At 43.7% G+C, this 285,713-nt stretch overlaps 5 protein-coding genes and 2 long non-coding RNA genes across 13 annotated transcripts; 3 read left to right on the top strand and 4 right to left on the bottom strand.

Moving 5' to 3' along the window:
- Nucleotides 1–34,381: 34,381 nt before the first annotated feature.
- SIX1 (SIX homeobox 1) lies at nt 34,382–37,673 on the bottom strand. Its single transcript, XM_058861746.1, has 2 exons — nt 36,722–37,673; nt 34,382–35,719 (listed from the first exon to the last, which is right to left on the bottom strand). The coding sequence occupies exons 1-2, from the start codon at nt 37,279–37,281 to the stop codon at nt 35,431–35,433; spliced, it is 849 nt and encodes a 282-aa protein (XP_058717729.1). The 5' UTR covers nt 37,282–37,673; the 3' UTR covers nt 34,382–35,430.
- A 1,046-nt stretch (nt 37,674–38,719) lies between these two features.
- On the bottom strand, nt 38,720–41,714 carry LOC131591257 (uncharacterized). Its single transcript, XR_009280299.1, has 3 exons — nt 40,959–41,714; nt 40,619–40,723; nt 38,720–40,413 (listed from the first exon to the last, which is right to left on the bottom strand). It is a non-coding gene; the product is annotated as an uncharacterized LOC131591257 (long non-coding RNA).
- LOC131591262 (uncharacterized) lies at nt 41,579–46,001 on the top strand. Its single transcript, XR_009280300.1, has 3 exons — nt 41,579–41,642; nt 44,970–45,060; nt 45,226–46,001. It is a non-coding gene; the product is annotated as an uncharacterized LOC131591262 (long non-coding RNA).
- Nucleotides 46,002–59,115: 13,114 nt separating this feature from the next.
- Nucleotides 59,116–70,481, bottom strand: SIX4 (SIX homeobox 4). Of its 2 annotated transcripts, none has more exons than XM_058831094.1 (3): nt 69,531–70,481; nt 67,523–68,211; nt 59,116–65,083 (listed from the first exon to the last, which is right to left on the bottom strand). In XM_058831094.1, the coding sequence occupies exons 1-3, from the start codon at nt 70,358–70,360 to the stop codon at nt 64,287–64,289; spliced, it is 2,316 nt and encodes a 771-aa protein (XP_058687077.1). In that variant the 5' UTR covers nt 70,361–70,481; the 3' UTR covers nt 59,116–64,286. The 2 variants fall into 2 exon arrangements, 1 of the variants encoding a protein (XP_058687077.1); XR_009276807.1 differs by having other exon boundaries at nt 64,946–65,083; nt 66,717–68,211; nt 69,531–70,478.
- A 1,015-nt stretch (nt 70,482–71,496) lies between these two features.
- Nucleotides 71,497–188,382, top strand: MNAT1 (MNAT1 component of CDK activating kinase). Its single transcript, XM_058831107.1, has 8 exons — nt 71,497–71,654; nt 105,475–105,627; nt 107,200–107,273; nt 115,503–115,606; nt 119,589–119,729; nt 125,027–125,152; nt 153,831–153,952; nt 187,201–188,382. The coding sequence occupies exons 1-8, from the start codon at nt 71,566–71,568 to the stop codon at nt 187,319–187,321; spliced, it is 930 nt and encodes a 309-aa protein (XP_058687090.1). The 5' UTR covers nt 71,497–71,565; the 3' UTR covers nt 187,322–188,382.
- Nucleotides 188,383–190,342: 1,960 nt separating this feature from the next.
- Nucleotides 190,343–196,493, bottom strand: TRMT5 (tRNA methyltransferase 5). 3 transcript variants are annotated; one of them, XM_058847672.1, is made up of 5 exons: nt 196,398–196,493; nt 194,175–194,824; nt 193,743–193,867; nt 191,651–192,305; nt 190,343–190,629 (listed from the first exon to the last, which is right to left on the bottom strand). In XM_058847672.1, the coding sequence occupies exons 1-5, from the start codon at nt 196,400–196,402 to the stop codon at nt 190,565–190,567; spliced, it is 1,500 nt and encodes a 499-aa protein (XP_058703655.1). In that variant the 5' UTR covers nt 196,403–196,493; the 3' UTR covers nt 190,343–190,564. The 3 variants fall into 3 exon arrangements, with proteins under 3 accessions (XP_058703655.1, XP_058703675.1, XP_058703666.1); XM_058847692.1 differs by lacking the exon at nt 196,398–196,493 and adding an exon at nt 196,116–196,136; XM_058847683.1 differs by lacking the exon at nt 196,398–196,493 and adding an exon at nt 195,821–196,052.
- Nucleotides 196,494–196,584: 91 nt separating this feature from the next.
- On the top strand, nt 196,585–234,516 carry SLC38A6 (solute carrier family 38 member 6). 4 transcript variants are annotated; one of them, XR_009278527.1, is made up of 17 exons: nt 196,585–196,785; nt 197,294–197,415; nt 198,117–198,190; nt 202,237–202,289; nt 205,097–205,136; nt 214,239–214,317; nt 218,756–218,838; nt 219,306–219,364; nt 223,540–223,605; nt 223,801–223,854; nt 225,366–225,445; nt 226,111–226,211; nt 228,239–228,363; nt 229,256–229,400; nt 229,520–229,614; nt 230,703–233,309; nt 233,758–234,516. XR_009278527.1 is itself a non-coding variant. In XM_058847705.1 (16 exons), the coding sequence occupies exons 1-16, from the start codon at nt 196,630–196,632 to the stop codon at nt 230,781–230,783; spliced, it is 1,413 nt and encodes a 470-aa protein (XP_058703688.1). In that variant the 5' UTR covers nt 196,585–196,629; the 3' UTR covers nt 230,784–234,516. The 4 variants fall into 4 exon arrangements, 3 of the variants coding, with proteins under 3 accessions (XP_058703688.1, XP_058703703.1, XP_058703709.1); XM_058847705.1 differs by having other exon boundaries at nt 230,703–234,516; XM_058847720.1 differs by lacking the exon at nt 196,585–196,785 and adding an exon at nt 197,110–197,177 and having other exon boundaries at nt 230,703–234,516.
- The last annotated feature ends 51,197 nt before the right edge of the window (nt 234,517–285,713 follow it).

The raw sequence follows: 285,713 nt of genomic DNA, 5'->3' as shown, positions 1-285,713 counted from the left end.
AGCTTGTATTTACATTAAACAAAACGCTCCGAAAAGGGTCACTAAAAAGTCTGCCTTGACCTCTCTCTCTCCGGTTTAACAAAGAGGGAAAATATTGTATCAAAAGTGAAGTGAATGGGGAAGGTGGAGAAGAGAAACAGCTTTTCCTCTCTTCTGCTGGGAAGGGGGGAGAAATGTTTGAATATTTCCGTTTCTTTTGAGAAGCGGGGCAGTCCGGGCAGGGCTGAATGGGAAAGTCTTGTAAGCGGGCTGGGAGGCTGTCAAACTGCTCAGAGGTAATCACTGCTAATGAAGGGGTCTCCAACCCTCCCTGGGACAAAGGATGCTTACGAGGGCTAGCTGGGACTGAATAACTAATAAGTTTGCAAGGAGAAAAATGAGTGAGCTGTCCGTAAATTGATTTTGCAAGAGAAAAAAAACCACAACAAAAAAACCCCGAAAGAAAAAAAAAAAAAAACAACAACAAAAAAACCCTCTTGCAACAACAACAAAAAAAAGCAAAAAGCAAAAAGCTTGCAGGACGGGGGGAGAGCCTGGCTCTGTTGCAGCTGGGGACAGAAGGCCCACTTACCCATGGAGCATTGTCCCAGTCCCACACTGCAGAGGAGGACTGCTGCTGCTTGCACTGGAAACGGGGGTGGAGGGAGGCTGAGGGATGCAAGAGCCTTGGAAAAGCCACACCAGCCTCTCCAGGCTGGGGGTACTGCCCCAGCTGCTGCCTGGTCCATGCAGGTGCTCCCTGCACACCCATCCTCATGCTCCAGTTTGCACAAGCCTTGCAGAATGTTCATCCCATCCCCATCCTACAGCCCAGCCCCACAAAAGGGTCTGTTCCCTGTTTGTTATGCCACTGCCTTTTGCCCCTTGTCTAACCAAGGTGTTTTCTTTGCAGAACAGAAAAAGGGGGTGTCTGGAAACCTATTGAATATTGCACCAGCACCAGCACTTCTCTTGGCTGGGAGGGCTCCTGTACAAAAGGTCAGCTTTAGCTTGCTGGCCTGGAGCTGGGTGCTGGGAGATGTAGGAGGGGGCTGGGTTCAGGGGGAAACACACTTGTGTGACAAGAAGAACGTGTGTGTGTGTCATAGCTGTGGGAAGCAGGAGAGTGAGCTGCATTTTGGACGTTTCACGCATCCAATTAAGGGCTTGGGAGGATCAGACTCTGGCAGATCCAGTTACCCCTGGCCGCTGCGGGGGTAATACCGTGAGAGAGAGCGTAATACTCCCCAGCCTGTCTGCCCCCCCTCTCAGCAACAACAGGCACTGGCTTTTCCATCTTTCTGTTACTTCTTCTCCAGGAGATCCACGTGTGTTTGCTGGAGAGGAGGATGGAGGTGTCAGAAGCTAAAGGGAAAGGACACTGTGGGGTGCAGGAGCTGCCAAACTTTGACCTGTCCTTTCCCTTGTCCCTTCCCCAAGGCTACCCTGCAGCCCCAGCACCCCAAAGGAGCCTGAACCCTGGGCTGACCTTGGTGTGCCCCCACGAGGGTGAGACCTAGCTGAGGATCCAGGGAAGAAACATTTCATCTTAGATCCTCCGAGGCTTACAGCACTTTGCACTCTATCAGCATTTATTCTTGGCACCGGGGTGACAGAAAAAGCCCATGGATGTATACTCCCTTCTGTCAGGACTGGCTGCAAGAATCCCCAGTCAAAGGCCAGGAAAAGCCTTTCCTTCCTTCATCACTAGCTGCATCCAGTCTAAACTCCCCCAAATTGCAGAAATTCCCCAGGAAGCTCATTTTAACCCTGCTGCCTTCTGATCTGTGACATAAGCCTCTGACACACACTTTCCCCTGCAAGAAATACAAATTGGAAGGAAATTTCCAGCTTCAAACCATGTAAAAGTGAAGTGGGTTCACATATTTGTCATCTCTACCTCTTCCCAGAGGTGGGAGAGAGGTGCTGTTGCCCCATAATCCTCCGCACTGTTAATTTTCTCCTTGCACTTAGCAGAGCTGGTGCCATTCCATCCCACTGGAGTCAGCCCAGAGCATCAGCCCTCACCACTGTTTCCACTATTTCTGTTCCAGAAATCCTAAAAATTGTGCCATTCAGCCAGTGCTCTCCCTTTACAGGCTCTTCTCTCACTGTATGGAGTAAAACCCAGGGGACTTGGCTTTTATCTTGGGATTGTCAGACAGTGCTGAGCCAAACCCATTTCTGTGGGTGACCCTCACACCCAGTGTGGCCAGGATGGGACCCTCACCCTCCCCACTTGCTGCTGAGGGAAAAGCATCTCCTTTCCAGCAATGCCCAAGGAGGGGCTTGGTGGCATCTCCAGGACTTCCTCCCCACCGGGCAGCCAAATAAATGGTGACAAGACTTGCAGCACACTACCCCCAAAATCTGGATTTGCAGCTCATTTTCAGGCAACCAGGACAGCCTTATCAGGAGCGTGTCCATATGGAGACCAGAGTTGTGGGGTGGTCTCTCTTTTCCCTATCTCACCTTCATCCAGCACCAGCTCCTGACTGGAAAACACCTGGCAGGGTTTTATCTCTTTATTGTCACAGTTCACACTTGTCTTGGAACAGGAAGACACTCTGACATGTCTGTGTTATTAAATGACTCGTCCCCTGCTGGTGGGGTCACTTCTCAGTGATTTTCAGCCCCCTCACCCTCCCAAGAAGGTGGCTGTGTCCATGGGAATGATCCTGCATGCCATGCCAGCTATTGAGCTCTTCCCTAGGGATCGTGTGAGACAGCTCTGCCTGGTCTGAGGCAAACCCGAGCCAGGGACTCTTCTAACGTTTTAATAGGATAAGTGATGAACCTCAGTGCCCTCATATGCTTTAATGTACAGATACAGCCAGACTAAATCACTTGAGACATCCCAAACAGCCTAAAGGATTTAGACACATCTCTTTATTTCCATTTAAAGCTGTTCCTCTTGATACCCCATTTTTTTTTTCTCCTTTGTTTTTTTAGCAGTCTAGTATAAAGCAAAGATGTGAGAAGAGAGGTTATATTAATCCAGAGGCAGAAGCAGAATGGAAGCATCTATTTATCCTGAGCACCCACATCTTATTTTCACTGGTCTCAGAAGTTCAGCTCCTTTGAAAACTCCACAGAAGCTGGATAAAGGTTTCAGAGTGGAGCCTCTAAGAGACAAACAGCCACTGCTGAGATCTGCATGCAGACACAGGCATTGATCAGCAGAACAAGCTTCTCAGCCCTCATTCAATAACTCCATAGTAACCCCAATGCCACACTATTTGGGGCTTCTCTAGGACAAGCAGCAAATTTTAACCCAGCACTACCTTCTCTTTTTCAAGACCTGTTGATTTCAACAGAGAGCTCTACAACAGGAGAGAAGGACTTGTTTTCTTTCATCTGGAAGCCTTTTGCTGGTCTGAATCTTCTTTCAATGCCACTGGTGGTTCCATTCAGGATGAAGCCATCCTATTCCTCTCAATTTCACTGACTGAAATGCATGTGCTTCTTCAGAAGCAATTCTTGAAAGGCTTTCATAACATGTAGCTGTAATTCCAAGGTAACTGAGGATGGAATGAGAGCTCTTCTTTGGAACTCTGTATGAGAGGATAGCTCCCCATTAAATGTGCAGTGAACCAGCCACAGACAGGGACACACAGCTCCAGTGTCTTCCAGACACCTCCAAGAAACACAAGAACACACAACCGTTCCTCAGGGAGCAAATCACTGTGTCCCCAGGCTGGGGAAAAAAACTTTCCCATAAACATCTCTGTCAGGACATTTATATTGGAAACTTCTCTTCTGGCCACGTCATCTCTTAAGTCAATTTGAAGACTTTATAGGTTGTTCTTCAAAATTACCTTGGTTTGCAATCACTTTCTCTACCACACCTTCCACCAGTGCAGGTCAGCAGCCAGTCCCTGGAGCCAGCCTGGGGACAGATGTCCCCAAAACTGGCATGGAGGGGGTTGATCTCCAGGGGCTGCCGTGTGCTCAGTGGGACAGAGCAGTGCTCAGGTAGGTGACTCAGGGCACCTAATCCCACTCTGGTTACGCTGGCTGGCGCAGTAATCCAGCCCCGTCAATCAGGCTCTGTTGCCCGGAGAGCCAGCCCCACCCTCCTCCCCCTCTGTCCTTAGCAGCAAGGAGATCTAGGCAGTTTTAACCAAGATCATCTCTCTAATCAAGTTCACTGTCTGCCAAGGCTCGTCTCTGCCTATTGACCGCAGAGTGAGAGGAGACTCCTGAGGCCAGAGTTGATTTCTGCGAGTATTGTTCCCACTCAGTCGGTGATCCTTTTTATCCCCTGAGAGCCCCAAGTGCTGAAGGACTGATGCAAACCAATTTGGTTGTTAAGCTTAAACTGCTGGAGTGTTTCCTGGCAGGCTCCTGTGGCAGGTCACTCGTGGGTCAGAGGGACTTCAGGGCTCCAGTGGTGGGATGTCTTCTGCAAGGAATGGTTCCTGAAGCAGCACTAGAGACATGTTGCTACTTAAGAGCACAAAGCTCCTGGCTTCTTGGTTGATCTCAATATTTTTCAACTTTTTTAAAGCTATTTTCCCCAGTAATATTTCAATTTATTACTAGTTAATGCTAATAAACTTTCGTATTAGAGTATTTTAGCTGTTTCCTGCCATTTTCTTTATGCTTTCCTTCTAATGGAAAATGATTGTCTCCTTACTAAAGAGGTAAATCACAGGAATTCTGCTAAAAGTCTGCCCCACAGCATCATCCTTGGTGTGCACCGGACTTGATGGATACGGCTGTTTACAAGCACCAGGTCCTGCCTTTCACCCTTCCTTCATCACACATTGGCTTTCAAGTGTCTCATCTCAAAATTAAGAGTTTGTAGGACTGGGGCTTTAAGCAGATGAAATATTAAAAATTGAGTATTTAAGCGCAGTCCTGGAGTAAAGTGAACGAGCTCCTCTGCCTGCGGCTGTTTTTTTAGAGACAAAATATTTGTTCTGTTACTTATTGATGTTGCTAATTGCCATCTGAGGGTTTGGAGGGTCAGGGCAGCAGGCTGCACTGCTGGATGTGGAGCCCTTCTGGGATAAATGAGCTCTGAGAAGCAAAGAATTTGCTCTAGCAGCCCTGGAATATGTGCTGCATTTTGCAGTATGTGCTGCATTTCTGCAATATGTGCTGCATTCTTGCGAAGGCAACCAGTGCTCTCCATCTCCTTGCAGAGAGAGAGCTGCTGGTGCTCAACTCTTTTATTTAGGAAGCCACAAAATGCAGTTGCCTCATTTTAAAAGCCTGAATTTGAAAATGCTGACCCAAGAACTTAGGTTTGGGCCATACTTGAATGCTTGCACATTCACTTTCCTGAACCAAAACCAGATCCTTCTCCCTCCCTCATGCCCACACACATCACACACATCTACACACACGGAGGGAGGAGAAGGAGGAGGCTGTGATGGAGGGAGCTCTTAGTGTTCTGTCTAAACTAAATGTCCATTATGGAAATAAACATGCTTGAGGAGGAAGAAAAAAACCATTGCATCCACATTAGCCTTTGAATAGATTATTACTTTACATGTACCATACACAACTTTTCATAGAGCTGATATCTCTTGTATTGGAGCATGAACATTAACCTTCTACAGTTCACCTTGGTTTGCAAACTGCAAGAATCAATTCTCCTAAGATGGATGTTCACATCTAGTTAGCTTTCTGCATTATCTCAGCTGGAGAGATCACTAAAAATAGTTGTATAGCACTTTAAATTTTCAACAGGGAGACTTTATTATCGTTTAGATCCATCATCGCTGCTTTACCTACCACGGTTCTCCCAGCTGAAATAATGCACAGAGCTGGTAGTGGCTAAGTGTTTTCAGAGTTCATGCACTGATGAGCAGGACAGCTTGGACAATATCTGAACTGCTAGCAACAGCAAACTGAGCAAGCTGCATGGACAGTGTAACACTGGTTCAGTAAATCCCCGCTGCTTCAACTATTTAATCAAAAAAGCCTTTTTTTTTCTGCTCTGCTCTGCTCTTGCACTGCAGAAGCAGGACTGATCTGTCACTGTGTGCTGCCCTGATCCTGCACAGTCACCATCAGTAGTTCCCAGCCTCCCTGCAGTCCTGCTGCAGTCAGTGGGATGTTTGTGGAGCCAGGAAGCATCGAGGGGCTGCAGGATCATACCCACATTGTGTGGGACAGGGTGACAGAAGAAAGGCTGTTCTTAGCAGCACTGCAGCACAATTTTCATTCGGTATCTTTATTGCTTTTAACAATTTCCTGTGCTTTGTCACGAATAAGTCACCTTGCCAAGGCCCTCACAGCCTTCCAGGCATTACAGCTGGCTGTTCACGCATCACCTCCATGTGTCACTACATCCATGGCGTTGGAGGGGTACATTTTGTCTGTTCAGGTTTGTTTGTGTTACAGCACTGACCCAGTCATTGTGAGGTTTCTGAGTCTCACCTTCCAAGTACACACACGTGAGAGCACGGTGCCTTGGCCCAGGGCCTTGGCCCAGCTGCTCACACTGGCATTGCTGATCTTGTTTGCACTTGTAGAATATTTATTTAAGCTGTGAGGCAAGGCTCAGAGAAGACATGAAATGCCTGGCAGCACAAACAAAGTATCAGAAGACACCAAGAGTGATGTAGCAGAAGGATTCCTTCGTTACATTGCAAAGTAGGCATGATTAATGAATTGCTTTCAGTTCTTTAATAGAATGGAATTAATTATTTGTTGGATAATTAAATAAACAATATTTCCTTCAGTATTAATTGCTGAAATCTACATTACATCTCACTGTCATGCCAAGCCACAACCAAACACATCTTAAGGCCAGAAGACAGGTTCTTGTTGACTTCCATGGCCATTAGATCAAATCCTTCTACAACAGCATGAGAATACAACTCTCAGGGCTTTAATTACCTGGACATTAAAAGCTTTGTAACAAGCTGCACAAAAGAACCTAAGAGAAGTCTTTTTCCACCCTTGCAATTCTGCATTGTATCTCCAGAAGAGGCTGTGTTGCCAGGCATAAAGAAAATCCAGAGAATTCCTCTCACTGCCTTGGACCTTGGGGAAGTGGACTACAGCTTCCCTTCTGGAGCTAGAAGGAAACTCTTGTGATGGGCATTAAAGTGGATAAAATCAGAGAATCATAGAATGGTTTGGTTTGGAAGGGACTTAAAGACCATCCAGTTCCACCCCCCTGCCATAGACAGGGACATCTTCCACTGTCCTAGGCTGCTCCAAGCCCTGTCCAACCTGGCCTGGAACACTGCCAGGGATGGGACATCCACAGCCCCAGTCAAATTAAAATTAGCCTTTATGCAAAAGTCTAAGATTATTTTCAACTACCAACCTTTTCATCTTTGCGAGGGATGGAAGAAGTACACAGCTCTGGGTGTTGTGTGGTGTTATTCCTGTCTCTCATTTCTGCCTCAGAGAAGTTTCAGAAGTTGAACTTAGGAAAATGAGCTGCCTGTATTTTTTATCTCGCTTTTATTCACAAGGAGAGTCCTTCAATGGGTGCTATTCTTAACAAGCCAGGACTGATCATATCCAGCTGGCATCTTCTGCCAACCCAGGATAAAAGCTCAAGGTTCCAGGGAAGGATGGACCTTTGAGTCAGGAATACATGAAATTAACAAAGCTTTTAGTAAAAGTCAGCAAATACAGAAGTCTGTGAGCTGAGGGCTGTGCTAACGTGGTGGGTCAATCATGGCTCTGCTGTCCCATGATGACAAAGCACACAGACATCCTGACACTGTCCATGCTCATGGGACAGCTGTGCCCTGCCACAGCCCCAACCCACACCCTCAGAGTGCCACCCACCCCAGGGCACTGGGATCCCTGCAGCACTGAGGCATTAGAGGGGCCAGACCCCAAACCCAACAGGATCTGGGGCAAGTTTGAAGCACTTGGAGGAAGTACTTGGATGTTCTCATGCCGGACCTTCTGCCCTGCAATGTGTTTGCTCATCACAAACTCTCCCTTGTCCGTGTGCTCTTTGCTTCAGCATCTTTTCAACCCCCATGGTCCCCTCCTTTCTGCTCCTCCTCTTTTCCAGCCCTCTCCCATCACCCTTGGAAAGGTCTTCTCCCCGTGTCTCTCTGGAGTTTATCTAATCCCCACTGAGGCTCACAGGAAGATGAATTTGAATTGTGAAAGCTTTTACCACCTAGAGCAGCTCATGTCTCAGCACACCTAGATGTGGTGCTGATTGTCACAGCATCACCTGTCTGGAAGCTCTGCTGTGAACACCTTTTCTTGCATTGTAGGTAAGAAAAAAAAGCAAGCAAAACAACCCACATTGTTTCTCTCCTGCTGTAAGAGTCACCCATCCCTTAGAAGCATGTAAACCCCCTGAGATCTTGACTGTTAATTCAAAGATTTTCCCATTCAATTATTAACAATGAAAGCATTGACTGTTTTCCTTATGGGTGTCATCAGGATATAAAATTTACAAAGGTAAAGGCCACCACACACGAGAGGGATACAATGTTGATTAAAATGTGTTATTCACAGAGTTTATGGGCATAGTGGGACACTCCATGGATAATGTTTTTTTATCTTAGATGTTTAAAGCTGCAGGTGAAAGGTTTAACCAGCTGGAGAAGACCCCAATAGCACTGAAAGAAATAGAGGATTTCAAAGGAAAGGAGACATTTTCTTAATGGGTTTTCGGTCTCTACCCTCATTCTACTGGAATACTCCAATTTCTGTGTCTCAGAAGAACATTTCCACATTGAATTGCCAGCAAAGTGAGCATGGCACTGCAGGTGTCCCAGTCCCTGCTGAGTGCAGAGCACAGCAGAGCCCTGAGGGTGGCCTTGGTGGCACAGAGGAATGGATGTGATGGTGAGCAAGGCGTGGAGGAGCCTCTGCCTGCTGTCCAGACCCTGACAGGCACTGTGGCACATTCAGGTGTGTTTGCATCCCCCTTTCCATCCACAGTTCTCTGGGAGCCCCTCTGGGTGTGCCCAGGGGAAGAGGTTGGCACTGCCCCCCATATCTGTGCAGCTGATTTCAGAGCCCAAAGCCAAGTGTTCCTTTTCCCCACTGACATGAGCAGGTCCCCTGGTGCTACTGCTAGGACAGAAATGGGCAAATTCAGGCTGAGGAGAGGAGGTGGTGCTGAGGCACACAAAAACCAGCCCCCAAGGACCATCCCTTTGCCTTTTGGGAAGGGGCAGCAGCTTGGATTAGGGCTAAACGGATTTGTGCTTGCAGGACCCTGGGTCTCTAATTGGGTTTTTTTTTTTTTAATTCCTGTAATCCAGGATGATTTGGAGCAGATGCTTCGAGATTATTGCCAGGGCCCAAAGGTGACTGCAGGGGAAAACCAGTCAAGCCTGGCTGAGCAGTGGAGTGGGCTGGGGGTGCTGCTGTCCTCGCGGAGCTTCTTCTTTCTCTTGTAGAGGGGCTACAGCACCAGCAGGGGTTGGCCTGAGCTGGGTTTTGGCCCTGCACCAGGATTTGGGGTTACTGGAAGTTGCTTTTGCTCTCCCAGCAGCCTGCAGGTGGGGGAGGATGGAGCCCATCTCCCAGGAGATGGCTGATGGGAAAGACAAAACCATACGGAGTTGCCAGAGAGAGTTCATCTTTCCTGCCTGCTCCTGAGCAAGTGTGAAAATCCCCTGGGTGTTGGCAGCAGCCCTCACACCTGAGAGCCCAATGTGAAACTGTGAGGGTGCCCTACCAGCCAGATCAACTGATCCCATGAGCCAGAGCTTTCTGTGCAACCCACCAAAGGATGAGGATTCAGCTGCTGTTGAATTTAACACATCAGATACTGGTGGAGACAGACTTTTTAAAAGGCAATAAGACAAAGGGTAATGATTTTAAAGTAATGGGGAGTACTTATGAGGAAGAAATTGTTTTTGGTGAGGGTGGTGAGGTGCAGGCACAGGTTGCCCAGAATTGGTGAATGCCCCTTCCTGGAAACATTTAAGGGCAGGCTGGAAAGGTCTCTGAGCAACCTGATCTAGTTGTAGGTATCCCTGATGGCTGCAGAGGGATGGCTAGATGGCCTTTAAACATCATTTCCAGCCCAAAATACTTGGTGATTCTATGAAAACCTGCTAAACACAGGCTTGGTCTTGGCTTGGCATCCTGCTGCTCTTCTCCAGGGCTCTGGTGGAGATGAGCAGCTCCTGTGTGGCTTTCCCTGGAGACACCAAGGGTCTGCATGGCCAGAGAGACAGCAAGAGACATGGGACAGGAGGGCAAGGAGTTTGGTCCAGGGATAAGTCAAGGGAGTTGTTCAGCCTGGAGGAAAGGAGGCTCAGGCGGAAGGAACCTTCTCACTCTCCACAACTCCCTGACAGGAGGGTGCAGGCAGGTGCAGGTCAGGCTCTTCTCTTGGATAACAAGTAACAGGACAGGAGGGAATGGCCTCCAGTTGCACCAGGGTAGGCTTAGATTTAATATTAGAAAAAAATTCTTCACTGAAAGGGTGGTCAGGCAGTGGAACAGGCAGCACAGGGTGGTGGTGGGGTCACCACCCCTGACATGTTCAAAAGGCACTGTGGATGTGGCACTTTGGGACATAATTTATTGGTGAACATGCCAGTGCTGGGTTATCATTTGGATTTGATGAGCTTAACAATTTCCCAACTTTAACAATTCTATGATTCTGTGAAAATTAACTTTCCTCTATACCAGCTCAGGAAATTCTGAGGATATTTTTTTAAAACCCAGCCTATAACCACCTTCTGCACAATGTAAAAATTCTTTGAGGATGATGCCCAAGAACACTTGGATTTTCTTGGTCCAACAGGACTCCACTGTCCATTCATTATCTCTTCCTTCCTTTGCCTCTTCACAGCTCCAGGTAGGATGAGCTATAACCTGAACTTGATCTTTGGGAAACAGCTGCCTAACCGATATAAAGTGTTAAGAGACTGGATCCAAAAGCAAACTTGTGTTTATGGATTTCAGCAATAATTTTGCCAGTCTCTAATGCTGCAGCTTCAAGCAGCCATTTAGGCTAAAATCTCTTCCTCCATCTTAATTATTTAACAAATACCATACAAAGACATGTAATATCTGCAATATTCATGGCCTTGGCAGCAGGCTGAAAACACTTGGATTTGCAAGGGGTTATTCAAGGTTTTCTTTTGAAGACCAGTAGATTTTGTCTATCACTGAGCATTGCCATACAACATTAATAGCACATAACTGATTATTCACAGGCCATTTGTGAGACAGCGATGGCTCAGAGGTGGTTGCAGTAAACAAAAGCATATATTATAAAGTTTAAACAAGATGTGTATGAGGCAGAGTTTAATTATGATTATTAGTAAATACAAGCCCCAAGCCAGGGAAGCACTTAAGCACAATCTTCTGCCCCATTGGCTTCCCAGAGAAGCCTCTCAAAAAATGCCTGGGATACTTCAGGGTGCTCCCAGGCTCAGTGCTGGCCCATGGTGTGCAGGATGTGGGACTGTAATGACCCTCTCCCATGAAAGCTGCTGTGCAGGTGGATGGCAGCAGTGTCTTCCTCATGGGACAGGTATTGCCTTCTTCCATTGCTTGGAAGGGAAGGGAAGAGTTTATCTAGTAATGTTAACATTAAATGTTTGGATAGAAAAGCTTACAGCCAGGCAGTTTTATTGCTGCTTGGCAGAGCCATCTGCTTAGAGAGGCTTTGGGTCAGGCTATTTAAAGGTGCCATTGATCCCCAGCCTACTCCCTGCAGTTACAAATCTGTGGCTGGAAAGCAGTGAGACCTCAGACCTGCTGAGGGTGGCAGGGAGAAAAGGGCTCCAGAACACCCCTGCTCCAGGAAAGCATGCAGGTGTGGATGAGGATGGAAGATGTGTGTGATGAAGGATGAGCAGAGCCGTGTCTGTGTCCCCACACATAGTTTCAGGCTCTGGAGCCATCCCAGTGTCCAGGCAGGGCTCCTCAGACTGGCACCAACCATCACTGCAGGGATCAGCCACACAAACACTCCCCAAACACATCCTGAGCTGCCCAAGGCCTGGCACAGCTGAGGTGGCAGCAGGGACAGGCAGCAGGGGCAGGGGGTCTCTGTGCTCACAGAGGGGAGGGCTGGAGGAGCAGCTGGAACTGCTGTGATTCTTTAAATTTTATTTTTCTCTAGATAGCAATTTTTTTTTTTTTTCTAGATAGTAACAGAATTATCATGGAATGGTAGTGATTTGGGTTGTAAGGAATATTAAAGACTATTTCGTTCCAACCCCCCTGCCAGGGACACCTTCCACTATCCCAGGTGGCTCCAAGCCCCATCCAGTCTGGTCCTGAACACCCCCAGGGATGGGGCAGCCACAGCTTCTCTGGGTGCCTTGTGCCAGGGCCTCACCATCGTCACAGGGGAAATTTATTCCTAATATCTAATACAAATATCTTTTAGTTCTAATTATCTTGTAATTTAAAACTGCTCCCACTTTTCCTGTGGCTACCTGCTGGTGTAAAAAGTTATTTTCCCACTTTATTATAAGCCCACTTTAGGTATTAGAAGTCTCCAATAAGTTCTCCCCTTCTCTTCTCCAGGCTGAGCATCCCCAGCTCTCTCAGCCGGTCCCCAGGAGAGCTGCTCCAGCCCCCTGAGCATCTTCTGGGCTCACTCCAACAGGTCCAGCCATACCTGAGGCAAAGTTGTGGGTGAGATCTGATCTCCAGCTCCCACTCCAACCCGCCTCTACCTGATTAAAGCCTCTCCCATGCTCCAAAAAACCCACAAACCTTAAATTTGGGTGATGGTTTGGGTACAGCCGTGCTTGCTGTGGTGTCCCACAGCCAAATCCCGAGTTTTTGAGAGAAAAGTGAGCTCTTGGCTGTCGGGCGGGGCTCGGGCGCTGCCGGCGGAGCAAGAGCTCCACCGTGTGAGAGCCGGGAGCCTCCTGGGCACAGCCACAGCCGTGCCTCCATTCGCTGCTTCATTATCTTAATTAGTCCCATTTTGAAGTTTAAAAACATTTTTAAAAGCAAACCAGCACACCGCCACCACACTGATCCACGGGGCAGCTTCCTCTGGGCTCTCACAGAAGGACACACGGATGATTTGTGGCAGGAGAGGACAAAGTGTTGTTAAATACTGCCCGAACCTCTCAGAGGCTGCAGTAATTCCGGGCTTTACCCCGTGTCTGACCCATGGCTGTGGGACACAGCCTCCGCTGATTCCCCTTTCCTGCTTCTGTCCAAAGGACGAGGTCACCGATTTTTTATTTTTTTTTTTATTATTTTTTGTTTGTTTGTTTGTTTGGTTTATAATCTCTCCGAGGGCTGCAATGGTTTAATCGTCCCACTGGAGTCTGCCTCTCGCCAAAACAGTCCCAACACAGCAAACCACAGAGCCGTGTTTTGTGCTTACTCAAATACTGGGGGTCCGATCCCATCCTCTCGGTGCCCAGCCCACCCCAGAGTGCTGAAGAACTGAGGGTCACCTCCAAAAATCTCAGCAGGAGCTTGGGCACACCCCAGGGATGAAATCTGTGGGATAAGGGCTGGCAAGCCTCATTTTGCAGCCTGGTGAATAAAACCATGGGGCTGTTCTAGAGCTGGGTGAAAAGAAGGACCTCTGGGCTCACTCACAGGCTGTGTTTGGTGTTCCCCTCTCTGACTTTGCTGCCCTGTAAGAAACAAACCTGCCTCGTCTGGACACATCATTCCTGAGCTAGGAGATAATTTCTTCCTAGGGTTTTTGGCACCTGCTGCTATTCCCCATTGCCCACTTTTTCCTCTCCACCAATCCCCTTGCTGCAGATTTTTTGCTCTCTGATTTCCTTAGTGATCCCACAAGTGTTTGCTGTCCGTGCCTGCCCTCCCTGATGAGATGTGATGGACAAACCCCCTGCAGCCCCAGGACGGCTGTGGTGTGTGTCAGAGCCGGCTGACCCTTAAAGGACAAATCCCACAGCCTCGCCTCTTCCCAGCGAGGGCTCTGGCTGCAATCCCACCAAATCCCTAAACCCTGGGGAATCTGAGCTCAGCGAGAGGAAGCCCAGGTCTTTGGATGCCACCTTGTGGAAACCTCGCTATCCTGCCGGCACCAGTGCCAGTGTCACCTCAGGGACGGCGCAGGGGACAGCAGGTTGGAGTGCAGGTGGCTGGGGAATGTTTTGGGGTGAGGCTGGGTGCAGCTGATCTCATTGAGGCTCAGCTACTGGAGGGTCGAGGGTCCCCCCGTGTGAGGGCTGTTTGTCACCACAGCAATGGCAAGAGGCGACAGGAGGATCGTGAGCCTTGTGTCACATCCGATGATACAGTCAGGGGAAAACAGATCAGCTCTTGGGCATGTGAGCCTGCTCCGGCTTGTGCTCGATCCTCCTGTGGCAAGAGGAGCAGCAAGAAAAGCAGCTGCTCTCAAAGAGATGGAGAGAGCTGAAGCGAGCCTTGGACAAGCTTTAAAGGTGTGTAAACCCAAAACTGCAGGGCAAATTCATGTCAGCTCAGCAGCCAGACAGCCAGAAAGGAGAAAATTCCTGCCCACACTGCCTGGACACAGAAAATCCTCCGTGTGCGCCCTGCTGGCCAAACCTGCACTGGACAAGTCCTCTCCCATGGAAAAGGATAACCAGGTAATCCTCGTGTCTCCACTAGTGCCCTTGGCATTTTAACACCTGCACAGGATCCATTATTAAATGGACTTAGAAGTGCTTTGAGTTCATAAAAAAACACCCAAAAGAGAGGATCTGTGCATGACCCATGCACTGCAGCTGTAAGAACTCCAAATGCATCCCCTACCAGGACAGCATCTGTGCCAGCAGGCTGCAGGCTGCAGGCTTATGGATTTATTGGAGGATGCAAGAGGGAACTCCTTCCTCGTGTTGAATCTGGACAGCAGCAAAGTCAAGAATTTTCCTTTACTCTTGGTTCACTGGGCTCCTGCTTCACTGCCTCCAGCAGGAAAAGCTTTTGGCTAATCTGACAGATCAATTAGTGCCTGAGTGGCACTTCTCTGAAAGACAGGCAGAGCCTTTCCCTGACATCACACAGCATCAGACATCCCACAGAATACAAACTTTGCACAATCTGTGCCTTAAATCTTTCTGAATATCTTCCTTTAATCCAAGTATCTTTATGTTGTTTTGATTTGGGAAGTGTGGACAATAGACAAGTACTTTTAAAATCTGAAAATAAATAGAAAGATTATGTATCTTGATGTGTCATTCTGTATTTAAATCCATCTTCATCTTATGGTGGTTCTAAACTGGCTTGCAGTTTAGAAAACACAATAACTTCTAAAAAGTTCATTCTAGTAACTTATAAAAGCAAAAGCTGCAAATTAAATTACCCTAAATCAAGTACCTACATCAAATACAGTCAGTGGGATTCATATCAAGTCATATTTCAGGATATTGGCACTTTCAAAGTGCTCTTGCAAACTTGTATTACCACCTGGCATACTTTGAAGGAGTAAAACTTGCATAGGAGGTCAGCAGCAAAATAGTGCTCGTTTTCCAAATTCACCACCACTGCTTTGGGAGGGGTGTCCCAGGGATGCTGCTCTGCCATTTGCATGGTTGAAAAAGGGATTTACTGAGAGAATGAGGAAATATTTGCTAAATTGTGTCTTGTTCCATAAAACTTCTGATTGGATACCAACAAGTGTGAAATCCCAGGGAAGGAGTCAGAACCAATGCCAAGACAAAAGCTGTGAAAACATGACCCTCTGAAAAGTCAGGCTAGGAATTCTTTCCTAGAAGCAGTTTTCAGCTTGATGTAAATGTTATCATTTGAGCATTCCTTGGTAGCACTGGGATTCCCTTTGAAAAGGCATGGCATGATCTCAATTTTTCCTTTCCTTTAAAAACCTTTAGCATCAAACTACAAATGGTTATTTTCCAGTGAAATCCAGCTCCTCTGCCCAAGAGGCCACATAGATAGGCAGCAATGCAACATTCCTTCCCAGGTCTGAGGGAAATACATCTGCATTCATAAATTTAAACATCTGGCTCCACTGCAAAGTAGGTCAGAGCTCATGTGTCAGAGAAGGATTTGTCAGAGATACAGGGAATTGTATTTTGTCCCTCCTGTGTCGTTTATCCAGCAGCAAACCCAGAGCAGCTGTTCCCTCCATAGGTGCTGGGAGGTGGTGGCTGTGCCCTGAGGGTGTAAATGTTCCCCTGCAGGGGAATTAAAGTGGGATCATGACTGATCCCTCCCCTGTGTGTCCTGTGCAGGGGGAATGTGGCAGGCTGGTCTGTGATGCCACACCGATCTGCAGCAGTCTGTCCCTGAGCCTTGGCAGGCCAATGGGAGCGAGAAAACGTGGGAGGAAATCTGTATTTCAGGCAGTGCTGTGGCTGCTGCTGGATGTCTGCAAATGTGCTCCAGGCAAAGCTGTCACCCCAAGGTTTTGGTGGCACCAGGTGTGACCATGGCAAACTCCGTGCTGACCATCCCTGTGACTCTCTTTAACCTGGGCACCATTCCAGCCCGGGAAAAAAGCTTTCCAAAAACCTGTATATCTACAGAAAGGGACAAGAACAGTTTATTGAGGCAGCATCTGCTGGGAAGTCTCTCTGTCAGACTGCTCTGGCCTGGGTTCACCTGCACATCATCTCCTCGGTGTGGTCGCTGGCCCCTGGTCAGCGCTGTGGCACCAGCCCGGTCACACCCTGCCCCTCCAGCAGCTGCCCTTCCCCTGCTGCCAGCAGATCCCACCCTCCCCGAGGCACAGCCGAGGCTCTGTGGCCAGAAAGCTTCAGAGGGAATTTTTCAGCCATATGAATGTTTATATGTAGGGAATGTTTCAGCGATAAGAGATGTCCCAGCCTCGCTGCACCGCTCACCGCAGGCAGCTCCTGCCCTGCACATTCGTACCCGTGCCCTGTGCTGGGAACAGATCCCAGAGCTCTCCAGACACGTCCCAGCCTAAGGAAATGCCTGAAGCACATGCTGCAGCCCGGAGGTAGCGCAGCGGGGCCACTGCTGCCTCCCGGGCTTGCCAAAACCCCCGGTAATTAAAATCCTTTGCCCGCAGTCAGCAAAGGACGCTGCGGTTCCCAGCGCCGGCAGCGGGAGCTGAGAGCGCTGGGCTGAGCCCCGGGACAAGAATTGCTCCCAAAGCACAGGGAAACAGCCCCGAACCCCGCAGGGGTGACCCCGCTGCCTGGCAGCCCCTTCCCTCTGGAAACAACCAGCCAGGGAGGGGCTGATCTGGGAAAGAGATATCCCAGGTAAGGCTCATCCAGATTTGCATCCCTGGGCTGGAGCTGGGTTAGCTGGATTAACACGGGTTTGGATCCAGAGCAGAGCATGAGCCACTGGTTTGGCCCCGGTTTACTGCAGAGCTGCAGAAAATTAGCAGGAAATTGGTAGCTCCAGTCCCAGCTTTCCAGCAGGGGTTATCCAGGTAAAACCGGAGCAACAGGGTGTGAAGGATCCCAGGATCTCAACAAAGAGTTAATGATGGAAGAAAAAATGGGGGAATGTTTAAAGGGGCAGGAAAAGCCATGAGATGGAAGAAGCCCATAAGGACTAATTTTATTTCTCTTTACAATTAAAAGGGGTCAGAAGAAAAGTGTGGAGCTGAGGCTGGGTGTTACACCATCCATCTCACCCATACCACAAACAGGATGAGCTGCCAGGCCCTTTTCCAGCACCATCACTCCTCTTTGAGACTTCATTTGAATATTTTTCCAGGGATTCTGGCACTACCTCCTTGCTCCTCACCAGACCAGAGCCCCACTGTGCCTGCAGGAAAAGACAGAACCTTCACTGTTGCTCCCCCAGCCTCCACAAACACGGCTGGCACAGGGCTCCTGGAATTGCTTCCTTGGGTTTATTTCCATTTAGTGAAATACCCTGGGAGGAGAGCAGCTGGCTCTGCCCTCAGCCCTGCCCTGGCTCTCTCTCTCTCCTGTGCAGGACAGAGCAGGCAGGACATGAAAAGTCTGTGGAACATCTACAGGCACGTGTGGGTCTTGCTTAAGGATGGGAAGCATCCATGGAGGGGCCCATTTGGATCAAAGTGTCCATGGAGCCAGCATGCAGGGATGCCCTTTTAGGGGCTGAACCTCACAGTGAGGGGTGGGAAAGCAGAGGAGGAAAAGCTTAGAGCAAAAAGCATAAGACTTCCAGAGATGATTGTCTGCAGGCGTGGCCGTTTCTCTGCAGCCCTCAGCTGCAATGAGTGATGGCAGTCGATGCATTCCCACCTTGGGATGAGGGAAAATTCAGGTCCCTGGTATGGACATCTGCATGTGCACGTGTGCTCTTATGCCATGGAGTCAAAAGGGATGGGAGAGAAACCAGGGAATCAGACAAATGAGACTTTTTTGTCCTGAGGAAAGGCAGGGAAGGATGTCTGTGAGCACACTGCCAGTGATGTCCTACACTGCATGTGATTTCCTGGAGGAGGCTTTTTCTGAATGCAGAAAACCCAAATTTCCCCAGGTTACAACATGAATGAAATGTTTCCCATGGTTTTCTAACTCTTGCTTTCACTCCGAGCAGCAGGCAAGCTACAAAGGATCAGCTCTGCCTGTAGAATCAAAAACCCAGAAAAAAAAAACCCTGCACATGCAGAAATCTCAGATTTACTGCCAAGTTTTGATGCAGGAGGGACAGGACTCAGTGCCTGTGCAGTGAAATGTTTACATTTCTTCTGCTGAATCAAATTCAGCCTGGATGTGACCCTCAGGAGCCCAGCCCTTGGGGACAGACCCACTGGGGAGCACCCTGTCCCCAGCAGCCCTCGGATGGGGCTCCCATCCCTGTGCACGGTCCAAGGGCAGCTGCTCAGAATGCACAGAGATGGGACCTGGACTTGATGTCCACAGTACCCAGGCTCCACCTCTGAGGAAGTCCTGCAGGCTTTGGCATCAAGCTGATCAAAAATTGCCATGTTTTGGTTCCTTTCAGCCAACTCAGTGCTTTTCATTAGGATTTCTCCCCCTCATCCCCTCCTCGCCCCAAAGCTAAAAGATCCTGACAGCTTTGGGCCATTTTGTCAGCTGACTTTTCCTTCCAAAAATAATACTGGTTTTGATGCAAACTCCTCAGCCTGCTCTGTTTTAACTCTCTCCAGAGCCCTGTAACTCTGTGTGTGCAGGGATGCCTGTGTGTCCTCTGGCAAGCTTTTGCACATGGAAAGAAAGAACTTTTCCCTACCTGAACGCTCGTTCCCATTATTGAACCTCTTTGAAGTTGAGCAATAAAAAGTCCCTGTGCCCATGTGCAGAGTTCCAGACCAGCCCTTTAATGTCTTGGATGCAAATTTCACTGTAACTGTACCAAAATTGTGGAAAGCTGCTCCAGATTATTGCATTGGTCTCATGACTGAGTTGTTCTTCAAATAAATACCTCCAGATCAGAGAATGTCCTCATCCCATCCACGAGAATCTCCCCTCAGGGAGTTTCCTTGTCCCATGGCTGTGTGTGTCTGGGCACCTCATTATCAGGAAGGCTGTAGGATGGGAAGAGGAACACAGAGGATCACCAAAAGCATAAAACACATAAAGATCTGTGCCCTTGCACTGGAATAAATAATTTAACTAGGGAATCCAGAACGTTTCTGGCAGCAAATGCAGTGTGTGCTATCTGCAATTCAGCAATGAAATACCCAGAGCCACCGTGGCTCTTTGCCGTGAGATATTGCAGTGCCTTTTTCACACTGCATCACTTTTCCTGCCAGTAAGACAGAAGATAAAGCAAAAGCCAGAGGTGTTCTTAGCCTGTGAGCCCATGAGCAACAGCCCATTCCACCTACTCCGTGGGGACCTGTCTTAGCTGGAGTCCCAAAACACTTGGAAATCACTTCTGGATGAGCAGAGAGAAAACACACAGAAAAATCCATGCATGCAATAGTGGTGAGCATGGAAGAAACAGAGCCAGATTTGGGTGTATTTATCCTTAAAAGGAAAACTTTCTGAGTTTTAGTGGGCAGAGGCACTGACTGGTCCAGCCTGGTTTTCGAGACACCTCGAGGCACTGGCAGCGAGGTGATGTGGACACGTGGGTAAGGCAGCTCCCAGAGCTGCTGGAGATCCTCTGAGTGACCTTGGGTACATCACAATTGTCCCCTGGAGCTCCTTAGAGATGGGATAACTCCTTTTTTCCCCACTTCCTTCACCCTGCTGCCAGCTCTTCTGTAACAGGAGCTGCCACATTCCTTCACTACTCGGAGCAAACAGTGTCCAAGGCTGCTCCCCTCCTGGACCAGGCTGGAGTCTCCAGATGATGGTCTGGTCCCAGCCCAGCTACGTGAGAGCCCTTGCCCTGTCCAAACACAGACCTCTGCCCAGCTACAACCAGGAGGCACCTCGGGAAAGCAGAAAAACAAGCAGTGAGAATAAACATCCGGATGAGGGCTGAGGAGGGAAGGCAAAACAGTGAGGGAAGCCAGGAATAATAAGAACCAAAAACAAACAGAAAAGAGCTAACAGGAGCAATGGTTCTAAAAATAAAATGAAAGAACGGCAGCAGGGTGGAGGGGCTGGGATATTTTGGGGTCTGGCAAAGCATGGAGGGTTTGTGGGGCTCAGTTTTGCTGTGGTGGGGCTCAGCCCTGGGGCAGAGCCAGGTTCTCCTCTCACTGCTTTCTCTCCCTGATGTGGGGGAGGATGGAGGGTGTAGGCTGGGATTCCCAGGAGCTGTTTGGGTGGCAGTGGTGACAGCAGGCTGCTCTTCAACCCTGCCATGTCTCCCCTGGGGACAAAAGCGTTTGCTGCAGATGCTGTCCTAGGAAGAGATGTCCCACCCAAAACCCTCCTCAGCTCCCAGCAGAAGTTGTTCATCCCTCCAACCTTCCTCTGTGCTGGCCCATGGTCTCTGTGAGGCAGGAGCCACATCTGCCCCAGGACTGGCAGGAGAAGATGTGTCTCCTGGACACCCTAAATCAATGATGTCCTTCCAGGAAGCAAACCCTGGTTATCACAGGAACTGCCCCAAAACAGCTCTGCAAATCCTGTCAACCCAGAGCCATTCACTTGCTCCAGCATTTATATCCAGAGGTGAAAACACTGAAAATCAAACCACTAAAACCTATTTGTTGGTTCCCATTCCCTGAACCCCCCAGGTCCAGGTCATACAAAATCAGCAGGGGAAAAAAAAAAAAAAAAAAAATATATATATATATATATATATATTTTTTTTTTTTTTTTTTTTTTTTTTTTTTCCTCCAAGGAATTAGCTTGCAGAGGAAAGGTTGTGCAGGACAGACTCTGAGCCTGGCTGTCCCAGGTGGATGGGGGCATGGGGTGCAGAAACCCCCAGCAGTTTGCAGATAAGCAGGAGGCCATCAAAAGTGTGTCTAAACCTCCCCCTGGGAAGCCACAGCCAGGCAGGGGCTGACCTCCACTTTCTCCAAGCTGACCACAGGGCTCCTCTGCATAAGCAACTTCTTTCACATTTCAAACATTTGTTTTTTTCTTTGTGGTTGCCCCCATTATTCCTGTTCTTAGGGCTGGGAACAATCCCCATCTTCTTTCTCTGCCACCAATGCTCTCCTCACGCTGGCACCTCCTCAAGGTGACATTTCCATGGTGGGACCCAGGAGCTAGAGGAGTCTGGGAGCATGCTGGAATAAAGGAAAATACCTTGGCCACCTCTTGGCCCCTGGCTCAGAGCAGTTCCCCTCTCTCAAAAGCAAGATAAGCTGCCCAGCTTGGCAGTGCCACTCATCTTGGCACTGCTGCCACCAGACCCACCACATCAGACCTCCCCTTTCCTGTTCTTGGAAGCCCAAGGGCTGCAAGTCCACAGCCACCTAATCAAAACCAATGGTGAATTTTAAAGATGAGGAAAAATAAAGCCATAAAATTAAAAGAAATCAGTCTGGATGGAAAGCCAAGGAGGCCACGTGCCAGCAGAGTGAGCCGCCTGCCAGTTTGGCACAGAGTGAATGCTTGGCCTGTTGAGACTAAATGCTGGAGCTGGGCACGCTGAAGAGGCACTTAGCATCTTCAGGGGGAAAGGAGAGGCAGGGAAGAGGACAGGGATGAGGACCAGGCAGAGCCTGAATGACAGATGAGTCCCAAACACACCCTTGAGCATGAGGATGGGTGTGGGGGAGGATTAAGGCATGTCCCCACCAGGGACTTGGCTGGTGTTTGTCAGCACAGCCCCATAAATGACAATGGTGCAGCTGCTGTGGACAGGCTCCTGCTGAAACAGAGCTGGAGCTGCACAGAGCAAGGGACAGTCCCCAACAGGAGTGTTGAGGGCACGGCTGTGGAGCAGCAGGAGAGGGCTCCCAGCAATGCAGGGAGCACAGCAACTGGACAAGGAAGAGAGGGATGCAGCCAAGAGCAGCATGTGATGCACCAAAGCTGAGAGTCAGATGCTCAAAGGGCAGTGGAGGCCTCAAACCTCTTTCCCTGTGCTGGAACAGGACACCCAAATCATCACTGAGTGCTGAAATGGGGGCACAGGTTGTACCCAGCAATACTCCCGCTCCTCCCAGGCCACCCCTCACCAGAGGAGGTGAGGAGCCCATGGCTGGCTCCCCCTGCTTCCCACCTCTGGCAGCATGTGCTGGCAGAGGGCACAGGCTGCTTTCCAGGATCCAGCCTGTCCCTGGCTCCTTTCCTGGCTCCCCAGGACATGGCACAGCAGAAAGAAAACCAGCTCCTCTCCGTAGGCTGGCTTCTTGACACCCAGCACAAGGAGCCCATGAAAGGAGCAGCCACAGCCAAGTTTCCCCCCTGTTTTTACTTTCCCCATTTCATTTTGTCTGAGTCCAAGTGGTGGGTTTCAAATGCAGCCTCTCCCCGTGGCTGCTCTCCCCCGCTGGTCCCAGCAGTGCTGTAAGAAAACGTCGAGGCAGTCAGCACCTCCCTGGCTCTGAAAGCTGCAGATTCCTGGCTGGATGCTGGGATGGGATTGCAGGCACTGGTGGAAATGTGCTGCTACTTTGTGTCATCACTGAGAAAAAAAAAAAAAAGAAATTGGATCATTTGAGTGTGAGGCTAATCCTTCAAAGATGAGGCTTTTCCCCCTAAAAGTCTCATGGTTTTTGTCCACGCACTTCTGGACACCAAGGCTAGACCTGGTGAGCTTTTCCAGCAGGTTTCTAAAATCCACAGCAGGCTCCTCCGCTGGCCCTTGCACATCCCAGTCTGGCCATATCCTGCTGCAGCTGCTCCCTGCCCAGGGACCAGGCTCTTGCAGCCCTCCTTCCCAAAACTGGGTTGCCTGTGAGGAATTAATGCATGTCATGCACTAACCCAAACAGGTAGAAGATTAAAAAGGCAAAGATGGGCTCGCTGCTCTGTCCCAGATCTGCTGGGTCCTCTGGGCATTGCCTGCCCAGCTGCACAGCATCCCAGCTCAGGAGCTGACAGGACAAGGGAAGGGTAAACACAGCTTTTCCATGGAAACATTTGTTCAACAAAGAATTGCAAATTTTCATGGAGAGTATCTGGTTTCCTCCAAACTTAATTGTTGTTGTTTCTGAAAGCTGCCCAGCCGGTCTGGATCTGGCTTTTGTGAGCATTTTTTTTCCCCTAATGATTAATTTTCAGCAACTAGGATGTCCCTGGTCTTTTTTTATTATTTATTTAAATGCTTTCTCCTTTTTTTTTATTATTTTTTCTTCATGTTTCTATCCTTTTTTCAACATAAATGGAGACAGTGGCAGCTCTTTTGGGCTTTTCTGGAGGGCACAGACTCTCTCACTGAGAGGTTAATGGTAATGATTACAGGATCACAGAGGGGTTGGGAGAGACATTAAAGATCATCCAGTTCCAACTCCCTGCCATGGGCAGGGACAATTTCCACTATCCCAGGTTGCTCCAAGTCCCAACCAACCTGGTTTTGAACATTTCCAGGGATGATGTGAAGCCACAGCTTCTCTGGGCACCCTGTGCCAGGGCCTCAGCACCCTCACAGGGAAGAATTTGTTTCTAATACCCAGTCTAAACCTCCCCTCTGATGATGTGTGAGCCAGGAAGGGACACTCAGATTTTTAGGCTGAGAGCCTGAACTGGAGAGGTGGGACTGAGCAGCTGCTCTGATCCACCTCAGCACACGGACACGGGGAAAATGCCAGGCTCTTCACAGAGCCAGCAAGAAGAGGTGAAAATTCGGGGTAAAACTCCTGAAGGACACATTTAAGCACAGAAGGAAGGAAAAATCACATCCGACTATCCAGAAGGAGATAAGAGGGAATTCCTGGGATGTCCCTGTGCCCACGGAGCCCCGCGGGCTCATCTCACTCCACCCCTATGACCCCAGCGCTGCCTTTTCCCCGATTTCTCGCTAAACCTCATCTCTTCAAGGCTCGGGGAGGCAGGGACACGGCTCGGGGGGTGTTCCCGGAGCAGGAGGTGACAGCAGGTGGCACTGCAGCCCCAGGAACGAGCTGAGCCCGCTGCCACACTCCCGCTGCCAATCCCACCTGCACACTCCTCTATTCCCACTTTATTCCCACTCCTGCTCCCCCAGCTCCCAGATGGGCACAGAAGCCTCCCTGGCACTGCACAGCCCATCCCCCAGCTGAGACCCCACCAGCCCTCATGGCTTCAGCAGATATTGGGATTTTGAGATGGGACCACAGGGAGACTTTCCTAAACACGATTTATTATTTTTCTTCTACAGTCTCATGAAGTCGTGAGCCCATCTTCACCTTATCCACTGAAAGTTCCTGGTCAGTGGTCAGAAGACTACAGGTCACAAGGTCTTTTAAAGGTTATTTAGCCAATAAATTAATGACACAAAAGAATTTTTCTACTTTCACACCAAAAACTAATTGTTTTGCTTTATACCTCTCTGTCACAGTATGGAGTTTTCTATCCAATCATATAGTGACACACAAAGCTACTTGTTACACCTTAAATTTCTTATTACCTTCATATTTACTTCTATATCTTAACTTTAAAACCTTAAAACTTCTTACAACTTTATATCTTTCTATTCAAACTCACATTCTTACTTATGATTCTAAGTCTGGAAGCTTTCTCCAAGGTCTCAGGCCAAACCCTGTGTCTGTGTCAGTATCTAAGCCAGCATGTGCAAGATTTTGAGAGCTTTCTGTGTCTGGAATTCCCACAACCCACCAGCAAGCAGGAGAATTTGGGTTATTATTTCTAAGCCATGCCAGAGCAGGGTGTCCAGGGAAATCCTGTGCACAGTAAGGTTTTGGTGCAGGGTAAGACCTGGAGCACAGAAGCCTCATCCTCACTCTGGCAGCACTGGCTTTTTGGGATGCAGGAGGCTGAACATGCCTGTTGCTTGTGCACAGGGAAAGCAGGAGGGGGAAAACAGCCCCTGAAATCGAGGTAGCCTGGATAAAGCCTGATCACAAGCCACTGCAAACCTGGGGGATTTGGGCAGAGAACCTGGAAAAACCTGAGTAAAACCGTGAATGTTAACACAGCATTTAAAAACCCAAGATCCTTCCATGAACTGTACTGATTCATGCCAGTAAATTTATACCCATCTCTCCTGCTGTTGCGCCTGCTAAGAATAAAACCAGGGATGCACCACAGCCTCTGTTCCCATCCTATAACTCCTCTGTGACTTCAGGCTTTATTTTTAGCCTGGCTTCCTCGGGGCTCTGTCTGATCTAATTTCTCCAGGGAGAAGATTTTTTTTTCTGCTAGATGCCACCCTCCTGCTGGAAACCCCCATTCTCCCCAGCACTGCTGAAGGCCTTGACCTTTTCAAGTAAATTGGAAAGATAAATGGGTCAAATTTGGGGAAAAAACTGGTAGCCAAATTGAGCAAAGAAGCACCATGGGATGAGATAGACAAGTGGGACACAGACATTGGAGCAGTGGCTCTAGGAAGGGCAGGATTACTGGGGGAGGAAGGAAAATGGGTATTTTCCTTCTCTCTTGCTTTGATTTGGCTGGTGTCTCGTTGCCAAGCTCTTGGTGACAGACTCCCAGGCAGTTTTCTGCCAGGGCTCAGTGCTGGTTCCTGGTGTTTGGTCCCGTGATGTTGTTTCTGGCCAGCAGTGGGTTGAGCTCATGTCTTGTAATTAGTGGGTGGGCTTGAGGAGACCACTGCGGCTTCCGATCTCTCGGGGAAAGAGAGAAAATAAGCAGGATTAAGGAATTTCAGAAAATTACAGGCATTTTCATTTCACATAAGCTTTGCCAGGAACACCAAGCCCTGGAGAAGGACAGCCACTGCGGGACACGCTACCCATGGGCAGGACTAAAGGGCTTTGTTTCTCATCAGTCACCAAAAAAACTGTGAGAGTGTGTTTTTGTGTGTGTGTGTGTGTGCACATGCAGCCTTTCCTAGGCTGGCAGTGGCCCTGGAACACAGCACCTCTGCAAGATTAAAGGGATATATTCCAGCTGCAAGCACAGTTTTACACAGATTTCTCTTTCATAGCAGGGTTGTTGTAACTGGAGGGACCTGAGGGATGAGGAGAGACGTCAGAGCAGGAGGAGCACTGGCTCTTACTCATTTTTAGCCAAATCTATCTGATGATAGGTGATAATGCCACATGTGCAGCCCATCCCACCCTGGCTCTTGAGCTAATCCCCTCCTAGCTCACATGGTTTTTCTTGCAGCAGGGAGAGACAGAAAGTCAGCCACAAATTCCCCTGGAAAATGCCAATTGTGAAGCTGCAGTAACTGAGTGGGAGTCAAAGGAGTACACATAGCCCTTGGAACTGCTTTTTGCCAGAATCTTTGCCCTTGGTGTAGGAACTTGGCAAGGGGTTGGGAGCCCAACTCCCCAGCCTGTCTCGTCCACCCCCACAGTGGACATTTCTGCTGTATATATTCACTCAGCAGCACTTAAAACTTGTGAACAGTCAGTATGTGGTGCTAAATGCATAAAACAAACATAAATGCTGTTTCAGGTGGTCATGTGTTGTCCTGCTTCAGGGCACAGGATCCGAGCATCCCACTCCCATCTGAGTGAGAGGAGGTTCCATTTTCAGCATCACCAAGCAATCCCTTGCTGCCACTTTTCCCAAATAACATTTTTTTTCTTGAGAAAAGGACTGGCATTCAGAGCAGGTGGGACCTAATCAGCCAGGTGCTGAGGCACATACGCCAAAACATGGCTTTTATAACTACAATAGAGACAAAAAAAACCCCACTATCCACTTTATAACTGCAAACAAGGATCTAATCCTGCACATCTTGCTCCTGGGAATGGCTTATCAGGTGAGTTGCTCTACACAGTGGCTCTATCAGGTGCATTTATCTCTCTATGTACATGTATATGTATAGGAGATGTTTATGTATTCTGTCTCCCACTCAGTGTAGACATTAATCATGTGCTGCTCCACCCAAAAACCTTAAAAGTGGCAATGGCTGCTTCCAGTGTTGCCCATTTGACTCTTATTTGAGGGTTTATTGCACCAGAGCTGCCAATTGCAAGTCCTAGGACCCTAAAACACCCCACATTGCTCTGAATAAAATCCAGGTTTGGACAAGAACTCATTGCTTTTTCTACGATTACTTCAGGCAACAATTGCCATGCCATGGGGACATCTCTCCCCTGGGATGGAGGCCTTTGCTGGCATCCCTGCCATGCTGCACACATCCACCTCCAAACCCGCCCAGAGCCTCTCTCCCCCCTCTCCTTCCTTCAGCTAAATAACCCTGCGATTATTTTTCCACATGAAAGTGCCCCGGTGTTCAGGTGGACAATCTGACTCCGGCTGAGCCGCCTGGAATCCCTGTGGTTTTGATTTTCAGCAGGGAACAATCTTATCGGCCCAGATTGTACACAGAGATAGGGAGCCCTGGGCTAGGCTTGCATAAGCACAGATTGCCTCAGCCGGGATGGGGAAGGCTCCTCTCGCTGTATTTATTTGTTTTCCCCACCGCGGGTTTCAGGTTCTCCTGGTGACCATCATTTCAGCTTCCCTTCCCTGCTCATTGTTCGAGCACCCGAGCCTTCCTCATGGATCACTGGGCAGGAGGTTCAATTGAAATCTGGCCTCAGCCCCCGGCCCCTCGCAAATTTCTTGCAAATAGGGTTTTTTTTCCCCCCTATCTCGCTATGGTCCTTCTCTGTGCGAGGATGGGATGGGCCCGTTTGGGATGGATGTGACTCCCCCCTTCCTCGGCACACCCATTTTGGCCTCTTCCCCTCCTGCCAGCTCCTCTTTCAAATCTGGCAGCTGCGTGGGCACCTGGTCTCCGATTGCAGAGGCAGGATATACGGTTTCCGTGGAGGCCACCAGCAAATAGCTGTGGCTACGTAACCCTGGCAGAGGCGAGGGATGAGGACAGAGAGGCATCCTGAGCAAAGCCAAGCCCCCAGAACGTCATCCAGAGGAGCACAGGGGGGTGCAGACCCGGATCCCGGGGCATCCGAGGACAGTCCCCTCCCATGCCACACGATGCTCTGCTGCCAGGACAGTCCCCTCGTGTGCTGCCCCAGGGCACGGAGTGGCAGGGGCTGAACGCACCCATGAGACATCCATGCTGCGTTTCTGGGAGGTTGCTGGGGCAGGGCACAAAAAATCACCATGCAAGTCAGGGTTTGTCCTTCAATAAACATTTTAGGTCCGAATTAACCCTGCAGCTGCTGCAAAGCCACTGTGGCGTGTGCCTTGGACTGCCCTTTGCTGGGGGAACATGTTATGTCTCAGTCCTGTTCACAGCTTTGGCTCCTTTTGCCTCTTCTCCTTCTGGTTTAGAGGATTTTAACAAATCCCCCTTGTACTGGTGCCTTTGGGTCATGCAACATCGTCTCTTTCTTACCTAGGGCAGATTGGCAAATTTGACACATCCATAAAGTAGAGGAGACCACTGTGATGAGCTGGTTGGACATTTGGTGTGCTGTAAGCCCTGATCAAGCCTGCTGAACACCTCCCTGGAGGTCTCCACTGTGTAGGGGCTTGATTCTTCTCCATCCTAAACTTCCCTGCCAGGCTTGAACTCAGCCCTGAGTGGGAGCAGACTGGAGAGGGGTGGTGGGGGTGACCAGCTACTGATGGGGGTCTCTGAGCAATCCTCCTGCAGTTCCCCATCCTCAAGCCCTGCTTTGCCTTTGCCCTCCTGAGGGCCTTTTGAACCCAGTCCAAGTCACCCTTGGGACCTGGAGGGCTCAGAAGCAGATCCTGCACACAAGGGTGATGGATGCAGCTGGAACAGCCCCAGGTGGCATCAGCCTCTTGGCCAGCTTGTTGCTCTGAGTATCTCTGTCCACTTCTGTAGGTACTGTGACTCCTGGGAACAGCACAGCTTCAGCATCCCCACAGCCTTTCCCTGTGCTGTTCCCCCCAAGAAATAATCCCATGACCTCGTCAAGCACCTCCCTTGGCTTTGGGAGATGCCTCGAGGGGAACTTCTGAAAAAAGCAATTCATAGAATCACAGAAATACAGAATGGTCTGGGTTGGAAGGGACTTTAAAGACCATCCCATGGAGAGAGACATGTTCCACTCTACCAGGTTGCTCAGAGCCCCATCCAGCCTGGCCCTGAACACTTCCAGGGTTGGGGGATTTCTCCAGGCTCAAGTTGAGCCTCACACCTCGCACAGGCAGCAGTGAAGTGTGTCCCAGCCTGAGCTGTCCCAGCAGCAGAGAACCACACGCTTCCCCCTCTGCTCACCCAACAAACACCGAACACACAGGGTGCTTGGAATAGGGCAGAGCATCCCCATCCCAGATCCACTGAGAACCCCAGGGGGTTCACTGGGAGGTCTGGAAGCCATCACGACGGGTGACAGAGCTGTCCCCTGCAGTGAGCGTTGCTGAGCCTGCACAGCATTCCCAGCTCTGCTCCCTTTGGTGCTGCTCCTGCAGCAAAGCCCTGGCTGGACAGAGGGCAGCTGCTGTGGGGCTGTGGAGACACAGGCAGCCCCTGGCAGGAGTCCTGGGTAAGGTCTGCAGCTCCTTTGTGCCAGTGCCTCTGCCCCAGGAAGAGAACAGCAGATTATAAACTGGAGTTCTTTCCCTCTTGAACTCTCTCTTCATGTTTCCCTGCCAGCTCCAGGACATTAGGCATAGGAAGGTCTTAATTCCCTAAATACATCTCTGATTTGCTCTAGGATGATGCTGCCCTTCTTTTGACTGGAGCATGCACCAAGGCTATGTCTGCCAGCATCCCTGGCACTGCTCAAAATCCCTCCTGTGCCCTCACGGACAGAGATGCAGGTCCTGTGACACCCACCACCCCATACAGGGCAGTGGGAGAAGGGGTGAGGGGACACAAGCTCCCTTTGGGGTTCAGGAGAAGCACCCTGATAGTTTGCAGATGTGATTTCATTTTTCAATTGTTTCTAATTTGCATGGGGTTTTTTTGTTTGGGGTTTTTTTGGTTTTGGTTTGGTATTTTTTCAGTTCTAGAAAAGAGACAATTTCTTCAGGGAGTGTTAGCCACAAGCCTCATTTGGCATTGTTTTTCAGTCAATTGGTTTTGTCTTGTATTATTAGGAATATTGTGTTACATAATGATAAGCTGCGGTGACTTATTATGGGGACTATAAAGGGAGGCAGCGTGGGAGTGCAGAGCACCAGCCGCCCTTCCCACCCCATCACCTGCCCTTGCTCTGACCTTCAGCAGGTCTGTCATCTCCCCAGCTCTCAGTTTCCCCTCCTGTAAAACAAGGCTGATCCATGCTCCAGCTATTATCTCAAAAGCTTTTCCATTCTGAAGTCAGAAAAATAAAAGTTTTTCCCTTTCTTCCATCCTGAGATGCAGGCATGAGGATTTCCAATGCCTTTTCTACCACAGCTGAAATCCATCTGAGGCTGAGCAGATACCAAAGAATCTCTATCCCTGCAGAACTAAGCTGTGGGTGAGAAGCTAAGACAGGGATGAGAAGGAGCTGCTCTGCCCACAGAGGTATTTTCCAAAAGCGCTGGACAAATGAAAACAGGAAACCATAACTGAACTAAATCTGCCTCTTTAACCTCATTATTAGGATTGGGATTATATGCTTCAGAGAAAGTTCAACCTCTGTTTAAAACTTGAGGAGATGTGGATGAGCATGATAAGCCACAGGGAGAGAGGGAATGTTCCTGCACTCGGTAAAAAGTCCAGCTGGAAGGAAAGCCAGGGTGACACAGGATGGGGGCTCAGCCTGGGGCTCTCCTTCCAGGCAGCATGAGGCTGCACTTGGGGTGACTCTGGGGAGCCTGGTAATTCACTCTCTCTGCCTGAAGATTAAAGCAAATTTTCCCTGATTTCCATATTTAAAACTGTGTCCATATCCAGCTGGGAAGGATGACAGTGTCTCAGGTTACTTTGTACCCAAGCTCCTGTAGATCCGGCCTCTGCCACCTCTGCTCTCCCCACACAGCACCTGGTGCCCTCAGAAAACCCAACAGCTTCAGCTCCAACAGGAACAACAAAATCCATCCTTGGACACGGATTGCCACAGCCAGGATGTGCAAGCTCTGTGTTCTGCTGCTGCTCATGGCATGGGGCAGGCTGCAGCACCTGCCCTGAAAGCTGTTTGTGCTGACACCAATCTCCAGCAGCGTCACCCCGCAGAAAACTCTTCCTTGGTGCAAAATTACTGACAGCAAAGCACGTTGGGTGGGCAGACAGAGAGATTTTCCACCTGTGCAGCATTCATGAGCTGCAATCTGGAGAAAAGCAGGAGCAAGGGAGAAGCTCAGAGGTGAAGAGTTATCTCGGGCCATGTGGTGTTTCTTTTATGGAGCCTGCAGATCCTGAAGCACTTCAGGAATAGTTAAACAATTGTTAAATGGTACTTTATCTTCAGGCTGGATAACAGCACCAGCAGCCACTGGCTGCCTAGTGACAGGCAGCTCCATAAAACCACCTACCTGAGAGAGAGGGAGTTGGGATGCCTTGGCCTAATCCTGGCAGTACCACACACCTGGACGCATTCCTTCTCATTCCCAAACCTGTGTGCTTAAAATGAAACTCCAACTCTCTGGCTGTTCAGGCCTGGTTTGCAAAGACACAGAGCACAAATGTACCACTCTTTGCTCCTGGAACTGCAGCTAGGGATGTGCAAGCTTTAGGGAGCCAGGACTGGAAATGTTGGGCTTAAATCCATGAGCTGAGCAAGCATCCACTCCTCACCAACAGCTTCTGTGGAGGATTTGCCAGCACGTGGTCCAGGATTGAGGGGGCACAGAGTGGGACTCTGCCTGCCCCTGGGGTGGGCTGGTGGGGAAGGGGAGTGGGCAGGAGCTTGCAGCAAGGCAGGGACAGAGCAGACGTGTGTGGTTTGTGGCTAGGACGGTGCTGGCTCAGCGTGACCCAGGACATTAAACGAGGAGAGAGCAGGGGGCTGGCTTTCTCCTTGGGTGTTTGCTTTTATATACTGAATTTCCTGCTTGGGGAATCTAAGTGCTCCCCACAGCCCTCCCTGGGCTGTCCCAAAGGTGGAGATGGGCTGGGGAGCAGCGGGCTGCCCGTCTGACTCCGATGGAGGAAGAAGCGCTTACGGTAGAGCTGACCTTTCTAAATCCCTGCTTTGGACAGACATTTCCAATAAGTGCTGAAGAAAAGTCTGCCAGTTCCAGCTTTCTCAGCCTGCTCTCCATTTTCCTTCCATCCTCTCCAGGCTGAATTTAATCCGAGAAGGTTCCTTTGAGCTTTTGTGTGTTGCTGGGGGAGATGTGGGCGCACAAGGGATCGCGTTACAACTTTCATTTCCTGAAATGTTTGAGGGAACATCCAGGGTTTTATCCACACATCAGGCAAAGTTGAGGGCTCGGATTTCAGGTCTTGTCACTCAGCTGTCACCAAACAAATGAGCCTCTCAGAGCTGGAGACGGAGAGAGCTACCTGCTATTCATGACCCCGAAAGCAGGTGATCACTCATGGGAAAAACAGGTAGAATTAATCATTCTGCTGTTCTCTGTTTCCTCCCCGTTTTTGGCTGACCTGGACACAGTGTGAGATCTGTCCTGGGGGGTGAACGGGAGTGGGGGGGGCGAATTAACTCCTTCCTGACGGTGGAAATACAAAGCAGAGCTAAGTGAGAAAGAGCCTCAGGCTGCCTCCCCAGGCTGGCTCTGCTGTGAAAAGCTTGCTGCGAGGTCAAGCCTAATCGAGGAGAGCTCAGCAACCTGTGCTTGGCTCAGCTCCAGGGCCTCCCTGCTCCTACCTGACGGCTGGCCAGGAAGTTGTTTCCAGGGGGATGCCCTCAGCACCCTCCATCCCTCCTTTCCACCTCCCGCCTGTTGCCAACCTCGTCCCTGTCCCTTTTGGGGAAATGGAGAGCCGTGGGGTGGGTAGGGCTCCGAGGCCGGGGGGCCTGAGACTATCCCCGGTCTGCAGGTGTGCGCTGGAAAGGGGGATTTGGGCAAGGGGAGCATCCCATGGAATCTTCCCCAGCCTTTCGACAATCAGCCCTGTCCCTGCCTGCAAGGAGGAAGCGCCTCTGAGCTGTTTGCTTTGAAAACAACTCCTGGTTTGCGAGTCCTTGCTTGGTTTTCCCGCCGTGCAGGGCTGGAGCCCCGGGCAATATTTATCCTTCCTCTTCACCGAGCCCATGGTTTGGGGAAAAAAAACGGAGCTGGAGCTTATCCATCCTCGAAGGGTAGAGCCCGCACTGCTGACCCCAAAAACATCCTTCATTTCCCCGGGGGATCCCCTTTTCTGCCCGTGGGCACAGGAGCGGCTGCTCTGCTTTGTGAGGGATCGCGGAGGAACGGGATGGGAGCCCCGGGAAGGGGGATGAAGGTCCACGGAAAGGGACAAGAGGGGACCGCGGCCCGGGGGGCACGGACTGTCCTGTCCTGTCCCCTGAGGTCCCGGCGGGTCCCGCAGCAGGACACGCTCCTGTCCCCTTCCCCAGCCGGGCAGCCGAGCTCGGGGTCGCTGCACACCAGGAGAGGGGAGGGGGCTCCATGCTCCCCCCACAAGGTGGGGTCTCGTCCCGGCTCCTTCCGCGGCCGCAGAGGAGCGGGAGCAGCTGCGCGCCCCCCGCGCGTTTTGCGCGTCCATGCGCGGGATTTGCGCCCTCCTCCCCTGCTCCCCCCGCCGTGTCCCGGCAGGGCAGGAGCTCCCCCTGGCCCCGGCCCTGCCCCCCCGAAGGGTCGTGGGCGCAGGAAGCCCGGCGGGACCTGGGCCGGCTCCCCCGAGGGGGCGGCCGGGGCCCGTCCGGAGGGAGGAGGGAAACTATTCCCGTATCCCGGCCCCGGGCCTGGCTCCCCCGCAGCCCAGGGGGAGAGGTGTGGGTGCGGATCCGCTGCCCCGTCCGGCCGCGGGTGGGGGTTCCGCGGCGGGCTCTGGAGCTGGGCCGGGGGCCCGCTGGGGACCGGGCGGGACGGACGCTCAGGGCTCCGGCCGGGCAAGACCCTCCTGCAGAGGGTGACATTTCTCCATGGCCCAAGACCCCGAGCACAAACACGGCAGCGATTTAAATAAACACGCACTTAATGATGCAAAACGCTAACAGGGAGCACCGGCACCAGCGAGGCCCCGACGGGGCGGGCGGCAGGGCCAAGCGCTCCCTCCCGGCCGGGTGCCCGGCGGCTCCCTCGGGGCGACCGCAGCCTAAACGGGGCCTCTGTCCCCGTCCTTGCTCCCTCCCGAAGCCGCCGGCGTCCCCGCAGCCCCGAACCTCCGAAACAGCCCGTGGGGAGGGGGTGAGGGTGGGCAGAGGGGCACGGGCTCGCCCCGGCAAAGAAAAGCGCAGCCTGGGTGTTCTGCCATCAGCGTTGTTTAATTTAGACTGTTTAGGTACAATAGAAAATAAACCCGAAAGCACATGCGATTTTTGGTAACAAATACTCGAGACAGGCAGCGTCATCCGCGGGCTCTCTGCAAGCCGGAGGAGGGAAGCGGCGAGCGGGCACAGACGGGAGAAGGCAACGGGGAACTGGCGGGGAAGTTTAGGAGGAAATGGCCGTCGACTTTTATTATGACTATTATTATCCTAATTTTTAGCCACATCGATGCATTTCACCACCGAAGAGGAGAAAGGTGGGGAACGCGGGTCCACGGGAGCCCACTCAGTATCTGTCTCGCACGGCCGCGGTCAGACACAGGCACTTGGTAAAACTCTAATACTGCAGCTTTTGATATTTTTTTTCACCTTATTTTTCCCTTTTTTTTTCTTTTTTTTTCTTTTTTTTTTTTTTTTTTTTAAATTTAAACTACATCGAAATCTTTTTGGTAAGGCTAAATATGAAAAATGTAAACGTAACTTCCCCTCCCTCCTTCCACTCCGACACAGGGCTCAGTACAGCGGTTCTCTCCCTCTGTCCCCGTCCCAGCTCCTCGGGGACCGGGCCAGGCAGCAGCAGGGATGCGCCGGCCGACCCTGCCCCACCGCGCCCACAGCGCTGGGATTTGTTTGGGTGGAATCGGATCCAGCAGGGCTTGGGATTTTTATTTTCTTTTTTCTTCCCTTTTCTCCCCACCTCCCCCCTCCCCTTTTTTTTTTTTTTTTTTTTGTAATTCCCGTTGGGACCAACTCGTCTGAACTCGAAGGGGTGATGAGGGTTATTGCCGCTCTCTGCGTTTGGCTACGTGGAAAAACAAAAGTTAAAAAATCGTGGTGATAGTGGGAGACGCTGAGGGGGAACTGGAGCAAGAGCCGATGTGGGGTTGTGTGAAAAGAGCCGAGAGTCCCGTTAAGAATCAGCGGGTGAGCTGTAAAACCGGGTGCTGTCCTCTATGTACAACCCAGAGCCTCTGTCCCCGAGCAGAACCTCCTCTCCCGATCCTCCGGCGGCCCGCCGAGGGCCTTTAGGATCCCAGATCCACCAGGCTGGACGTGAGGGGTCCCAGCAGCGAGTCCTGGAGCTGGTGGCCTTGGAGGCTGTGAGGGGTCTGGGATGCTGCTAAGCCGCTCAGGGAATAGCCGGAGCTCCTGGCGTGGCTGAGGTTCCCCTGCAAGAGCAGGACCGAGTTCTGATCCGGGCTTTGGGGAGGAGAAAACTCTTCCTCGGAGCTGGACATGAGGGGTTTGCTCCCATCCAGAGGCGAGAGTTGGTTCGGTTTGTTGGTGGCCGCGTTGTTGTTTTCCGTGTTCTCTCTGCGGAAAGGCGAGGAAAAAAAACAAAAATATAATCCCACAACGGGGATGTTAGGGCTGGCATGAGGCGGCAGGGATGGGCATTGTGCTAATGCCCACCATAAATCCTTCGCGTTTAGTTCCAGCGTGGGAGCAGATGCTTCTCAAGGGGGGAAAAATAATCCTAATAATTTCAAAACCGATCGTCCCTATTTCTTTTGCCCCTCCTACAAATAAATGCACTGAACAACCCGGTAATTTAGGTGAGGAGGGAAAATTGGATGAAGAGATTTTTTTTTGAGGGGCGGTTTTTCTTTCTTTTTAATTAAAAATGAAAGTGCGGCCCGGGGACGAGCTGCGTGCGGGGTTTTCTCCAGGAAGCTCGGTGGCTCGGTGGCCGAAGGAGATGCCCTCCGTGGCTCTCCGCCTCTTCGGGCCGAGCTGTCCCCTCGCACCGAGGCCATCGCGTCGCCTGCCGGGGTGGCCCCGGTACGGGGCGGCGGCCCGGCCCGGCCAGCGCGCCCTCATCCCGGTCTCCTTCTGCTTCCCCCGACCTCTCCATCCAACCCGGAGCTGCATCTCTCTCCTCTGAGCCTCGGAGCTACCCTACCCGACCCTCGGCAGCACACCACCCGGCATCCCGAGCGCTTCCCGGAGGCTGCGGGTCCGCATCGCTCCCGGTTTACCCGGGAAGGCAGGCAGCAAACAAAGGCGGCGGAGCGGCCTGGAAGAGCACGGTGGGGGTTCCTCGTTCCCCCAGGGCAGGTGAGGTCGAGTGGATCTCGGGTGGAAAAACTCACTTGGGTTTCCACGGAAGGGGAAAAGGCAACGGGGTTTGCGGAAAAAATAAAAAAAAAAAAAAAAAAAAAAGAAAGGATTTGAAGGGAACCGTGTGCTTTCATCGCTCCTATCCCGTCCGGCTCGGGGTACTGGCCGAGCTCCCGGAGCAGCTCCCGGGCTTCCCAAACGCGTCCCGCACGGTGGAGTAGGGAGAAAAGCAGGGAACGGAGGGGTGGCACGTACCTTTCCTTCGCCTCCGCCGCTCGGTCCCGTTGCCTCCTGTTCTTGAACCAGTTGCTGACCTGGGTGGTGGTGAGACCGGTGGCTTCCGCCAGCTCCCGCTTCTCCCGGGGGGACGGGTAGGGGTTGTGGGCGTACCATTCCCGCAGCACGCCCCGGGATTTCTCCTTGAAGCAGTAGCTGGTTTCCTCGCCGTCCCAGATGGTGCGGGGCAAAGGGAATTTTCGGCGGACGCGGTATTTGCCGACGGCGCCCAAGGGTCTGCCCCGCAGCTTCTCGGCTTCCACGTAGTGCGCCTTCAGCCAGAGCTGCTGCAGCTTGGGGTGGTTGTGAGGAGAGAACTGGTGGCTCTCCAGGATCTTGTAGAGCTCGCGGAAGTTGCCGCGGTGGAAGGCCACCACCGCCTTGGCCTTGAGGACGCTCTCGTTCTTGTGCAGGTGGTCGCAGGCCGGCAGCGACCAGAGGAACCGGCCCAGCCTCTCCAGGTTCCCCCCTTGCTGCAGCACCTCGCAGACGCAGGCGACCTGCTCCTGCGTGAAGCCAAACGACGGCAGCATCGACATGGCCGAGCGCGGCGGCGGCCGCAGGAGGACGAGGAGAAGGAGGAGGAGGACGATGAGGAGGAGGAGGAGGAGACGGGCACCCCGCGGGAGCGCGGCGGCGGAGGGGCGCGGGGTAGGCGCCCTCCGGGCCCGGGCCCAGCGCCGATCCGGATCCCGGTGCCGGTCCCGGTGCCGGCCCCAGAGCGGGGAGGCGCTGCGGCAGCCGAGGGCGGTGTGTCGGGGGAGCGGGGATGCTCGTCGCGGCGCCGGGGGGGACTTTGTCCCCGCTCCGCCGCCGCCGCGCTTAAAGCGCCCGAGCCCCCGCGCAGCGCTGATTGGGCACCCCCGGCCCGGCCCGGCCCAGCCCGGCCAGCCCAGCCCAGCCCAGCCCGGCCCGGCGGGCAGAGCCTCGGCACGGGCGGGCGGGGCCTGGCGGCGGGGACACGGCCCCGGACACGGCCCCGGCCGCGGCTGCGCGTCCCGCCGCCGCCTCTGCGCGGGTGCGGCCCCGGCGGCTGCGGGGGGAGCCCCGCCGCCAGCGCCCCCGGGCGCATCTCCGGGGAAGCCGCTGCCGGCGGGCTCTTGTCTCTCTTTCTTCCATCTTTTTTCCTCCCCAAAACTCCTGCCCCCCGCTCGCCGTCCCCTGCCAAGGCCGCCCGTATTTAATTACCTTAGAGCTGGGGATGAATAAATAATGGTTTAGTGAAGAGCTGAATAACGCGCGGGGCCCGTGCGCCCCTTCCTGCCCCTCGTTCTTCCCAGTTCCCCCGGGGGGGGCCCGGAGGGTCGGGGCAGCTCCGTGCAGACCTCGGGCAGCAGCGCTGCACCCCCCCGGCGGCGCTTTAATTAGCCTAATCCCCATTTGCACACCCCCGCTCAAGAGCAATTATTTAAAAAAATTAGAAAACAATTAGGCTCCCTAAGCAAAGATAATCTATTGTCAGCAGGGAGGTGAGGACAATGCGGTGAGATAAGGGCAGGGTGCGGGGGGCTGGGGGTGTCTTTATGGCTGTATTTATCTTTGATTAGATAAGTCGAAACCCGTATTTTAAGCACACTCCAGAACGCTTTGGATTCAGGAATGAGTTCGTTCCGCGGGTGCTAAGAGCCATCGCGGGGCTCTTTAAAACCTGTTTGTCCTCACTAAGACAGTCGGATTTATTTGACCTAGCAAGTCGGATTTATTTGAGTTCACTGCTCCGAGTGAAGAGGAGCTCGCTCCCGGCCGCGGAGCCGCGGGGCTCGGAGCCGGGGCCGGCGGCGCTGCCCGCAGCATCTGCCCGCGCCACGACGTGGGAAAGGCCGATATTTTCCTAAATCCGGATTGTTGTTTTTCCCACGTACTTCGCGTCTCGGAGCTGTTTAAATAAAGCCCCTGCCACCCAGTCTGTACAGCGACTGTACTATGTCCGCTGGAGTCAGGGCGCTTCCATATCCCATGACCATGTGTCTGGTAATTTTCCCTTGCCATTTTATTTTAGTACTTATGATGTTGCAGATGAAGTCTTAAAGAGCTGCAATGTCCTCCCAGAAGGAATGTCTACTTGGAACAGATCCTTATTGACAAGGCAGCTGTGTGGGGACCGGAACGAAGCCTTAAACCCGGCTCTAAAATCAACTAATACCCTAAAGTCTGGAGCAAGTGCGCAGAATTATAAGGCATGGGCTCGCCCGCGGCCGCGTCCTGGAGGAGCAGCGCCCTGCCCAGCCTGGGGGTGGCTTCCCCCATCCCTCGTTTCTATCGTTATTAATTTTAAATTTTATTTTCTTCTTTCTAGTGAGGGGCTCAGCTCGGGAAGAGCACGGACCTGAGGGTTTGTAACTTCTGGATGAGGAGGAGAGAAACGCAAAGCGGGACTGGGGAAGCCCCTGAGCATTGTAACGAGAACGGGCTTCTCTTGCCCTCGCAGTTCTCCTTGTTTTGGGGGGTTTTTTTGTTCTTTTTTTCTTTTTTTTTCCTCCTGTAAAAGGCCGACGAAAACAAACACCGATCTTGCTGGGAATAAGAAAATGATCCCGATGCGGCCGGCTGAAGAGCTGACAGACACGGGCGAGGGCTGAGCGGAGGCTTCCTCGCGATTCTTCAGAGGGTCTTTATTCTTCCGTCTCATCAAAATTCACAAAACGAGGGGACAGACCCGCCGGGGTCTACCTGGGAGCTGCTGCAGGCAAGGACCGCTGAGCATCAATGTTCGTTAAATCTCCTGGGTTGGCTTTCCTAAAAATTGGGAACCTTTCATTTTGAACCAGGGAAAGAGGCAAATGTATTTCCAGAACACCCCATCACATTTAGTCCTTGAAAAATCACAAAAGCAACAACAACAACAACAACAAGATAGTTTCGAGCCTCTCAAAAAATAAAAACATAAACAAGGCAGATGCGAACAAGCGAAAAACCACCGAAAGCCACAACAGCGCGGAGCTGCCGCCGGCCCCTCTCGGTCCTTCCTTTGCCGCAGGAGCAGGAGCAGCCCGGCAGCATCACCCGGGCAGCATCACCCCGGCAGCATCACCCCGGCAGCATCACCCGGCAGCATCACCCGGCAGCATCACCCCTCTCCCCGTCCGGCCGGAGCTCCCCGGGGCTGCCCCCGCCGCCGGGGCCTGGCCCCTCCGCACCCACGGAGAGGTGGCGACCGAACGAGGGGGCCTCCGCTGCTCGCCCCCGACATTGCCTGGACACCCATCGGTTCTGTTTGTGCGGGAAATTCATTTATTCCCTTATTTATTTGATGTATTTGTACAACGTAGGGCGGGGATGAAGATGGAGCCCACGCAACGCGCTGCGGGTTTTTCCTCGATTTCGCCAGAAAATCAAAACAAAGCAGAAAAAAAAAAGTAAACCAAATACATCCCCCATCTCCTCCCGAGCTTAGAAATAAAGCTCTCCCCCAATCAAAAGTAAAATTTAATCTTTTTTTCCTTAAGTGTGAGGGTCTGGAGGAAACAAATAGCGCAACAAAATAAAACCAGAAGCGGGGTTTTGGGAGCCGCTTCTCGTCGGCATGAGAACCGGGGCTGGAGGCTGGGAGCCGGCGGGGCAGAAACACAACGCTGCCGCTCGCCGAACATTTCGAAGGCGAAATCCAAAACCGACCCATTAAGTCAATGAGGTTTGTGTTGTAGAGGCTTCTTTCCCATCCACTTGCTGTTCTGAAAAATAGATCGCATTTCGTTATCTCGAGTGAGGATCTGCAACGTGATACCGGATCCGCGCCGCCTTCCCTGCCGAATGCGAGGCGCAGGGAGACAGCCAGCTTCCCGGCTTATTCCCCAACAATAAAGGATTTGTATTTTCTTTCTCTCCCCCCCCCGCTCCCTCCTTTATTATTCTATTTTTTAATGAGGAAGAACAAACCCCTCTCCAGATGCACCGCTCTTCTCTTGCGGGAGCCTCTGGCCCGGCTCGCCTGCAAACCGGTGCGACCTTTAATTACTTGTTAGTAAATTGCCCTCCCGACACCTGTAAAAACAAAGCCGGTGTCCGCGGGGCGGGGGCCGTGTCCCCGGCCGGGCCCCGCGCCCCGGGGGTGCCCGGCGAGGGGGTCCCCCCGCACCCAGCGGGGTCAGGCCGGGCCGGGGCTGCCGCAGGAGGGCCGGGCCGGGCCGGGATGCTGGGGCAGGATGAGGATGAGGGTAAGGCCTTCCCGATGTGGCCGATCCCCAGGGCACAAAGGGCTCTTTCTTCGCGCACTTACCGGGACATTTTTCAAAGGATTAGAGGTGATCACGCGTTGTTTTTTTCTCTCCGAGGGCCGATACGTCTTTCTGTCCCTGTCCCCCCACCTCCACCCTTATTTCCTCCTGCTTTTGCCATGGGACCCCCAGATCGCGTCCCCCCCTCTCTTCTTCGCTAATGTACCTCCTGGATGCCGATTCTTTTAAGCTACGAAGAATTTCCTTTTGGGAGGTGAAACCCTCCAGCTCCTCCTGTTCAGAGGAAAGTGCTAGTGATGGTAATACGGGGTGACACTAAATAAACAGTTAAAGCAGGGCTGGAAAGATGGAGTTAATTATCCAGTGAGCTACATTTAAACCGAGACCAGGAGGGGCTGATTTGTTTTGGCGCAGGGAACTGAGAAGGAGACGAGCCACCGAGGTCTCCTTGCTCCTCTTTGGTGGCTCTTTAACTTGTCCTTGCTGTCGCCAGCCCAGGGACCGGCGTCTTCTGGCCCGGGTGGGGGAGCCCCCGGCTGGGACCCCCGAACCGTGGCCCCCTGGCTCCGTGGCCGCAGTGCTGAGAATCTCTGCAGGAGCTGTGCACGGGAGCAGGCGATTTCAGGGGGTCCAGAGGTGATTTTTTTTCCATGTTTGTTTGCTTTCTTTTCCCCAGAAGTCAGATAAATTCTCGTCCGTGCGGCTCGCCCGTGCCTGCCTCTCAGGTAAGTCTCCCTCCGAGCAGCAGCCCAGCGATGCGCTTTTGTTTTTTAAATTTTCCCTCCTAATTCTTCCCTCTTTTCTTCCGTTTTTAACTCCCTCTTTTTTTTTTTTCTTTTTTTTCCCTTTCTTTTTTTTTTTTTTTTTTTCCTTTTGAGAAGTCTGATATTAATAATCCCCGTATGCCCTGCTTTCCGGGTCATTACGGTACTGCTGGTCTCTAATCAATCCTAATGCGATGGCAATTGGAGTCTCTGATGAATGCATCTCAGGTTTCTTGTAATGGCTCTACCACATTTTCCTGGACCTCCTTCTTTAACCTGAGATGCCAGGGGGACGTCTCCGTTCTCAGCTGCTGATTACTTCAAGATGTTTGGGCTGGTGTGGGGAGAGAGGGAGCGAGCGAGGCAGCCTGCCCCTGAATAATCTGGAACTGAATTGGATGAGCCATTTCCTAAATCAAAGGACAACGGCGGGGTTTAACTCCTTTTCTGCACGGAAGCCTGCCGGCTCTCCTTCCACGGCTCGCCTTCCAGCCTCCACGGGCTGCGCTGCCTCTCCCCCCGCGAGTTCGTGTCGGTGACACGGCCCTCGGGTACCCGGGGTGCGCAGCTTCCCCCATCACTTCCAGTCCCCCCCATTCAAAGGGGAGACCCCCACCCTCCATCCCCAGCTGCTCGCACCTCCCCAAAGCCTCTCGGTGCCGCCTGGCGGGTCTGCAGCCCCACCAAGGGAGGTGGGACCCCCAAGCCAGGGGGGGAAGGGGTGGTGGGATCCCCCCGCGGGCGCGCAGGGATGCGCGGTATTCGCGCCGCGATTCGCTTTTTCGCGACATTGTTCTTTTCCCAGCTTAACAGCGTTTGCCGTAACACCAGGCAAATTAGCTGCAACTTCTGCCTCTTTCTTGTTTTTTAAAGATTTTTTACAAAACAAGATACTGCAGAAGGAATTAGGCTGCGGCTAAAGCAGGCGCGGGGCTGCCGTGAGTTCGGGCGCTGCCTCCCCGCAGCCGGCAGGATGTTCCCTCGGGATGCGGCTCCTCCGTGGGAGAAAAACACGCCCCAGTTGCCCCTCCTCGTCCGGCAGCGGGATATATCCCAACACGCGTGGGCAGCTTCGTCTGAGCCCCTGTGAGATGAGGGTGTGCCGAAGGCGAGGGGCAGAATAATATTTGAAACGAATAATTGAATCTCTCAGCGCCGGATGCGATGTGAAAATGAATCCCCGGCAGAAGAGCAGCGAGGGTTAAATCCGGCCCCGTCCCCGCGGGGTCTGGCCCTGCGTGGGGAGGCAGCAGCACGGTCTCGGGTGGGGAAATGTGTTCTGGGTCCCCCCTGCACCTCAGCGGTGCCACATGTGCCAGCAACGAGTCACTCGCAGAACCGAAACAAACCACGGGAGCCTTCTCCGCGCCGTGCGCTCGGGGAGGCGGCTCCAGCCCGGCCGATCCTGCAGGGGCTGACCTGGGGGTGCGGGACACCGCAGCTGCCCCCGCAGCCTCGCTGTGACACCCACCCCCCGTGTGTCACCCACCCCCCGTGTGTCACCCACCCCCCGTGTGTCACCCACCCCCCGTGTGTCACCCACCCCCCGTGTGTCACCTCACACACGCCGCGTGTGCGCTCCCACCGACGTGCGCATCCCCCCACCCGTGTGCCCACACCCCAAAATCCTCCCGTGGGCACCACCACCCGTGTGTGCGACCCTCCCCCGAGCTCACAGTCCCGTGGAGCTCCCCGAGCGGCACAAACACCCTGCCCGCACTCCCGTGGGCACACGCCCCTCACCTGGGAGCGGAACCCCCCCGTGTGCTCACACTGAGCCGTGGGAACGCTCCCGCAGCCCTGTGAGCTCGTACCCACCCGGGTTCCGCACCCCACACCCGCATCTGTGACACCCACCCACCCTCACATGACCGTCCCCACATGTCTGGGGCAGAGTTCAGGGGTGTCATGCGGGTGGGTCCCGTCTGTCCCTGCCTTAGGTGATGGCTAGGACAGGGACACTGGGAAAACTGCAAAAAAAACCCAAACTCACTTATTTAAAAAAGGAACAACAACAAAAAAGGCAGCAAGTGTGATAGCTGATTTTTTTATTATTTTTTTTTTCTACAATACATTATTGTCATGATTTTTGTGCAAAATGCTTGGAAAAAAATATAAATTACATTTTGGGTCCTCCCCGGATCGAAGCAGGCACTTTGAGGATTCTCCTCCCTCTGTGCCATCCCCCAGCACAAATCCTTCTCCCCACCTGGCCAACGCATGATCCACGCTGGGAGCAAGGTGCTTCCCTGGTGGCAGCTGGATTTGGGACAGGATTTTCATCCCAGGCTCTGTTTGCCTGTGTGATTTGCATTCGGGTACCAAACAAATATTGCCAATGCTGCGGGACAGTGCCAGTTTCAGCGGGACCGAGGGAAGAAGCACCATCACCTTCTCGGGTGGGTGTGTGTCGCTGTGGCGGGTCAGTGGCACCCCATGGGGATATGGGGTTGTGGGGCAGTGGGGTTCTGCCTTCAGCAATCCAGTGCTGGGGGGGCCCATCCCGCACCCACCTTCCCGCTGGGTTTCCAAGCTGGCTGCGAGGAGGGGACCTTTCACCTCTCATTAGTGATGCCATCAGTGGCTTGGCAGAGCGGAGCTGAGGTCATGTTACATATGGCACACAGTCTGTTCAGCGCCGGCAACGCCAGCTTTGAAATTTTAGAGAGGGGAAAGGTCACCTTGCGTAAGCCGAGGTCTGGGGGTCCTCCGGTCTGTCTGCGCCCTGGGTGGGTCTCCATATGCCTCTGTCGTCGCCAGCCTTGCTCTGTCTGGCCCTGAGAGATGCTCAGCCCGTCTTCTCTTCCATCTCCTGAATTTTGCAGGGAATATTTTCCCACTACCTTTCCTTTTCCCTTACAGAAAGCCTCTCCCAGAGCTGTTTTTTTTCTCCTTTCTCTTCCCAGCACAAACCTGTCTGTAACAACAGATTATTTTTTCAAACAACATATAACGTAGCTTTCCAGGAGAAAATGAGTTGTCTCTGTTTATCAGCAGATCTGCCCAGACGGATAAGTTTACTCTTCTCAGACCTGGGTGTATAATTTCATAGACCTTCAAAAGTGTCGTGCTTCCATGGTGATTAAAACTCGCTCCTGAATCTTGCTGGGGCATTTCAGGTTTCATGCCACTGGATCTTAGAAAAGCACATCTGTACAGCCATATATCTTTCATCTGAAGGGCCAAGAGGAAAAAAAAAAAAGCAAACCAAATATAATTAATATTTGGAAAAATATGACACATTGAGATAAATTAATTCCTGGTGTAATTCACTGCATTGAATTTCAGCAGGATCCTGTTGGAGCTTCATCTGGACTGATTCTGGAAGTGGTGACTGCAAGAAAGAAGTTACCAGTTTCCCACATATCACAACTGACAGGTAAGTTCATGCCCCTTCTCGTCCCCTCTGCAGAATCTTATTTTGCATTTTATTTTTTTAAATACGTGGGGCCTGATCCTTAAGCTCTTCAAGTAACTTGGCCAGGAGTCTCTGGCATGCAGCTGTTGCAGGGAGATCTTCAAAAGGACATTTGCTTCTTCACAGGTCATAACTAAAAAGGCTCTAAATGAAATAGATGCTTATCTTGAGAATCAAGGAGAAGCTGGAGCTGAACCAACATGCAGTGGATTCAGGATACACCTTTCTGTCTGCTCCAGTGAGGCATCCAAACAGCCAAATTAAAGGGGACTCAATCTGATTTCCTACGAATGGGACTACTTGCATGGATTTTAATTTTTAAGTAGGAATATTCTGGCTTTCAAAGAGGGAATTTGGGAGCAGAGGTATGAGAAGGCTTATTTTCAGAAATGGACATGCTGCAATCTATTTATGGTTTTTATCATAAACGATGTTTTCCTTGCATGGGTCTAAACTGTGCCCTTGGTTACTGAATGCAAATCTGCTGATTTAAATGGAGTTCATTGCAAGTGGGAACAGGACTTAGCCATCGTTTTCCTCTGCTGTCTAATCACTGTAGTCTGAAGAAAAGCAACATATGTATAATGGTAGCTGAGATGCAGGAGGGGTGGAAGCTTTCTACCAATGAGAACCACATTAAATAATTAATTCCCAATTGCCTTTCTACATTAGTGCTTTCGGCTATAAAAGCTGGTCAGCTTTGTAAGGCCCCAGGCAATGAAACATTTGGTGCATTGTCAGTCCAAAAGTGGAGGTAATAGATATCCAGAGTGGCTGGAAAAGTGCTGCTCTCCATCCTGCCATTTACATATTCCAGCTGCACAGCCTCATTCCTTATTCCTTCCTTTGCCTCACTGAAGTTTGACAGCACAGCCTCCCTTTTGAGCTGCCTGCTGAAGAAGTCAAAAATGTATTTATTCCATCGAAAAAGAGAGGAACTTAACATCTGAGTCCAAAAATGGAATGTACACAGTCTTTCTTATCAGCAGATGAATCTGACGGGTTAATAAGGAAAAAACTGAATTTCCCCCTCCTTCCCCATTTTCCCCCCTTGCCCCATCTGCTGGTCCCCCAAGCCCAGCCTGTCACCTCAGGTCACAAAGGGATCTTTTGGGCTCCTACATCATTCGCAAGAAAGGTCTTGCCATGAGAAATGACTTCACTGAACCTTTTGATGTGCAAGTCATCAGAGGCTGCTCTGCTCACCTGAGATAAAGATACCTGTGCGTGTGTGTATGCAGCTGAAGAAGAAAAGGAAGTGTTGGAATAAATTGCCTGGGGAGGTGGGAGATTCTCTGTTTAAAAACAGGTCTAGACAAACATCTGTCAGAAAATACCGACGTCTATTTGATCTTGTCTTGGAGCTGGGGGAAAGACTGAATGGTGCTGTCAAGTCCTTTTCAGCCCTGAGAGAACACAGTTATACACATATATTTATATCTGCTCAGATCTGTGTATAAAAATATATCTTTCCACACTTTCAGGGTGTCTTTGGTTGCAATGCAAGATGTAACCAAAAATATGTGTTCTATTACCAGCTGTTAAAACCAGGTGGGGCAGTGTTCTTTATCTCTTTCATGACCCATCCCTCATAACTGGGGGAATCTCTTCTGTTAAAGGGACAGCTGTTAAAACCAGGTGGGGCAGTGTTCTTTATCTCTTCCCCACCCATCCTCCCTCCAGGGGGATCTCTCCTGTCCATGGGCCATTGAGTCTCATTGCAGGACTGATAAAATGACATCATCCCTTTGGGAGATGCTCCACCCAGGGGGAGGAGCCAAGAATTCCTACCTGGATATAATCTGAGACTTGGAACAACACAGGAGCCTTTCCCCACTGGATTCTCAGAGGAAATATCAGACCCATCTACACCACTGGACCTTCAGAGGAAAACTACACCCTTCCACAGAATCACTGCTTCAACAGAACCACATCTGTCACTGCAGTGCAGCCACCTTTTAATGGACAGCTACCAACACCCTGACCAACAGGGTGTCAGGTTGTATCCCAGCTCTGTCAGTGGTGTCTTTCATACTACTGCAGTTTTATTTTAATTTTCATAGTAAAGAACTGTTATTCATATTCCCATATCTTTGCCTGTGAGCCCCTTGATTTCAAGATTATAATAATTTAGAGAGAGGGGGGTTTACATTTTTTCCATTTCAAGGGAGGTTCCTGCCTTCCTTAGCAGACACCTATCTTTTCAAACCAAGACACAGGGACGAGCTGTCAGCCTCTGTGACAATTTGAGCCAGTGAATCTTGTAGGTTAATTACACCCAGCTTTGCTCTCTCTTGGCTTCATCAAACTTGAGCTCTGTTTCAATGTCCTTTGTGTCCTTTGAGTGGATCACATCACAGTGTCTAATCTACTGACTGTGTTTTTCTCCCCTCCCCTTTTTCTCATGTTCAAGTGAAGTTCCATCAATTCTGGGAGGTTTCTAGCAATTCCACTGAACTCCCAAAGCACATCTGTGGATGCTCATGGGGTTGCACTTCTTGAGGTAAGTCTGTGGTAGTAGAAGCTTATCTTTATCATCAGTTGTAGCAGATGGGTGCTTGGAGAAGTTGTGAGGCTGAGCATGGAGGCTTTGGGGGCCTTTATGATTAGTTTTGTACACAATCACTTTCCAGAACATTCCTCTGCTTTAAGGACAGCGTGGTCATGGCAGCTGCTGGCACTCCTATAATTTCTTCCCAAGCATGTAGACCTCAACAGGATGACTGAGCTGCAGGATGCAGCTTTGAGGAGTGTGTTGGCAGCTCACTTGTGTTTGTGCATGGAGGACTGGGAGACATCAAGAGCCAGGACCTGTGATCCTTTACACAGCTTCCAATATTAATTATAAATACTTCCACTAAAATTCATTTGAGAGGGAGTTTTATCACTGTGATGCTTCCCTAAAGAGGGAGTCCTGTGCAACTCAGCATTGGAGATAGAGTGGTAGAAAACTTACATTTCAGGGAGGTGAAAAAGGGTTTGCAGGGCTGATGTGGAAGAAAATGTGCAGCAATTCTGCTGCCCCCAGAGCACAATTACACCAGTCAATGCCGGTATTCCCTTGACATCCTGGTGTGTGGAAGCAGGAGGTGCTGCAGCAAGCTGCAGAAATCAAACACTACAAATTTGTAGTGGAAATTGGACTCTGAATTTCTGAAGCCAAAAGCTGGGATGAGCCAGGCTGCAAAGGCTGAATTTTAGTCTTCATGAGGTTTCAAAGGTGTCTTCTCCTGCTTATCCACATTATCCTTCCAAAAGATCTTCGTCCCTCCCTGTAGCAGAACCCTCTGTAACCACATTTGTGATCTGATGTCCTGGCTGAAGTCACCTGCCCCTGCAGAGTGAATTGGTGAGGACACATCACTACTTCTGCCAAGACCACAGAGAGGCAGAAACCTTTGTCCTGGGGACAGGCAGGGGCAGAAAGCCCTGACAGTGCCTGAGAACAAGCAAGCAGAGCTCATGAGTGTGTTCTTGGGCAGGGTTTGAAGAGCAGCTGTGAGTTAAGTTCACATTTTGGATGTACCTTCCTGGCAGAGCTGTGCTCTCCTGGATGTTCATTCAAGGACTGTGAGCAGCAGGAAGGAGAAGGTGAATTATGAGCTTCTTGTGTGCAGAAAACCAGAGGGGCTCTTGCAGGGTGTGCCGTGTCCCAGCTGATGATGGGTGTGGTGCAGGTTTTGACATCTGGACAAGGAATTCTTTGCAGGCCAACCTCTGGCAGGGCTCGGTCAGGCTGTGCAGTAAAGGCAGGGTGAGAGGGATGGTGACTGTCCCCTAGAGCCACATCCAAGAGGAAAGAGCTGTCTCAGGGGAGTAAATGAGCACAGACTGGCTGCGAGCACACACACACACACGAGCTTGATGTTGGGACGAGGTCTCCAGCACATGATGCTCTCTGCAGCAAGGGTGATTGAAATCACTCATTTTACAAAGGGGCCTTGTGGAAGTACAAAGGGCTGAGATGGTCAGTTCCCCTTTCTTATCTCACCCTTTAGTATTTTAAGCACCACTTTTCCTAAGGTCTGCCTGCAGAGGGTGGGGCAGGCAGGACACCAAAGGCAAAATTCCTGTCCAGCGAGTGCCTGTTTGCCCTTCCCGAGTGTCACATTTGCATGTGCCGGAGGCATCAGCCCTGTCAGATGGTCTTTTGGGGGTAAGGCAGAGGAGGGAGGAGGGATCTACTCCCCATTTTATTTTCTACATTCCTTTTGTTGGTGAACCATTGCCACCGTGGCTGGGCTGGTTTTCCTGATGGCTCTCGGGTTTGTTCTGCAGCCAGCGCTTCTGATTCTGTCTGGCCACATATTGTATTTGGCTGGTTCTCTCTCTTTTTTTGTTGTTGTTTTTTAATTCCTTTTTTTTGTTTAGTTTTTTTTCTCTGTGGCATTTTAATATCTCACAACTGGCACCTTTACCAAGAGATTACAGGTCTGTAAACAAATAAGTGTTTTACAGGCAAGCTTTAACACAGGTACCAAGGAAGAACCCCTTGTAAAAGAGAGTTTGGGGAAAATTTCTTGAGTATGGGTAACGCTTTTAAAATATTTCTTCCACAAAACTAAGGTATTACAAACAATTCCTGATCTAACACTCTAGTAAACCACCAGGAATTATTCAGGTAATTAAAACTTTAAAATCATTTTAGGGGAAACTAGAGGAGAGTGAACCATTAATAACCTTGATAAGTTCCTACAGTGATGAGAGAAAATCCAGGTGCTTTTGGATGGGTGGTAGAGGCAGTTCAGCTGTAGGGAAGGAAAGAGAAGATACAAAAATCTTTTATGTTAATAATTTGTTTCACACTCGGGTAGAAAAACCATTGGAAATGTATCCAGGGTTGTACTGGAACTGTCTTGGCACAGTAGGTCTGGCCTTTTTATTGAGGTTAGTGAAAGCACTTCAGAGCTTGCCCCTGGGAACTGGGGAAAGCTGGAAGGTGGGGATGATGCAGCCAACAGACTCGTACAAGGAGCAAGGGTCCCTTGGCAGGGAGATCATGAGCGGGCCTTTCCAATGTGAATTTGTGTAAAAGCAGTTTTAACTCAAATCCTTTCCTTTTGACACTCTAGAGTAGATATTTTTCCCTTCACCACCTGAGATTTTCCATGTTCTGTTCTCCATTAAAACCTCCCATCTGGTAAGTTCTGGGGAGCTTCTTTCATGGCAGGGTGTCTTCCTAACCTGCTTCCATGCTCTCCTCCCTGGCACATGGTGTGGAATGCATCAGCAGGTGCTGGAAGAGTGCAAGGGCACAAGTCAGGAGTGACAGCAGCTCAGAGCCCTTCCCAAGGGCTGGTTTGGGCAAATTCCAGCCTGGCCCAAGGGTGAGGACTCCTCAGCTCAAGGGAACAGCATGGCCCTGGCTCTGCATGGAGCTGGCCTGCTGAGGGATGGGCTGAGGCTGTGAAAGGTGCTTGGTTACAAGGACTTCAGTACAGTGGTGAACAAAGCACGAGAGACAGCAGCGTGGGGGTGGATTAGCTAATTAATGCTCAGCTTGATTAAGAAGTTGGAGCCAGACATGCAAGCCCTGCTCTCCTTCTCTCCTGGTTCTGACCCCTCTCACCATGACTGTGACATGGGGAGCCACTGGAGTCCACTATAGGAAAAGTAAATGTTGTTTCAGAGAATGGCTTATTCTACAGCAGAACAGAGGGTGCATTCTCTTTGAGAGTCCACATTGAGCTCGGGGGATTTTAGCCCACCCAGATGTTGGTGAGGCTGTTCCTCCTGGCAGGCACAAGCCCAGGTGCCAGATGTGCCACCCTAAACCCACGGGTGACGTGGGGATGTGCGTGGGGCTGCTGTGAACACATCCAGTGGCTGCAGAGATGGTCCATCACCTCCTCCCTGCAAGCAGGTCCTTTGCTGGTGTTTGGGCCAGTTTTGGGGCAGGTGCCCAGGGCAGGATGGAGTCCCTGGGGTGCCAATGGAGCTGTGAGGGGCAGGATGCAGCTGGAGCAGGCGCAGAAGCCAGCGATGCTGGGGGAGAGGAGGGTACAAGCTCTGCCCTTCCCCACTGGAGCTGTGTGATCCTTTGTATAATCCCTTTAGCTTCAATGGCACCATGGTGATTTACAGCACTAATGCTTTGATCCTGAACATGATGGACCATGGAACACAAATTAAAATATGAGAGATGAGTGCAAAGCACAAGTTTCCATTTGTGGCCAGCTATTTTGTGAAGACGTGACTGCAACCAGGTGTGAAGGTCTTGCAGAAGATGAGGGGAAACCAAGCCAGTCCAAACAGATTTGTTAGAATGTGAATGGGAGCACAGCAGCGTAAGTGCTATTAATAGGATTTACACAGATTAGTAAACTAATCTGTGCATTTCAGATTGGATTTCATATTATGGAAAAGAAAATTAAGCCACATACCACACAGACTTTCCAGGCAGTGATTTGTGAGTGTGATGTGTTTGCTGGTAGAAGTGGCTGCTCAGAAAAGTTGTGACAGATCTGTTGGGTGGGTCAGTGACACTCACTGGGAGCCCAGGAAAGGGGACAATGTTAAAGGATGCAGAGCTGTGCTGGTGGGTTTGGGAGACAGACAATGAAAGGCACAGTTTATTTAAGGAATGACTCTTCAAATGCATTGCCAGGAGGAAAAGAAATTTCCAGCCTTGGCTATATCACCACAGATGAAGAGTTGTCCTCCTGACTCAAGTGAAATGAGAAGCTGTGGCTGCCTCATCCATGGAAGTGCTCAAGGCCAGGTTGGAGCTGCCTGGTCTCATGGGAAATGTTCCCACCTATGGAATGAGATGAGTTTTAAGGTCCATTCCAACCCAAACCATTCTATGTTCCTGTGAAAAATAACTTTCTCTTCTCCGTACGAGGGCTGAAGAGGAACAGAATTGGTCAAATGTTACTGAAGTGGGGAGGCAAAGGGCTCCTCAAAGGGAAGGGCAGAGTTCTATTGCTGTGCCCTGCTCCTGGTACCAGTGTGCAGGAGGTGGGAGGCATTGGCACAGCTCAGGGAGAGATTGAGCACCCAGAACAATTCTGAGCAGTCATCTGTGTAAGCTGAAAGTTTCATAGCATCCAACAATCCATTATACATATTATGTATATATACTATAAATATAATATGTGTTACATATGAAATCATAGTATTTAACATATGTAAATATAAATTATACATTTAAATATATATTTTATATAAATGAATATGTTTGATTGGTAGGGTCTGGCCTCAGTGTTTTGGCTGTGCCATTCCAGATGGGGAAATCCCAGCCTGGCTGTACCTCTTGCCACAGAGGAGGGAAATGCTATTGCTGTTGTACTGATGGGGAAATGTAAATCTAGATTTTTAGGGACTGGACTTTTGGTTCCAAGTGGTTAACATCAGCTAATCTTGGGATAGTTACAGTCCAAACTGTCTCTGAGTAGGGCTCGAAAAATAAAGTATAACCAATTTTTCTCTTTGTGCTTCCTGTTATTTTGCAAAAATACAAGTATTTGGAACATTTAAACACCCATTATAGTCAGGACTGAAGGAAGACCACTATTAGCCTTTCAAATTTCTGTTTTAGGCCAAAACTTTAAGAGGCAGAATGAGCTGAGCAGCCCAGTGATTTCTCTTCTTGCACCACCTTGTTAATTTACAACAAATAAAAATCCCAAAATTGATTTAGTTTGTCTGGGAGAACAAACATTTCAGATTTTTCCTGTGCCAGAGCTAAGGGTGGCAGCTAATAAAAGGCACATCAAGAAGGTTTCTCTCTCTTTTCTGCCTCCTTCCCCACAGCCCTTGAAAGTTCCTCTGGTCCTTGCTATGGGTGATAACTGAGCTGAAAACCATTTGTTTCAACTGGGAGCCATTTGCTTTGTGATAATTACAGGTACACCAAAATGCAGTTTGTATGCAGACATGTAGTGAGGTGTGGTGTGGAATGGGGGTCTCCAGTAACCTGCCATGGGATGGTCTGTGCTGCCAGGAGCAGGATGCTCTGGAAATCCTGTGTTATACAGGGATGTAGAATGAATTTGCTTGAATTCCTTAAAAACAGAACTGCTTTTACAGTGCTGATTTTAGGGAATGCATTTGTATGTTATTTTTGAGGGGTTGGTTTTAGGTCAGTGAAATGTGTGTCTAACTTGAGTTATACCGAGTTGTTTTATTTTAAAAATCAGCTATTAGCTTTACTGATTATACTGCAATAGTCTAGAAAATTAATTCAGAAGCCTAATTTTAAGTTTATGGAAATTTGGGCCCCAGAGGCAGCTTTGGAATATATTCTCTTGAATTTGTAGACCATTTATTAATTTTATTGCTAAAACTACACCTATTTTATATCCTTGTTTATTTTCCTGAAGTGTCTTGTTGCATACAGTGCTCGCAGACACAAAGGCCTGGGGAGCATGAGGCAACACCAGATTTAAGATAAAATGCAGATAGATACATGTGATATACCCAAATTTATATGTATTCTGTCTTGGGGACCTTCAACATCTCCAGATTTATTTCTATATTTTAAAACCAGGAACTTAAGAATGAAGTTGAGCAGGAAGTTGTGGCCATAACCCCTTTGCCTACTTCCCCTCTCTCACCATCTACTAAATATTGCAAAGCCTGTAAATTGTGAAAGTTGACAAATCAGAGCATTGCTTAAGCAATGTGAGACCTGGGGCCAGGAGGTTCCAATCCTGCATTACCTGGGGTATATAATTACTGACAGACTTGCTGGGATTTGCTTTCTTCTGGCTATAAAGCGGGATTATCAAATGACGTCGTGCCAGCCTCGTTTCCTTTGGTGACGTGATGCTCTGCTTGGAAAGGGAAGAGCCATCAGATGTGACACAGCTTGGCCTCTGCCAGCCTTTGGTGCTGCTCCATGCTCTGATGAGCTGGGGAAATGTGATCTGGGAAAAGTCTCTGTAGGATGGGTGGGAAATGGTTCAGAAACTGTGATTGTCTTGTGATTCCAGGTCAAAAATACCACGGTCTCTTGAGCAAGTGTTTCTACTGAGCACAGCTTTAGGCTGTGTTTGCAGGGACATCTTGGATGTTGGAAGAGGGTGTGCCTATTAAATACAGACAAACTGATGATTCTGCACAAGTTTCACAGGATCCTGAAGTGTGGGATCTTGTGGTGCCTGTGCTGGAAGTGGAGCTTGCAGGACAGGAGGCACTTCTTTCACTGGACATGGCTCTGATAAAACCTGAGCAGGAGTGTTCTCTAGTTTTGGGCTTAGATATAGCTCTCCTACTGCTTTCCAGTGTTATGAGTATGTTCAAAACAGCTGCTTATTTCACATTCATTTATTATGGCTTCTAAAAAGCCCATAATAATTGAGAATAATTAAGAGCTGAATAGGCTCCACCCTGTACTTTAATCTGAGGGTCTGGTCCTGCAGGCCATCAGCAAATGGCTATTCCTTGTTTGTCATGAGCATCATTCATCTATAACAAGACTTGCTTTCATAACCCAAACTGATAAAGTGGAAAATATTCAGATCTTGGTGAAGAAATCTGTAAGGAACAGGAGCACTTGTCACCAGCTACAGGTAAGCAATGCTTGCTGCCATTACTGGGTAACAAACACAGCGAGCAGCTGGTCAAGTGGTTTTATTTGCTGGGACTGACTTTTCTAAAGGAATGTGATGAAGCTCTCCTGGCTTGAGGCTCAGGTTAACTTTGCCTTTGGTTTGCACAAGAGAAAAAAAACACAGTAGCTACAAGAAACTGAGGCCAGAAGGGGTTTACCAGAGACTGGTTTATCAGAGACTGATGAGTGTACCAGGAGGTGCCAAATGTCCTCCTGGCACATCTGTACTGGGCCACTGAACTGTCCTGGAGCCATGGAGGGCTGGCTGTGTGATCTCTGTCCTGGGACCAGGCACCTGCAGCACTGCTGGTCAGTGCAAGGCAGCTGTGCCTGGAATGTGCAGCATTCATGTGCAGCCCTGTGCTCCTGGGAGCGTTTCCAGGCCCTCCCTGATAAAGCCAGACCTCGAAATAGGCTGCTGTCAACAGCCTGCTGCCAGGTACTGCTGTTTTTGGAAATCCTGGGTCCCACCTCATATCAAGAGGTCTGCAGGGGTGAGGGGAAGATGGCAAATGAGAGCAGCCCCTAAACAGCTCCCTTGGAATTTATTTGGCAGGTCCTGGGGAGGTCACGAGAAGAAAACAAAACATGGGGAAGATGCCATAGGGGCTCAGGTGAAGCCCCTCTGTGCTCACTGACCTGGAGGCTGGGCCTGCTGTGGTCTTGCACCCTGTCCTTGTCCCCGTGGGCAGATGTGTAAAAGTGAGTCTTACTTTTCTGGCCTGGAGTTATCTGTTTTCTTGGCAAATCTGAGGGACACCAAACCTGAGGGGTGACATAGGAAGTAAAAACATCTCAATGTTTTGAAGCTCTGGGGAGAACACCACTACATTAGTAGGGAAGAGAAGTGCTATAGCAGCCCTCAGAAGCTGATGTGACTCCCCACACAGGGGTGTGATGTGCCTAAATCCTTCCACATGCAGGTGGTGTCGCTTCCCTAGAGCTTGCAGCTCTCTCTCTTACTGATGCTGCTTGAGCCTGCCTCCCCTCCAAGAGCAGCACTGACAGGGCAGTCAGCCCCCACTGCCTCTGCTGCTCTTCTGCCACAAGCTCTGAGCAAGTGGACAACATGCTTAGCAGCAGCAATTCAGAAACCTGAACCTGTCTGTGGGGGAGTTTTTGGGACAGGCTCTAATATATATTGCCTGCAAGAGGGAGAGGAGGCTGCACCTCTTGCACAACTTCATAGTGGACCAGAAAACAAAGAATTTTTTTAGTCTTAACCTGGTCAGTGCTTGCTTCCACCTGCATGCATAAAATACAACAGATAATGTTTTTTAATACAGACAATGTCTATACTTACATGTGCATTGTAAATGTGCTTGGGATTGTATTGAGTGTTGTCTTTCACAATTGCCTTCTGATTCCCTGGCCTGCCTTGGTTTGATTAAACAGCAGTAAATAACAAAATCCCCAGCATCTCCCTAGAACATGAGTAATGTCTAAATTGTCATTTGTTCTAAACATATGCTTTTAAGAAACCACTGACTTAGGACATGCAAGAGCATGCACAGCTCAGGCTCTGGACTAACCCTTCCTCATTCCCCTGAGCATTTTCCCCCCTCAGCTCCTTGCTCTTGGTGTGAGATGAGTGAAACCTTTCTCAGATTGCCTTGCTCTGGAAGTGGGTGGCTCTGGAGTCCTCCAGGGCCTGCGTGTGCCTCACCCTGAGCTAACATTCCCAACAAGAACAGTTTTTTGGAGGCTGGGTGCCTGGGGGCTCAGGGATGCTGGTCCAGGGCCAGTCCAGTTATCAACAGGGCTATTGGTGAGAAGGTGGCTGAGGATATAAGAAATAAATGAAAGAAGCAAGCTCAGCTTTGGTGTCAGCAGCAAATCCTCCTGCTGCTGGAGCATCCAGGTGGGATTTGGCTCCCGAGGAGGTGGCGTGAGCCAGTGGGCAAAGCAACAGGGGGAGTCAGAGACCTGGCTTTGCAACCTGCCTGTGCCACCCACCGCCTGCATGGCCCCAGGCACATCACCTCCCCTCTCCTCCCCTCCCCTCCCCTCCCAGCCTGCTTTTATTTCTGTGCACTGCCTCAGGGGAGGGGCTGCGTTAACAGGCAGTGTAAGGGATACCACGAACACCGAATTCTCCGCCTGTCAGCCTGCAGACTAGGAAAGAAAATGATGCGGTGCAACATTCTGGGAGTCCTCTCATGATGTAGGGTCTATCACAAAGCACTTTGGCTGCCACAACAAAGCTTATTGATCAGCCTTAAGTATTCCAAATTGTGTCTTTCTGCCTGAGAAGTAGCAGGATGAAGAATCAAAGCACTTACATGGGAGAATATCGTACATGAGTTATTGAGTAACCATCAGCACTGCTCCAGGGCTGCTCCATTCCTCTGGACTGCATGCAACTTCTGAACATTTTATCTCTTTCCTTTAGCTTTTGCAGGCGTGTGCCAGCTTCTGTAGCATTTAAACTAGGTGCTATTTTTATTGAATCTGGCTTTAATGCTGTAGATTTTTCACACGTGTGTTGGTTTTTATTGTTGGTCTCATTCCTGAACTTTCTGGCACCTCTAAGTGTGAAATTGGTTATGTGCACGTTGCTTGGCAGATAAATTCCTATTTCTGGGAATCATTTTCCTTCTAAAATGTATTTTTATATTAAAAATATGATCTGTATCCATATACCGGCCTAAGACTCCAGCCCAGAGATTTCTGCAGCCAGAGATCACCACAATGGGGGATGCAGCCTGGAAGGAGACCTCTGCTTTCCAAGCTGTGAGTATTCATATTAAAATCTTGTTTTACTGACCCAACCTCTGCCTCTTGGAGCAGGAAAATCCCCTTTGATCCGGCACCAGGGAAAAATCAAGACAAATATAGAGGATAATAAGTGCTGTCCTCCAGAATTGTCTCCCTTCCCAGCTTGTCTCCCTGCTAGATCAAGAGAAACCACTCATCTCCCCGAGCCTTCCTACTATCAGCTCCATCCCAGCTACTGCCTTGGCAGCCCCCCTTCCTCCCTCCAGCATCCCCAGGCCCTGTGTGAAAGGCAGGGGCTCAGAAGGGTCCTGTCCTCCTTTTCTCCATGTGTGCAGAGGCTGCCAGGGAAGAAGGAACCGCGGCTGTGTGTGGTTTTCTCGCCCAGGGTGACCTGGAACACATCTGCGAAGCCCTCCAAAGTAGCAGGAATGCGCTCCGTTAGGACATGATTCATCCTGCATACCTCATGGGTGGCTGCTCAGGGAGAATTTGGCCATTTGCATACACTGCCGAGGCCTTCCCCTTCTCTCAAAGCCCTGCACTCCATCCAGAGCTGCACAGCCAGAAATCCCTTCCCAGAGCCTGCCTGGAGCCAGCCCGGCAGCGGCGATCCCGGGGCTCCTCACCCTGTCTGCACCCTGAGACGCGGACCAGAGGAGGTCGAAGGATGGCTTTGGATCCTCAGCTCCTGCTGAGAGCAAAGCTGGGACAGAGCTGCTGCCCCGGGATCAATTTGGAATTCGGGATCTGCAGGGCAGGAAAACACCATCAGGTACCTCCAGCTCAGGGAGAAGCGAGGCACGGCAAAGGGAAGCGCCGCCAACAGGACCCAGCTTCTGGGAAGGAAACGGGAATTGGCTCTACCTTAGGGATGCTCCTGGGTAAGTGGATTTATTTTGGCAGCTGCAGAGTCGGATCAGCCTCAAGCAGAGAGGGGAGATGCTCCCTGGGCCAGGAGGTGACTCCCTGTGCTTTGCCACTGAGCTGCGAGGAGCGAGCGGCTGTGCTGAATGGGAAAGGTGGAGGAATGGTGAAAAACACCAAGGTAATGTCAGAACATCATGGATTTCATGTTTTAAAATTATCTATAAAAATATATATATCTATTAAAAAAACTCTGTCAGACGTCACCTTGCTTCCTATGGCCTAAACACAGTTTTAAGGATGAAAGGTGTTTTCCTGCTGGCGTGTGCAATTATCTGTTAATTATCTCTCATGTGCTTCAGTGAGGGAAACAAGTCCACCTGCACAGATTAGCCTATTTGGATTTACTGTCGTTCATTTTGGCATCAAAATCGTAACCAGGCAATCCTGGTGCTTGGAATACAGATCTGAAGTAATATGGTAATGTGTTTGAACCCTTTCATATCACGGGAACATAACATTTCAAGCTGTTCTCAAAAGGCTGCCAAAACCAAGTCTGACACTATGTGAAACATTTTAGTGAAAAATTTCAACAAACAGGAATTTAGCAAGTAGGAATACACCTATCCCAAAAAAAGCCCCTGACAGAAAGCATGCCAGTGTCATGGGAACCACAAGTAAATACTGACTAGTCCTAACCAGCAGGTGGAAACAGATTTTAATAGTATCTAACTAATTGTGGTATAAACTTGGTTTGAGACACAAATAGGTTCAATATGAGGTATAAGATTTATGTTTTTTAATTTAGCATTTTAGAGTTCGGACAAATCCCTCCCAAGTCAACAGAAAGTCTCATTCTTGCTTAAATAGGGTTTACATCAAATCCCTGGCAAGCACAGGCGTTCCTAGTTGCCATCACCTTTCATGATGAGTCATTAGAAGCCAAGTTTCTACTTCAGATTGCTTTTCCAACTCAAAATTCAAAGCCCTCACATGACATCCAAACAGAAATATTTACACAAGATGTGTATAAATATAAAGTTTATTCAGTATAGTGTTTAGAAAAATAAGTTCACATCATCTCAGAATACAAATAAAACACTTAATTGTCCAGGCACAAACCCCTATTACAGTACAACAAACATACATATTTTAGATCTCTTTGGTTGGGTAATTAAGCACAGATATGTTTGATGATACACTCTGGGGCAGCATCACCTAACAGTGCAGTAAAGTCTTCTTGATTATTCCCTCCTCTAACGCGTACATTCCGCTTAAATTTAATATTTGTTGTAAGGCACAATAAAACCCATATTGGAGAAATAACTGGTTAGTTCTGGACAAACAGTACATGCAGCAAAAAAACAAACATCCTCTGAATGTGAATCCTGAAAGCCAGAAGATTCACCCCCTCCTTGAGTTCAGAAATTTAAGAAGCAAATTTTTAAATTATATGAAACATACAACTAAGGTACAAAATATCCTTCAAGATAATAACTGCTAGGAGATACAGGAAGACTTCAGGCATCCTTGCTTTTAAAAATACCATTATTTTTGTTTTCAGAATTATGAAATGACTACTGTTTTTGATGATTTGACATTCTTCTTGACCACGAGCTCTGGACAATTCACATTCCCAGAGCCTGGCACGCATATTTCACATGATACTGGAGAGATGCACCCTCTTGTTCATCTGCCCTTGCTAAGGAAAGTGCACAGACACTGGAAATCTATGCACATGAAAAGCTCCTGTGCACACAGGGCCAAATTCCACCCTGATTTATTTAACTGAAAATCATTACTGAGGTGATTTTGCATGATTTGAAGTCAGAACCTGTCCATTATTGTCATCAATCTCAGACTGAGAGTAGTAACAACATTTCCAGCCTCACTTCTGGGCGAAGTCACTTTCTGAATGAGTCTTCCTGAATCCACAGGTAGGGGAAAGCAGTAAATGGGAAGAGGTATATGCTTTGATAGACTGTTTGGTTCTACCCAAGTGTCAGCCTTGTGCTCTGGTTTGTGCTGCCACTCTGTACTGGGCCAAATCTGTCCCAGTGAAATGAAGGGACCATATTCCCAGCTGGCATGAAAGGACAGTAAAGTCAATGGAAACGTGCTAGTTTAGCCCAGCTGAGGACCTGGCCAATAGAAGTCTGTGATTTACATTGCTGAAATGTCCTTGCAGGTATGACCACAGGGATGATGCTGCAAATAGTCCACACAGAGCATTCAGTTCATCGTGTTTCTGGTTTTCTGCAAAACTCTGGGTGCAACAGAAGCAGCTTTAATCAAAAGTAGTAAAGAGAGGGGTTTTTAACATCGTGCTTTGTAAGAATTTGCTTGAACTTCAGGCATAGTTTTCAAAGCTGAGTCTGGGACTAGTAAAGCAGCAGAATTTGGCAATGTTTTCTGTAAGACTTCCAGTGGACTTAGAAGTTACAAACATATGTGAAGCTGAAATGATCTTTTATTCTCATCCATAACAGAGAGGGAGGGAAGAGAAGGAATGTGTATGCCAGGTAGACATACCTTCCATTTAAACAACAGAATGTGATAATAAGGGTTGTCTGTGGGGCTTGGACACTCACTGCCTTCCCATGTGTGGGAGACCAGCATCCAAATCCCCTAAACACCACGTAAAAATCCTTGGTTTGGGAATCAGTGGAGCAATGCCTTATTTACAGCAGCCAAAGAACTGGCCCTGGACACTTTTTGGGGCTTTGAGTACTGTCTATTGAGAGCAGCAAGCTTGCCTGCCTGAGGGCCACAAAATAAAAACTTACCCTTGTAAGGAATAAAACTACTTATTTAAATTTCTATTTTAAAAACACTGTACCGTGCAATGAATCTTTATATTGTGCATATGTACCTGCAGAAAACATGAGGTTATAACTACGTTATCTGGAGGGAATGACACTTATTTTCAGTGGGAGAAAGAAAGAAAGAAAGAGTAAAAGATAATAAGAAGTTACTTGATATCTGGAAGACTAGGTTAATCTTACTTTGTCCCAAAACACTGCTTTTATGTACATCTTCCACTCCCACTGAAGAGTGGGAAGTCTCCTATTAGAAGTACCAGACACTCCAAGAAACGTGCCACTGTAACAACATACACAGTTTTTCACATCAACTGTGCCACAAAGCCATGGAATTCAGAGCCTCAGTAACACAACAAACGCAAAGAAGGAAAAATTAAAAATAAAGTAACAGGTACTGTTGTAACACCACAGTCTCTTCAGTTATGAGAGATGATCACACCAACAACTGCTCTGAAAAATTCCCTAGCTTGCCTCCAAATATAGTCTGAGCTTCACAGACCAAATATTAATCCACCATCAACTCCTTCAGAGCCAAGTACACGTTCTCCATTAAAATGACCATGATACAGGGTATTTCTAATTTTCCAAATGGCTGAATGATTTCATGCAAAGCATATACAGCTACTGCTACTGTCATCACCATCTTAGTTACATGGGTGAAGAAGAGGTGGGAAACAGATTGCTCATGCTGGGGCCCAGCAAACAGATAAACAAGCAGAGCTGCTGGGAGAACTCTGGACTATCGGATTCCCTGCTCACGCGGAGCTCCCGGGAACGTCAGGGAAAGTTGTGCCAGGGGAACATACAGCTCCATGTCCTGCTTGTGATAATCTCTGCTTTAAAGCACTTGCCTCAAACACCCTGTTTGCCTGGGAGCACGTGGGGACAGCCAACTGCTGATGAGCTGCTCCTGCCTGCAGAGCGCCAGCCGCTCCGTACAGCTGCAAATGCTCCCCTTGCACACTCCTTCTTCCCTTTTCCTGCACTTTTCCCTGCAGCTCTGGAGACTCGGGCTCACAGCATGGACTCCAGTGCTCACCAACCGAGCTCAGCCTCAAGGTTCCACAGAAAACCTCGCAAAATACGCAATATAGTGCAAAACTACAATGAGAATGCCGATGCCGTGCTCACGGCGCACGGAAAAACCTTCATTCCCCAAAAGCTTTCCATGAAACCAGTTAAAACCAAGACAAACACACTGGGATATGACACCTTAATTATCTTTCCTTTCCATTTTTTTTTTTTTTTTGTCCTTTACAAGTGATCTTGTTTTGTCCTGATCCTGATCCAGAGCCCACAGAAGCTTATGAAAACATTTCCCATCGCCTTCCAAAGGCTTCAGACCAGGCCCCTGATGAGGATGAACACGTGCTTTAGTTACTGTATATATTCACATTAGGATAAAATATAACAAAACCAAACCCACAAGGATTAACAGCATGTCATTTTTGTACATCTGAATTCTCCTTATTATTTTAAAGCTTAAAGGATGTGCTTTTCCATGCTACAAAAACTCCCCTGGAGGAAAGGTTAAGGTCTGTTCCACCTGCCCAGAGCCCACCTGCTTCTGCTGTCCCCAGGGAGAAAGGTGTGGACACCCATCCCCAGCCAGGCACTGACCAAGACTGCTGCAGTTCCCACCAGGCTGCTTCTCCTGGGAGGATATATATAAATACAGACTCAACTGCACTCCTGGATGGGGCAGCTGAAGCCTTCCCCCACGGGCTGGTTGGCCAAAGGGCCTGTGTGAACATGGGGTTCCCTTCCCTGGCCTGTCCATCCAACCTTTCCTGCTCATCTCCCTCAGGCTATAGCCACGAGCTCCTCCTTGCCACAACCCTGTGGTCCCTCTGCAGACCTCTCCTGTCCTGCTGACGTGGTGCAGAAGGACCCATCCTTGGCTCTCTGCACTGCCAGGAAATGTCACGATGTCCAAAATCACCCACAAAGTCCAAAAGACTCTTAGAGCTCTTCTTACTCGTGCAAGCAGGGGCACCCGAGTCAGCGGGTCTGCTTGCAGAAGTAAGGCATCAAGATTTGGCCCTGAGGACGGATATTTGCAAATCAGTGTTTTTATTCCTCCTGCCACTGTGCTTTAGTAACAAAGATAAGGCCACTAGGAAGAAAGGCACGTGGAATTCTGTAAAAAATACACAAAAGGGTTCAACTAATTCGCAAATTACTAACAAAACAAACAAAAAAAACCCCTGAACACAAAAACAGAGGGGGTAGAAACAGTGACCTCCTGGGTTTGTGAGACTGGGAATTAATTTTCTAGTTTCAGTGTGATTAACATTTTACTTTTACAGTCTATTGCTTGAAAAAAAAACTACAAAAAAGTAAAACCTTGTCAGAAACAACTACGCTTACTTCCTGCTCAAACAATAAAATAAATTAAACAGCCAGAAAACGTTTTCCTTTTCAATGCATTGTGTCTAAAGTGAAAGGGAACATAAACCATAAATAAAATCCATTGTACTAATTAAAAAAAAAAGTCTCCTTTATAAGAACTGAAACAATATTTACATTCATACTGGATAGAAAGCTTCTGAATTGCATAATTCGAGTTTCAAATGATGCCTTTTCTGGTGCACTGACAAAATGCTAGCTGTAGCATTTAAAAACCTGTACATGATTGATGTGAGATTTTTGGTTTGAATGCAAGTCTGCTGGAAAAAAAGCAAACATACCAGTAACAATATTATGATTTTGTTTTGTTTCTTAACCTCAAACAACATAAAAGTAGCCGGAGAGGTATCGTCTAGAGTTCCTTAGAAATCTCTCAATGCCCATGGACTAGAAGTAAACAGAAAAAAATGTCTGCATTGTTTCTACTATTCTGGAGTGAGATTTTTGTTTTCTGTCTGAAGCTAGGAGTGTATACTTACTGTTAAGAGTATGTTGTACTATGGAGAGTCTGGTTAAATTTTCAGGGGAGTATCTGGTAGCCAAACCTGTACCCATTCCTCAGTACTTGTCCTGGCTATTTCCTTTCTCCTTTAATCTGCTTAAAAGAGAATACTGCATGCAAACCAAGCGTGGCAACCTAATTCCATTGCTGGAGATTCCTCTGTACATTGATTCAGACCACTTAAATGTTCTTCTGGTTTCTTTAAATGAAAAAAAAACCCCACCAAACCAAAAAACCCACAAACACCCACTAGGTGTTTGTTAGGGCCTCAACAGGAGACTTATCTATTAAAACAGAAAGCAAGAAAAGAAAGAAGTTACAAGTCTTGCATAACTTCATCCATCTGAACTGTCTGCAGTTTGGCAAGTTCTTTTTTGTCCGTTTCCAGTTCTTCACATACCGTGTCAACCATGTTACTCATAACATACTTAGATTTGGAATCCAGCATCATTAAATTGCCAGTTGACTTACTCTCAGAATTAGGTAAGAAATTCTCTTTGACATCAGGTACGGCTTGCAGAACCAACCTGTGCTCTCTGCCAAAATCCTGGTGCACTTGTGCAGGGGGGTGGCTGACACGGTCTCCACTTGTCGAAACTATTTCTCCAAGCACGGGCTGTGCTGTAGAAATGGACAAAAGATCCTGACTGGTGATGAGGGGACAGTTCTGGAGGGTTGCATAGTTAGTGTTGCTGATAGATATCACCGTAGAGGTACTGGTCACAGGTGAAGACATGGACTGACTCTCTGAGATACCAGAGCTCAGTTCTGCAGCATTTAAAAGAGTTGGTGGTGTAAGGGAAAAATTATGTGAGGGCGTTACATTCACTAACGAGGAGGCCAGGGACTGGAGTCCTGCACTGGATATATTTTCAGAAGACATGTTGACGTTCAGTTGCGTGCTCTGACTGACTGGCATCAACTGAGAAAACACCAGGCTTCTTTCCAGTCCTTCTTGCTTGACAGATCCTACTGCCTGGCCCGAATTGGGAACTGTATAAACCACTGCACTCGGAGCAAGGGGGCTGAAGAAAACCTTTCCTTGCTGCACTGTTGAAGATTCAGTTGTAAAAGTTCCTCCATCAGATGTGCTGGAGTTTACTGAAACATTACCTAGGGAAAGGGAAGCCAAAGAAAAGAAAACAGAGATTACAGCTAGCAGAGAGTTATGCAGTACCGGTCTTTTTTATCTTTGCAGTATACACATACACTAATATTTCATGCAACACTGAAAAGCAATTTTTGTAGCAGGTGAGAGAAAACTTGGTGTAAAGAAATCAATGCTGTTAACAGAAGTTGGTTCTAGAAAGTTAAAAAAAAAAAAAAGTTTCTGGTATATTAGATTAGGTATCTTTCAGACTCTCATTAAGGGGCAAACAGTCCCCAGCCATGTGACTAAAATGAATGTGCTTTGGCCTTCACTAGTTGCCACCACTCAATTTCAACCTAAGAATAGAAGCATGAAAAGCTATTAAAGATAGTTCAGTGACAGACTACAGCTTGTGTGTGGGAACTGGAGACACGTCACATGAAATCCACTACTGCTGGGCAGAACCTGCCCGAGTCAACCTGCACAGAAAACACGAAAAAACATCATTTCTACTGGTCTAACTAGGTAATCCTCAAGCACTCAGCTCTATTCCCTTTTACCTTGCTTTATCATGTTTTTCTAAAATCCTAATCCTACCACATCCACCACGCTGTGAAAAGTGACCCAGCATGCCTGCCCTTGCTGAAAGCCATGGCACTGCTCGTGTGGTGCTGCAGTGAGCCAAAGCAAGAAGCAGTGGCCAGAAATGACCTGGAGTTGTTTTCACTGGACATGTGTCATGTCAGTTGTCATTATGCTAATTCCTAAAATAAGAAATACTGGCTCTTGGGGCTGAGTCCCACTTGGAACACCTCTCTTTCTCAAAAGCAGTTTAATTACAAGAGACTACTGTTGGACACAGCTGAATATTTTATAACAGCACCGAAGGTGAATTTCTCACATGGAGAATATTTTAGTTCTCTATTAATTTCAGTTAATCAATGACAATTTTTTGGAATATATTATGCATATGGGTGAACTAGAATAATAAAGGCAGGTAACTTGAAGTTACTGTCAGTATTATTTACTGGCTAACTTGAAATTGCCTGCAGCATGCTCCACTTGGAATAGGCAACCAGCTATCCATCCAAAGAAACCAGAACTTCTCTCTGCACCAAAGATATGGTGGATCACTCTCCAGTGGGCAGTCAGTATTTTTTAAAATAGGGAAAATGGTCAGAGAAGAGCTTATTATGAATCTTAGGACTTTCAATACAATAGTTCTACAATACTTAAAAGGACTGAACTTTCTTTCTCACCTTTGCTGGATGTTAGTTTATGCCTTGGAGAATGTAGATTAAGTGGCTTTAGTAATTACAGGTGGCATTCAGACTAAATGTCTTCTCTCTTTAATCTTTGTTAAACTATGTGCCAATAACTTCCAGTGCCTGTGAGTGCCACATTTTAGGACCTTATAATTGTGCACCCATTTGAAATGTGGTTACAGAGCTTCAGTGTTCCTCCCTGTGCTTCAGCAAGAACAATTCACACCCTACACACATTAAATTCAAAGAAGCATAGAGCACAACTTGACTTTCATTATAGTATTCACAGCTCCTGAAACTAGAGAGAATCATTGCAGTTTAATAATTTTCATAATCAAAGATAAAGTGGCCAATGAGTACCAACTATATTCAACTGTGCTTTTTAACTGACCTGCTTCAAAAAAGGGATCCAGAACTAGGTTTGTGCTCCCTGGGATTCCTCCTGGCCAGCTGCAAGATTCAGACTATGGTATGTTAAGACCAACTCTAAAGTAAACTTGGGGAGGAGCCTCCACACTTGGCACATGAACCTGTGATGACATATTTCCCTTGGACTGAGGGCAGTTTTATTCAAATAGCCTCACATTTTATATCTACAAGCTAGTGCTTACTTCTATTGTTATGTTATCTGTGTTTCCCTCAAGTTTAATCTTTCTTAATTATGGAATAGAAAATGTACAAGCAACTGCTCGGTCTTGTTGTGTCTACAGTAATTCAAAATGTATTTTTGTGAAATGCCTTCGTTAAGAAAACAAAAAAACCAAAACAACTACCACAAGAACAACAACGGTAACAATTTCCAGCTGTCATAATTTTCATTTTTATGAACATTCTCATTAAAAGAATTCAGTGGCAAATGGGGAATATTTTGAGTTACTGAAACATGTAAAATTTGCAGATATTTGTGAAGACTCGCATCACAGACTTCTGTGAACAGCATGAGATGAAAGGGGTGTAAATTACCAGACCTCCTTCCATGCTCTTAACAGAGGAGCTCAGCCTCATCTAACAGTCTGCCCACGAGCATAACCCACTATAAAGGCAGGCAAACGGTACTATTTGATGTTCTGTGTGCAGTCATGGCTGAGATACAATGTTGATACCTTGGAAGAAAAGGACCACAACTTCAAAAATGCTAAGTGTGCCTGATTTCCAACTTTTTCTCATACCTCTTACTGCAAGAGGCAAAGCTTTTACCTTGTGAAGCTGCCACAGAAACTGGAGGCAGCTGCAGAGAAGAAAAACCAATGCTTCCGTTCAGCAGCTGGCCATTTGTTCCTGAATTGGGGATCTGGACAATGCCATACTGGTTTATTTGGACAGGAGCAGTAAAAGTAACTACGGAGCCTCCATCCTGGGAAGCAGCAGTTTCTACGCCTTCCCTTTTCACTTCTGAGCTCGGTATCAATCCTGGGAAAGTGACTGGGATGTTGCTAGGGCTGAAGGCTGCTGTGGCATTGGGGACTGAAGCCTGAAGGAGTTTGAAGTCTTTAACATCTTCTGACGACGATGATGACAGTATGTCAGTGATGGACACCCCGTTGCTCACAACACTCGACGCGGTTTTGGGCGAATTTAAGGTAACAGTCTGCGAAGTGCCCACGCTGAGTCCATTGAGTATGACGCTGTTGGGTCCCTGAAGAAATGAGCTACCGTTGAGGAAGACAGGAGAGGTACTGGCAGACATGAGGTTCCCATTCAACAAGACACCAGACGAGCTCAAGGCTATTTTAGTGTTTCCAAGCTGCTGCATGTAGACAGGCTCCATGTGGCCGGGAAGGCTGAGGCTGGTAACGCCATCAGATGAGCTGGAGAGCGGATGGGGAGATAAATCCTCCCGCCCCTTACTGGATTCATCTTCTGTGCTAGGGTTGCCATCAGACTCGCTGTGGGAGATGGAGAGATGACATTGCATTACCACGGCATACCAGGATCTCTGCACCGAGGGGGACTTCTAGCTTTAACACAAATATGTGAAAGTTTCCACGAACATTTTTTGTCTGTGTTTTGCCTTTACAAGGCACTTTAAACGAATATTCAAGCCAAGGGAGGAGGTTTCTTAGAATAGAACACATCAAACCAAACGCTCGCCAAAGGAGAAACTTTACAGACTGGGTTATGGAGTTGTAAATAAATTCCTCCACCCCGGCGACAGAAGGGGACTGCCTGGGCCCCCCTCCTCCGGCCCGGGGTGTCCACACGTGTGAGACCGGCCGCGGCCATTTGGCAAAGCGCTGGGAGGTGAGGCAAGGCCGGGAAGCGCCGCGGGACCCTCCGGGCTCAGCCTGCCGCCCCCGGCCCGGGGGAAGGGGGAGACCCCGGCCCGCGCTGCCCCCGGTGCCGGCGGAGGCACCTCCGGCCGTGCCCGGCGCCCGGGGGGAGGGACGGAGGGATGGGGGGCGGCCTTTGTGCCTCCGCCCGGGGCTGCGCCGGGTTTTTTCGCTGACTGGTCCGCCCTCGGCTGCATTTTTCGGTCGCTCTCCCCTCCCTCCCCCTCGCCCTTTGATGTGTCCCGCGGAGAGGGGCCGCGGCGGCACAATCGCGCCCTTGGTTGAGAAATGCCTTGGGGCCCCCTCCGCCGGCCGCTTTCCCTCCTTCTCTCCCCGCTCCCTTCCTCCCCCCTCCTCCCCGCGCTTTCTCCCCCCTTCCCGTCCCTTCCCGGAGGAAGGCGGGGGGCGGGAGCGAGGAGGTCACCTCCACCTGCCCGCGCCCCCGCCGCGGGGCGGGGGGAGCCGAGCCCGAGCCGCGGGCGGAGCGGGGCCGGGAGCCCCGGGAACCGGCCCCGCTCCCCCGCTGAAACCCGAGCCCGGCCCGCTCCCGAGTCAGGTTTCAAAACAGACGGAGCGCCGGGACCCCGCGCGTCCTCCGGCCGTCAATGATTAACTCTGTCAGGCGCGACAATTGAATAAAAACAAGGAGCGGGGGGAACAGACACCCCCGGCCCGTCCCCGCCCGGGAGTCCGCCCCGCGGCTCCCCCGTGCCGGGAGCTCCCCCGGGAGCGCGGGGCGGCGGGTCCGGGAAGTTTCCCCGCGCCGCCTCGCACGCCCGGGCCGGGTGGGTGTGTTGGGAACGAGGGAGCGGGGAGGAGGAAGGAGGGGAGGACGAGGCGCACCGAAGGTAAGCGCCATGTTTGCAAGGGAAGAAAGAGCCGGGAGAGGGAAAGGCAGGCGGGAGAGGGGGCGGGGAGGAAAAGTTTTCCCTCACCTTTTGGACTGGGTCTCGGAAGGGTTGCGGTCCCGCTGCCTACGGTTCTTGAACCAGTTGCTGACCTGGGTGAGGGACAGCCCGGTGATCTTGGCCAGGTTGCGCTTCTCGGCGGGCGAGGGGTATCGGTTCTGCTTGTAGAGCTCCTTCAGCGCGTTGCGGGACTTCTCCTTGAAGCAGTAGACGGTCTCCTCGCCGTCCCAGATGGTCCTGGGCAGGGGGTATTTCCTCCGCAACCTGTACTTGTCCACCGCCCCCAAGGGTCTGCCCCGAGCTCGCTCCGCCTCGGTGTAGCGAGCCTTGTACCAGAGCTCCTGCAGCAGCGGGTGGTTGGAGGAGTCGAAGTTGTGGCTCTCCAGGATGCTGTAGAGCTCGGCGTAGATGCCCTGGTGAAAAGCCACCAGCGCCCGGGCTTTCATCAGGCTCTCGTTGCCACGTAGCAGATCGCTCTGGGGCAAAGACCACAGGAACCTGGCCAGGCGGTCCAGGTTCCCACCTTGTTGCAGCGCCTCGCACACGCAGGCGACGTGGTCCGGGGAGAAAGCCAGGGGGGTCTGCGAGGAGGAGGAGGAGGAAGACGACGAAGAGGAGGGAGAGGAGGCAGCGTGGTGATTCCTGGCCAAGAGTTCCGTATGGAGCAGTACCTGTTCCGCGGCTCCCTCCTCGCCGGCGGCGGCGGAGCCTGCATGCTCCATGGGGAACGGGGCAGCGGCGGGAGGGGGCGGCGGCGCGGGCCCGTCGGGGGCTTCGGAGAGCATTTCCATCACATTTTCCTCCTTGATCTCTACCGCGATCACGATGTCGTCCGTGGCGGGGGAGGCAGAAGACATGTTTCGGTTTGTTTTCTTTTTCTTTTTTTTTTTTTTTTCCTTTTCTTTTCTTACGGGTTTCTTTTTTTCCTTCCTCCCTCCCCCCCCCCGCGTTCCCTTCTCCTCCTCTCCCCCCTTCCTATCTCTCTCCTCCTCCTGCTGCTCTAGCCGATCAGGTTTCCCCCGGCCCCGCGGTGACCATCCGGGATCGCTGCTGTATCCCGGCCGCGCTCCGCCGCTCCCCCCGCCGCGACTCCCGCACCCGCCGCAAGACTATGTGGCCCCGCCCACCGCTGCCCCGGCCGCGCCCTCCCATTGGCTGCGCCGCGCCGGGAGGGCGGGGCCACAACGTCTCCGTGGCAACCGTCAATCAAGCGGCCGCGCTCCTCTCTCCGCTCCCCCCCCTCCCATCTCCACCTGGAGCCCCCGGGAAGCGGCGGCTCCGTCACCTGCGGCTTTCCCTGGAAGGGGAAGGGTTAAAACGCTCCCGGTGCTGTCGGTGTTGGTGGGTGAGGGGGTTTTGCTATGTTCGCTTCTGGGCCCCTCATTTCAAGAAAGTCATTGGGGTGCTGGAGCGCGTCCAGAGAAGTGTAGCGGAGCTGGGAAAGGGTCTGGAGCGCAAGTCCTATGGGGAGCGGTTGAGGGACTTGGGAGTGTTTCGCCTGGAGAGAAGGAGACTGAGGTGTGACTTTATCACTGTCTGCAGCTCCCTGAAAGGAGGCTGTAGCCAGGTGGGGATCGGGCTCTGCTCCCGGACTACCAGCGACAGGATGAGAGCACAGAGTCTTAAGCTCGCCAGTGGAGGTTTAGGTTGGACATTAGGTGAAATTTTTCCGCAGAAAGGCTGATTAAACATTGGAATGGGCTGTCTAGGGAGGCGGTGGAGTTACCATCCCTGGAGGCGTTTAAGGGCAGACTGGACGTGGCACTTGGTGCCGTGGTCTGGGTGACACGGTGGTCTTTCCCGAAGCAATCGATTCCGTGGTTCCTGCTGGTTCGTCATGGGCAAGCGTCCCCCGTCTCCCCCTGTTACACGTGGAGCTCTGGGGCCCGGCCAGCCCCCCCAGCCCCGGCGCCGGGCAGGCGCTGCCGCTCGGGCGGGCGGTGTCGGGGCCGGGACGCGTGCGGAACGCGCGGAGCGGCGCTGGGCGGCGGCGGGGCCGTTTGGCGGCGGCACCGGAAGGCGGAAGGCGCGGCGGGAGGAGGGAGGGGAGCGGGAGGCGGCCATGGACGACCTGGGCTGCCCGCGGTGCAAGACCACCAAGTACCGCAACCCCTCCCTGAAGCTGATGGTGAACGTCTGCGGGCACACGCTGTGAGTGGCGCCGGACGCTGGGGGGAGCGGGCGCGGTGCGGAGCCCCGGCTGCTCTGCGGGGCACCGGGGCCTGGGGGAAGGGGTCGCTCCCCGGGCCGCTCCGGGGGTGGGGGCGACACCGGCTCCGCCAGACCCGAGCGGCGCTTGCGAGGCGGCTCCGTCCCGCCTGTGCCGCCGTGTCCTCCTCGTGTCAGCCGGGGCTGGGGCCGGTGTGGGTTTGACGGGCTGCCCCCGCTGCCGTCTCTGCGGTGAAATCCCGGGGAGGGACCCACGGACACGGCGTGAGCTCGGGACACGCTCCTGCCCCGCCGAGCTGCCGTGCTTCGGGCTGCGGAACGGGAAACGCGAGGGAAAATACATTTCCCACGGAGCTAAACGTTGCTTGTTTAAAACTGTGCTCGAGTAGTAAAGAAAGAAGGCGTTCCGTTGTACTCTTTTAACGTGTTAATTCTGCTGGATGAAGAGTGCTTTGCTGAAGGTTTGGTGCTTGTTGGAATGTTGGAAAATCCTCTTGCGAGCCTTTGCTGATAGTAGTCTTAGCTCATTCTTTTTTGCTTTTTTGTCACCCCACCATGAAGAGTCATTATTTTTTTCCCTTTTCTCCCAAAACTCAACCCTTAGGTAGTACCCAGCATTGGCTCTTGCTGATATAGGTCACGAGTAGCCTGAACTCATTCACTGTCAGATCTAGAGACCATTCTTAGTTAGTGTGGAAGGTTAAAAGGCTGTACTCTAAATTCTTTCTGGATGTACACCATAGAAGTCCAGTACTGCAGTAGGACCCTTTTATATATTTTTATTTTTTGTCTTGTCATCTTTCCTGGGATGTTAATATTTTAAACTACGCTTGAATTACATTGAAAAAATACAGTCTAAGAGCTTTTGCTTGTCTTGGTTCGTTGTTTCGAGTGAACAGGATGAAGGAAGTCAGTGACAAGAAAGGATTTATCTTATTGTCTTAGGAAAAAAGTGTTACTTTTCATTCTGTTCTCTGCTCTTGTTCTCTGTGGTCCTGCAAGTGCTCTCCTTGTCACAAAGGTGTGGTGGTGTGGGAGAGGTGGCCTCAGGAGTGTCCCTTTGGTGACAGCAGTGCAAAAGGCAGCAGCCCCGTTCAGGCAAAGCTGTGCGGGTGTAAAATGATGCCTCGATCTTGCATTCGCCAAAGATCAAAGGACTTGATCAAAGTGGTCCTCATGTGCTTTCAGGCTCCTCCAGAGCCGCTTCCAGCAGAGGACAGCATGTCTCAGTCTGCTCTCCTGCTTTGGTTCTCAGTTTGGATGTTTTTTGTAGCTGAAGTTTGCTTGAGACAATTGATGTTGTTTTCTGCTTTACTGGGTGCAGTTGCTGACACGGTTTTTGGGGTTCATGTTCTTGTCTTGCTTCTTGTTTCTGCACAAGAGCTCTTTCCTTCCCCCAGCGCTTGTTGTTTGCATCTCTGTTGCAGAGTAGGATCTCTGGGGTTGTTTTTGTTGTAATTGAGGACTCTCCATCTCGATGTAGTTCAAGTGTGCTACTTTTCCTCTGTGTTTTCCTTCCAAGAGCTCTCTCAGGGTTGTACACCTATTATTGTTTCCCTACAGTGTTACAAAGCCTTCTTGCTGGAAGTTGTTTCTTAGTAATGGTTAATAAATTTCCACAGTAACTCATCTAGAAGCTGGAAGCTCAGATGACCCACCTGTGAATGAAAGGAGGTAATTGACACTTGTTCTTTTAAATTCACCACATTTCATTCACAAGGAAGGAAGATTTAATTAACTCTTAAAGCAAATGAGCTAACATATGGAGATTTATCCTTAGTCAATCTATTTTGATATTTTGCAGTTCTTACCATTGAATATGCTTCTCCTAATTTCCAATCTAAATTGAATTCTACTGTCAGTTTTATACGCTTGTGAACTTTTTATTACTTCTCTTTTGCAGGAATGTTGTGAAGGCTTTCTCTTTGCTGTTTTTCATTCTAAAGAAATCTCATTGCTTCAGTCTTCTCTCTTCAGTGATTTTTAATATTTTTTTTTTTGGTTACACTTGAGGCTATTCTCACTGGTGTTTTTAAGGCCTTTTCCACTTGGTTTGCATTTTATTGGAGCTGGACGTGGTGTTCCATCTGAGTTGTTAGCACAACAGCCAGAATCAAAATTATTTTGTGTTCTTTTCATATCTTCATTTCATTCAGGCAGGATGATGAATCTTGATGTATTTATTTCTTTTGCAGTGATGTGTTTGATTCATGTTGAGCATAAGCCCCAGATTCTTTAGCACTTTACCACACAGCATATCTATGGGCAGAACAGAATTCAAACTTGCTTTCCATGTTATATTGTGCAGATGATTATTGTTACCTTTTTGCTCTGTTAAACAACTTGTTACTTCAGGTGACTTTTGCACTTGCTTCAAATGACTTTGGATTCTGAGGCTCTCCATCCAGGTTTTTGAAACTGCCTGAGATTATTCTTCGTTAAAATCCTGATATTTTTCAATGTGTATTTTATGGACAAAGTGTCTGGGAGATATTGGAAATTGTTGCTTGTGATCATAAGAAATCCAAGCGAGGCAGAGCAAGATATGAAGCTGCCTGCAATAAGTTCATTCCTAAATAAACCTCTTCCTCTGGTTACTTTCTGTAACAGTGGAGAATGTGAAAAGATTAGAGCCATATGAATGGGCTTGCTACCAATTTTCTCTCTGACTGAAATAATGATAGCTTATCTCTGGGTGTGGGTTTCTAATCATCTCTGACTACTTCAGTATGTTCTGCTTTGGTTTAGATTATATGACTGTCAGTTTAAGAGTGTCAAAAGTCCAGTTAAACCAAAACTATATTGCCTGTAGTTGCTGTTTCATTACCTGTACTGTTACCGTGTCATTGGAGGGAATTATATTCCTTTGATGAGATTTGTTCCTAAGAAATTGTGTGTTGAATCTCATCTGTTCTGTTATCTGAAATATGTAGGAGATAGGTTTTTTTTTTCTCAGATTATTTTGGCATCTTCTCAGGATCTGATGGTAAACCTGACTCTGGTCTGTGCTTTCTTGTGTACTTGTTTCCTGCTCTTCAGAGGCAGATGCTTTTAGTCCTTCTCTAGGTTGTTGGAACTCAATGCAGAGAGCAGAGATGATCTAAAACTTTTTTTGTCAGTTTTCAAAGGGTAAATATTACATCTACCAGATTTGAAAACCTTGAAGTACTCCTAATGCTGTAACCCCTGGATATAGTCCACAGGTTTATGGACTACACGTCGATGGGTTTATGGAAGCTCATTAAGCTGTCTGCAGAAGCACATTGCCTTTATGGTGCTTTTTGTTTGAAGGGTGCCGATAAATCTGCATGGAAAATTCAGAGCCGTGGTTTGCTGGCTCGGGAGGTTTGGAGCAGTTGCTGTAATGCATTTCCCAGTTCTAGCCTGGGCTCCTGCTCCTTCTGCTGTGCTGTGAGTTACATTAGCCAGCTAATCCATCTTACTGAGTGGAGATTGATGCAGAAAATGCCCCAAGTGCTTTGGCATCATCTGTTAGAGATTTTCCCTCTCATTGAATAGTGGGTTAATGCGCTCCTGCTTCAGCTGCGCTTTCTTGCATTGCAGGCATTCTGAAGCAATATTTTCATTTTACCTTCAGTGCTGCCTCCTGGTAGTTTCTTTCCTAAAGCTCTGACCTTTCCTATTCTGTCAAGTGTGCTGTTCACTTAATGAAGCGACCTGCAGTGATGTGATTTGCACTTGTGTAAAATATCTTGGATTTTAAAATATTGAAGAGCTTTTATTTAGCTGATTTATCAGTAAGCTTCAGATCTTTGTTTAATCTGGGTTTCAGAAAGCTTGTGTGTGGTTTTACCATGAGTTCATTTTATTAATTTTGTGACTTTGCTTTTCCTTCTGAAGAACTGTGAGAGTTGTCTTCTTATGCCTTCCATCAGTCACGTTGTTTCCACTTCCATATTCTTAGGTGGTTCTTGTCCTCCAATTAGAGTGAAATTAGAAGAGCCATTTCTTTTATCATGGTTTATTTCCCCTCTTCTTTTTTTTTTCTTCTCACCTCTTACATAGAAAAAATCACCTCAGACTGTCTGAGAACTTGTTGGGCAAACAGATGTCCTGTTTTTTCCTTCTTTTTTGACAGATGGCTGCAGTGAAGGTTCTTCTTGCTATAAAATCCTGTGCTTTGGAGGTTCGGCTGTTCATTCTTCTCCTCTTCCTCACTTCATTAATTTAAATCATATCTGAGGTAGATGCCTTGTGTGAGTCCTTGTGCTGGCCTCCCATCCCTTTTCTTACTGTGACCTTGACCCTGCCATCAGATTGGTTCTGGATTTTGGCAGCAGCATGCAGGTAGCATTTCTCCTTTCTCATCCTTTGCATCTCTTCCTGTGTCAGTGGCTTGACCCTGTGTTAGAAAACTCACAGTGGCTTTCTCCTAATTCTGCACGTTTGCATGGTCAGTTCTCCCATGGGCAGTGGGGCTCTGGAATGTGCTCGTGGCAGATCAGTGGGATCAGAGTGCTGATAAGCACAGCAGTGCTGCAGTGGAGATAAGGGATAGGCAGGTGGCTGCAAGAGGATGAAATCAATCATTCGATCTTTTAGAAACAACTTTCAGGTTGGGATTCCACTGCAGTTTATTCCAGTAGAATCTTGCCAAGCCTTACAATTGTGAGAATGGGTTTTTTGGGGTTTATTTCTTAGTAGTTTGTTTTCCTTGGTTATTGCTTCTCGATCAATATCGCCAAAAGTGTAACACCATGTGTTTTTGGCATCAGAGTAATGTTAAATAAGCCTTTTCCACTATAAATCTTCCCTGTCACTGGGAGGGAGGATGATAAATTAGCAGTTAAAAGTTGTTCTAGGATGGGACTTAGTAAGGAAATGCTTAGTTCAAGAATAATGAATGTCTTTTAAAGTTTATTTTCTTAAGTATAACAGAGATTCAAGGCATCAGATACTTGGCTTTAAAGAAACTTTTGTGCAGAGAAAAGTGTGTCTAATTATGGAGCAATGCTTGATTAAAGTCCTGTAATGCATTAGCTTCTAAGGTGCATTGATGGCTTTGCTTTCTTTTTAGGAGTTCACTCAAGAATTATATTCAAAATCTGTTGTGTATGCATGACAATTTTTGGTTATTCGGACAATTCCTGGAGTCTTTTCTAAGCATGCAGATGCTGTGTGCGTGCTTGCCAATGGAGTTGTAATCCACCTGGCTTCACTTGAGACCATGAATTATCTTTTACTCCGCCTGCTTGGATTTCATGGCCTGTGTTGAGTTTTAGGAGGCAGGTTAAACATATCCCACTGATTTACTTACATAAAGAGGAAAGGAAATGCATCCACCCAAACCCGAAAAAATGTTAAGGTTGTTACAGGAGTGGGTAAAGAGATTTATTCTTGGCTGTAAACTTGGACCATATGGTCTCCAACAAGGAGATACAAAAATGTTAGGTAAAAAAAGGTAGTTAATTGGGACTGCTGGTTCACCTTTGTTATCCCACTGCCTTTTATAGGGAGCAGGAAAGGAACTGCTATGTAAAGCTGTTCCTTAGGGGTCAGTCCTGGTGCTCCAGCTACCTGTGAGCCATCCTGGCTTGTAGAGGGAGGAAATGTGGGTGTCTGCAGACCAGCAAAAGCAAAGAAACTCCTTTTCTTCCCCAGTGTCATGCCAGCTGTTGTGCTGTCTTGGCAAAGTGTCATTTCCAAGCTTGACATCTCTGTGAGACAAGGGCTCAGGACCAGAGCAGCCTCCACAGAAAACTGGGAAGTTCAATTTCAGCTGCTGCCAGTTTGTTGGTTTTGGGCTTGCTCATGTACTGTCACAATCTTAGACAGTAGCTGATGAACTTACTTTATTACAAGCTTTTTCTGGGTCTCTTTCCTGTCTTCAGGAGACTTATAGAAAGGTGTCTGGGCTCCTTACTAAAACATAGGGTTTTTTTACTCCTGTTTCCAGAGGGAGATATATTTATTTCTCATTTAATTTGTTAATAAGGCTTCAAAAGGAAGACAGTGTGAAAAAGCTTACTGTCTCTAGGCCCAGCTTTGTGCTGCTCAGGGGAGACATCAATTCACCAAGTTGTGTTCTGGGGATTCTCTAATCTGCCCTGCACCCTGTTAGGTTTTTTCCAGGGATTCATTAGGGGGGAAGTGCATCCTTGGAGAGCTCTAATTGCGGTGTTAAAGGCTGCAAAGATGAGGAAACAGAGATTACATTATTTACATATTTATTTTAATCTCAGAAGCTTCTGGAGTTTTGTGGCTGTCAAATTCCCTGGGAGGAAGAAGAAGGAACATCCCTGGTGAATTCAGGGGAGTGGGGTCTCATGCCAGTGCGTGGGGCTGGACTTGTTGGAAAACAGTTTGGAATCTTCTTGTTTAAACCCCTTCCAAGTGAAAGGATGGCTTGGCTTCCTGCTACATTCTTCTCTGCAGTGTGGTTCAAGAAAATGCCTTTCTTCTAGGATGGGGGGAAACCCTGGAGACTGTGGAAAATAGCATAAAACTGTATTTCAGCCAAGTGAATTTGAGTGAAGAACTCTAAACTAGAGGTAGGCAGTGAAGATCTGTCAGACCTGTACCTTTTAATCTGAGCATGTGGGGATTAGGGGGGCTTAAATATGCATTTGAATTTTATTTGGCAAGCTTTTTTTTTTCTAAAGAAAATACCTTGAATTCAAGATATATGAGGACAATGATTCAGGGCTGTCATTTGTAAACATAAAGGTTGGCTGTGATATATATGATTTTTAGGCCAAAAAAAGTGGTGTGTGGGCTTTGGAGCACAAACAAGTATGAGTGTGATGGTTCAGCCATGGAAGTGTCAAGATTTGTGAACAGGCAGCAGGCACGAGGAAAAAAGCCACCAAGCTTTGGTGCTTACCATACCCTTGAAGGAGCTGATCTAATTTGCTAACCTGGCAGAAAATGAACTTTTTTTTGTCAGTTAATACTGTTTGTACAGAACTAGCAAGTTGAAGGGGTTTGTGAATGGTTAATCAGACATCAGAGGTCATCTGTAGGAATCTGTGCCTAAAATGAGTTAGGAATAGGGTGGAAGGAAGGAAGGACCTTCTTATGACACAATGTTAATTTAGCTTTTTTAACCATTTTGTGAAGCTCTGTGCTTTAAAAGTTGGCTTATCTGGGAGAGCAAGTGTTCTGTTTTGTCTCTGAGGCTTGTTTTTTTGCTGTTATTACCATATCACACCTCAGTTTAGGTTCCTGGATGGTAGATCCTTGTTTGTTTGAAAAGCATGAATAATCTTGGTGGATTAAAGCGGATTGGGACTCCATGCAGTTGAAAATCTCAACCAGAACAGGAATTTAGTGTGGTCCTGAAAGAGCCTACTTTGCTTTGGGGAGATAAGTAATGAAAGCTATGTAAATATATTTCACTCCCAGTAGTTTCCACCTCTGAGAGAATTCTCTCAGTTTCTTTTGTGTGACTTGAGACACATCAGGGAGGTCTTTACTTATTTTGTCAGATCTGCTATGAGACTTTAACTGATGCTTGGTTGAAGTAATTGCACAATCAAAGCCTGTCTGCTGCCTCAGAGGAAGAAGCAAATTTTATTTTTTTTTTAATGTTTTTTTTTTAATGTTTTTTTTTTAATGTTTCTCTGAAAGAAAGCTTTTTCCTGACTTCTTAGGGAATAAAAAATCTAGGTCATCTTTCTTCTTTGTCTTTTTGGAGTTATTCCTGGTTTTATTAATTGGGATTAGATGCTCTTTGGATCCAGTTCCATCCCATTAGTCTTCCAAAGTCTCTATGAGTTAGTCATGGGAGGTGATTAAATCATTGCTGAAATACCCAAGAGGTTATTTCCTTCTGCCATCCAGTTTTGACAGTGAATATTTGCTTTTACTTTTGCCTCTGAGTCATGGTCTTGATACTTCTGATGAAGTGGTGTTAATGCCTCAGTTTAATTCTTTTGTTTTAAAACTGGCATATTAAGAAAATCTTCTCTTTTCTCTGTTGAGCTATCAGTTGCCATGTCTGCTTGGTAATACTTCTTGTCTGCTTAGCAAAGCTCACAGAGCTCTACTCTTCATTCCCTGTAAGTACTTTCTGGAAACTTAAGTTACAGTTCTACTCCTTGTGACCTTGGCAAAAGGAAAGCTGTTGTTTATATCCTGTCTCTCCAGTCAGTAAATGGAAAAGTAAATTATTTTTCCTTGGTTCTGAAAATTCAGTCTGTTTAAATCTGCAGCCTGGATTGGAGACTTTACAAGAGCATGCAGTGACAGGACAGGGGGGATGGCTTCATGCTTAAAGAGAGCAGGTTTAGATCAGTTATTAGAAAAAAGCTCTTTACTGTGGGGGCAGTGAGGCTCTGGCATCGGTCACCCAGAGAAGCTGTGGCTGCCCCATCCCTGGGAGTATTCAAGAACAGACTGGATGGAGCTCTGAGCAATCTGTTCCAGTGGAAGGTGTCTCTGCCCATGGCAGGGGATTGGAATGAGATGATCTTTAAGGTCCCTTCCAACCCAAACCATTCTGTGGTCCTGGAAATGGGTTTGGGTGCCCAGCTTGAGGAGTCTTCCAACATGCTTGGCCCCTTCTGCATTGGGTAAATGCTCACCCTCTTAGGGGTGAATATGGTAATAATCTGACACAGATGTGGTAAATCTCTGTGCTGAAAACAAGTGCTTCTCAAAAAGAAGGCAGACACAGGAGCTGTTTAAACAATTTTGTATTAGGCAGGTTTTTCTTTAATTTTTCTTTTAATTGCATCAACTTCATTTTAATTGAAGCTAATAATTCTGTGGGTTTGTGAGGAAAAAGGACAATGGGCTCTCTTCTGTGTGGTTGCACTAGCTGTCAGATGTTAATAAGCCATATGCATAGGTTTAATATTTATGAAATTAAGCAAATAGATACCTAAGTTGCTTTAGAAAGCACATGTGACTTGGGAGCTGTAAATTCACAGCAGGGCAAACCCAGAAGTGCCCTGTTGGGGTACTCAGAAGTTGTGTTTGTGTGCATGCTCTTTGGTTGGTTGTTCTCCCTACTGGACAGCTGAAGGTGAAGTTTGAAGAGAAGCCAGGTCAACATTTTGGAAATTGAATTGAGTACTCCATTGTTCATACCTGGTGAGGAAATAAGGAAAAACATTCCCTGAAAGTAACAGACTGTGGGACAGGCACTGTGCTGAGCTTGCATTGGGAACACTTCAGTTTCACATTGCTGGTTCCCTCTTTTGGTTTGATGATATGCAGGGAACAGTGGATGTTTCCTCACAGACTGCTCTGGCTGCAATTAAAGTCACAGCTAGTAGTCCTAACAGTGATCTGAATTTTGTAAAGACATTTACCTGGTTTCTCTTTTTAAAAAAAAAAAAAAAATTGCAGTAATTAATTTTGGCGATACCAGATCTGAGAAAAGATCTTATCAGGAACTGCTGCTATATGTGACAAAATTAAACTTTGTCACAGCTAAAAGCATTTTTTGATGCTCTGAAAATTATGTTAAGTTGTTCTTGTTTTGAATATAACACATGGGGGAAGAGACTATATAAAGAAATTCTTGCAGGGTTTTTTTTGTGTGGAACGTGGTGAAGTTCAGATCAGTGAGAACAAGATGGCTCTGTCACAAAGGAACAATGAGGAAGTCATCTGTCTGATAAATAATTTGGCTTTGATTGAGAAACATGAGGTAGTGATTTTTGCTGTGCCCACACAGTCCTGCCTCCATGGCTGGCACTAAGGTTAGATTATGTGTAAGCATTTGCAGAGTCCTGGGCTTAATGTAAGCATGACAACTTCTTCAACATTTTAGACAAGACAAGTGGCTCTGCTGAGAGTTAGGAAATAGTGGGATGGGACAGAGTGAGAAGAAATGTATTTTGTTGGTTTCCTCTTAAGAGGGAGTGTTGAGGTGCAAGTTCCCAAGAATGTTGTGCTCTTCACTTTTTTATTAGTTCAGAGAAGTGTGGCCAGACTGCCAGACTCTGCCAGGGTGTCAGAGGACTGATGTTCCTAGACAGCAAAAGGCAAGGGAGTGGTTTGGCCAATGTTGACACCTTCAGGCTGCTGAGCCAGAATGGGAAGTGTTGGGTCTACTAACTAACTGGGCAGGAAAGTCTGGCACTGGGATTAGATGTATTGCAAGAACTACCCCCAGAGCCAGGGTGAAGGAGGAAGATCTCTGGTCCCAGACAAGTACAGGCAGACAAATGTTTAACTTCTTTGTCTTACTTGCAGGGTGTCATGTGTTTATGTGTAAAAAGAAAAAAAGGTATCTTTGTGGGGATTAGAAGCTGAGCAACCTGTAGGTGTAACTAGTGGCTAGGTAATTTTTACTGTGAGTATACGAATAGCCTTGTGTAAACAGAAGAGTCCAGATTGTGCTGGGAGTAGTGTCTGTAGGCTTTAAAAGACTGGAAAAATGGTCCTTACACACCCTGGACAGCAACAGGAAAGACTGTTGGTGGAAATTGTGTAGTTTGATAAGCTTGTGACTGATGTGCTGTGAACTAGAAATGGGAGGCTGCCTTTAAATCCCCAAGATCCCTTTTTTTAGGAAAAAAATGAGAAGTTACCTTTAGTTTTGGGATATGGTTTTGTTCTGTAAAGGGAGAGAGCGAGGTTAACAAGACTGAGGGCAATGCCAGGGTGATGGGATGTTGCTGAACATCATCAGCTGAGAAGGCTTGGAGGAATTCAGGAGCTGGGGAGATACTTCTCTGCTGAGCTTAGTCTAGAAGTGCTGAATTTCTTTCAACTTTTTAACTTCTACTCTTGCAACAAAATTTTGCTAAACAAACCTTTGATTTCTATTCTGTCTGCCTGGATTTGGGGAAAACACAATACAGGAGGTGTGTGCAGAATCAGCTGCCTTCACACGGGCAGGATCTCAGTGTTGTGTGAGTGAAGCAGCCTCTAAGAGATTTGTTTCTTGGGATGAAGGTAGGGAGCTCAGATTGCATGGAGTCTGTGGGTGAACCTTTGCTGACAGATTTTGGAAGGGAACCTTCTCTTCTGCAGGGAAGGTGTGACTGGGAAACACCTCGTGGCTCTGGGGAAACTGAAATGCTGAGGTGGTTGGAAGGGGAGGCTGACTCCCTGTCTGACTGTATGGCACTAAAGGAAGCTGGAAAGATCACAAGGGAGACTTGCTTGAAGAAAGGGACATGACTACATGAGGAGTTGGGAGAAGGAGTGATGAGCATAGGAAGATGTGAAGTTCATGGAGGTTGAAGGCATGGGAATGTCAGAGATGAGGATTATGAGTGTGTGTGCTTGAACATTGTGGTGGAAGGCTGTAGGTGTCTAAATGGAAATTAGCCAAGCCTGGATACAAAAGTGTTGGCCAGGAGAAGAAGGAAAGGTGCAGAGGGGCATTCAGATCCTGTGTTCCCTCAATGGGCTGGAGCAGCACCCGAGTGTTGGAGTTGGGTGGAGTTGGCCAAGTTCCTGGAGTGCAATGTTTTGTAGGGGCTCTGCTGTGCCCATGGGATGCCCCTGTGGAAGTGCAGGCTCTGTGCAATTCCTCTTGCCCTCCCTGGGAGCTGGGCTTTGAGCAGAGGAAATCCTACAGAGCGCTAATGCTAATCGCTCTCAAATCAGGAATGTGAAATTTGGGCATGCTTCAAGCATTAATTATAGTGGCTTAATTTCCTTATCTGGTAATGTGGGGATAATGCTACCTCATGGTGGTTTTGAGAAGGTCAGTTATTTAATGCTGACTGTGCATGCCAAAGAAAACTGGAGAGGGGGAGAAAAACAGTAAACGTGTCGAAGCAGGATTTGAGCAGGGCAGAATAAACAAAGTCTGAGGATAAAGTGGCATTGCCTGTGTGTGTTAGCTGAGTGTTGCCTATCCAAAAGGCTGAAAGAGGTGGGATCCTAACAAAGTGGAAAGAGCAACCCCTCATCCTGGTGCCTGGCAGGTAATGCACATTAACTATAAGGAAAACACGTAATGCCTGGGCCGTATATCATATCCATATATCATATACAGGTTGTTAGAGGAATAACATGACATTGAGGCCTCTACCCCATGGCCTGGCTTAGTTGACATAAGGTAATGGATTTTGAGGGGAGGAGCTGAGCAGCAGCCTGATTGCATAAGCCTTTTTTCCAAAGGAAACTGGCTAGCACAATGTGGAGATATAATAAATTTATATTGTGGTGCACGACCACAAGAGGGATCAGACTGCTTGAATTTTCACTTTTGTGTTTTTGATTCTGCCTTCTTTCATGTAGCCTGTGTTACATGTGGAGATTTTAATTGTCTGACTTGCCAATGATAATATGAGAAATGTGGTTGGGTAGTGGGCTTGGCTGTAGTTTGCTTTCTGTCACAGGTTTGTTTCTTGGCTTCAGTCTCTGCAGTAAGAACACATTAGTGCATGACTTTGATAAATAGATTTACATTTCTGCTTGCACAAGAAATTATCTCTTATTTTTTGCTAGGTAAAGCTTCATTTCCAATACTCTATTTATTTAAAATGAATGTTCTAAAATGTGACTGTGCCATTGAGTGCAGATGAAATACAGAGCCTGTATTTTATATGGGTTTGATCATGCAAACCTGATTTTGCTCTCCTGTTTTCTTCTGGAGTATCAGTTGTATAATTAGCAAACGTATACAAGACAAATGCTGAAAGTGATCATTCCTTGAATACAATGGACCACAGTCACTTTCTCTTACACTTAATTAGTCCAACATTTTGTTTTAAAATCTGTTTGTTTTCTAGGGAGAGTAGAAAAATGCAAAATTCCTTGAAGGAGAATTTTCCCAACTTCTTTCTACTGTGTCCTTCCTCCACAAATATAGAAGCAGCTCTATCATTGAAAATTTAATGAAGCTTTCATCAATATAATGCTGTGTCTCTGCGTTCTCTGAAATGTATTCATTTTTAATGAGCTTCTAATTCTAATTTCAGGTAACAGGAACAACTTGAACATAACCATAAATCTGATATGTTTATGAACAGCGTGTCCCACGTAATTTACAATTCCTTAAGTTGTCACTGATGACTTTTGGCTGCTTTTGGTAGTTTGGTAAAACTGTTTTATTTCAGACCTTTATTTCTTTTTTATAAAAATCAGCCTCAGCAAACAGAAGCAATGACCTTAAAAAAACATGGTGGTTGTCCCTGTGTCATATTGGAGTATTTGAATTTTTTTAAAAAAATGTTCCATTTATTTATTTATTTTAAATTTCTTAGCAAGTCTGGGGTTAGTTCCTTAGTTAAAAAGTACAATAGTGGGAAAATATTTTGGGTATGTGGGAGAGCTGGTAATACTGCACAAAACATAGTATTGTGGATAATTAATTACAGAAGATGGTAATAGTTTAGGAATAGCTGTGAAAATACCCTACTGTGCTCTGGACAGTCTCAAACTGAAGATACCTATGAAGCTTCCAATAACTTTGCACTGCTGGAAGGAGCAACCAGGCTAGCTTGGCTTTTTCTTACTGGGAGTGAATGATAATGCTGAAAAAATGGTATTGTTTACCAAATTTTATGCAATAACGACACCTATGAGTATGTAATTACATTTTCAATTAGAATAAGAAAGCATTAACACTGAAACATTGTTTTGGTCATGTGAAAATACTTTATTGTTCTATCTGCATTATTTAATTTATGGTCCTTTTATTGCTTCTCATAATCATAATTGACATTTACCCATAAATATTTAATTTGTGTTTTGGATGTTAATTGCGGAAAAAGGCCACATATAATGTGATGCCACTGAGTAGAGAAACAAAATTTAATAACCAGAAACATTCTCTACTACACATAGTATTGCCTTTGTAATAATACAAAGAGTAACATAGAAAAAGGGGATGGGTATAAGAATACCATTATTGGCAGTGTGCAGTTTTTTGTTTCATCTATTAAATTCCTTGAAAAGAAATCTTAGTTGAGTACCAGGAGGAAGCTGTACTTGCATGGCACATGTTTGTATCCTGGTTTCTTTTGACAGTTCTTATTTTCTTGCATTGATTTGCTTGGAGCATTACACCAGCAGGATGCTTTTCCGTATGTATTTTTAATCCAACTTTTAAAGCACTTTTCAGCAGCTTTGCCAATGAAAACAATATGCTGAGTATGTTATGGATATCCTGAACTGTTTCAGGTGTGTGAAGAAGTCCTACATTTTTATTCAACCTTCAGTGAGACTTAGAACTTGTTGACCTTGATGGTCTTTCCTCGGTGCAGACCAAGAGAAGGCGTTGGGCTGGCGTTTCCTGGGAGGTGCAGCTCTGGAGCAGTTCCTTGGCACTGCCAGCGTTGGCACAGGCTTGGGGGCAGTCCCTGAGAGCACAGCCAGGAATGGGGCAGAGATGATGATGCCATTCCTGCCCTCAGCCAGCCCTGCCCTGCTGCCACTGGAGCCTCAGCCCAGGGGAAGGAAGGGGAAGGAAGCTGTGGGAAATGCAGCACAGCCTGCGGTGCCTGTGGTGTGCTGGGTTGTAATCCCTGCTCTGGATTGTTCCCTAGTACATGGCCCTGCAAGAACACTGCTTTTTTACCTTTTGAATGCTTTCTTAAATGATTTTCAAGGCTTTCAAAGACTCCTTCCTTACAAAATCTGATCTGGTGTGGGCAATTAAATCTGACATGTCCTGAAGTAGGAAAGTAAATGTTTGCTGTGCTGGTCTGTTCTGGAGTCTTCACTGGGCAGTGCCAGCTCTGTATCAGTGATAGACACTTCCACTGTGGACTGATATCCATATTTACTGAATTTATGATGGCTAATTACAAAAAAATCAGTTTTCTACTTTGAATTCCAATTTGCTAGTCATTTGGAAGGCAGAACAGTAGAACAGAGGAGTGGATGAAGGAACTGTGTGAACAAGGATGTTGTTTCAAAAGACTGCCTCAGTTTATCAGCTGCTTGAGTGTCAGTGTAGCCTCACTCATGCAAGCAGCCCATAGAAATAATAAAAATCTGCATGTGATGATTACTTTTAGGATCAAATCCCTACTATTTATTTTCACTTCTAAATAATGTACATCAGTTTTTCTGACAGTTGTTTTTCTTTTAAGTAGTTTACTTAACACAGACACACAGTTTATTTAAGATATGTTGATAGCACCAGATTTGGAGTTTGTCCTAATACAGTCACTTCTCATATTTGGCTTAGACTATTTACAGTAGAAGCTGAAGGTCAGTGAGATGAGGGAGAGGTGTAGGTTTGTGTCATCTTTCCCTTTAAATATGATCAGTTCAAAGGTCTTAAGTGGCTGGCTCTCATCTTCTTCTGAGTGATACCAGACCTTTTGCTTGCCAGTCTTTGGTTTGACTAGATCAGCTTTTGACTAGGGATTGTAGTAAATACACCAGTCCAGCTTCATTTCATTACGAGAGAGTATTTGTTTTTGCAAGTTTGGAGCAACTACATTAATAAAATTCTCTTTATTTTTTTCCATAATGTCTGCAGAATTTTTTTTCCAGATTCTTTAAGGATAATTCCAGTATTGTTACCTGGAATCTGTTGAGGAATATATAGAGAGTGCATGAAAGCTACATTCCAAGATCTGTTTTAGAGTTTTGTACCCAGAAGTTAGAAAATTTCAGAATAAGGACTCGGGCTTAGTGCGGTTCCTCTGTATATATGGTAGGGTACTATTATTGACACAGAATGGTATTTTTAATCTTTCAGGATGTGTTTTATGCTATAATCACTATATTTTAATCCATTACTTTTTGGACTAATCAAGCATATGCAATGAATAAGAGGATTATTGATTTCTTCCTTTTGTTTAGCATTCTTGATATAAAACTTTTTATGCCTATGTATTTCTCCTGTGATATTAAAAAAGTGCTGCTTCATCTTACTCATGAGAAAAATCATAATGGTTTTATGAGGTCTCTACATTTTTAAATATGCTCAAAGGGGAATGCAGAACTTCTTTTCCATCAACACTTCATCTTCAAATACACAGCCTGCTTCCCCAGCAAACAAAACCAGCCTTTTGAAAGGCTCCTAATGTAAAGTGTTAAACTTAGAATGTGCCAATCCCATGCGTAGCTGCTGGGCATTCCAGAAAAGGGTATTTGCATTAGTTAAGGAAATTGTACTTTAGCTTTTCTTTGCGGTGTAGTTTTGGAATTTTTACAAGTTTTATTTTATCACAGAGTGTTAAGGAGTTGGAGTGGACCTTAAAGTCATCTAGTACCAAATCCCCCTGCCATGTGCAGGGATACCTCTCAAGGTCTTAAATTTTGTGTAATGACATTTACCTTTGCCAGGCATCTGTGGTCGTACCCTTTCCAGTGGTATTATTATTGCTTGGGCCCAAAATGTTATGGCTCTCCCCACATTCTGCTTCCAGCACAAATGAGCTTTGTTACTGGCCAGGTTGGTGTAAAATATTTTTATGCTTTGGACATGATCAGACATCACTGGTGATGCCTTTTATGTATAAAGACAACAGGAAGAGAAGTGGTGTGGTTAAGAAAACAACTAAAAATTAGCAACAGCTGCAGGTGTGTGTTGACTTCCACTTGAGCCTCCCTGGTTACTTCAGCTAATTAAAATCCAGGTGTTCCCTGTGTCACATGCCTGTCCCATCCTTGTGTTCTTTTTTTGGCACTGAATGGTGAATCAGTTCAGGAAGGTGATTCCTTTTAGGGTTTTAGACTAGTTATCATCTGAATTAGCTTCTTGTACTGCTCCTGGGCACGTGTCCTATTGTGGAGGTTGCAGGGCAGATCTGAAATAGGATAAGCTACTGTAGGACTAGACTTGACCTTGCACTTGTAGTAGTCATATTTGATACCAGCAAAAATAAATATATAAATCTGTATGAGGTACCTGCATGTGTTTTTGTTGATAAGTTTGGTGCTGTGCTGGCAGAGTGCTGTCCTGGTAACATTCCTGCAGCCTAAAGTGCCCGTGTGGGTGTGTGTCAGCCATGCAGAAAAAGCTTTGATCTCAAATGATCCCACACAATTTCCCCAGTACCTGCTGTGGGAGTTAAAATGTTTGTTTTAGTTGACAACCTGAGCTTGCAGAGGCTCCGTTTGTCTTTTGCTCAGACATGGTGTAGCTTGGATTTGGATTTCGCGTAAACAAGGAACTACCTCTTCATGTTATGTAAAGTTTGCTCCTGAAAATAAAAGGATTGCTTGTGGATTACTGGAAGTGTTGCAATTGGAAAAGAGCTATGTTGGGGAGGAGACAACTTCCTTCTTGAAGTGGGGCAAGAGTTTTCCTATCTCTTCTCCTTTAGATCTTTTCATGGTCCTTTCTGAACTTGTGCAGGGATTTGGTTCACAGTGGGGTTGTAACATTGTCACCAGGTGAATGAAGAGCTGGTGTGAGAGATTACTCAGGGGGGTGCACAATGTGGTCCTTCATAAGAGTGGTGGGTTTTGTTTGTCCTGTTTTTCTTCTCTACATAAATGAAAGTGAAGGTTATACAAAGCAAAATCGCTTTGGAAGAAAATAGGAGTGACAGTGGAGCAAGTTTAATATTTGCTGTGTTATGGCTGGTCTCACCAAGCTGCTTTTTCTCTTCTCACTCTTTTTTTTTCTTTTTTTTTTTTTTTTTTTTAACATTGTTTACAGTGGTAGTAGCCAGAAGACTTTTCACGAGTCCCAGCTCACAGTTCTCTGAAAGGAAGGGAAAAATGCCTAAATGAGTTGTAGTCTAAAAGGTAAACAGAATTGGTCAGGGAAGGTGAAGATATAGTAGGAACAAGAAACAATTTCCTTCTGAGTTAGTTGATACATTGTCTCATGCTAAAGCACTTACCCAGTTTAATGCATGAGTTTTCGGTGGAGCCTCCAGGATGGGAAATAAAACTGGAGATAAAACTCCGTGGAGCATAGATTTAAATATTCGTGTCTCCTTATCTCTCTGGTGGTTTTTTTTCACCCTCCCCTGGGAACAGAGGAGGCAGTCTGGTGTCAGGGGGTGTTTGTACAGTATCAGAGAGCTCACATGTATGCAAGTCATCTTTGTCCCCATCTTTCTTGTCCCCTGGCTTGGAAAGCCCTCCCACAACTTCTGTCTGCGCTGGTGTGTGCAGGGGGAGAGAAGGGCAGGAAAAGTCACACTCCCATCAGTCATGAAAGTGCTTTGTGTCCCCAGGAGTGTTCAACTTGGGGTCTTTTCAAAGCGGAATAGATGCTGTACAGGTGAGTCAGCCTTTTGTGCTAAGGGCCAGGTGCTTGACTTATTTTCAAGTTGGCATGCTGGGACACACTGGCATTCATCACATTTGTAAACACTCCTCAGAACTGAGGAAGGCTTTTGTCTTGTAACCGGTTTTCCTTAATGCTCTGGGAGTGACTGGCTTGACGCAGTTTTCCCCAGGTGGCATCAGCAGCCTGTGAAACACAGAGGAAGCATTTCTGCTCTGTGACCTTTACAGCAAGGTGATCTTCAGGGAGGCCAAGCAGAAGTGAGTGTCTGCACTTTTGGTACTTTGCCCAGATATGTACACTTTTGACTCCAGAACAGGGAGTGAAAGGCTCCATGCCTTGGACCAGCCCTTGGGCAATGCAGTTCTTGCCCTCGCTTTTCTGCTGCATGTGACTTTGATGGTTGACAAGTAATTCCTGCAGAGCAGGAAGGGGAAACCTTCTGGTTTTAGCAGTGGAAAGATTGTTGAAGGTATTGGGAGTGGAACAGAGCAGGTTGTGGTCTGTTGTGCTGAGTTTTATGTCAAGTTTAGGCTCTCCCTTTCCTGGATGAGTGTTCACGTTTCCTTTTACTAATCTAAATGTAAGTAGCCTAATGTTAGTCTAAAAGCTAATAATTAGTTTTTATAGCATTTGTTTTTGAGCAAAGACTGGAGAGTATTTGTCTGTAGCAAAGAGCAAGTGAAAAGTAGCTCCTGGTGAGTTTTCTAAAATATGTGGTGTAAGGATGTCCTCAGTGCTGGGGCTGCTTGCAGAGGGGGATGCTGGGCTGTCCTGGACCCTTGCAGTGTTGCTAGGGAAAGCAAAAACTCCAGTTATATGGGATTTATCCAGTTCATGTAATAAGTGTTTTCTCAAGTGTCTGTATTCTGTTTTTTTTTTTTTTCCTTCTTTCTGTGTAGTGGGTTTTTTGTTTGCTTTCAGTAGGTCAGTCTTTAGGGGCCTGGTTTTGCAAACAGCAACGAACAGGCTTTTTGTTTACTGGTGATACCTGTGAGACTGTTCAAATAAGTATATGGAGCTGAATCCATGACCTCCTTGAAACCTACCAAATACTGAGGGCTTGTTTCCCCTTCTTCCTTGAGACCTCAATTCCCAGAGTGCCTTGAAGCCCATTCACCTCTCCCAGTAGTCACTGACTGAAGGACTAGGCCATTTCTTTTCATAGTAAAAAAGACCTGAACATACTCACATTATGACATATTGCGTGTGAGAATGTACAAGCTGCGGGTTGTTGTTCAGCCACACATTTTCAGCTTATCAATGATGAAGTCTTGAGTGTTAGCATGCCTGTTAAATGGGTATTTTGGGCATGTGAAAAGTGGCTTAATTGTATATTATCAAAACCAAAGAACCTCCTATGGCCTGGCTATTTAATAGACTGTTTAGCCTCACTTGGATCTGGTTTTGATAGAAGCTGCTGAGCAGAAATCACATGGGTTTGTCTTTCACTGTTCACTGCTGTGTAGGTGGGGTAAGAGGCAGGTGCTGGTGCCAGTTTGAACTGTCAGACTTTGTGCCCAGAGTGACAATTGCTGACTCGCTGGCAGAACCTAAACATACATTATCTTATTAGTGCATTCCCATCTTTATGCAATTAAACCGTATTATGTTTAAGCTGCCTCCACTGTGCACGTTCCCACAGTTTTAACAGTTCATTATTTAAAGCCTGTGAGAATTTGACCGAGATTTAATTCCACCTGTATGGCCTGGGCAGCAGTGGAGTGTGATTGTATCTGTGTGGTTTAAGTGCAGCTGCCCTGAGAAGTGAGAGTGCTCCAGTCAGTATCTCAAGGTCTCCAGCAACCAGATAAGAGGGAATGACCAGCAGGAATTACTCCTTTGTGGGGGAGAGTCTTTGTTCCATGAGAACACTTTGAGATAAAAGGTGAAAACTGATCATCTTGGCATTCCCTTGCCTTAAAATTACTTAAGGACCGGTCAGCAAGGAAGTTTCAGTGTTTAATAATACTGATTTCTGCAGAAACCCCAGTATTTCACATGTCTCAGTTCTATCAGTTGAAAGTTTTACAGACTTGTCAGTTCTGGAAACTGTAATATATATTGCTGTGAAGGTGATATTTTGGGGTGGAGTATTTTTTTTTTTTTTTGAGTAAGCATCTATGTCTAAAAACCCTCTGAGTCATGTATTCTATTTTTTAACACAAAATGGTTTTGAAGGCTCAGCATGTTGTAGTGGTCGAGATATGACACTAAGCATTAAGAGCCATTGGAATGCCTCCTGAAAGGAGGGGAAAGAATATTATGTCCCTAGGATCTCTGAATTAATTTACACATTTACTTATTTCTAATGATCTGGGCAACACTTGTTTGCCAGCTAATTAATGTATGTTAATGGTCCAGTTTTGGGGCTGACATCCCCCTGCCCCAGTTAACTGAGAGCTGGTGTTGGTGGCAGGGCAGCAGGTTCTGCTTCACCTCTACAGACAGGGCAGTTCTTTCTCTGTTGGGTTCAGTTATGGGAATGTGACCTGATCTTTCTCATTTCCATGACCAACTGTAGCATGTTTTCTCACCAGGGAATTTTGTTAAACTGGTTAACTTTGTGCATTGGATTCAGGTTGTGCTGCAGTGGGTGTCACCAAACTCGTTTTACAGGGTTTTCCGAGGAAAACACCCAGTATGGTGTTTTCTGCCCAGGGTAGGCTGTAAATGGCTTTTTCAGTTGAGCTGTAGTTGCTTTTCAGATACCTGAGTTGCACAATGGCACTGTGACTCATGAACTACAGCCTGTGTCCATAACAGGATTCTTTTGAGGCTTTAATTGTTGTGTGCAATAGCCAGGGTGCAATCTTCATTATCTACAAGTAATCCATCTTTTCCTTGTCTTTGGATCCTTTTTGTTTAATTTTTATTAGTAAACTTGGGTTATCTACTTTGTGAGAGTAGGGAAGGTGATCACTATTCTGTAACATCCTAATGTTTCTTGGAGAAAATACTGGTAAACTATGACATGCCTTGCACATCTCTCCAAAATGTTGCATGTGGTTTTAGGGAGTGGAAGCAGCATGAATTGACCTTTAAAAGTTAAGTTAAGGAAGTAGCTGAAGTTCACAAGAATCTGGGAGCTTTAGAGAAATTAACAAAAATGTGTTATAAATAGCAGGAATGTAAAATAACATCATAAAATTGTGAAAGTAGATTTTCAGTGTGGTGTCTCCTTAGTGATTCACTTTTTGGGTGGAGAGAATTAAATATTTTGCACATACGCAGCTTGCTTTGGTCAAGAAAGTTAGAGGTGGTCAGTGTTATGTGTGCACCCCAAAATGTCAGGAATTGGAGGGGTCATTGCGTTCTGAAAAACTCATCCTTTGCTTTATTTTGTCTTCAAAATATAGTTACCTTCACTGGATCTCCCAATTATTGGTCATTTTGGATTTTGCTAGTGGCTATTGCTTTCTGTGAAAGGATTTGTAGAATCAAAAAAGCCACGTAAAATACATGTGCTAGGTTTTAATTTTTATTTTTTGTGTGGGTGGTTGTGAAAAAATCCTTTTCATTATTGTGTAGAAGCTTACAATTTGATTGAGACTAGGAGCATATAAAAAGCATAAAATCCAGTATTTCAAACTTCCTAGAGTTGTGTGCTCAGGGGTGTTGTCCTCTGATTTGTTTTAATTTTTGACTGCTTTAGTGCCATTAGATAATACCAAGCATTTATTGTGTGTGATTTATATGGATGGGGAAAATACTATACAAATACTATATTCCTGTCTAGCCAGGAACAGTGTTCTTTGCATGTGGCCTTTAATACAGTTGTGAGCCTAAATAAATGCTGCTTTTGGATGTGTGTACAGATCCCGTATAATTATGGAGCAGTGTGGTTTATTATGAGAGAACCTGCAGCATTGTGCTCCTCAGCTGATGTTTGGATAAAACAGATCAGCTCAGATATTGTCTGGAACTGATCATCTGAATCTTGGGCCAGTTTTCCCTTTCCTTACTTAGTTTCAAGGGCTCTTCAGTTAATCAGGGGGAGCAGTGGGCTCTGGTGGCACAAAGCATATGGATAATGGTGGGGTTTGGTTGTCAGTGTGATATTTGCAGCTGAAGCAGTGAATGGAAATTGAGAACTCTTTTCTTTTCCATTAACACTACACAGAGATAGGAATGAACAAAAATACCCTGCAAAATGAGTTAGACTGGTCCCACATAGGGTGGCAGGTGGGTTTATGCTAAAACAGCCGTTCAAAAATACTCTTCTAGGCTATTACCACAAATAAAAACGAGCCACACACAAAATCCCAACAATCTGTGCTCTGAATTTGCTGTACATGGGAGGAACTTCACATAATGAAGAGCAGATTTGTGGGTATTTATCTGACTTCAAATCATTTGACAACAATTTGATCATGATCATCTCACCAGTGTGGGGAGGCAGCTGTGTGTCCTCCTCTCTCTTGTCCCAGCGTCTGCATCCGCTGCTGAGTAACTTCACTGGGGTGTTCTGCTTTGTGTGGTTTGTGGCAGAACGGGTACTGAGAGAAATACTAACAAGAACAGTATGTATTTTGTTAAAACTTCTTTGCTTTTGTCTTTTTGATCCTTTGTTAATGCAAGTTGTCTCGTTTCTTGCTCCCTCCGTGCAACTGATTCTCCTGGTTGCTTTCCCTACTAACAAACACTGAAGGAATAAATATGCATCATGAATTTTCATCGTGGTAATATTCTTTGAAATGTGCTGCAACTTTGAGAGAACAACTCGTGTTAAGTCTTTGCAATGGTGAGTAAAGCATTTGCTCACTTTGTCCTTTTTGTTTGATAACCCATGAAACTCCCTCCAACATCACTGGAGTAGGGCTAGGTTTTTATTCCCTACAATTTGTAGGAAATGATTGAGATGCCAGCACAGCTGATGAAGGTCTGACATATTCCCCTTATTTTTAATATCTAAAAGTAGTTGCATTGAATATGACCTTACAATTTAGCTTCAAAGCATTTGCATGACTTTCACCAAGTGGTTTAATGCTCTAGAACAGTAGTTGCCATTTATTTTTGAGCTTGACAAAAAAGCATTTTTTGCAGTGATTAAATTTAAAATGCAAAAATGTGTTCCCTCCCATGCTTTAAGTAGGTCAAGATTTCTGCCACCCTTAAAAAGGAAATTGAAATCTGACCTGCTCAATGGCCAGGATGGGATGGGGGAAGGAGGTTTTTGTGTGTTTTTCCTTTTTCTTTTTTTTTTTTCCTAATAAGTCAAAATATACTTGTTTTTTTTTTGAGATTGGTTTCACTGGCCACGTGTTGCATATTGTAGGATATTTCAAGACATCCCTGAAATATTTATCATGCTGTGTCCCACCAAGAATGTAATCTTAAGGTCTCTACTGTTTATGAAGCACAGTCTATATTTTATCTCATGCTGAGAAAAGATGTGATAATGGTTGTTTGGGGATTATGTGAAAATGAAGTGAGGAATGACCCTTAAAAATTGGTAGGAAGTGGGAGATTCCCAAATGAGACCAGGGAGGCGGGGAAGCTGAATTGCTGCTGTGGAGTTTTTCTAATGAATATCGTCTTTGCACTTTTAATGGGAAAATTAAGGTTGAGGAAGAAGCATTTAAAGAAAGTGCAATAAAAATCTATTGAGCTACAGAAATGAAAGCTAAACCTGTAATTCAGGGAACTTGTGTTTGTCAGTGGTGCAGTTTCAGGGAGTGCAGGCACAGAGCCCCAGAAGGTGCCTGTGATGCTAAAGATCATCAGTGGATCAAAAGTGCTGGGAAATGATCTGATGTAAATGAGCTTTGGGGACAAGGTAGCACAGGCACTCCAAAATAAGAGACCCATTGCAACAATAAATGCTTTACTTGGTTTTGGGTTCATTCTTTACATCTCCTTTAACTTTCCTTCTTTAGGTTAAAAAAGAAAGTAGATTTGCCAAAACATTTCTTTTAAAAACATACTTGCCTAGGCTTATTTCTTGAAGGATTAAGTCTGAATTTGGATGAAAGATAGCAATAAAGTGTTACTGAGTTGCATCTTTTGTTTTTCTGTGGCTTAATGTTTGGAATAATTTGGGCTCTGCTCTGTGAGGTATTAAAGGAGTTCATAGAGATCATTCTTCCTTCTCTGACGTCCAGCTATTCAAATTGCAGTCGTAAAGCCAACAGAGATTTAGCAAGTAATTCTAAATGGTGCTTTAGTGCAGGGAATAAATAATGTCCTAATCAGTTGCAATTTTAGTGAGGAATTGTGATATGGTGTAAAATTACCTACATTAGTCAAGAAAACTCATGTGATCTCAGCAGCTGAAGTACTACTGACTCCTTAGTATTCAAAGGCTACTGGTGCTTTTGGTGTATCTCACTGAAAAGGCAGCAGCCTTGAAAAGCATTTAGTTCCCTGAGGCTGTATTGGACTGGAGAGGAGGGAAGGATGATTTGTTGAGTCATGACCATCACCTTTTGCTGCAGAAAGGATTTTTTTACATGCTAGTAGAATATATCTCCATAACAAATTCCATGTTCTATCTGAAGTAGGACAAGCTGAGGAGTCTTACTCCAGTTTCTTCTGGGTGTTGTATTGGCTGTTAAGGACAAGCAGAATGGTGTGATCTTACCTTTTCTCTTTTAACAATGTAAAATAATTGATCCAAGCGAATCAGGTCTGGGTCTCTGATATATATATGTATTATGGGTTATTCCAGACAAGATGAATTACTTGCTTTCTGATAGAAGAATATTAATCTCTGCTTAATTTGGGAAAACTGCTTTAGACTGATGGCTGAGAGTGATTACTGTTATGAGCAGAAGGAGCAGATGATTGAATACTGAAAAAAAAATTTAAAGGAAGACAAGCATAGCCCAGATGTTCTAAGATGCACATGGTTTTAGCTTTTCTCTCTCCTTTTTTATTTTATTTCCTTAGCTATTGTTGTTCCAGGGTTTTAGTTGTTAAAGCTCATAACCAGGATGGTGGATAAGGTTGGAGACATTTTCTTTACCAAATCTGGTTACGTATTGAAGACAATCAGGTCATCAAATTCTCCTCTTGTTAACTTAAAAAGCTTTAAAAAACTAAATAAAGTTAATTTTTTTTTTAACTACTTTTTTGTCCTATTACTCTGTTGATTCTGATTCCAGACCTCCACTGTTCTGACTGATGAGAAGTACAGTTCCCACTATGAGGTTTACTCTACTGGCTGGATTTGTTATAGTTCAGTAGCTTTTTTTGTTGTTTTTCCTGAAAAGCCAATCTTCCCAATCTTGTGGTTACCTAGCTGTCCTTTCGTGCATTTATAGGATGAGCTCATCTGTTTTGAGTGTGACTGACCAGAACCACCCTGGTCACTTCAGGTTAAAGCTCACATCCTGCTGGTGACTCTTTCAAACACCAGCAGCTCTTCTGCTGCCACCTTGGGTTCTGTGTGCCTTCTCCTGGCTGCACCACAGGGACCACGAGGGGATTTTAATTGGTGTAGGCCTGTCACTTTCTCTGCTTGATGCTCTTTAAGTGATGAGCTCCCAGTGACTCTGTGACTTGTTTCAAATGTATGAATTAATTTTTTTCAGTTGTGTTGACTTCTGTTTCTGTTGTGGAAGGACTTGGCTGTAAAGTAATCTTGTGTACTTTGTGTAAAATATTCTGAAATAATTTGTCATGGTCTTTTGGCTGTCTTATTTTTAGCAATTCTGAAAAATAGTATTTACCCTCTGTCTGCTACCCTACATGTTACTGCATTGCTGGTGTTTTAACTGTTCATTGACTCAGCTCTTCAGAGGTGTGTTGATCAAGCAACTTGTAGGGTGCCCTGAAATAATGGCAGACACTTTTTGGGTCTTTTCTCTCCTTATACTTTTGGCCTGGGATCTTAGTCCTTCAAACTGTAACCTGCACATGTGGTGCACCCAGTGGGGGAGAGTTTATCTGGCTGAAAATAACCCAAAAATAACTGTGTGGCTGCACAAATGTTATCCTGGCCTGTGGGAGAGGGCAGCAGGGGAAGGACAGTGCACAGCAGTGCAGGTTACAACAGCTTCTCTGGCTGACTTAACATCTAGGGATACACTTCTGGTGTTCCCAAGCTGAATATATATAAACTCAGGGTTGTTGGGACTTCTGCTGCTTATCAGAATGGCAGATGATGTCTTAACCTATGAGTTTGGCCATTCATTTGTAATTAATAAAAAAGAAACAGTTTATTTTATTGTATCATAAACGAAGATTTATGCAGGAGCTCCCACTTGGTCATGGCAATTGTTCTTTCAGTCATTTCAGACCAAGCAAGTTTAGTGGTAGGGTGGACATCACTTTGTTACACTTTGTGTTTTGAGCACTGATGGGGGTTTCAGAGCTATCCAGGACATGGGTGATGCAATTATTGCTCCACCAGGCTGTTTTTTCAGTTGTTTTTAATGGTGTGTACATACACCCACACTGTCTCTGTATTTGAATAGCTTGAGGAAACTGGACTGTGTACTTTTCATGCTTCGAGTCAAACACAAGTCTGTGTTCTTGGCAGGAATTTGGCTTGGTTCCTCCCAATAGCCGGGAGAGATGAGCCAACATTCGTAGATCACTCAACAGTATCTTTGCAAAAGATGGGTCAAGATTTTGATTTTGAGAGACTTTTAAGCCTTGCAAGTTTCCCCTTGAGACCCCAAACCACTGTTGTATTTTGGAAAACCTTGGTCATACGCCAGGCTATCTGACAGATGTGTCTTATCAACTTTATCTTCTTCCTCTGAGATTAGACATGAAATATGGGAGTGTCTCATGACAAGCCCTCAGTAATGTCATCAGGATATCCCATCATGCCCCAAATACCTTTTAACATTTTCCCCCTTTTACCATAAAGCTGCATTTCCTTGTCTTGTTCCTGCATGCTCTTGTTGTGCTGTAAAATACATTGAAAATACAGGACAGAAGGGAGAAGTCTTGTTTCAAATCAAGTAAAAGATGTGTCTTGACTATTTTTGCACTGCCAAGTGTTTATTTTTTGTTGTCTATGTTTTATGTCTATGTGGTTTCTGGCTTATGTAGGTGTTTGGTGTGATGGAGTAAGTGAATGCTCAGAGACTGGAGTTAGTAAGAGCTGTCAGCTCTGGGGGCAGCTCAGCCCACACCAGGGTGCAGGACTTTCTCACGAAATAAGGAATGGATATGGAGGGAGAAGAGAGCAACATATCCCATGTGGAGTCTGGTGTGAGATCTCACACTTGTTAATGTCTTGTGAGACAATGGGTGACATTGAGCTGGATTGTGTCTAAAAAAGTGCAATTTCGACAATTTGGACAGACATGGAAAATTTCGTAATTGTGTCTTAAGTTCAGGTGTGCTGTGGGCAGCTGTTGATCCTGGTAACTACTTAATTTGATATTTGCTGAGAACTATGAAAACTTGCAAAGTTCTCATTGAAGGAGAATAAAGCATAATAAGAAAGGTTATTGACACAGTTGAATTATTATTTTAGTGCATGTGTTTGCCCAGTAGACCATAATGGATTTGAAGTAGTTGTTCTGGTACACTGAGTAAATTCTGGGTCGGTTTTGGTGTGCCTAGTCATTGTGAAAGCACTTATTTCTCAATGCCACACAGCTGCTCTTGAAGTGTCAAGAATTGGCCTGTCAAGTGCTGGCCTGTTGTTTGACCAAACTGGCAGAATGGTGCTGTTAGACATGTTTTTATGATTGTGTCCTTAATTAACTAGGCAGCACTATGTCAGAAAGAACAACTTTTATTTAAATACCCATAGAAATATATTTTCTATACTATTGAGCATTAATAACATAAAAGCTTCTCTAATTTTTTTTCTCTAGGGAAAAAAGAAATGCTCATCTGTACTGGATAAAAGTGATTTAAGTTTTAGCTTGCTGCAAATTCTCTTGTCAGGTCTGAGCCCCTTGAAATGGTTCTCTAGTAGAGATGTTGAAACACAATGGGTGGTGGAAATGTTTGTTTATTATTAATTGACTCAGTATGTCTTTTTTTTTTCCTTTTGGAATGCCAGTCAGTCAAAGCTGTTGTTCAGCCACTACCTGGTCTGCTTTATTTCTGGTGCAGCTGAGATGAACTGGTCTGTACAGTAGAGTAGTACGTATGAGTACATTTGGAATTTGGAAAATAGGGTTAACAGTGCCTGAATGTCTCCTAAATTTTGTGAGATGTCTGGGCTCATTTAACCTCCTCTTTTCTGCAATATGGAGCAGAACTTGTCTGACAAAACAAAAATGAAACAGAAGTGGTGTGCGTGCATCCTTTTCCCAAAAGATATAAATAGTCTAGAAGGAGGTTTGTGTTCTCAGCAGCCTGGCAGATGACGCTGAGAATTGACATAACACAGATATAGGCAGAGCACCAGAGTCTCTTTTTGCTTTTGCTTTCTTGCTTAAAGGAAGGGGTTCAGATCAGCTCTCTGGAGTCCTGATACTTTTGAGAAAAAATAAAACGTTAGCAAAGCAACCTCCAAGATTTTGTGTGACAGTGTGTGTGACTGGGCTGAAGAGAAGGGAGCTGCAGACAACTGCAGATAGCTTATCAGCAGTGTTTAAAACCCCAGAATTCTCATCTGCATTGAGCACTTTTCATTGGAATCTGATAGAGTTGTGGTTCCTGCCTGAAAGCTGTGTCCTTTTCCTTGATGAGCTGTAGTCTCTGCATGCCTATGAGTCCTGTTTATTTACCAGTTGAAGACAAGACCCATTGTGTGGGTTTTTTTGGCCAGATAAGGTTTTGAGAGCATTCTGAAGTTGTCTCCTCACAAGGTAAGAAAAGCAAAATCCCCATTGGTAGAACTTAACAGAATTTGACAGGAATGAGTGAGAGTAATTGGTCTTCTCACAACTCCCTCTTGTGTTTGGCAGTCAGGGAAGAGATGCCCCAAAAAACACAGGCAGCAGCTACTGCAAGCATTTGAATAAAGATTTATGGATTCCTGAAGCTGAGGTGTGAAAAGGAAAAGTCTGATTTTTATCCCTAACTCCCTACTGATCTCTTAAGCTCCTTTATTCTGAGGCTCTCAGAAGCGCTGGGTGTCACTGAAGTCATGCTTCTCTTTCCTCTGCTTTTGGTGTCTATCCTGTAACATGAGAAAAAATGGCTTTAGCTGGGTTCTTTTGACCCCCTGGGATCACAGAGGTCATGGTTGCTGCAGACTCCAGGAAGATCCTGCCTTCTAGGCTGTGTCTATGAGTCCATCAGCCCAGAAAATAAAGCTGCAGTGGCCGATTGCAAATCGTTGATGAGCTCTTGGCTATGTAGCAGAAACCACTGTGACTTGTTAAATGTACTGAGGGTTGTGAAATAAACAGGTTGGACAGCTGCTCCCCCCAGATTGGGCTGTTCTTGTCTCAGTTCAAGAATCACTGCTTGCGAATATCAAAGTGTCTAATCCAAGCTAAGCAAGAAGCCCAGCAATGTTTCTAGAAGCATCTTTGATTTAAAAAAACTAGATGTCATTCTGTAAGCTTTCTCATGTGTGTGTTTTGTTTTTTAATATTCTGTCCCCATAAATCAAGTCATTCCACTTCTGTAAGTAAATTTCCCTCTGACATCAAAATTGAGGAACAAGTGAAAACACATCATTTTTGCTGATTCTTTTCACTTCTCTTGTTTGAGGTTTAAGTCTTGGCTATGTATTGAAGACTCTATTATTATTTTTTAATTGAAACTATTTCTTCCATAGTAGAGAGGATAATTTGTTTTGTTACTTTAAATAACAGAAACATCTTGGTTATAAAAGCTGAAGGAAGAGGGGTTTATAAAATTTAAGTATTTGATACTGTTTATGAATGTATCAACTAAAAATAGACTTTGTGAAGATGGGTAGTAACTCATTCTGTAATTCTCCTAGTCAACAGCAAAAGCCATAAAGATTTTTTTTACTGAAATGATTAATGGCTGCATATCTAAGGTCCTACAAATTTTTGTAAAGCTCAGCAGAATATATTGTGTTCCTGCTTGTGAAAATAGCTGTTCCTTTTAATCTGTTTTGTTTGCTCCCTTGCCAGCCAAGCTAAAAAAGTGAGCAGCACCATCAAGCTGTGCTCATGTAGTGAGCCATTTTCATCCTTCAGTGTCCCAGAGGGTTGATTCCTTATCTGCCATCATCCCTGCATGAAGTGAATGTGTGCATGTGTGAGGAATGCAGGATTGGGCACAAATCTTGTACCCTTTGAAGATAGTCTGTCCAAAACAAACACTTAGTTCCCAGTAAGTATAATTTAGTTGATAAATATCTTAACAGCTTTCTGGGGAGGAACCTCTGGTTGTTTTCTGCAATGTACCAAAAGCATTTTTAGTACGATCCAGAAGTCCTTGAACATGAGGGCCTGTAGTGCTGTTTGTGCAGTGGTGCCAAACCATGTAGATGCTTTATTGTTTGCTGCCCCCAAAAATGTGGTGTTCTAGACTGCTCAGAGACTGGGCCTTTTGTTTAATATTTCATGGGAATGAAAAAGAAGAACAACAGATAAAAGCACTGTCCATGAAATGAAAATGAGCATTCTAATATTTATTGGTATCAAAGACCAGGAGACTTTATTGTTCCTGGTTGACATTACTGATAGTTGTCCCTGTTGTATGTCCTTGGGCATTTTCTATTGACAACTTAATCCTGATTACATGTTCTCAAGACACAAACTCAAATCCAAAAGGAAATTAAATGTTTTAGTGGGTGTGTGAAGTAGAATACAGATTACAGAGGCTGTGCAACCTTGGTGTGAGGAGGAGAAGCAGCAACATCACTCCCTGTTTGTTTAGATCTCATGTGGAGCTGTTGTCTTCAGACAAACTCAGTATTTAACAAAGGTATGGATGTGATTTTTTAAAACAGGAATATTTTGTCATCATTAGTTTATGTGTGTAGCATATCTGCATACATAATACACATACAGATGAAAAATTGCCTATTTAAGGCTTCTAATTTAAGAAAACACAGGGCCATCTGTTTTGGCCCTGATTTGAAAGTGAGTTTAACAAGTGCCTTGGTGCTTTGCTCATTTGGAGAAAGCCACCTATAATGTGTTGGCCAATGAAAGATGTACAGAATGATGTCCTGCTTCCACAGTCACCTGTCCTTACACTACAGCCAGTGGGGAAGAGTTGGAAAGAAGTGGAAGGATCTCCTGAAAGGATGTGGTATGTGTGCCATGGGGAGTTCACTAATACCAGCTAATACCAGTGGTGTTGGGGTGCCCCTCTGTGCTATTGAATGGGTGGGGTACCTTTAGTGAAATCACAGAAATTGCTACTTATCTTTAATAACTAATTAACTAAATAATCCATGTGAAAAAAATAATGTGTATTTAAATTTTACAGTGCAAGGTAATTTTTTCTCAAGTCGCATTTTGAAATCTTTATTTCAAGATGTGAAAGAATTAATTAAATCCGTCTTTATAACAATCTGCCTTCTGGTGATGACACACGCTCTGACATTAGTGGTTTGCAGCAAAACCAGGAGGAATTCCTTTGAGCGGGGTTTGGGAAATGGCTTTTTCCCTTCCTGAAGAATCAGATGGAAATGTGTGACTGAACATTGCCATTGGTGGCAGAGTGGCTGCTGTTTGTGGGGGCAGATCTGTTTGGAGGGAAGCTCGGGATCTGTGTGTATTGAATCTGTCTGGGGATGGGAGAGGAGGCAGGATGGGGACAGAGTCCAGCTCTGCCCTTGACTTGTCCCATACAGCAGCCCCCTTTGAATTCAGAAGGAATTATCTCCAAATAAATATAAGGGTGGATGTGCATGAGTGAGTGAGACTGCGATCACCTGATGTGGGATTCCCATAGTGAGGTGTTGACTCATCTTTTTATGTATGGAAAGCTGTTTTGCAGCCTTAGAAACAGTGGTTTCAGTTGGGGAAGGCATTGAAGCACTTGTATGAAGTGCTTTTCCAAGGAGTGATTTTTTCCATAGTCAAGTCATGTGCAAACTTGAAATATCTTTGATTTAAGGAAGGGGGGAGTGAAGCAGTTTCAGGTGCTACTGTCTGTGAATAATATCCTGCACATGGAGCCCCTGTTCTGTTGGTCCTTAGGCAATGCTGTGATAAAAAACCAATACAAACACCTGCACTTGGATCCACCTGCTGGGTTCTGTCGCTTCACACTCCCTATTCCATGTCTTGGGAAGGAGGCAGGGACTTTTCTGTGCTTTGGCTGCTGTGTTGAGAGACACAAACAGCACGAGCTGCCAGAATGAAGGAGACAGTGAAGCTGTCCTTGTGTCGGGCTCCTGCATGCACGGACAGGTTGGGGGAGGAAGGAGAAAACCCTTTCCCTGCCTTGCCTGCTCTCTTGCATTTACTCTTGCTCCTCCTGTAGTGGGGACATAAATTGTTTTCATTATGTACATTATATTAATTTCTCATTATTTTATTGAGTCTGTGTTCCAGCAACTTTTAAATTTCAAGCTTAGTGTACTAATGAAGTTTGATCTTTCCCTACCTAGATAATTTCTATTTATAAATACACTTTGTTTTATAACTAAAGGAATTCTGGAGCAGGAAAACACCCAAGTAAATTCAAGTTTGCTCTTGAACATTGGCAGCTGCTGTGCAAGATGCAGGCTGGAGCTGTAGTTCTCCATGTGTTAACCATAAAAAAAAAATAGATTTTTTTTTTTTTCTTTTAAATTGTGAGATACAATTGTGTTTGTTTTTCACCTTCTAATCTTGAAAACAGAAGCTGGGTAAAACTGGTTGGCTCTCCTCATCTCTGCCTCTGTAAGGACTGGAACCAGTTTAGTTGGGGATAGGTCAGCAGTGTGAAAGTTTTGTTTAAGATCTTTCTCAGCCATGTCAGTGTTGTTTCTCTTAACTTGTTTAGCTTTTGTGCTGGGTTTGTGAAGGTAAAACATGGCTTAGCCCTTAATGTACAACTGTTTTGGCTTCAATATAGCAAAGCTATAAATAGGTTCCCCTTTGCCTCCCCAGCAGTAGGAAATGACTGCAGCAGGTGCTGTTCTCTGCTAGAAATTTGCACATTATTACTACCCAAGTACTTTTTTCTTAAAATCAGCTTTCTTGTTACGTGTTCTTTATTAAATGCCAACTGACTGGTCAGCAAGTATCTTGTTAAAATCTGAAGTCTTCATTAGGTCAAAAGAAATAAAAATAGAAAGGAATTTTTAGTTTATTTCCGTGCAGCCTCTGTGTAAAGTTTATTTTATATGCAATTTTAAAAGTATTACCAGAAGGCACAGGAGAGCTACATAAAGCTAGTTGCTGACTGAAACAGTTTTGATTGTTTTAGCTTTGCTGGACTGGAGATTAGCTCAGGTTTGTTGTAGCAGTTCCTCTGTGAAAGGACTGGCAGATGCTTGGAAGTCTGCAGGCAGGATTTGTATCCATGCTTGGACTGAATTTTCCTTGCACTGCAGCATCAAGAAAATAAACAGGGCTTTTTGTCCAGGGAGGTGGTGCTCAGAGTAAATAAGGGTATTGCAGTGTGGTCCATGGGTTTGCTGGTGTCAGTAAACAAGCTCCCCCTTGATACAGACCCCATCATTTTGTTTGGATGAATGTTTGGTCCCAGCAAAGAGCTGGAGCTGTTTGGGCAGGGGGAATGAATGTGTTTGTGCTGCTGAGCTCGTTCTGCTCAGCCAGGCTGGAGAGCCCTGGCCTGCTGCTGCTGGTGGGTGCTGCAGAAAGAGTGAAATCCAGGGGAGATGTGCTGTGCTAACAGCAAAAAAGGGGGGCACTCCTGTGTTTCAGTTCCTGTTTAACATCTGTGTGCCTTTGTACCCTTTCCTTTCTCCCACAGATGTGAGAGCTGTGTGGAGCTGCTGTTTGTGAGAGGGGCTGGGAACTGCCATGAGTGTGACACCCCCCTGAGGAAGAGTAACTTCAGGGTACAGCTCTTTGAGGATCCTGCTGTCGACAAGGAAGTGGAAATCCGGAAGAAAGTGCTGAAAATGTGAGTGTCACCATTTAAAAAAACAGAAAGTGGATGTACTTCATGGATCAAAAATTTTTAAAAATTGACTATTCAGTAGTACAGAGGAGATTTTTCTTTTTTTTAAAGTGGCAAACCATAAAACTTGACTCCATTTATCATGGAGGGATTTCAGAGAATCTGATTTTGTGCAACAATTGAGAGCTGAATTCTCAATTTAGCCTTGAGGGATTCCTGCTTAGCATTAGAAAATGTTGGGTGTTTCTATGTGGCCTTCTTTGGCAAAGACTTGGCTCCAAAATGGAGATGATTAGATATTGAGGGGTTGAACATGGCAGTAGAACAAGAAACAGGACCTTGATTGTTTTGTTCCCTGAGGACCTGTTCTGAGAGTTGAAGGCCAGTTCCCTTCAAAATCAAAATGGGCAAAAGAAAGTTCACATTGTTTTTTTGCACCACACAGCAATTGTTAGTGGAAATGGTTCCTTACAAGCCTGGTGTTACCCGTCTGACATGCAGATCTGAAAGCTCTGGAACTTGAGATAAATGAGGTCTGAAATTGCATCTCACTCCTTGTGGCTAGTAAGCAGCATTTTATAAGGAAAATAAGCCAGTTGGTGTTTTGATAGAGGAAAATTTGATAAATGTAGCAACCCAGAGAGAGTTGTGTATGCCTAAGTGAACTTATAGGTAAATCATGAACTTGTCAGCTTTTATCTAGAACTTGGTACAATAGTAATGAATCATGTGATGTTGGTGAGATGTGGGGAAACTGTGCCACTGAATATCAAGATATGCTGAATTTTAAGGTTTACTGAAGTTAACAGAAGTCAAACTGGAATATGTCAACGTGGTTCCTAATCATGGAATAAAGTTTAGTTAGAAGAGAAAATGCTGCAAAATGCTTGGCCCAGTTGGGTTTTCCAGATTAGTTTTTAGGAGGCAGAAAAAATACTCTCAAATTGGAATGTGGGCTCAATTCTTGGGATTTTTGTATTCCTGTGTGTCACGGTCCACCGATCAGGCAGAATCTCAGCTGTTTTTTCTTGGGAAGAAAGTCTGCATGTCTTGACTTTCAAAAGCTGTCCATGTTCTAAGCCAGTTGTCCCTTCACCTTTTTACTTTCTCGAGCTCTGAAGAGGTGAATGTGAGTGCTGGAATGGTCTATTGATATGAAATGAGATAATTGTGTAGCATTTTTGGTTTGCTGCTGACATAGGCTTTCTGTTTTTGGCACAAAGCCAAACTCCCTTTTTTAGAAAAGCTTTTTTTCTGTGGGTGTTACTGTTGCCTCTGCCTTTAAGAGGTTGGCTGGGAGTTACTCTATCTTGGCCTCTGTGCTCATGTTTACCTGTAACCCTGGAAAAGGAATTGGCAAACAATAGGCAAAGATAGGCTGATTTCTTCCAGGCTGCCTCCTTTCCTTTGGAACAGGCACTTTTGTCTCCCATTAAAGAGTCTGGTCAGTTTGGGAGTCACAAAACACACAGTAGATAAAACTAGATCAATGCTTAATCAGCTTGCAGCAAAAGCCTTGTTGAATGGAAATTGCATCTTTCTGTCCTTTATAAATACTTTTTTCTTCTCTCAAAGATACAATAAAAGAGAGGAAGACTTTCCCACCCTAGATGAATATAATGATTTCTTGGAAGAAATAGAAGAAATTGGTAAGTCTTAATGATTGCATTTTTGATGTGCTGTGCTTATGAGACCCTAGGCTTTTATCTTCTGACTCAGCTGCCTATGAGAATGTCTAAGATCAGTTTCTGTAATATGATTTATCACAGTATCAGATCTTTATCTAATTACCTTTTTTTCTGGATTTTAATCATATTTGCTGAACTGTAGGACATTGTTAAGTAAAACATTTTATCTGCCAGAGGAAAAAGCACAGTCCAAAGAGTAAGCAAGCTGGAAAAGAAAGGCTTGCAGGGGACTGTCAATGCTGCACTGGCAAAGATTAAACAAAAGAGAGGAGAAATTGAAATTTTCATTATATGCCTCCATTAGCTTTATCTACCATGACAGAAGCCATATGGTGTCTTTCATCATTTTTGCTTCTGGAAGTACAGTAGTTGAAGCTGCTTTGAAGCTGATGACCTTACATACCACTGTGGTAGCATTTTATGTTGCTGTGCAGAAGGAGAAGGTTTAGGAACAGACGTTGATTTCTTTCTCTTTGGATTAGCTGAAGCAGAACTTTGCCCTTTGGGGAAGGGACAATGTTATCAACAGAGTTTATTTTCTTCTTAGTTAGGGTGACTTGTGATTTATGGTGGAGTGATGGGTTTTGCTTAGAAAAACAAGGATGTGTTCAAAGGAGTGACTCCTAAATGGTTTGTTCTTGGCTTTTTTGAGCTTCTGAGGCTTTTCTTTTTTTTTTGACCTGGAGGAAGAAGAGGTGACTTAGAGCATGCAGGAGGGGCAATGAATGTGATTTGAAGGAAACTATGGAGATGACACTTTTCCTTCAGTTTTCTCAAAGGAGCCTTGGCTCATTTTTGCACTGTGGTGTTTTGTAGAAATGTATCCAATACACTTACTGCTGTGAGCAATGTATCATGTTTTTGTTGGCATCAGGAGGCTGAAGCTAGGGAGCCAAATCGTGTGGCTGGGAAACACCAGTCACACTCACATGGGCCCAAATATCTGGAGGAGATGATGTGGGTGTAGCTTTGTTTGTGTATTTTTTGGAATGGTATGGGGGAAGGAGGGAATGAATAGAAAGAATGGCCGGAGGATCCTGGAAGAATCTGTGTGCTCATGGGAAGCAAAACTGCTTTTTTTTCATGTAGCATTAAATACTGTTTCCCATTTAACTGCTGTTGCAGGACTTTTTAACATCTGTAACAAGGGAGTTGAAGGTTTGCCTGGAATTATCTGAACCTCATGAATTTTTGAAGGATGTTATGATTCTACAGCTCCTGGGATTAGGAGGTTACATTGCAAATGGCTCCAAATCCTGTACTGGGAACTTAGTTTAGAAGCAGCAGAAACCTGGCTGGTCTTGATAACCTTATGAAAAAAAGTGAATTGGCCAATAATTGTTTTGACTCTGCAAATGCATAGTGAAGAAGCTTGATAGAGGTTTTAGGAATTGGAGTTAGTTACCTGAGAGGAGCACTTTGAGTACTGAAAGGAATTGGAAGTCCAACTGCATCCTAGTTCATTCATGTAGCAGCCAGGGTGATGAGAGGAAAGAAGTGCAGTCAGAAGACCCTTAATTTTTACTGTCAGTGAGTTCATTTATGACATCCCAACTCCAGACAGATCCCAGAAGACAGGTTGGATTCAACAACACCAATTTAGGCAAGGATTCAAGCCCTGTTCACTCTCCCTGGTGACAACGCCCATTGCACATCTGTCCCCAAACCTGCTGTGATCCTGGGCGGAATTCCCCACCTAGCAGTTGTCTGGTTTGATATTTTCCAGTACATGTTGTGAATGGTATGATTGAGCAGTGTATTAAAAGTCATTGACTCTGTGGTAATTTCACACTTTACTGCTGACAGGAATTATTTCATTTTTGTGTCTCTGAGTTCCCTGCTTGCTCACTCATGTAGAAAACTGGGCTGCAAGATGGAAAAGAAAGGATGTGCAGGGCAGCTTTGCCTTGTGGGGCCAACATTCAGCAGGCTGGCAGTAGCTGGTGGTGGTTGGGAAGGTAGGGAGCCAGGGAACTCCCTCTCTCCATGCCTCAAACTTTCAGTTTTTCTGTGAGAGAGTCAAAGTGCAGCTTTACCTCTTTTTCCCCCCTCTGCTGGGAAGTTTTGTTTCTGGAGTTGTTGTCGGGGCTTAAATGAAGTAGTTGCTTAGCACAAACAAATTGTAAACATCCTGTATAGGTGTGTTTCATGTGACCCTGATTCTGATAGGTTTTCCAAATATTTCAGGCAGGTCAGCTCCAAAACTAGCAATGGACTGAGACACAGAAATTGCTGACCTCACTTGAAACACATTTTCCCCCTTCATATCAGCAGCTTCATACCTACAGACTTTTTCTATTGAAATAGAAGAGTTGGATGGGTACAGCAGCAGTGTGTGTGGAGGGGGGGAAGGTCAAACAAACATTAGAGTAGTCACCTTTTAAGATTTCTATTATAAAAAACAGGTTTTTGAAGTGGTTTAGAGTGTAGCCACTGAATAATGCTTTGGGCTAAAATGTGTTAAACAAGGCTTTAAATAAAAACCACATTTTAAAGTGAGTTTTCCCTAGAAGAAAAATCGGTTGGACGATTTGAGAACATTGTAATCACAGTTTGTTGTCATTAGCACAATGAATAAATATAAAGTGAAAGGGTTAAAACCTGCCTTTGGGAAAGGTGTGGATAAGGTGTAACTGAGTGAGTCAGGTCTGTGCCCCTGTGATGAGAGGGACTTGGTTAAACCTCATGAGTGTGTTGCTACAAGTTGCACTCTCTGGACACAATGTGAATTTTTCTAGCTTTTTCTGCAAAGTTTTCTTCTTCCTCAGGTATTTCCTCTTCTCCCGAGTATCTCTAGCTATTTTTCCAAGCCCTGTGTGAAAGCTCTCTGGGGCAGGGCCCGCCTCCCAGTGCCTTGTCTTGCTCAGAACACTTATCTGACAAGTGATCCTTGGATAGGAAGGGTTTTGCTATCTGTGATCGCTTGTGGGTTGTGCTGTTTATTGTTTTGTGGTTTGGTTCTTTCCCCCTCTGTGTGTGTGTTCTCAAGAGTGGTGTTGCTGGTCCTGACAAAGGCAATAACCCAACTGGAAGTTGGGCAGCTTTATCAAAGATCTGTTTCAGTCATCTCACCTGAACAAAGATTTCACACTGTTCCAGGCAAAATGGTCTTTCTTAGACTGATGGGACTGAATTATTTCAGTCATTCATTACAATGCAGTTTTTCTGGAAAAATAAAAGACCACTGAAGATAAACAGAAACAATTATTAATACCTAACTAGACTTGTCTCGTTTAACTATGATTTTTCTTTTGTTTCTGATAATTATTTAATTATAATCACACAAATGTTGGTTGGAAGGGACCTATTAAATTCTCATCCATCTTTTCTGCCCCCGACCCCTCTCCTACCCCCTTTAAAAGTACAGGGCTCAGGCACCAAAAGCACCAAAGGATGGTGCCACAGTAGTCTGGGACATCCCAGGCAGACTGAGGATGAGCTTGTGTCTCCCTCTGTAGCACTCTGCCATTCCCAGTCTGGGGTGTTATGAAGATGACAATTAAGGAGTTGTTTGTAGTAGGATGGGATGAATATTGATCATAACAAACTAATGCTAATAATTTTTAGTCTTAGTCTAAAACAGGAAGATTTTGAGTGACTTAGTCCTTCAGTTCAGTGATATTCATTCATACTGCTGTGTCTCTGGACAAATTCTTGTGCTGTTTAATTAAAAATTTTGTCTCATTTTCTTTTTTAAAACTAGGAAAATATTTTTCCATTTGTTGTAGATCTGTATAATGAACGTTGTTGTTTTGAAAAGCAGAGAAAGTCTCCCTGTAGAGGCTGAATTTTAGAAGTTGGGAGTTTCACCTAAATAGAATGAAATGTTTCACAAAAACACAATAGTCTTCCTGTTATACTTAACAGATGTCTCAAGGCAAGTCATTTTATAAACCAACCAATGTGAGATGGATAAGTAGATAAATAATTGTTGCATACAAAACAGCTTCTGTTTCTTTTCCCTGAAGGGCTTCAGGCCTCTTATATCGGCTTATGCTATATTTCAACATGGACAAAAATAAGTCTGTCTTCTCTTTGAAACCTTTTCAAACCAGCCATCTGCTTTGCCACTCATATTCAGTTCTACACCAATATTTTTTCAGGGTAGGTGTAGCATGAGTTGGGATTTTTAACTCTTTCTGGTTCTATTTTTTTTTGTTGTTGTTGTTTTTGGTTTTTTTTTTTTAAAATTTTTTTTTTTAATTTTTTTAAGTTAAGGAGTATATTTAAAATTAATTTCTGGTAAAACTCAAAGCAGGTCAAATAAAGTGCTGTATAGTCCTGGCTATGTTAAAGTTATTATGTTGAGTACTAGCAACTGTATTCTTTCGTTTTATAGTTATTGGGTTTTAAATGCCAAGTAATTTGTGGAGGGGACAAGGGAGGGAAATAATATCTTAATTATTTTTTGTGCCCTAGTGCCCCTTGCAAAACAGACTTGTCAGCTGTAATTGTGAGGGTACAATGGCAAGAATTTGTATTCTATAAATATTGATGAAAAGACGTTTGAAGCTCATGAAAAATTTATTAGAAAATATGTTGAAAGATGTTTTGGCTGGCTGGCCAGCCACTGGTAACCATGCAGTGTCAGAGAGCAGCTGGTTTTGCTGGTAGGTGTTTATTGTAGGAGGGAAGATGCTGCTTTTCATGTACTAAAGGGCAGCTCTTGACACTGGAGCTGATGTAACAGATCCAGATTACACTGTTGCACTTTTCACTGTTTTACTTTTTTACACTTTTTAAACTTTTTTTTTTACTTTTTTTACTGTTTCCATTCTTGCAACAAAATGTCTTAAGTGTTTCCACTCTTGAAATGTGGACGAGTCAGTGTTGAGGAGGAGATGCTTAGGACCAGGACAATGTTCCTCATCAATGGCTGTGTATCAATGTTCTCTGGGACAAATTTGCTCTGGCCTTTTGAGGGTGCTGGAAGTTTGGATCTCTGATTGATGTCCTACAATATCCTTGGGTGACAAAGCAGAATAAGATGGACAGAGTCAACATGGTGTGAGCACATCTGACTGCTGAGAGGGTTGGAGCTGTGGTTTGGTTGCAGCCACAGCAGGAGAACAAGGGAAGGATAAACACTTTCACCATGAGCAGAACAGTGGGCTTTTAGGGTGACTGTGCAGGTGGCTGCTGAAAATTTCCCAAACATTGATGCAGAAACAGATTCTTTTTGATAGAAATGTTACTTCCTATGAAATAGCAAAATACACCAATTTTTGTAAACAGTTCTCAATAAAGGTAGGTATCTGCACATATTTAAAACATGCCTGCTTTTCCCCAGTGTGGTTTTAAATCTTAAGCTTCTTGTTTTACAGACCAGATTGTGACCAGTTGAACCTATTAAAGATAACTAAGAAAGAAGCAAAAAAACCCCAACAAACCCTGAAGGTTTCAAGCAGCAATAATTGCAAAACAGAGATCATCAGCTTATTGCTGGATTTATTTTTAGAGAAATATTCACAATGTTCAGGAGCCTAAAGGCAATTTGGCTTCTCCTCGTGCACCTGAAGGTGGCATCTGGGCATCCTGCTAGCACAGCATGGCTCATGTGCTATTTCTTTCTTGTGTCGTCATTGAAGAGTTTAGAGAGCTGCTGTGTGGATTTAAGTTGTAGGAAGTGCTGACATTCCCATGCAGCTGCTGTCATTGCAGAGCCCTGGGCTGATTGTGTGCCAGCATTTTCACATGATACTTCTTCTCTGCCCTAATACTCAAATATTAAAACTTCTTGTCAGTGGGCAACTGTAGGTTGGAAATTTGGTGGTCAGATTGCCATTAAATACTAAAGATTTAGACTAAAATAATGTTTTACTAAGGAGAGGTTGCTACAACCAAAAAGTGTTTGTCACAATATGAAATAGGAAAATGATGGCTTTGGAGAGGGAAAAACCCCAGAACATTTGGGATGGGTAGCTTGCTTCCAAAAACCAAGGAGCTGAACTTTGAATGGCTTGTTTGGGTTATGGCAGTGCCCAGAAGTTCCAGCTGGGATGAGATCAAGGCCACAGAGAGAAGTGCTGCCTGAAGCTATAGCATGGAGATACAGCAGGTGATGTGTAGGAGAAAGGAACCTTTATTCCCATTCTCCTGCTTCTTGCCAGTGGGAGACCTCCAGTACAGGGGCCCAGTGGTCTGCCCAGGAACTGTAGCAAAGTTCAAAAATTCAGTCAGGTCTTGATTCTGAAATTCTTAAAGCACAGACTCAGCTATCTTAGATCTTCCCTCTGAACTGAGGATTCAGGAGCCAAACAGAATTGAAATGTCATTCCTCTTGATGCTGCTTATTATTTGGAAAAGAGGAAAAATAAATAGAACACACTATTTTTAATTTTTTTTTTTTTTTTGCAGTTAAGTTTAGGAAGTTCTTGAACTTTATCTTGCTGAGCCCTTTTTTGTTGCAGTTTGAGGAAATTGAGTATTTTTTATAAGAGTAAGATGATATGGTGGTTTGGTACTCCTGGAAAGAGAATATTCCTATTCCCACCTGTACCCCTTTATTACTTCCCTGGTGCCCTCTCTGGCACTTGCCTGGCCCCTGTGTTGAGCCAGTTCAGGTTACTGGAGAACTTCTGTTGACACTGCAGAGCATCCAAGGGAGTTCTGGAATCAGAGCAGGGGAAAGAGTGAGGCTTGTGCTTGGGGAGAGGGGCAGAACTGCAGGAATGCCCCTCTTGGCAGTACTGGGCTGAATGGTAGAACTGAGCTGCATCCCACAGCTCTATCATTTTGGACCTTCCTGTTTCTTCTTATCTCCATTTCTTCTTGGCTTTGATTTCTTGATGTTTCCTTTGCTGCTCTCAGCTGGTGTGGCAGTCTGGCCTACTCTTGGTTTGGTTTGCCTAGAACCCTCCTAAATGCTCATTTCTGCCATGTTACCTGTGGGGAGGATGAAGGAAGGGGTATGATGTTCTCCAGACTGAGATGTGTGTTATCCTGATGAGTAACAGCAGGCTTCGTGCTGCTTCCTTCTCCTCCTCTCTAGAGGCCTCTCTAGAGGTGCAAATGACTTGGCAGTGGTGCCTGTGCCCAGGGTTAGCTTGGCCCTGGTTGCCTAAAATCCTGGGAAGAGAGAGCTGAACCAAAACCTCCCAAGTCCCATGCTGGTGTTTGCACAAGAACCTCCTTCCCCTCCGTGGGGTCTGACGTAGCTCAGTCGCTGTGTGATTGTTTCTTGCGAAGGATTTATCAATGGCAGCACAAATTTCTCTACTGCTCTCGTAGCCACATGACAGAGCTCTTGCAGGCTTTGAGTGCTCTGAGTGTTCAGAAGCTTTAAGGCCATGGGCATGAGCCCAGCATCCCCTCTGGATGGAGATCACCAAGAGACTTCCCAGTGATAATGGTGGTTCGTTGGAATTCACTTGACCCACAAGTGAACCAGTGACCTAGAGGTGAAGGGCTCAGGCATTGTATCAAATTACAAATCATCCAAACCATCTCCATCTTTCAAGCTGTTGATTATAGAAACTGTTCAATTTCTTGAGATATCGTCTGTGCCATGTGTAGATAATTGGGAATGTTGTGCTAAACTGTGGAGCTTGCTGGCCGACCCTGCTTGCTCATAATTACATGAGATATAGTCTGTCACTATTGAGAGACATCAAAAGAATGTCAGCTGACCTATTAATCTGCAAGCATCTGCAGATTCCTCATGATAAAGGTAACTGTATGTTGGAGCCTTTTAAGTTATCAAGCAGTGTGAATTTTTTTTTGTGTACCTGAGAATTCAAACAATCACTGGAGTCTTTGTGCATTAGAAATTCCCTGTGAAATGGAGCAGTGACTTAATTTCTAACCTTGTCTTCATATGCTCATGTTTGGTCTCATTTAATTTTACAGGAATCACAGTGTTCTTAGCTATAACTGCTACTTGAAAAGGTCAATATTTTATGAATAGTATGATGATTATTCACACATATCATTGCCAGTGTCACAAAATGGGATGCAAAATTCAAATTTTAGTCCCCTACAGATGTGTAAACCTACAAAAACTCTGCTGGCTTTTGTTGAAGTGCAGTGACTTAGCAGATTGTCTTTATAGGGCATGTTTAAATAAGTTCTGTTACTGCAGTGTTTATATTTGGCTAGAAGGGATAGAGAGCATAAGAATAGTGTTTCTTTGTCATAGTCATGCATGCTGACCTAATACTTTTGCTTTCTGTCTTTATAATATTTATGCAGTATTTAACTTGACCAACAATGTGGACTTGGAGAACACCAAAAAGAAAATGGAGCTGTATCAAAAGGATAACAAAGAAGTCATTCAGAAGAATAAGTTAAAACTGGTTAGTTAATTTCTCTCCCCTACAATTTTTATTCATTTGTTAAAGAATTAAAGGATTTGTGGAGTACTTTCTTAAAACAAATCAAAGCTGAAAGCACTATGTGGAGTTCTTTGTATTTAAATGTTGAAGCTGATAGTTGAAATGCAGTAATGCTTTATTTTGGGAAGGGCTTGAGAAGAGGGGCAGGCAGTAGAGCCTGTGTCTAATACATCACCACGGCATGTGTGCTGGCAGTGTCGTTGGACAATATCCAGGAGAGATGAAGTTCATTCCTACACAGGACAATCGTTTCTTTCTCATCTGAAGGAAAAAAGGAATCCAGACTCAGACATTATGAAGCTCCCAGGAGAGAGTTGTAAAATTGAGGCAAAGCCCAGGCCTGGTTTATGCAAAATTCAAAATGAAAGATGTTGAAACAAACATTCAAATTTTTGTTCAAGAGCTGATAGCAGTAACATCAGGGATATTGTATATATGATCTGTATGCAAAACACAGGGTTCTTTGAAGATTCATTCATTAAATTATGGCTCACATATCATTTTGTTCTTTAAAAATAAACTTGCATGCATTTATTCCTGTAAGAAAAGTTTAATCTGTTAAATATTTTTTCAGCATAAAAATACACATTGTTATCAGTTCTTGAAGGAAAATGTCTGCCCAGAGTGTGACATAACAAGGGTTTGTGTTTGTAATCCAGTTGCACTAAGGACTTGCTTTCAAATCAGTAGGGGTGAAATCCTCACTCCCCTGAAGTCTGTGGCAAAACTCCGAGTGATTTCTTTAGCTCTAGGATTTCACAGGAGGAGATTGGAATCTGAAAAATGTTTGTTTGAACCTCTTCCTTTTAAAGGCAAGGAAATTTCCCTAGGGGTCCATCTCTGATCTGTTATCCTGTCTCTGACACTGTGCAATATCCTCTGCTTCAGAGCTTGAAGAGACCTGCCAAAGCTTTGGCTGCATGTCTTATTTTACAATGGAGCTGCAACCTCTGGGGTCACAGTGAGAACAGCTCTGCCTGCAGCCCACCTTCCCTTCAAGGAAGTGGCTCTGACAGCCTGTGCAGGGGCTGTGTGATGCTGTCAAGCAGCTCTCTAATACCCTGTACCCACTCAAGCCCCCAGGACTTCTGTTTGCTGTGCTCCACAGTCCTGCTGTGCTGGAGGCTGGCTGCTGGAAGCTGGGCAAGCCTGTGTGAATCCAAACTCACTGGAGAGCTGGAAACATTTCTCATTTTTTTTCCTTTTTAACATTTGAAACATTCATAATTTATTTTTCAACAATTGAAACATAATAATAGACTTTACAGAGTGGTTATTACAAAAACTGCATGATCTTGCCCATAAATTTATTCCTCTCCTAAAAGGAGAAGGGTTGCTTTTCCTCTCCAGCTCTTCTTAGCAAGTTTTGGAACATCTTTACTCCATGTGTGGTAAAAGGTGTCCTACTTTCTTTTGTAAACTTCTTATGGCTGGTCATTGTCCCTACATTCTTGACTTAAATTTTTCTGTCCACTGTAATAGGTTGCTTCTGAGGGATATAGATATCTTCTGTCCCTCTTGTTGTTTTTGTTACCCTTTGCCTGCTCCAGTTAGAATTTGTGTTTGGCAAGCAGAAGGGGCCAGAATTGAATGCAGAGATCTTAATGCCTCTTGTAAAGAAACTCTGTTTTCCCATCTCTGCTGGAAATACATTGATTCTAAGACTGTTCTTCTCTTGCAGTTTAGAAAAAAAAAGTGAAGATCCTGGTGTTCTTATAGTTATAAATTGTTTTTTTATGCATAGATATTTATACACACTTTTTATTTATAAAACCTTGCACCCTGAGCGAACTACAGCTTTTCCAGTGTTTCTCCCTTAAATATTTGCAATTCTGCAGTCATAGGGTAACTTGTTGCTTCCTACTTTATCATTAGATGTTTAATTTCACTTGCTACTTTGTGCAATCTTGAAATAGTTTTATCTGAATTCTGTGATGTGATTGTGCATGTTTTCTTGCTTATCTTTTCCTGAATGTGGTGAAACGTGATTTTACTTTCTATTTACTTGTTCACTTGTAGGCTTGACTTTACTCCAGGCTTCACTGTCATCATCTTTTCCTTCACATATTAGGACTGTGTTTAGATTATCTTTAGTCTGGACACAACCCTTGCTGCCTATTGAACTAATTTCTTCTATTTTACTGTTCTGTTTGGTCTTCCTTTCAGAAAGAACTTGATCTGGCACATGGTAATTCTTCCATTTTCCTGTAGTCTGCTCTGTTTTAGGTTTGTTTATTAGTTTACTTATTTCAGACTATAATTTTTCTGGGCTATTTCTTCAGACTAGGTCTGTCAGCACTTCCCTTCAAGTTTTCTTCTGTTTCAGTGCAAATTCCAGGCAGTCTTTAGAGATAAATGTGGAAGAGCCTTGGAATGTCTCAAAGTACCCTGGGCTCCTCAGTTCTGTTGACTGAACTAACTAAATCCCTTAATTCTCAGACATAACCTCAGTTAGATGTTTGGGGATTTTCTTGTTTGTTTTTTTCCTTTCATTAAATGCAAAGAGAGCCCAGTTCCAGGTGGTTGCTGGTTGGTGACCAGTTTTTTATCAGTATCACTCCACCAGTTACAAAATGGAAGCAGCTTCTGTTGGCTCAGTGGCAGGTGATGAGATCTGTCAGCTCTTGCATCCAGGGGCAACTGGGCCTCACTGGGACCCACTGGCTTGATCTATCTGGTAAAGAGACTTTTTTTTTTTTGCATATTCTGGCTTTTATTAGGTAGCTGTGCTTTATGATATAACTTTATGATTAGAACAAACTTTACTATGGTCTTGGCCTCAATGATCACAGAATCACAGAATAAGCTGAGTTGGAAGGGACCCACAAGGATCAAAACACTCCTTGAACTCTGTCAGGCTTGGTGCACATATATCCTATATATTCTCTATATGTCCTATATATATATTTATATATATACAACCTAAACCTCCCCTGGCACAATGTTGGGTCATTCCCTCGAGTCTTGTCACTGGGCACCACAGAGAAGAGATCAGTGTTTTCCCCTATGATGTTCTGCTGAAACTCCTTTCATCAATAAATTATCCATTTAAGTTTATAAAATTTTAATTATCTTGCCATTTTTACTGCATCTCCCTTTGCTTTATTATATTTGATGGAGAAATTTTGGAAAATGTTTCCTGCATGTTTTTCCTTGTACCTTCTTGCAACCAAACTGACATTTTTGATCCTCCTTCTTTATAGAATAGTTTAATCCTCTTATTTTCCTCTGTCTCTTGAGCCCTCTTCTGTTTTTTTTTTAATTCTTTCACTGTGGTTTTCAAATACAGATTACCTAATAGTTTGCAGGTTAAAAAAAGACTTGCCAAGAAATAGATTTCTAACAAAAACTTGTCATTTTGTATTAGTAGTCTTCCTTTTCATCTCATGTCACACAACTCAGGTTAAAGGAAGAATTCCTTATTTTCTGAAAACATGACATTTTCACAGTTAATGCTTAAAATACTTAAAGTTATAGGCTTCTCTATTAATATTCACATATTTTTAATTTCTCATTTTTCCTCTACAGCACTAATAAACAGTGTGCTTTGCAAAGATGCAGCTGATGAGTGGCATGATCAGGAACAGTATTGTGGGATTGGTTTTGCTCACCCTACTTACACCACTAAGTTATTGGATGTGTGGGAGCTGAGAGGGGCTCACTTCAGAGTGAAAGTGTAGAGAAAACCCATTCCCTAACATTTGATGAGTCAGATCCAGACTCCAGTGAGCAGCAAGTTAAAAATCTTAACTTCACACTGAACAATGAGGAGGTAGAATGATCATCCGTAATCACCATAAAATTCTGCTTTAAAAGACACTAAAAATTCTGCTTTAAAAGACACTAAAAATTCTTCTTTCCCTTTGCATGGCCTGCCTGGGGTCCCCTGGGGGGCAGTGGAGCTGTGGGGCTGCTGTGAGCTGATTTCTGATTTCCCTTTCAGACGCGGGAGCAGGAAGAGCTGGAGGAGGCTCTGGAGGTAGAGCGGCAGGAAAGCGAACAAAGGCGGCTCTTCATACAGAAGGAAGAACAGCTACAACAGATGATAAAAAGGAAGAATAAACAGGCACTCCTGGATGACCTGGTGAGTAACAAAACCAGAGGCTTTGAATGCTCAGTAGCATTGACATTCATCTCTATCACTGCTAACTACGTGAAATTAACAGATCTGTCCCTGTTTCCCTGTTTTGTGTGTTTTATGTTTTCATTTTCTCACCTGTTATTTATTTCAATGTTACAAACCACTCTGGTTTTGGTAAGCTAGGGGCTGGAATAAGAATGCTTCTGGGATTTGTAGGCGTGATTGGACTCTACCACTGTTGGCTTGTTAAGCAGTTCTGAGTAGTGGCTGAAATGGGCTGGTGTGTGGAAGTGAAGAGGTCATCAGGAGGTGCTTCTAGACTCAGTCATCTCTGCAGTGAAGATGGTGGAGAGCAGGGGACAGGAACCTCATGAGTTATCCAAGCATTGGTCAGACCTTTCTCATTCAGAGCATGACTGGTGGTGCCTTTGTATGCAAAAACTACTACAACAAAAAGTTTACTTGCCTTGAGTGTGTTGTGTTCTCTTACTGGAATTTCCCCTGTACAAGTTGCTCCTTTTGAAGTGAATGAAGCTTGTACAGACAAACAGGAAAACTCAGACTACTTTTGTAAATCGTGGTAATCTCGATTAATTTACTGTTTCTGTATCTGAAGTGCAGTAATGTGTGGGCATAGAGAAACTCATTAAATGTGTTACTTAAATAGGGTTCACATCTCAATTTTTTCAATACAAGTATGGGTACAGACATGCATACACACACATTCACAGGTTTAACACCCATGAGGACAGTGTGTACACACAGTCTGTGTAACCTTGAGGGAAACTAGAAAAGCAAAGTACATATGCATACATATATGTGTTCAGCTGTGTCAGTGTGGTTTAAAGCTGCTTGGCATATCTAAATCATATTTTCTGTCTTATAACAGTGCATCTCACACTAATACACTGTTAATTTCTGCTTTGTAGTCTCAGTTCTTATTCAGATGCTTTTCTACTTTTCCTGGAAAGGTAGTGTTCCTCTTTGGGCCAGTGCAGAAGGCACTGACATGGAGAGGGGATCTAAGTGAAGTTTAGGAGTTTCAGGGCCTCCTGAAGAGATGCCTTTCTTCAAGCCAGGATTCCTGGCAACCTGTTATTGGTTTTCCTTTTGTAGACAAAAGCAGAGATGAGCAGAAAGGTTCTTTAAAAAAAAGTTAAGCCTGTATCCATCCAGCAGTCTATTTTCACTTTAAAGGTAAATGTGTTCACCCAGTTTATCCACCCAATTAGGAATGGTGGATAAATTAATAAAAACTGCATTGCGAATTTGAATTTAATACCTCAGAATATGGTTTTTGAGTTTCTGGCTTTTGAAAACCCTGCTCTAAGACACACTCCTAACTGAATAGAGTTGTTTCTAATACAGCATTTGGTTTTACTGGAAACCTTCACCAGGTGGCTTGCAGAAAGAATAGCTATAAATAAGCCTTAAAACATGACTAAAATAAGTAGTTTTAACTGTGATTGCATATGTATTGCTATTAAAACATATCTTAATATTCTAAAAACAACATAAAGGTGATTTTTAAAGGCTGAGGGAGGAAACTGGACAGTTTCAAGTTGTGTCTCTGTTTCTGAAGGGGCAGTGTCAACTTAAATTTGAGCCAAAACTTGTTTTGTAATAAAGGTTTATAAAACCAGCACTGAAGTGTTTGTATAATGACTTACAAAGTCTCTGGAAAACCAGGGGTTGTTAAACAAATAAACATTTCCTATGGTCTCTAAAATCCCTCTAATGCTGTGCTGCAAATCTGAAAATGAAACTGATCATGAGCAAGAGCCAAGCATAAGCAGCAGCAGTGTAAAGAATTAACTTTAAAAAAATAATCTTATATCTGTTGTTGCTGCTTCAGTACTACACCAAAAAGGATTAATTTCTGGCTACAGAGATACCAGTTGTAACCACCACTGAGTCTGCAGGATTGTGAGAGCAGAGGAGGGTGGAAACCTGACAATGGTTTTGAATCTTCTCCTTTGGACAGATCACCTGGTGTGGTCATCCTACAGCCCAGACCTAATGGATCTTGGTATTTTTTTTTTTTTCCAGGTTTTCCTTGGCCACTGGGCAGCAAGAAAAAATTTAAGACACATTTTTTGTGTTGTACAAGTGGAGATGTTGGGTATTTTCCTTGTCAAGAAATGAATTTTACCTTTGGTGATGAAATCTTAGGCAGCTGCAAATCTCATAGAATCATAGAAATGCATGGGTTAGAAGGGTCCTTGGAGACCATCCAATGCCAACCCCCTGCCATGGGGAGAGAAAACTTCCACTAGAGCAGATTGCTCAAAGCCCCATCCAACCTGGCCTTGAACATTCACAGTGTTGGGGCATCCACAGCTTCTCTGTGCAACCTGTGCCAGAGCTTCACCACCCTTGGTAAAGAACTTGTCCACTGTCTAATCTAAACCTGCCCTCTGTCAGCTTGAAGCCTTCCCCCTTGTCCTGCCACTCCAGGCTGTTGTAAATAGTCTCTCTCCATCTTTTTCCAGCTCCCTTCAGGTACTGGAAAGCCACAATTAGGTCACCCCAAAGCCTTCTCTTTTCTAGGCTGAGCAATCCCAATGCCCTCATCCTTATGGAAAGAGGTGCTCCTTCCCCCTCATCATCTTGGTGGTCTAAGTCATTATATGTGTTACTTATGGTGGTTTCACGTGGAGTAAAGGTCTCAGTTGTGTACAAGAGTGCTTGAGAATATACTGTACCATCCTCAAAGAGCTGATAATTTAGGTAATCCAGAGGCACAGAAATGTTTGGTGTTTAAAATGCTGTGCAGTGGGCCCTGGCTTCTGGCCAGCCTGGGGAGTGCAGGGACTCATGCAGGAAGGGCTGGACCTTGGGGCCAAGGCTCCATGAACCCATCCCTGGCTGGGAACAGGGAGGAGAAGGCCAGTGTGAAGTGCTGGAGAGGTCAGGAGGTCTTCAGGGGGGACACAGGCTCTGCAGGCCACTGGAAAAGCAGTTTGGTCCTTTTGGCCTCCCAGTACTAATTAGGCAATTTCTATGTTACCTTCATTGTAGGCCACCTCTTTTACAATAAAAACTCTCAATTTTAAAGGAAAATACCCTGTTGTAATTAAGACTTGCAGTCTCAAATGCACTTTACGCATCACTGGAAGAGCTATATGAGTGTTTTATTTTGGGCTGTTGTTTGGGGATTTTTTTAAACCTTCATCAGTCTTGGATAATCCAGTCTGAGTAAAATATCAAAGCATTTTTTTATGTACTGTACAAGCTCCCTCACATGTATACAGAGGATTCTAAGATGATCTCTTCGATGTCTTGTGTGCCATGGCACTTGTACTCTCCTCTTCAACAGCCCATACTTCCCAGGCATGAGCACAATGGGATTGCAGCACATGGCAGAGGAGCAGGTTTTCCCTGGACTGTGGCATAGCTTGGAGTCAGGCAAAGGCATTAAAGACGTCATATCCACACTTTTACCAGGACCTCAAGGGTTTTGAGACAAATCTTCCAGAAATTGTTGCGTACAACCAGCTTTGTTCATAGTGTAGACAGTTTGTTTTCCCATACAGAAAATTGCTGGTATGGATAAACACAGGGTTGGAACTTCCACGTGTGTTAATAGTTAACAGAAGGGTTCTGTGCATATTCAAAAGGACAAACAATCAGGATGTGGTGCCTTGCTGGCACAGTGTGGGTTTCCCACAGTTGTGTAATCTGGTTACTGATCATTGTGTGAGCTCTTGAGAAGTTGGTTAAAAATTGGCTTCCTTGAATCATTTTATTAGAAATGCAGTGAGCATTTAAGGAATATGAACAACAAAATGAACAAGAGAATGCTTTCCACTCTTCCCTTCTCCCCCAATGTGTTAAATCTGGTGATTGAAAGAATTCAACATCCTTAACCTCTGCTGACAGCTGGCAGCACATGCTGCTGCTTGCTGGTTAGAGATGTACAGCACTTGAAAGAAGCAGACTCTAAAACTAGTGCATTTGTAGTCCAGATTTTCTCCCAGTTGTACAGAAATTAGATGTCTCTACAATTTAGGTTTTTCCCTTCCTCCCAGCTGATCACGGAAATGCAAGTAGGAACCTGTGCCTTACTTGTTGTATTCGTGATTCTGGACCAGATCTTGTCGTGTGAGATTATTCTGCTTTTGTCTTGCGTTTTAGTGGTAAGACAAAGGGAATGTAATAAAATATAGAGAGGAAAAAAGATGGAGAGTGATATGAAAAGTCAGTGTACAACGTAACTATTCTTCATGATCACTTCATAGGATTTTTCTAGGTACCATGAAAACAATAAGGCATCTTATGGCATTAGAAACATCCAACTTCTTGCCTTGAACTGAATAATTTAAAAAATCACAGTCCTGTTAATAAAATCTGTGGTTTTGTGGGTAACAAATATAGTTCATGGTTCAGTATTTGCTTGGCTTTTTGAAACAGGAGTAAATGTTACATGTGAGGGTCTTCAGAATAAAATACTGTGCTAGAGCAGTCCAGGAAGAATCTGTCTGCACTTCTTCCCTGCTCTCAACTTCATGGTAATTACAGCCAGGAATTCTCAAGGATTCCTGTGTGCATGTAGATAGTAACATTAGTCTCTTAGAAAATTACTTCGCCAATAATTTTCTGACTCTCTCAAAAATACACTTACATATATGTATGTTAATAATCATTCTGTTTTGACAGTTTAAGTAATTCTTTTGCTTAACTACTCATTTTACTACTTTTTATATATACATACATACATATACATATATATATATATATATATATATATATTTAAAAATTGGCTGGGTTCCCTAAAAATAAGTTGCTGAAGGAGAAAATAAATATGCTGTTGGTCGCAGTTACAATAGTTCCATTGTGCAGAGCAGAGCAAGGATCATTTCCAAACGGCCTCAGGTGAAATCTAATGGGAAACAATTTCAAACTGGTCTGAGTTCATTGGTAGAAAGAATGTGTCTTAGATAAACATCTGATCCAAGTTATACTACTCAGTATTATTCTTTCTCTGATTAAGTTCTAATTTTTTTTTTATTTTAATAAATATTCTTGTATTGGCCAGTTGGAATAAGGAGCCTGTTATATTGTCTTTAATGTGGATTCTATAAAAATGGTTGTTTGCAGGTTACTCTGATTTATGGGGTTGCTGCAGCTTTTTCTTATTACAGAAAATGATTGTTTTCTGTAAATGTTTCTGAGGGAGAGGATACTTGGCATTCTGCTGTTCTAGTGATGGCCTTGCAGTTACAGCTTGCAGTTTGGAAGAATATCAGTGTTAATTAATACTTGTTTTGGACTCAAATTTATTCCTCATATGTTTACAGGAAAGCTCTGATCTTCCTGCCTCTCTGCTCTTAGCTCAGCATAAGGACAGATCTACTCAGCTAGAAATGCAGCTGGAAAAACCCAAACCTGTCAAACCAGTCACGTTTTCCACTGGCATCAAAATGGTAAGATTTGCTTGTTTGTATTTTTTTAATGCATTTTAGAAGATCAAGGATTTCCTCATATGAAATTCAGAGGTCATTTAAACCTGAGTTGCATGTTATGTGAAATAGACTTTTCTCTTCCAATTAAATAAGTAATTAGGAATTAATTGAAGAATTTCATCATCCTGCTAGGTGGAATATTATGATGAGCCACCCAGAAGGATCATCACAAATATATGGAACATATTGCTCAGTTGTCAAAAAACAAACTATCCCTCTCTCCCTGTGAAGCTGTGGTGTCCTTGAATTATTTTTCTCGTTTGTGTACCAATTCTGAAATTTGAAATTTTGCAAGTTCAAAAATTATCTGCACTTTCTTCAAATTTATTTTGAGCACTGGAGTAATCTGTGAGTATGAGACAGACAATCTAGAAAATGATGCCAAGGTTAAGGAGTTGTTAAAGATTTTCATTGCTATTTGGCTCTAGAAAGCAGCAGGTATTTTTGCAAATGTGTCACCATTGGGGTGGCAGCCGAAGATCTCTCAGCATTCCTGTTCTGTGTCATGACATGGTACAAGTACACACCAGCCTGTGCACATAGATGTAAAGCTGGGGGTGGGAGCATGAGTGGCTGGTCTTTTCTGCACCTTACTGGTTTTCTGCTTGGTATTGTTTTAAATCTGTACTTTTTTAGGTTATGTATTTTAGAATTAATAATGGTAAACTGAATGTCTTGAAAATAACCAATACTCTACTTTCCTCGACAAATGAAGAAGCCAGCAAAGCAAAAATCTGTGCATCAAGCTAGTTTCCTATCAGTAATTGATTTATTTTTGCCATGCATATTTGTGCTGTGTTCATTATCTCTCGAAGTATTCACGGTGTGGAAGCATTTGCAGCTTATTTTTCCAAAAGCAGTGCAAGTTTTTGCAAAGCTGTGTGGATTGTTTTCTTGTTTTCCCATGGTGTAAATTTATCTTCTTCCTACTTCTTTTAAAATATAACAGTGTGGGGGAGATATTTTCTATCTGACAATCTGTGTAGAAAAGCCAGTGGACAGAAAATGCCTGTTGTTCTGTTTAAAAAAATACTTTCTCTGAATGCCTTTTTCTCTTTCTTAAAATATTTGTCAAAATTTTTTAAAGCTGTGGCCTTTCTGTGGGAAAAGGAAGATTGGCTTATGTAAGTGATGAGGACAGTGGAAGTATTTCTAATTCATGTAAAAATTAATATTAAATGCAGATGTGGAAGTGGACATTTGAGATCTGCAGCCCTAAGTAAAGTTCATCCAGGAATGGTGAAAGACTTGGGTGAAGAGATTTCCAGCAGCAGGACATTTAAATCCTAATGTTTGGAATAATAGGGGACATGCCAGATAACTAATTGCTCATTCATCAGTGTTCAGAAAATGTGAATAGATACATAATTTAATTTGTTCAATCCCAGGAAACAAAAAATACCTCACCTTGACTGACCTTAGTCCTAAATTGAAAAAAAAACCAATTTAACTGGACTTATTTTTATTAATGTTTTTAAACGGTAAAGTTAAGGATAGAAGCATTTGGAGTTGGTGGCTACTATTTATGGAAAATGGATTGCACCAAAATTTTACACCAACAAAATTGCAGGTTTTGTTTAGAAAGATGAATGTTTCCTTATTTCCTTTACAGGTGCTTGATTTATTTATTACATGACATTATTAAAAAAAAAAAAAATAGAAATTATATTACACAACAAAACCAATATTGATACTCTGCACAATAAATGAATTAACTGTCTAACTTTGTAATTTTTGAAGAAGTTGGTTCCACAGCCTGGGAATATTTCTGTGGGTGTTCTGCTAGGAGGCAGCTCAGTGCTTGGAAGCAGATGTTGAATTTCTGTGGATGACGTGCAAATTGGCAGTTTACAGGGTCGCTTTGACAAACTGGCCTCATTTGAATGAAATGTGTTTTAATAGGGCTAAATGCAAAATGAGCAATAGAGGAGTAAATAACAGGCTCTGGGAAGAGGATTTGGAAGTTTAGCTAAGAAAGTAAACCAGTTTGACCCTTAGCCACAGCATGTGTGGGGGGGCCTTGGGTATGTGAGTAGTGCAGCAATAAATAGGAAAGGACTTCTCCTTCTGAATGCAATATTGGGAAGAGTCGTGGACTGCAGAGTTCTGCTGGCTGCATTTTGAGTGCAAAAAACAGAAAGTAGGGAAAGAGGAGCCACAAAAGTCCACTCAGAGGCAGAAAGATCTGCTCTGTGTGCTGCATTCTGCCTCTGGTTTAGGAGATGGTTAAGGTATGACTCAATTTAGCACAGAACATGCCAAATCTGAGCAGCACAGCATTTAATGTAGCAAGAACCAGTAACCTTAGTTAAACAAATACCATCTAAGTAGGAACTGAAGGAATGAATAAGAACTAAAGTTCACACAATGTTCTGCTGGTTAATTGGCCTCACTGTTAAAACTGGCTCTGGAATGTAACGAAATATCAAATTCTTGATGTTTTCAGATTAGGATTGGGGTGCAGTCTTGGAAAGTTACTGTAGTTATCAAATGCAAATTTGCTGGCTTTGGAGCAGGGTTAGTTTTGTGAGAAGCAGTTCTGCTCATTGCACATGATCCATGAAGGTGTGTTCTGGTGTCAGTGTAAGGTGAATTCCCACCTGGCACTCACCTTAGGACATGCTTGTTTGCCAGGCTGAGTGTTTTTCTAAGAACCTGAGATGCTCAGTCCGCTCATTTTGCGTAGGTGTCCACGTGAAGTGGGTGGAGTTTTTGTTGTGCTCTTTGTAGCTGCTTTGGCTTTGTTTCCCTCTAAACCATGGGGTTCACACCACTCCTATTGGTGGGGGTAGCTGTAGGGGAGTATTGAGAATTTCGTAAGAAATACAATTCTAATTAATTAACTAATTAACTGTGGCACAACAGTTCTGCAAATTCAGTACATTTCTGTGAAAAATCTACATTGTGCCCACTGTCAGAGGCTTAGCAGTGCACATTTAGGGAATTACTATGTATGTCCTTCCCCATGCCTTTTATTTTTTCCTAATAGTTTGGCCACTGGCCTTTTCTCATGGGTGTTTTCCTCTAATTTTGTTTCAAAAGAAGGGAAGCCAGATAGAGCTAGCTGAGATGCTGGCTGATCTGGAGCTGGTGTTTACACAAAGGCTATGAAAACATGCCACTTGTGGCAATCCACTGGGGTTTTTTTCTGCTTGAACATGAGTGTTTTTCCTTGGTCAGAGATGTTCTTCTGCCTGACTGCTAATCAGACATGTTTCTTGGTGTCTGAGTTGGGAGCATGTCCATTCTAGTCTCCTGGGCAATGCTCAAGGAAGTTGGCTCATTTAAGGTGTCATATTAGTGCTGTGAGTTCCTCTGCTTGCAGGGGGAGGAGGGAATGTCTTTCACTTGTAAGCTAAGCAAGAGCATCCCCTATAGCATGACACAGACAATTAGCTTATGGGGACAGGGTCTCCTTTACTTTTCCTCTCCTGAAATTCTTTTATTCCTCCTTTCAAGTGGAAGCAGTTTTTCCTCTGTAGTCTGCTCTTTAACTTTGTCAGTGAATTCTATCCTCTGTGCACGAAGCTTACATTCCAAATCAATCCATTTGATTTACCTCTTTGGGTGGGGGGAGACAGTGCTGCCAGGCTTTTTTCCTTAGCATGCTCTTCATACTAAGAAACATGCTTTCAGCACATCTGAATATTTAGAAAAGTCTTACTAAATCTAATATCAAATCAGGATAAAGCCACAAAAGAAACTCTAGCAATCTTAATTGCTGCAGTAGTGCTAAAAATGAGATTTCCTGTCAATTGTGGTACCTGAGACTTCAGTAGCTGTCAAAAAGACCAGAGTTTGTCAGAAATTAGTGATGTTTCCAGCATTTGTAGGGTTTGCCAGGAGGTGTAAAACAAATCTAAGGTCTGGTAAGAGAACCATTTTTCGGTTTCTTGGTGAATGAAATGGTCATTTCTGGTTGTCAGGTATCTTTAATGTGGAGCTCATTTTAAGGTATAAAAGAGATGCTCAGATGTATTGCAGAGAAATGGCAGTTTACAAATGCAACAGGAATTAATTGTGTTACATGAATTTTGTTTCCTTCTTATGTCTCTGGTGTTTACAGAACTGTAGAAGGCTTTCCTAGGTCTGTGCTTTACCTCACCATTGTGGTTAAAAATTCATAGAAGCATGGATGTATTTAACTCTTTTTCAATTTGTTGAACTGGGAACATGGAATCTTTGAGTCTGTGGCCCAGCTGTTTCCATGTTTGTAGAAAATTGAAGTGCCTTGGTCTGACTCAGCTCATGCAATCTCCAGCACATTTCAGGCTGTGTGTCTGTCCCTTTTCTGTTCCTTCCAACTCTGTAATGTTTCTTTTCTCCCTTCCTCCAGCTTCCCAGGACACTTAGCCTCCAGTGATGGTATTCTTGGAGTAATCTCATGCAGTTAAAAACTCAATTACCTCTAATTGTATAGCCCAAAAATGCTGGAAAACAACATAGGTGTCCCCCAGCTTGCTTCTGCTTGGGAGAGTTTGCCTTGCATTTTATACCCAGATACCTCAGAATTAATGTAATGCATCAATGACCTTCCAATTCATAACATCATTTTTATTTTATTACTTAATAGCAGTGGGAATATTTATTAATAGAACTATTAGTGCAGGGTGCTGTACATGGCTTTATCATTACCAAGATGGTCCCTACCCCAGTGAATTTGCAGTTTAAATAGATGTGTCAGGGAGGGAGGGGAACCAGATGCCCGGAGGGGATGTTCTCACCCAGGATTAGACAGCAGGGCAGTGGAGGAAGAAGGAATAGGATCCAGCCCTACTGAATTCCTAAGCTCGTGGCTCTTCCGCTGAGCTGGGCTCCATCTCCTGTCAACAGCACCCCTGAATGGCAGCGAATTAAGAGTGAAATATCTGCTCCAGCTACTGCTTCCCTGTCCAAATCACAGCAGCAGTGTTATATTTAACTTTGTGGCTCTGAATATTGCCCAGATTTATTCCAGTTCTTGCAGTTTCAGGTTATTAGTAGCTGGATGATGGGGAGAGCAGTGTGCAGCCTGGAGCAGCCAGACCTTGCAGGAGGGAGCAGTCATAGAACCAATATTTCAGAGGAATGGATTTGTGTCAGACACAGGATGTCTAGGACACCTCAGGAATGTGTGTTACCACTAAGCTGCTCATAACAAGTGTCAAGGAAGAGATTTTGTGCAGTGTTACACTTGCAGCATTATTCTGATGGGAAATAACCTTCTTATTTTACTTTATGTGGAGCTATTTCTTTTAAAACATTGACCTCATCAGCTCAGGTCAAATTAACTGTTCTTTATTATTGCCTTTTCCTGCAATATTGCTTCCTGTGCAAACAACTGCTCAGCGGCTGCTCCTGTTTTTCAGTCTGCTTCTTTTATAGCTCATGGAGCAATTATCCAAAATCCCAAAAAAGTCTGTCAAAATACCTTTTTAATCAATTGAGCTCCTTCAAAGTTGCTTAGACAAATGCCAGGTACTCTGAGGTAGGTGAGGTGCATGTCACACCGTGGTTTAGGCTGCAGCTCCTGAGGGGTCCTTACTCTGCCAGTTCTTACTGCACTGGTTTGGTTGGTTGGTGTGCTGGTTTTGGTTGGTGTGTTTTGGGGGGGGCGGGTTGTGGTGGGTTTTTTTGGGTGCTTTTACTTTTTACTTCAAGTTGTAAAATAAAGCAATCAGGGCTTCCTTCACTGTTAGCTCAGCTGGTCTATCTTCAGACTGAAACTCTTCAGATGGAATTGATTTCTTTGAGATGAATGCCAGTTTGAATTTAATTGGTATTTTGTTTTTAATCTTCTTTTGGCTCATACCATGCACATTTCTCTTTTACAGCTGGGTGGAATATTTCCCTCTGTGCAACTCTTGGTGTTTAGAATCACAGCAAAATCACACCACCTATTTTCAGAAATAACTAGTGTGTTTAGGCATATAGATCCTTTTGGGAAAGACATATTTGTTTAGACAACATGCACATAAAGGTAAACGTTCCAGTGGCACTGAGCATTCTGTATCTCTGTGTCTGTGTGTGGTGCCAGCTCAGACTCTCTGGGCTCAGTGTCAATGCCACGAAGCAGAATCCCTTTCCAGAGGAAACCCAAATGCCCCAGTCAGGGGAGTCACAACACTTTCCAGAGTGTCTCTGGATGGAGGTGCTCAGGGAAGCCGTGTTCCTGCCAAGCAGCTTCCCTGGAGCAGAGATTCACAGGGGGTGCTCGTAGCCCTGGGACAAGTGGGATTCTGCAGTTGCTAAGCACCATTTCCTGATTCCTAGTCAGAGTGTATATTGCATATTGCTTTAGCATTGAATTTTTGTCATCAGTAACAGTGTCTTGCTTTTAACAATGAGCATTGATTTGCTAAGAAGGATACTATTTTTGAAAGGAAGAGAGGAAAAATAAATTGTGGCTGCTGGATCTCTACCATTTCTGGCAATACATGGATATAGAATTCAAATATATAAACTGAGGAACATCAAACATGCTGGGTGATATAATTCAGGTTAGGACTGACATTCTGGATTTAAAAAGTGGTCCACAGTCCTGTGACCCACCTACTGTTCCCTTAAATCTCATAAGTTTATAAATACAATATGACTGCAACTTCCGAGTAGCTTGATGGAGAATGATTAGCAGCAGTAAATACATTTGTCATACTAAATCTGTAGCCCTCTGTTTAAATAAAGATGTTTTGTTAAGAGTCAAGCACATACATGCCGAACTGTGCTTTGAGTTTCTGAACTCTGGTTTTGAAGTGTATGCCAGATAAACTTTATTTAAGTGATCTATCATCAGAATGCTTCCTGTGCACTCCAGCCCATGGACTGAAGTCTAAAACATTAATTGGGTTCTGGCCTTACTAAGTAATTACTGTTATATCAAAGTGCATAAACATTCAGCACATGATGTTGACTTAATGAATTTTGTTCCTTATGTTGGTAAGAAATGTTTCTGGAAGAAAAAAAGCAAAGTAAATGACAGTATTTGTTATTTCCCCTCCCTTCATTTACACAGTAATGCCCTTGGAAAAGGAGACTGTATTTTGAAAATGCAGTGCTACGTCTCCCCATAGTTCTCTGCAGGATTTTAGTTTGGAATGCCTTAGGAAATATGCTGTAGTTGAAATTAAGCTGTTTGGTGGACAGACATAATCAGAACTGCTTGACTTGATTCTTTTTTATGGTTGGGCTCTGATACTGCTCTGTTAAAATAATATTTGTTCATTTGCTTTAAGGCTCCTTTACATGGCTAAAGCAGCACATGTTTATGTACACATATTAGTATAAATACAAATTAGACCCATAAGTTTGCACAGCTGTAATGACTGGAATTTAGTAAATGAAATAGTGCCAACAGTGTTAATTGTACAGGAGTGAATGGCATGACCAATGTGCTTGCTAGTTAAAGTGTCTGTGGCCAGCAGTGGAGCAGATCTATGCATTAGCTGTAACTTTTTGGAATTGAGCTGTTCTTAGGGTTAGGAAGTTTTCTAATTTTATTTTTTTAATTTTTTTTGATGTGTTGTTTCTTTGTTGTGGGTTTTTTTGTTTGGATTGGTTTGGGTTTTCGTTTTGTTTTGTTTTGCTTGTGATTTTTAGTGTCCTGCTTGATTTTTGGAGTTGTCCAAGAGCTTACTTGCATGCCTGACTCTTCCCCATCAGTTTTCAGAGGACACCTGTGTGACATGCAGCATATTCTTGGTCCCATGAAAAGGCTCACAGAGAGAAGGAGGCTGCTGGAAGACATCAGCCAGGTTGTCATTTGCCTTCTTGCCTGTATGGGAGCAGGCACTGAGACAGGACAGCAGGAATGGGCTTCAGGCTCTAATGTAGGATCCCCAGATTCCATCCCAAGCAGCAGCCAGACCTGCCACGAGCTAAGATAGCACAAAGACACGTTGTAGAGTAATCTAAAGAAAATGCCATTCACATCAGCCTGAGATCCTCCTGTTTCTGAGTCTTACAGCTCTGAATGTACCTTTGCTTGAGTAGGTGTTACTGTGAGCAATAAGGAGAGATCTGACTGAAAGAAAGAAGGTGGCTGAGAGGAGAGTCCAAAAAAACAGCTGGCAGGGAAATAAAGAATAATAAAAAATTTCTCAATCATTGTTTGTTTTGGAAAGATCGTGCTTTAAGCACATGGAAATACTTTACACATTTGAGAAGTGCTGACTTCCTACATGCCTTGTGAAGGAACAGCAAATCATTCATATAATGTAAACACATTTATAGATTGTTCCAATATAACTTTATTCAGTGCTGCTGTTCTTTTTAACAAGATACAATTCAGTGCATACATGCTCTTTTGATGCTGTACTTTGGCCAAGAGTCGCAAACATCATAAACATTAAATATTAGAGTCTGTGCTAAATGAGTGTAGCAAAGTTATTGAACCACACTTTAAATGCAAAATGTTGTTAAACAGTGCTGTTTGATGCACTGTTTAAAAGTAAAGGCATAAGAAAGTAATGCTGGAGTGAAGCAGAAAGAAATAACTTGTTCAAAATTGTGAGTATAAACATTGTCTTGATATAGATGATAAAAAAATGTGAGTGGACAAAGTTCCTCTGTAAGGGTGGAATTTTAAATAATGGAAGAAAAATTAATAAGAAGAGAAGCTGTGGTGCCAATATTGCAGTGGGTACTTGTGAAATTGTATAATCATGGTGCTGGTTGGAGGTCTTGAGAGGTCATGGGGTCCTTCCCCTTGCCATGAGGCAGAGCCAGGGGTACTTCATGGCAGGGACCTGTTCTAACCTGTTCTGAAGGACCACTGGAGATGGGGGCTCTGCATTCTCCTGGCAGCCTCTGGTAGCGCTTCCTGCCCTTGCATTTTATTGGAAATTCACTGTGTTTCCTTGACCTGATACAAGCTCACTTTCTCCCTAGGTGCATGCCAAAAGTAGGCTGTTCTCTACCTCTTTGTAGGAGCTTCTTATGTCCTTGAAGTTGACTATGTAAAGTAGACTTGACAGAACTAAATATTTTAGAATTTAGGTCTTAAAAATAAAAAAATAGTTCAGGCACCTTAATTGTCATTTAACAATAAAAACATTGATTTCTTCTGCAAATGTTTGGTAGACTGTCTCCACTCTTACAGACTGGATGTGAAATGACATTCAGTTGAAGACTTTTTAAAGAGGAAAATTCTTTTAAAGAGAGCAGCAAGAACATTTAGAGAACTGTAGTAAAATCAATGAAGTATTTGAAGCCATTTAGGGAAGCTATAGTACATTTGTATATGTGCATACACAGAAGTATGTGTGACCTTTCTGCCATGATCCTTTTTTTGTTTCTTAGCAGTTGTCCCCATCTGTGAGGACATCACATGTCGTCATCTAATCCTTTCTTCTGTTGCTGCTGATCAAAGCAGTTCTGTGTCATTCCTTCATCCTCTCTGTTGTGTACCTGGAGGAACACTGGTGACCTGGAATAGCAGAGCAGGGATAATGGCTTTGCAGATTCCTCTGGGTCAACACTCACTTGGGCTGTGTCTGTTTGTCTTGCTTTGAGAGACTTGTCTGTTAAGGCACATGTGTACAGACTTAGCTCACAGCCTGGTTTCAGTCCTGGTTATTACATTTCTCAATGAATTAGGATCTATTTGTTGATGTGGAGTGTGTTGATCTTGCAGCACAGTTAAAGGATCTCCTGTATGCCTCTATTTTCTTCCTTCCTGGTTCTCAGGGCCACCTTCAGACAAATTTTGGGTAAGCACAGCCTACAACTGGCTTTTCTGAAATTCTTGGCATACTTGGTCATACAAGGAGAGCCAAGAGGAGGACGAGGGATGTTCATAGTGGGAGGCAGTTTCTGGAAGAAATATGGCAGGGCAATCAGTAACAAGTGCTGGCAGCAGCAATGGAGCTGTGCTGCAGCCATGGAATCAGGGCTGCTGGGGGTGGGGAAGCACAAGGCAGCAGAGGAGATGGATAGAGGAGGATGTGGGGACTTGGATGTTGAGGTGCTTTAGGGAGAACATGTGGGGACGTGGCAGCATCACTCTGAGGGGGGAGATTTGGGCCAGATTTGGCAGAAGGGTGGGTGTGAGTAGGATGGGAGTTTCTAGCCTGAGTGGTTTCTGCACAAACTTGGGAATTAGAGGAGAGTTCTGTGATAGAAAGATTTGGGGACTTGGGGATTCTGGTACTCATCCATCATAATCAGTTCCTGTGTAAGAATCCTGTTCTCTAAGGTCAGCTGGGGTGGTGTGTGTGCACTTGTGTGGCTCCCAATGTGACACCCACACACATGTGCTAACCACGGTTCTGGCTGTAGGCAGGAGCGAACAGGCAGGACTTGTTTCCTGCAGCATCTTCAGTTTTGTTTTTTTTTAAAATATAATTATCAGCCTTACTGATAAATTAATTACTAATATATTGATTTCTTACAAAATAAAAAGTCATCAGCGTGTTGGTTGGGGCTGTGCTGCACATTTGTGCATGTATCACCTTTTCTGCACTTTAGCTCTTGTGTAAGTGCACACAGCAAATAGATGAATGTTTGCTACAGGGTCTTGAGAATTCAAATTTTGAGCTTTCATAGGGCACATTTGTAAATCAAAAATTCATTTAAGAGTTAAGATGTATTTGAAAGGAGCTCTTGAGGGCTCTAGTTTTCAACAGTCACCATTGCCATCCAAGGTGCATCTGTATCATCCTAGGGTACTTGAAGAAAGATAGTTGGATCAAAGAGACAATGTTTTGTAGGGAGACTTCAAAAGTAATTTTCCTTAAAAATGTTTGTTCAGGTGCAGAGGATGAGAAGAAGGAATATTGTTTGAGGCAGTTGATGTTGGACATCAAAAGGTGGATGTCCCCATATATGTGTAGTGATTGTCTCTGGAAAGGAATATTAACAGCATTGACTAGTAAGGAAACAAATTACCTTAATGAAGAAGTGCTGTGGTCTCTGAAAGTCTGGCTTATCCTCATTCCTCTTAATATTTTGAGTTTGTTTTTATTTTAAGGGCAAAAAACATGGATAGTGGAGTATACTGAAGTAGAGAGTTGACTAGTTTAGTTGATTGTTTTGCTTTGCCTGAACACAGTTGCTGCACAGATAACTTCTGTATTTGGGGGAAATGCAAGGCTCAAGTGTAGCTTGGGACCCATTATAGTTCAGCAGAATGTGTTGCAAAGCAGTAAAATCTTCTGTCTCTTACAAAGTCAGTAATAGCATGGTAATAGGCTGTGTTTTATGCAGGCTTCTTTTTTAAAATATAAAGTACTAAAGAATATTGTGACTACAGAGAAAGCTGCTTTGACTCACTTAGACAAATGTGTGCCGTGGTATGGGCAGGAAATGGAAGGACAGAGAGCACATGTGGAACCATCTATCTAAATTAGCTGGATGGGGGCCAGGAGACTGGAACTTGCAACATTTGCCATGATTAGTAGAAAATGAAATGGTGGTTTTGTGTAAGAATAATGATCCTTGTATTATTCTGGGCAAGTGAGGTAGATCCTGCAGGACACAGCTGGTGCATTTAAAGGTGGTGCATGTGGAATTGGAGGACTTTGGAAAGGTAAGTAGTTTGGAGGGAGGAACAAGTTAAAAGTGAGGGCTGTTCACAGGAGGAAAGCAGCGTATATATATATATATATTTAGGTCTGAGGCCCATTCTCCTGTTTCATCTCTTGAAAGAGAGGCATAAATAAATAGAGCATCATTCCCTTCTCAAAGGCATAGAGAGAGCACAGAAACGTGATCCTCTGCAAGTCAGTCAGAGACAGTGCTCCAGTGACCAGGAGCTGCTGCTCTGGGCTGTGGGGAAGTGCTGACAGATCTGAAGGGGTGGGATGTGGCCACCTCATCCTCACCATCCTTAGGCACTCTGGGGCTGGGGCTACCTGTGTTTGGTACCTGTGTTTGGTACCTGTGTTTGGTACCTGTGTTTGGTACCTGTGTTTGGTACCTGTGTTTGGTACCTGTGCTACATGGCTGGCGTAAAGCAAAAAAGCCACACAGATTCCAGTTTGTAATGGCTCCCTGTGATAGTCCTTTGGGTTCAGACAAGCAAAGTTGGAAGAATCGATTAGTAAATATTTGAAGAATTTTCTGCCTTTCTGAAGGGGTGGCACTATCTTGGCCTTGCCTGCATACCAAGCATTCCCCTTCATGGTTGTTTACAAGAAAACATGATTAGGATTTTCTTTTGTTATGGGGAAGAAAAAGAGGGCTTGGCTTGAGAGCTAATGGGAGAAGGTAGATTGCAATGTGAGTTTCATCCTTTTTTTGACTTTACCCATTTGGTTTCACTTATGCACCTTAATCTGCCACTTGATGGGATGATGCCACATTGAATCTGAAGCTGTTTAGGTTTCAGATTCTATCTAAATTGATTCTATTTAGATAGAATCTGAAACCTAAACAGGTTTAGGCCAAGAATTTATCTCGTATCAGCCACTTCTAAAATCTGTCTGGAATATGGGGTAAAACCCCCCATCCCAATCCTCAAGGTGCAATTTCTATTAAAACTTAATGTTGTGTCAGTTTAGTTTCATTGCTAGTGTTGTGTACAGCATTTGCTTTGTGCTAATTTTTAGCCTGTTTTGTGTCTGGATAGTTAAGTGCATTTGAAATACAAAATTAAACAGATGTGTCACTTTTAAAGTAATATAAATATTCTTGAAGAGTGTTGTACCCTTTCAGCTGTTTGTTTCTTTTAAATTGTAACCAATTTGAGCTGTAGGTGCCCAGTGTAATGTTGGCATTGTCTCTCTATCATCTAATTGAAAAATCTTTCGATTTTATTTTTTTATATCCTGAATGATATATTGGGAGGAACAGGGTTATTCTGTTTGTTATGAAGAGCAAAGCATAAATGTAGCTGTACTTAAGTTTTTATTTGGTTTATTTATGAAGAGGCAAAGTACATAGCAACTGCAGCTTTTCAAAAAATACTGAAGGAAGAAAGCTCCTTTAGAACTGCAGATACTTTGTTGTTAAATTCAGCACTCTAAGGACTGTGCTGGCTCACCTTCTGTTGTTTTCAGTCCATCTCACTGGTAGCCTCAGACTTAGAAATGAAGGAGTGGACTCTGGTGGAGGTGGACCTACAGAGGAAAGTGAATTTAGACAGTAAGAACCACTACTGCATGTTCTGTTTGGAGAAACTTCTGTCTGCAGCTCTGGAGCTGTGAAAGTGCAGTCTGAACCTGGGAAAGGTGGGAGGAGACTGTGTTTTCTTACATTTTTTGCACAGGGAAGTTTTTGCTGTTGTGCATTCTGTCGTTTTTGGTTTTGCTGGCAGAAGAGGAAGCTGGAAAGCTGAGCAATGAGCAGCTGACACTTTGAGGAAGGGGATAGAGAACCCCTACCTGCCATGGCTGGTGGGTGGCAGGGAGAGACACACACAGCAGGTCTTTCTTTGTGCAGTGGAAGGGATGTGTGTGTGCATTGTCAACTGGCCACGACAGCTGACAGTGGTGGGAGGGAGCTTTTGAGGGGAACTCCGAGATCTGGATCAGGGAATGTGAGCTTCAGTCAAAATGCTTCAGTTGTGGTTAATGCCAAGAGACTGTAGCTAGTTGGAACATGATTTTTGGATTGGAATATCAATGCAACTTAGGCTGGGTGTTTTTATTGTTATGGTTTCCCCCTTCCTTAGCAGCACATGTTTTGCTGAAGGATCAATTGGAAAACCTGAAGGAGTGTGGATGATGTGAATGAGGGTTACTACTCTGACCACTTTGGTGGACTCACTGAGTTTATAAAATCTACCCCTTTCAGTATTCTTTTATGCTTTTATATTTTCTGATTAATGGAATCTTGAATCTCTTTTTAATTATTTGCATAAGGTCACACAAAGTATTAAGCTAAGGCCGTGGAGAATAACTTTGTAAATTCTTACTGCTCTGAAATCTAATTAAAAACCTGCAAACTCCATCATTCATCATTTTACCGTAGGAGTGTATTTCTTATGGAGACAGTCTAATATCCTGCAGCAACTTCATGGCATTAAAAAATAATTAATGGACCCTTTTAGGGCAATGTGTGTTTCTACAATGTGGAATAATACTTCAGTGTTGTAAGTGAATGGTATGCTAGGAAACACTAATCCCTTGTGTAGAGTAACAGGAAGTATGAATATTACTTATTAATAATAATGTAAAACACCTTCACACACATGCGTTTTCCTGGGCATGTCTACCTTTTTTGTAAACAATAGCAAATTTTAATTACAGAAAATTGGTGAGAGGCAAGAGGGATTTGTGTAATTAAGACAATCTGTTTATTTAAAAGTCTTCAGAAGTTGTAAGAGATAGAACTTAGCTGTATGTGAGGGATGAATGTTGTGCAATAATGCCCCTTCATTCCCCTTTCATAATAAATCTCTGCAGAGTATTCATCTGAAGGGCTGGATGCCAAAAAGAACAGGTTCGACTTGTCTGTGAGGATTTACACCACAGTGAAATGCACAACTGCTTTTGTAGAGGTCATTGTGAAGGTCACGGAGCCAGTACGCACTGCTGAATGGGAGCAGCCTGGAACAATGGTGTGAGAGGTTGGACTGCCTGAAACCACTGTTTAAAACCTCATCTGAAATGTAGCAATAAGCTGGAATCCTTAAAACACACAGCTTCAAAGCATGTAGGCTGTTTTGCAAGAAATAAATGGTCTCTTTTGTCGTAGTTTGTGTCTTGTACCCTCTGCTGAATGTGGCTCTGAGCTCAGAAAGCAAGAGTGTGCCCATTTCCTTACAGTTAACATTGAAATAACTGAATGTGTCTAATATAAACATCCTCAAATCATTAATAATTGCCTCTGTCCAGGTTAAAAAAAAAAACCACAATGATACTGGATTTAATTACCTGAAATTTGGCACACCTCTTTTTTACAAATAAGGTCTGAGTTTGGCCATACGGTTGCTATGTCTTTAAATAAAAGATGATGATCATTTCAAATGGCAACCAGCCATCACTGGGGTTTAGTGCAGAGATTAATTAGTAAACTTTGGAATGCGCTACAGCAAATGCAGCTGATTGGCAATAGCATGTGGAGCAGCAACTGGTGGAAAGCTGGTGCTGCTGAGCAGCAGAGGTATTTCCAAAAAGACTTAAGGGTGCTGTGATGTGCTGTGCTTTAAATGGCACTGTGCTGATTGCATCAAACTACCAGTTCTCTGTTTATGCAGTTTGGTAAATGCACAGATTAGAGAAATATGGTGTGCATTTGGAAAGAAAGCAAGTTTTCTTGTGTTGTATTGATAAGATGAGGTGTACCCCATGAATAAAGTGATGCCCCTGAACATCAGTTTACAGGGATTGTGGTTTGTCTGCAGTGCATTTTACAAATTTTTTTTTTAATTAAGAAGAGAAGTGTTAAATTCTAAGATAAGAATTATTCTAAAAAGACACCAACATGATTATGGACAATTCAACACTTACTGCAGTAAGCTGTTTCTTAGAATTCTAGTCCACTTTTAAAAATTATACAGATATCTAAATATGTGTGTCTGCATGATTTATAGTTCCTTACTCTCTTCCTTTTAAAGTTTTAAGTGCATGACTAGAGAAATTTGGAAACTTTCTCTGTAGGTTAACTTTTTAAAGAGGTTTGATCTATCTGGTATGGGTAATGGACCCCATTAAGTATAGTCCTAATAGTCCTAGTGGGGCTATTTTCTCAACTTGTTTGGCCCATGGGATTGGGGTCCAGATAATGAACTTAAGGTGATTTATATAATAAATAACTAATCTTAAGATATTACTTGGAAGCCAGATACACTTCTTAAAATCTATCCTAATAATATTGTATTAGTCTTCTGATGCACACCTTCGTTAAGAAAGCGATGGTCAAACATCCATTTAAATTGGTAGAAAAACCTCACACCAATACTGGTAGGTTTTTGCTTTGGAAATGCATCAGGCATGTGGATTAGCCTGGTAAAATTCATCTGGCTGCACGCACCTCAGGTACTGAGCTAAAGTCTACCCTTGTGGGCTAATGGTATCGCTGAAATAGTCATATAAATTTTTGATACAAGCCTGACGGAGGTGCTTGATCTCATAAGATATGGATCACTCTGGCTTTGACCCAGAAAACCCTTCAGCATGTGCTTTGAAATGAAGCAAGCCTGTTTTCCTCTTGGTTTAACTCTCAGCTCTGTCCATGTTCAGTCCTTAGGGCCCATCCGTGTTTCGTGGTGGATCTGTGCAGTGGCACCCGCTGGTGTTTAATACCTGGGTACAACCTGCTCGACTTCCCAGCTGTTGGAGCAGTCCTTGCAAGGACGAGGAGTGGAGGCTGGGCTTGTGAGGGTGCTGCTTGTTCCTCTGGAGGCCTGTTTGTGCAAGCCTCTGCTTCCTAGAGCGTGGTGTTTATTGCCATAGGTAATTGCAGCGCAGCGGATGGGCTCAGTTTACGCCATCAGGTTTAGGCTTGCTTGGCTTTGTTGGACTGGACTTGTAGGCCACGATCCAGACGAAGTAATCGGAATGTGTCTGCTCCTTTGGCTTCGAGTGGCTCTTTGTGTGCTCAGAGCTGGGTGGTTTTCTAAGCTGAATCAATTTTGCTGAAATCTGGGTCTAAGCCCCAGGTAGGAGTATGATAAAATTTTCTGATGGCAAATAAATTTTTTAGCTTGACATGCCTCTAAATAAATTCCGTGTGCAAATGTGCATGATTGGGGCATTACAGAGTTGTGCAAACATTCTATGATAGTCTTTAAAAGTGTTTAGCTCATGTGGATTATTTGCAGCTCCTGGATTATTTGCATCTGGGTGTATCTGTGTGTACACAGAACAGAAACCTCCATGCACACAAAGAGCATCTCATTAAAAATGGCCCTATGTGTGCACTGCAATCAGCTAATTACTGAGGTGTGTTTATTTTACTCAAACTGCTGTGTGTATTTACAGTATATGCATCCAAGTACATTGTAGAACATTATGAATAATTAAAAGCAAACTGTAACCCTTTACAGAAGCAAATGTAGGTACAGCCAGTGAATCATAATACTGGCCAGGCTGCTAGTTTGCTGTGACTTAACTATTGTATAAATTATAGAATGCTCTTTGTAGCGCTTGAGGGCTGCCTCTTAGTATTGGTCTAGATCTGAGATAGAAAAGATTAAACAAAGTCTGAATTTCTTTGACTTGATAGCAAACAGTCACTGCAGCTCCCTACTTGTGCTAATACCCTGGAACAGACCAGTGCAGCTGCTGGAGTAGCTGGGCTGGGGGTTAGGTGAGCTGCTTTAGGCTCTGGCAGGCTTTTGTTCCTTGTAGTAGTTCCTCTTGGTCAGTGCTCCCTGTCCTGACAATAAATGCTTCAGCCAACACAACAACGGCTGTGAACAGGAGATGTGGGAGAAAAAAGTTGATGAAGTGTCATGTTTTAGCTGTGCCCTGAGATTAATGTGAAACTGAAGGAGAAAACATGGTTTTCTCAGTCAACTACCATTGATAAAAGTTTATGTCCGGAGCTAGGGCCAAGTTATTTAGGCTGCTGGTGATTTAAAGGGTGATTTAAATTTGTTTGTTAAACCTTTTTTTAAAGCTTGCCATCTTTTGCTGAAAATATAATTTTCCACAGAGTTATACATCTTAAACTTAATTTTCTTTTTCTTGTCAAACCTTGGACAATTGAAAACAACCCCCCAAAACCCCACCCTGGATTATAAAGCCAAATGTGCCGTGAAAGCTTCTTGAACAGCTTGCCTTGGCACGCTGAAATTAATGTGGTTATAGTCCAGCCATGGTGGTGGTGGGGAAAATAACCTTCCAAAGTGTCAGCACTTGGGAAAGGAAACACAAAAACCTATTATTATTCATATGTAGTGTAGAGTTTCTGATTTGCTCCCATTGACTTGAGTGATACGGTATCAGTTACTGCGATGGCTGTAGCGCCGGGTTTGTGTTTCATGGAATGAAGTGGAGCAGCGATGCAGATGCACAGTAGCCCAGTGTGGCTGGCTGGATGGATGGCTTCCAGGTAGATGGACACTGGGGCTGGCCAGCTTAGGAGGCAGTTTGCTGTCATCAGCCAAAAAATCACCTCTTGCTGGTGAGTCTGGAAGTGTTTGTGTGCGCTGAGTCAGTCTCTTTATACACCCGGGCGATTGTAGCGCTGATTAGGCTGGAAAGGCTTGGCAAATCCTTGTTGTGTGGGAAGCTCGAGTGCAAAAACTTGCCTAATTTTCTTTATTTAAATCAGTATCGTCCTGCTTGAGGCCTTTTGGAAAGCACATTTAAGTGAACGGTGTTTTAAGTTAACACAGTGTTCACAATAAAGGGCAGTTTCATTGGAAAAGGGTGTGCTTAGGGTAGCTTTCCACAGGCTTCTGCCGTGTTACATGTGGAGGGACTCAATTCTCCTGCATACACACATTGTCTTTTGTGAAGTCTCTACTTGAAGGATTTAATATCTTAAAATTTGCTTTATGATCAGCAATTCTTTGAACTTGCAAACAAGAAAGTACGGATAACTTCAAATATCCATTTGAAGTCTGATTCTGAGGAATGCTTATGTTGATTTTGACCTTAGAATGTGAAGTTTGATCTCTGTCTCAAAGCTGCATTTTTCTAGCAGAAATGTAGATACAGTCTAAACTTTTTTTAGGTACCTTTACAGTGTGCTCTGTGTCTAGAAAACAGGGACTTTATTCCAGAGATCCTGGATATACAATCCATGGAAACCTATTTCTCTTCATAAGGTCCTAGATTCAGGAGCTGATCTCTAATCAGCAAAGCTCACTTGCATGTGCTTTTGTTCAGGAGACACCGATCTCTGGTGGTTTAGACTTGAATATAACATTTTTGGTAATTGTGAAGCTTCATAGACTAGAGAAGGGTGAAGGGTGGAAGCTGATTGAGATGATTTAGAGTTTTATATAAGCACATAAAGCTGTAAGTTGTCTTGTTGTGTTTGAGTTTGAAAAGCACTTTTTAACTACTTTGACATCTCACTTTTATTCTCAAACATCTGCTTTAGATTGTTTGCCATAAAAGTGTAAGAATTAATCTTGCCCTCATTTTTGTTATTGCTACCAGAAACCAAACTATTTTTATTACTTCTTGTATAGGGATTTGGACCCTGAACAATTTTCAGAATTTAGGAGGAAAGGAGTTTGTATTTTCTTTTCTTTTCTTTCCCCCTCGTGCGCCCTTCCCCCTTCCCCAAGCTTACAGGTAAAGTTAATTAAATTATAGTTTGTGAGTGCACAAAGATGTTCAGCATGGCTTATAAAGCTGTGTAGCAAGATCTACTGTGCTTTATTTGGTCCAATACTAAAAATTTTAAGGGGATTCAAATGATCAGCTTATGTTGGTTTGTTTCTCAAGGCAGCAGCTGCCCTGAGCCAGGGTAAGCATTTGCATCATCTGTGGAGAGCCTGGTACATATTTTACTGATTGGAAATAATATGTGAAATTCAAAGAAATTAAGACCTTCCTATATGATTAGTCCTTTGATTAACAAATGTTCTTAATGCTTGTTCTTGGAGCTTCCTTTTCTCTGGGATTGCAACTTGTTTGTGTTTCCCAAGCAGCAGCCAGTGGCCATGGCATGGGATGTCAGTGCAATCCCTGATCCCCAGCACGCTGCCTTTGAGCAGTGGCTTTCCCCTGTTGGATATTAATAAATGTCAGGGCACTCTGCTGATGTGTCTTCTTCCAGTTCTTGTGCCAGAACATACAGGAGTCTTCCCTTTTACAATGGAAGTGTTGTTTTTAAGGCAAAACTGTTGCAAGCCTATAGCAGGAAACGCTCAGGCAGCCTCTCCAACTTGCTCGAAATGTGATGTTTGTGCTGCAGTTGCTTTCGCAGCAGTCTCCTCTTTCAGAATCCGTGGCAACTCTTGCTTTTTTAAAATTTGAATGCAAGTGTTTTAGCAAAAGGATTCACAGCAGAGCCAGTGAACAAGATAAAAGAGATGAGGCATCTCTTTATTTTGTAAACAGATAAATACAGTTTTTCAGGGACTGAGTGAAATCGTCATGCAATTTTCTTGCTTTTTGCTGTCAGCTTCTGTTTTCTCTAAGATTGTAGATTTTTCATGGCAGGAACCATTCCTTTTTCTTTGTGTTAAAGATGCCTTAGATATTTCTGGTTGTGTTTCAAGGAGTTAGGAAGCTGTAGCCACTGAAACCAGGGCAATGCAGCAAGCCACGGTAGTTGGTTCGTAGGAGGACTTTTTGCACCTCTCTCAGGATCAGGTAAGGCTTACAAATAGGCTTCTGGGTCCTGTGAAGTTCTGTGAAAAAGGACAGATAAAATTCAAGTGCCATGGGAAGTAAGTACACACAACTTGAAAAGCTGTCATGTGTCTGTGGTTCAGATTGAAGCCTTGTTTTGTTATACCCACTTAAAACACAGATGGAAACTTGCATGGAAAGAAACTGAACCTCTCTGGAAGGACAAAAGAGTAAATTTTGTGCAGATTAAAAATGCAGTTTCTTCTGCTCTAGGGAGTTTTTTTTTGTTTAGTTTGAGAGAATTAATGTGCATTTTCAAAGCAGTGCCATGAAGTGTGTGTTATGTTTGCAGTGGGTTCCCTCCTGCCCTGGAATAGTTGGTTCACACTTACTTGTGTGCCCTGCGTGGAAATGGAAAAAGGCTAGAAATAAACCACTTTTACTCTAAGTAATAATTTCTAAATACATTGCTAACAGTTTTCAGTTTTCATTTAAAATGTTGTAATAAATACAGCCTACAAATATTGTGAAGGTGTATCACGTACTGCTAATGTCTGATACTTTCTTAGTTTTTTAACTTTTGGCTTGAGTTTTTCTAAATTCCTTCTTTTTATCTTTTTGCCTGTTTCTAATAATTCACCCTTCCTGTTTTTCTATTCTATTCATGCTTTTCCTTTCATCTGCCTTTATTGTCCTTTTCTTAATATTTTATTCTTTTTTTTTTTGTCTCTGTTGCTATAAAAACTTCCTTGCTTTCTCTTGCCAGACAATCATCAACCTTTAGCAGTCCCTCCTTAAAATCTAGCTATTCAAGGAATCTCACTTTATTTCTTCCCTTTATCAGACAGACATAATCCATACTGAATGTGATCTTCTGCATCTTTACCACCATTTATCTGGGTCTAGGCTGGATGCTGAGTAAAACAGGGAATATGGCTCTGACTTCCATACATGCAGAATTTCTCATCTTCTACAGTCTGAGGTCAGCTTTCTGTTTGGCTTTGTTACTTTAAGCAGTTTTTCTTTTAAAATCATCCATCAGACTTTGCATTCCTCAAAAACAGTATTGTGGAGCTGTGGCTGTTTGGATGGGGGAAGCTGCTTTAGAGAATCCCAGGAAGGAGCAGATAGTGGAGTACAGTGATGTATGGTTCTTTATTAGCTGCTGTTCTTCCAACACAGCAGCTGGTTTTTACAGTTTCCACTGTTCTTCAGGAAATCCTGGATAATTTTCTTGCATAATAGGGAGATCATATCAGTGTAACACACAGCTTTAGTTCAGCAAAGTAGGAGCACCATAGATTCACTTGTGCAGAGACTCAGGCAGTTGTTGCTGGATGATGAGCGATGCTTTGTGCTCTGACCTCCACTGCTGTGTCTGTCCCTCTCTCAGTGTTCATGATACACAAAGTGGCATTTGTCATTTATTTCTTCTTCATGCCCCTTGAAAAATTAGGTCTTTAATGTGTGTATTTAAAACAATGTTATATTAAAGCCTTAAATCCTGTAATTAGACTGCCTATTGTTGATAGTTGATACTGTGCTTTGTTGATAGCCAAACCAAAATGACCAAGGCTCCAGAAGTCTGATGGTAGAGATGCAACGAAAGTTTGTTCAGTTCCGTTTAGTGCTGTATTACCAACATAGCACACTGAGGACTGGTAAAACAAACTGATCAGAACATGAACTTTAGGTCACCTGTACAATTAAACATTTCTCTGAAAATGGGAAGAACCTGCAGCTGTACCCTGAGAAGGGCTACATAGAGCCCTGTAAAAGTCGCTGTAGGAAAAAAAAAATACATGAGATGATAGTGAGGGTTTGCAAATGCAGCTGGCATTCCCAGGGTGTCCAAGTGGCCCCCAGCTCATGGCATGGCTCTTCAGTCCAGCTGAAGGTGGCCAGACAGGCACCAAGTGCAGGGTAGAAGCCCTAGGGACAGAGCAAAAGGAGCAGAAGCAATTGAGCCATGCACAGAACTAATTTCTTAGGAGCTGAGACAGAGTTGGGAGCAAAATTGAAAAACCAGTGCTGAAAACCAGGAGTGTGACCCGTGGGCTTGTTAGTGACATGAAAATGATGTTGTTATTTAGTTCTTTATTTTCCCTAAAATAGTGCTGTCTTGTGTACTGGGCTATCCTTTAAACAGTGGTGGGGATTTTGAGGAAAGCTTGACAGATCCTGCCAGAACTCCAGGGTCTCTGCTGAAAACAAGAGAGTGACTTGTTGCAGCAAACATCCAGACTATCCCCTGAATCCTGCCTGGGCTGCAGCAGGCAGTGCTGGAGAGGACAGCCCCAAGCAGGCTCTGCACTCCATGGGCATGAGGAAAGGGCACCGGGCTTTTCTGTGGAGAGAGCAGGCACTAAATCCTGCTCTGGCTCTGACCCAGCAGAATTGTATTTCGGCTTGTTAGATGGACACAGGCTTTCTTCTGGGAGATTAGAGAAATGGGGCTTTTTGGCAGCAGCTTAAAGATAAGTCTGGTCAGGTAATTAGTTATGTCAGAAAGTTGTAAAGGAAAATTTTGGAGGAAAGTAGAACTAATGGTGTGATTTAACCCATGTTATTCCATGGTTAATTTCCCAGGTACCTGTTTGTGGAACAAATTGCATATATCTGACTGTCTTTGTTAATAGCTTCTTCAGTGCTGTTCAGTGATCTCCTGGCTTATTTCTGTCATTCCTAAAGAAAGCACATCTTTTAAATCTGTTTTGGTATTTGAAAATCAAAGTTACTGTGGAGGGAAAAAAAAAAGGTCTAAATTTAGGGAGATTGTTATTAGGCATCTGAAATCATCTACCACACAGAGAAGGGGGGTTGATAATCTTGTGTCTCTGATCTTGCCATTTGTGGTCAGATTTTGGTTTTGAGATCAACAGAAAATCTTAATGTTGGTTCTGTAGCTTTCTGTCAGATCATTTGTTCTTTCAGTTTCGCTTCTGAGATATCCTCATAATCTTTTACTTTTCATAATCAAGTAAATAAATTAAATTTGTTGTTGCTTTTTCAAGAGCAGAGAGTGAACAGTTGATATTTAAGTCTTTGAAAAAGCTTCACTGGCACAGGAATTTTAGACCAATGAATAGAATTATGCATTTTAGTTTGACATACTTTGTGTTTATTTTAAAAGACTGTGGAAGACAGAGAGTGTAAAGGTTAAAATAATATTAACTGAGCCCTCCAAATCTATCAGTTTCATTCTCCTTTTCCTGAGTATTACTGTAGTCAAAATAGTTAATCAGAATCAGAAAGCCACATTAGCATTGCTGACGTGGATTTGTCAATAGTGAATTGAAAGGGTGGAAATTGGAGGGGGAGAAAAAACCCACAACAACCCAGCTTGTGGCTCACAACACATTGCTGAAGATATTTGCATTGATATCTGTAAGAAATTGTGTTAACCTGAATTGTTACGAGTTTAACAGTAAAATAATTTCCTAAGAGTGCTTATACTGAAAAACTAATGGAATTTATAGTTTTGTTTTGATGTTCACTTGAAAGCATTTGGGTAATTGCACGCTCAGATGATGGTGTGTTTAAAAGGGGCTTTGTTAACCTCTCTGTCCTGCCATGTACAATGGAAGCAGTGCTGGGGATGTGTTTTAGCAGCATCATGTCCTGGCATCCCACAGCCATTGGTTCCTCCTTGTCTCCTTTCACCAGGCTCAGGAGAGTGACCTTACAGTGAAAAGGGTTAAATAAAAATAACACTGCTGCAAACTGACTTAATGAGACTTAGTGTGAATGTCGCTGTTTCTGTCCTCTGGTGTGTGCTGTGGAAGTGGGGTGATAGCAGAGCTCAGTAAGTTCCTAAGAAGAGAGAAATTAAAAAAGCAAAAAGATTGGCTCCAGCAGCTAGTCCAGCTGCTGCTAGTACAGAAACTTGCCTTGTCTGGACAAGTTTTACTGACCCCAGTCTCTGGCTTCTGTCTCTTGCCTGGAGATGTTTTTGTGGCATAGCTGTTCCTCCTCTTTCCCCTACTAGTGCATTTTTGGTGTCAGTCTCCTTTCTCCTCCTTCTCAGCTCTTGAAAGATTTCTAGGAGGGCTGTCAGTTGTTTCTTTTTGCTCCCGAGGGAAGGAGGTGAAGGAAGGCAGTGTCATTTTGGACACAGGTATAGGGAGAAGAGGGTAGGATGGGAAGAAATGTGAATGCTGCAACTTGGGCTGATATTTCTGTACTCTGTGCTAAAATAACCTCTTTCTGCTAGCAGGCAAATACTGATGTAGCTGGCATCTGCCAAGACTCCCTCCCCAAACCTGTGTGAAAGGTGCACTGATACACCAGAATTTTGATGTTCTAACAGCCATGATTGTTCCTGAAAGAGAGCTGTTTTTGTTTAAAGTAAACTCCTTGTTACTGCAAGGGCAGTTCTTTGTGTGTAATCCACGGCTTTTCTTTTATCAATGCCATGTTGTATCACAATCTGAAACCAAAACTGGCCACTGCTTTTGTTTCTTTTTCAGCTGAGAGCTGTCTCAAACAGTCTATCAGCCAGTCAGTTTTACTTCTAATACAAAGACATTATTCAACCTCCCTCCCAATTTAATCCTGTATGTCTCTCATCTGAACCCATACAGCACATGAATAGAATGTCAGTTGCTCACAAATCCATTGCTGTGCAGGCTTTTATATAAACAAAGTCCTAAGGATAAGCAAATGCCTTCCTCCTAATTAGCAGCATGTTTTGTGGTTCCATACATTCCAATATGTAATAGACTGCTCCGGTGCCTAAAATAATCCAGGGAAAACACTCGTATGCCGCAAAGATTGGGGTGGGAGGGAGAGGAGGCCGGAAAAAGTGTTGTCTGTGTTCTTGGAAGCCTTTTCTGTCTTCATTTGGATACTGTCAGCTTCTTTTACACAAACATTACAGTATCCAAGGGGAATTAGAAATACTTACCCATGACCACATCAGATTTTAGGTTTGTCAGGAGAAAGCAATGCAGAAGCAGGACCTTGGCCCCACTGCTTTCATTTTGGTTTGAGCATGCTGATAAATGCTTTCTAATGCTGGAAAGAGGTAAGGCTGACTGTCTAGGTGGAATACAGGAAATTTAAAAGTCTTACCTCATAGATTAGAAATGGGTTTTGGATCTGTAAAAGTGCTGTGTAAGTCCAAAGTAACAGTTATTGTCTGTTGTGGTGTCTCTAAAGTCACACAGCAGCTTCCCTTTTATTACCAGTCTGTTATGAAGTGGTTAGGGACCACTTGGGACAGAGAGACAAAAGTGGGATGCTTCTGGTCAAATGGCTTTTAACTGAGATAATAGTGGTCAAATTGAGCCTTTTAACTTCAACAAGGTTTTTTTGTGAGTCAGCTTATCCTAACAGCAGTGGAAACAGGAAAGGCAATGGTTTTGGTTTGCATCCCAGCCTTTTGCACCAGTCTGGGCCATACCCAGTTGTGGGACCTCACTAACCTGTGCAGGGCTAAACAGTTTGAAAGTCTGTAAGCTCAGGAGCCTAAAGGCCAGACAGCCATAGGGCAGGAACAGCAGCTGATCGTGGGGCTTTTTACCCATTGCTAAATGGAATGTAATCCACGTTGCCAAAGCCTGTCAGCTAAAGTTGTGATTTTGGGAAATGAAAACAAATGAGCTGTCTCATACAGCTGCATAATCTCCTTGAGGTGCAGATCTGCTGGCTGCACACAAACCAGTGCAGTTGTTTTGCCATGCAAAAGTACATCCTGGTTCCTAATACTTGCACCTTGACCCATGAGGGAGGTGAGAAGGACATAGGAGAGAGTCAATCTGATGAACCAGAAATGAACTGCCACTATTTAATGGTGAAGGTAATTAACTATTGCAACAACTTACCTAGGGGGATGTGCCTGTACCTCTGTGATCTGAAATAAGTCTAGATTGGATGCCTTTCAAAAAAAGGTATTTTGGCTGAACTGCCAGTCCTTTGGCTTCATACAGGAACACAGAATGTCCTGGTCTGTGCTGGACATGATGTCAGACCAGCTCAAGGGTGGACAGTTTCTATAATGCAGCTCCTCTTCTGACTTTCTGCTGCTCTCCAGGACACCACAGTGAGTTGGTGACACAATTCCACACAGAAAGGTGCTTCCCCATGACCTGTGTACCCCCCCACACCCCTGGGGTGCTCACCAGTCAGCCTTCCCACCACTCATGGGCAGCTCCCTTACAGTTCCTGCTCGGTCATCTGAGAGATAACGACCATCATGATCCCCTATGACCTCAGGCACCTTGGGAACCCCACAAAGAGGGGAAGACATATGAAACATTTTCAACCTGTCCTCCCAGGAGCTTCCAGAGGTGGACATCTGTAGCAGGATAGATGGTGGTGGGCAAGGAGAGCAGTGATGAGCCCAGTCCATGTGTCAGGAGCCTTCCCGTGTCTCTTGGCCAATGCTGGCAGAAGTCACTCTCATTAACAAAGTGTCAGGAAGGCACCAGTGGCATCTCTGCTGACACTGAGCAGCTGTTCTGGTGGTGTCCCCAAGGGATGGGGCGCCTGCAATCTGAGATTCTCCCTTTTTCTACACAGAGCTAATTTCCCAAAGTATTTACCATGGTTTTGATTTTTGCCCAAAACTGAAATTTCTTTTCTATGGCTGGAACAAAATTTGGATTTGGAAAGAGTGAGACTCTTCACTCACCAGATGAGGTTGTACGCATGTAAAACATTGGTATGACTTTCCATTTGATTTGGTTAGAGACAAAGATGTTGCTAAAAATTCAAATCTGGGAGTCTTATTTAAGCATTAACCTCTTGCAATGGGTGTAAGAGGCCCACATAAATGTAGCTACAAAATATTATATTTTAATTAACTTGAGTAGATTGTAAATTGACAACTTCTAGGAAAATAGAAATCCCTGCTTTTATGTCCTAAAATATTATAAAGTGTGATTAAAGCTGAATTTTTAATCCTTCTTTTCCTACTTTTTTTAAAATGTGTAGTAGCCTTCTTTTAATGTTGCAGCAATAGTTTGTAGCCCTGAAATAAATGTGCTGACCATGAGAGTTGGAGTGGTGCATGGCTGACTGGAGAACTTCCTTCACATCTCATCTCCAGGACACTGTCCCCATACCAGTGTCAGCAGCAGCCTCTCCAGTCCCCCAGGTGGTGCAGAAAAAGCCTAAAACTCTCTGTTTTCATCACACACACAGGGCTGTTTCAATGGAAAACTTGAGCTGCTGATATTTCCGTAGGGATCGGCTTAGATCCACGATAACACTTCTCAAGGACTTACGTCTTCAGTTTTCTTAGCTATTTTCTGCAACTCCCTAAACAAAAATATCTCTGCTCCAAATTCAGAAAGGTCACTGTCTTCAACCACAAATTTAATTAACAGCTTTCCCCTTCTACAGACTTTTTCATTCCCTTCTTTAGTTAATTTTAACCCAGTGTCCCACATTAGGAGCCTGTATTTTCCACTTGAGGGAGTAGATGCTCGAAGGAGCGGCCCCAGGGAAGCTCAGCTCAGCAAGTGATCACCAGTGGGAGCCAGGGTTATACACAGCATTACACCGTGGAAAGCTTCCCATCTCCTGTTTCAGACAAAATGTCTACAAAAACAATACTACTACTTTGCTAAATTCCTGCATTCTGCAGATGGGAAGCTCAATTTCTACAGGGAAAGCCAGGCTGTTTTGGGGCAGCTCACGGCGCTCTGTCTTTTTGCTGCTGCTGCTAATTTTTGTGAGCACCATAGAATACAGTAGAAAATTGAAACTGTGTGAAAGATCAACAAATCAGTGTAGAATGTCACGCAGCAACATCTGTTAACTTTGGCTCTATCTCATATCCTCCTGACCCCCTCCTTCCCAGCCACAAGTCTCCTGTTTTGTGAGAGCTCCGAGTGATAGGGACTTGGAGGGGAGGGATGTGGAAATGTCTCGCTGCTTCTCAGTGGTCTGAAGGGCTTGCAAAAGTACCATCTGGAGTGAAAGCTTAATGTTTGTGTCTTTTTGTATTTTTAGTTATGAAACAAATGGGAATTTGCTGAATGAATTAATTGTATTGCTCTGTAAAAGTCTATCTTGAGAGCCATTATATATGGGAGCTTACAGAGCCTGTGGAGAGAAAGGAAAGTGGCTTCCCTTTCTAATTAGGGCTTTCAGGAAATCATTGATTACAGAATGAAGTAGGGTTGTTCAGAGACATTTGTTTGATAGTACTTCAGATAAATGAAATTAGTGCCTAATAATAATTTTGCTAGTGACACTGGAAGCAGCTGTACTCTCTAATGGTAAACTTGCCCTGAATAAAGCTTCCCCCCTTCCTTCTTCTCCAAACAGTTACAGCTGATGAAACATCACTTCCAATCTGTAGGTCCCAGTAAAAAAATGTAAATCATGAAGAAGTGAGTGATACAGTGAACAGTGTGTTCTTAGTGGGAAGATGTTTGTCTGGACCAAGTTAATGCTTGTTCTTCTATTGCATATAAAAGAAAAGTCAAAACAAATCCTTGACCCATATGCCTTACGTAGAAATATTTACTTTTTTTTTTTTCCCCCTTTTTTTTCTCCCTTTTTCTCAACAGGGTCAGCATATTTCATTAGCTCCCATTCAGAAGTTAGAGGAAACTTTGTATGAATATCAGCCTCTGCAAGTGGAGACATATGGACCACAAGTTCCAGAGCCTGAAATGTTGGGAAGGCTGGGGTAAGTAAATGAGTGCATTTTAATTCCCATTTCCTGGCATTATAGCTGGTATTGTTACCATCTTCAGATTGCCAGGGATCTTTTTTTTTATTTTTATTTTTTATTTTAGGGATCTTAATGAAGTATTAGACTTCCTGCCCAACCAACATTTTGTTTGGGTGGATAAGCTGAAATTTTTGGTCCTCTTGCCTTTATAGATCTATTGAGAGCTGGACTGGATTGCATTAGTGTTTTTAAGGTTGTCCTTGGCAGTCATAGTGAAGTAGCTGTTCATTTTCAGTTGCACGGTATTAAAAAATAAATAAATAAAAATCTGGGGCTTAATTTACCCAGCTGTAAGCCAGTAAAAATATTAAAGTTGGGCTGTTTGCCATGGAAAAGGGTAGATTTACTTGTCGGCTGCTGTCTACAGGCAAACTGTGTTTGTGAGAAATGAAGCACAGAGCTTAACTTTGTCAAAAAATATAATGCAGGGTTGGTCCAGCAGCTTGGCGGCATCGTGGTGTGCAGCCAGGTTTGGAAGGGAGCTTGGGAGCCTTCTGTGCCTGGGAAAGGGAAGTTAGGAAGTCCAAAAGTGATGTGTCTGCTCTCTAGAGAGGTGTTTGTAGCTTAGATACCACCTGAAAGCTGTAGTTACTGGGGGAGTGTCACTCAGCTCATCATGGCCTGACCCTCAAGGTCATCAGCACTTCCAGTGCCTGGAAAACTGTGTGGCAGAATGAATGTGCAGGCTGGCAAGGCAAGAAAGAGTTTAAAAAATAACAGTTTATGTTTGGCTGTGCAATCTGGGAAAACTGAAGCCACAAAGTGCTGAAGAAAGTTGAAGCAATTTAGCGTGCAGTTTCGGAGACCACTGCAATCCAAACAGGAATCCCATCCAGTTCACTGCCATGGGAGAAGTTGTCTCTCATCCAGGAAATGACAGAGGTAGGTAGATTTAGTAAGGTAAATAAGCAACCTAATGGTGCTTCAGAAAACTGAAGGTTGTCTGGAATTGGGGCTGTCTCCATTTTTACTGTTTTTGTGTTCTGATCTGGTATCAAGCTTCTGTGACCAAGTATTAATTAGGAGTTTAAACTTGGGCAGAGCCTGCTTCAGCCTTCACCACCTGTTTGGATGGAGCACAGCTGTGAGGGAGCTCCAGTGTGAGGGGGGCTTGGAGGCCCCCTCAGCCTCGTCACAAACAAGAAAAAGATGGCTTGTGCAGGGAGGATTCCCTTTGCCCCATGAGTGCTGGTGTCCAAATCCATCAGGAGCACTGTCACTGTGTCCATTGCATGCAGTGGCACTGACTCTGAGGCAGCTCAACACTCTGCAGAACAAAACCCTTTAAACCCTGCAGTTGTGCTGCAGCATCCACGTGGGAGTGGATTCAGAGCAGGGTTTGCTAACAGTGCCTGCTCTTTCCTTGGAGACACATTTAAATGTGCCATTTTCCTCCTGTGAGCAGGAATGGCCAGGCTTGTTGGGCTTGGCTCTGGAGGTGCTGCAGGAGCTGAGGGCTGCGGGGTGGCTGCGGCAGCAAGGAGAGCTCACGGCTGGCTGGGTGGGTTGGTGGTGCCCACCAGAAGAGAGTTCTGAGTCCCGAGGCTGTTTGCCATTCCAAAACAAATATATCCATGCTGTGGCTTCCCAGCCAGTACAGCTCTAACCCTATTCCATGGGGTGTCTGAAATACCTTAAACCGTGCAGGGCTGTTGCTTTATATATTTGTGTTTCTGTGTTTATATGAACTCATGCGCATTTCCTGTTGATGATGAATGCTTAACTAATGTGCCTCTGTCCCTGCTTTGGGGCTTTTCAGGCAGCTGCATACAGCTGCCTGGCTCAGGCAGAAGAGCTGGGCACAATGTAAACCTCTGCAGCTAAAGATTTTTAGTTTCCTGTTCATTTGCACTTATTAAAGGCCAGGCTGGATGGGAGCTTTGAGCCACCTGGCCTAGTGGGTGGCATCCCTACCCATTGCAGGGGGGTTGGAACTACATGGTCTTTAAGGTCCCTTCCAACCCAAACCATTCTATGATTCTGAATGTATTTAGTTGTTTTTATTTTTTCTTTTTTTTTTTAAATTTTATTTTCTCCCTCTTTTCATTTTCCTCTTAATAACTTCATAGCCTGGTATTTATTACTTCTAAATAATTCCCTCAAATGTGCAGGCTGTTGTCTGAGTTTCTGGAGCCAGAGCTATTGCAAAGACAATGGTCAACCTGGTGACTTTGAATTCACTTCAGGTAGCATAATTTTTTGACTTTTTTTTCTTAAATATATGTTTTTTATATCTTCAAAACACTGAATAGAAAGTGTTTTTTGAATATTCCTTAACCTTCTGATTTCTGCAAGATGTGTTTTGGGTTTCAGCATTTTTTTCTTTTTCTTCGTGAGTTGCTGTAATGAAGGACACAGCTGGCAAGAAGGTTTTAGCAAAGAGCAAGAAAAAGGATGAATAGTTTGGGGTCATGTAGAACATTTGTAAGGAATCTTTTATAATTGAAAAAAGTGCTTTTTAAGATGACTTGTATTATTTGCTTATTAGGCTTTTCAAAAAACTTCATGAGCAGACCATAAACTTGATTTTGCATTTTTCCACTGCTCTTCTGTGTGGAGTTTGCATATTTTGCAAAACAGGAAATTTATGTTCAAATTGTTCTTACCAATTTGTTTTCAGTTTCCCCTGGGGATGTAAATTTTCTTATTTTTTCTTAAGTACTGCAGAAAAGCATTAACATCCTTATGCATTTTTTGTTGGGGTGTTGGAAATCTGAAAATAATGAAGATTTAGATTTTTTTTTTCCAACACAAATGATTGATATAATGTGTAAGGGTTTGTATTTAGCCCCCCATGAAGGTCACTTTGGTTGTTCAGACTCGAGGACCAGCTCACGCCTGTCTCAGCTGTCAGATGGAAACGTGACTTGGAAAAGGGGAGAGGATGTGTGAGAGCATCTCCCAAACATGTGGTGCTGCCGTTGGAGGAAAATGGGGTTTTGGATGACTGGAACATGCCCATCCTGGGGGCAGCTTCTGCAGCTGTCTGTCCCTCCCCAGTGACAAACAGCCCTGGGTCTGTGTGGTGTTGTCACTGCTCTCAGTTACCAAAGTGCTCGGGGACATGGGATGGGAAATGGTTTCTGCAGGGAGCTGAGAGGAACCTATTGATGTATTTGGAGAGAGATCCCTGCCTTATCAAGGGCTTTACTGGCACTTCTGCTGTCACCACAAACTGTTTGTTTGGACTGAAATGGGAAGTGTCACCTTTTGGTTCAAATTGGTGCAGATCTGTTGAATTGCCTTTTGTGTGGCTGCAAGAGAACATGAGGAGCACCTGGATGCTCGGGCACTTGCTGCCAGTTTTTGGACCTTTTCTTAGATGAGCAAAAAAGGCTTGTCTCTCTTAATTTTATTTTTTTTTCTTCCTAATGTTTTAGCTGAGCATGCTGAATTTGTGTGGTTGGAGGTCTGCATTTTTCTTACTGGAAAACAAAAGAAATGAAAAATATAACAAACTGACATGCCAAGTAGAGAAAGAACAACCCAGGATGGGGATGGAAAGTAGTTGCTTTAAAAATGTATGTTTGATATGTAGTTTTGATTCTAAAGGAAAAACAAAACAAAAAAAAGCCCCTGAGGATCTAAATGATGTTTTTTTTGGAGGTCCTGAAGAATGTAAAGACATTCCTGGCAGTAATTTTAAGTCTGTCTAACAGGAGTGGCCACACAGCGGCCACCAAGTTTTACAGCTGTGAAGAGCCATACACAAGCTACTTAAAAACTGATTATAAATTGAAGATCTGCTTATGTGATTAGCATTTTGGGTAAAGATATGCAAGCTTCATGACTCAAGGTTTAGAAACAGTCTCCTGTAATCCAAAGTGGATCATACTCAATACAATGCCAGTTGTATCCTCATTAGTCTCATAAAATGGAGGTAATTTACAAGTCAGGTGAAAAATTTTTCTTTGCAGCAGACCTTGTAATCAAGTTAAGCCTGGGCTGCTTAAAATAAAATTTGTTTGTCTACTTAGCTTTGGAGAGATACAACCTGAATATATATATATATCTGTGTATATATATATATGTATGTATGTGTATATAAAAAATCAGTTTTGCTCCACAAATCTTTTCTTTAGGGAAAACTGTGACTTCCCTTTGATCTATCAACTTGTTTTCATGTAAAACCACATTGTTAGGAGCACCCTGATAAATGTTTTGCTTAAATAAGATGCAGAAAATGAAGCTCAATAGTGAACAGTACTCTAATGAGGATAGGTAATATACTTTGATAAATTAAAAGGTAAATCTAAACAGAATGTCATTTTAAGAGTTGAGGGGCTAAGTAGTGAAGCAGAGTGGGAATGTTGTGAAAATCTGTACATACAATGAACATGTTTTAGCCCACTGCTTTTTCTTATGAACAACTGAATTGATTCATTCCTTTTTTCCTAGTGTAGGACAGCTCAGGCATTTTAAACTTCGCATTAAGATGAGGTTGGGTTTCATATCTGTTAGAAGCTTTCTTAGTGTTTAATTTTTAACCTTCACTTCAAGTGGAAAATTTCTGCATATTTCTTTGTTGTACAGTGTTGTAGTGTAATTTGAAACACATGTAGAGTTCTGGCACTTAATCTAGAAATGACTAGTGTAACTTCTTTGCTGTCAGTCATTGCAATTTTTTTTTTTAAAGTGAGGCAATAGTCAGGATGGTCTCCAAACTATTCTTATAGCATAGCTGAGCTGGTCTTTGGCTGGATTAGCTTCTGCTAGAACCCTGTCAGTGTCTGTGTAGGGTTTGAGGCAGTGAAATAACTGAGAATTGATTTTGAATGGGTGACAGGACCACTGGGCTTTAAAAGTCATAGCAGGTGATTTTTCACATCTGCTCTGTCACTGGGGTATGCAGATATTTCTTGAATCTTGGAAAAGGAGAAAAGCCACAAATGAAAGGCTGATTTGATCTGCTTTGGCCTATTAGTTTTGAACACTGAATTCATTCTGCTCCTTTAAATGGAATCTAGTCTCTCAGTAAGCTCAGTAGTCAGAGTCAAAAGATTGACTAAGAGCAAGGGAAGCTTGTCTTGCTTTGGAGGGCGCATAGAGGGCTGCACTCCTTGCAGGAATTCTCTTGGCTACCAAGGCATATGGTCTGAATTTCCCAGAGTCTCCTGTTGCAGAGCCTGATGCTCAGTAGAGATTTCTGTCTGCTGCAAAGCGTTTTGCATTGGATATCTAACGAATGAGAATTGGCAGGTAAGGAGTGATTATTGCTTTAAAGACTCAGCTACGTTTCCATGCAGCCTTTTATTTTTTGTTCATTTGATCATGAATAATTGAATAAAAACCTGTGGGTGGCAAAACAAGTACTGTGTGGGTGCCCTTTTTTGGAATCGTGAATATGGCTAAGTGTTCTGTCTCAGGGCAGGAGGGAACAGGGCAACAGAACTGCCTGTAAACCATCTTGACCTGGTTTGATACAGAAACTGTCTGGTATTGCTGTAGACTTCCACAGAAATCCTACAGCCTTCATTTGAGGGTTTTGGAAGGACGCAAATTTAATATAGGGGAGGTAGATTAGCACCAATTTTTCCAGCTGAATGAAAATCAAGGAGTGCAGCCTTCAGTAAGTCTGAAATCTTACTGTTTAAGGAATCAGCTTTCTGGCAAAACAGTCTATGAGCATTTCAAACGACACCCCGCAGAATATGGTGTTTTGCATGGAGCTCTTCTGTCAAGGTCATTAGCAATTGAATATATTAAAAGTGGACTGCTTATGAAATGGAGAGTTTTACTTCCTGCCCGCCCACCTGCGGGTATAGTGTGGGTTCTGTAACTGTAAAAGGTCTCAGGAGGGTTATAAAAGCAGAGAATATGGAAAATATATAAAGAAACAAAGAAGGAAGCCTGCATATACCACGCAGTTTCTTATATGTAAAGCTGGCTGTAGCTGTGTGTGTACCACTAAATTAACCTCAAAAGCTGGCCCTGACAGCAGAATGTCCATGGTGATTGTTTTTGTTGGCGTTTGGCTTCAAAATTAACTCATCGATCTAACACGAGTCTCTGTGCTCGGAATACCGGTCTGGTGATGTTTTTTTACTTTTTCATGCAATCATGGAAAAAATATGTTTCTGCTCGAAGCAGTTGTCAAACAAGCTTCTTTCATCGACAATCAGACACAGGGCAGCTGAGTAAGGCTGTTTAGTCTAGAATAAATACTCGTGAGATTACAAGGTCGCTGTAGGAAATGTAATTATACCATTTATTCCAGAATAGTCTTTGTGTAGTGTGGGCTTGCTGAACTCTAAATCATACGTTTATTAAAATACTTACAATATGAAGAGGGGAAAAAAAAAAATCAGAGCCTTAGTGCAGTTTGTCTGCAAACTGCTATGGGAGCAAGCAGTAAATATTTAAAATTGCTTCAAAAAATCAGGATGGTAATATTTGCTTTATTATTGAGAATTTGTAGGAGGCAAACCCTGAGTTGTCACTGCAGGTGTGGAGGCAGTGCTGCTAAGTGGGCAGCTGAAAGGTGTCAGGCAAAACTGTCTGCTGATGGATTATAATGTGTCAGGAGGCATCCAGCAATTGTGTGGGCCAAATGCCCTATTTTCTGTGCTCTTTGTATCTCAGCAAATCAAAGCCTTGTTACTACCAGCCACTTAAAAAGACCTGATTGTCTGTGACAGTTCTTATCTGTTATTGAAAGCCCTTCTTTGCTTTCATCCTTCCCTCCATCCCCTGCATTGCTATTGCTGCTGATGTCTGCTTCTCTTGTGACCTTGTATGTCCACAGGCTTTCCTCCTTAGCTGCTGGAGTTTGGTAGAAGTTTTAGGACTTCTGTTGCATCTCTGAAATTACATGGTGAATTTGAGATCAGTGGTTTTTGTGCTCAATATTTTGCTTTTCTTTCCATTTTTCCTCCCTTGCTTCTCCTGCACTCCATCATGCTGCCCTTTTTGAGTATTTCTCTGGCTCCTCAGCCAGATGGATAATTGCACTGGGAATCGTGTGGTTGCCACAAGAAAAACAATATGTTTTGCACGTGCAGAAGACATCTGTCCTGATTATCTCTCACTTCAATAACAGCAGGGCCTCAGTTTTTGTAGTTCTTCCTGGGACAGAGCCCCAGGACGCTTTCTTTAAGCCCAGTGTTAGGGTACAGAGGCAGGAACACAACCATGGGGAGCAAAGTCTGCCTGGTGGAGCGTGTGGGAGCTCATGGAAGCCCATTGCTGAGCTCCTCCTCCTCATCAACATCTGGGCATTGCTCCTGCTCTCTGCTTGGCTGTCAGGAGAGATGGCACAACAAGGACTTGCTCATGGAAGTCTAAGAAAAGCCTGACATTTTCTCCTGAAGGGTCTATTTGGATATAGTAATCTTAAACTATTTAGTCTCAGATATAGTTGAAATAGAAAGGTGATGAGCATCTTGTTTGAATTTGCCATCTGAAGCATTTGTAAAAATTCATTTCAATAAAAATTCAGAAAGGAAGTGTGGAAAGAGGGAAAGAGAGGCTTCCTAAGCCCTTCAACACTGTTGTTTTAATTATGCAAAATGAAAATATTTAGCCAGAGACAGCCAGCAAAATAGACCCATAAAGAGGAAAAGAAAGCCAGAAATGATGCATCATCTTGACTCTGACACTGATAAATACAGTTGTAAAGCAGCATTCTGAATGAAAATTTTGTTCAGGTATCAAATGGCAGAAAAGATGAGTTATGTGTTTCCTTAAATGGCAGAAGGAAACATGGGGGGGTGTCTTGCTTGAAGCTTTCTGCAGCTTTTGAAGCAGTAGTTTCTGACTCTTTAACCCCCTTCAGACAGCTTTGCTGAAGGAGTCTGTAATGCTTAAAGCTTCTCTGAAGAGTGCTTAGTGGTAGGAATGAGGGATCTCTTCCTGCATGAGCAGGTCAGTTGCCAAAGTAAGTAATTCCATTGATAAACTTTATTCTCTATATATAACTGCTCTCAGTCCTGATAATGATGGATGACGAGATTTTAAGGGTTGGGCTGGCAGTCTCTGTTTTCTTACTTTTACACTGACCCTCTGGTCCCTCAGATTAGATCACACTGGAGGGAAAAGTGGAGCCAGAGAACTTTTCTTAAGAGGTAATGGTATCCCATCACAGGTGTGTTCACTTCTTTATTTTTCCCAGTTTCCTTAAAAAAACATAAAACCCAAAACATCCAAGTCTTCCATCCCCATAAGAATTGGAGTTTCTGGCTCCTTCCATTCCAGCAGCTTGTGCATCTGTCCCTGATGGCTGTCACACTTGGTGGAAGAGCAGAGATTTTAGGGGTAACTGAGTTGCTGTATTGAAGAGGGAGGGGTTGGATATGGAGGGGGGACCCCAAAAGTACCTTGACTGAAATTCTTTGGATCTTTAAAATTGGAAGATGTCCAAGGACAAGTTAAAGGTTATTATCTCAGGTGCCTTTTGAAGTTAGAGACTGATATATGTTGGGTCAAGGGGGAAGAAAAATACATAATATGGGTTTCCTATCATGCATTATAGCTATTTCTGATTTATTTTTTGTTAGTAGTGCTGCTTACAGGGGGTTGAAGAAAGTACCCACAATTAAAATGGTTGGCTGGAGATTATGTACACACATTTAGGAACCAATTTCATGGCTTTGGTTTTAAAGCCTTGCTAGTATTATTTGAAAACTGTTCTAGGTAAACAAGGCATGTAGTGCCAGGCTTCCAGAAAGAATTGGGTTGTTCACTTCTCCCTGTTCCAAATTGAAGCATTTGAGTTAGGCTGTGTTTCTAATAACAAAGCAGAGGTTTGAACATACTGGGACTTCACAGCTGAACTATTGCTCAGGCTTGAAGGTAACGCCACCATATTTTTGTTTCTTTAACTGGTATTAAATGTGAAATCATAAATCCTTTTCAGAGGGAGAGGAGAAGGGGAGATGGTTTTCATTTGGCATAATTTCCTGTGAGACGTGGTTCTAAACAAGGCCCATATTTACACACGACAATACAGTTTAACGTGTACTGGTATATCCAGCACGTTTTAAAATCGTTTAGCCAGCCCCAGGTATTAAATAGCTTCACAATAAATGTGTTTAATAAAAGTAGATGAAGCTTGAAATAATTTTTTAATAATTTTACAGTAGAAACACCAGTTAAATCAACCCCACTGCAGTAATAAATGTCACAAAAACAATTAATTATAGTTGCTTGCCACTGCAAAATCAATTGTGTAACTGTTCTTCTGAAACTGACTTTTACATTACTAAATCCTAAACACTACACTTCTGTAACTTGTCAGAATCAGGTTTTGGTTAATAGATATTTTCAGTGATGTAATGGGAACTTCTGGCATGGAGTCAGAATATAATGGACTGTGATTAATGTTTTAATAAGCACTTTTCTTCTACTTATGATGCAGCAGTGAAATGGTTTCCTGCTTAGATTGATAGAAAAGCAGGTGTGCGTACATACTTTTTTCTTTCAGTAAGAATAAGTTTTTCAATGCTTCTGCTTGAAAATATTTAATGTTTTTCCTTGAGTCAAACACTGCTGATTTGGGGGTTTCAGTTTGTTTGTTTTAAATACAGCAATTGCTGATATTTGTCAGCTGAAAGTGGAGGATGCCATGGAAACCTTTTCAGTACTTGAAGTAATTGCTTTGTGAAAAAGGAAACTCATTAGTTTAAAAAATAGTTTTGATATATTGACATTTTCTTCAGTGAAAGGATTTGTTTAAAATAGTGTTGGAGTAATTCAAAAGTGTGCAAGAACAAATATAGTGTTGAAAGTATTAGCAGGTTAGATTTATTATGGAGGTTGATGTAATACACTTGCTATATCATGCTTGGTTAGTTTCATCTGGGAAGTGGTTGCGTTATTCTGTATTTTAAATATTTCTCTTTTTTAAAAAAAAAAAAAATAAAAAGGTATTTTAGTCACTGTTTTTAATAACCCATCAATCCAGATTTTTTACAGGTGTAGCTTGTTTTGCTTAGGGATCAAGTCAGCTCTTGCCCTCGTGGTGTTTCTTCTAAGATGATGCTAATGGTGAGCAAATTCTTCAGACTCTTTAACATCCTAATGATATCTGGTGATGGTTGTGCACTTGGTCTCCACTATTCCTCTGCAGAGGTATATACATGCATAGAAAAATTATGTATATAAAACCAGAGAGCATGAGAACTGCCTTCTGTGGAAAACAAAGTAGATTCTTTTCTTTCCTTCTCTGTCCTTGTAGACTTGATAGGGACAATGGATGTACCTGTGATGAGGAGAGAGAAGAGGGTGAAACCTGTAGAACAAGGAGGTCCCATGTCTTGCTGGCATCATTCCACTAGTCTGGAGTCCAGGCACCTCTGCTCTCCACTTCTGAAAGCTGGGTGAGCCTTTCTGGAAAGATGGAAAAGGTGCCGTGGTCCTGGCTCCAGTGCAGCGCTTTTCTCTCATCTCCGGAATCTGTTGACATTAGTTGAGATTCAAGATAATAGTTTCTCCATCTCTTTGTTCTTTCCCCTAAACCTGGGAATCTTACTGACTCCTCTGTTCTCAGGAGCATCGACCCATGCTGTAATTTTTCCATCAACTTTGGAAAAAATGCTGATATCAGCATACTTGTGTTTTTAATATTTATTGAGAATTTACCAAGCAGCCTCTATACCTTGGGTTTGTGCCAGCTCTCTCTACTGGGGTAGTGTCTGCCTTGCATAGAGAAGGTTACTTATGGTTTCCTTTATTTGCTACTGCTGCATTTGTCTAGTTCTCCCTTAAAAAGATGCAGGAGGTGAGTGCTGGCTGCTATCTTTATTTTCTGACTCTCTTCCAGAATTCATGAGGAAATGCTCCTGAATAAAGCCAAAAAAATTCTACACCTCTTCTCCCCTTCCTGTCATTAGAAGGTTCCCTCTCTCTCTTCCCCCTCTTTTCACATTTAGGCCCTGATGGATTGGGCAGACTTCTTGCTCTGTGGTCATTGATTCTACTAATTGTCAAAAACTATTCCAGAAACGAGAGAGAAGAGATTTTGCACTCTGAGGCCATCTCAAAACTTGGAAGCATAAAGGCTCTGCTGTTCCAGACTCTCTTCAGCACACAGTTTAGTTTGGAATGAAAAGTCCCACAGATATAGAGTCTGCAAACAATCTGAAATATGGAAACTACATATTGCCTTTTTATTTTTTTCCTTGTTCTGTGATGTAGGTGCATCCTGCTCTTTTTCTCCCTAGATGCAGGGCAAGCGTTGTTGTGAAGGTGACAGTGCAGGGGTGAGTTTGTTTTCAGGAGTCTGCTGTGACTGAGCAGTGTCTTGCCTTGAGCAGTTTGGGCCATAGGATCCTTCTTGATCTTTTGTCTAAGAGCAGTTACTGAAGTTGTTATTTTTGTATTTTGCATTTATTACCGCTCCTTTTTTCTCACCCAGAAGTGCTCTATAGATTTTTTAGGTCTGCTGTATTTACTCAATTTATTCAGGCTTTGGAAAAGCTTGGACTAGCAGAAGAACATACAAAATTGGTGCTCCAGTTCTACAAACATCGGTGCAGTGACAGTGTCATAACACACCCTGGAGATGACAGCAAGGACAGCTCAGTGCAGCTCCTGCCTCACCATTTTCACAAGTTCTCACAGTTAACACCTCCAGACTCCTTCCCTGCCTTCTCCAAAGAGCTCTAGGAAGTCACATATTTCCTGACTAGTTTTTGGCTCTGGTGTCAAAACACCACTCTGAAAAATTCCCGTTGAACTTGTGTGCTGAGGGTGGTGGGTTTAAAAATAAATAAAAGCTCCACAAAGGTCCAGTTCTGCTCCTAGCCCTGGCACAGGAATTTGTAGTGGCTTCAGTGGGAACAGATTAGACCTTACAGAAGTGCCTTTAATGTTCCTGCCCTTGGGCAGTCTGGGTGGATACTTTCTTTTGCAACACAGAGGATGAACTGTGTGTGCTCACAGGCTCTTCCATATCACTGAGGAGTGTGTTCACATGGCTCAGGGATGTTTGCAAATGGAGCAAAGGAATGCAGCTACCTGTAGGACAGAGGATGGGCACTGGAGCCCTGTGCTGGTGCTGCAGGCTCTTCATCCCCAAGTTCACAGACTTTTGGCTTTCCTGGGAGCTGTTGGCTGCTGGTTGATTTTCCTGTATTTCGAAACAAAAGCTGAAAACTTGCCTGGAGCTCTCTACTCAGATCAGCTGCCCATATGTACTACAGCAGCAGGTTTTACAGGCTGTCTGCCCTGGGAATTGAAGACCAGAAAAAGAAAATCAATGTATTTTCTTTTAATGCTATTTTTATCTCCTTAGAAGACTATGAATGGCGCTAGCCAATAGATGAGATTTCAGTGCTCATGTATGGGTCCATTTCACACCTTCCTTCATGCACATCTGAAGTGTTTGGTTTTTTTTCTTCTTTCTCCCACTGGTGCTTTGGTTATCTGAAAAATAGAAATATCGGATTTGGCATATCAGCATGAGGGTTCTGGGAAGTATTTGCTGCTTCCAGTAGAGAGAGCCACGTAAACTGGAGTAGCTGGGTGGAGGTGATACTACAGGCTCCTGGTGTCTCCAAAGAGCAGTGCATCCTCTATTTTGGGCTGCTTTGAAGGATGTTATTTGCAACAAATCCCAGAGTTTTTGTTGACTCATGACTTATATTTTGGTTTTATTCAGCATTTTTTTTTGTCCTTTGAGGGCTCCAGCAGCTGAAACAGCATCGTCTTACCACACGGCAGTTTCAGCTGAGCCTGGTGTTTGAAATGGCAACACTGCTAAATGTTTGTGACTTGTTTTTAGAACACCATTTCAGCTGCCAGTTTCCTTGAGAAAGCAAAAACAATATGAAAAGCAAGAAATACAAATAAAGGAGAGGCTTCAAATTACTTCTGGTGTAAAAAAACCCAAAAACCAAACCAAAAAAACAAACCAAAAACATTAAAAAGACATGCTAAATTTAGTAGGATTTCTTGAATAGGAAAGTGACATCTAAATAAGCAGGTATTTTCCTTGATTCCCTTCACCTTTTCTCCAACCTATACATATACTCATTGGTTAAATTCTCTCTTAATGAGCTGTTTCCAAGAATTTTGCTTTTCCTCTGATAAAAGGTTTGGGTGCTCCCAGAATAGCTACCACATAGTGAAGGTAGATATAAGGGCGGATGAGAGCTCCCCAAAACTCTGCTTCCTGACAAAGTGGTGAAGAAACTGCAGTGGTACCATTAATTTTTCCAAGCAGAGGGGCACCAGGAGTTACTGCTTTGAGGGGAAGAACTGTGCACCCAGGGAAACTGTTGTTTCTGCTGGAATTATTTTATTGATACATATGTTTGTGCATGCCTGTGTGTGTATGCAGATATTGTTATGGATCATTTTATATTTACAATGTGATAACTCCTTGCTGTTATTGCTCTTGTATTATTAGGTGTTCTGTAGGTCTGGCAGGGCAGCGATTTTTTTTCAGCAAGTGCAGCTGAAGCTCAGTGTTTTGCCCCAGAAAAGAAAAGGTAACGCTCAGAGAACTCACTGCAGAAAACCAGGGTGAATTCTGAATTCCCCTACTCGATACTACTTTGTGTCTGTACCCACCTCCTTACCTCCAGAAGAAAGCAGAGCTGAGGTTTTGTAAGCCACCATTATCTATGTTGTTTCCATTTCCATGTTTCCAGTGTTAATTAATTTGTGGTGCTGTGCTTGTGTGAACTGTTCTTAGCTCGTGGCTGTGTGACCTTTGCTATTAAGCCGTGTCTAGCTGGAAAAAGTCCATGTTAGTAAGTGCTACAGATTAGTCTGAATAATTCATCCATTGCCCCAGCCCTTTCAGATTTTTTTGACAGATGTACATTCTGCAATGGGTGACTTTTATGTTTTCTTTCAAATTGCAGATGAAAGTTCTTGAGTATCACTAGGATAAAATGAGATCCCTGCAGGGAAAATACCTCTTTGGATGATGAATCCCCATTTGCATTTATTTCCTAAGGTCTATCAGTGTGAATCATGCTTAAATATTTTTTTTGCATAGCACCTATGAAACTAATTTGAATATGGTACTTTAAAACGTAAATTGCTGCCAGTTTTTGTTGTAAAGCTAAAGGTGAGCTTGAGCTTTTCATTGGGGTGTGTTAGTTCTTGGGGTAAAGCAATTTGAGATCAATATTGAATCAATCCCTAGGTCAGTGTAGAATATTTTCCGTGGCAGTGCATTAAATATATAATATATATAATAGTTCTGATGCAGAAAGATAGCTAACTCAGAAAGATGAGGATACTTCCACAGGACTCCTCTGAAAGTATTACCAGATGATTTTCCCTGAAAAAATAATGTCTTCTGTACAAAAAAATGAGGAGTTTGCATTGATACAGATTTAACCTCCATAAAGAGTTACAGGAAAATCCTACAAAACTTTGTGGGAAGGTTTGTGTGTGGGGTTGTATTTGTGATGCTTTTTGGGCAAACCAGGCTCACGTGGGCTCCAGCCTGTGTTGGAGTAGCACAGAGGTGGTCTGGGAAGAGCCAGCTCTGCTTCCCCTGTGGTTTTTGCTCTTCCATGGCTCCAACTGGTAGAACCTTTGTAGTACAAGAAGTTCTCACTCACAAAGGGCATCAGGTTAGCCTTCAGTAGATTTATGTGCCATAATATTATTTAAGCCTTTGAAAACCTGCACAGCGCTCGCAAGGCAGATAATGCAGCACTTGTATGGGGCTACTTCAAAGTGAGCTCAGAGAGAGCTGGCCCTGCTGCTGAGAGATCAATACAGTCCTGTGCTCTCTGCCCTTCAATCACATCAACAGCCTGTCAGAGGTGATGCACTGCTCCACCAGCTCAATACAAACATCAGCTTGATCCTGGCAGGAAAGAGATTTTATTGGAGCAAATCCCTTTCTCAACAGAGTGTCTGAGTACCTTTGGTGTTTTACTTTAGAACAGGTCTGTGCCCAAATAGAAGTGATATTTTCTTCTGTGATGTGCTCTTCATTGCTGCTCAGAGACATAAAACTGTGGAGCATAGGTCCACAGAGACCTTGACGTTGTTTCCCAGTTATGCATCCAGTTCCTGGCTGCCACCTGGGAGAGCTGCATTACTGGTCTGGCTGCTTTCAAGAGCTGATTACGAGGAAAGGCATTTCAGTAAAGAAGGCATTACCCACCACACTGCTTTGTGTTCATGTTTTAACTGGAGAGCTGCATTAAGCACATTGTGTGTGTTACCCTTCTCTGCTGCCTTTAATTGCGAGGTTTATACATTGATGTACAGCAAATATTAAATTGGAGCTAATGGGAGATGAGTTTGAGCTATAATGCCTATAGAATGTGATGAGATCTGGCAATTGACTTATGATGCCAAAGAGTGGCATGACATGCAATCTAGTGACATCACATTGAATGATGTTTCACAGAGCACTAATTTTTTATGTAGCCTTAAGTAAAAAAGGTTGGTTATAACACTCAATGCATAAACCTGTTAAAGGTTTTATGTTAAAGCAATGGCCCTTAATGTTTCTTACATTTCTTGTTACAGCAGGGAGCTTATATATCTTCATAGTATGAGAAATTAAGCAGTTGAAGAACACAGAGCAGGAAAAAGACTTGCTTTAATTTTCTACAGATGTTTCTGATGATTGAAGACTAAAGGAGTTTCATAATGAAATAGCAAATTGCATGAAAGAGGTTAAACTTCAGTGCAAAGTTAGACTGTATTTTAATATTCCAGGGGAGTGTATACTAATAGAATAATTACTCACCTCTTGTCTTGCAGCTTTTGACTTGACATAGTCATGGAACTTCCCTTTAAAGCACAGTAATTTCTATATAAGCTGTTTGATCTGTCAAGTAGGTGTAGGAGCTGTGTCAGACTTGAAGAAGGGAGCAGATTCAGCTGTGACAGATGATTTAAATACAGTGAAGTTAATTGACTTTGCCAGGGGAGAAAATTCTTCCTCCCAATTATGTCAAATGCCAGACAACGTTCCAGAGGTGTGGAGAGAAACATGCCTAAAGGACAATACTGACACTGCTTTTCTAGTAGGTGCTTGCTCAGCTTTATTTTTATTTTTAACTTTTTTATTATTTAAGCTTTCATGGATAAAATAATAAAACCGACTAGCTCAAGTACCTCTTTGTTTGGGGATTCTCAGACCTCATAAATCCATTGCCCCTCTGTGGTCCTCTAGGATTTTCTGCCTAGGTTTTGTGAAGATGAAAACTTTCAGGAGACTCTGTGAAGCAGGGAAGTCCAGGGCTTCTTATTTTTCTGCCAGTGTTAGGTGTTCTGCTTCTTTGGCTTTGTATTGGCATAATTTAAACTCTGTCAGAATCAACAGGTTTCTGTCACATTCTAAGATTTTAGTATTTGGAAGGCAGAGGAGAGGACTGGGCTTTTGACTTTGTTTGCTGGTCCCATGTCACAGCTATAGCCTGTTTCATATATGAACTTCTGCAGTTTTGTGTTCCAGCACCACATGATTCTTTTACAGAAATTTCCTGTCAGTGGAGAAGGAGCCAGTGAGGCTGTCATGGTAGGGGTTATTGTTTGGAGCAGTAAAACTCTCCTTTTCTCCACCCTGACACCTTTTCCCCTCTCAGCCCCATTTTTGTTTTTGGTTCATGGGTTTTTCCACTGCAACTCGTAACAAGTGTTACAAGAGATAATAAATAGAATAAATAATAAAAAGGGATTGATGTAGACAACGTTTTATTCTCTGTCACCTTCTTGTGAGGTTGTGATGGATGGCAGAACACTGATGGGCAGGTCATGCACAACCCTTCAGTTTTGTTTCACAGTGAAGGTAGAATCAGTTCAAATGTCCTTTTCTTTCGTGGCCCAAATCTGCTATATATAACTGGCTTGTGTCTCACTGTTCAGTAACTGTTACAGGTAAATCTGACAGTATTTATATTTTATGTGGCTGGGTTTTCTGGTTGTTTATTGCTGGGTTTTGCCTTACAAAAGTGCCTAGGAATATAATTGCAAGCCCATCCCTAGACACTGTACAACAGTCCAGAGTTGTGTGGAGCAGTCCCTGCCTCGAGTGGAGGATGCCATCTTTAAAAGAAAAAAGTTAAATAATGTGCAATGGTAGCAAATTATCTCCCTTTTATTCTTCCTGCACTTGACACTCTTCCTGCTAAGTGTGGCAATACTGTCAAAACTTCTCATTCTTTTGGCTTCTCCCTGTCAGTATAACTGTTCCAGACCTCTCAGTAGCCAAGAACTCCGTTCTGTTTGTGGGTTCCAAATTTTTACTCATCCTTGCATCTGGTTTTGTTGCCTTAAACCCCAGATACTTTCAGATTGACACAATATTGATCACAGTTGCATTTAGTTAAATCTGAGGTTAGTTTACATGACTCAGTGATGAAATTGCATGTGACACTTTTTTGGACATCGGGAATTCATTATCTTTAAAATTATTTTTTGAGAAATTTTATTCAGACACTAAATATACTTTTATTAAAACAAGCCCTTAGTATGCATAATTGAGATTTGGAATCATGGTGTTTGTTTTTTCGCATTTCTTGGAGTGTGCTTTCAGTTTAGCTAAACTAAACACCATTCTATTTAGAGCATCATTTTAAGAATATTTTTTGTAATTCTGGCAGCAAATGCTGTGACATTATAATTATGCCATAAGCATTCAATGTTTATCCATCATAAACTGGCTGTAATCCCAGTTCTGGAATACAGCTTTCTTGTTGCTCTGGATTCTTCAAGTGAAGGGGCAATTTTGTCTGCAGAAATGATTTTTTTTAGGAAATCCACCATTTGGGTTAGTTACATACTAAAGCAGCTCAAAAAGAGAAGTCTGTCTCTCCCTCTAAAGTCATAAATTATTTTTGAAGTTTTCTTGAAGAAAGTTCACTTTTAAGGACAAGTTGAACCAGCAGATACTGTTCAGAAACAGACTCAATTCTTGCATATATTAAAATACTACACTCATTTAACCACCTAAATTAGAAAATGGGAACTGGTGAAACCAATACAATCTAATATCGTTAACAAAGCTGTTCATTTGTGGGTTTGGAAGCAAAGCAGGAGGCAGTGTTCACCCCAGGAGTCGATACTGGGACCAGCAGTATTTTTCCTGCCTGGCTGTGAAGAAGTGCTCCCTCCTCAGCAGGTGAGGCACAGGCCAGAGGAGCAGCTCGTGCACCAGAAGGTTGTGCTGCCCTTCAGAGGAACCTCATCAGCCTGGAGAAACGGTGTCACAGCAGCTGAGAGAAATGCAGGGTGCTGCACCTGGGCTGGGATAACCCCACGTGCCAGCACGGGCTGAGCTGCTGGGAAAGCAGCTCCTGGAGAAGGGCCTGGAGCAGCCCAGGGTGGCCAGGAGCCAGCAGCCTGTCCTTGTGGGGAAGAAGAGCCACCAGCTTCCTGGGCTGTGCCAGGCAGTGTCACCAGGAGGTTGAGGGAGGTGATGATGAGCTCTGCTCAGCACTGGTGAGGGACACAGACATGGACATGCTGGAGCAAGCAGGCATTGGGGTGTTTGTTGTGTGAGGTGAAGCTGAGGGAACCTTCCCTCTGGAGAAGAAAAGGCTTGGAAGGACCTTGTCAATGTGTGTGTGGAGGGCAGGGAGTGAAGGAGACAGAGCCAGGCTCTCCTCAATGATTCCCAGTGAGAGCACAAGATGTCAGGGACACAAATGGAAATACATGGAATTCCACTGGAATGCATTTACTGCAAGGGAGGTCAAACACTGGGATAGGTTGTTCAGGCAGTTGGTGGAGTGTTCCTCCTTGGAGATACTAAAACTTGACTGGGCACAACCCTGAGCAACCTGCCTGAGCTGACCCTGCTGAGCAGGGAGGCTGGACCAGGTGGGCTCTCTACGTACCTTTCAGCCTCAGCCTTCTCAGTGGCACTGTCCTGCTCTGATAGCGTGGCAAGGTGAGAAAATTTCACCAAATAATCTCAGCAAAAAGATATGTAAAAGGATATTTTTAGATAAAGAGATTATTTATTTCAAAATGATGACTTCTACAGCAGAATCCACTAGGAAGTGTTTTTTTTGTCTGCAGGCTGCCTTCATAATCTCAGCTCCTTTTTTCAGAGGTCTCAGAGGTTGCTCCACTAGTTTCTAAAGTGGAGTGTTGGATGCTGAGGCTGGAGTTGCCATCAGATGGGGGCTTGGTGGCATGAAATCAGTGGAGCTGCATTGGTGTGAGACATGAGAGATGAGTGGTACAGCTGTGTCACCTGAGATTTCAGAGGTGATCGAGTGCTAAACTGCATTTCTGTTTGTGTATCCCCCTGTCAATTGTGTACTTCCAGCACTGAGTTTAAATACTGAAGTACAAAGGTACATCTGCTCATAAAAGAGGAGCAAATTGTCAGTGTCCTGCTGGTCCCACTGGAATGGTCAGGCTCCTGGAGAGGGATGGCTGGGCTGGAGGGAGCGAGCTTTCCTTAGCTGTACTGTTAAACACCTTTCTCTAGCTCTTACTCAGGGCATGATACTGAGCTTAGGTAACACCAACCAGATAAAAATCCAATTGTCTGTAGCAAACATAGCAAACTGGCATCACTTTGTTGTAGCAAAGAGCAAAGTGTTTGTCGTGCCTTTGATCTCTAAAGTGCTCTGATGTGGTGAGGTCATCTTGAGGAAGCACTAACAGGCCTTTCCTTGAATTTTGTATTTAACTCGATATAAAAGGAAGAAGGGAAAATGGAATTGAATGTGTGCTTATTGTGATAATTAATTTCAGTCAACAATTAGCTTGCTATTCAAAGTTCCTGCACAGGACTCGGTATTGGAATGGGACTTTGGCAAATGACTTTATTAGTTTTCACTGAAAATTAATATGTCTGTCAGCTTTTCAGTGTGGGGCTCATTTTGCTCTCCAGATCAGTGAGACTGCTGGCTTTCCTTTCAAAACTAATTTTCTTTGTTGGTATATTTGCTTATGTATCTTTAATCCTTCCAGTTACTACTTTAGAAGATGTGGGAAGGGGAAGAATACTTGGTCCCTGAAGGTTCTGTGAACCAGTCACTGCTCGTATGAATGAAATATTTTCATACACCATAAAACTTTATCTCAAAGAAAGTCTTGAGAAGTAAAATAATGGTAAATGTTCTCTAGACTAACTCTTGCAAGGGCTAAATAGCCTGGCCTTGGTCCAGAAAGGCACTTAACAATGTGCTTAACTTTAAGCGCATTGAATATTCTTCCTGGCATGAGTGAAAAATCAATGAGGCTGCTCACATGCTTAAAATAAGACATGTGCTTAAGTGTCTTTCTGGACCTCAGCCAGAGCATTCAGCCTGTGAGATGAGCTGAATTCTAACTGTGGGCAAAAGCCGGTAGTGTTTCATTTTGCTTGTCTTGTGCCTTTCTGAAGAATTCGTTGATATTGTCTGTGTTTATTTTAATTGGCCTCCATTTCCCATCTAAGCCCTACCAACTCCAAGGCTCGGGGAGTAAAATAGATGTGCAACTTAGGGCTGTCAAACAGCTTGTCAGGGGTAGTACTTAGACTGTATATATTGCTCTAGAGCAGGAACTGAACTTCAGAAAAGCTGGGAAAAGATGAGGTGAAACATGATTGTTTTCTTTGGTAGCCAAGGTTTTAATATAGAGAGAAAATGAAGAGGAGAGAAGAGAAGGGCTGGTGACACGTCGCACCTTTTCAGTTAACATAGTTGCTTCTTAGGAAACATTAAAGAATGTGGACAGATGCATTAATAATCTGCTGGCAGTGGCTCTAGCCTTGGCAAGTTGGCTTTCCTACCTACTATTGATTTTTCTGACTCTCAGGCAGCAATTTGCAATGGGTGGTGTGCTCCCTTACCCTCAAATTGGGCAGTGAGAGGAGCTGTCACGGCCAAAATAATTTTTACTTTCTAACCACCCTGTCCTGTTTCTTCAACAGCATCTTTTCCTGCTTAGATGACAATTTCCACTGCTGACAACTGTGAATGATAAAATATACTATATTTAAACACAAACAGCCTCCATGGCTAGAGGTGCAAAATAACCCTCTACAAAGCACTGAGCTCTGAGCTGGCACCAGCCACGCTTGGGAAGGGCCCCTCAAGTGCTGTAAGTCTGGGGTGTTGCTGCTTGGCAAGTGGAAAAGCAGTGCAGCCATGGACATCTCAGAGAAATCTTCAGTCAGCTCAAACTTACATGTCTAAGGAAACACGAGTGTCATTCTCCCCCTGCTGCCGTTTGGTTTTCTGCATTTAGACAGTGCTTGGCTTTCACTTTCCCTCTCTGTGTTTGCAGCTTCCTCCTGACATCACCAGGGCAGGGACACTTCTTTGTTTCCTTACGTATTTGATTTATACAGGATGAGAGAGAAACTTAGAGGAGTTGAAAAGAGAGTGGCCAGAATAAAGGAAAATGGAGCATAGATGTTTTCTTAAAGGGTTAAATATGTAAATCTAGAAACAAGCAGTTGAATTTTGTATGTAGTTACAAAAGTATTCCTGAAAATGCACCTCCATGAGGGAGCAGCTGCCATTTTTATCAGATCTTTTCCACATTGAGTCTTGAGCAGTTTTGAATGAGTTTGTAGGTTGTTGATTTTCTTTCAGCTGCCGAAGTGTGTTTGCAGAAATGTGTAGCACTCCAGGCTGGGTTTCAAGTTTGCTTCAAGGTAACTCACAGTGTATGTTTTCATTGTGTACTTGTACTAGTGGCCATTCATTTATTTGAACAGTGAATTTCTTTTTAATAACGTAAAAGCTTAATAGAATCCCCTGTCACATACAGAATTTCATCTGAATTGAGTAAGATGTGATTGAAGGTCCAGGTTTAAAAGAGGCATTCACATTCTGGCATAGCTAAAATGGTGAAATAATGTGCACTGGGGATATCAGAGCCAGAATTAGAACTGGAAGAGTGGATGGAAAATGGGAGCTTAGAACCGTTTTGCTTTCAACTGTTTTCCCCTTAGCTTTTTTAAAATCAAGCTCAAGTAGCTTTGGGAGTGTATCTGTCTGCAGGTGTCTTCAATGTGACAGAGCCTTCTGCCACCTAGTGTTACCCTGGGAGCTCTCCTCAGCAGGAGAATTTATTAAATATCATTTTTATTAGTGATCCCCACTAATTTCTGGGCACTTTTTGTGAATGTTTAAAAAGGCACTTTCTGCACCAGTTGCAGAATCAGTTCAGTCAGTAGGCACAACTTTTTTGGAGACAGATTTTGGGGATGGAGTTTGCAAGTTGAGTGGAGTTGTTAACAAATAATCCATGGAGAATTTCAGCAGTCGTGGATGTCACTGCTCTGTAACAAGTCTGTTGGTATTTTCTCTCCCAAGTTATACTAAAGGGTTCTGTCTAACTCAGCACACTCCTGTTTGATATCTGTTCTTCTGCTGTCTCAGGATATTGGATTAGACTGAAAGCAACAGAAAATTAAAATTAATTCAACAGAAATCATATAAAGAATGATTCAATTTAGACACTTAACTCATTGTCTTTTTTAGAAGAGTAAAAGAAAGATCTCCTATCATCACTGCATTTTTCCCCTCTAGAAATTTTACCAGGGCACAATAGAGAAGGACAATAAAATCCAGAGAATTTCACCCAGATTTCACAATAGAATTGTTAAGCTGTTAAAACAGAAAAATGGTCTTAATGATGCTTTATATTTAAGCCAAATAATAATAGCTTCTACCATATGCTGACAGATAGGAGGAAATTGCCTAGGATTGAAGGAGTGGTTTTTTTCCCCCTTCATTCCTCTGTAAAAAGTATTTTCAGGAGAACAGGGCAACTTTTCCCTCCTCCCCCACCTGTGGGAGCTCTGGCTGCCCTGTGCCAGAGTGGGGCTGTGCAGCTCCTTTGCAGTTTGAGAGCTCAGCCCAAAGGCTGCACCAGCCTGGGGCAGACACTTCTCATCCTTCACCCGTCCGTGGTGGTGAGGAGAAGCCCCTCTCCGAGCTCCTGCCCTCTTTGCTCCCTCCCACCTCTTCCAGGCCTTCCTGAGGAGCAAACGCCAGCCTGGCTGAGAGCTGTGAACTTGATCCTCAGCATCAGCCTGAAATGCTGACCTGACCAGCAGCAAGCAGAACCTGAGGCGGCCGAGGGGCTCATGCATTAGAGCACAAGTCAGCTGCAAGAGAAAGACACCTGGATTTCACCTTCTTTTGACCTGAACAATCTCATCTTCTTTAAGTACTGTCATTCAAACTGCAAGATTTGCTTTCAACAATTACACTTTCCACATTCTGCCTAAAGAAAATAACTTTGGGTTCTTATTATCTGAAATGAATAACTGAGAGTTTGTAGTTTTTCATTTGAGATAATTGTTAGGTTTGGCAGCTTACTTGTCTGATCAGTATCAGCGGCTAAAAACCCTCTAGAAATTCTTGTGTTACTTTGAGTCATATTAAACTGGAATTGCCATATGATGTGAATTCATTGCTACTCAGAACAGAGGATGCTGTGTCACAGTGAAAACAGAACTGACCTTCTGACTGAGGAAACTGCATTTCAAAGCTGAGGTTATAACCACTTTTTCTTTGTTCATATGATTTTTTCCATCAGCAGTGATTTGGGGGCAAAGCCTGTTGCCATGCCTGATACATGAGTCACCCAGGGGCTCTGTTCTTCCCTGCTGGGACTAAAGCAAGTCCTTAAATGCAAGAAAAGCTTTAAAAGCATTCTGCTACTTCATTTTCCAGCTTTGGGCCTGAAATCAAAGTCCTTACCAGCACTCCTGGGGCTAAAATACCTCCTGTCTGCTTGGAGCCACCTTGGACTCTGCAGTTGTGTTCTGAGCTAGTGGGTGGCATCCCTGTGTCCACGGCAGGGGGGTTGGAAGTGGATGATCTCTAATGTCTCTTCCATCCCAAATCATTTTATGATTCTGTGGTACAATCAGAACTGTCCTTGTCTGTTGCCTCAGAACTGTGTGTCAAGCAAAATGTGCTAAAAAGAGGGAGAAAAAGGTGTCTGTGCATCTCCATCCTCCTTCTGTAGGTGTTCCTGACTGAGTGCTCTGTTCAGAAAGGGCTCACTTTGTCTACAGATGCATAATTTACATGGAAGCTGGTGCTGGAGGAATCTCTTTCATGTAGCTTTCCCAAAGCCCCAGTTCATCAATATGGATCTCTGGCTGTGTGCTGGGGGGTTCATGGTGCTCAGTGGGGTGCATGGAACATGGGAAAAAAGGCAAAGCAGGAGAAACAGGAGGGAATTTCATCCTAAAAGAAGAGCTTGTGTGTCCAAAAGAACTGTCTTTCAGAATAAAAGCAGTGTTCTCCCTTCTTGCCTGCAGAAGGGATGCTGTATTCCTAGAGTCCAGCCCAGGGAAGTGTTCCCCCAGCCCTGGGGAAAGATGCAGTGGTGTCTTTAAAACTGAACTTACCCTGTCCTTACATAAAAAAGATGAGCCTATGAAAGCAGTCTCGACTTAGGTAGAAAGTTACAGAACAGTGGTTAACTTCCTCAGAGGTATAATAAATATTTAAACACATCCACGTTCTTCTTGTGCCCTTTGTCCTAAACACAATGTGTGGGAGGAAGAGTGGAGTTGGAGGACAGAGGGAAAGATGAAGAATTTGGAGATCAGTCTATGCCAGAACATTTCCACAACACGTTAAAAAGAGAGCTGCTTTGCAATTACAGAAATGGTGGCTTAATGATTGTTTTAGCCATTGAAAAGGAAAAAAAAACCCCAACATCACAGCTGAGCAAAGGCCCTTGTGTTCAACGACATTCTTCCCGGGGTCAAGTACGAGTGGAGCCCGATTTAGTCACAGAGTAAATGTAGCTGCAGTTCTGCAGCGCTCCCGAGTGTAATCCAAGGCAGTCCTGCGGAGCAGCGCTGTGCCGCTCCAGCGGGCACTGCAGTGTCCTTGTGCACAGCGGGGCCGCTCAAGGGTGTTAAAATGCTTCACTTGCAGTTGTTTGAGCACTTTCTGCGGGGGCTGATTGATTTACTGTATCTGGAAGTGCAGACCTGGAAACCCGAGCGCGGGAGAATGCCTTGAGCGCAGTGCTGAGGCCGGGTGTTGAGAGGACAGACAGCTGGCGGGTGACCTCAGGAAGATGACAAATGGGGGACCAGGTGCCCCCGCTCATCCGAGAGCGCTCCCAGCCCCTCTGGAGTTACGGAAGTCACTGGCGCTGAAGGAAGGCTTCCTGTGAGCAAGGCTTCTAGAAATAAACACTAACCTCTTGTTACAGCTAAGTGCATGGGGGTAAGGAATCCAAGCAGCTATTTGGGAAGGAGCTGAAGCAGAAATCCTTGCAGTTTAAAGGGAAAAAAAAAATAAATCCAAACGGTAATGCCTGTGCATATTTTGGAGCTGGCAGGAATGTGTGGTGTGGAGGTGTGTGGTGAGCAACAAGAAGCAAACTCTTTACACAGCACAGTCAGTGGTGGCTCTTCTCTGACATGTATGGAGCCATCCAAACAAGTAAATATTTTACTGGGAGGAAAGTGGGATGTGAGGAAGCCCCCCAACAAATAAAGAAAGTGAAGTTGGCATAGAATTTGTATAAAATATCCTTTATAGAGTTGAAACACATGACCAAAAAGAACTTGCATAGCTTTTAGTTTTCCTTTGCTTGCAAAGGATTTGTGTGTTTGCAGGTTCTGCTTTCCATTTCCTGTTTTTATTTTAAAATAGGCAGTCATGTGCTAAAATGAGGAGAACTGTCAGATAATCCTTGTCTTGAAGCCACCCTGCAATGGCACAGAAACCTATAACCCATGTTGCCTTAGACCTGCTGAGGATACACCTCCTTTCTCCAAGGGTTCCTTAGTGGGGTTGTGATGTACTTCAGCAGCTTCAGGGCTGTTTGTTTTCCTTTTCAACTTAAAAAAGTGCACCAAAACAGGATGACCTCTGTCATCACTTTAACTTTTGAAACTGCGTTCAAGATTTCCCACATTAGCTCAGAATCACTGAATGCTCCAAAGACAGCATTGGCTGCTCTCTTGCAGTGGTATTCACATTTTCTAAGGCTGGAACTGTTATACTTCATCTGAAGTGATGCTGCCTGATCAAATGTTAAGAGAAGCTGATTAAATGTAGCATTTGATTATTATCAAAGGGAATATGCAGACATCCACTGTGAATCATGGGCTTATATGAGGGGCAAAATGTGTTTTTCAAACATGCACTGGATTTACACGTGGGAATTCTTGTTGAATGTGAATCTCTAGCTTCTATAACTCTTCAGTGAAAAGAGGAGGTTTATTTAACTTGTTAACATTTCTAACATCTCAAGGTGTAAATGGATTTACAGTTCCTTTTAAAGGTGGGAATAGGTCAGCTTGCACCATTTAAGGGGTTTATGTCCCTTTTCAAAGTAGTTTTTAGATTTACAATTGACAGTGCTTTAAGTTGATAGTCTCAAAGTCTGTAGTCCATTGTACTTGCAGTTTATAGACTTTTCTGCATGAAATAGTTGTATCAAGGTGGTGCTTTCTTGGGTAAGGCCCTGCAGTGGGGCTGGAATTGTCCAAACCTCGTTTTTTTGGCAGTGCCTGCAGGTCCTGTCCCAGGGCTGCATCCAGCCTGCAGCAGAGGAAATGTGCAAAATGCATATCAGGGCAGAGGAGTACAAAGCTTCCTTTATTCTATAAAACCTTTTTCATCGTTAGTTTCCTGTCTTTACACTTTAAAACATCCACTTTTAAAATTATATCAGTTTCTGGGAGGCGGAAGGCATTTCTCCTTTTCCTTTGATCTCAATTTCTCTGTAGCTTTTCATCTTACCTCAAGGCAACAGCACTGGCTTCTCAGTTACTCCAAAAGCAAATGTTTATGTGTTAAATAAATGCAAGTACTTGAGTCTGGTCTCACATCTATTTAAAAACCAGGGCAGCAGTAGAATTGCAGTGTTGGGAAAATGATGGAGAACCAGGTGGTCTCTAAGACTTTTCTTCCTTTAAAATTCTTTTTTTTTTGCCAGTAGAAGAGCTGGGGTTTTTATGAGGAGCACTGAAGGTATATTTTGAGGTAGCTGTCATGAGGAATGTTTCCTCCATTCCACTCCCCAATGTATTAGCTTTTCAGTGGAAATGTTTGGTCTCTGGATTTCATCACAAAAAGAGGAAGTTTTTAGGGAAGGTAGTATGGGAAAATATCCCACCAAGGAGGTGTTCTGTGACTTTAGGTCTTTGCATTTAAAGGTTTTTCTATTCCAGGTTTCACAACTGCACTCACCAGTTCACAGGTAATCTGTAATAAACTCTCTGAGATGGGTCATTAGATATATATCTTACAGGTGATGGTTTTCACCATTAACAGAGGAAACAGTTTATGTGAAACATCAAATAAAAGTGTTGTAGTTTTTACATTAAACCCTCAGAAACCTCTTTATTGGTTACTGCAGCAGCTGACTGGGAGGGAGCACTGAGCCCCAAGGTTTGGGTTTCCAGGATCCAAAATGTTTGCCCTTTATATAAAGGACATTGTAAGGGAGAAGAAGAGAGGGGAATAACTTATCACTAATTTCTACCTTTGGAGTCAGAACTGGCTTTATCAGTGACAGCTGTTTCATAGCTAATATCACATTTTGAGGCTTTTTTTCGCCTCTTTCAGAGTCTGGTAGCAGAACTCTGTCCTGTTCCATCTTAGCTGAGGTGTGCTGAGGCAGACCTGTTTTGTTTTAATTTTAAAGTACTTTGTTTCACCACACGCAGTTACACACACTCCTGCCCTGAGAAAACTGACCATGTTTGAAACAAATTGGTGTTTAGAAAAAGCAGATGGAAGAGGTTAGAAAGAATCACTTGGAGTCCCATATTTCTTCTATTGATTTGCTGGGCAGGGCATTTCCTATCTTTTCTACTGGGAAAGTTTATTTCTGGTAGAGCGTAGTTCTTCACTCAGAAAACCTAAACTGGAGAAATAAAAGTTCTAGATGTGTAAACTCTCAATTACATTTTTTTCTTCATCCTTAACTGTAACAAAAAGAGATCCATTAGAGACAGAAGGCATCTGCTTTTGCAGAAAGATGAAGGCACTAAATTTCCTTGCTGGAAATTGGGATTGTGATGAGTAAGCGATGGCTCTGCAGCAGGTCCCTGGGTGAGTGAAATGGGCTGAGCAAATCTGTGGCATGGAGAAGGGTCTGGCATTCATCTGACACCTCAGAGAGCAATTTCTGCTCACTAAGCCCTCCGAAAGCAGCACAGGGTTATTAATAATAATAAAAAAAGCCTGGCTTACTAAGCTGAATGTGCACAGCACTGCTGTCTGCAGGTGGGATTGCTGGAGCTGCAGGGGCAGTGTCTGTGCTGGACCACTTGTCTTTGGCAGGATGTTTTAGTAGCCAGAACTCTGTTGTGGTATTTAGAGTGACTTTTCCTTGTACCCCTGCACTATGGGCTGTGTTCAGTACATAAGATGCCATAATCTGGGTGAAAATGTATTTCCTCTCTCTGCTTTGGGATCTGTCATATTTGGACCTCATCATGCATAGCCCTGTTTTGACATCCACACTGATTGCTGCAATTGTATACAGAGAAAGATAGAAAAAAAACCACAAAAAAGTAACAGAACTCCTTCAGTGATTGCACCTATTAAATAGATTTTCTCCCATTTTCTCTGTGTGGTCTGGAGGGTGGAGAAGAGGAGAGGCTGGTGGCAGGTGCCCAGCTGCTGTCAGGGCTGGCAGTGTGACCTCAGGCAAGGAGGGGTTGGGTTGGGCTCATGAGGATCCCTTGCTGAGCTCATGGCTGCATTAAACTTGAATTCTGTCTCAGAGCAGGCTGTGCTGGCTGGGGTTCAGCAGGAACTTCTGATACCAATATTGCTGGTGGGTTTAACATCTAAATACAATCATATTGCCCAGATAGTGTCTGCTAAAATGGATGAAAGGCAGTTTGATTCTTTCTTTGTTTTTTAATTTGAAGATTAGGCTTGTAGGTACTCCCTGGAATGATGAATTGCTGTTCTGGATTTGAGGAGCAGCTTTGTGCCTTGTGTTTTTGCCCTGCCTTAGTCATATTAGTCTGAGAGAGGGAGAAGCACACCGTATTTGAATAACACCCAGTGAAGGCCTGTTCCCAAATGCATTTCCTGGGACTATTTAATGGAGAACAGCAATGAACTCGGCTCATTTTATAAACAAATTCTGTTTGGCTGCATGGACCAACTGTGTTGAAAGGAAAACAGAGCTGAGCAGAGGAGCTCAGTTTGTACCTGCTCAGAGAATAACTCAGGCCACACATTCCTGAGCCGACCCAGGGCAGACTCAGCCCAGTTCCTTTTGTGCCTCTCTCCTCTGAGCAGACCCAGTCTCTGCAGCTCACCCTGAGTAACACAGCAACAGCTCATCCTAGGGATTGGTAAATCTAATGGAAATGCTGTCTCCAGAAGGGCTCAGGAATGCAGCAGCCTATGCTACTGCCTTGCTAATGCTTCACACAATTTTCCAGACCAGAGTATTTTGCTTGCTTTATGCAACCACTATTTATTATTTAAATGATGAATCTGGAACATTTCCCAGATCTAATGTCTGCCCCATTACTTTCTGTCTTGGATACTGCAGATAATCAGATGAGCAGTAAATCTACTCTGTGGAATCAAATTAAATTATTTCTTTTTTATTTTTCCCTGTCAACTTGTGAATGATTTTTCTTTTCTTCACTCCCATAAAATGCCTAATAGGTAAAAGAAAAAATATCTGTATGCCAAATACATAGTTATTCCATATGTAATGCATAAGTGGTGCATCTGCAGAAACACCCCTGGCAGTGTATTTCTCTTGGGTAGCAGGGAAGATTGTGTGAAACAATCCCTAGCCCTGGTACTTTCAGTTGGGTGGGTGAAGGAACATACTGTGGGGTGGTTTGGGCTTGTTGGTTGTATGTTTGGTTCTTTCTGTTTTTTTTTAGGTAGGGGTTTTTAGCTTTGTTTGGTTTTTGGTTGGTGTTTATTTTAGCCAGGTTTGATTGTGCTGTTTCTCCATTCTCTCTGATTGTTTCTGACATCCTTCCCGAGTTCCTCTGGAACAAGACCACCCTGCTGAGCAGTGAGGAGATGTTTGCCAGTGGCCCTGGGCGTTGCTGAGCTGCTGTTGGGTCCTCTGGCTCTCAGCAGCAGCAGTGCCAGGGGGACTGGGGCTCCTGGGCTGTGCTGGGAAGGCACAGGGGGATGGAATCTGCTGCCACACTGAGCCCATGTAGCTCTCACAGCCCTGGCCTCTCCTGGTGAAGTGGTTGTGACACAGCCTCAGGAAAAGAGAAAACATGAAGAAAACCCCCTCCCAGGAACGACCAGCTTGATTCTGAGCCTCCACACCAGTGTGAATTACACCTCTTTCCTTGAAAACAGGAGGGTTTTTTTGTTTTTTTTTTTTTTTTTTCCTCCCACCCCCTCCATGGTGATGAGAAACTGGAGGTCAGGAATGAGCCCCCCAAGGCTCATGAAGAACAAAATACGACGTGTTTTAACTGATGTGAAAGGTTAACGGGGAAGATCAACATCCAAAGGCTGCAGCCAAGGAAAGGGGGCTTGTTTGGGCAGAGCCTGAAGCAGAGCATAGGCATTGCTGGGAATGGGAAGTGTGAAATGGTGGGCCAGGGAACACACAGCCCTTTAGCCCTGCTCAAAAATAATAGTGCAGACTTTTTTTAACTTCAGAGTTTAGTCTGCCCTCAGTAAAAACAAGTTACATTAAAAAACTGTGCACCAGAAAAAGCAAACCTCTTTTTCCTGGTTTCTGCTTATAAGATTTACAGGTACTTAAAATAAACCTATGAAAAACAGACCCAGTGTGCTGGAATTTGCTAACTAGTGAGAGCAATTACCTCCAGGTCCCAATACCTAACGGAGCTCGGCTTTTTGGAAATAAAACTTGGCAAGCGCTTCTTCCTGCTGCTGTTGTAAAGGTGTACATGAAAAGATGTGCTGACCTCTGCCAGAAACCCCAGGAATCCAGTTCAGAGAGATTCTCCTGTGGAGGGGATGGCTGGAATCAGGCAGCACAGATGGGGACCGGTGTGGAAAAGCCAGCAAAACACATTCGCTTCTCATTGTGTGGCTTCAGCGTGGCAGATTCTTTGCAATTGCCTGGTGTACCACAGTAATTAAATGGGTCAAGAGCAGTAAGTTCAGATACTTAACAAGAAAATAAAGAGCTCACTTGACAGCCAGCAGTGGGCTGTGCTCGTTTCACAGGAATAAGGAGAATTAGGGCAGGTTGTGCAGTAAAAGTCGATGGGAGCCCGTTTGGCAGTGATTTTGTATTGCTTCAGAGATACCTCCCAATTAACTACAAGTTCTGCAGTGGCTGGAAGTCAGGCTGTCTTATGAAACTGACTCTCCAATTTCAGATATTGTAGAAAAAGGGAAACAATAGACTCTGTTTTTCTCCTTTCAGTGATATATAAGTAAGAGCAGATAAGAAAAGTAATGAGAAAGACACAACCAACCTTTGTTAATATTAAAATGTAAAATTATCCCGTTTTCACTGGACTCTTTCATGCATGAGGGGAAAATGTACTTGTGCAATGAAATAAATATGATAGAAGTGAAATCCAAGATGGGATCTGATTTTTATAAGACTTTCTGGTTTGGAGGCTAGAGGTAGTTTCACACCAGCGTTTTGAAGGAAATTATTTGTTGTTGTCAGTGCCCATCATTCCTGGCTGGGGAAAGGAGCTCCTGTTTCCCGCAGCAGTTTTAAATGTCCTTTGGGAAGGATGAGATCTTCCTCTTAAAATATTAAGGGACAAGTAACAAGAATGTTAAAAAAAAAAATTAAAACCCATAAAATGTCTTGTGCCACAAACCAGAAGCTCTCTGCAGACAACCCCCACCTTGCAAATTTAGAGATGGGACCAGCTTTGTTGCTGTATTTGTGGATTCTTTTGGACTGAGCACTATTAACAGGGTTTATTTTATTATTATTTCGTGTTCCTGCCTGTGTCTGTGCTGATGGGAACCAGTGTCTGGCAGTGAGAGCCAGATTCTGTCACAGCTTGGTACAAAACACCTCAAAACACCTCACAGGAGGTAAATTCAGTCTCAGCTTCAGCATCTCACCAAGAATCCCTCAGAATCATTGCTCATGTCTGTGCATTGTGGTTATTAGGTGCAAGAAATACAGTTTTTAAAACTGTAATTAATCATTTCTCAGTAATATCTTTTTCTGTGCTTTTATGGCATCAATGGGTATGACTGTTTATTATGTCTTACCTATAAAATCTGACCTGTTTTATATACTCTTTATGGAAACAGTGTACAGTCATAAATTAAAAGATGCAACTGTTTTGGATATTTTACTGGTGGTCCTGTATTTTCCTGCCAAAAGTGCAGCTGTTTTAGGTTTCTCGGGATAACATTATAAAAGGCTGTGTGCATTTTGCAAGTTTATGCTTGGATTGCCAAGCCAGGGGTGGAGTGACTCAACCTTCCCAGGAGCAACATGTACCAAGTGAGGAATCAAAACAGCAGCTGAAGCGTGGCCCCTGTGGAAAGCACTTTGTGTTCATGGGCTTGTGTCTGGTGCTCAGGATTGGAGATGGTTCTCAGGCTGGTCTTGCTGGGCTGGTGATCTGTCTGTTTGATGGGGTTTGGTGCAAAACTAGTGGGGAATCTGTCTTGTGCTTGTCTCATGGGGTGCAAGAGCTGTGGGGTTACAGTGTGGGATGAAGCCATCCTTTAACAGGAGCTCTCGGTGTGTGTGGCTGGGGTGGAGCCCTTGGAAGGAGCCAAGGGCAGCCAAGAGTGGCAGTGCCAGCACAGTGTGTTTGTGTTTCCATGTCAACTCCTGCTTCCATGTCAACTCATCGCTCTGGAAGGTTTGGGGTAGAATTAAATGGCTCTGCAAATGGGTGATGATTAATGGGGAAATTTAGAATCTTCTTTAGCCAAAATGATGGTGGCCTCCCACAGGTCTAATTCCCAGGGTCAGTGGGCTCCAGGCACAGGTAGCAAGCAAAGGAAGTTTTGTGGTCATCAGAGCAACTGGTGCCATCAGCTTGGTGGGTGTCTGGCATTAAGTAGCAGAGCTGAAACCCTCCTGTTTCTGTGGGAGTGCAGGAAAGCTTCTGGTGGTGTCCTGGTCTCGGCAGGACCTGTGGGAATGGGGAGATGAACCACCCCCAGAGCGAGCACAGAGAGCACAAACCCCTGGGTGCCCTCAGCCCTGTGCCACCAGAGCGCTGGTTGGGGCAGCCTGCCTGAAGGTGCGTCATTGCTTCAGCTCATGCAGGCTTTATCCTGATGTGTCCAGCGGGCAGTGGGCAGCTCCATCTCCTTGTTTTCTCCTAAAAAGTAGCCTCAGCCTCGCTGTCCTGTGAACTACAGGGTGCTGGATGTGTTTCCTCTGCTCTAAAATAACGCCGCTCTTTGCTGCAGGTACCTCACCCACGTTCGAGCCGCCTCTCCGCAGGACCTGGCTGGGGGCTACGCGTCCTCCCTGGCTTGTCACCGGGCCCTGCAGGACGCTTTCAGCGGGCTCTTCTGGCACCCCAGTTAGCCAGGGAGCAGCAGCCTGTGGCCAAGGGACACCCAGCGGGGCGAGGAGCGACCCAAGCCAGCAAAGGTGGGGCAGGATCGCCGCCATCTGCATCGGCCGGGCTGCACTCACTGCTCTGTGCACCCCTCTGGTGCAAAACCAGCTGCGTTTAAGTGTTCAAGGGAGAAAACAAACCCCGTCTGCACGAGAGCTTTGTGAAATGGTAGATACATTCTTGTGGAGGGGGAAGCTCGTTAGTCATGTGGCACTTTGCTGAGGGAGGCTGAAGCAATAAGCCACATCTAATGGAAGATGTGAATAACTCAGCTGTGTACGTTTGAGGCTTAAAGAAATACACTTGTAAATTTTTTTTAAATAAAGCCAGACTTTAATAAAGTTTGTGGTTTTACTCTTATTGCAGGGTTTTATTTGCACAAGCATTTAAATGCCATTTTGATTATAACATTTAGTGTCAATATTCAAGCCTACATTTTCTTCCCATAAAACTAGTTTCCCCAGTTTAGACAAGTGGGTTTTTCCTCCTGCCAGCTGGATGAGATGAGAAACTCTGGAAATATGCTGACACAACTCTTGTGTGGGATCCTTCCTCCATGTGTCACTTGGTTCTCACCTTTGCTTGGAAAACAAATCTTTAGCTCAAGGGCTTTCAGCTGAGGTGCTCTAGAAGCAATCTAAGAAACCTTGATACAAGGCAAAGTCACTGAAGTAGTCAAAATTGTGGGATTCCCTTTTGGGGTTTGTTTGTTTGTTTTGCTTTTGTATGTTTGTTTTTTGCTGTTTATCTCCATTTGCAAATTTCTGTCATAAACTCAGGAGCTTCTTTAGGTGGGAACATCCCTTTGGCTTTGGGGATGATCCCTGCCACCTGATGTGATCCTTTTTGTATTCCTTGCCCGCTCCTTGCAATGGAACATTAACCAACTGCAGGAGATGGAAACCTGCTCAGGACAGCCACCTTGGACCATGTTTTATAGGCCACCTGCTCGTACCTATTGAATCCTGCTCTGAGGAGTGCACTAGATGGATGTATTTTTTTTTTATGCTGTAATAAAGAGAAGAATAAAATCTGTTCCAGACTTGATGTTTTCTTATTAAAGAAAATGGGGGGAGATGGCAAAATTTCCATTGCCCTTTGAAATCCCCTTGGTTGTGCTCAGAACAGCTGCTGACAAGGAATGTTACAGAAGGCAGAGGTGTGGAAGAGATCAGATCCTTCCCTCCTCTCTCCCCTTTCCCAGGTTTACCCAGACTGGCAAAGATGCACCTCACCAATGATCTCTTTATATTCACTTTGTAAAGCCCCAGGTCCTGCCCTAAGGAATGCAGAACTGCATATGCATATTAATATTTCTAATTTCAATACACTCATTAACTTGGCTTAAATAACATTTATTATGTCATTTCTTGTACACAGAACTGGCAACTGCACAGACAGCTGGAAACCCCCTGGTTATGAGTATAGTGATATATCTGCTAGACTGGCATCTAAACTGAAGTTCTGCTGCTGGAATAACTCTTGCATTCAGTCCTTAAGGGAAAAAAACTTCTACCATTTCAAATCCTTCCCTGCCCTGGGACGCTTTAATGAAAATCAGTTACGTATTTTACAGGCTTGACCCAGAAATGGTGATCAAAGCCTGGTTTCTGTTGGTGCAGTGGTGCCAAGCCCTAAATTGGGGCTGTGAAGCAATGTGGAGTCCCAGGGACCTGCAGTCTGTGTCAGGCAATGGTCCCAGGGTGGCTGCACCATTCCAGAGTGGTGGAGAGCCTTATCGCTCCAGCAGTGTTTGTGGTGGGCTCTGGAGAACAGGAGCCACCTTCAGATGTTTATGGAAAGGCAGAGGGCAGCAGCTGGAGAGCAGCAGAGGGGTCAGGACACAGGACAGGCAGTGGCAGCAGTGAGGCCGGGGCAGAATCCCAGCACAGCAGAGCCTGGGAGGAGAGCACTCCCAGGTTGGAGCTGCAGGGACTGGTGTTAAAGGCTTGAGCAGGAGTGCTCAGGCTCAGTGCGGGCCAGGGAGGAATCAGGATACCCAGGAGAGCCAGGATGGCCTCCCTGGGGATTGATAAATGTGATCCTGCAGGAACCAGGCTGCGAGGGCTCACTCCAAACAGCGGCTGCGCAGCCAAGGGAAGGAAAGGCTGTCACACGGAGCCACGAGCAAAACAAATCCATGGCCCTTGGTGGTGTTTGGGTGAGAACCAAAAATGCAGCAGGCTGCAGGCTCAGGGCTGGAGCCACAGCAGCAGGGCCAGGAGGGTGACAGACATCTGGTTGCTGGGCGTGAGCTCAGAGCTTGGGCTGAGGGAAAATATCTGAAACTGAGAGGGCGAGCCGAGTTCTCCGGCCAAATAAACTATTTGTGGTTGACATTGCCCAACAATAGTTTGGATGGGTAAGAAAAGGAAATCAAAGGCAGAGGCTTTTCAAATCCCTGCAGAGTACAAGCAGCCAGCCAGAAAGATCATCCAGGGACTGCAGCAGGGGAGCAGGCAGAGGTAGGGAGAGCTGGGAGAGGGCAGAGGCACAAAAGCCAGAGGAGGACACGGTTTCAGGACAGAACTGTTTTTCAGGTGCTGGTTTCAGCCTGGAACTGCAATGCAAGCATGAACTTCATCTGCAAATGTGCAAAAGACATTAAAGTCTTTCTGGCTCTGACCATGGGCAAACACAAGTAGGAGTCAACTAATCCCTAACTAAATCTTGGTGTTAAAAAGCATTTTTTACTCAAAACCTCAGGATATTGGGCTATTTTGCCCTTTTGGTATCTCAAATTAAGCTTTTGAAAGGTTACCTTGCTTACTCAAGAGCTGTGCATCTGCTAACCATAATCCAATATTCTCAAACCAAAACATTTGTTGGAGAATCCAGGGCAGGGGTTGTGTAAGTCACCTTCCTAGACCCGACAAGGCATAAAAATCTGTTCTCCCCCACAACTTGCACATTATCAAAATGCTACTAAACAACCCCAGGCCCTGTCACTGAGTTAGCACAGAATATGAAACAACAGAGAGCAGGGAAGTACCAAAACACATTTATTATAAGAGAATAAAGTTTTAATTTTTTGTAGTGATAACAATTTCAATCGATCCCACAATGAGAAAAAAAGGTGACTGCAGGAAGCAAGACTCCCAGAGGAAAGCTGCAACTTGATGGGAACACAGGTCTGCTCCTTATAACTCATGGAGTAAAACCCCAAATATCCTTTACACAAATTAAGGTAGTCACCACAGCTCTGGTCTTCAACTCAGTAGCTTCTCTTCTGAAGAATCTTGGCTGGTACACAGACGTTTCGAGGCTGGTTTTGCTGGAAAAGGTTAGAAAAAGTAAGTTATTTAATGTACAGTAACAGACTGACCTAATCACAAGCTCTGGAGCAGGGAGCTCTGTTAAGGGATTTAATAAGAAGAGATGAGAGTTAAAATCAGGATTAACAGTCACAAATGAAAACTCCTAGAGCAATAATGGGGGGTCTTTACTGAATGCCAAAAAAAACTTCCAAAAAACCTGTATGGAGCTACATTTTGACCTACATTTCAGTGCTACCCAACAACAGCATAAAAATAATTCATGGCATTAAAGCTTTATATAAATCTCCTTTTCTCCAGTTCGTGTAACTGCAGGCTGAGAGCTTTCCTCTGCTCTCTTTGTCATGTAGTGCAAAGCCCAAGATCACTGAAACCAACTAGTTTCTACAAGTACTTTAAGAACAAATGAACAATTATAAATAAAAAAAAACCCAAACCCACAAAACAAACAAATTCAGTACTGAAGATCTCTAAGGGTATCTATGTCTCAATTAAATTGAACCAGGTACAGAACCTGATTCTGCTGATGTGGTGACTCCAGGCCTCACTGAATCTATGTGAGCATAAGGAGAAGGTCAGAGCTGGGACCAGTCCCTTGGAAGTGTACTGATCTGGGCAAAAATGCAGCTCCAGTTCTGAAGGACTGAGCTAACAGAGATGTGTGCTTGGCATTAGATCACAGAGCCACTGAATATCCTGCACTGGAGGGACCCACAAGGATCACTCAGTCCCCTTCCTCCCCCAGCGCACAACCTGAGGCATAAAGGTCTGGTTTATGGCCTGTGGGGCGATCCTGTCCAGTCCATTTTTCTGGGGAGGCTCATGCTGGGATCAGAGGAGCAGGCTGCTGTTACCAAAGCAAGGAAGCCCTGCAGCTGCTGCACACGTGCAGGCGCTCGTCCTGCCTGCCACATCCACGCCGCTGTCACATGCCTGGAGTGGCCCATGGGGCTGACCAGCCTGAGGCAGCACAAGGTGCAGCCTGAAATCCCAACGCCACACGGGAGGTTTGCTCCTTACCTTCGTCAGGGCAGGGCCTCTTGTAGAGCACATCTGCTGGGATCTGGAAACTGAGGCACAGCATCTCCTTGTTGGGCGCCACGTTCCTGACCAGGAAAGTGGAACAGCGTCCAGCCAAGGAGGTTCCCAGCACAGCTTCTGCTCGCTCCTGAATGTCTCTGGCTGGGTTGCTGTGTTTGGAGAACCCGTAGCAGTGCACAGTGGGAAGGCCAGCAGGGCTGCAGGGCTCCCCAACCAAGAGGTGCCTGAAAACATCCAGAAACTCCACAGCCAGAGCTGGCAAATTCATCACTATGTGGAAAGCGGTTTTCTGTTCTTCTTTCAGGAGCGGGAGCTCTTTGCTGAGCTCCTCCCTCACCGGCCCCCGCAGGAAGTCCCTGCCGTCCATGTTGAACGCCTTTACCTTGGTGTCCACTCTGTTGAGCTTGCAGTTGTGCAGGAGCCAGGTGTAGGACTCGGGGTTGAGGTCGTTGGCAAACACTCGGCACTTTCTCTTGGCTGCTGGGATGGCGAAAGGTCCGATGCCAGCAAAGACGTCGAAGAGGACGTCGCCGGCCTTCAGCAGCTCCACTATACGGCTGTGCTCTGTGGACAGGCGCGGGTTCCAGTACACTTTGGAAAAGTCCAGTTCATAGGAAATGTTATTTTCTTTGACCTGGAAGTCCAAACGGTTTGCTTAAGCCTCTGTGTTCAAATGCCAGGCAGATTTAAGCATTATCACTAAGAAAATTAAAAACCAAGGTGCCTTATCAAAAGATAACATGTACATCAGCATTGTCCCACTGGTAGCACACACGAATCTTAAACACATCAACTAAGTAATCAAATAAACACATCTTAAATCAACAGATCAAGTCATCAGAAAGAGCCATGTCCCCAGTGTCAATCTCAATGGCTGGCTTTATGCAGGTCTCAATCACCAGGTGGAAATAAAGCAGCAACTTAAAATGACCCTAAAAACTGAGGGTTTTCAAGAGCTTTGTGGCTGGCTGACAACTCCTCTATTGAAAGCAGACCTTGGAAAGATGCCTCAAGCCCTCCTTTGTGGAGTGCACACAGTAAATAAGCGTCTGAGAATGATAGGCCCAAGAACAGGAACCGTCAGCCAAATTCAAAGCCGCTGGGAGCCAGTCCTGCAGCTTGAAAAATACTGTATTTCATCTCCCAAGGTGACAGTCTGGAAACTGATCCAAACCCAAGCTTTGGGATTACCACTGTCTTAAGAACAGACCTGAAAAGGAATAGTATTTATTCAGATGAGAATGGGATGCAAGATAATACTCTCTTTGCACCAGCATGTGGAATTGTCTGATTCCAAAGTACAGTAACTTGGGATCCAGATCACCACAACGTTTGCTTTGCCAGCAAGAAACACCCTGAAGTGTCTCTGTGCTCCTGGATGCAGCTACATGGTGTGCCAGGTGTGTGGTGACACCATCTGCATAATATTCAATTGCCACTGCTGCCTTGACAATCTAACAGCCTTCTCTCTGCATGAACAGGATGTTCCACCAAGCTATTCAGCCTTTTATTTGGTAATCTCATGTTTTCTCCTTTCAAAATATAAAGCTGCTAACAGATAAGAGAAAATATTTTTGTGGAAGCAGTGGGCCAAGTTTCCAGCTACAGACAAGAAACCCTATGTGAAGAACACTTGGCAGTTAGACAGTGATTACACCAGATAAATGTCAGAGCAGAGGAGACAGGAGGCTTGTCTTACTGCTGAGAGGAAAAAGGCAAAGGCAAAATGTTGCCTAAGTTGCAAAGTTGGTGAGATTGAAATTTCTGTACCAGCCACTGGACAAGGCTTGGTGAAATTAGGAAACTGGATTTTCTTAGATCAAAGCCACATCATTAAATCTAGGCTGTGAACTTGGAATAATACATGCCTTCCTGATCCCCATGGCTGAGTTTGCCCTTGGCAGACCAGGACAAAGGAATGCAGAGGTAAGAGCCAACCCTTAGGCTCAGACAGGTGTAAGGAAGGGCACTGTGCAAAGGATCAGCAGCATCCCTGCATCACATCTCTCCAGAAGAAGCCTTTGGGTTTTAGCACATTAAATTTAAGATACCAGAGGGAAAAGGCCTGTACCTTGGTCACCAGGTTGTTCTCTCCAGCAAGCACTTCCATTTCAAAATTCCTGTATGTGCTGTCAATAATACTGGTTTTATTCACTACACAGCTAATTCCTGGATTCTTGTCCATTATAACCTGGCCTGAAAGAGAGGGTGAGAGATAATTATAGTTAAGGGACCAGGACCTTTTAATGTTCTACAACAGCTACAACAAACCTGCTGTTTACAGATAAATTAACAAAAGTAAGTGTGTGTTGGAACAACCTCCCTCTAATGACTCAGGGCTACAGCTGTGGCCTTTCCAGGGCACACACTTCACCCTGGCCCAGGGCTCAGTGCAGTGGGAGCACCAAACTGTGAGAGAGCTGTGCCCCTCTTAGGGTAAAGTAACTTTTTAGCAATATACAAATGGCACAAATACCTTCCTGAGAGAAGCTGTTTCACCTACCAATCAAGTGTCTATAGGGCAGCTGGTGATCCCTGAGATTCAAATGAGCAATGTGGCCAACACGGCTGAATCCAGAGGTGACCTCTTGACCTTCGGGAAGGACAGCTCGCAGGATCTCCTCTGACTTGAAATTCTCATAGGTCAGCTCCAGGTGGTACTTGGTCACTTCAGGATGGACACTGAGCTGTTTCAAAACCTGCTGCTCTGACTCTCCTAATGAGAATTCCGGAACTTTGTGAGGATCCAGGATAACAAATCTACTGTCCTCATCCTCTGGATCCTCCACCACCCGTTTGAGGCCGGGACGTTGCAGTACTGATTGTTTTAGAGACTTCAGCACACTATGCACAATTTCCTTCTTGACTTTAAGAGCTGGAAGAACCACTGTCCTTTTGAAAGCCTCTCTGTTGAGCAGTGTCATCCCACGCACTCCAGGATGTGGCAAATACAGTTCTGGATTAGTTTTATCCTCCACAGTTTCGGGCATTGTGAAGAAAGTATTTTTTTTAACTACTACAAAGAGCCCAGGTATTCTGCCAGAATGTTGTGCCAATAACATCCAAACTGCTGGAAATGATGTATTTGATGCAGCTGTCCTAAAATGATTAGTTTTCAGTAGTCTGGCACAGTATCCCAATCTCCAAAAAGTCCTAGAAGAGAAATTACTCATTTTATAGACATTATGTAATCATTCCATTTAAAAGGCTGCAAATCACATGGATTTGCTGTTCTCTTAAACCAGAATTTCCATCTGTACCAAACAATCCACAATCATTTAGTAAAGCTCTTTATTATGAAATATATGCTGCAAATTTCTGTTATTTTGCAAGTGTATCTTTAGAATCAAACATTAACTGACTTCAAGCAGCGATATAATCCCCTCCTGCCAAAAAACAATGACCTCTCTTTGTTCTAATAAATGTGAATTTAATCTCAGTAAGCTAAATGGAAAGACTTCTACTGTCTTGATCCTACTCCTGTTGGATTCCTCCTGTGTCTGGTAAAATTCATTACCAAGCAGTGGTTGCTAGAAAACAGTTATTAGCAACAGTGGTCATGATCCCTCTGGTGATTTCTGCCTCCCATGCCCCAGTGTAAGGGGTTCTATGCTCTGTAAGATCTTTGCTCCATGAGGTGCATGCCAGAAAGGTCATTAATTAAATGCAATGTCCAGCATAAGGTCCAGAGAAATATCAGTAATGTCTGTTCCTGTCACTGAGCCCTGGTTCATCCATGGGATGTTAATTTAAAAAGCGGCTTTATACTTCTCAAAATTTTTTCCTCCACTAGAGACAGACCAAAAGGACCCAATTTTCTGCCTTGGCAATGGCTGCTCCAAAGCAGGAACCAATGGATTAGATGGTGCTGGAGTCTGGCATTTCTCCTGACTTTTTTAAAATCTTCCTTTGAGAGAGAGGCTCTGCAAGGAAACTGGTTCTCTTGCTTGCCTCCCTCAGCCCTGCCTCTCTCCAGGGTAACAAGAAGCTGTGTGCTCTCTCTCCTTCACAAACCTGCTGTGCCCAAACCCTGCCAAAGCTGGTCCTGCTCCCATCCCCCGTCCTGCCCAAATCCCAGCTCCTCGCCGGGAACTCCTTACATCTCCCAGGCACCCAACTTCCCTAAGCCAGGGTTTTGGCAGAGCACACCTTCTTCAAGACACACTGCATTCCTCACGTCTGCTGCACAGGAGAAATCCCCTCATCCACAGGCCTGAGCACCCCCGTGCTTTTCCTGGGACATTTTCCTGGGGGTGGAAATGGGTGGCGTGGTTCTCAGAATGAGAGAATGGAATAGGCTGGAAAAGACTCCTGGAATCATGGAGTGGAACTGTGACCGAACACCCACCACCATGGCACGGGGCGCCTCGCCCAGCCTTTCCTTAAACACCTCCAGGACAGCGATTCCACCACTTTGCTGGACATCGTTCCAATGTCTGATCACCTCTTCTGTGAAGAAATGTTTCCTAATGTCCAAACTAAGCCTCCCCTGGCGCAACTTCGGCCCACGTCCTCTCATCCTGCCGCTTCTCGGTACCAGATTAAACCCACAAGATAAAGCCGCCCGCAACGCTGGATCTGGCTGGAGGCCCCTGCCGCCACCTCCCCAAGGCGCCTATAGAGAGACGCCATCCCTTCCGTCACCACCACGATTCCCGTTTATCCCGTTCTCCCCTCAGGGAATTCTCTCTCCCAGCTCAGCCCCCCCCCCCACCCCCGCCCTCACCTCATGCCGGGCCCCGCGCGCCGGGCGCGCGCGTCATCGCCGCTGCGCCGTGGTGGGCGGAGCCACGGCGATGGTCACGCCCACAATGCCCCGCCCCATGTCCCCTCAGCGGGGCGGGCGCGGGGCGTGACGGCCCCGCCCCTCAGCGCTGACCACGCCCCCAATAGGCACAGCCCCCTTTGGCCCCGCCCCCGGCGCTCCTCTCGGTGGCGCTCGGCGGGCGCGGGGGGCGATGGCGGCGGCGCCGCCTTGGGGGTCCGGGCAGGTCCGGCCCCTGCCCGCCCGCGGCTGGTACCTCTCTGCCCGCGAGCGGCGGGAGGATGACGAGGAGGATGAGGAGGAGGAGGACGGGGAGACCGCCCCGCTGCTGCCGCCGCCGCCGGGCAGCGTGCGTGTGAGGGGCGGCGGGGAGGGAGCGCCCTGAGGGGGCTGCGCTGGGTGCTGAGGAGAAGCAGCTCGGGGAGCGCGGGTTCACGGGACGGGGCTGTGCCGGGCGGCTCCGGGGTGACAGCACCTGGGAGGGGGATAATCACCTGGAGAGGGGGGATGAGCCTCTGGTCCCATCGGTGCTGCTGATCCCTTCGATTCCCTGCTTGCTGAGCGCTTGGAAGTGCTGCCATGTGCCCTCGCCCCTGTTGCGAGCAGGCGGGGAGAGCCTGCTCCGAGCCGTAAATCTTGCTGTGCTCGTTTTGCGCTCGGCTCTCGCCGTGTTCAAAGGTTGTGGGGCTGCCGGGCGGCATCGCCTGTGCACATCGTGTGTGCGTCGTTGTAGAATGAGAAGTGAGATTTTAAAGAAGGAAAAGTTGGCTTTTGCCCCCTCCCTTGAATTTCATTTTAGGAAAGATCAAAACACCTCTTCCACTAATTGTACTTTTTTTTTTCTGTCCTTTTCACAGGGTTCTTCAAGTCGTGGTTCTTCCTTTGCTTTCTCAGTGTTTAACTTAATGAATGCAATCATGGGCAGTGGGATACTTGGCTTATCCTATGCCATGGCCAACACAGGGATCATGGGGTTTAGGTAAGTTTTCAGTTTTTACATATATTCATTCTTAAACTCGTCTTGTAGGATTAAATTGAACAAAACTGGATTACTGAGACTCCTGTACAAATCTGAGGAAGAAATAAATAGCTTGTGCCTTTCAGAGTTGTTGATTAAAATCTTCCCCTTTTTGATTTAGTTGTTCAGATATGGCCTAACAAGTCCTACCAAGACATTGCATTAAATTGCCACAGGGTGGCAATTTCTTGGCCATTACTCCTGACAGATTTATATTTTCCTTCCAAAACTGTAATCTCCTTTACTTCCAGGAATGGGCCTTGTGGAATAGGATGGATATGTGGCTGAAAACTGTGAATCAGCTTGTGTTTTTGTTTGTACTTTTGCTTGTTGCAAATGCTAACCTGTGGGTAATGGGGAAAAAGTCACTGGAATTGTCACTTTGACCATTCCTAAGCATTGGTTTCACTTCAGTGGAGAATATGTGTTTGTGTATATGTGCACACACAAACTCCCATGGTTATGAATATTCTGTATTCCATACATCAGGGCAACTTGGCAAGTGTTGGGAAGATCAGAGACCATGTGAACCATAGTCAGCAGATACAAGCCTTAAAATGAGGAAATCTTGTAGCTTAGTTCTTGCAAGTGTAGCATTTTTAAAGCACGGAAGTGCATTGTAATGTAAAAGTGCTTAATTGTGAATATTTTGTGGTTTTTAGTATCTTGCTGCTGATTGTTGCCAGCCTTGCTTCTTACTCTGTGTTTCTTCTGCTCAGTATGTGCACTCAGACTGGTAAGTGAAAAGGATTTATCTAACAGTGAGCTCTGAAATATTTCCTCGGTTTTATCACAGAGACATCACCCAGTATAAAGATTGCAGTTAACAGTGGTGTCTGACTGACTGACCTTGAAATATGTAATGTTTATAACAATTAAAATCTGCCATTTAAAAACAGAATTTTGAGTCTTTTTATACAAAGCCAATGCCAAAATGACTGGTTTCTGAATTTTTTATTTTATTTTTGTCCCAAGTGCCTCTCTTATCTTTCCAGAGAGATCCTGTATTTCTGCAGCAAAGTTATTTTGGTGCTGGCTGAACCTCGCTACATCAGTGTGTGCTTTTGCTTTCAGTGAATGTTTAAGAGCAATAAAATAGCAGCCTTTCATTCTCCTAGGAGTAGTACATATATTTTTTGTCCATGGTTTGAAATGGATACCTTTCAAGTTTTTCAATCATATTGGATTATCATTATTCTCATGCTGCTTTATAGATGCAGTTTATAAACCATTTTTGATGCTGAACGAGAAGTCATGTTGCAGTCCTTGGAAACTGCAGTGCTGTGAGACAGTTCAAACAGTCCATTCTAATACCTGCAGGCAAATCTGCTCATATTTTAATTCTTGCTTCTTTTAATTGCTGCTGAAACAACTGAGTCGTTCCTTGACTTCTCATACACAAAGATCATGTTACAGCAGGAAGTCTCCCTGCTTATTGTTTCCCTCTCATCTGTTTTCCTCTCTTTTCAAAGGTGGTGGGAGAAAGCCTCTGCTTCTTTCCTCCTTGGCTTTGTTTTCTTTAGCTGCCTTTGGTCTCTCAGATGATTGCTTCCTGATTCTTAGATCTGCTGCTCCTGTCCCCACCTGTTGAGTGATCTTCATACATTCTTAAAAAACACCCCTCTGAGGTAGGGTTACTTTTATGGTTGGTATTGTTGGCTGCTTGATGATTTGGGATTAAGTCTTTGGTAATTTTTTTCTCCTTTTGGAATGCTGCTTATTAGAAAGGAATCAGAAACTCAAACACGTAGCTGGAGAGGTACATGAAAAAAGGGGAGACTTGGGGTAATTTTATTGGCCTTTTTAACCTCTTACTTCTGCCTGAAAAGTTCTGTATTTTATGGGCATTAAGTGATATTAAGCTGTTGTCTAGTAAAAAAATAATTGAAGAGATTCTTGCAAAAGAATTATGATGAGGGGGAGAAATAAGGATTTAAGTCTATTGAAGTAAGAAGAATTTGGATGGTCTGAACTCAGAGGCCTGATATGCAAGAAGGGTTTAACTCCTCAGTTCTTGTCCAAAGGGAACAGTCCACCTCAGGAAAGCATTTTTGAAATGCATACAGCTGCAGTGTCAGGATGAAGATTTTCTCTTGTCTGAAACTAATAATTAGTTATCACCTAATGCTGACTTGCATCAGAACTATGTCTGGATAAGTTTGCTGGATTTATGACCTTTTATGTTTTGATTTTTTTTAAATAATAGTTGAAATTGTATTTCCTATAATTTCTGTCAGTTATTGAAGTAATTAATGTTAGATAGCATTAGTTTTTCCTCAAACACTGTGTTTAAAAAGTGGGAAATACAACCTGTTGTACCTTGACAAAGTAAAATCTCTGTGCATGTTTGATTCCGAAGTAGGTCATTAAACATTTTCTTTAAAAAGTCTATATTAATTTGTAAACAGTGTTGCAGTATTAAACTTAATCCATAGGAAAAAAATTAGAAGGAAAATTTAGTATTTTTATATTAAAACAAGCTAGGAAAATTTAAAGGGTGATGAAGAGAAACTGCTGAAAGTTTTTGTAAACTATTATTTAGGAAGGAGATGACCTATAAAACACCTTCTGAAAAGAAAGCACTAATTCTAATTCCATTTTAGACAGAGGCCAGGATTTATTAAGCACAGGCATTTTGGTTGCAGTTGAAAAATGAAGAAATGTCTTCAGTTATTCAGTTATGTTGGTCTGGACTTTGACAAAATCAAGTGATTTGTGCAGACCAAAAGGCTTAGCAAAAAAAATATTCCCAAGTGTCAAGTGTTCAGTTGAGATTAGTTTAGTCAGTGTTTGTCCTAGTGTTAATTCAGTATGACCTGTGTTGTTTTGGGCTGATAAAGACTAAGCTTACTCTGTAAAGCAGAGGAATTGGGAATTTAAGTGGGATGCACTTTGAAGTTTTGTGGCTGTTTTTTTTTTTCATTTTAGGAGTTAGTCACAAATATTGCTGGTACTATACTTGCCCCTTCACATGTGAAGGAATAATTTCCATGAAGTGTTAATAACGATAAAAATTAAGCTGATCAGGCAGAACTTGTTTATCTTTATATAAATTGCACTAAATAAATATTTTGTTCCATATATTCTTGAAAGTACAGAAGTAATGTGATCGAGTAATAGGGCTTCCCAGTGTTCACAGGACTAAACTGATTACAGAAACAGTTACTACAAAAAATACTCTAAGGTTTCATATTGATCTTTTGGAATTGTGTGGAAAATTTTGTTCTCTTTGCTGATAACTCCTAGTACATGTGTGCTGTATATTTATTACCACATGGTAAAAATAACTTGCTCATAAATATGTTTACTATTTTACTGTTTGATTTTTTTTTTAATGGCAGTGAAGATGGCTACTTAAAATGCTTTTTTCCTCCCTTGTGATCAGCTACTTTATAAATGGAAATTAGGAAAAACACTAATTAGGATAAATTCTAGCAAGGCATATTTTTTGTTTAATTATATCTGTTAGAGATAGTCAAAGTTTATGCCGAGTACTGACTCTGGCTCATTTAATTTTGTTATTTCATTTATATTGTCGTAGTGTGCTGGTGACTGTAGTAGAGCAAAATGGGGAAACATTACCCTTGAGAAAATCATGTGAGGAAATTTATGAAATTTTTTTAGTTTTGGTTTTTGTTTTTGCTTTGTTCTTTCCCCCTCTGGAGCACTGATCTAATTGTGTGCAGAACTTCAGTGAAATAAAACCACCTAAGCTTGGGCAAGTCTGAGGCTCCAGTCCTGTCATCTGATCTCTGTGAGCTGCCTGTGTCTCCCATGTCCTGTGTCATTTACTTCAGGGAACAGGGCTTCACTCAGGTGTGAAAAGCTCAGCTTGCAAAGCTGGGCCCTCAATTAAGATGTGACAGGAGCGGGAGCAGTGTTGTACCAAACAGAACCAAGGAAGAGAAACCCAGTGTCCTGACAACAGAATTATGTGGGTTTGGGATTAATTTTACCCTCTGAGGCATTCACAGCTGTTTTATTATATCCCAAGAAAGTGAGTGGTGTTTCTCAGAAAACTTTCATCTTTTTGATACTGCTTGAGTTTCTAATAACAAAATACAGAGTAACAATGAAAGGCTTTAATATGACTTCCTTCTCCCTGAGAAGGGATTGTTTTGAGTTACCAGCAATGTGAGCTTGAGCTCACAGCAAAATTATACAGGAAACCACAGGCTGTTTTAATGTAATTATGTAAGTGGGGTGCAAGTAAGGGCAGGATTTTTGTTTTGCTTTGGGTTTTCTTTTGGGTTTTTTAAACTAGATTTCAACCAAAAAGTGTTTACCTTCACCTCTCTTGAAAATGCATAGGGCCTAGTTCTTAAAAGCTGGAAAGATGGTAATGTTTGTATTTGTAGAAAGATGAAGATGTATCCTCTGTTGTCATCCTAATTTTAAAAAACTGGCTGTTTTAAGAAATAAAATATGGAAATATCTAATATCTAATTGCTAATGCTAATTTCATAATTCTTCACCTACAAAGAAAATCTTTGGGAGAATGCAATTTGCCATTAATGTACTACTGTTATATTTTAAATACTGCTACTGCAAATACTAAATTGAGTTTCTGAAGAGTCTCTGAATGTTTGAGCATAGAGCCATATTTTGTAGCAGGAGCACAGATGTATATAAAAGGTATTTTGTAAGTAAAAAAATACTATGAAATATTATTTTAATTCTGAATTTTATTAATTTGAAAAGGGAAAAAAAAGGGCCAAAAATATAGCTTTCAAGCTTTCCAGGTTATTTTAGCTCTTTTCTTTTTTTTTCCCTTACCAACAGCTGTCACTTCTTATGAAGACCTTGGCCTGTTTGCATTTGGATCAGCTGGAAGGGTGAGTATTCTTTTTCACCTCTGTTTTTCTTCTTGGTCTCGTGCATCCAATATGCAACTGTTCTTTGCACAGGAAAGAGACATAAATGAAGTAAGTAGTGTATTTCTGATACTTGTAGTGTGCTGAAAAATCCATCACATCATGAAGCTTTTCACTTGGTTTCAGCTCATGTGCCTGTTCTGTGGAAGCTCAACTTCAGTTAAATTTATATTCCCTAAATGCAGGATTCTGTGCTGCTTTCCAGTCAGTGTTCACTTTTAGTTGTCTGTACAAATCTGCTCACTGGCATTGTTGTCATGTTGGCTCAGGGTTCAAATTTGATGGAGTCCTACTTCTGTTGTAAAAGTGTTAAGAGACAGGTAAGTGTTGGATTTGCTGTTGGTGTTTCAGCATTTAACAGGGATCTAAGATAAGGGATGGCTTTTCTTGTCATTTCCACAACAGGAATAACTAAGAGTACATATAATGCATGTTATTTGTTTCCTTCTGTTTAATAAGCTCTTCACATGACTGTTTCTTACTTGTTTTATTTCATGATTAAAAAAACCCCACAAAATCTCAAAAACACCAAACCAACAAACAGAAGCAACCAAACAAAACCACCATCAAACTTAACCATTTGTGATATAAGAGTAATCAAAATATTAGCTATTATTTTTTTTTTGTAGTGTGTTCTGAATCTTTTTCCTAATAGTGATGTTGTGCAGTAACAGTGGGTGCACATAAATACTGCATGTGAATGCAGCACATTTAATGTTATGAATTCTATGCTCTATGTTCCAGTTACACCTTACTGAAAATGAGTTTCTACTACACACAAATGTGATTTTAATGTTTTCCTGAAATAATGCAATTTTTTTTAAAATTAGTTTGGCTTAAAAGGCTAGAGGCTGCTTTCTTATATCTAAATGTTAGTGAGAATTAAACCTGAGCTATCAGGTGTTTGTAAGGCTTTCATTAGCATTAATAAGCAGATGAGTATAGTCCGAGGATCAATATTTATTGATCAAATCAAGAAGTGATCAACCTCAAGAGATAATAAACCTTGACAATAGCAGGGTATAAGACAGTTATTTTTTTACAGGAGCTATTCTGGACACTTTAACCATGAGCTATAACTGTGCTATAACATATCATAATTATGACTTGAAAAAGTCATAGAAATGTAGAGCTTAAGAAGAAACTAAAATGTGACTTACTCTGCCCTGAAGCAGGGCTGGACATGCTTAAACCATTCTTGGCAGATGCTTGTCTAATCTGTTATTTAAAAGCTTATGTGAAGGAGATTTAACAGCTTCTCATCATAGTCAACATCTGTATTTTTTGTTTTTAATTCTTCTTAATATACTGTTTCATAATTTGCAGTTTAAGTAATCCATGCTCAAAAATATCTGACCTTTTCAGCGTGCATGGAGAGCGCTGGAATATTTCTATGTTGGGAAGCTGTTCCTTTGATAAAATAATCAAAAGTTCACCAAGCTTTCCTGGTGAACTGATGTTTTTTGGAACAGTTGTCTTTATTGCTTGAAGCATCTTTGATATTTATACGCTTTTCTTAAAATTTGCCTGCAAGACAGGCTTTGCTGCTTCCAACTGTTATCTCAGACTGTTTTCTCTTCGCAATCCAGTAACTCTTAAGTCATGTATTTGAGGTCTCCTTCTTGAATGCTTTGCTTTTAACTGATTTTGTTGATTTTTAGGCTTTTCTACTTCACACCATTCTGAATCCCCATCTGTCCCTGAGTACTTCTCACTTCAGTCAGGCACGGATGACTTTTTTTTTTTGGTTTTTTTTTCTCTGCAGCAGTACTTACTTCTCCCTCACACACAGGGAATGATACTGCCAGGCCAGTGTAGAACCTTGCTTGAGCTGGCAGCTTAGTGTGAGTAAACTATTGGTTAACTACTCTTGAAGTAGAGCAATTACTCAACCTGGTGATTTCCTTTCAAATGTATTTTTCTGAGATTTGTAAGAATGGAAATATTCTACTGTTGGAAGATTGCTGATTCTCCCTTTCCAAAGGTGTGAATTATTTGTTTCCATCTCTGGCAAATTCCATGGTTTTTTTTTTTTCCTTTTCTTGGTGAGTTTTGAACTGACTTTGAATTAACTTAAAATCTGAAATTACTTTTTTCCAAGTTGACTTTATGGCAGCACTCACTTAGGAAATGTCCTATATCAAGAAGAATAGTGGGTAGAAAGAAAACTGAAGCTGATGATCATGGTATTTTAGAACTAAACTCAAAAGAAAACATTGGAAAAGCTTTATAGCCACTTCTAGGTTGTCTTTTTTTCAGTTGGAAATTAATTTTTTTTTAATTCAGACAAATATTTTAATAGCCTGTAATAATTTTTGCTTCCATATCAGTCCAGTATGAATAATCACAAGTGCTAAGGAAAAGTCTATCTGTGTTACAAGTTTAAAAATCTCTGTTGTCTGTGTTTTCAGAGATAAATGGTAATTTTCATTTGTATTCACCTGATATCAGTTAAAATTCACTTATGTTTTTGGTCATTTAAAAACCTTTTCTTCTGCACAACAGCTTCACTGCATAATTACTCCTGCTTTATCTCAGAATAAAAATGTGATATTTTCAGGAAGGATTTTTGTTTCCATGTTCATTTTAGATTGTGCTGTTTTCCATGTGTTAAACTCCCCACTATGGAGAAGATTCCCTTCCTTTCAGAACTAGTTATCACTGCTCCATCTGGTGTGTTTAAGATAATACACATGTGGTTTATGCCTGCTATAGACATATGATTTTAGTTATCCTTATCCTTTCTAAAGAAATCAATTTTTTTATAGGTCCTTGTTGCAACTACAATAATTATCCAGAATATTGGAGGTAAGAGACTTCATATGCTCAGTATTAACTGTGTGACAGGCTTCAAAGCTCCAGGAGCACCAAAGGCAATAATTAAAGTGTTTTTAAGAAACTGACTGAAAGGACAGAAAATTTAAGGGAGAGGCTTTTGTGATGGTGCTAAGCAGAAGGGCTGTATTTGTGGGATAGATGGAGGAATTCTGGGGGTTGGATTCCCTGCCTGTTTCTGGATGCCAGGATGGGAGCACATCCATTAGAGCTGCACTGCTCATTGAAAGGGGCCCAGGAAGCAGCATCTCCTCTCTGCTGTTCTCTACATTTATATCTGGTAGCTGCATTTTATCAGCTCATGTGTTTTGGGTTTCTCTGTTGGAACCTGCTTATGCATTTTAGTGATTTGTGCAGCAAGTGAATGTTTACTTAGCTATGAAGTTTCATATGTTCTGCATTAATGGGAGCTTTCTTTTTTTAGCTCAATAACTTGTTTTTGGGGGGAGTTGTTTATCTTCCTGACTTAACATGATGTGGGCTGTCGACTTCCACTGTTCATATTTTGTCTTCCTTGGTACATGGCATAATAAAATAACACTCCCCGTTCCTGTACTTGAACTTTTACTCAGGCATGCTCACATGCTTGATAGTCACTAAGTATTTAGAAATTATTTGTCTGAAAGTAGACAGAACAATTTGAAGTCTAATAGAACAATTCTAATTTTTCTCTTATTGTAAATGTTTTGGATGCTTTCTCGTAAATGAAGGGATTATCTGAAAGCTCCCTGCTTTTTCCCTACCACCAAGCAGATACCCATGTTCACATACATCAACCAGAAGGAAATAGCATTCTGTTGCTGTTCTTCTTTCCTAAAAGATTGCCTGTCAAGTCTGGATAATTCAATGACTGCTGGTTTTTGTCACTGTGTAAACACCTAGAACTAGATAACTCTGCTTTCATGATAAACTTGGAATATTTTCTTATACTAAAAGTTCCAATATAATAAAGGCTGCCCAAGGGAAATGGCTTTAAAAATCTAAGCATTAGTTTTAGGCAGGAGTGACCATAGCAATTCCAAGATTAAGGACTATTTATTCATACAGAACATTTAGAGGATGTTCTGTAGCAATGAAAAAAGCTTTTCATTTCCTTTCCCATTTGAGCAGACCTCTAAATAAACAGTACAAGAGAAGAAGGGATACACAGAGCAGGTTCTGGAGATTCTGGGATCATGTACAGGACTCTGCTGTCAAAGGAAATATCACTCTCATTTCTTCCTTATCACAGTTCATAATCTCCTCTGTGCCATTCTTAATAAAATTCAGCTCAGTAACTCTAGAGCCCCAAACCAGTGCATGCAGTCCAAGTCCCCCGTGTCAGGAACCAGTTCTGAAGGTGGCTGTACTGGCTGTGCAGGCTGACAGGCTCCTAAAAAAAAAAAATAAGATATCAACAGTTCACTTCTCACACAGCCTTGACTCTTAAACAACTGCATGGAAAGAAAAGAATTTTTCTTGTCTTTCTGGTCCTTCTGCAGATTTTACATGGGAAAACTGGAGTGTAGTTTGATCCCATCCTGAATGGGATCCATGCTGGGATTAAGTGTAAAACCTGGGCTCTGCTGTTGTGTGTTCCCCTCTTTGTGTTTTTCTGTCTGGCTGAAGGAACCAGGAGCACTGTGCCTGTTGGGCAAATATCCAGACTCTGTCAACATCTTTGCTTTCAGAAGAAGGCTAAAAATAAAATTGTTTTGTGTTACCTCTTCCATCATCAGACCTGGGTTGCATCATACGGTATCTTTTTTCAGAAGTGATTAGAGAGCATGAGATAAAGAAAGATGGCTTGTGATTAAGCAACTTTATCAGGGTTATTGTCACTATCTGCATCTAGTCTGGGCTTTTTTTAAAGTTTGCTCTGATCTCTTCTATAAATAGTCTTAAGTGCAGAAGTGACTTACATTAATTTGTGGTGGAGAGAACATTTTAGTAATAATTTCAATAGTTATACTTTCCAATTTGTCATCTTCATGTTTTTTTAAAAAGAAAGCTTAATGTGAAAATTTAAATTTGACATTCTAATTGCATACACTTAGGGATTTGTGTAGAGAGGGGAATTGACTTTTTCTATTACCAGGATACCCAAGGAAAAACATAAACATTTTTATACAGATTCAGGAAAGCATTGATTGGTCAAATTAAGGTTAAAAAAATTGATTTCAAGTACATTGTTTGGAATTTTAACATGCGTCTCTAACATGAGTACTCAACTTTTCCTGCAGACTTCTAATTGTCCTTTGGGAGGCATTTAATTAATCCACATAACAAAAATCAAATACCAAAATCCATTAAAGTGCCAAGATTAACTAAGGATGCACCAGGATACTGAGTTAACTTTTCAATATCCAAGTGTAAATTAGAGTAATTTTAATACCATAACTCAAAAGACTTCGTAGGGTATGTAGGGCTCAGAGTGACTCAACTTGGAGAACATTTGCTTTGCTTTCCTTGTAATGAGTAGGTTCTTGTTCTTGCAATATAGGTATTTGTCAATGAGGGAAAACAAAAGATTGAATGGGATGACCAGTGCTACTCATTTTTACATTCCATTTCTCAGTTTTTTGACCCATTCCAGCAGCCCTTTAATGTAAACAACCAGTGCTTAGTTTCACATGAACTGCCTTGTTCCTGAAAGGGCTGGTTGGTGTGTGTGGGTGCAAAGAGCACATGGGAAAGGGAATTGCCAAACTGCACTTCCCAGGCTGTTCAGGTTTGTTCATCCACTCCTCCCAAGGCTTTCCTGGCACACTCATCTTTCTCTGGAGGGATCTTCCCAATGTCCATGTCTCACCTGCTGTAGAGAAGAGGATCTCGAAGGGTCCCAGATTGTGTCAGGTGCCCTCAAAGAAGGGAGAGAGCCCTTGAGGAATTGCAGGCCGGGAGATACACAAGGAGAGAGGGAGGCTGCTGCTGGAAATGCTGAGCTCCGTGGCTCTGCTGGCTCTTCATGCCATCCTTCCCACGAGCAGCTGGAGTTGGATGGATTCCCTGCTATTGTTTAATGGTGTTGTGCTTCTAGGAAGTGATGGATGAGGCACAGTGGGCCAAAGCCACGGCTGGGAATCACTCAGCCCTTCCCTCTCCCCTGCCAGGGTGGTTTTGTGAACTTCCTAGGTGCTTTCTGAAGCAGGGGAAGAAGGAGGACAGCAATTTCTCCTTCTATAATTGTCCTTTCTGTGGATGTGACTGAAAAGGAGGACGGTCCACAGCTGTGTAGCCGAGAGAAAATCTTTAGGACTCCTAAAGCACGTGTAATAAAGTTAGAGAAGGGCTGGTGGAAAAATGGAGACAAACACAATAAAATATTGCACAAGAGCAGCTCTCAGCCCGTTGCCAACACTAACAAATCCCAGCGCTGAGGTCTAGCAGGAAGCATGCGGAGTTTTCCAGCGTGCTTCCCAGGGCTGGGGCTGCCATCGGCTGAAGGTCACTGCTGGCTGAGATATGGCTGGGTCCAGAGGGCCTGGTGGCTGTGCTGCACACAAACATCAGTCCTGAGTGCTGAGAACAGGAGATTAATCATTTAAAATTTATTAGCAGTGGGATTAAGTGCTGCAGTAGAACCTGCAGTACCACCATGTAGCTTAGGTGGTCTCTGTGAGGATTTTTGCAATATATTTTTTTTTCAGTTTCTTCAGATAACCTGCCTTGGCTTGTACCCAGGTTGCCATTGCAGTCATTCTTTGGAACTAAACTTTCCTGACAGCTGTCTTAATTTTACAAATAATTATTTGTTTTCTCATATAAATACAGTTTAATTCAGTGTGATTTCTATAACTGGTGCTTTTTGATTTTTTGTTTCCATAGTCTGGAGATAATGTGTCCTCAAAGGTACACACTTTTCTCCTTTGTAGGAATCAGTAACGAGCTAAAAAGCTCGTTCAGTATCCCTGGAGCGATTTTTATCCTCAGCACTGCCAGAATGCTGCAGGCAGTGACTGGGAGCAACAGGATTTGTACCAATGGGTGACGCTGCTCTGTAGGTTTTATGGCCTGTTAATACAGTCAAGGTGACAGACAATACACAGAGACCCTGCTGTGAGTGTAAGACACCCTAAAGATGCATTTACAGTGGCGTGGTTTGTATTTTTCAAGCATCCCGGAATCAATGGAGAGGCGTAGCCGCTGTGTGAAGCAGATATTTTACAGAAGCAGCACCACCCTCTGCTGGCCTGGGCTGCCTTCCCGGGAGAGCCACCAGCAGCCCGACATCTCAGGAACCTCCAGCTTCTCCTGCTGGGTTCCACATCCCCTCCCCTTTGTTTTTCTGAGGTAAACAGTGAAATATTTAACTTACCTCCCCCCCATGTAAGTATATATATATATATATATATATTAATATATTTATATATATACAAATATATATATGTGTGTGCTTTCTGTGAGTGCCTAGAGGTGGTGTGCAGAGACTAAAAAATCCTCTTTTATTAAACTAATTGAGCATTTTTTAATTGCAAATTATTTTCCTTTGTGTTTTTCTTTATTTTTCCTCCCTCTTCCCAAGTTCATCCGTTCTGCAGTTTAGTTCTAAACGTGTTTGCAAAACTTGTTTCAAACTTAAATAAAGCAAATGTTTTTTCAGACTGAGGGGGCAGATGGGAATAACCTTTGTGTAATCAGCGAGAACAATACTCCAGAAACTTTGAAAATGAATGAATGGTGCAAATCACGGAGGAATAAAATAAAATGCAGCTTCTTACATGCTGAGACCTGCATCCTTAATACCTTAAGAAATTACTGTGGTTCCTTTAAGTATGGGAAATCTAAATCTGTTTTCAAACAAACACAAATGTTTGTTTTCACAGTGTGGTTTACTTTTGACCTGAAAGCCTAATTATCCTGACTGATTCAAAGTGAGGATTTCCAGTGCAGAGCTGCCTTAATTAAGGGCAGGTTTGTCAGCTCCTGTACTAATTTAACAATTGATGACCCATTTTCCTGTGTTTTCCTATTGCAGTGAACAGTTCTTGGGAAGTTTTATATTGTAAAGAATATTAAGCTTGCTTTAAGTAATAGGAAAAAAAAAAAAAAAAAGAAATACCAGCCTGCAGCTGTACTACAGAATGGAATATGTGATGAGCTATGTAGGAAACTTTTCTATTCTTTTAGGATAAATGCACACTTATACCTAATGAATTTTTACCAAAATAAATCTGTGTGTTCTGTGTACAATAAGAAGGACTTTTAATTTATTTTTAAGCTTACCATAGGTAAGTTCCAGACTAATTCAGGTAAAAGCTAAAGATAGAAGGAAAAGGAAGCAGGGGAGCAGAAATTCATCAGGGTGGGTCTCCACAGTAGGAAGACAAAGAAATTGACAACCTGTTTCAGTTCTTAGAATTTCTCCATATGAGCAAGGATTACGTCTTCTGTCACACACTCCATTCTACATCTGTATTTAAAACCAAATAAATTATCCCAACATTATTTTTTCAAGCTTCCACTAAGAGGAAATATTAAAACCAGTACCTGCCCTCTCTTCTCCTGTGGGAAGTTTTGAGGGGAGCTTGTTTCCATCTTTGCACAGTGCTTAAAAAGGCAAGACATCTTTATAGGGCTCTAATATGATCATCTACAGTGGTAGATGAGGAATAGCTAACCCAAAGAGTGAGTACCTTCAATGAAATTATTTGAAGGGATTTATCACCATAAATTTTATGTTTACTTATAAGTTTATTTTACATTCTCTGACATCCTTGCTGTGGACTTCAGCACTTGGTCTCTTTTTGGATAGGATAATAAGGAAAAGTTACACTTTTTTTCTGCTAACCAAACAGCCACCCGCATATTTTGAGTTTGGGCTACCTCAGAAGAGGTGTTTTGGGGACTATTTAAACAACCTTTTCTCAGATAGGGGCACATATGCTCAGTGTTAAGCAATATTGGTAGCACAGCACAGACATTCTGAATAATGTATGCATGCTGTGTGTATTTATAGAGAGGCACAGCTCATGCTGGCACTGCAGGCTGTAGTAATGGAAGTGTAAAGCAATTGTTCTATTTTATATTTTAATAAAACTTTTTGTTTTTTCTGTCAAAGAGCTTATACCAAGTTTTCAGATGATGGCAAAGTGATAGGTATTTTTAAGAGCAATATTTCTTACTACGTTCGACACAGTGTAAGTCTACAGAATAATAAGCAAATAATTAAGATTTCTGCTGAGTTCTGGTGTGTAAAGGCCTGTTGAGAAGTTCAGAACTGTTCTCCATCAAGTAGCTCTTCGTGTATACTGAAAATTACCTAAAACTAACATAATACATGCAAATTCAGAGCCTGAAAATTAGGAAGTGACCATGTGAAGCACGTACTTCTAGTTCAGCCCTTGTGGCATCCCCCTATTGCTGCAGCCTCAGGCTAGGCCATTGCACACAGATTGTTCTGTAGGAAACCTGTGTCCCTCTGCTGGAACAGGAGTCAGTATTTCAGAGTGGGGTAAATCAGATCACAAGGGTGTGCTTTTTGTTGTGTTCACTTGTGTCACAGCTCGCTCTCGTGGCTGTGTAATCTCTTCCTTCCGTTGCACATTAAGGCTGCCAAGGAGAGCTGAGGTTTGATTTGTGCAACACACCCTGACGTGGCTTGGGGGTGTCAGGGAAGTGAGGTACACATTGGTATTTGGAGCAAAGGGTATGTGACATTTTGTCTGTCACATTCCATGCTCTCGATTCCTCACATAGAGAAAGACTGTCACATTGTTCTAGTTTTCCTTGTTTTAGTTTCATCTTTAAAAAAACAAACAAACCAACCATGTTCTTTGCTCACTTTGTAGTGTGTTGCAGTTACTCTGTGGTTCGTGTCTTCACGCCAAGTAAAGCTACAAGGAGTTGTTTCTCCTGAGGAGAATTAATATTGTTTGCAAAAGAACTAAATGCAGAATTTAGCTTTTTAAACTGTATTAAGTATGGGCATCCCACTCAGATGCATGCACAATATTCCAGTCTTGTTTAAGCATATTTAAGCATGTTTTAAGATATAAATAAAATTATTTAATATTCATTATTCATTTTGTAGAACAAACAAGAGAATATAAAATATTCTAGTATGTGAGATTGTTTCCCATATGCCCAGAGAGAGGAAGAAAGATGCATACAAATGTTCAGCATGCACCAGTTTCTCGGCTCCCTCCTTAGGAGTGGAATTCAGTGAAATAGGACTCCTCAAAAACAAAGAGTGAGCAACAAAGGATAAGCGATCAAGTGATTAGCCAGAGGCTAATAGGAATGCAAGGGCAGAGTGACAGATTGCATATTGGAGGAAATCTGATCTGGAAATTAATTTGAAGGTTTCTGCAGTGGAGACTGCAAAAGAGCTAGTTTGAAATCTTTCTGAAGGACATAAATATATGAAAATTCTGACTTGTGTATAAAGTATCATACAGGAGACAAAGCTAGTGGTAAATAAAATAAATAAGGTTGAATTGCAATTTAGAAGAATTTTCCTTTCCCTTCTCCCCCACTTAGTTTTTTTTAAAAATTAGAATGAAATATGCAGCTGCCTGCAACTTAGCATGAAAAATTGGGTTAATTTACTTACAAATTCTAGTGACTTAGAAATACTCATGCTGTAATTTTCTCTGGTTGAACCCACATTCTGTTGTAGGAGAGTAAATCAGGACAGCAGATAAATACCTCAGCACACACAATCAACAGCTACATGTCACTAAAGATACATAAATATTTGAAAAAAAACAGAGGTTTTAATTATGAAGAAGTGAATATTATTATTTAGTGACTTACCAAATGGTTTTAATTTAACCTTGTGGTAGGTAGATGTCAGTTTATATTAATAAAATTCTCCTTCTTTATAGGGACCACCTTACCCTTTCTTCAAAATTTAACAGTAACTTCTGTAGTACAGCAGTGTCTGAGTCCAAGTGTCTTTTCTTTTAAGATTCAAAAAATTTGTTAAATAATAAAACCCACACTAACTTACTCAAATATCAGCTAATGAAAGTTTGCTGGTTTGCTGTTTCAAAATGTATGTTTTAATTTTAAAGCATGAATAAATAGACCATGGTAAAATTCTAAAGAATTACTGAATACAGAACAGTAAAATTTGAGTAAAACAGATGAGTTTTTTCAGGGATTGAATATAATTAAGCTTTTACTGACACATTACTAAAATTACTTGCTGCTGCAGGATGGAAATTAGTTTCACATAGGCTTTGATGCTCATTGAAGCTGTTTGTAAAGCCTGATTTTTTGAGTAATTCTCTGCTGGTTACATAAAAAAACACGAACAGTATGTGAAGGTATCAGACTAGTATAAATTGGGATTTAAAAACCCTCTCATGCATTCCTTTGATCACAGTCTTTAGTGAAGAAGAAAAGTGATGCTGTGAAGGAGGTTTTGGATTGCTTTCTGCTGAATAAAATTTAAAAAAAATTAATTCCAAGTCAACACTCCTGTAAGAGTAGCTAATAATTTCTCTTCTGCTTCACAGTTCCTGTATAGTTCTTCACTTGTAATTATTGTTGGGATCTTGGTGGTGATGGATTTATCATGAGAAGCAGGGATCTGTCACTGATAAACCTCTTAGCTCTGAGGACCAAACCTTGCAGTATATAAAAAAAACCCCTTAAAGTCATATACTTGTGTTTGAATTTCTGTCTTATATTTATTTAGTACAACAGCAATTGAACAACTATCAAAACAGAGTCTTTTAAAAACCCTACTGTATTGAGAGAAACAAATATTATTTACTGTCATCATGAATAATGTCTCATAAAGAGGAAGGAGGAGTGCTGCAGCCTTATAGTCTCTGGCCTGTAGGTCTATATTCCCAGGTAGAAGGGCAGGCCTGTATATTATATTATTTTGCCTTTTAGTCCTTTGGATTATGTTTTCCTTGTTTCAAGACTCACATTGTAAGAGTCTCTTTGGAGGCATTAGCTGACATCAGTGCAATACTTGCAGCTATTTTTAAAGGAAGTATATGAGAAAATAAATTCTGGTTCTGGTGCCGCGGTGTCTCACGCGGAGCTGAGATGTTCCAGGCGTAACCCCGCCGGTCCAGCCGTGCTGGCTGAGATGCTGCTGTTCCTCTGCTAAATCTGTCCTGTTTCTGTTTGCAGCCATGTCATCTTATCTGTTAATTGTGAAGTCTGAACTTCCTGGGGCTGTTGCGGGGCTTTTGAGCGGAGCCGAGAGTGGGTAAGGAAAAATGCTTGTGTGTTCTGTGTTCGTTGTGAAGAAAAAAGGGGCTCAGCACTGCTGAAAGAGATGGGTACTGACACTTCTCTGATCTCACATGTGCAAATAAATAGTCATTTACATGAGTTGTTGGAATATGAAATGTATTTGGCAAGTCTTTTGCAGCACACACACACTAAGCGTGATTCTTTCCTCATGGCAATTTCCCGTCCTACGACCTTAAAGTCAGTGGCAAAACTCCATCTACAGGAATCTCCTTTCTGTAATATTTTAAAAGGGGGAGCAGGAAGGTACTGGGAGGGAGAGGAGAAGAAACATTTCCACTGCTGTCATGTTTGCACTTCACATAATTCAAAATCACGGTACAAAAAATGGCAGGCATTTATGTTGAAATATTTTGTTGTCTTGCTCTAGTAATTGGACTTGTCTTGGGAAAAATGCCAGGTTTCCAGACTTGGTTTATAATTCCTAAAGTTGGCTCCCAGTAAAGAAGTTATTTTTTGCAGTTGAGTTGTAAAGCTGTTTGTAAGGAGTGTGTCCCTCACATTTCCATCGGAACTGTCACAAGAAATCTGAGGCAAACACTGCAGCTTCAGCACTGAAATATCTTGTTTGAGTTGTTCCAGTGTTGCTGTCATTCATAACAGTGTATCTTGGAGTGCATTACTGTTTTTCCAAACTGCTATTTTCAGATGTTTTGAGCTGAAAACTTGCTCTGGATTGAAATGTGGTGAAATTGTCTCAAGGCTGTGTGATGCTTGTATTATTCCTGGATGTGGTGGGTGAATTTTAAGTAGGAAATCAGTTTGTTAAAGGGTACTTTAGTTGATTTTCCATTTTATCACTTACAACTTCTGGATTTTATAATAAGTTTGAAAAGTTAATTGTGGCTGTAATCTTGCTTTCTGTCTTTCTGCCCTCCTGGCCTTCACAGTTTTAGTAGGGTTTTTTGTCAGTTTTCTCTTTTTTCCTAAACTATCACTTTTTATGTATATATGTTATTTTTACTCTGCTAATGCATCTCTTCCAGCTGTGGTAGTCACCAGCCTTTCCTTTGTGTGCTGTAACCTTCTCCTTCAAGCTCATACTTCAACCTCACTCTCCACACACAGTGGTGATGAGCTCCTGCTGTATCTGCTGCATGTGTTCCAATCTGTCCAGCCTCAAATTCAGCATCTAACATCTCTTACAACTGGTTTTAATTTTATGTCAGCTCTCTTTATGCAAAGTGACTTTTCTTTCAGCAAAGCTACACTTTGAAACAAACAGCTTAAGAAAACTCCTTGTAGGTAGAACCTGGAGGTACCCTGTGCTGCTCAAAGGGTTGTTCTGTCTGAAAAAGGCACTGTGAAAAGTTCTTCATTAAGGTGCCTGTGGGATAATGCTCCCAACAGCTTTGTCTGTCTGGGTCCTATCTCGGATCTGATGTGAGCTCTCAGACAGGTTAGAGTGTTGAATTGCTTATTACAAATCACCTGAGCTGTTGTAATCCTCAGTCATCTGTCAGCTCTGCCAACACCCACACTTCTTCCTTAGCTGAAATTACAGTTGGAGATGGGAATGAAGTTCAGCTTGGCATTTAGAAAGAGCTGAGATTAGGAATCCTAACCACAGCTCCAGTACTTAGGTGATTGGCAGCCTGGTCTCATCCAATTTCTGCCTCTGTAAATTTGAGTTCTTGCGTAATCAATGTTTATTTTACACAATTTCCCTCCTCTAGTATTTGTCCTAGCAAATTGTTCAAGTGCAGTGGTCAAGCAGTATTCCAGGAACATGCACATATGCATGCCTACATCTATATTTAATTTCTTTTGCCATATTAATGGCTGTGGTAGATCATAATCTTTTGTTTCTGTGTATTTTTTTTGCAGATATTAAGTGTACATTTTTACTAGCAGACATTTTAAATTGTAGGAAATTGTTCAACAAAAACAGGTAATCAAATACCAAGCCTAAGAAACAGCTTATTTATGCAAAGGGCATAAATATTGAATAGTTTGATTCAACTTTTTTACCTGGACCACTTGTTTCCAGATGGGATTGCACAACTGTTCTGTTTTTGTTAAGTCATTATGGCATCTGATACGCTTTCATTTGGTGCAGAATTTATCTTAACTGTAGTTAGGATGTATCAAAAGTGTCAGTTAAACTATCTGTGAAAGTATTTTATATGCATAAACCCTCCTGAGCTGTACATTTGGGAAAGCCATTTAAAGAACGTTCTGTGCATTAAATTATTTTTATAGATAGAGGTTAGCAGGTGTGCGTGTGTTTGAAAGGCTCAGAGCCAGTCTAACACATCCTCATGCCTTTTTAAAAAACAAAACCATACAATATGAACACTTATTAATATTGAGTGAAGATGTTTTTGTCTGCATAACAAGAATTCCACATAGTTTTGATGACATGAACATAGTTTCAAATGAGGATTGTGTTAAAAAGTTGTAATTTGTGAGCCCTCTGTTAACATTTAATGACCCTGTCAGAGGATGTGATTGATGCAATTAAGTTGTCTTGCTTGTGTGTTGTATAATTGATATGAACTGAGAGTAAGATCCTAATTTAGAACATATGAATATCTTGTTCTGTTGAATTCAGGAATGAAATTAAAGCAATTTATAAATGTCTGCTTTTAGTTAAAAAAATGGGGGAGGGAGTAGAAACATCTGCATGCCAAAGCTTTTTCAGCAGAGTCAAGGATTTATGTTCTGTATTTCATATTTTGAATGCTTTTATCATAGAGGATTAAATTTACAGATCAGATTGATTTTAAAGGCACTATCAAAACATTTATTCTGCCTTTGGAAAATAAGTATATTTTTACAGCAGTACTTTGAGAGAAAATGGACACATTTTCCAATAACCAGTCCACTATGCAATTTGAGGTTTTTTTAAGTATAAAAATTGATATTCCAAAATGAAGCAATGTACAAAATTACTTTTTCTCCTTCATTTCCTCATTGCTGTTTTCCTCTCTGTTCCTCCCATCACCCAGAAACATTTCTTCATTTACCATAAAGTAACCAAAATAATTTTCTGTCTGTTCTGCTGAGCTTGTGAACCTTGGTGGCAGCTGTGGGTTTGCTGCATGTTTAGGATCAGGAGATTTAAACAGGGGTTCCACATCTACACATCATGCATGATCCTTATGTTCTCTGCCATGATGCTGTTCCTCCTAATCTGAGCATCCACCAGACTGGAAAGAAAGGAAAAGTTTAAAAATATATGAATGCTAAATAATAACAATGTGAAGAATAAATGCTACAGCAAGAAGCCAATCTTGGCAAAGTTGCTTCTTCACTCTAGCAGTAGCAGACATAACTAATAATGTACTTTTTGAAGAATGATGTATTTTGACTTGTTTTTAATATAGACATTGTCACCTAATGGTTGCTTTGGGTTTGATACAGTGAAGATGCCCTTAACCTTGAAATTTCTCTGTTTACTTACATTACGTTTTCTTTTCAAACAAGTGATACAAATGGCTGTCAATGATGTATAGCAGTAGTTAATATACCTATATGATAATTCTTCTTTAACACAGGTGTTATGGTACTTCCCTCATGATAACTTGAGGTGCTGCCTGTTTATTAGGTGCTAACCATATCCTGGACTAAATAAACTGGAAGGTCAAAAGTCAAGGTGTTTATAGGTGGTAAAGTTGGAGGCTGATGTGCAAGATGTTTATCAGTACAGGATATGGTTATTGCCAAGTCAGGGCAGCCACCCTCAAGATGTTTCTGTTACTTAACAACTTATCCATCTGTGCTTTCCTCACTTCAGAGATGGGATTTTGATGCTTCAAATAGATTTTAAATGTGTGAGGACTTCATGTGCCTCTGCAGTGCTTTTTTAATGTGTGTGGTTTTATGTATAAACATTCTACCAGATTTCATCAGCACAATTTTTATCCCTTCTGTCCTTTACGTCTTTCATGGATGTATGCAAGGAAGGGAAGCTCAGCAGTGAGTGGGAATTGATGTTGCTGTTTCTTCAGGTGTGTAAATATTCAGCTCGTTGTAATCCAGTTTTAGATACACACTGTGCTATGTAAGTACTTCTGCTGGAAATCTGTAGAGTATGAAATACCCTTCCCTCTGACCACTGCTGTGAATCAAGGCAGGGATTTGCATGTTGTGCTGATGAGAAATATTAATTGGCACACATCAGGCCCCTGACCTATGCAGACACTTGCCTGTGGAACAGTGCTTGCAATGCTGGTTTCTTACAGAATGATGCTCTCCTCTATCATTATCTGGGAGTGCTGTTTTATATCAGTGTAGAAACTACGAGTACAAATTCTTGTAAATAGCATGTGAGACAGGAAATTATTTTCTTCTTGTCCTAGTGGTTGCTTTGTCTAAGATCACAGTTCTAAATTAAACATATTTTTAGGACTCCTGAGCTTTGTGTCAGTCTTAAATCAAATTTCCAACAGGTCTTGGTACCTCGATGGGAGACTGCTGCTGCTGCTTACTTCAGTCTGCATTGTTTTTCCTCTTGCCCTTCTTCCTAAAATTGGTGAGTAATTAAAGGAGAGAAGCGAATATTATTCTACTTTAGTAGCAATTACAGCTGAAGACTTTAAAACCTTAATGGGTTATTTATTTATTTAAACTGGCGGGGGGCTGCTGGTGGTGGTGATTACTTAAGTTGTAGTGTGTTCTGCCTTCCAGCCCTGCCTAGTTAACCTATTACTTGGGTTGCAGTAGTATTTTGTCTGCAATACTAAAATAAAATCTTTACAGCAGAACATTAAAGAGCTGCATTTACTTACAGCATGCCATTAGTGGTAAGCCAGTTCTAATTCTGCCCTACAAAACTACATAAATGATCTGTGACAGGCAGTTGGAATGTTGTTATTCTGAGTCCTAAGCCCCAGATACCAAGCACTGTAATAGAAAACATGCCTAAAATGTAAAGCTTTAGCTGTACATTAGGATCACTTTCCTTATAAATTCTCTTTTATTTTTACTGTTATTTTACAGGCTTTCTTGGCTACACAAGTAGTTTATCATTTTTCTTTACGGTGTACTTTACTCTTGTGGTAAGTTAAAAATCTCTGCACAGTTTACCTTTTTTTTTTCCTTATTGTTTGAATGTTTTCATAGGCCTGTTTTGAAATTAATTGTCTTCCCCTCCCCCTCAATTTTTTATGTGAAATTTAGAATTTTCTTCAAGTTCAGTATGTGCTTGCTTGGACACATTGCATTTGTTTTGCTGAGGCTGGGAAATGTGTATGAACTTCCAAGCATGTGAAAAGAGTTAAAATAATTATATTTTGGGCTGGTAAATATAACAATTCTTTTTTTTTTTTTTGCTGATGGTGCAGCAAAGGGAGCTGGCACATATATTTGTGTTTCCCTACTAGCAAAGGAATGGAATTCTGTTTTCTTAACTTCTAACTATTACTTGCTGCAACTAGTGCAGCAGAAAATTTAATATACTCCAAAATAAATTAAATTTACATGTATAATGGAGTGACAGAGTTCAGAAAAAGGCAAAGAAAACTAGAACTTCATTAAGGCAGTTTACAAGATTCATTAATACGTCAATGACCTTATTCTCCTTTCCAGCTGAAAGGAAAAGTTCTTTTCTCTGAGCCATATGGGGGTTTTTGACCCTGATGTTCACCCTCTCAAGGCCCCTGTGAGGTAGATGTTTCCAAATATCAAAAGTGAGACCTGCTAGGCAGATCTAAGAGAGAAAATTTGCCTTTAAGTTGCACTTTTTTTCTTTTTTACAGGGAAAAAGTGTATTAATACATATGTGTAATATGTGCTACAGCTGAGCTACTCTCACTCTGTCATCTATTTGAATCTTATTTGTGAGCCTGGCAAAAATGTTCCCCCTCTGCCCTGTCATTCTGGCTTGCATTGACTTGCATTTAATACCTGTTTTACAAAGGGATAAACAGAGTTGAAGGCAAGTTGAACAAACATGCCATCCAGGAGACCAAGGCAATCCATTAGGAACTAAACCATGTGATAAAACCAAACTTCAAAGCTGTCAAAACATCTCCCTAGGGTATCCCTGGAGAGCTGCAGTGTTTGTAGGACCTTGGGAAGTATTCTTCTTAAGCTGAACACTGAGAAGCAGCCACAGCTTCTCCAGAGTTAATGGAAATTCATTTGTAATATTTATAAATTACCTTAACTTTTGACCTCTCTCCTAAAATTTATCTTTAAAAGAAAAAAAAATTGGAAAAAAAAAAAAGGTAAGGAAAAGCACTAGTTATAGTGCAGACATAGGCCTTTGGCTGAAGCAAGTTGCAAGGCTTTTAAAACCTGTTCAGCTCCTGGATTTCAAAGGGAATGTGTATGGATCTCTGAGGAAAGCTGCTGTAATGGGTGGATGCATTTGAAAACAACTTCAGTCTCTGAAAAAGCAAATGTGTAAGCAAGAGTTGTGTGCAGCCATGCCAAGTTGGGATGAGTTAAACTAGATTTTAGTTTGTGATTCTCTATCAAAAAAGTGGGTAGAAAGTGCTAATGAAGGAGTACAGACTGCTGGATTTTTTATCAAATGGTTAAGTTTGAGTGCTTACTCTTTCTTGTTAAATGGCAAAGCAGCAGCCACAGTAAATCTAACTCAGGTCAAAATTTTTAAAAGCCATTATGGATATTTCCAGAAAACCAATACTCTTGACAGAATATTCCCTTTGACTTGTTCAGGCCCTGAAAGTCAAAGGCATTAAATGTGGTTTAGTTTTCATATCTAATTGCTTTGAAGTGGGTGATATGTGCTGTTGAAATGGTGTTTTAGTTTGCACACTGTTAATTTCTGTGTGGCAGATATGTTTTAATTTGTTCCAGAAGAGAACTGTGTTAGTCATATGGAAGTGATATAATTATATTTTGCATATACAGTAATTCTGTGCCTTTTCAAGTGCACACCATCTGTTCAGCTTTTTGCCAGCAAGCCACAATTTTACTGCAGCCTGCAGAAAAGAGACGTCTTGGTCAGTCTGGTCAGGGAGTGCACTGAGCAAAGGGCTGGAGACTTCTTTGTTCTGGGTCTCAAATGTCCTCTCTGTGCCTCAGTAGCTCTTTCTTTAAAGCCAAAAAACTGGTTCTAGGCTTTATGTGCAAAAATACTGCAAACACTGAGATGAGCTGATCTAGGAGAAAAACAAGTGTGTGTAACTATTAATTCAAAGCCAGATTCTCTGAGGTCCTGAGCACTTTTGTTGCTCAGTTGTTGAATACTTCCCTGACTTGAATACTCAGGGAAAAGAAATTTTTTTATTATTAACTCCTCTCTTGCTCTATTAAATATTGGTGAAGCGTAAAGACAGGCTTGTATTTTTTCTGTGTGTGTGGAGACAGCATTATTGGTAGCTTGTTCAGCAGAGGTGTTAATGATTGCTGATGGTGTTTATCTAAATCTCTTGTTTATGTTCCCAGAACAAAACATGTTGCAGATTGGGAACCTGCCATATGCAATGAATGATGTTTTGCACAGACAGCTCCTTTGCCAATACTGCTGGAATAAAGGCATTCTTCTTTTCCCTCTGCAGGATAGCAAAAATCACTGAGAACACTTTATCTTTACCAGTGTTTTTGGTGTGGGCTTAAAATACCCTTTCTCCACTAGAATCTCTCTTGATTTTTAAGTTCTTTTCACTTAAAACCAAACATTTGTTACACTCAAAAGAACGTTTAAATTAAATAGGCTTAAAGTTCTAGAGGAGGGTTGTGGTGCCTGTACAACTGCTCAGCTCACTGGGCTGTGCTGCCAGCTTAAAAATCCTTTCCTGTTGGGGAAACTCATTAGATTTCAACCCAAATACATTTGAATAATTAAACAGGTGGGAAAATATAAATACAGATGTTTTAAATGCACCTAGTACATTTTATTTTGTCTTCTTTTATTTCCACTTCAGTCTGTTCTTAATCTGTCTTAAATTTATTTTAGAAAAATGTTCTCCAGCCTTTTAGGTTTGGCTTGTCTGCTCCTCCCTCTGCAATGTTTATATATATCTTTGCTCTTTAGCTTGCAGGAAAACTTCCCCTCACCACTGCCAGGCACATTTTACTTTCCCCAACCTTGCCCTCCAGCTCCATGTCCCTTTGCAGTGCCTATTCCAGCTTTAGACTGGAGTGGGGGTGTTCCCACAAAGCTGACTGCTTTGGAGCCTTCAAAGCCTTCCTCTGTCTGGGTGCCTTTAAATACAACCCAGGCCCAAATAATATTTTAGTGTTTGGTGTTTGCAGGCTGCTGTTGAGCAGGCTCCCACCTAGTTCCATACCTAGAGTGAGCTGCTCTTGTGCAGTTTAAAATGTGTTACTGCCACGGTGCACTCAGCCTGCCCTGTACCCACAGTTTTCTTTCCCCACATTTTGGCCAGAGGTAATATTTGTTTGTCTCTCCTGGCACTGGTGACAAGAGGGAGTATCTAATCCTCTGGGAAACACCACTTGGCAGCATGCAAAGCACAGTTCTCTGAGCCAGGAGAAGAGCTCCCTTGCATGTTATTCTTCTCGTGAATCTGAGTCTTTAATTAAGTTTTTAATTATTTGCTCTAGGCTTCAAAAGAATTATAACCTCTAAAGCCAGGAAACTACAATAGGAAATTAATTAGGGTGAGGAGAGAAATGCAACTATCATTTTAAACTGGGCTCCTGAAAAAGGAGGTAACATTTCTTAGTTTAATTTCCCTTTGATTTTCAGCCCTGTTACTTGGCAGTCCCTAAACCAGCAGGGTGTAGCTGAAGGCCCAATGACATTCTGGGACAATAATTGCATTTATTGTTTTTCCTTTGCTTTCTAGTCCAAACCATATGTTTCTGCCTTTTAAGATTAGCCCTAGGCTCTGCTCTATCTCTGTTGAGGGTTTGTGCGCTCCGGGCGCGAGCCTGGGATCGCTAACGCAGCAGCAATTCCGGCCGGGAGGCCCTTGGTGTGGAGCCCAGGGAGAGTGGCTGGGGAGTGCTGGTTGTATTTCAGCTCATGTCAGAGCCCATTGCAGTGCCCCACCTCCAGATCCCTGGGCCATAAGGCTGCCAGCTGTGCAGGGTGAGCAGCTGGGTGGAATGGCACTGACAGGCTTTTCTGTCCAGTCTCCTTCTGGTGGCCTGTCTGCCAGGCAGGCCTGGTAATTTACTGGGGGTGCAGCTCCCTGCTGTGTGTTCCAACAGGCTGATACTTCAGCTATGTGTATCTAAATTGAAAACTGATTTTTAGGATATCATTCATACATGAAATACGCTGTCTCTGCAGGTTATGATTAAAAAATGGTCGATCCCTTGTCCTCTACCTCTGAGTAGTGCCGTAGAAACTTTACAGGTAAAGTGCATGCTGGTTTGAAGTTCTAATTTTACTAGTAAACTGTAATGCTTTTTTTACATTAACACTTTCAGAATGGCTTGCAATTTAAATTCCTTCTTTTATTAATCATCACAATCTGAAAAGTTTCATGTCTGTGGTTTGGGCTTATTCTTTCATTATGCCTTTTTTCTTTTTTTCATTTATGTTTTGCAGGTTTCCAATTCTACTGGGGATTGTAAAGCAAAGCTCTTTCATCTTTCAAAAGAGGTAATCTCTATTAACAATACACAAACTTAAAGGGGGGTGGTGGTTTTTAAAAAATTGGGGTTTAAACCTTACCTAGGGTAAGCTGTCCTTGTGTAAAACTCGTTATGGGCTGCTGAAATATTTTCTGGACCTGCTGCCAAGTGTTATCCAGTCTCACTTTTTTTTTTTTTTTTTGTATGAGAGCTGACTGTCCAAATTAGCATTTATGAAAATATTTTGGAAATATGACCAAAGAAGAAAGTATAACAGATGGAGCAGTGGTCAGCCTCATCATGCAATCAGATCAAGCCAACTTAATGTGCCCTCAGCTGGAAGTTGGTGCTACTTGGCTGTGTGCTCTTAGTTCCTGGCAGGGTAGAGCACTGACACTGCCTGGACCTAACCTTAGTTTTCCCTTACCTGAAGTGGGTTCTTCAGGCCTGATGCAATCTTGTGCATCTCTTGGGTGCCAGCTCTGGTATTTGTTAGTTAATGTGATGTTTAAGTCAAGTAACCACCCATTAAAACTTGCAGAAGAGGAGATGCCATGTAGAACCCTGGTCTCTGTGGGGTGAAGAGGAAAGGAAAAAGGTTAATCTGGGATAGCCCTGTGGTGAGATTTAGGACGGATGTGGCAGCATTTGTCTGAAAAAAACAAAAGTCCATCCTACTTCCCTCAAGAAAAAGGGAAAAAAAAAAAAGGCTTGGGCAATGCAAACATCAGACAAATGTTACCTGTAGATCAAAGAAAAAATGGTGCTTTGACCAGAAATGTCAACTGTGAGATTCTGGCCTTTTGTGCTTTGGAGAATCTTGGGACTCATCTCTGCTTCTTTTTTTAATATTAGCTTTATCAATAAAAAGTGGCATATCTTTACCAGTACAGGCCTGCTTATTTCAGCACAAAAGTGTTTGTAGTAGTTCAGCTTATTCTACTTGGCAATTACAGTAAGCTGTACTAGATGACTCATCTCTTTTATTACAGATTTTTAGAATAATACACCACTAATTGTGTGGCTGCATCTTTAATTACATAACTGTCTTAAAATTTAAGATGCCAAAGCATGTTATATTTTCTGTTTTATCCAAATTTTTCTGAAGGAGTAATGCAATAGTGAGGTCAGGGTGAAGGAATCAGTAATTTGACAGGTAGCCATGGATATTAGAATTTGGAAAACTTAGAGAATTTCACAAATGATGCATTGGCTCTGGGACACATCCTGCTCTTTCTACATAAGTACTTGGCTTCAGTGTAGTCAAAAAAGAATCTTCCAGTTTTTGGCTTATAGGCAGCATGACTTCTTCTGATGATGAAACTGAGCTATGTCCACTTGAACTTACATGACTTGAAAAGGTTGGATTTTTGTGAACTGATTCAGAGACACAGTTTCTGCCTTGTGAAGATTTATCTCGAAGTATTCATCTGGAAATATTTCCACTGACTTCCAACACTTGAACTGAATTCTGAGTTCATACAGATATTTTTCCAACCAGTAATAACAGCAAGCAACTTACAAGATGTTTTCTTTCAGAGTGCTTATGCAATACCAACTATGGCCTTCTCTTTCCTGTGCCATACCTCAGTCTTGCCAATCTATTGTGAGCTCCAAAGGTAATGTATGAACACATGCAATATTGAAATATAATTATAACCATTCTTTGCAATACTTTCCCCAAATTTATCCTGAGTAATTTATCCTGCCATCAAACACTGCAGAATGAGGAGCTTTCATGGTTTTGGGAAATGTAGTTTTAGTCTGTACTGGCTTTTTCTCTCTTAGAGGGGAGAAAAGTAGCAAGTGTGGTTCCATCATCAATGTCAGGATATTGTCCTGCCCTGGACAATCAGGGGAAAAAAAAAAGGTCATTTGCTAAGGTACTTTAGTAGTCAGTTTTTATTGCTGTAACTGAATCTGCATTTGGCCATACCTGATCCAGTGAGGGTTTTTGACAGATTCTGTTCCTGGCTCTGAATAGGTATCATCCTGTGTAAATCCCAATTTTCTCTTAAAAGAAACACTGGGATGTCTGAATTCCATACAAATGGTGTCAGTGTTAAATTGTCTGCTTGAAAAGTGTCCTTTTAATTACCAGATTAAAAATACTTTTACACCCCCTAAATATCAGTGAGAGCACAGACCTCAGTGAATGCTCAGTGGCCTTATATTAGGCCAGTACTTCCTGATGATAGGCAAGGTACTATATAGATAGTGCTGTGTTTAATCATCCTCAGTACAGATAAAACAACACTGATTTCCTTTTCTTTTTCCATTTTAGTCCATCCAAAAGGAGAATGCAGAGTGTAACTGTCACAGGAATTGGTCTGAGTTTCCTAATTTACTTCATGTCTGCTCTCTTTGGGTACCTGACATTTTATGGTAAGAGTATTCTTCAAATATTCCTTAGAACAAAGGTTAATGATAAATGGTAAATGTCTTCTGCTTGGGATGCTTCAGGCATTAGTACACTTGAACCCTCAGATTTTAAAATATCAAAAGGATAGGCTTTGAACTGGGTTTTCCAGCACATGCAGTTCCTGAGCCAGAAATGTGTCTGTTTGATACATGAACTGAAGCAAGAAGTGCACATTCCTTAGAAATGTTGATAGTTGATGAAGTAGCTGTACCTTTTTGTTACCAGTCAGAAGAGTGGGTGGGGTATCACACTTGGCCTGCCAAATTCTACAGGCATTTTCATTTGCCATAGAGTTTAGGTGACAGTGTGCTGCAGTACCAATTTCATTACTCTACATTTGCACTTGTAAATACTTCTGGGTACAGATTTTTAGTAGAGTTTAAACATAGATGACTTCTACTGTCTGGCATTCTTGTACTTCCCAAGTGCACAGAAAGATTTCAGACCCCTTATCTACACAGTGGGCTTTTTTAAAGGTCCATCACAGCCCTGGCAGAGGTAGGTGAGTGTCTGTTTCATACAGCAATGATAACACAACTGGTTTATTGAATTTCCTCTACTTGCTGATTCTGTTGTAGTTTCATACCAGTGCTGTCACATAAATGCATTGCAGTCATCCATGAGGATCCTTCTGATATCTTCTGAAAACTCATTATTATGAGATGATCACATGCTAATCTTCATTGATTGGAATGAATAAAAATTCTTACAGGAGACTGAAAGGCAGTAAGATGAAAGTTCTGATTAGGATTTTCTCTCCTTTCAAGTGTTTTATAATTCTTGATTGTGAGGATGAGATGGTGGCTGACAAAACACCATGAATATTGGCTTTCAGCATCTAATAGTTCCAGATTTTTAGGGACTTTTGCACCTTTTACCCCCAAGTGTAAGCATGTCTGAAAATATTCCATAGATATCCAGAAACCTTAGGAAAATTGTATGGGGGGGGGGAGGTGGTCTCACAGGCCCTAATAGTCTACTGGCCACTATTGCTGTCTCCTGACTGTCTCCATGAGTTTGTTGGAGAATATAAATTTAAGTGCAGCTCAGAGAGGCTCAGTAGGCAGTGCAGGGTAATCATCTGTCCAGATGAAATCTTAATAAGAAGGGGGAGGGAAAAAAAGAGGAAAGAAAAATAGTCCTGGAAGCCATCCCAGTTCCTGTTACCTTTACTGCCGTGATTTCTTTGGGACCAGACCCTGTCTTGACTGTGGCCTTTCAGTCAGTTTCACTGGGAATGCTTTTGGTTTTCTGCTGGCTTGATTTCTTTTAGTAACTCTAAGACTCAAGAGCCTGAAATGCTGGAATCAAGAGTGGGTGTCTCTGTAAGAGAATTGTTTTGTTTGGTTGGTTTGGTTTTTTCCCCTTGGAAGCTGCTTCTCCTTTTCACTTTTTGGTTGTCTTGTTTAATTAACTTACTTCTTTAAACAGAGAAAGTCTGTTCCCTGTTCCTAAAACACTAGTCTGAGAAAATGTAAAACATTTTATTTTAAATTGGAAACAAAAGAAGAGTTTCCTCTTTGAAATGAGGCATGTTTCATCTCTCTGTGGTTCAGATGGTTTCTTCTGTTTTCTGTGAATTTGAAACTTCACAGGATGACCAGACTTTGAAAATTTCAGTCCATTCTGAAGTCCAGAAAAGCAGAGTTAAGATTAAAAAAAAAATAAATAAAAAAAAATCAGGGTAGCAGACCACTCTCAGTGCTCTGAGTTTTGCTGTTAAATTTCCTCTTTTCTTTTATTTATGATGTTTCCTTCAGGTTTGTGTCTTTTCTTTAGGCATCTTTTGCTTCAACAGAGGCTCTGCCTGGTCTTGCCTCCTGAAGTTTCTCATTTCCCTGAAGATTTTGCATCCTAGTGTATCAGTAATGCCAGAGTGTATCTGTGTCCCCCAAGCAGATGGATCCATTTGAATCTCACCTTAATATTCCTTGCTAATTACCTTTGCTTTCCAGTGATTAAGAAAGCAATTAATTTGTCTTGTTTTCAGACAGAGTGGACTCTGAGCTGCTGCAAGGTTACTCCAGGTACCTGCCCCATGATACCATCATCATGACTGTGAGAGCAGCCATTCTGTTTGCTGTGCTCCTGACAGTGCCTCTAATCCATTTCCCAGTGAGTATTCCTGAAGCTCTGGAGCTGGCAGTGAGCACTGGTCACTAATGTTTTGCAGACTGCAATTCTTGAGTCACATCTAGTTTTGTGTATCTTATTCACTTGTCAAGTGATTGATCAAAGACCACATATTTGCATATGTTCCATGAAAGCTCCAAAATAACAACTAACCACTAAGCTAATTTGCGCTCTTGAGACAGATTTCAGATTAAAACTAGCCCACAGCATTGTTTTTAATTTAGAGAATTCAGAACTTCCAAAGTTTATTTAGTTTGATTTTTTTTTTCTCTTAAATTGAGTTTTGCTGACTTGGTTTTTCCTTTCTACATGCACGCACCCACACACAAACACACTTATACTTGAAACTCAATTTAGTTGTAAATTAAAAACACATACAGACCTATTTCACAAAAAAAAAAAACCCAAAACCCTAGTTTAGTTTATCAATACTGTGGTAGAATTGAAATTCATTCATTTAGGACCAAAAATTGTGCAGGCAAAACTCTGTGTATGGAAGCACTGTATAGATTATGTATCTGTTAGCAACATGCTGACATTTGCTACCAGGCATTTTCAAAGAAACAAAGCACTATCCCCCAGGCCTTCTTTTGTCTCTCCAAAAAAGGAAAGGACCAGTAATTTCTTAAGACTAATGGCCACGTGATAAATCTTGCTTTAATTAAAGCAATAAATTACTTAATAAATTACATTCTACACTACAGAAAGACAAAGCATTAAACTATTACTAAGCTTCTGGCATTTTGATTTTTAAAAGGTTCTTTCACATCTGGAATGATGTAATTCTTAAGGTTATGAAATTGAGATAAGATCAAAAAATATGTGTGTGTCTGTATGTATTTACCCACACAATGTTTGTCTTTGTATTGTGCAGGCAAGGAAAGCTGTGTTGATGGTATTTTTCTCTCATATTCCTGGGTCATGGATTTGCCATATCCTTGTCACCTTAACACTGAATGCAGTTGTTGTTCTGTTTGCAATGTACGTGCCAGACATTAAAAATGTGTTTGGAGTGGTTGGTAAGTTCTTGTGGTGGTTGGTTTTCTTGGTTTTTATTTTAACTTCAAGAAATTCATATATGATTCTGCAATGTACTTCAGTATTCTCTAAACAAAATCTTACTTTCTGGCTTTTAAAGGTTCAACCACATCAACATGTCTGCTTTTTGTATATCCTGGACTATTTTATCTTAAACTTAACAGAGAGGACTTTATATCACCACAGAAACTTGGGGTATGTTTTCTATTTTTTCATTTGCACTAATAATATTTAAACAGGCTCATTTTGAATGCATTTTAATACACAGTGGAGCACACAATGAGAGGGGCAGAGCTCTTGTTTTCATTGCAGCTCACAAAATCTGTGAGCATTTTCTTTCATCCTTCCTGGTAGCTCTGGTCTTTTTGAAACTCCTTCTTCACCAGAGGTTTTTGGCAGGCAGTGTGTCCAAGTACTGGACCATTGATCTGAGTATGTGCTTTTCTCTATAGTTTTCAGATGTTGACTTTTAATCCAGTTTCTACTCAGTTTTTACCTGTTTTGTGCTTGTTTTCTATAAAAGACTTTGTAAAAAACTTTTTTTTTTTTTCCTTTTTTTTTTTATTCTCTTCCTTTTTGCAATTTTTTTTCTCCTCTTTGTGATTTCTCTTTTGTTGTAGTAGGTTAAGATCTGGATTGGAGTTTGTGCAGGAGCCTGCTTTTTGCACTGCAACTTAATGTCTTCATTTTAACCATTGCTCAGTGGAGCAGCTTCATGGCAGTGGCCAAAATGCTGACAAGCTGTTTATACATTTTCTTTTTGCCATTCTTATGATTCATGGGGCTGCTCTTGTATTGACAAAACAGGGAATCTGAAAGAAAATCTAATAATAATGGCCTCTGACTGTCTAAAGTCATGACTGGTTCCAGCAGATTTGGGGACTTGTTATAAATCAGCAAGCTGCAGTTTCTTGAACTACAGTTTTGTTATCATCTGACTATTCAAAAATGTAAGAAATCCATTGTAATTTTAATTGTATTTTGAGTAAAATATGAATCAGTTTCTCAATTTGTTTAGAGTTGTAAAGGGCAAATTATTTTTTGTGCAGATGAATAGTGTGAGCAGGGAAACCAGACTGCTCCAGGAGCTCCCAGTGAAACTCCCAGGCTTGGTTTAGTTTCCCACTAAGCAGATACTTTGTGTTTGAAGACTGAGTAATTTGAAACATTTCAGATAATTTTAAGATACTATTTATACCTGTTCTTTTGGACTCTCATAAGCCTTGGACATGTAAAATGTTTCTTTCAGCAAAACATTAATTTTTGCTTTTCTTTCTTCACAGGCATGTGCCTTGGTTATTTTTGGCATTTGTCTCGGCCTTCTCAGTTTGGTTCTAATAATTTTCAATTGGGTTGCTGAATAACAGCTTTTGGCACTGTCTGAACTGAGCTTCAGGAGGACAGCAAGAACCAGAGAGGTGCCAACACTGCTGCAATGAGTGCTGGGCATCCTAAAGGAACACTGACCAAAGCAGCCAGTGGAAGAAGTAATGCTCTTTTCAGCTCCATTACTGATGGTCCTTCTTTAATTTTGAGTCACTCTCTTCAGTTACTGGGCAATTCTTCTTTGCCATTCTAAAATATGACTTTTTGATGATGTAAAAATGACAGATAAAAAGGTCTTGAGAATATCTGCAATGCAAAAAATGGTTTAGGGCACATGGTGAACAAGGCAGAAACTTGAAATAACTTGTCCTTTCAAGACAGCAAGGTGAATAGACATTACATCAGTCTTTTTGTGCATAATGTGACATATACACATAAAATAATGCACATTGTCCTAATCCTTGAAGGACTTGTATTGTTTAATTTCCAAAATTTCAGCCAGTTCACATTAAGAACTTGTTGATTCCAAGTGTTTACCCTAATTTATCCTAAGATGGATCCAGAGACCAACTGCCTTAGCTCAGTTTAATGGGCATGTCATGATAATATTTGTTAATTGTTTTTTAAAATACAGTTTTTCTACATCAGCACACTTGAATCATCCTGATGTAATTTTCAAATTAACAAGCTTTGCCCATCAAGCATAATAGCTTTTAGTAGCATTTCATTTTGGTGTTTTCATTTTGCAGTTAATAATAATAAATTTTTCAATTTATATCTGCTTTTGAGTAGTACTCAAAGTACCTCAGTATTCCTCCAAGTGACTGTTCTCTTTTTCTCTCTTCCCATTTTTACTAATGTTTCAGGTTTGAACTAAAGTGGTTCTATATTTTATGTTCTTTTCTGTGTCAGAGAAGATTTGGTCTTAGAAGATGAAAATCTGCATCAGTTGAAAACAAGGGGAAATTTTATTTTTGTAGAACCCTAATTTTACCTCAGATGTCTGTGAACTTCCATGTAGTCTTTTATAATTCCTTTTTTTTTTAGCCCCCTGAATGAGAATGCAATTTTCAACACCAACAGGGCTTTTTTTGAGATGGTCTTTCCCACAAGAAAAGTTCCTTATTTTAGTAGATTGAAAGCAGTGGCTGAGACCAAGGTGAGGTTTTTAGCATTTGCTTCTATCAGGTGGGATCTGATGGCCCTAAAGTGGCCTTATCTCTTCAGAGATTTCATGCCCTAAGGAAGCAAAGGCTGACTGAATGTGCTTGATCCTTTCCTGTCTAAAGGGGAGGAACAGCAAATAGCAGAGTTGGAATCACCTTCTCTAGTCCTGAGCTGACAGACCAGAATTTCTCATGCCAATAGATCAGTTGGCACTCTCAGAAGTTACTTTTCATTTTTGATGGATGGCCTGAAAGCACCCAGGTGGTGCAGGTTAGTACTGCTTCAGAAATCCTTTTTGCTTGGAATTATCCTTCTGCTTAGGAGTTTAATTTCGATACAAACACATGTGGTGAAACCAGGGAACTAACTCAGAAACTTGGTAGAAAAAGATCCCTGGCAAAGACTGCAGTTATTTTTATAATAAAGTTTCTAGCAGAGGTTTCTTGACTTCAGGTGAGCCATGTGATAGTTCAGCAGCACCAGAAACACCACATCCACTCCTGGCTAGGAGTTCCCAGCCCCTCCTGTGGCACTGGCAGTGGCTCCTGTCAGCAGCTCCTGTCAGCATGGTTACCCTGCAGAAAACCAATGTGACCACAAGACGTAATGTTATCTGCCTAAAAGATGAACTTGCCTTTATTTTTCCAATTTAAACTCCTGCTAGCCAGGTGTAGGTGCCTTCCCGCCTGTGGCTGCTCTCTGATAGCTGAGTCTCAAAGACTTTGTTACATTGCAAGGATTCAGATGCTCATGGAATCTCTGGCACTGCTGTGGAAATAAATATATATATTGTGAAAGTGTACCTTGAGTCAGCACTGACAGCTGCACATCAGGAAGTGATTTTCTGCCTGACTGAACTAAAACTTCTTTGTAAAACAGGAGACCTTACACTGATGAGAATTAACTCAGGGATTTTTGTCAGACACTAGAATATAGGGAGTGTATTTATTAGAAATTTTATGGAAATTGTTTCTCATTTATTATCTGCTCTTGTAACATACTGTTGAGTTGCACCGGCAGGTCATTACTGCAGTCACTTTTATTTTAAACTGACCAATAATGTTTAAGTCTGAATACTTAGATTATCTGTGAGGGGACAGAAAGTTGGCAAAGCTTTGCTAAGCTTTTGCTCTTCCCTCCTTTCCCTGGAAAAGCTGAGTCTTACTGTGCACTGTAATGCTCTGTTGCCCTCAGGCAGTTTGGTTTGTGTGCATCATCTTGAAAATGTGACTGCAAAAATACCTGAAATACAGTGTTAATTTTACAGTGGATTCCTGTGGTGCTGCAGAAATCACTACAGTATTGTTTTTAATCCTTGGATATTATCCTAACTAGCCTGGCTATAGACTGACTCTCCTGATAGGTGGACTTTGGAATGATGAATTCCAGTGTATGAGGTAAATACTTGATGAGGATGAATGGAAGCAATTCACAGCTCTGCTGAGCTCTATTATTACATTTTGGCTGTGGTGCAGAAAGGAGAGCACAGGGGTTTACAGAATGCCTGTTACCTTTCATCTGAAAAAGAACTAGAAATGCTGCTAGTTCAGAGTTTCTGTAGTTTATAACTTAAAATATGGAGGGAGGAAGAGAGGGGCAGAAAAAGAATTTGTGTTCCCAAATTTAGAAGGTATGAGTGTTGTCCACAATGAAAAACCAGAATAATTTATCCTTCTCATCTCCCATGGCTGCACATTGTGTCTCTCAAGGGTTTTTCTACAATTGTGCACTTCCATGAAGTTTTTGAGCAGAAGAGGCCTCCAGTTTGAAACAGTTCATTTAAATGCTGACAAATATTTTCTTCATTATTCTTGCATACAGATATTTTTTCTTCCAAATTTCCAGATTTTATGAATTTCAGTGATTCTACTTTATTGCCTGTCATCAGCATTTTCCAGCCTTCTTCACTGAAGACTTGACAGGAATGGATGAAGGGACCCACAGCATTTCTGAACTCACTTGGAAAGGTTCCCTTTCCCCAGTTGAGCAGGAAGAACAATGTGAGAGATGAAAATTAATTGGTGTACTTTATTTTCTCTTTTTCTCCTATTTCCATTCCTTGTCCATTTGGAGGCTGCTCAAGTTTCAGCTGGACTGTGGTAAGCTGGGTGTGAAGAGTGGTTTTTGTAACCAGGCTGGCAGGAAGGAGATTGCCAAACAACACTGCTCAAAACTAGGATTATTGTAGAACTCCTTTTCTAGTCAGATTTAATTTAACACTTTACCTGAAATCATTGTTTTCCAGTTGATTTTGAAGTTGAGACTGTTCATTGTAGCTGCTCTCCATACAAAGAAACCTTTGGACATGTTTAACTGCCAGTGGGAGAGAATTTTCAGTATTATAAAAGTGCTGTGTAATTTCTGCTGTTTGTGGTGGTGGTCTTGGTATTTGTGTGCTTCAGTAGTGTTCACTCAGCCACGCTTCATGTGGAAATGGAATTCCCAAAAGAAATTAATAATGCTCTGGATGAAAAAATTGCCCAGCTCGTGTCAAACCTTTGTGTTGTACAACAGATTTTCTGAGTTCTTTTTGCCTCAGGATCATTGTGGAACAGCCAGGGCATGTTCCAAAAAATGACCAGCAAGAAATAAAGAACAGTTTACACTCTACACAGTTGTGTGTGATCCCCACTCTGTTGTGCAGGTGATGTTCTGCAGCACATCCTGAAATGTTCCAGCTGCCCCTCCCAGGCCAGTCTGCTCCCAGTGATGGATTTTACTCTTTGGACTGTGCTCTCCAAAACACCAGGATGCAGAAAAAATGAGAAATGCGGTTATTGTCCTCCCAGGAATTGGTTCATGGACAGCAAACCTGCTTCTTCTGCGCTGATCTGGTCCCCCCTGTGAGCAGGAACCAGCAGAGTTTATCTCAGGGGCTGTGCCTGCACAGCTCTGTGCCAGCACTGCCTCTGGGATGTGGGGAAAGGGTGGGCAGCTGGCCTGGCAGTGCATAATGGGGTGAGAAACTGCTCGTGGAGACCCTTTGGGAAGGGCCTTCTTGTTCAGCAAGGTGAGGGTCAGTCATGGGGATCATTTCCCCAGGGGCAGCAGCAGAGGAGCGATGGCTGGCCAGGAGGGGCTCTGAAGCGTGGATGTGCTCTGTGGCTGTAAGTCACCGTGCTCTCCAATAGCTGTGTCCTGTGAGGGCAGCTCCAAGCACTTTGCAAGGTCCAAGGCAGTCCTGACTATAAGCAAACATGGAAAAAACGCTCATTATTGTGCTGCTGGATTGATTCCAGAGCTGTAGGAACACTCACACACCTGGACATGAATATCAGCAACTATTTAACGCTGCTAGCCCCAAGTGGAACTGGCAGCAAAGAGCAGAAATCGCAGCATTTTCATTGCAGTGCAGAATTCTGTCCTGTGCTGCTCTGGCTGTTTTGCTGCTGAGTGTGTCCTGTCCTTGCTCAGCCTTTCTCCTGCCCCCAGCATCCCTGCTCGCACTCAGGGCAGCCCCACGACGCCAGGCAGCAGATCCCGGCACCTGGTTTGAATTTAGAGCTCGTTTGCACATGATGTCACACTTTCATTGTCAGCCCAGCCAAGGTCAGGACAGTTCATTTTGGGAAGGTTTGCACTGAGCCTTTACATTGCTGCCATTAATGCCTTCCCCACCTGATTTACATTTCAGATTTCAGGCATGATTTAATCGAAGTCACCAGGTATCTGCAATGAACGGGGAGGTTGGTGTGGTGCCTGATCAGCCCGGGGTGCAGGACCAGTGTTCTGGAGACAGGGTGGAAATTCCTGCTCCGTGCATCGTGTAGCAGATCCCAGATGTGGCCAAGGAGAGTTAACGAGCCCTGGAGGCTCGGAGCGGTGGTTCCAGTCTGTTGCCTTTCAGGAGCCCATCTCACCACTCCACAGACCAAAGTGAGACAGGGTTCCTAGGAGCCCCTTCTCTCCTCCCTCCCAGGTAGCTCCATTTGATAGTGGGATTTACATGCAGGGATGGAGAAAATATTTGGGATGTGATTGTGACAGCACAGAACCTGTCAGGCTGGAGTTGAGGGCCTTGAAAATCTCAGGCCTTATTCTCACCTCTGGTCAAGCTTGGCTGATTCACTGTGCTTTGGGCTGAATAGTGGGGCTTTAGTGTAGCATTTCCTCAGCTGGGTTTGTGCAGCTCATGGCTCCTGTAGGAAGGGGTTAAAGAGCCTCTGATTTACAGCTTCCTGCAGGTCTGCCACTGGGATGGCTCGTGGGACTCACTTTTAATATTTTGCTCCCCATTTTGATGAACCTCATCCTTGTTAAAGGGAAAGCTGAGTGAATGTGTGGGGTTTATTCACTTCTCAGTTCACACCATGACAATCCACTTCTCTTTCTCAAAGTATAATAATCATCCTTTTGATCCTTTGGACCAAAGCAGTGAGGCAGAATCAGCTGCATATTGATGGGTACAGAGCCTGGGCAGAAGTTGTGCCAAGGGGATCCCTGCCAAGCCATGTGTGCATGGCACTGGGGCAAACTTCTGGAATAACACCACCCTCTTCCTCTTGGTGCATTTCAATTGCTGCTCATTGTCTGGTCACAGGAGGCTCCTCACCCTGAGCTTTGGGTTTGGCAGGGGAATTTGTTGCTCACTAAGCAGGGGCTGACCAAGTTCTTCAGCACTTGCAGAGGTGCAGGGAGCTTTGGTGAAATCCCATGGGGTGGGTGAGAGGTGCAGGTGGAAGATCTATCTGGAGGTGGCTTTGCTCAAATGGGGAGAACTGAGGTCAAAAGAAAGGATTTGAGACTCCACCCTCCCTCAGTTCCTTCCTCTGCCTGGCCTTCACTGCCCGTTTGATGTTATCAACATGTTTCAGTGCCGGGTCATTGCACACATTTATCTCAGCAGTAGTATGTGGAATTTATGCCCCCAAATTGCTGCATCTTCAGAATGTTGGTTCTTCTTCCCCTCCTAGATGTGTGCTCTTCTGGGGAGCAGTGCAGCACGGTGAGGTCCTGCTTGCAGACAGCAACTTGCCAGACAGTAGTGGAATGGAAAGGTGGAGAGCTAAAAACCCTTTCATTACATGATTTCATATTTATTCATTAACCCTGTCACATGAAATTAGCCTGCTTTGGATTTGGTGGGCTCAGACACCAGTGAAGTGCAAAAGGAGCACTTTGGGGTTGCCATCTGCCAGCACAGCACTTCCCAAGGACTTGAGGTGGGGATGAGCAAGAACAGCCTCAGCTGTTACACAACCAGTGATACCATCAAGGGCAACGAGGCACAAATGATCACCAGATGGGATTAGGGAGGAACATCTCAAGGGACACCATGCCACAACAAGGTGCTCCTCAGAATGTCACTGCTGGACCCAGTTCAAAAGTTGCTGTTGAAATGGTACCGTTTTCCTTTTGGTATCTGCTGGCACAGTTTCCTTTGCTGTTTGCAAGTTGTACATTCTGGAATCATCTGAGCAACGGGAACATTCATCTGGTCCTTTTCCAAGGGGAGATTACTCTGATGATGGTGGAGAGACATTGTCTTGGCCTGGGTAGCCAAAGACTTCTGTCTTGCCATTCCTTAATCTGACAGTTCAGTTTGGTGGGTCGCAAGCCAAGGATTTCCCCATTTCCCCAGGGGATGCAAAGCCTCAGGCTGACACTGCATGGAAACCATGGACAGATTTGATTTTTTTTTTCCACCCACAAATTCTGAAAGTCGATATTCCACCTTCTTCCAGCCCCTCAAGCTGTTCCTACAGGGCCTGTGCCTTGTGTTTGCCATGGCTTATCTAAACAAGGCCGTTCCCTTTGAGCAGAGGTGTTGCCGCACATTCTCCAGCATCTGCAAAGGGGGAAACATTTGGCTTTAGCACTTCCCTGCCACCCCATGCTCCCGCTGCAGGGGTGGAATACAAACACCAGGGTTTTAGGGGTCCCAGGGGAGGCCAAGCAAAATTCCTTGCTTTGAAATGAACATTAATGCTGAGAAATTAAGTCGTAATGCTGAGAATAAAGAAACTCCATGTACATTCATGTTTTGATAGCTCAGCATTATCCATTAGGCTCCAGCATTTGGAATTCAGGGGACTGTGGAACAACCTATTGAATTGTGATTTTGAGTGTTTTGTGGATTTAGTGCACATTTTAGCCCCAGTTTTGACTTGCATAATTTGCCTCTCCTGGCTTCAAGGAGAGTTGGATCCGTCTTTTGAAGGTGTTTTCTTAAGGGGTTTTTCCACTGTGAAAGTAGTGGAGCAGCCTTGGCTATATAAATCAATTTGGTAGTGACTTATAAAGAGCTTAATTTACCTTCTATTAAAATTCCCTGTCATCTCTCCACTCCCTCCAGCTTGCTGTTAAATGACCTCTTGGGAAACAGGATTGAAATCCCTTTCTGTGCCGCAGAGGGAATGTGCTTGACTGAAAAAACTGGAAAAAGCAGGGTCCGGTGGATGTTACCTGGAAAAACACATGAGGTTTTGTTGGTAATCTGGTGAATTTAAAAACTCTTTGTTGTCCTGTTCCAGCCCAGGGAAGAGTGATGATAAAAGGCATGAGCAGATGAGTGTCAGTCCCCTTTCCTGGTGACATTCTGTAGCTCAGAAAGTGTTTAGGAGCCCAAATGCCAGGGGCTTTCAGTGATTGCTGGAATCTTCAGGATCTGGGTTCTTCTGGCCAGGCTGGGCTCTGACACAACCAGGCTGGTTCTGGAGCAGCCACAGAACTGCTGTGGGTTGCTGCAGCTGCAAGGAGGCCAAGGCTAAAGATCAGCAAGGCAGGAAAATTCCACAGCCCTTCCATTCCCCAGGGAAGGAGGAAGGTGGCTGAGAGGGGAGGGGAGGAGAGAGCAAGGTGAGGAAGGATTTGTTGGGCTGTCTCTTGAAATTGTGGTGTTTTGCCAACGCAAAAGCAGTGTCCATTCAAAAGCACGTGGCACCATCCCTGCTCTGCAGGGAGTCTGTGGGTTGGGAGGGGACATCAGCCCCTGTGCTCTGTCACCCTCTGTGAATCAGCTGCCTGTGCCTCCCTGGGATCCTTGCCTGGTTTCCCCTCACCCCCACCATGGTCCCATTGTGGTGACCCATCTTGGAGCCTGGTCCTCCTCCTTCAAGGAAACCAGAGGAGAGCCTGAGGTCACAGCCTGTCACCCAGCCCCTTCTGAGCTGGCCATAAACACTCGCCTGTCCCCAGGGATCTGAGAAAGCCACAGGAGGTGGCTCAGTGGGTGGGAGATGCTCTGAGCACCAGCACGGCCCCTCCCAGGCTACATCCCTGAAATGACTCCACCAGCATTAACACTGGGATTATTTAACCACTGTCACTCCTCTGGGGACCAAAGCTGGCCATCACAACCCTCTGTGACAGGCACATTGCATGGGCAGAGCAGCCACAGGGCTTTTGATGCATCCCAGCAGCTCCAGCTGCTTTGGTCTCTACTGAGCTTCACTGAGCCAAAAAATCTTTGGAGAGCAGCTGTGGGAGCTGCCTCCCACCCAGCCTTGGTGTGGGGACACGTGTGGGGCTCAGGGATGGCTCTCTAAGAGGAGATCTTTGAGCAAAGCAAACCTTGCTCCCAACTTCCTTTTCCATGTGGTGACTATTGCTGCCAACAGTAACAAGCAAAACTGAGCTTCACCTGAGGATGTTGCAGCAAGTTTTTGACTTTTCCCACCCAGGCTGGTCTGGTTAAAGACTCATCTTGTCTGGTTTAATTGACACCACAGAGACACCCAGGTTGCTGGAAGGACTTCTAAAACAAGCCTGGAAAGCAGCAAGTGTCATTGTGAGGAGCTGCTGAGCAAGCAGAGTTTAACAGGGTGGCACAACTGTTTTTCCCTCTATTCTCTGCAAAACAAGGTGGAATCACAAGGAGCGAAGAGAGCTGTATGCTGAACCTGCATATCTATTTTTACTCCCCCACGCCATAATGTTCCAAGAATAATTTTTTTAGTGCACAGCAGGGTAGGAAAAAACTCGTGCTGATGGCATCTCTGCTATCCCCATTGTGCTGGGAGGAAAGAGGCAGCTGCTTTGCTGACCTGTCTCTTCCACGAACCCACATTCCAGGTACAGAGGCCATTTGCTCATCAGGGCTTGTTTGACGAAATGGCCACTGGGGTTTATATTTAGATCCTGCCTGTCCTGCCAAGTTCTCTTAAATTCTTGTAAGTTGAATGAAGTTGGAGGGGGGTGGGAGAGGATCAGCTTGAAAAATAGAGCTGCTAATCTGCCGGTGCCTCTGGGAGAGCCTGTGGGATGCCCTGTCACCCCTGGGGCTTTGAGCATCCGCGGGCATCCCGCTGGGAGGGGAAAGCAGCTGGTGCCCCCCACACCAGCCTGGGACTCTGGGCTGCTCCCCAGAGGCTGTGGCCACTGCTGGGGTGCCAGGGGATTGAGTGATGGGGGAAGGTTGGAGGAATATTTATAGCTTGTCTCGGTGCTGGGCCTGGGGTAATCACCATCCCAAGGATGTGAAGGGCACAAGTGTTCAGGGCAGCTCCCCAGGGACAGCAGGATGCAGGGATCAGGAGCACAAATGTCCCAGCAGTGAGGGCAAGGGCTCTGCAGTGCCATCTCTTGCTGGGGAGAGCCCCCAGCCTCTCCATCCTTTAAAGCAGAGCAGGAGAAAACACGCAGGGCTGGGAGGACAGCTCATACCCAGGAATGCCCAGTGGGTGACCCCAGGTCACACCAAAGCCATCCTTTGGCTTGGACTGGGCTCATCAGGTGCCCTTAGAGCTCTGTGCTCTGGGCTGGCACTTTGGTGACACACTCAGACCCTGCCCTCTTCTATATCCAAGCTGTTCTTGAGGATTGCACAGTTTCCCTTGGATTGTGCTGCTTTGATTATGCTGGACAAACTCACCAAAACAAAGGTTTTGAGGTAGAAAAACATTGCCCTGGCCCCTGGCACCGTCACAGTGGGAAAAGTCCAGAGCAACCCCAGCCCTGCAGCCAGGCCTTCATCTGCCCTGGGCATCTGCTGCCTTCCCCTGGAGATTTTGGGAAGTGATCAGCAGTGACTGGATTTAATGTTAGTTTTTGTGTCTTGCCTCTCTCAATAATATATTTTTTTCTTTCTGAAGATACTCAAAATAATTTTCACCTTTCCTTGGATAGAACAGATTATCCTCTTTAGAAATCAAGTGTCTGATTTATACTGTTGTTTTTCAGTCAGTTTTCTTTTATGATCACCTGTCAATTCCAAAAATCTGACTGCAGAGTCCCTGGGTAAGCAGGAGAACTGTGCCACATCACCAGTTTTCACCACTTTGGTAGGATTGAAAAGAATTAGCCCTGCCTGATCATATAGAGACTGTCTGCTTTAAGGTTGCACCAGCAGCCAGAATTTAATCTTTTAAAACAAAAAAAAATCCTTTTACTTTTCATGATTGTAGAGTGGATCTGGCACAGTGGATACAAGATACAAGAGCACAGCCAATGTGCACTCAATATATTATTGTGAAAAACCTCATGGTGCTCAATGCTGGCTCAGGGGTGTGGATGCTTGGATTTGGTGAGGCCTTTCAGCTCCCTTTTCATACGAAATGTGAATGAAGAGCCAGTGAGGGCATGAGAGGCAGGTGCCTCACTGCCTCAGGTGCAGGGCAGGGGATTCCAGCAGGGCCTTGTGCAGAGAAGGGAGCACAGGGCAGAGCTCAGCACCCTCCTGCTGCTTGCAGGGAGCTCTGTGTCTGTGTCCCCTGACAGAGCAAAGATACCAAGGCTGCTTCCCCATGGTGATGCCAGGGGATTTGGGGGGTTGGTTTTGGGTTTAGGGAAGATGAACACAGCTGAACTCCCCTGAGGCTGGTTCTGCAGCACTCATGCCCTCAGCAGCCACAGCCGTGAGGTTTCGTTCCTCTGTTTGCTGCACGGGGATTATTTGACTCTCCAGAAATCTGTGTTCGCTTGTTCGCTTTGTTTTTTGGCCAGCTCTGCTGGCAACTCTTCTTTCCTCCCAGGGGAAGGGGTACAGGAGATGTTTGGCTGACAAAATTCCCTGTCTGTCCCTGTGTGCCAGGCACCTGTCTGCCCAAAGATCCCCCCGGTGTACGCGCATCCGGAGCCACGGCTTTGTTCTTTGGGAATGTCTGGCTTTGATTTCAGCTCAAATTCCTCCCTTCCTCCTCCTCCTCCTCAGGCTGCCAGGCCCAACTCCAGGACTAACTGGGTCTGGGAGCCCTGGGCAGATATTTCTGAGCTGTCAAAATCCACACCAAGCTGTGAGTCCTGTTACCTCTGCTGCTTTCTGCAGTGAAATTTATTGAAATCTGTGTGCACCAATGGGCCATGGCAGTGTTTCCCTGGAGGGCAGCACCTGCTGGAGTGGGCACACAGTTCCCTTGAGTTTGGCCATGGTCAGTCTCCATCCAGGAAAAGGTAGGTTGCCACATTGTGGACACACCTTGCTTTTCTCCAACCTGCTGTTAGCCCAGTCTTTTCATAAACTCCAATATTGTTAAAAATGTGGGTAAAATGTTATTTTTCTCTACTTTTAATTTTTTTTTTCTTAAAACCTCATCACTTGGTCAGCTTCCTGTTTTCAGAGTTATTTGTCTGTGCACTTTTCCTGTTGATCCAAGCTGAGCAACAACAGAACTGCAAGATCTACTTGGTGGTGGGGAGAGTCCTCTGCCATTCTGCTTGAACCCCAGGATTCAGGCAAATGCTACCTTTCATAAAGGTTTGGCTTCTTGTGAAGTCTTGCATCAAAACATTTCAAACCCAGAAGCAAAAATTTCTCAAATATTCCAGGGGATTGAAATCTATGGGAAGTGATGGAAGTTTATCTTGAAGCAGTGCATAATCAGTCAGATATTGCTGCTCCTGCAATGCCAAGAGTTTCTGGTACTGGTTGCTGGAACAGTACGACCAGGGTGTCCTTGATATGTCTGCTTTACTCAAAATTCCTTAGTTGTCTGCACTAGTGTCTGTGTAATGTTACTTTAAAGGATTCCCAGTGAACTTCATAGAAATTCCCACTTCATTAGTTAAAATACAAGTACATAATGAGCAGGTAAAACCACTGCTGCAGTTTGCCTGTCTAAGCCAACGACTCTGTGAGAAACACCTCAGTTTATATTTCACTTTTAGTAAATATTTTCTATCAGCCAATGTTGTGAGGCTGAGAGCACCAATTGCATAAGTGTCTGCTGACAGCACGAGTGAGTCCTGCTGGGAAATGGGATTTCAAGAATGACTTTGTGGTGCATTTCAGTCTCTGGTAAGCATGGCTGAAGTTGTTCTCCAACCATTCCATCCTGATGCCACTCATGCAGAGCACAGCTTGTATCACAGAATGGTTTGGGTTGGAAGGGACATTAAAGCTCCTCTCAATCCAACCCTCTGCCACAGGCAGGGACACCTTGCACTATCCCAGGTTGCTCCAAACCCCATCCAAACTGGCCTGGAACCTCCCAGGGATGGGGCAGCCACAGCTTCTCTGGGCACCCTGTGCCAGGGTCTCATCACTCACACAGTCAAGAATTTCTTCCCAATATCTATTTTACGTCTCACCTCTTTTATTTCAAAGCCATTCCCCCTTGTCTTATCATTATGTGCCTATGGAAAAGTTGCTCTCCCATCTCATATCAGCTTGGTCAACTCTACCCTTTGGCCTGGCAAGGGAGGTTGGGCACTGAAACCTTGGGAAACCCCACATCTACATCCCTTTGTACATCCAGGATGGAGTATGGCTGTGCCTTTGTATTCTCATGGATAACACAGGAATGAGAGTTGATCTCTCTGTCACAGGATCCCTTTGTTGGGAGGAGGGTGTCCTCCTGGGCTGTAGGAACCTTTGGAGTGCTGGGAAGAGACCCCTTCTTCAGGCTCCTGCATGGAGGATGGGGGAACATTCACCACTGAGAAACACTGCAAATGCTACTGAATGCTGCCAGTGCTTTGGTGGGGTGACTCTGCTGCTGCTTCAGTGGAACCATCAGCTTTAGCTTAAAAATTCACGTGCCTACCTCTGATTTCCTGGTTCAAACATCACTCTCTGAACTGTCCACCCAGAAAAAATCTGGTTTGTTCTTCGGTGTTCTTGCCTTGTCCTGCTGTGAGCAGCAGCACATCCCATGGATCCTGTTGGGACAAAAAGGCTGAGGTTTGCTTTTTATTCCAGGTCAGGCATGTTTGCTGTGTAACCTTGACAGGGGAATAGCTCCCCTGGAATCGCTGAATTTGCTAATACATGAGGCCTTTGAACATAGGTGGTGTGGTGAGGTTGGTGCCCTGTGACTGGCTTGTTCAGTGCAATAAAAATATATTGGGTTCTTAAGATGTTGACCAATAGGTTTTGGAAACAGATGATTGATTCCCACAGCTGAGAAACCGGGATTGTAATATGTTTTGCCAGAGGAGACCAGTTTGACGGATGAGTTCATTTAAGGATTATGCTATAGATAGAGCTGTTGACAGAATGAATTTGTTTTTATTTTTCATCAGTAGGTATAACACAAAGCAGAACTAATTGAAAGTAGTTTCCTTGTGGCATCTGGTTGTGTGTCTTGCTTTAAGTCTTTCACACACTGTAAAGTTACACCAAGGGCTTTTCTTCGCTTCCATTCTTTTTCCGAGTTTTCCATCACCGTCGCGCGTGGGTTCCCAGTGTGTCAGACACCTTGGGAAGTTGCAGACCCCACAAGAAATGGAGCTGGGCCATCATTCTTTATTGCACCAATGTTCTGCTGCGCATCACAAATCCACACTGGGGAGTTCTCACCTTAGGGCTGATGGCAAAGCTGAAACATGAACGCCCTCGCAGATATTTCTGATGGCGCTTTAAACCGTGATCTGTGCTAAATATGATTCCTATGTGGAGTGATCTTGTTCTGAGTAGGGCCCAAACCTGGAAGGTGATTATGTTTACCCAAGGAGGTGTTCTGAGGTTGAAGGAAGGTGTTGACTTGAGTTCTGGAAACAGCTTTTCCAATCAGCCAGAGAGAGCAAATCCCAGAGTTTCTTCAGGGATTTGGCTCGCTGCATTCATTGCTCTCTTGGTTGGGCTGTTATCGCCTGCTGGCTCGGGCTGGCTGATGGGAGCAGGGGCTCAGCTCCCCGAGTGCTTCCTTGGGCTGTTTGTGGTTATGTCTGTGCTGAGATCATGCAGCCTGTCAGGGTAAAAAACTGGGCTCTGTGGTTCAAACCCATCCTACAGATTTGATCTGTGGGTTTTGGCTTGGTTGTTTGTTTTTTTTTTTCTCTCTCTCTTTCTTTTCCAGTTGTGGTCAAATAAGAGTTTTCCAGAACTGACTCACACAGGGCCAAAGAACAGGAATGCAGCGAGCACGGCGGCGCCTGCCAAACCAACAGACTCACCATGGCGAGGGAGAAAACACCCCCAGGTCTCTGCCACCCAGGCCAGCACCTGAGGAGAAGAGACCATATGATTCTAGGATTACATTGCAGGCTAAATCCTAGCCTGCACTTGGCCTCAGACCTGAACTTTAAGCCCCAGGCAAAACATAATCTGAATCTGAGCACTGGTTATTGGTCTGTCTCATCTCCTGCTCCTCATATGTGCAGTCATTCAACAGAAGCTGAAATGTGTTTTCTCTGCCAAGAGCCGCTGGTTTCCAAACAACTACATCAGCGTGGTGAGTGATGGAGTTTCCATCAACTGCTGTAGGCCAAATGCAGTCATCTGAATTCAGGTCTTGGCAGGTATAGAAACTTGGAGTTGTCAATGATTTTTATATGAAATGGTAACTAATTACAGTTTCTCATCCTGTGCTTTAGTTCTGTGAAAGCTCTTGGAACGGCAGATGAATGGGAGCTTTTTTATCTATTAGCTAGCTAGATTTTCTGTTCTTTAATTGACCTTTGAAATAATTTAGTCTGGGCTTGGATCTGGGTTAAATATAGCTGGTTATTTTCACTCTGACTATGTAATACATGAAAGAACCTAGGTATCCTTTGAATGTGTTTTGACAAGTGCCCTGTCTGTGTGCAGGTATGTATTTATAAACATTTGTGCTGCATGCACTAAAATGACACTTCCAAAAGCAAGTACTTTCTCTCCTGTAGCAAAACATTTGTCCAAAATGTAGTGTTAGGCTTCCAAAAACTGAGCAGTTCAAAGAGAGTAGGACACTTGGAGAGAAGCGAGAAAGGAGGGGATGTGGATTGAGCCTTCAGTAGTTAGGAAGTGAATATGGAGCTGTTTTCCACTTTATCCCATAAAACCAGGAGCAGATGGTGCCTAAAGCACTTGCCTGAGATCAAAGTTAAAAGCAGCAAAAGGAACTGTCATAGAATTATAGGTACATCCTGAGGTGGAAGGGGCTCACAAGGACCATGGAGTCCAGCTCCTGGCCTGCACAGGACATCACAAGAATAACACCATGTGCCTGGGAGTGTTGTCCAAATGCAGCTCTGTCAGGCTGGTGCTGTGACCACTGCCCTGGGGAACCTGTTCCAGCGCCCAACCACCCACTGGGTGAAAAACCTTTTCCTGATATCCAACCTAAACCTTCCCTTCCAGCCATTCCCTCGGGTCCTGACACTGGTGACCAGAGAGAAGAGATCAGTACCTGTCCCACTGCTCTCTTATCTAAGAGGCTCCAGGGCACTGCAGAACACCTCACTAGTGGTGGTGTGGTGGCTAAAGCTTTCCAAGGAAAGGATTGCACAGGATTACAAACTGTGCCGGTTCACTGCAGAAGCCATTTGGATACAGCAGCTGCCTTCAAAAGACCCTGAACTACTCTGGGCTGGGTGGGTGGGACCACTGCTCTTCCCTTTCTGATACTTGTTTCCAAAGCATTTATTACTGTCTCCTGTCAGAGATGAGGTGCTGATGAGGTCTTGTAATTTTTAAAGATTATAATTGTTATCTCCCTAATTTATACAAGTTCATGAATTCTAAGGAGGTACTACTTGTAAAACAGAAGCAAGATCTCAACAGTTTCTTGCCACCAATCCTTTGAGTAAAGCTGATTTCAGTTCAAAAAAGAACCAACAGCAACAACGAAAGAATAATAAATTCAAAATATTTGGCAGCACTTTCCTCTGTGTTTTAGAGACACAAAGTTCAGGGACACCTTGCACTAGAGAGGTTGCTGAAACCCCAATCCAGCCTGACCTTGAACACTTCCAGGGATGGGGATCAATAACCTCCTGTGGCATTAAAATGGGGGGAGAAGTTACTGGGTTAGCAGGGTGTTAAAATAAAATCTGAGTTTAGTCAATGAGACTCAAGCCTCAGTCACACTTGCACAGGTTTCTAGTTCATAGGAATGGGCCAGATTCCTGTAAGCAGCTGAATCTGCTCCTGGTTTTCACCATTTCTGGTGTTTTAGGAGCCACCAGGAAGCCACCTGTATAGCACATCAATACTTGGCCAGTGAATGTTTGCATATTGTGTAAATACAATTATTTGGAAACAATCAAACAATTTGGATCCTCTCTTGTGGGGATTTGCTCCCTGGAGAGAAAAAATACCCAACTGTTGAATCTAAAAGAAAGAAAATCTGTCCATGGAAACTGAGTCCTACATAGTGGAGGAATCCCCTGGTTCTGGAAGAGCCAATGGATTTGAGTGGTGGCAGTGCCAGGACAGAGGAGACGGCTACCTCAGGAGCTGGTCCTTGAGAGCTGCCCCACTCATCTCCTTGAGCAGGGAAAGCACTTGGGACTCTGAGCAGGATCAGGCTGAATGGAACTGGACTCGATTCAAATCTTGAACTCAGTGATCTTGAAGGTCTCTTCCAACCTAGTGATTCTGTGTGAATTTCACACACATTCCTCCTTCCGGCCTTTCACCTTCCAGTCATCACTTCTCATCTCACATTTGATACAGGAACAAGGTCCCATCTTTGCTTGTCTGGGGATAACGCCCAGAACTGCAGCCTTGCTGACGAGCTGGCTCTGCTTCATCATTACCCTGCTGTTTATGTAGTCATTTACACCCAGATTCCTACATTTACACCTAGATTCCTACTAATTTTCAGCATCTCAAGTGTAAATGAGTGTCTGGAGTAGACCAGCATCATGTCTGCTCTGCTTCCTACTGCCCGCTCTTCTCCAGATTGAAAAATTTGGCAGGCATTGCTCCATGGGACATCCATTGCTCTCACCTTTTCCCTTGCCATCAGGGTGGGACAGGGCAAAAGGATCAACCCAAGCCCAGAAAGTGTGTCTGTGGCAGTGGGAGTGAAGATGGGAGCATCACATGCATTCTTTGCAAGGGAAAAGGTAAAAATGACCCCTTCCCAGAGGTTAAAGTGACCTCTGGCCCTCTCTCCTGGCATCTGTGATCTGGGTCATCAAATTCCCTTCTGCTGTAACTGCTGCCACTTCTGGGGGTGGAAAGCCCTGCTAGCTCAGGCCTTCCAGTGCCACTTGGCAGCTGTGGTAATTTACAGCAGAAAAGGCTCATCTGCAACCTGTCAAGGCATGATCTCCAACTTCATTTGAAATACTTCTGCTCCTCCAGATGATTTACTGCTCAAGCACAAGGTGGTCATTTTATCTCTCTTCTCTTCCCCCTTGGCCCACCACATCCTGGATCCCATGCTCAGACTGGATCCCCCTTCCAGGGTGCTGTGGAATGGGGGAGATAAAAGCTGCTCCATTTTTCAGGAGCCCTCCGGAGCAGTTCTGCTGGGCGGTGACCGTGTAGCTGATGGCCGTGTCCATTTTCTGGCACCTCCAGCATTTTACGCCGTGTCTGAGTCTCAGCAGGCTCCTCACGCCTGCTAATGGCTTTGCAGCCCAGCCAATCAATTGGTTATTTATGGCAGGCACGTCTCAAAACTGTTGGGTCAAGTTTTCCTACGCTGATGTATTTTGTTCAGAGGAGCACATAAATCCTCTCCTGCCATTTGCAGCTTAAACCTCCTGAGTGTGAAGCCAGCGGGTTAAAGTTTCCAGCAATAGTAGCAAACTGTATTTTAAAGGGTTGTTCTCCTGACTCTCAGGGGCTTGGGCGCTTTGTCTGAGTCATGAATCAGTTCATACTGCAAGATTTATGGGCATTAAACTGTCTCTTTGGTGTCCTTTAGCTCTGGAGTTTGAAGTCATAAACAAGGAAATTGAGACTTCTCCACTGTTCCAGTGCTTTTCTGTTTAAGGTGCTCTTTTGAAGGGTCATGACATCTGCATTAGGTGCTCTGAAGTGAGATACAGAATTCCTGCACTTTCAGGGTCTGGTGCTGCTGCACCAAAATTCATAAGATCATGAATGGAAGGATGAAGGGCTTGTGTAAAGTGAACTCTGGATTTCATTATCAAGCCTCTAAATACTGTAATGCTCCCATTACTTGGAGCTGTGTAAATCTTGGTGCCAGAGCAATGTGAGTCAAACACAACCAGAAGATTTCCCAGCCTTTTCAAGACCTTCCAGTCACAAAAACTTCCCAGTTTTGAAGGTTTAAATACAAACCACTGAAGCACAGCTATCTATAGCAGCAACTACTATGCACGAGGGGCATCTCAGAATGCATGGGGTAATTCCTGGGCACACTCTTTACAACTGGATGAGATCACAGTCAACTTTCTGTTCAGCCTAGACTGGTATCTTTTCAATACATCTACATGTTTAGCAATGAAAAATAAAAAAAGCTACTGTAAAATGAAGGGATGGAAATTATAATAAACCCAGCTTCTGAACCCATCAACACTGCTACATTTCAGGAATTTGGAAAATAATTTGCTTACAAAAGGAAACTAACTGGTAATGACACAAAGTGGAGATTTTGTCTGGTCTCATGGCAGGAAATAATTTTCCCTGTCAGGATGCGAGCAGCCTTGGAACTGCTAGAATACTTCAAGCACACCTTCAGATTTCAACATTTCTACAGTTTGGAAAACATCATCTGGCAAATCAGAGCTCCTCATGTGGCCTTGCCCACAACACTTACAGTTAATTCAACAAATTTGGACTGATCCACAAAATTTCATGTGATCAAACAAGGGTTTCCTTGTTTCTCTGTCTGTGGCTGGGATACTGTGCAAGGCAGTATGGAATTCATCTTCCTTTTCCCAGAGTTCTCAGAAAAATGTTGCTGCTGAATTCTGATGAGAGTTGTAAAAGGACAATCAGGAATATGAATCCAACCTTGAATGGAGGAGGAGGAGCCCTGGCTTTTCTGAGCTAACTTAAAATATACTGAATTTGTCTGGACTACTGTTTGCTACATGATGGTCTTACGTTCCTTTAGGTCCATGTCTGGGAATGATGAAGGCCCATGTCCCTTTTGGCATCAGTCATGACTTCTGCTGACAAGAAGAACAATTTCCACCCAAGATGACTCAGTATTTGCAAGGCTTTGTGGCATTTCTCTGTTTACAAATGGACACCACTTAAGCTCAGCAAATTTTTAATGCATGGGCACTTGTGAGCACAAACAGAAACTAATAAGAAGATATAAACACCAAAGTGTTAACCCTTGAGTGACCTCTGAAACAGCTGCATGGGGACTGTGGGGCTTAAAAAGCCCTCCTTTTGTGGCACTTCAGTGGGTGATTTGAGGAGTATTTTCGAAGATGAACGGGCCCTTGTTAGAGGGTGGCAATGCACAGTGCACACACATATTTGAAAGTCCTTGGTGAAAGCCAAGGCAGGCACCTGGAGAGGCTGTGGAAGATGGAGGTGCCTTGGCTGTGCTGTTATCAGCCCCACGGCTGCGCGGGGAACGGCGCTGTGTGTGGTGGAAGTTTTAAAAACGATTTTCATCAACATGATTAAATACTTATTACATGAGTCAGCCATACGGGCTTCATTAAAGCAGTGAACTCAGAGGAGCCTCCTCATCTGTTTATGAAATCCATCTGGAATCACGGATGGCCCAGGAGAAGGAGGATGAATGCAGCTCAGTGTGACAGAAGCCTGTTGCCCTCCCAGGAGCCTGCCTGCACCAACACACACCGCACTCCTCGCCCCACACTCAGGGAAAAGGGCTTTTATTTTTCTTTCTGCACATTCCTGGGCAAAGAACCAAGGCCTGCCATGGCTTTGACAGTGAGACTTTAAATATACCCTGTCGGGATGTGACACAGGCACCTTTTTCTGGTGGCAGGATATAACATAGCTTTAAAGGAAAAGAAAAAAAGATGCGAGGTTTTGCACTGGAGGGAAGTATACCTTGAAAGGAAAGGCTTAATGAACTTTAACCAGCCTTCCAAGATCTTTATTAGTTGCCCCTTTATCAAATTAAATTCACACTGTGCTAGGCAGGTTAAGTACTGCAAGTTGATGTCATGTGCTAAGTGCCAAAGTAGGCTTTAATTGGCTGTTTAAATGAGAAAAGGGGTCCTGCTGTGCAGCACATGCACGTACACACAAGAGCTCAGCTCACACTAAACAAGGTACCAGATTTTTCTTGAACCAGCTTGAAAGGTTTTGCTCCATGTCAGCTTGAGCCTCTTCTTTACCAGGACAAATGAAGGAAAAGTTGCACAAATGTCCCTAAGCTCTGTCCCCCCAGTTGTAGGTGACACAAGGTATGTTGTCCATTGTGGGTGTGCTTCAAAGTAAGCTTGGTGACATGCTCCTTCCAGAAATGTTGTCCCATGGGATTACTCAGAATTCAGAGCTGGCTCTTTCTGATCAGCACTCCTGAGGAATGCCTGCTGATTAACCTGGCAGGGTTTTAACAAAGATTTTTTGTATTGGTCACAGCTTGGTTTCATCGGTCATGAATTAGTCACAGATTTCAACAAGAGTAGCCAGAACAGTAAAGGCCAGATGGAGATGAGCAGGTCACCTGTCCTGCAGAAGGATTTTCATCTTAAAAACACTTTACAGCAGCAGCAGCGGTGACTGCAGAGTTAAGATTACAGAAAAAGGGGGGTCCTTTACCTTCCTGGTGGGAATCTCTGGCCTCCCAGGAGGAGCAGTTAGTCACACATGGAGAAATCCTGCTGGCATTGCTTGTGTGGGATCGTCCAAGGCAACCACTCGCATGACTAACAGCTCTACCCCTTTGTGAGAGGGATGAAAAATGAAGTGGCGGTGGCGTTTCGTACTCCTGCGGCCCAGACGGAACAAGGGTGAAAGTGCTGCTGGAACTTGCTAAATTTGAACAGTTGTTTTCTGTTAACACATGGCCTTAAAAATGTGATTTGAGAAGCCTGTTAGAGAGTTAGTGTTAACATCTAGTCCCAATTGGGCCCAGCTGGGTGACAAGCCTCCGGAGCATCCCGTTTTCCCCATCCAGCTGCATCCTCCTGTCCCGCTCATCAGCCTCGCTTGACCTGCCATGGTGGCAAGCTCCAGTGCTGCCTGGGAACACACTCCCTGCCCCTGCTGACCCATGGGGTGAGCAGCTGAACCCTCAGCTTGGTCTCCACAAGATCTGGCACTGTGGAGCAGTGGCACTTGAGCCCTGGTGCCTGCTGTTTTCTGCTCTCCTGGGCAGTGCTGCTGGTGGTGCCTGTGGGGCTTTGCAGCACCATCACGATCCACAAATCTCTTTCTCTTCCTCCTTTGTTAAGCATGCAAAAAGCATTTTTCCACTGATAGAAAACCTTGCAGTAGGTCCTGCTCCCTTCCTCTCCTTCCCCTGCTTTCCCTTCCAGCCCTTCTCTGGTTTCCTCCCAGCCTGTCTCACGTCCCCATCCCCAAGTTTATCTCCTCCCTCTCTCCTATGGCTTCCCCCATTAAGCTGGACACTTTGGGGAACTCCTGTCTCCTCTCTGCAGCTTGCAGCTGATTTTATCTGCCCCCCAGGGATGCTTTTCATAGGGCAGCAGCCAACGTAGAGGTGCGGAGGCTTCCGGCACTCGCACTAACCTGCATTCCAGCATTAAAGATAATGGATACAATGGAAAATCAATGGAGAATATGAAACTTTATCCCATTCATAGCTTCATATTGCATTACACCGTGGCCTTCAGATACATAAAAGTGATATATGGCTGAACTTGCCAGCAGAAAGGAACACAGGAAACAAATATCTTCAGTAAGAATCGCAGTCTAGGTATAACTTATACAGCAAACAGGCCTGAATATCTTCTGGTTTTCATGAAATTTTGCTTTGTAATTATTTTCCAGTAATATGCCAGAGTGTAAAAAATAAATCAAGGCTTTGTGCATATTACAGATTTCCCCTGAGTGAGATAAGAGAGAGAAAGAAAATGACTGCTTGACTTTCCAACCTCAGCCATATGCCAGATCTGTCAGAAATACTGTTTTTTTAACATTATATCAGTGGAGGAAATTATAGCTGCCGTTATCTGCCCTTTGGTCAGGAGCACATTCTGCACCTTGGCTAATGTGCCTTTGTGGTGCAGCCACCTGCACTTTTTCGGGGAGTTCATCTGATCACGGGGTAGATGAGTCAGGCTGCATTTCCTGTGGGCTGTCTACAAACATAGGAAGTTATTAATACTGATTAGCTGAAAAAGTCCAGGTCTTCTCCAGGACGTTTCCTGGCTAATATTAGACACACCTTCTGTGCTTGAAGGTGTGATGGCTGATAAGAACCAGTAGTGGGGCCACCGAGGTTTTACAGCCGTGGGTGCAGCGTGGGACAGACTGTCCCAAAAGGGTTTTTTTCCTCACACCTTTGAATGCATTCAAGCAGACAGGCTGGAATGAGAATAAGAAAATAAAAGCAGAGGGTACAGCCCTGAATAAAGTGATGTGCAGGCCTCTTAGGAAATGATTGAGGGAGTGGCACGATGCTGCCTTGCTTTGGTGCCTGGCAGCAGAAGAAAGTTATTGGGAAATTTTCCTTTCACTAGAAAGAAATATGTCCCCAAAGGAGAGCAGAAAGTTCCTAGGAGATGCTGTTGCAAGACTTGAGCTCTTTATTTTGAAAGAAGATTAAAAGAAACTTGACTGTTTAATGAGAATTAAGCATCTGTAGCCAAACTCTAACAACAGACAAGACAGAGACCTGCTGGGCCAGAGGTCCCTGCACAACCCCTGGGATAACCAGGGTTTGGAGACAGAGACAAGGCCATGTGGCACTGAATAAAGAGATGCTCTAAGGCCTATTTTCAGGTCTTCCGTCAACTGGAAAATCCTTGCTGGGCTGTTTGCTGAGGCCTCTTTCACCCTGGGCCTGGCTCCTCTGTGCAACCCACCAGGGCCAGGGGCTGGAGGTGGAGTCCCAGCTTCACACTGGGCTTGTGGGGCTCCCCAGCACTCCCACACTGAGCTAAGCCATGCTCCTTGTCATCATTCCTTGTGGAGAGGTGGAAAAGGGCATGTCCTATGGCCCAGTGGGTGGAGGGACAGGAGCTTGGTGGGGATGGGAAGCTCAGCTCGTGCCTGTCCCTGCCTGAGCAGTGGCTGTGGCTCAGAGACGCCTGGCCCAGCTCTGAGGGGCAGCAAAGGGGTGGAAATAATGAGGTAGCACAGCTGGCCCCTGAAGTGGGGACTTCACTGGTGTCACGTGGAGGATTTTCACATGATAAACCAGAAGACAGAAAATGGGACAGATGGGTAGAATTATGGAGATTTATCCAAGTCGTGCAAAGCAGAATATGGAATGCAGCCAGAAAGTTCTTGAGATGCAAGCAATTATACCTTAGAAAACAGGTAAAATAATAATGTCCCAGCAACCAGGACTGGGAGCCAGAAGAACAGAGATTAAATGCTTTAAACATTCACAAAACAAATCTTGTATCACAGATGTCTTGATGTTTCATCTCTTGATTTATTTCACTTTTGCAAGCCACAGAAAAAATGGTACGTGATGGTTTTTCCTTTTCAGTTCCCACTACTGAGCTTACAAAGCTTGCCAAGTGTGGAGAACTTCACAGAAATCAAGAAGAAAAAGCTTCCTGGCTGGATGGATTTTCCATTGCTTTCTCAGCTGTACCACAGTGGCTCCTCTAATTTATTCTGAGACCAGAGGGGACAACTGGGCACAGCATGGGATAGGGAAGAGTGGCTGGCACATGGCACCACAGCTGCTCTGGAATCTAAGGAAAATTGATTTTTGGTGGAAGGACTGTGCTCTCCCTGCTCTCTGGGTGAAGGAGGAATGTGTTTGCTGAGGACCATGGCATTGCATGGGCATAATGGTGAAAGGGGGAGAAGCAGGCTGCAAAAACCTTTCCTCCCAAGGTCTCTTGGGTTTATATTCTTAGTCAGAGTACATCACACAACAGGAAATTATGCTTCCTTTCTCCCTCACTTTCCTGGGTTTGATTTCAACTCCTCCTGTGTGGCACAGCTAGTACAGGTTAAGTTATTTTACAGTATAAAGTCGGTGCCTCTCCAAGTAATTAAACTAATGTTTATAACATTATCCCCTGTAAAAAGGATAAGTGTTATCCCCATTTTACAGGTGTGGAAATCAAGACAATTTGGCCATGGTGTTGAAAGGAAATTATGTTGAGCTTGTGGCATTGAATTCATGTAACTCATCCCACTCCTTGACTGTGGATCAGAGTTCATAGAGTCATGCTCTATAAATATCTGCCAGCAAGCATATGTATAAATATAAAAAACCTACTCTTCCCTTAAACTTTGATTCAGTATAAATGTATCCTCCTCATACCTGGTTTTACTATATTTGGTCTAAAAGCCCATAAATAGAGTCACACAAAGAAACTTTGGGGAGAAGATTGCCAGCAACAGGGCTTCTGCTTTTGGAGGCTGCTGCCCAGTCCTAACTTGTGCTTTTCATGTCTCAGTTGCAGATGAGATGGAAAATCTGAGCTGCTTTGGCCAGAAGCTTATCCTGGATTTAGATTCTCATTTTTCACCCCCCCTTAAGCACTATGTACAATTACTGCATTACTTTGCAATATAGAAAAGCAAGTTTCAGAGGCTGGGCTTTGAGGATCCTTGTGGATCCCTTCCAACTCAGGGTATCCTATGGTTCTGTGAGGATACTCCCATGTCTGATTGATGGAGCTGGGATGGATCTGATTTATAAAGTAAAATGACATATAAAGAAGTAGGCAAAAAAAAAGAAGGGAAAAAGAAATCAGTGAGAAGCATCTTTCAGGGAATCATTAAAAAACAGAAGACAGAATTTCTTCCTTATTGAATTGTTTTTGCCCAGGAACATTCTAGTCCTAAAGCAAATCCAGAAACTGTTGTGAGTTTGTGACATATGACTTGTATCTTGAGAGTTTACAGCAGATTGCAACAGACTGAGATGACATTTAGGCAGCTGAAGCCACATTCACTAAGTTATGTTTTGCAGGGAAAAATACCCTGCCTGGTGGGAATGTTGTGCTGTTGGGTGGCAGAATGCATTATTATTATTAGAGATGGCAAAGATCTATGTGGCCTTTGTGCTTGAAATAAGAAATTTGCAGTTTGCAGTTTATGGGCTGGGCACTCCTTTGTTTGCTCGCTTTTGTATCGCCTGGGTTTCTGCGGGTGCATATTTCTGCTAAATGCAAAAATAGAGCTTCTTTTATTGCAACATTGCACAGAATTTTTCCAGCTTAAATGAGCCAGTTTCCAAATCAAAAGGATAAACCCTGATGAAAAGTTGGCTTTTAAATGTGAGATTGTTCATTGTCCACATTCCATTGGCTTTTAAAGGAATAAAAAAGTATTTCTATAATGAAGAGAACTCGTATTTTAAGGATTGTAACCATTCTCTAGCAAATGGTAAAAATGGTGTCAAATTGATGAGGGTGGGTTTTTTCTACTGCTTTTCCACCACTTCTGGTTCCCTTATTCTTGCAGAATCCAAAGACCCACAGTGAGTAGGATGGAAATGCTCAGGAAAGAAAAATATGTTTGATTTCCAAACTTCTGCTCATCTTTGAGGAGCTGCCAGGTCTTGTGTTAGCGATGACTTTGTGAATGTGAGAGGCATCTTGCTGATGTGGAGGCAGAACCACTGCTCACACACTGATGGCTCTTGTGGGCACAGCCAGGTCCAACCTCCCAGCCCTGCCTGCCCAGGGTGACAGATACAAATATCTCTGAAATACCTCTGCAGGTCTGAACACTGATTCCTCCCAGTCTGAGACAGGGTGACTCAGATTCTGCAAAATGGAGCTAGGAAAACTCTTCAGGGGTCTTAATTCTAAAGCACCCATTTGTTTTTGCACTGACCTTATTTATTTTTTTTTTAAATTATTTGTAATAAGTCATCTGTGGCAGATACAGGGAGAGTCCCAACACCCTGCAATGCTTCTACAGTACTATTCATTCCCAATATGAAAAGAGCAAAGTCAACAAGGTCAGCAGTGCCTGGATTGTGCCTCAAAGAAGGAAAGGACATGAAAGATTTTCAAGCAAGGTGTTCCATGGAAAAAAATTACTCTAACACAAAAAATCCTTAACTCTGCATGAGGAGAGGCTGAAGCCCAGCCTTTTAACCTTTATAATACCTGCTTGGCCTTTTTGGGCCTTTCAGGACCTGAAGGGGCCCCACAGGAGGGCTGGAGAGGGACCTGGGACAAGGGCATGGAGTGGCAGGGAAAGGGGGAATGGCTTCAAACTGACAGAGAGCAGGACTGGATTGGATACTGGGAAGAAATTCTTCACTGTGAGGGCAGCCAAGCACTGGAAAAAGCTGCCCAGAGAAGCTGTGGAGCCTTTTCAGCCCCTTCCCTGGCAGAGTCCAAGGCCAGGCTGGGAGGGATTTGGAGCAACCTGGTCTAGTGGAAGGTGTCCCTGCCTTGCACATCAGCTCAAAGATTTCTGGCAGCTGGGATGGGGGATGAGAGGCTGCCCTGTGCACTCACTTCCCAACCCAGACTGCACCCATCTCTTCCAACAGAACTCCTGCTGTCAGGACTGACCAGCAGAAGGTGAGTGAAGTTATTATTTAGTTATTGAGTCTAAAAATAGATTGATGCAACCTGCAAAAGGCTAAAAATATAGTCTAAAAAAAGATGCCTATGTCTTTTCTTATGTTCCTCCAGTTACATAGTGCTGGATGATGAAGAAGATGATGATGCAGCAAATTAATTCCTCATTCTGCAAGTGTTTCCGATCAGCTGAAAAATCGCTTGGCTAAGGTGACAGAAGGGTCACAGAGGACACTGAAGTCAGCCTTCTTGATGCAGGAGCTAGAAAATTTGGCTAAACTGAGACATTTGTAGCACTTTTCTGTACCCATCAGTAACTTGGAGAAGTTTGAATAAGGGAGTTCATTTGTTATTTTTCTCAAATAATGCAAAATTGCACTGGGGTGGGAAGGCTACTCAAAGATCTTTCTGCTTAGCTCAGCACTGCAGTCTAAAAGGCTGATGGGGAAGGATGGACACACATGGGTTTGTAAGTGTGGACCTGAGCAGCCCAGATTTGATGCTGCTGCAAGTTTTACTGCCAGATTGAGGACAAGAGAAAAAAAAACAACAAAAAAAACCAACTGAATTATCCAGAGTTTGTACAAGTCCTTGATAAATAGTTGGGCACCAGCCACTAACTTAAGCTTTTCTGGGAAGAGTCACAATCTGAAGTGAAGAAGAAGGAAATGCCCTACTTGAAAGGATAGAGAAGCAGAGGAAATTGTCTTGAAACATTGTTCAAGACCCATAAAACAAGAAAAGTTGAACTGGCGTACAAAGGATGAAAAAAGTTCTCTTACAGCCTTTCACTTTGCAATTTAAGAAAGAAAAATTAATCCTGGCTGCAGAAAAAGACTTGAATCATACAAAATAATCTGAAACAGAATTTCAGAAGTTTCCAATACAAGCTTCTCCCCTAAGATGTGCTAGAGGAGGTGGCACAAAGCTGAAGAGTCAGATAATGGAGAAGAGTGCATCATAGTTGAGACCTGCACAGAGGTTCAGGGAATCTGGGCTTTCGTGGAGCAAGCGTGGATTCCCACTCATCTCCTGAGCACTTCTGATAAACAGCAGGATGTTACAGAACAAGGAATGACTGTGGAACATGACTTTCAGAAATGTGTGTGTGGAGGTGCAAAGGGCTGCAGAAAAAACAGATTAACTTCTCTAAATTACCCTTGGACTAGTGGCAGCACCTCAAATGGGGAAAACAACAGCGTAGGACAATTTCTGAAAAGGAACCAGGATCTGTTTTTCAGATCTCATTGAGGCACAGGTGTTAAAACTGATCCAGGTGCTGGCAGAAACAGGCTCATTAAGCAATCACTCCACTGACTAGGAACAGAAGAAGAGGCTTATATACTACTGAGAAAGTGGATTAACGAAGCATAATTAAACCTGAAGTCACAGAATGATTTGGGTTGGAAGGGACCTTAAAGGTCAGCTAGTTCCTATCTGCCTGCCATGGGCAGAGACACCTTGGATAAAGGTCAGTCAAGCCCTGACCTTTGTCCAGTTCATACTATGAAACAGGATGGCAGCACCAGTGAATGCTGGAAAATTAAAATCATTCATTTTAAATACTGGATGTTGCTTGTATCGAGATAATGGTAAGAATGCTGTAGTGGCTTACTGGATCTGGAAAAATGGTAGTGGATACAAAAGGCAGGAAGATAAAAGCCCTGCCCTCAGTGCAAGAAAAGGCTTGTACTCATTTAAAGAGATGAGTTTCAGCTTGAAAATGCACCATCCATTGATAGAGGGTCTGGTGGTATGTGTCATTTGTCCAGTGTGTTGTATCTACCTGAAATCCTGATGCATTCAATTTTTGAAGAGGAGGTCATAAGCTTTCTGAAAGTGGTTTGTGATAAGAAATGTGAGGAGCCTTGAAAAAAGTAAAATTTGTCTTTCACATACTGTACAGGAGAATACCGGGGATGGGAAAGAGTTATTCAAGTTAAGGCGTAGCCACAGCATGGAAACAACTGGGTATCAACTGCACAGGAATAAAATTAAACTGGAAACTGGAAGGAGTTCTGTTCTGGATATGTTTTTATAGAAGTGAGAAAGAGTTTATGGAAGAGACAGCAGATTCCAAAGAAAGAATGAATATTCCTCAGGGACTGTCTCAAAAGACAGATGTAACAAAAACAAGCAGGAAGATTAAAATCCCCCCAGGGGGTTTGTGCTCAGACTGAGCTCGTGGTATGAAAGCATCACGACACAAAGTAGAGGCTCCTGATTATGGCCATTTGTAACCTGTACTCAGCCCTTTGCTCTGCTTGGTGAGGACCCAGCAAGGGGCAGGAGAAGATGGGATGCTGTTCCCCTGGAAAACAGCCTCCCAAAGGGTGTGTTTGGTCTCAGGTTAGTGGTGGTCTCACTGTTCTCATCCTTCTATGGTGAAACAGCTCCTTTATTTAGTGGCAGCCAAAAAGAAAAAAGAAGCAGAGCAGAGCACAAGGCAAATAATTAAAAACTGAGTTGAGAGGCTAGAATGATATGGAGACATTCCCAGGGCATTTCTGTTTCCTACGATAAAGAGGCTGATGCTATTTGATAGAGAAGAGTGGGCAAGAACAGCGAGGGATAAAGCAAACACAAGGCACATCCTGAAGAAGAACAAAGAACAAAAGGTTTGGGGCAGCGTGGGGGCGAGCAGAGAAGCAGCCTCCTGCTGTTTGATCCCATCACATCCTGGCACACGGGGATCAGTTTGCATTTCCTAAAAATAAACAGAATGGCAGTGAAGTGGCATCTGACCACAGCTCAGCATATGCATCTTCCTCGTGGAAACACCCCAAAACCATCCGGATTGAGGGGGTTGACAAGACACCCACGTGTGCACACACAGCAGTTACAGCTCTCCACACATTTATTATAAAAAAATCACATGCTACAGAATTGTCCTGTACTGCAGCAAAAGAAAAACCCATTTGCTTCCAGCTCCTCTCCAAAGAACTTAAAAATCCATCACCTCCTGTGTGCATGAGGTGCCCCTTGCATCACAAAAAGGATGCTAAAATAATGTTTTCTTTTATGGTACAGCAGGTTCCTGGTTGTAAAGCAGGAACATGAATTTCAGATATGCCAAACAGCCTGGAATTCCTTAGGTTTCAATATTCCCACTCTCTCCTGCTTTGAACAGTCATTTCTTTTGATCCTTTTCTGTACCTCTTTGTTGCATTTCAGCTTTTGATACCAGTGGACAACTTCTGTGTAAAAAGTGAATTTTGAAGTAGTCTCGGGATATGCTGAATTTCTTTACCCTAAAATTCACAGGGGGTAATTCATGTCCTCAGTCCATCCTGGGTTAAGGGAATCTTCTGCATTCTGAATGACAACTCCCCAGAAAGTATTTTTCTAACCCCCCACCCAGAAGCTTGGCCCTGAGTGTTTGAAGGAATCCTTTAGATTCTTGGTAAATTAGGGATCAGCCTATATTGAGTCTTAGCCAATATATTTTCTGGGTGTGGGAAGGATTGTAATTGTTTCTTGGGATAAACCCCAAGCACTGCACACACAATGTTAAGAAATGTATGCATTGATCACAGACTTGTATTTGATTTTAGAAACCAATAGAGCATATAGTATAAACCAGTAACCTTATTTCATGGCATATTCCTGAATGTCAAATCACAGAATGGTGTCATATGTTTTTTTATTTGTTCCCAGAAATTAGATTTTACTGATAATCCAAGATATAAATGACTACTTCTCCTTAGAAGCCACTGTGACTCACAAGATCCATACATCTTGAGAATTGCACTTAAAGAACTGTTAAATAGCTTTAAACCTTAATGCAGACACAAGAACCCTCAAGTCAGTGGCCTGGAGAAGAATTCGAGCACATTTCATGAGAGTTTGTCACTGGCTAACTAAAAACCCAGAATATCTTAAAACATCAGAGGGCAGTTGTTCAGGAGTGGGTGACTGCCAATGGCCAGCCTCAGGAAGGAATGTGTGTTTTTGTTTGGTTTTTAAATGCCTGCAAGGTTTAGCTGATGAATGCTCTTCTCATCTGCCAGGAAGTTTTCTACTTCTTTTAAAGCTGATATGGAGCAAGCTGCTAAAATGAATAGAAAATAAGCTTTACAATGACATATTTTTTTCCCCTCCTCTTTCAAAGCAACTCTAAACTGATAACTGTATATTAGAATGTGGAATCTGGATTTTTTTTTTCAGCATATCAGAACCACAGCTCAGATGGGAGCAGTGGGGGATGCAGGATTCCCATGGCTTTTCCTAGGTCAGTGCCTAAGGGCTCTGACCACCTGCACTGCACCTGCAGGCAAGTTATTCAAGGTAATTAGCCTGAAGATCTCCACTTGCTGTCAGCCTCCTCCCTCATTCATATCAAACACTGGGCTGTCAGAGAGGGACTGTGACAAGCATTCACTGTGAATGTGAGGGCCTCTTCTTTTCTCCAGAGCTGTACTGGAGGATTTACTCTGTTTCCAAGGTGGACAAAAGTCTTAGGAATACTACCAGCAACTACAAATGAAGTGTCTCAGGTAACACCAAAGTGCTGATATTTTGAATTGATTTCTATTGCGTCCTGCAGGACAACCCCCAGTTTTGTTCTGTTCCCATCTGGGACACCATTCACACTCGTGGGATATGAAGATGTGGAAATTGAGGCAGAGGGAGGAAAGTACTTTGGGGCCAGCAAAGATGGGGCACTGGAGGCCACCAGATTGTGGTGCAGGGAAATGTGGCAGGACATGCTTCTATGTCTCACAGGTTGAATCCATCTCTCTCTCTGCTGCAGAAGGAACAACCAGCTCAGAAGGTTGTGTACAGCAGCAGTGCCTGGCAGGGTGCTAAGCTCCCGTGAGGTAATGGGCTTTCTCATGTTGGAGGTTGAAATCCCGTGTCCTTCCCTGTGGCACATTTTCCTCCACTTGAACCCTCTCTCAAGCTCTGTCCTGGAGGGCTCTCATAGTCCCCTGGCTGTGATGCCTTAGGATTTTAGTTTTTACATTTTTCAAATCCTGTACTGCATTAGTGAGTAACTCCAAACCCCATACAGAGTGTTAGTTAACTGTCTTCACATTTTGGCCAGACAAAACAATCCCTCTAGGCCTCAAATCCAAGGACATCCTACTGCCTCAGGCCCCAGAAAGTATAAACAAAAGTTGAATTGGGGGAGAGGAAACTGTGGGCAAATGACTTCATTACCTGAAGCTGTAATTAGAGGATTAACCCCTGATGTGTAAATGGACCAAACTCATAATTGCCTGAAAAATTTGTGACCATTGTCCAGCTTGGGTGTAGCTCTGGAAAGAAGGCCTTTAATAAATATCCACTTTATTCTCTTCATCTTGTCTGGCCTCTGTTGTAGGTAGCCACTCCAAGGCATCAGCTGTGTCAGGGGACACGTGTTAATCCAGACACGTGTGATAAAGCTGAGCTTGGGGACATCCCCATCTGACCCAGCCTAGGGGACAGGGAGCTCTCAGGAGGCCTGGGCTGGCCTGGCTGGTGCCCAGCCTGTGTCAGGCCACTTGACAGGGATTGTCCCTGTTTGTGAGGGCTGCTGTGTCCTGGGGCAAGGCTCTTGTGTCCTGGGCCTTGTAATTCCAGAGGTGCTGAGCACGAGAGGCCAGTGATGCTCGTGGTGTGGGCTGGCAGCTGCTGTAGGATCCCTTTCCCTCAGACCTGTCCTCTGCCATGGCCTGCCAGGAGGTGCTGCCTCATCCTCACACGTCGGGCTCTTCCCACAGAGGAGATGGGAAATGCTTTTCTTCTGTCCTTTAGAGCTGGTTTGAGCACTGGTTTTGGGGAACATCCCCATTTTTCTGGCTTTCTTGTATCTACCAACCCCCCCACACCTTTTGGAAGGGAAGGCGTGCCAAGGTAGCTTCCTGTAAGGAAGCAGAGCTCCAGGGTTTTTCTGCAGTGGCACCATATGATGGTTTTTCCTTTTTTTCAAGAAAAATAAATGTTTAGACACATACCTAAGCAACAGATTTCAGATCAGGATACATATTTTTTATTTAATACCCTAAAGTTGGGAATTGCTTGCCCTAGAGTAACTGTTGGACTGTCTTCAGCCTTCTAAAATAGCCCTGCCCAAAATCCAGACTCTGAACCCCACCCTTCAGTCTTATGCCTTTCTTGAGCAGAAGTGGAAATAGAAATAAAACCTCATTTTATCTGCAAATTTTGCTTCAAAACAGATTTTTTTTAGTTTTGCTTTCTTAATAATTCATGTCTGCTAAAAAAATGGGTCTTTTGACCGCTTTGCCCACCCCACCAGCAGTTTTCCAAGCCTTGTCTGTCAGGGGTTAAGGAAAGGAGGCCTTAGAGAAACTGTCACTCATTAACTGTAACAGCCAAAACCCTTGAAATTGCTATTGAACTTGGAACCTTGTGTGCTATTGTTCTTCGCTCCTCTGCTGGAGTCTTGCACGATGGTGGTTTGGATGGAAACATTTTTTGGGCAGGTCCTTGGAAAAACAATGGGAAAAAGCCCTTTTAAACCACCCTGCGAAAGCCAGCAATGGCAACACTGACCAGAACTCACAGATTTAATTTTGTGCATCTGGAATTGAAGGGAAGCTTTCTCCCAGGTTGATGGCAAAATTCCACCTGTCTGTCAGGGCTCAGGGACCAAACTCTTTGCAGGCATAAAGGCTAACTAATGTTGCAGTACCACCTCTGCAGGTGACAGGATTAAACATCAATTTTGGGAAACCACGTTGTTGTTTTCAGCCTACCAGTCAACTGCTGCTTATCATTGTGAAAATATCATTTATCACAAGGTGTCTTGAAACACCGCTCAAAGTGTCAAAAATATCTTGAGATACTTCTCCATCATCCTTTCTGGTACCTGTAGTGAGATGCAGTGATACTTGTACAGTAGATGTGGGAAAAGGCTGCAGAACTCAGCCTGAGCACTGAAATCTTCTGCTGGATGTCTACCTGGAATTGCTCTGAAGAGGGCACAGAGAGAGAAAGAGAAGAGTAAATAAGTCAAAACTGTATTTGCTCTGGTTCTTGGCTACTTGCAAGCAATACTGGGTTTCCTTGTGTATTCTTTCCCTACTTGCATGCAGTGGGGCAGCCTATGAAATGGTCTTGCCACATTATTTCAGCTTTGCTAAGATATACAGCTTGTCATCCCCTGACAGAACTTTACTCTCTTTGTCTTTGTGGAATATTTTTGAGCAAAAAGGACTTTTGGACTTGACCCAATATTTTTTTCCTGGGCAGTTATGGTTTTCTGGCCTTTCCAAAAGAAAATACCATACCCATGTGTGTACTACTACCACACAATTATTATTTTAATTAAGATGATCACCAGATTCATATGAATCCAAGTAGAAATGTGGCACAATGTCCACGAGCTGCCCTCTGGCTTTCATGGGCTTGTTTTCCATTAGCACAGAGTCTTGGGAACCAAGCAGGAGGTACCTGAGTGGTTTGTGCTGCTGAAAACACTTCTTTTTGGTCTTCAAACTCTTTTTGGGACCCTTGAAGGCTGCTGTGCTCTAGAGAAGTTATCCCCAGCCCTGTTCCCTATGGAGCAGCACTCCAGTCTCCAGTAGAAATGTATTCTCCGGCATGGGATAGATAGAAATTACTTCCCTCCCTCTTGTATCAGCCATTGCAACAGGCACAGCGCAGCTACAGAGAGCTCTGGAGTCTCAACTGACCCCAGATGAACCCTGCCATAAAATAATAACAATAAAAACAGTACAGGAATATGAATCCTGTAAATCACTGACCTCTTCTGAGAGTAAACTGGATCTCTTTTAACGTTTTTAAGATTCATTTAGCACTGTCTTTATGGCCGGTTTGTATGTCATCATGGCATGGCCCGGTCTTCAGCTGAAATAAATCCCAGAGCCTCCACTAAAACTGTCATTTCACTTTTGATTTACAGTCTCCTGAGTGAGACAGTCCCTGTGCTATTTCTATTCAGATAAGGAACTCGAGAAAGTCGTTATCAGAGCATATAACACTCTAATTATTCTGACATTGGAGACGGATTAGAAAGCAGATCTTTGGAAGCCTCTTGAATTGGACCGATGCTCTTTGAATTGTAAATATATTTTGACTTGCAACTGTGATTGCACTTGCAAATTTATTAGACCCTTAATGTTATTTCAGCATGCCTGAATAGCTGATTTTATTTGCTTGCTTTGTGATTAAAACTAATGGGAGCAGACCACAACTTCATGCTGTGTTTCCATATAGCAGAGTAATTACGGAACAGGCTTTGAAAATACATCTGCAATGCAGGTATTTCTCAGTCAGGTTTTTACTAGGGGATACAGCCACTTTTTTGCATGTATGCTGACTTTCCATGTGTTTAGAGCATCCAGGGAGTTTGATTATCCCTTAAAGCATGGCCAGAACACCTGTCAAAATACCACTTCTGTTCTTGGAGATTAAGAAGTAATTTATTTCTTGCCATTTGCTAACTTATTCTTAGCTTGATATTGCCGTCTTGTATTTGATATGGACATATCTGTAGCTGACAAATTCAATTTCATGATAAACCTGACAAGAGCATTTTTGGCAGAATACAGCTCTGGCTTGATTGTGTGTCTGGACATGAGAAGAGCAGAAAGAGAAAAAGAGCAAGGCAGCAGAGCAGGAACCAAAGACCTGTGCTGCAGCTAGAGGTGTGCTTAGAGCCTGACCTAGAGAGAATAACACAGAAAGGGACAGAGAATATGGGTGAGCAACTGATTGCAGTAAGACCAGGTGTTGTCCCCACGTGTTATTTGATCCCTGCCCTGCTCAGAGGAACTAGATTTGGTTAATAAAGAGGATTTGAGTTCATAAAGAGGTTTTGATTACTATCTTTGAAAAATAACTAAACTGAGTTTCTTGTCTTAATGGAAACAGCCAGTGAGACCACCAAAAACCATTTAACTGCTGGGAGATAGCACTGCAAGGACCACTCAGGGCTTCAGCAGCATGCAATGACCTCACCCCTGTTCTCTTGGACCTCTCGTGGAAGAGCAGAATGGCTGAGAGGAGGCTGAGGAAAACCAGCCACTTCCCTGTGTGTGCAGCCACTGCCTGGAGCATCAGAGAGCAGCAGATGGGATGGGGAGGTGAGCCAAGGAGCTGCTGAGCCTGGGGAGGTGTTACACAGCTCCTCGAGCGAGACGTGCCTGGCCAGGATCACCCAGGACATGTGTCCCACCACCAAAGCAGTGGGGATATAAATCCTTGCACGGACTGGACAGCGAGATGTCTGAACACATGGAAAAGGAGCATCAGCCCCTGGTCTGGGGTTGTTGATAATGGCTAGAAATGCTCATTTTAGAAAATGAGGTAAGTGTAATGTTACTAGAAAGTGGAAAGCTTCCAAGCCTGATCCTGCCTCATGCCCCTGCTGCTCTTCAGCTTGAGACCAGACTTTAGGGGCAAGCTTTACCCTGCAGCAAATGTTTACTGTGATGTTGTGGTTCCTCACAGGAAAGGAGGGTTTCTGATGGAAATGCTGATGGAGTTTGAAGTGCCATGGTGCTTTGTGAGCAGCACAGCTACAACAACAGCAACCCCCATACCAGTAAATATGAAAAAAGGTCCTCTCTGTCCAGATGGGGAGGCAGGAGATATAACCCTACTGTACGTAACACCAGAGACTTTCCAAATCCTACTCCAAAGCTTTTAATCCCTTCAGTCCTAAATGGTTCAAAATTACATCATCATTTCCTCCATTTCAGACAGAGCTTTGCCCCTTCTGCTTCTTAGCTCTAGTGCAGCTTAATAGGACTCATACTTCTTCATCCTAAATGGAAAAATGTATGTCAAGGCAAAACAAAGCACAGTTTCTAGATCTCCACAGGGGGCAAGGGGGGTGTCCCATAAATCTGTGTGTGATTAAAGGCAGCTGCAGATTGACATGGACAGTTTGAGCTTGTCAGTCCCTTGTGTGATGGATGGCTGTTGGAGCAAGCCAGCAGTGGCAAGCTCAAGACAATGAATTTCCTGCACTTCCTAATCTCATTGCTGAGGACTGAGAAATAGATGCCTAATCAGCCCTCTATTGGTAAGGGCCCTAACCCAAATCCCAGCACAAGCACTGCAAGTTTTCAGCCTGGCCATTTATTCTCAACTCTTTCAATCTCTTGTTTCAATAGCAGCAAATGTGGGGAAGTACAACGAATTCCTTTCTGGTAACCTGAGAATATCGGCTAATGGAAAAAACAAAAAGTGCTCTGCAACTATATTAAATTTTCAAGGATTTTTCCCTCCTGCCCCCAGCTGGCTGATGTTAACATTTTTTCCAGCGTCCTTGAGATTGCAGCAAACAGCTTGCAGGGAAAAGACAAACCAAACAGCTTGAACCACATCCTCAGCTGGCACAAACTGATGCAGCTCTCCTTTTTACACCAGCTGAGAAGCCAGGGTACCGCTGCTTTTATATCAGATTCACAACGGAGCTACCATCATAAAAGTAAGATACTGAGATGAGTTTTGCTCCAAGTGACATCATAAATTTGTGGGGAACAGGAAATATCTTGGCAGAGCTGAATGGGGTGCTGTGCACAGAGCCCATTTGGCACCAGCAGCTAAACCCAGGATCCATGGGGATGGATCCAAGGACAAAGTCTTGCATTTTGTCTCCTGCTTTTATGAACATCAGACTGATGTGTGTGTTTAGAAATGGAAACAGGAAAAATAATGATGAAAACGCACATCCAATATTACGTTTGCAATTCTGGTTATCTAGCATGTTTCACTGTAAAAAATAAGTGATTTAAGTAGAGTAGAATAGAATAGAATAGAATAGAATAGAATAGAATAGAATAGAATAGAATAGAATAGAATAGAATAGAATAGAATAGAATAGAATAGAATAGAATAGAATAGAATAGAATAGAATAGAATAGAATAGAATAGAATAGAATAGAATAGAATAGAATAGAATGAATATTTCTGTTGGAATGTACCTACAATGCTCATCTTGTCCAACTATCTCATCACTTCAGGGCTGACCACTGCATTAAGGGCAAATGTTCAAATGCCTGCTAAACACTGACAGATTTGGGGCATCAACCAGCTCTCTAGGAAGTCTGTTCCAGTGTCTGAGAATCCTCTTGGTAAAGAAATGCTTCCTAATGTCCAGTCTAAACCTCTCATGGTGCAGCTTTGAACAATTCCCACTTGTCCTGTCACTGGATACCTTGGGAGGTGAATCAACATTTGTCATAGAAAGAATCATAGACTGGTTTGGTTTGATGATATTGGTAGTGTCCAACAGCATCTGGAAGAAGGAAGAGGCGCCTAATCTGAGGTGTGAATTTAGGGATCTTTCCTGCTGGGCACTAGGGATCCTACATAGTTTCAGGGTGTGAAGTTTATGAACAGGAGTTAGGGGATTTCAAGTTTGGATTTAGATACAGCTCCCACATCTCTCAAAGCTGCTGTAAATACTCATATTTTATCTGGGAGAAGAGATACTTGGAGAACTGCAACTTTGGGGCTTAAAACGTGCAGAGATCCCAAGTTACCAGGGATGTACTGATGTCAGTAAAAGCTGAAACAGAAGAGGCTGTTAAAGTAAAGAGGATTCTAATGTGCTCCAGAAGACCTTTTGGAAAAACTCACTCCAGAATTCAGTATTTGCTAACTGAAGACCTCAGAGTTTGCATTTGGGAGACTGCAAATTACTACCTGGAATTTGGAAGCCATGTTTTCAGAGTTTAATTTAAAAGACAAAACAAAGGTAAGAAACCTACAAAACTGCTGTTTTGTATAAACTGGCTAGTAATTGCTTTTTGAGCAGTCTCTCTCTTCTGTATTTTAACAGAACTGCAATACATATTCCAAATGGCTGGAGTATAAAAACTTTGGCAAAAACATCAGGCTTGGCAGCAACTTGTTTCAGGACTTTGAAAATGTGATTAATGAGGAAGAAGGTGTTGAAAAAGGGGGCCAGAGAAGATGGGGATTGATGCTATTGTAGCACAGACATCCTTGTACCAATTAGCAGGATTTCCTGCTTTTAATTTCTTTTTGTATTATTCACCTGGAAAGGAAAAAATCCTTGAGTTCATGCACTTCATTGGAACACACTGGTCTCAAAGAGATATGTTTGCTATTTTCACATGGGAATGGTTACTACTTGGCATCTATTCTAAATTCAAAATGCATTGGGTCAAACACATCTGTGTTGTAGCCTTCTCAAATTGCGGGATTTCCAGTCAGGATGCATTTGGCCCAGTGTGCTCTCCCTGTTTTGGCTTCAATATATTATGAGATTGTTAGTTCCATATCCCCTGAAGGATTATATTCTTCCTTGGGCACAGAGCCCACTCAGGTCTCTGTGTTTCACTAGACCAGACTATAAAGAATAGGTGAAAACCCTGCACAGGAACTTCACTCATCCTATCAATACCATTTCAAGCTACCCTTAGAAAGAACTTAGTGATGGGCTTAGTGTGCTCTTCCCAGTCATAAAAGATCTGAGAATTGAGTCCTTCTACACAGCTACCCTTAATTTGGGGGATAAAATCCTGCCAACCCCTTCATCCCAGTGCCCATTAGCCAGTGTAGTTACAGCACCTGCACTGTTCTGCTGTCTGGGAAACATCCTGCATGTCAGCACCTCCAGCGTGCCCAGTGTTCAGCTCCTGTTGGGAATCCTCCAAAGCAAACTCCTCCATTTCCCTTTCCAGGGTCACACATTCCTGGCTCCTGAGCTGCACAGGGCTCAGGCACTGCTTCCCCCATATCAGCATAGAGCCACTTACAGACAGATGGGCAGAGGTGAGGAACTTTGGGCAATGGGAATTTTGGGTAATGAGTGGATCTCATGAGGCAGATTGAAACCTCACCACACCACCATGGAATTCTTTCTGCAGCACAGAACTACAGATTCCTGAGGTACAAGGAGGAGAAGAGGACCACAAGCCAGGGCTGTGTGCCTTACACTCTGTATACATCTCATTTCTGAGCCCAGTCTGCAGGTTACAGCCCAGAAAGTCTGAAATGACCCTCTACACTGAACTCCCCAAAAATCTCCCTTGGTCATGCAAGTCTGGAATGGCTCTAAACACTTGGGAAAGGAGAAATAACAAGAGCTTTTCTGTCATGTTTCATCACCGTTTGACGAGAAATCTTCATCAGGATCAGAAACAGAACCTGCTGTGGTTTGGGTTCTAGACTGGCATGCAGAAGAAGCGTGTATGAGGACTCTAGGAGTAGCTTTTCTATAGCCTTGAGTAAATCACTCATTTCTCCCTTGCAGAAAGCATTTCCAGCCTGTTTCCATCTCTCTTACCCTGGCAGACTCGAAGGTTCTTTGTCAAGGCCACAGTTTGGAAAGTGTTAAGCAAGTTTGGCCAAGGCCCATAGATGCTCCTGTAACACAAGGCAGGAAGAGCAGCAACATTTAATGGGATTCTCCCTCAGGAATGATGGAGGAAGAGAGAACTTTTCTGGAGCTGAACACTGCCATAGTCTATATTACTACAAAACTAAACTTAAGTTCAAGGTAAATCTGGTTTCTTTTGTTGCCTTTATTAAAGGCAAAAAATCTGATAGCTTCTAATAAGCATTAAATGTAAATCTAAATTACTTAAGCTTCATAAAAAAGACTGGCCTGGGAGTAGCCTGTGCAGTTTTCAGTGTAAGAAACAGGCCATAACCTATCCATAGGCAATGCAATTAATCAAATAATACAATTATGCTAAGCCAGTGCTGACGATCATTTCAAGGGATAAGTATAGTTATTCTGGCTTGCAAATAAAAAACAAAAGTAGTTGAAAGTTAGAACACAGAGCAAATAGACGACTCTGAATCCTCCCTCTATTGTTAAACTGTACAAATCTATTGCTTTTCTAATAAATATTCCCAGAGCATAGCATTTTCTTGCCAATATTTTCAGCAGTGGAAGCCAAGCCAGAAGGTTCTGAAACCAACATATTGGCATGGGTGGTTTTTTTTTCTCCTTCTTCTAATATACCATGGAATCTAGTTAAATATTTTTCCACTTCTTACTTCTCTCTGCGTCTTCTGGAGAAAATGTGAGTCCTATTTCCTCATAAAAATATCTTAGCAGTTGACAGGTTGGGTGTCTTTGATCCTGAAATGTTTTTGGATAATTTTTCTCCCCCACTTTGACTTTGTAATATAACGCTCCATAAAAAGTATATGCATATATGCAACTTTAAAAGGGGATCCTTATTTGAAATTAAACTTTTACACCAATTAACCTCCTCCCAGTGCTCTATAAAGTGCAGCAAAAACAGTGCTCTTACAGAGACCCTTGCAATTTTCAGATTGATGCCTCCCTGGCTGTGGAACCCAGAACATCTGCTTTAAATTAGCTCTGATGGAAGGTCTACTTGTAAATGCATGACTTAATCAGCCTTACTAAAGTAAATGGCACATACTGTAGCAGAGGGTGCTTCAGAGTCAGACTCAAACCTGTCTTTCTTTTGAAGCAGAGAGGGGGGAAAAAAGGGGGGGGCACAGAGGGGGCAAACTTTAAACCAAAGGCGGTTTCTTTTTTTTTTTTTTTCTTTTTTTTTTCTTTTTTTTCTTTTATGAGCTGACATTAGCAGACGTGTGGCTGTACCATAGCCAGTCTAACTCCCAGCACCATGTGCAGCTGTGCAGGGCAAGCCTGCCTTGCTCCTCCCCATCCTCATGTACCCACGCTTTCAGGCAGGCCCCTTTTAGGTGAAGGAGAATTCCATGGAGGCTGGGATAACTGGGATAATTCCATGCTGGGAAAAGTCCTCCTTTGCCTGAAGGTTCTGAGCACCCTCAAGGGTGCCCAGTTTGTCCTGAGGGAAGTCTAAGGGCAACTAATCCTGCTAACTTTGCCCAAAGATGAGTCTCCCTGCATTGCCCAGTCCCTGCTAACCCTCCCTGAGCAAAAGGAGCCACAGGCTTCCTGTTGGCTTTTGACAGTGGGGATTGTGAAGGGTGAAGAGTTGCAGAAGGTCCTTATGAGGCTGAGTGACTGGGCAATAAAATGACAGATGAAATTCTGTGTATATAAACAGAAAGTGATGCATGTGGGAAAAAACAACCCCTAGATTCATTATAAAATGATGGGCTCTGAGCTGACTGTTACGACTAAGAAGTGAATCTTGAATGAAAACATCAGTTCGGGGCTCAGAAGCCACCAGAAAAAAAAAAAAAAAGTAAATTGAAGGTTAGGAATTATTAGGAAAGGAATAGAAAGCAAACCAAAAATAATTTAATCACTTTCTATAGCCATGGGTCATCCACATCTCAAATAATGTATGTTGTTCTGTCCCCTCATCTGAAAAAAAAAAGAATATAGTAAACTGGAAAAGGCTCTAAAAATGGGTAAAAAGGGTGATCAAAGGCTTGGAATAACTTCCATATAAGACACGACTGAATCTATAAAAGGGACAGATTGGGAGTGGGGGTATGACAGAGATCTAGAGTAGCACAAATGGTAAGGAGGGGTTAAAATGGGATAAACTGTTCACTGTCTTTTCCCTGGAAGTGTTGAAGACAAGGCTGGATGGGGCTTGGAGCAACCTGGTCTAGTGGCAGGTGTCCCTGCTCATCACAGGGGGATGGAAATTGATGATATTCAAAGTCCCTTCCAAGCCAAACCATTCTGTGATTTTTCTAGCACAAGTGGCCATGATACAGAGCTTGTAAAATCCAGGTTAAAAACAACAGGAATCTTTTCTTCACACAAAGTTGACAGATATGTGGAATCCCTGCCAGGAAAAGTTACGGATGCAGGAAGTTTAGTGATTTCAGGAGAGAATGGTGAGAATTTAAGAGAGCTGAATGGGGTAGGGGATCAGTAGATAGGACCTGGAGAAACTACTGACTGATGAGCAGAACAGCCTGAGATGTTTAAGTGCCTGTCCATCATTTCCTCCAGCTTTTGATCAGCATTGTGGTGCACAAAATCTCAGCATCCAAAACCTGGAGTGGCTACTCCCATTCACTTTCTGCACTACAGACCACACCTCCCACCCCACAGATGGATTCAGAAATCCTGATACACCACACTACAAAAGGCTTAGATTTTATTTCTTCTAAAAGGAGAGCTCTGCAAGTTCAGCTTGCGCAACTTTGGCGAAGCAGCTTTGTCTTCCCTTTCCTCCGTTGAGATGCTTGGGACTCTGAATTACTCTGCTCATTGCAATATAAAAATACAGGTTCTGTGGAAAGCCACCTCTCCTTCTGGCTTGGCTCCACTCAAACCAGGATTAAACCAGAGTTCATGGGAGCTTTCAAACCCCAGCATGTCCTGGGGGCCTGCTCTCTGCTATCTTCTGTCATTTCTTTACAGCTCATTTTTAGATGCATTTGTTACAAGTTACACTCTGGCTACGCCTTTTTTAATGTCATAAATCTGCTGCCTTTGGCCTGCCTGGACACTGCCCAGTCCTCCCAGTGCCATTACTACCAGCCCTTCAAAAATTCAGCAGACTGAGTCATACCTCAGGAAAAGGTCTGTAATTGCCCAATTTCATGTTATTTCTTTTCCATTAGAAAGCCAAACTAGAGGTGACCATTTACATTTTTGGGGTAATACATATTCTAAATAAGGCCTTGTTGCAGTTTCCTCTTCTTCCTCTTCCACTTCCTTTTTTGGTTTATTCATTATATGCGATTCTAAAAACCCATTTATTTAGCATTGGTCTTTTAGTGTTAGAGAATGGGAGACATATTGGTTGGTAGTTGCTCATGTGAAGTTGTTTAAATAGTACTTTAAAAGACATTAAGCAGCATTTCAAATCAAAAACCACTCAGACACATGTATTTGGAAAGATACTGACTAGACTCATATTTCCTGTATTAAAATACTTGTATAAAAATGTGTTCTTTTCTGATTTATCAAACAAGCAAATGACCCTCTGGAGAGTTTCTGGTTCAGACATGAATACCTAAGCAAAATCTTGGTGAATCATTTGAACTTGCTAGAATTTTTCCATATGAAGGCTATTATAAATGTATCAATATTATGGTGTGATCTTATTCAATACATGCCTGAAATCTGTATCACTACAGTGTTGGCTCTTGAGATTTAAAAGGAAAAATGCACAAAAGAACATCAAGATGTATGGAGAATATCAATTCCTTACACAAATTTGGTTTGTTACATGCTGACAAAATGTCTAGCTGGACTTACCTCCTTGGCTCAGCACCATAAAATTTAAGCTTTAATTGTAATTTAATTACAATTTAAGCTTTTTTCTTCCATTTCACTTAATTGTTTTGCACATTTAGGGACAAGGAAACACATGGGTGAGACCCACTGAGCAGATCTTAGCTGATAATTTGACCCATCTGTAGGATTTAGAAGTAGGTTGGGATATGTCAAAATATTTTAAGCTGTTTAAAAGTCATGTGTCTAATTCAGCCCTCAGATATAGATGCATTAAAAAACTTAACTAGATGTTGTAAGAAGGGCAGGGAATTGTGGCAGACATGGGAAAATCAGAGAAAAAAGAGAGGGGACAATGTAGAGATTTTGGCTTGGACTGAGAATTCAGGTCCTGGTCTGAAACCCAAGGAGATGACAGAAAGATTCTTCTTGTTCTCAAAAGTTTTTGGATAGTATTTCCTAATATTACAAAAGAAAAACCATTAGAGGCAGTGAAGCACTGAGATATCTCAGTGGCAACATTTACTGTGCCTGATGCAGATTAGAAGGATTTCAGCTTAAGCCTTAATAAAGCTGAGAGGGATAGATATTGATGATAAATAGGTGTGGATGATAAATACGTGTGCATGAGTGTGCATATATGTATCTACACATTTATAATGGGTTTTATGGAATTGCTGTCTTGCTCTGAAGCCAGAGAGGAGTTTGCTCAGCCCCAGAAGTGGCCAGCCCAGAGGAAGGGTGATGGGCTGGAGGTACTTCTGGTCCCTTATCTGTTGAGGAGGAGGTCAAAATGAGTCCAATACCAACCTTACAATAAGACTGAAAGAGGGAGGAAAAAAACCCCCAAAATATATGTTCCCTGTGCTTAAATTTTTGCACTTTTAAAATATTTCCATAATCCAAGCATTTGAACACCAGTTGATTTTGGACACTTTAACAAAATATCTCTTTTAAAAGCGATTTGTTTTAGGGCAGTGAACCAGACAGCAGAGAAAACAGCTCAGAGAGCAGCTGAAGGAGATAAATTAGAGGAATTTACAGTGCTACCTCTGCAGCAGAAGGAATTTCTGAATTCAGGATGCTGTGCCCTGCCATGGCTGTAAACTGGATGGAGGGAATGTTCTGCAGGGATGACAGAGAGATGAGATGGGAGAATGCACATCCCAGTTGGGTCCTGCTCAGGGATTTGCATCATGGTCTGGGCAGCTCTCTTGAAGTCAGGACTGGAAGTTCAGCTGTGTGGTGATGAGGACAAGGGGTCTGCTTGCCAGGATTTCACAGTTTTTGCTCTCCAGGTAAAAGTTTAACATAAGGGAACACAATTACTTTTAACAGGCACAGTGAAATCACAGCTAACCTCACACAGAAGTCAGATAGGATCATTATTTCTCTTCCTTCAGGTTTTTGGGGCAAGCAGCTCCTCCCTTGTAGTGTCAGAGCTGCAATAAACTCAGAGCAATTTGTGGCTGTTAACAGCAGCAGAACAGCATCACCTCCATCACTACTCCCACCATCCAAAGGGGTCTCTTCCCATGGGATTCACATCTCCAACTTGTCCATCACAATGGGCTCAAACACACAGATTGTTCCAGGGTGGCTTCCTGGGAAGGGACATTTTGGATGCTTTTTCAGGTCTGTAGTTCATTTGAGTGCCCACCTTGGGTTAGTCATGAAAACAGTGCCAGGAATTACATGCATTTTTTTAACCAGCAGTGAAAAATATTCCCTTATGGATCTTTGGATTTCTAGACCTCTGTGAAGTCAAGGCTGGTCGGCCACTTCTGGAATGACTGTTAACCACAGGATTCATTCAGACTATTCATAATAGAGAGGCATTGTAGGCCAAATATTAAATGACTCCCTACAAAAGAGCGTCTCGTAATTGTTAGTGCCAGCATGTGAGAACTTAGCTGAAATATCCTGTGGTTCTGCATCTGACATGGGTGTTCCTAGATATCCCTCATCAACTGATACCTGGGTGTACTCATCTGCACAGTGATCTTTTACTGTCTTACTGAAACATGAGCACATCTGAGTCCATGTGAGTGTGTGTGTCCATGTCCATGTGTGTCTATCCATGTGCTCCTGCAAATGTAGGAATTAACTCCATTTCTGTATTTCCCTTCATAGGAAGGGCCGATTTCATGCACTTAACCAGGAGTTTATCTGACTCTGCAGCTTGAGAAGTCTGGAGTCATGAGTTATAATTCAGGAACTTCAAGGTCTGTAAACCATCAAATATTTCACTATTGCCTTTGTTGTTCTGTATTTGCCTTCCCTCATATAACTCCCTGCTTTCTCTTGGTTAAAATCCATGCTGTGGTGGCCTGGGATAAAGTATGTCAACTGTGTCTGTGTGTGGAGTGAGTGGAAGCTACTCCAGAGTTCCCCTTTCAGTGAGAGGGCTTTGAGACAGGAACATAAATCTCTGAAGTATGTGTTGAGCCAGCTGCTGCATCATTTAAAAATAGTCAGGTTGGTGCCAACAAGACAGATCACTCAACTTGGGGGCCATAAACAGAAATCAAAGGCATGCATTAGCAATGCCCCAGTGTTTGTGTGGTTCCAGGAGGAGCCCTCTGCCCCTTCCAGCACGTATGTGATGGTGTTAGAGAAGAGCCTGCTGTCACTTCTACCACAGATCAATGTCACCCAGCCTGGGAAGGTGCCGTATGTTGAGGGCTGTGTGAAAGAGGAAGATATTTTCTGACTTTTTGTGTTAGATTGCAGCCAGTTTTCTCAACTTCACAATAAAAGACAGGTTTTAAGAGTCCTAATAGCCCCAGCAGCTCCGGTGACCTGCCATTTGGGTATTAAATACTTGAAAAGGGTCAAAACCTATGAAGTGGTCAAAGGGAACAGAAACAAGGTCAAAAGTTTAAGCCATGATACACGGTAGGCAGGGAGAACTCATATTTTAAGGAGTCTAGACAGCATATTAGCAGAGAAAGCTTGCTGTGTTGTACTCTGTTTATGGGAGTTTTCCATAAACTGCAAAAATTATTAGGAATGCAGCATAACCAAAACTTTGCTTTTCCCTGTTGAGAATAAGCTGCTGTACAATTTTATGTTCAAAGAGTATGAAACCTATACCACTTAATTCAAGTACAAGGGACACGGGGCCTTAGGGAAAAAGATGGGGGAAAAAAAGTTCATTTAAGATTTTTTTTCCCTGCTAAAAAAACCCCAACATTAATTTATGTATCTGTCTGGAGACAGGTATAACCTAGCTGTTGGTGCTTTATAGCAGATTTAGGAGGCCACTGCAGCACTTGGGCACCTGTGATTTTTATGTTCATGCATATATATTTTCTTGTTTTCAGAATGAAAAATATGCGGTCCTGATTCATTTACTTTGCTCGGCTTGTTTCAAGCTTTTCTCTTTTTTTCTCGCTGAATAAAAAGCAAAGCATGTGACATTTTCAGTCCATAAATCTTGTTTGCTGTGGGCTAAGTTCTGCCCACAGCTCTTATTCAGAGTAAGTTAATGAGGCCAACATGCACCCTAGGGCAGAATTTGGCCCTCTGAGGCTACCTGGGTAAGTGGAAAGATGGATAAAGCACTGGCTTGGGACTTGGATTCAGCTCAGGGAGCTCAGCTCTGTGATGAGACCTTTAAAAGATCTTGGGGGAAGCAGAGCATGGCTCTGCTTCATGATGGTCTTGGACTGAAACACTTACACCCTTTATTTCCTTCAATTTCCACCCTTACCTGCCCCTTTGCATGACTACAGAAGTAGAAATGATCATTATTTTTGTCTGACAGGATTGACAGTTCTTTAAGGTGGAGAACACACTTTTTCCTTCAATTAATTTCTGTAAGAAAGTAAAATTGTCTTAAATATTCTTTAATTGGTGTACCATACAGTTAAATTTTATTATCTCTAATCAAGCAGTTCTTCCCAAAAATAATTTGAGAAATACTGTGCTTACCCTCTGTGGTTACCTGCAGATGCTGAATTAAAAAGGGGGCACTGAATCAGCAGCCCACAGGGGTGCACATCTAAAATACAACTGACAAGACAGTTTTATGGAAAATGCCTCAGCTATTCCAGTTCTGTCTCACTTGGACCAACTCAGTGTCTAAATTGTGAATTCATTGTCCTCATGAAGTGGAACCTCCTTTCTGGACTCTGGCCTGGAAACCACCAGCACCAATCACACTTTTTGAGAAGAACAGTATTCCTTGGGAATAACTTCTGAACCTTGCATCAGGAGTTCAAGGTGTTGCAGCAGGATTTTCAAAAGCAATTTTTGGGAGCTGTGCTGGGCCAGTGCAGAGCAGTTTTGCAAAGCCCAGGGTTTTGAATTCTGAGCCATTCAGCCCTCCCACTTGCAGGTGTTTACTGAGGTTATGCTGAGCATTTTGCCTGATCCTGCATGTGTGCAAACACAGTAACGTTATCAGGTTCAGTCTGATTGTGGCTGGGTGTGTATTTTCTAAAAGTGAGGCCATGAGGAGAGAGATCAGGGAGATATATTGATTAAGAAAGAGGAAGGGCAGGAAGATTGGGAAAAAACAAAGAAGGGAGAGCTATGTGAAAGAGCAAAACATAAAAAAACTGAGAAAAAGCTTTTGAGTAATAGCAAATAATATAAAAAATAATATATAATAATATTTATAAATAATATAAATATGGAAAAAAAGAGAGAAAAGCCATTAATTAACAATATCATCTATATGAAATATGAAAGAGTTCAGCCAGCACTAGAGCTATGAGATACACCAGATCTCATACAAATGTTATGATACAGCAAAAGAGTTTTTGTAATGCAAAATATAAATTTGTATGATATTGCTTAGGTGTGTGGGGCCTTCAAACATCACTGAACAAGGGCCCAGCTGCTCTCTGCAAGGAAGATTGCTGGGATTTGAATCCCAAATGGGATTCATTGCAACAAAGCCAAGGTGCAGCAGGTCTGGTCACTGGGATGGGCAGCCTGAGCGCCTGCCAGCTCAGAAAGAAAGTGAATTTTCTTCCCAAGAAAGTAAGGATATGTGAACTTCTAGCAAGATAAGCTGAGGAAGTCCACATGGAGCAGAAATCGCCCTGTGAAGATGAGATGAGGAAGGATTTTAAGCAATGCGCACTGATGAGTCATTGCAACTTCTATTAATATAATTGGCACCTATGTAAATAAATTCACATGTGCTCCTCTGGAAAGTTAGCTCATGAGATCAGTCAGCAATAATAAACCAAGAAGAAATGCAGTTTCATAGAAACAGTGACCCATGGCATTATTTTCCAGGAATTTTGGAAAGAAAAGGAACTCCTTCGTCCTTTTCAGTGGAATAAATGGCCATGTATCTCAGGAATTCTCTTCTAGCTCTTCACAGGTATTTGCACGTGGTCCCATAGAAAAGTTTGCTGAAGAAATTTGTGCGTTCTCTGATTTCTTAAAGACAGCCTATGGTGTGTAGAGACATGGCCAGATCTGGGAAAGGAAATCAACACAGCACCCTGGGGGTCAGTGGAGCTTCAATACCCATCGAGGACCTGCCCATGTTCAGCAGGAGCTGAATGAAGCCCTTCCCTGTTCCAGGTAGTGTTAAACATCAGCACCACAACATAGGGCTGCCTTTCCCTCCCCCCTTGTAAAAGTCTGAAACCTGCTGCCTGTTATGCCTTTAGCCACCCACTCATAGTTCAGACACCCTTGAGTCCAACATTGTACAAGAAGAAACTTGTATTTTCTGAACAAAAGCTGCTGGTGCTCTTAGGGTGGGACTTCCCAGACTTATGGGTTATCCTAATAAAACCCAGGAATGTTTTAAAGACAGTAGCATTAGAGACCACCAACTATTTTATTGTTCAAGCCTAAAAGAAAAACCTCTTATACCTGAGACTGACCCTGTAGCTGTTTCTTTTAGCAGGCTCCTCAGAAAAGTAGAAGGGCTGAATTTTTACAAGGGCATTAATGCATTATTTTAGATTGCATGAGTCTGGATATTTACACACAACCATACAGTAAGCACATGACAAAATCAGCTGGATTTGGCCCCACACCTCCTTTTTAACACAGAATACAGAAGAAACAATATGAACAGAGAGGACCAAATCTTGCTTGTTCAGCATATCTATTTTTACTTTTCTAGATGCTTGTCTGTCCTGAACTCATCAGTGTAACATGTGAGCAAAACACATGTTAAATTCATCAAAACATGCATCCTTCCTTACAGTCTTCCCATGAAAGAGACCACAGCTAATAAACAAACAGGGAATTTTGCAGGTTGAAACCTGGGTCACCTAGAACTGAAAACCTGGAACACCTCAAGGTGGCTCAGTGACAAATTGACTTAAATGGACTGACTGTATATGGTGGATCTGGGTTTCTCATGCCCAAGGCTGTATAAGAAGTATAAGAAGGTATCAGGTAATGAGTTGAGTTCTCTTGAGGGCTAAATTACATAATTTATTTCAATGCTTGTCCTTCTGAAGGTAATAAAACAGGTGATGTGAAAGCAACCTGTGGTCCATGGCTAGTGGCTCTTTGTCCTAAGCATGTGGCTTTTAATTTTTGGAAACATTGATGGCAGGTTTGCATAGGGTACCTCAAATTAGATTCAGTGGTCCAAATGTTTCATCTGGAGTCCTAGATGGATGCAGAACTTCCTTCACCAGCCATAGCCTTTGCCATTAATTTTAGTTTGGTGGTCACTATGCTGATATTTCTACCATGAAGCCCTGTCTGTGGAGGATGTGAACATCTAATGCAGGTTTTCAGGGATGAAAATTTAATTATCCAAGCTCTTGCCTTCTCATAACAGCAATGTCCACTGTCTCTCAGTGCAGGGTGAATATGCAATTGGGAAGACCTGAGCCTTGCCACAAAACTCGTGTAGCCCTGGCACTTGAGATGCAGGGCCAGCTTGTCCAACTCCCAGACAAAGAGCTGCTGTTCAAAATACACGGAGGGGACCTGGATCTCCACATGGAACGTCTGCTGCAGTGTGTGAGGTAACCTCATTTACACCCACCAGTCCCCGTCAGTATTTGTGCTGTCTGCTGATAGGGAAGGCTCCAGGAACTGCTCTGAAAGAAGGCCTAAAGAGCTGGCTCCTTGCCTTGCTAGTTTAGGGGAAAATTGCTGCCAATTTGGCTGGTTTTAAGTTATACTTCAAATAACAGAAAAAAAAAAAATAATTTGAAAGTGTTGAATACATTTTGGCCTTACCTTGACTTAAACTAAAATGAAATGCTTGACACAGGATTATCTCTTAAAATCATCCTTGCTTGATTCCACCTCTACCTAGGAGGGAAGAAAATCAGACACAAAGAAACAGGGATTGTGATCCAGAGATTTAAAAATCAGCTGGTGTGCTTAGTCCAATATATTCCCTGACCTACCCATACGTTTATACTCCTGCTCACACACAGACAGAATTCATTCATCCCAAGATGCAACTGTGCATCTGTTTTATATATTTGACCAGTCACTTCAGAAATATTTTTAACTTGTGGGGAGTATTTACAAGTGTAAGAGCAGGAAAGGTGACAAATAAAGGTGAGAGTATACATTTGCCAGACAAGAATAAGGAGACATAACAACTATGGACAAAAATCTACTTCTCTGTGATCCATCCTGTACGTAATCCCCAGCAGGGATTCAGTGATTTCACCTGGAAAGTATTGAGAGGTTGTAAGGAAATCCTGCCTGTTACTAGGCATAGGTAGCAGTCAGGTTGTCTGTATCCACAGCTGCAGTAGCACAAACTTCTGCTGCTTGGATTGAAGGTAATCTCAAGATGTGTAAATCAGGCCAGCTGCTATTAGCTGCACATCCAAACCAGCCCATGACAAAATGAAGTGGTAGACAGGAATGTACGATGCAGGATAAACTCTAAATAAAGGACCCTGTCACCTTCCAGACAAGCTTTTTGTTTTCCCAGGTGAACCTTTGCCTTCATTCCTACTAATGAATTCTGAATCTTTGAATTGGGTCTTAAAAAGTTTCCTGACTTAATTTACCCTCACATAAATGCAAGGTGAAGATCTGTGTCTGATCTGAGCTCCTGCTCTTTCCCAGTTTCTTAAGCTGACAGGGATTTCTCTTCCCTTCTAATCCAAGGATCCCACTGACAGGGCTGCAGGAGAGGAAAGGAGACTGGCCACAAAATGCTGGAAAGTAAACTACTTCCAGCTTCCTCCAAATCCTTTTCCCAGTCCCAGAGGAATGCATTCAGGAGGCCAAATGTCTCAGGAAGCAGCTGCCACACTAAATACTTCTAGCTGGGGAGCAGTCCTGAGATGACGGGAAAGTTGAACTGGTTTGGAAAATGTTGGTGAAAGCCCCCCAAACCAGCTCAGCACAGAGCTGCCCCCAGCTCGTGTTTGAGTGGCATGGAGGAGATAAGAACCCCCCTCAAAGTGCAGAGGCAAGGGGCTTTTAGCACTTGGTTTGTCAAATCTTGTTTAGGGTAGATAAGCAAAACCACAGTGCTTCCTTGCTTTGGAACTGGGATCTTTTTTCCTCCTCCTGAAGGATGACAGTCCATTCCATGCAGTATCCCTAAGGGCATCAGGAAAAGATGTCTGCAGTCATGCATTTGGGAGTTGTGGAGGTACAGGGGGATTTAAAGCATGCTGTAGCCTCTGAGATTGTGTTCTGGCACTGCTGCAGGAGCAGGGCTGTATCCCAACATGGACAATGTGTGTGTGTTACAAGGAAAGAAAAGCTGATTGCAGTCGTGGCTTGTTATACTTCATTTCTTATGTCCTTGCTTAGTGCAAGTGCAAATGTTGGAATGGAAAAGGAAATAAAAAGCCTTGATTCAGCACATTTATACCAAAAGAAGCTTATTCTCCAGTTACCAGAATTTTCTTCGGAAATAAGATTTATCCTTTGCTTTTCACATTTCTTTGGATAGATGATATGGTTTGGGATGATCGTCATCAATTTTATTTTTTTGGAACATAAATTCTTGTAAAAAAATCCGTATCTCTGTTTTAGAGAGAAACTTCAACAAATCTTTTTTTGAGGAGGGGTGAAATCTTTCCGAGTTCTAACACTCCTAATCCCTGAAGTGTTTCAGGAGGAGCAGACCCGCAGTTTGCCGTGTGTTGCAGGCAAGACCGACCTCTGCAGGACAAAATAAGAAGTGTTCTCCCATTTTTTGGAGGAAGTCTTTCCTCTCCTATTTTCTTGAGTCAAACTCATTGTTTGAGTTTACAGAAAGGGGCAGGTGAAACTTTTGTGTGAGCTCCAGCCCTCCCCAAAGAGGGTTTCCTCTGCCCCCACTGAGGGAAGGGTAATAAACTCTTGCCACTAGCTCTGTTCAGGGTGAGAAACTCCCTGCAAAGTGGCTGTTGGGGCCTAGAACACTTTGCTATGAATTTTAAAAGTTACACAGTGGTGAAACTCACCTAACACTGAAAAGGGGATTAACATTTTTCCAAGACCCCTGGGACCAAACTGAGATGGGGGTGACAGGATGTGTGTGATGTATGTGGCAGATTGGGGAGTGTTTCTCCTGCTACATACTGAAACTGAGTTTAAATAATCTTTTTTTTCTTTTAGGCATCCTGAATGAAAAAGTTGTCTTTACTCTTTTAATGGCTGTTCTGGTTCTTTTCCTTCTAATTACTTGCCAGCACCAGAGTGTGTTGTTCTTGTACAGTCATCACTGCAGATTCTTTGGAGACTCCAAACCAGCTGAATAAAAGCTCCTAAGCCTAACAGCTTGCTCAGTGAGCAGTGGAACTTGTGAGTCCAGGCTTCCTGTGCCCCTGCAGTGTGGGTGCTTTGGTGGCCAATAACACCAATGTCTCAGAAAGCGGCTGCACACTGGCTTCTCTGGTGGCTGATAAAAAGGTGAGCTCACACCCTGGTTCTCCTCCTCTGAGCAGACTCTGACTGTGATCTCTCCCCTTTCCTGATGCCTAATGTGAGAAGCAGGAACTCGGTGTGTTGGAGTCCTCAGCCCTGCTGCAAGATTTGGTGGAGATTTGGTGGCCAGACAGATTTAAGAGCTGTACAGGGAGAGCATAGCAGACTGATGAACACATGTGCACACATGGAGTGCTTTGGTGGCCCTTTAAACTGCCCCCTGGAAAACCCAGCCCCCCTCACCTCTGTTCTCCCTGCAGGAGCACTGCTCCTCTAGGTGTTGGTGGCACAGGTAATTTCATAGCTGGGTGGTGAGCTGATCACACCTAAAAATGTGTGAAGGATTGGGTTTGGGTCTTAGGCTTGGGTTAATAAGACTTCATGGCTCTTTTTTTTCAGCCAGCACCATTCTCTCCTCTGCTTTGCTGTACAAACTCTTCCTGCAGAGGCAGGGATGGGGTGAGGGGGTGCAAATGTTTTGTCTTTACATTGGCAGCACCTGGTTTAAAACCACACTGAACCACAGGCACAGACACCAGGAGCACACAACTCTACTTTCTTAAGGAAATAAACTCATCTACTAATTAAAAAAAAAAAAAAAAAAAAAAAAGTAGTGGGTTTGATACCTAGAAGAGGAAGCATAAATATAAGATCAATGGTCAAAACACGAAGATTTGTTTTTCCAGCAACTCTGACTTACACAAGGGGATATTTCTTTTTGCAAGGATAACAAAGGGAGCAGACAGAGCAAAAAGGTTTTGCAGCTACATCAGACTCTCAAATATAGATCCAGTCATGAGAATTTTAAGAAAAATTTCAAATTACCATGTGAAAATAGCAGTGGGGAAGTCATGGCAAGAATAAAACAGTCCTGAGGAGATAATCACACCAGAACTGCCTAAGGATGCTTAAACCTCCATCAGTTGGGATTGGATGCTGTTCCATGGAGGAGGTAGGGTTTCTATGAACACTCAACAGCTTTACTATATGTCAAACTTGCTTTTCATGACATTTTTGAGCCCTTCTTCCTTTTTAAAAATAACATAATAGCATAACTGAAATTCCATCTCAGGTCTAGGTGGATTGCATGCCATGCTTCTGGCTATGGGAATGTCAGGGAGAAGTCCTGTGCTGGTATCGTGCAGGAGATCTAATCTGGTTTTCACAATGAGTTCTTATGGCCTAAAAAAGTCTGTAAATGTATCTCTGCCTGGGCTTTGGATACTGGAAAACCCCAGGTTTTTGTTGAAATAGAGCTTTTGAGACT

The sequence above is a fragment of the Poecile atricapillus genome, chromosome 1, assembly GCF_030490865.1.
Source record: "Poecile atricapillus isolate bPoeAtr1 chromosome 1, bPoeAtr1.hap1, whole genome shotgun sequence".
Taxonomy (NCBI): Eukaryota; Metazoa; Chordata; class Aves; order Passeriformes; family Paridae; genus Poecile; species Poecile atricapillus.
Note: the sequence above shows the minus strand (reverse complement) of the source record. Positions and strands in the feature narration are given on the sequence as shown.

Excerpts from the sequence above, each read along its gene's own strand:
- SIX1 (XM_058861746.1), bottom strand. The coding sequence starts at position 37,281 with ATGTCGATGCTGCCGTCGTTTGGCTTCACGCAGGAGCAGGTCGCCTGC. Across the intron at positions 35,720-36,721 it reads GCGGCGGAGGCGAAGGAAAG|AGAGAACACGGAAAACAACA; the intron begins GTACGTGCCACC and ends GCCTTTCCGCAG.
- SIX4 (XM_058831094.1), bottom strand. The coding sequence starts at position 70,360 with ATGTCTTCTGCCTCCCCCGCCACGGACGACATCGTGATCGCGGTAGAG. Across the intron at positions 68,212-69,530 it reads TCCGAGACCCAGTCCAAAAG|CGAGTCTGATGGCAACCCTA; the intron begins GTGAGGGAAAAC and ends CATCTCCCACAG. Across the intron at positions 65,084-67,522 it reads TTCTGTGGCAGCTTCACAAG|GTAATGTTTCAGTAAACTCC; the intron begins GTAAAAGCTTTG and ends CCCTTTCCCTAG.
- MNAT1 (XM_058831107.1), top strand. The coding sequence starts at position 71,566 with ATGGACGACCTGGGCTGCCCGCGGTGCAAGACCACCAAGTACCGCAAC. Across the intron at positions 125,153-153,830 it reads TTTCCACTGGCATCAAAATG|GGTCAGCATATTTCATTAGC; the intron begins GTAAGATTTGCT and ends TTTTCTCAACAG. Across the intron at positions 153,953-187,200 it reads GAAATGTTGGGAAGGCTGGG|GTACCTCACCCACGTTCGAG; the intron begins GTAAGTAAATGA and ends TCTTTGCTGCAG.
- TRMT5 (XM_058847672.1), bottom strand. Across the intron at positions 193,868-194,174 it reads GCCCTATAGACACTTGATTG|GCCAGGTTATAATGGACAAG; the intron begins GTAGGTGAAACA and ends CCTCTCTTTCAG. Across the intron at positions 190,630-191,650 it reads GAGGCCCTGCCCTGACGAAG|CAAAACCAGCCTCGAAACGT; the intron begins GTAAGGAGCAAA and ends AACCTTTTCCAG.
- SLC38A6 (XM_058847705.1), top strand. The coding sequence starts at position 196,630 with ATGGCGGCGGCGCCGCCTTGGGGGTCCGGGCAGGTCCGGCCCCTGCCC. Across the intron at positions 225,446-226,110 it reads ATCTATTGTGAGCTCCAAAG|TCCATCCAAAAGGAGAATGC; the intron begins GTAATGTATGAA and ends TTTCCATTTTAG. Across the intron at positions 228,364-229,255 it reads TGCCTCTAATCCATTTCCCA|GCAAGGAAAGCTGTGTTGAT; the intron begins GTGAGTATTCCT and ends TGTATTGTGCAG.